Raw genomic sequence first — 223,544 nt, 5'->3', positions numbered from 1 at the left:
TTCTAAGATGTTTTGGGTTTTTTGGTAACAAAGGAAGTAGCTGTCCTCCACCCAACAAATAGGGGGTTTTGGAGGAGAGCGAAGAGGGAGTATGACTTAAAATAACCAGCAGTGACGTATATATTTTTTTTTTCTTTGCTCTCTCAGAATCTTTTGAAACATCCTTTTCCCTAGAAGGTGTCTATTCTCCTCCGTTAGGAAGGTGAATTAGTCTTTCACTGGTTTCCAGTATGCTGAGTTAACAAATAACAATTCTTCTTTGCTGGGCTGTTGACTGAAGTAAGTGGTGTGATTTTTTTTTTTTTTTTTTAAGTATAAATTAATGAAGGTCTTCTGACAGCAGCAGAACTGAAGAGAATTTGCCAATGGCTTCCATCAGCACCATGATATTTAATGTCTTGTGGCATTTGTAGGACAGAAATACCTAATACCACAAAACCTGGTGCTTGGCAACTGATATGCGGTGCTCTGCTCGGCTGGATATCAAAGTGGCTGTACCTGAGCAAACAAATTTGGGTACACTTGCAGCAGTTGTACTGTACGTCAATTCTTTTCTCCTGTTTGGGACTAGTATTAAAAATTCCTGTTGAAGTGAAGATTGCTGCTGTAGGAACTGCTATAAACATATGCAAACATAGCGACCTCAGTTATAGCTTCTGGCAAATCCTGCATGGTCATTAATTGTCTGAATTTTCCCTCTACATCAGAATAGCTCCTGAGAAGTTCAGCTCTCCTGGAGTCCCTTTCCCGCTGCACATCTTACAGTTCTTGTGGCTCTTCACTTGCCTTACTAGATCTCTCTCTCGATCTTGGACTTTGAGTACATTCTAGTTTACAGGTGCTGCGTGAAGATGTGGGTGAAATTTTGATTCCACTGAATCTGAACCAAAGTTATACACAGGGAATGGGTTATGATGCAAAGGGAATAACCTTACAGAGATTTACAATAATGACCATCACAAGCTCTGTTGTCAAACTTAAGATACCTAGGCCTCAATTTACATGAAATATTTTTTAAATACAAAGATGACTTGCTTCCAATAAAAAAGAAGAAAAAAATCAAAGCAGTAACTTCCAAACAATACATGGGAAATGCAGTTCTGTATTTAATCTTCTAAAAGTCTAATCAAAGTCTAAACTATAAATAATGAACAGTGGAAATAGTTAAAGAATGTTAAAGAATGTTAAAGAATGAGGGCAATTTCAACTTTGACCTTCTGTGGCTGCATTTTTAGGTGTGGGAAAGTGGAGCTTGTTTAACCAGCTTGCTAACAAACAGCCTGATCCATTGCTAGAGAACTAGAATGCCTTGAATTTGTCTGAGTGTTGTAAAGTCCATAGGAACAGATGTAATTTAGTGTCATATTATGCTAAAAGCTTACTGATCTCGTGTTTCTTCCTGAAACACACCTGTCTGCTTTCCTACTGGAAAATAACCTTCTCTGCTAGTAACTTGTAAGAATTGTTCTACGTCTACCCTTTTTTCCTTTTTTTAAACTTTTTTTTAAAAAAAAAAAAAAAAAAAGATACCCGGATGTAGAAAATGCAACCATATGAAAGAAGAAAAAGATAATTCATCCAAAGTATCATACCTATTGTTGGAAGTAGGTATGTATACAACTTGATAAGAGGCTCTCTTTTTTTGATAATCCACTTTCAGTTCCAACAAGGCTTTATGATAAAAATATGCAAATCTTCCTCGTTGCAAACTCTTGCAATCCTGTACCACACGGTTAACATTGTATTGTGGGCACTGATATTCTTACTGCTTTTATTCTCTACAGAAAGGAAGCCAAGTTGAATATGCTGCTAGACTGACTTAGCATGAGGACAGCTGGTCTGATTTAGTATATCAGTTGTAAGCCTGGGCAAATAAAGAAATCTCTTGGTAAAGAAGACAAACTGGAACACAGAGAACACAAACATGGTTTAGAGTAGGAGGAAAATTCTTTGTAGAGCCAAACTGAAAATTTTCTGGCAAAAATTAAACACACAGATTAAAAAAAGGCGTCTTTTGGGTCAGTCAAAATTTTGTGTCAGACATTATTAATGTAGTTTTTGAAGAGAGGAAGCTAGTGCATCCTCCTCTCTTGTTCCTTAAAATGAATTTTTTCAGACCAAAAGCCAGTGGTCTTAGACAAATCTGTTAATGCACTGAAATTAGATTTTACAATATTTAGAAAATTCACATATTTCTTTTTCTCTGAAACTGTTCATTGAATTCAGCATTTCTGTGCAAATAGTTTTGGGTCCTGCTAAATAATTGGGTTTGGCAAACATATTGACTGGAGAAACACCCAATTCTAATCAATGACACTTGCTTTTTTCCTAAGGAAGAATACAGGTTTAAAACATGTGAATGTATTTAGGTTTAAATCAAAATTATTATCTATTTTCTGAAGCCTTTAGCACCCGAGCAGTCTGAAATGCTACATTCTTACTGCCTTGTAGCATGTGTATGATCACACAAGTTACATGGCCTGCTTTCCTTTAACAGTTATGCAGAACGTGTTCTTATATTAGCTGCCATCAAATACAAAACCCATATACGTATTCCTTTTGAGTAAGTTGTTATCTGAAAGAAAGCCTAAGTTTCTCTGCCATCTTTTGCTTTTGCCTGCCTGCCTGACAGACTAACCTGTCTTGGCTTTAGTGCCTTCTTGCAGAGGTGAAGATATTTACCTGATGGCTTCTGTTCCGAGTTGTGCCTGGCAGATTTGGTAAGTGCCCCCTCTGTCTTTTACCTACATTCAGAACCATGTGTCACTGCTGATCAATAATTAACTCCTTGTTTGCCCATGAAAGTCCTTTCACCCTGTACTAAACAAAGTGTGCTTGCTGGACCATTGTGCATTGATTGGTGTGTTTGAAAAAGAGAGAGAGAGATCTGTGTTAGGGCATTACTAGCAATCAATTCAATAATTGTTTTACAACTTTTTCTTCTCTATACCAGCTCCCTCTCAGTCACTATAATACAGTTGTTAAAACTGATGGCAGCCATCAGTATATGGCTGCCTGCTAGCATTTAGGATAGCGTTTGTGATGAAGTAGAATCAAGTTTATGGTGGGTCCTGATCTACAATCTGCAGAAAGTTGCAAATCACCACTTTACAGCTCTTTTAAAGAATTATCTGTTCTTCATTGCTCAGACTCAGCCTAGGCTATTCTGGGTGAAAAACTGGCAATACCAGTTAGTTTTAAAGGTCAGTCTTAGAGCAGTACTGTGAGTATACTCTTTTAGTATGTTTTCACACATTGCATAACAAGAATCAGGACCATAATTACTGAGTGTCAGAACAGACAGTAATCTTCCCCAATTAGAAGATGCAGACCTGCTTTTAGTGTTTAAGAGTATTGCCTATGCTTCTCTTTCCATGCTTTCTTTTCATTTGGCATTTCACTATCAGTACATCTCAAAGGTACTGCTTAGTTTTGGGAATAACATTGTTCGTTGTGCTGTAGAGATTGTTTTGCCAGTATGGACTAGACCTGTGCTCCTCCATGCATGGCTTTTGCCCACAAGATCTTTTGATGTTGCTCGTGACCAAATGTAAATTACATTTGAACATGTGGGTAAGCAATAGGATAAAATGTGAAGCTTGCTGCATGTGCAGTGTTGTGAAGTAGAAGAAGCTAAGATCACGGCTATATATACAAATAGACAATAAAGTTGCATTGTCTTGGAAGACTTCAGACTGAAGAATGTATTCTGTAGTCACTTATCATGTGACTAATAGTAATAGCTTGCAGGCAACCAATGCTAACTAAAAAAATTATATGTATTACAATTTCACCATGTCAGGCAGAGGATATAATTGCAGATATTAGAAATCAATTGTCAGGTGAAAGGGAACAAGATCTTTGGATTATTAATAATGGTTTTCAGAACACTGTGAAACTTCCCAAAGCCTAGAGGAGACAATGTAATGCAGCAGCTTAAAGAAAAGAAAGAAACCTAGGCTGACCCAGCTAATTTCAGGTGGCTCAATCTTACGTTGATCGTAAGAGGTGCTGGAAGAGGAGAAAGTAAGGGAGTAGCCAATATTGGGCTTCCTGTTCTTAAAGGATTAAAGAAGGGTAATACATGTTCATCAGTATAGCTTAATGGAAAGTATATCTGGTCTAATTTGATACTCTTTAAAACTATTCAGTATTATCAGCCACCCTTGTAAAAGTAATTTCACTGGTGTAATGCATTTTTAATTCCTTTTATCATTTGATTGGTATTGCACAATTCATTGGCTAAGAAATTTGAAAAATGCAACTGCCAAATTCATCAAAATGGATAAAAGAGAAGTAACTGATGTCAGCCTTGATGTTTCTCAGCTCACAGAGCAAGAGGTTTTAAGCAGGTATTTTGGGTGTTAATTTTTAGCCTGCAATATTTTAGCTTTTACTACAGGGAAGATTTAAGTATTAGAAACCTATAATGGAAAATTCAAATTCAAACACTTAGTTCATTAAACAAAATTACAGGAAGACTTGTTTAAAGTGTTTAATTTCTTGTTTAATTTCATCTCCTCAGCCAGGCTCATAAGAATACAAGAAGGTCTTCAAATCCCTGTATGGGAAGGAGCTTTAGGAGCAGTGTTGTAAAGCCCAATGGGTGGAGGTTGGACTCAAACATGAATCAGTTTCTGTTCTGATAAAGATGCATGGTATTTTCTGTGTGCTTTTGTATGAATGTTGAAGACCTGGAGATGAGACAAGCTAACATAAAAGCGAAGATGGTTTAGGTTTAACAGAATGTGCCATTCACTTCAGCACCAGCTGCTTCCCATCACTTCTGGATCAAAGGAAGGAATTGTCCATCTGCCCAGAGATTTCTTTCACAAAATCTGAATTATAGGCATTTTCACACCAACTATCAAACTCTTAAGCACCAGCATTAGAATAGATCCTGAGCCAAAGATGAGATTGGGACCAGAGTAGAAATGAGAAAATATTATAACTTTTTAATTAAAAATTATTGAAGTGGTTTACCAAGGATTATGGTGAGTTCTTTAATGAAAACAATAATTAATTTGTAATTAAATACTATTGGACTGTCTTTGCCTAAGATTTGTCTCTTCAATATCAGGGCACACATTCTGGTCCAACTTAATTGTTGCTGGATTCTGGGTTTTGAATCCTTTTCATACATAATATATGTGTCAAAGTGGCTCATGGGAACAAGTGATTAACTCCATGCAGATGCAGTAGGAGGTAATTTAAGTTCAATTTGCTGCCTTGAAACTGTTCCATGATGTCTGTAGTCTTAACGCTGTCCAAATGATCACGATTGTTTTCAGGTTTAGGCACCAAACTCTTCTGAAGTTTGGTAGGGAGCATTCAGCTATTGGTCTTCATCAGTGTTTCTCCAACCATCTTCCCTATCTCTTCTAAGGCCATGAGTTACTATATAGTTTGGATAGAATTAACCAACCTGCCAGTTAGACCATTCTGCTGTTGAACAATATATCAAACCTAGAACTGATCAGGTTTTCTTTTGAAGTAGTCTGAGGAAATGTCCTTATTTTTGTCTGGATCTGGAGTGGAATTATTTTGATATGGGGTTTTAGGTAATTTCTTCATGAAAACATTAGCAAAACATTATTGAAAAAGTTGTAATCTTCTATCCACGAAAAATATAGGTAGACACTTTTCTTTTTCCAGTAGTCCCAGTGTATGGGAAACACACTCAACAATTTTCTTGTTTTGACAAACTGCTCAGCACCGGCAAAAGCAGGGAAACATTTTTGGTGATACAGTTGACATGGGTATTTAGTGTATCAAAAGGTGTTTTCTTAATAATTTCTCTTTAGATAAATGTCAACAGATCCTAATCAAGACTAGATTAGAAGGATTCTGACTACGGGTAAGTCTTCTGGCTGACCTGTTAGCTGCCACTGAGAAGCCAGTTCGTTATCCATTACCTGAGATACTTGAGAGTATAGTAGGAACTAAACTGAAGCTGCCAACATGTTTGGAAAGGTTACAGACTTACTATTAAGAGTATGCAGTATATGTACTAGATTTGAATTAGATTTAGCTCTTCTAGTCCCCACACCTAATCCCTCATCATTTTGCTTTCTAACTGGGAATGATTTCTTAGGAGATGTAGCATCTAATGGAAATTTCCATCAGTGCCAGCCATGTGCTGGGTTTCTGCTTTCTGGGAAGATAAAAAATAGGCCCCCCTTCTTCCTACCTGTGCAAGTCAAATATCCTGTAATTGTAAGTAATTGTTTTCTGCCTCTGATAGCCTGCTGCTTCAGTAGACAATGACCCAACCACAGTCTGTAGTGGGGCTAAAGTTGCTTCTCCTTGGTGCTTGTCTCACTGAAGATGGTGTGGAGGAGGGGAGGGAAGGTAGTTTAAACAGGTTTTTTTTATCTCTGTTGGATCCCTGTCAGCAAGGGGAGGAGGAGGTGAAGAGCAATGACCTGAGCCTAGCAAATGCTGTTACCCTCTTGCATCACAATTATTTCATTTCTGAGGGGAAGTTAGAAGCAACAACAGCAATAAAAGCAGCGGTTTCTGCCTTGTCTTCCAGAGCAGTATCAACAGGCATCTGTACCATGACACTCCACTGCATGCGTCTTTTTCTTTTGCTTCTACTTGGTTCATGGTGGCCAGACTCAGAGAAGCATGTGGTGGGAGCTATGAAGGTCAGGGAGCACTATATAGCTGCTCAGATCACTAGCTGGACCTACAAACCGGAGTCTGAGGAAAAGTCCAGGTAACAAAGTACAGGACAAGAAGGATGAAACTAGTCTTCTCTTGTGACTGAAAGTGTTTTATGTTTTCTGTCTCCTGTGGAATTTTAGAGCCCAGGAGGACTTTAGTGCCTGATCTCTTGACTTCAGAGGAACTTGTGTGACTTTAAACAGCATGATCTGAACTGGAGCCAGTGAACCATTAAAAGCTCCTTTTCATTTATTTCATTAGTGGATAGATTATTTTTATGCTTTCAGAGCACTTCAGTTAAATAGGTTCCAGGGCTTGCTTTTATCATGTTCTGTGTGGGTTGATGTTTGGGGTTTTTAAATGTAATTATTTTAGGTATATGGATTTTGAGCAATGTTAAGTTGAGCTATGGTTTGGTAAGATTTTGAAAACTTTCAGACTTTAGAATTTGATGAAGGAATAAATATGTTCCTATGTGGATACTATCACTTTCACTTAAATCAGATACAGATGAACTTTGGAACTAGCTACATTGTTTCTGAGTTGTTCAGTAGTTTTTGTGAAATGTCTGTCCTGGGTTCTGCCAAGTAAAGGTTGTAGGGTCAAGCATTGTAATACTGCATTAAGTGAAAATATGAATTATTTTTTTATAGCATTGCAGAATGGCCAGCCTACATGCATATGCCAATCGAGCGTATAAAATCTTATTTGTATTACCACTGTTATCCTTAGGATTATAAACACTGCAAGTGTAATGCTACAGATGACAAAACTTGAACATAATTTAAAATTCTGTTTAAATTAGGCTTCATTCTTATGCTGTATTCACTATAGTCACCATACACAGGTTTTATTTGTTCATGAAGTGGCATGAAATGGTACAAATTACTTGGTCTCCTACATTGAAGGGTGTATTTGGATGCTACTGCATTTTTTTATATTGGTGGATGGCTTGTTTTCTTTATTTTTGTTTAGTTTGTGATTTTTTTTTTTTAAATATATATTGCATTTCTGGATGTTATGGAAAGGACATTTCCAGTTCAGATTTAGACTTTCTAACTATTCTTTTTTCAAGACTTAATTAAAACAAAGTTTTTATGCTTTCTAAAATTCCCCTTGGAAGCTTAATATAACTGGTATAAGCATAATGTCAAACTGGCAAGACAGAATAAAACAGGATTTAAATGTAGGACTATGAAGCCAAATGCCATTTAAGTATTGACCTGGGCATGTGAATTTAGTAGTTAGAACTTCATTCTCATCTGCACTGGATGCATCAATATAAGCATCAACTGCTGTTTCATTAAACGTCACATTGTGCATAGGCTGTTTTCATGCAGTAGAGAGCCACAAGACTGCCTAAAACCTCAGCTGAAATACTCTGTGATTAGCTAGGAGTTTTTCATACACAGTGCCTATTGAGATATCTTGCATAAGTATTTAGAGCAAGTCACATCCCAAATGGGTCCGATGAACTTTGTAGAGCTTACAGAAATTTAACTCCAAAAAAACCAAACAACACAAAGATACTCACTAAGGAAGAGCTAATGGCTTGGATCCCAAAGGCATTTGGGTATGTATCTTGCTCTGGTTTCAGTAGAAGCTGAATGTCTAAATACAGTGTAAGAATCATAGGTTGCTGCTTTTGGTGCTAAATAACTGAGTAGAGGCTGGAAAGAAAATGGGTTCTTCCTGAACTATTTCCTTAATTTTCCAATCATACAGACTAGAAAAGGACACTTAACTTCTCTGAGTGTCAGTTGTCTTCATAGAGATTTATTTGTTACCGTGTACAAGTAATATTTATAAGACACTTCAGAGCAAAGTGACAATGTATTATCTGTGTGTGCAGTGTTGCTGCTGCCATTCCCAAAAGTTATGACCTGCTTGCGTAGTCTGAAATTTCTGAAGTGTTAGTAAGCTAAGTATTTTGTTCCTTCTAGCTATACAATTGGCATTGTTAAATTTCCTCTTCTACACCGTAGTGTTATGTGCATATTCTGTTGAACATTGCCACATTAGGGCAGCACTTGTCAATGAAGTTTATGGATTGGGTTCTTCTCCTTAAAGAGTGAAACAAAATTTTATCAGTGATTTTAAAGAGAGGGCAGTCAATTGAAACATGAACTGCTTCTGCCTGCCTCTTCTGTTGCGAGAGAGTGTCGCAGAGGGATTTACAAAAGATCTCTACAAAAAAAGGTCTCCCCCTTTTGGACCCCGGATGTCACTGAAGCGAGCTCACTCTGTAATTTCTGCCTAGCCTCTCTATGCTTGAGCAGACCATCAGCTCCCCACTATCAAATGTGCCTGAAAGGGCATTACAAAAAAAAAAAAAAAAAGCAAGTGGAATTACTGTTGGATCCAGTCATCATACATACTATGAGAAATCAACCAATAAATGTGAAACTAAATACTGGCTATCATCCCTCCAGCCCTCTTCTCATCATTATTTCCATTCCAGAAGTATTGTGTGCTGGTTTCCTTCTGCTTGCCTAAATATTTTCTAAGAAAACATTGTGCGGTCTACTGGGTGCCTGATTCATTTACATAAGATTACGGATACTTGCAGTGTTTCTCAGCAATTTTCTGACTTGCTGTGAGATTCTTAGTTGTTGTCAGGGAACAGTTTTGTGCTTGCCTCCAAGGTCATTGCTGCTACAGGAGCTTGCTGTTAATGCTGTTGTAGAATCCTTGTGGTGAGTCTTAAAAATTTAAGCATGGGGCTGAATAAAGAGAAATTCAGGTTTCTTTCACTGTGTTTTGTCAGATGCTTTTTAGGTTAAACGTGGTCAAGACATCTTCCTCTGTGTCTTAAATGGACAAAACAAAGATATCTTCATCGCAGAATCAAAAGGACCTATAAAAATCACCAGCAAAATCAGGGGTAAACAGTACTAGGTACTGTAATTGAATGTCTAATATGAAATGGCCTAGCTCAGGAACATCATAGATTCAATAGATTAAGAGGGAGAGGGGAAGACACTACAAAGAGTTGGACTGTGTACCTTGCCTTCAGCAAAATGTGCAAGTGATTAAATGTAATTCCAGGATTCATGTTCTGAGAAATCCATTAAATAGCAATGGCATCTCTGAGAATCTTTGTCCTTTTAATTTTTTTTGTAACTCTTTTGGTTTCAGAGTGGAGCTTTCAGATCCTGTGTTTAAGAAAATTTCTTACAGAGAATATGAAGTGGATTTTAAAAAAGAAAAGCCAGCAAATATATTTGCAGGTAAACAGGAAGGGAATGTTCTGAGTATTTTTGTTTGTTGCTTGTTATAAAGCCAGTAACAAGCTAAGAAAGCTTGTATTTTTGTGGCCATTGTTTTGCACATAAACCAAATAGACACAGTGGATGAGGCGTCTACAGTGCACTAGGCTTTCAAAGGCCATAGAGAGGTTGGATTTTCAGAGGCTGGGTCTCTACTATCTGCAAATTAATTGTATGGTACAAAGTCATTCCTTTTGTTTTCAACATCTGATGAGACTTCCCATACACATTTAGACTTGTACAGCACAGCTATAAATTCACGTGGAAGAAGCTTAAGGCCTGAGGCTAAATATGTTTCTGATAGATCAGTGGAAAGGAAAAGAAAAGCTGTGAGCTTGGGTGCGAAAGATTTTCCCTTGCCTTTGTGTCTATTACTGCTTGAAGACGCTTTAAATGGATGGAGGCAAGTTCTTGTACTTATGCTATACGTAAGTATGGTACTTGTGTTCTGATACTTATGCAGAGTACTTACATTGTCTGCACTTCATATGAATAGATAAAATAACTTCAGATGTTAGGCATTCAGATTTAGATTTCAAAGTAAATGTGTGTGAGGTTGGTAGTATGAAATTTTTACAAGTTGCCCTGAAAGGTCTAGTCTATGATCTGATTCCTTTCAGTTTTGTTTGTTCTCCAGTGTTTCCTGAAACTACTTTTTTCTTTTCAGAGAAATTTACAAAATAGTTTACAAGAAAAGAGACTACCAAGCCAAAGGTTGTCTTAGCAGATTTCTTCCATTGCTTATTTTTGCACATGGGGAGTAGGGATACAAGCCCCTCTTGAAACCTTTTGCAGGCTATGCCTCAAGAAATTTGCAATATGGAACTGATTATTTCTTGAGATAACATTTTGGAATTGAGAGATCTTTTTGTTCTGTGACTTCTGGCATTGAGAGTGCTATTCAAAGAAATGTGTTTGAATGCCTTTCTCTAAACTCTTAAACTATAAAATGTCTGCCTTCCTAAAAATGTTTAATTAAATTGTATGTGAAGGGTTCCTAGAAATTCCCAGTGAAACTCAACATGAACCCTTTGATAAAATTTTCTGTATCTGGAAATAACTTTTTTTTTCCCAAATCTACCATTTTCCTGTGCTTTTTAAGTGCTAGTTGCCAGATATACAATTTATAACATTCCTGACTATGAGCTGCAGGTTTTAAATCCCACATGACTTTTTGTGGGTAAATCTTCATTGCAGTGGTAGTACATTTGCTGCCTGTATTAATTTTGCAACTTGTACTTCGAGAGCTCACGTTCCCTAATGGAGGGAGAGAATTTATTGTTTCACTAAACATACTGTTTTGCTCACATTTTCCTCTCTCTTTAACTTGAATAACTACAGGGCTTCTGGGACCAACTCTGCGTGCTGAAGTGGGAGATACTTTAGTAGTTCACCTTAAGAATATGGCTGACAAGCCGGTCAGTATTCATCCCCAAGGCATAGTTTACAACAAAAATGCAGAAGGTAAATACTAGAAAAGCTCCATGTTTTGTTCACTTACTTGTAGACTATGGCACGAAATATTGAGAGGGGCCCAGACCAATGTTTGAGGATATGTGTAACACAAATATCTGTTGATCCTGGATCAAAACTTTACACCCATTGTTAGCTCCTTTCTTGTTCATCAGTGTAACACTAGGAATATGAGTGTCATCTGACACATACAGTCTCCTGACCAGCTGCCTGTGTTCTACAACTGTTTCACAGAATCACAGAGTGGTTGTGGTTGGAAGGTACCTCTGGAAGTCATCTGGTCCAACCTCCATGTAATTGCAAAATACTCTATTTCAAGACATGTAAACTCTTAAATACAGGTCTTAAAAAAACTTTTCCGAATCCCTTGCAATAACGTACATCAAGCCTTTATTGGTAAAGGTAGTTGACAGTGTTGATTGTGTTGTTCTGATACTCAGCATGTCATGCTCAGCTTTGTGGCATTTAGCTCCTGGAATCCTCATGAGACTAGCAAAAAGAGATATAAACCATGACCAAATTGACAGTTAAATGTCTGCACTAGCACAAAGTGAGTTTGCCCATGCTTCTTGGATTGCCATGCCCCCTGGGTGCTGAGCCAGAGCTCTGACCTACAGTTTACAAATTTATTCAAGGCTTTGTTTGTTGTGTCAATACAAAAAGAGTTTCGCAACCCCATCTCATGGAGTTGAACAAAACGTGTTACTGGAAGTGATAGGCAGTTCAGTTTGACTATCTTATTAATGTGCCTTTTGCATCTAGGATTTTGATTCTCTGGCTCCTCTTCATCATATTGCAGATTTGTTGGATATGGTAGGCATAGATATGAGCCATTACTGCCATCTGGATATGCAGTGCACAAAAGGTCTAAGGCAGCGAGGCAATGCTAGCTTGCGCAATGGCTTTATGAGAGACAATTAGAAAGTTTGGCAAAGTGGGTGATATTCCTCCACAGAGTGTAGTGACCAGAGGCTGAAGGTTCATGCCATCCTAACCCTAGTCAGACTGATGAAGAGCCCCACCTTTTGGCAGTGATGACAGTGCTAGGAAATCTTTATAATCTATAAGAAACAGGATTGTGGAATAGCTACTCTCCCCTATGCTACTCTCCACAATGTGAGTGGAATCATGAGCAGGAGGACATTCCAGATGCTTTAATTGCTCTTTGTCTTTATGCCACCCTACTGACTCTTTTCTTGGCAGGCTCCCTGTATGATGACAGAACATCATCTGCAGAAAAACGAGATGATGCTGTACTTCCAAGCCAGGTCTACACATATGTGTGGGATATAACAGAAGAAGTTGGTCCAAGAGAAGCTGACCTTCCTTGTCTTACTTACGCATATTATTCTCATGAGAACATGGCAATGGATTTTAATTCTGGTCTGATTGGAGCACTGCTTATCTGTAAGAAAGGTAATGAATGCTTTAAGACTACTGTAAGGTAATATAGTTTCATTTTGTAATAAAGTTAAGGTTTTATGATAATGAGGGAAGATATATTATTCTCCTTTTCACATCTTTACATGCAGTGTAAGTAAATGGTTTTCAACATCTTTCTTTTAGATGTTAAATTTTTTAAATGCCACCTTTCATGCAGATTGTCATGGCTTAACCCCAGCCAGCGACTAAGCACCACGCAGCCACTCACTCACTTCCCACCCCACCCAGTGGGATGGGGGAGAGAATCAGGAAGAGAAGTAAAACTCGTGCGTTGAGATAAGAAAGGTTTAATAGAACAGAAAAGAAGAAACTAATCATGATAATGATAACTAATAAAAAGACAATATTAATAATAAAAGGATTGGAATATACAAGTGATGCACAATGCAATTGCTCACCACCTGCCGATCGACGCCCAGTTAGTCCCTGAGCAACAATCCCCCCAGCCCCACTCCCCCTAGTTTATGTACTAGATGTGATGTCAAATGGTATGGAATACCCCGTTGGCCACTTTGGGTCAGCTGCCCTGGCTGTATCCCCTCCCAACTTCTTGTGCCCCTCCATCCTTCTTGTTGGCTCGGCATCAGAAGCTGAAAAATCCTTGACTTTAGACTAAACATTACTTAGCAACAACTGAAGACATCAGTGTTATCAACATTCTTCTCATACCTAACGCAAAAACAGCACTATACCAGCTACTAGGAAGAAAATTAACTCTATCCCAGCTGAAACCAGGACACAGATCCATCCTGTAATTATAGGGTGGACAGAGTGTGCTATTAATAGATACATTTGCCTGTACTGGTTGTGTTTTCCGTTGCTTAACTGCTATATATATGACCTCAAATTTCCTGTCTTAGAATAAATATTTTTTAAAGCTTCATTCAAAATGGTTCAGCCATTCCAGAGAATAAGGCAAGAAATATTTTTTTTTACCCATGCCTTTTAAAGGCTGTCTGGTCAAGAGGCTGTAGCACTCTCTCTTCTGTAACGGGTTTGAAATTGCAGAGCAGTATGTCTTTTGCTAGTCATTTGAAAATATGGCCAAATTTGAACAGATTATAAGTCTTTAAAAATTGATTTGCATGTGATCAGGGACTTGAGATTCTAGCAGTTTGAGTCATTGAATTCCATCTCCACTAATATGAACTGATGTCTTGTAGGACCTGTAAATAACTGCTAGGTACACGCGACTGATTTGAGGGAAGTTTGAAACAGCGTACCACCATGTAAGCTACTTAAACTACTTTCTGGTCCCTTAAATCCTAAATTTTTCCTAGTTACATACCCTTCTTTTAGTGAAAGCTCTGTGAGTTATTTAGCTTGATCCTCTTTTCCCTGCAGTTTGAATCAAATGTTTTGTATAGACTGCAGACTGCTTGGACTTGGACCTTGAAGCCTTCCTGAAAGTAAACGTAAAACTGGTTCAGTGTGGGTTGTACAAGGGCACTCTTCTCACTGATAGATATCCATTTAATTGCAGAACACACCTACTCATATCACCTCAAGGGAGTGGCGTTAGTATTAATTATGTTCCTCCAGAAGATTTTTGAGAATTAGTGCTTTTAGTATTATCTAGGACTTGTTATTTTTCTAATTTTCTTGGGTTTTCTTTCTCTGTGTTCATGTGTATGTGTGCATTTTATGGCATAATGGTGGAGTTAATATGGACAAGTGCTTTGGAATTGCTTGCTTGCTTTCCTTCTCAGGCTTCTCAAATTCATGCATATATTGTGGACTTGAGTTGGATATGAGGTTGAGATGGATTGGTTTGACCACTACCTTCAAGACAATTTGAGCATATGTTTCTAGCTAGAGAAAAGACAAAGCTCATTAAATACACATTAATGCCGCTACATTGATGTGAAAACTGCTTTACTTCTGCCTCAAATTAAGACCTGTTGTTTCCTTCTTCATAGGAAGCCTAAATGAGGATGGGTCACAGAAACTTTTCGACAAGGAGTATGTACTGATGTTTGGTGTGTTTGATGAAAACAAGAGTTGGCAAAGATCAGCATCACTCAAGTACACAATTAATGGCTATACTGATGGAACATTACCAGGTACTGTTCAGGCTTATGTGAAATGAAATTAACATTGATGAAGACTGAATATTGCCTTTGTTTGCTTTTTATGCAAGAGAACAGGAATGTGGAAGAATGGGATACAGCCTTTTTTAGAACATGTCTGTGAGCATCTAAATTCTAGAAGAGAAACTGTGCTGCTGGAAGGAAGTTATGCCATATTGCTGATACGAACAACAAGATTACTTCTAAGAAGAGTTCTGCTAGAAGAGCGGATTACTAACTTTAAAAAAAATAAGAAATACCTGATTTTTTTTATTCAGCTGATGGGGGGGAGACAGTGATGTGGTTAAGTGAACTGCTGGTTTTACAGCATGTAGAACACACTAGGTGAAGAACCTCCTGGAAGTGGAAAGTCAGTTACCATTAATTTATTTTTATTTTTTTTATCTCCTCCAAACAAGGACAGATCAGCTTTCTAAAAGAGGCTACTGTTTTTCATCCTTCTTACCCAGCTCACTATAAGTCAGGCTGTCACTTGCATGTAAGTTTTAAACACCTATCTTCCACTGACATACAGGACTTTGGTATCTGTTCCATTTACAAGCTTCTGAAACTTCCTCTTGTTGCAGACACTGATCGCAGGAGTCAGAGATTTTGTTAACGTTTTGAGCAAAGATTCACTTCAGACCTAGTGTGCATAGGGAACTTGCATGATTTGCCTGTATTCTGAACCCTACCTCCATTTCTCTTTCAGATTTAGAGGCTTGTGCATATGACAACATTAGCTGGCATTTGATAGGAATGAGTTCCAAGCCAGAAATTTTCTCCATTCATATCAATGGCCAGTCCATGGAGCAAAGACATCGCAGAGTTTCTACTGTTAACTTAGTGGGAGGAGCATCAACCACAGTAAACATGACAGTGAGTGAGGAAGGAAGGTGGCTGATATCTTCTCTTGTCCAAAAGCACCTGCAAGGCAAGGAAACATCTATTTTAGGCAACTGTAGAGTTGTCCTTCTCTCCTTTACATCCCAAATGGCTTCTACTGTTTTGCAATGGTACAGTCACTGTGTTTCAGATGGTTGTCATTTCACTAAGAAACCACTGGAGAACAGGGCATTCTGTTGGAATGAAAAGTGCACGATGAACTAAAAGGCATTCTTATCTGCAGCTTTACTGCTGTGTGCAGATCACAGAGCTACAGTGAACTCCAGTGTCTAAGCTTCTGTGAGCTGTTCAGATAAGCACCGTGATAAAATGAGTAAGGAACCACGTGTTCCTTGAGAAACTGAGCACTTTCAGCTAAGGGTCACTCAATCTGATGCAAATATTTGCTGTTCATCATTTGAAAGTGGGTATCTCTCTCTCAGCAGTGATCAGAATTCTGTTTTAAAGAATGAGCTAAATCCCTCTCTTACAAGACCTGGAAGACATGTTTTGAAAAAAGAAAAAGGGGGAAAAAAAATAGCTGTCTATCTGTTCAGCTGGTATTTTCAAAGAGGGCTAGTTGAGAGAGCTTCTGTATTCCATTTGATTAATATGGTCTCCTTCGAAGGCTCCCAGCCTATATATACAGTCTACAAGGATGCAGCCTTTTCAAGCCTGAAAAGATGGCAATCAGATGAACAAAAACTTGCTGACAGCCTTAGCTAAAGAAATAAAAAATGCAGTTGAAGTGGTAGAGTTCATAAAATGGAAAATCACTATGGTACTGTTTCTTCCCAATCAGCTGGAATGCACGGTTACCTCACTGTAAGAGACTGTGGGGACAAAGAGGTAAAGAAGAGTCGTCTCTCCTATAAAGAACGTCTTATGGTCAAAAGCTGGGAATATTTCATTGCTGCAGAAGAAGTTACTTGGGATTATGCCCCGACTATTCCAGACAGCCTTGATAAGTAAAATAATACTTTGTCAACATAATATGGAATGTTAATATGAAATCAGAGAATAATTCAGGTTGGAGAGGACCTCTGGGGATCCACCAGCAAAGTTGGATCCAATGGCAAAATTAGATCCAGTTGCACAGGGCCTTATCCAGTTGAGTTTTCATTTTCTCCAAGGACGGAGACTCCTCAGTTTCTCTGGGTACCTTTGCAATCTCACAGTGAAAAAGGTTTTCCTTATATTTAATCAGACTTTCTCATGTTGCACCTTGTGTCTGTTGTGTCTCATCTCTTTGCTATGCTACTCTGAGAAGAGTCTGGTTCTGTTTTCTTTATAATCTCCCATTTGACAGTTGAAGATAAAAATAAGATGTTCCCTTAGCTGTGTCTTCGCACGACTGAATAAACTGAGATTTTGCTTCTATGTCATGTGCTCTAGGTCCCTAATCACTGTGGTGGCCCTCCACTGTGTGTCAATGACTTTCTTTGCTGAGGAGCCCAAAAGTGGACACCTTCTTTTGCCTCTAACAGGGAGCCCGAAATATGAAGATGACTTAGGAAATACCCTAAGCAGCATACAAGCCTATTTTCTAAATTACTTTTCAATATGAATTCTGCTGAAATAAACAATCCTTAAGGATTGGGATGGAGGGAGGGAATATTTCTGGAGAACAGAAGTTTTTAAAAGTTCAGTACGATAACATGTTTAGGGAATGGGAGAGAGGTCTCTCTATAGCACCAGTGTAGATGTAGTAGAAGTCATAATAAGTAAGCATATTGGACTATTTTGTTCAACCTAAGGTAAATACAAGGAATTCTGTAACTTACATGAGGTCATAGTACACAATGCTGCCAGTGCACTGTGAGGTTAAATTTGCAAACTGTCCATTCCCCACTGCTAGAGTACTGGTGACTTTACAAGCTGATGTTCATAAGAACCTTTAAGTATTTAAGCAGAACAAGACAAATCCCTTACCCTGTATGGGGTTATAGTTTTATATACCTCCTTAGAATATAGCGTTCACATAACTCTTCAAGTATTCCTCCTACTTTGGTATGATTTGCTTCCCTTCTTATTTGCTCTTGGACTCCATGGAGCAAACTTTTATATCTTTCCCTGCTAGTTACATGTCATTACTTTAACCACCTCAGTGCTCTGATTTCTTCCTCCTTTGTTCAAAATTAGTTTATCCCTGTTCAGTAACCTTTTTTGAAGCACAAGTGACCAGGACAAACATGTTACTCTGTGTTACTTCCCAGTATTTATCCTAGTTTTGCTCTCAGCATTAACAATTCTAATGTTTTTAAACTTGAGAGTAACAGTACTTATTGTATGGTGCTGACTGGAATTAAGATTATATGTTCCTGTCTCTCCTAGAGTCTTTGCTACTGTAAGCAAATTGTTTATTTTTTCTATGCTCAGCTACGCCTTTGTAAAAGGAGAACAGTGATTTCTGCTATCTTACCTTGAAAATGTAGCTGCTGCTTCAGTTTGTTTCTTTCTTGCATGTATACCCTATTAAATTAAATATAACCTCTGATACTAAAACACGAAAAACGTTCCAAGCTTCTTCTTACCTAATATAGGTTAGAATTTGGGGTGAAGAGCATTAGGTTAGTTTAGGGCTTGGATTTTTTTTCAAGCAGTGAGGTTTCTACCAGTTGCATGAGTACTAATTCTGTATTCTAATAGATGTCACTATTCAAGTTTTGTTGATCGTTTGTCTTTTCCTTTATTTTTAAGACACTATAAAGCGCAGCACTTGGACAACTTCTCAAACCTCATAGGTAAAAAGTATAAAAAGGCTATTTTTAGGCAATATACTGATGCCAGCTTCACTAAACGTCTGGAAAATCCTCGTCCCAAGGAAACTGGAATCTTGGGCCCTGTTATCAGAGCTCAACTCAATGACAAAGTCAAAGTAAGTAACATAAATTCAGAGATTATTTATACTGTAGCATAATTTTCTGTTGGGCAGAGATACAAAAGAACTAGTTTGATTTGGGTTTTTTTGTCAAAAAATATAGCTAATGTTATAAATTGGCCCTATTAAAAGGTATGATCACAAGTGACAGTGTTTACCTTAAATTTTTCAGCATTCCCTCTATAGTTTCCATGATTGTGCTTTATTTTACAACATAAAGATGCTTCATTCGCACTCTTTGTAAAATATATTTATATGTTGACACTGGTCCAAAATGGAAAAAAGCTAGACTCAGCTGGACTTCTGGGGGGATTTGGATGTGAGGCCAAACTTCATGAGCCCCTCATTCCTTATGTTATCTTTTCTGGCTGTTTTAGAAAATGGTACTCAGTTTTCATAGTTAAATGTTCTTTCATGGAGTTATGAAATGAAACTACAAAGCATCTGCATTACAAGCTTGTGCTGCTGTCACATCCACTTGTCTTTCTGTTGTCACTTGATGATGCATCACAAAGTTTCATGACCTTTAATTGCCACCATGACTCTGTGACTCTGAGTTTAGCATGTTTCTTCTTTTTTTCTGGTTTCATCAAGAATAGGCAGGACATTTTGCCTTTTCCTCCCATATCCCATTTGGGTCTTTGGAATCTGGGACAAGATTTTTAAATCTGTTTAAATTTTTTTTCTCCTTTATTGAGGGATCTTAAGAACTTTAGTCAGTAACTTCGTATTCCCTGAGGTAGTGTGTGCCTGGTAGCTGGAGGAACAAGTGTTCTTTTTAGATTTTCCAGAGACCAGGTATAAGAAGCTGAACTTCACTCAATGGGCTCTACAAAGCCCAGCAACAGGGCACCAGCAGCATTTAGACTGTGGGTTTGTATTATCAGACAATATTTAAGACATCCCTTTGCCTTTCCAGCACTTCCTGGGCTGAAATCAGACAAATTCTACTGTAGTTGAAACTTTGCTATGTATTCAGACAAGGATTTCCTGAATACTAAATTAATTTTTTTTCATTTGCCTATCCATATAGATTGTATTCAAAAATAAGGCCAGTCGACCCTACAGCATTTACTTCCATGGAGTGACGCTTTCAAAGAATGCAGAAGGAGTTGATTATCCTCTGGATCCCACAAGTAAGAAATTTGTGAATTACATTTTGTGTACCACTAACTGTTGTGGAGGGTTTCATTGCTTTGAAGGAGATGCTGCGGCTGGGAATGTGCATGACTGGGACACCTCAAGTCTGTGCTCTGCCTCTGCTGACCTGTTGTGTTGCCTTACAGAGAAACCAAGGTATTATCTGCAAAGCATAGACAAATACTCTTTTTAGGTGTCTTAGTTTTCTGTTCTTGTTTGTGATTTTAGAGACACAAAAGTCCATGTTGAACTTCAGTTATCTCAGAGGTAGCTTGAAATGGCATAACTGCACTAGTTTCATTAAAAGGTGCAGCCTGATGTTATATAAAGATCTGGCTCTAAGTTCGTATCATTGCTGTTCTCCTTTATTTTTCCTTAGGCAATGGCACCCAGAGTAGAGGAATTGAACCAGGGAAGACATACACTTACGAATGGAAAATTGCTAAAATGGACCAACCCACTGCACAGGATGCACAATGTATTACAAGGCTATATCATAGTGCTGTAGATATTGAGAGAGATATAGCCTCTGGACTGATTGGCCCACTTCTGATCTGTAAAAGTGAAGCATTGACACAGAAGGGTGTGCAGGTAACATGTTTAGCAACCTTTTAGAGATAGATTTTGTTCAAACAATATTATTTGATCTACAGTGAATTTGGTTTTGCTCTGGGAGAGTGGTCCTCTTTGCCGTCTGTTGAAATTTTGCTTGGCAAAGACTTGAGCATCGCTCGGGAGAAAAAAATGTCAAAAGCTTGTGCTCAGGTCAAACCAGGAGGCTTGTCCTTTTACAGAGAGCCCAGTCATATACCATCTGCTTATCAGCAGTGCTAGTGGCTTGCTCAGTGCTCCACCACAGGCTGGTTGCAGTAGTAGGATTGTCACCTTGAAGTCTTGACCCCCTACTCCCTTTTTCTTAGCCCTTGGATCACCCTTACCACAACTCTGGTGAAGCTTATATTGCTTACGTAGTAAGAAAGAAAGATAGTAGGATTGAGTCCTTAATACATGTCTCTGTTCAAAAAATGTAACTGCTGTGTTGATTGTCTTTCAGAAAAAGGCAGATGGGGAGCAGCAGGCAATGTTTGCTGTGTTCGATGAAAATAAGAGCTGGTACATAGAGGATAACATCAAGGACTACTGCAGCAACCCTGCCAGTGTTAAAAGAGATGATCCCAAGTTCTATAACTCAAACATAATGCACAGTGAGTGGGATACGAAGCTGAATGTTGTGAAAGCTTATGCATACTTGAGCATTCAGTGATTGCTTGTTCTCAGATATAGTGCAACCAGGGAATTCTGTAGGGGCAGTGAACTTCTAACCATGCCAAGTAGCACGGTACAGAAATACGTGATATTTTAGGGCCCAGGCTGGCTCTGGACCCTGAAGCAAAGGCAAGGGTTATTTAACTTTGACGCAGCACCCCGCTGCCTTAGGGATACTATTTCCAGAGCTGAAATCTCCATCAGGGCTCTTGTGGTTTCAGCCCTGTGCCAGTCTCTTTCCAGGTGCAAATGTGAGTCCAGTTCAGTGGACTGACATCAAAGAAGAGGAGGTTTTAAAAGTCTTACTCTGAAAATATTGAGACCACTTTATTTTGCTTTCCTTTTAGCAATAAACGGCTATGTGTCTGACAGCAGTGAAATACTTGGATTTTGCCAAGATAATGTGGTTCAGTGGCACTTCTCCAGTGTTGGCACTCATGATGAGATTGTCTCTGTTCGCCTTTCTGGGCACTCTTTTCTGTATCAAGGCAAATACGAAGATGTGTTGAACCTTTTCCCAATGAGTGGAGAATCAGTCACAGTGGAAATGGACAATGTTGGTAAGTGGTAAAATTATAGTATTTGACAGCTCTTCTAAGACATTTTTTAATCTCCAGTCTATAAGGACTTACCTAAGTAGGAAACAAAGCTTTTCAGATAAACAGAGTGCTAGAAAACGTTCAGTCATTCCCCAGTGCAACTGATGTGTATGGAGTTTTGTTGGCTACACAGAATTAGCATGTAGCATAATTATATGCTATACTGAGGCTCTTTTTGAGGTTTTTTTGTTGGGTGTTTTTTTTCACTTCACAATTATTATTGTGGTTAGCAATGATCATTTTAAGGCAATTCCAAGATTGGCCTTGGAAACAATCCAGTATCAACTCCTCTGTATGATTCCCAACTCTGCCACATACTTGTCCATCCTGAGTTAGCTAATATGGGCCAAGACTGTCAAATTATGCTAGTCGTTATTGGACAAAGTGGCTACACCTCACCTTAGGCTTTTGGTCATTTAGCAGCAGTAAAGTCTGCCTGACTGAATCAGATCACTAGTCCATCGGTATACATCTTAGTGTCTAACTAGGATTAATACCATATCTTGAAAAGGTGATGCTAGAACCCATGTAGTCCACACTTACAGAATTACCTGCAAAAGGACAGAGATTATTCCTCATTGAAGGCTGTGAGTGTTTAGTGATCATCCTAAAATCCCACAAGGTTTAGGTATCCTTACGCTATTTAAAATACCATTATTTTTGTATTTTTATCTATTTAAATAACAAATTCTTCATGTCCTCAAAGCTTGTTTTCGGTGATCGCACAGCATCAAGACCTTGTAAGTTAAAAACGTATTGTACGTTAAGTGTTTTTTATTGTTCAAGACTAGGGAATCATTAAACTCCATCAGACTTTATGGAAACCTCCCCAGTAATGAAGTTGTACTTTTGCTTGATTTTTGGTATGGGATCTGTTCTTCCCGTCTAGGGCATGTTTTCTTTTGTAAATTTGCTGCTGTTAGAAATAAGGAAAGCTATGCAGGTCACTTCAAACTCTGATAAATACAGAAAAATTGTACGGGACCTTTTTAATAAAAAGGGCTGGTTTTCTCAAGCTCTGTTAATTCTGTCTATTTTGTAATTTCTGCTAGTTCCAAAAGCAAGCTGTGACAAGCAATGAACTTGATTTGATGCTGTGTAGGGAAGCAGATTGTATTTTGTTCTCTGCAGATCCTAGTTTCAAATGGAGAGCTTATCTTCTGACTAGGTTTTGGAGGAATTATTAAAACCTTTAAGTTAATCTAAGATGCCTTAGATTGGCAGCTTAATGTTTTGTGTCCAGATTGGAAATTCAAATTACTTTATTCTTTTAAAGATCATCCTTTATGCATTCAAAAGCTTTTAAAATACTATGTTTGTCAGATGTTTGTCAAAGTTGCCTCAGAACGTGTTCGTTCTGTTAAGAATGCTCCATCTGTGTGGCAATGCATACACCACGAAGGACAGGACAAAATTAAAACTTTATCTCAAAAGATCCCAATCTTAGATCCAGACGTAAACGTAGGTTCCTTTATATTGTTTCTTTCTTTCTTTCTTTTTCATATCTATTTCTTTCATGGGTTATGTTTGGACTCAGGTCCTAGGTGCAGCTTAATCTGTGGAGAAGAGCTCCAGCTCTTAGATGTATTTATTTATATGTGCTATTATTTGTTTACATTTTTTAATTATTTTTCATTGCAATGAGAGCTCATGGAAATCCCAGATGAGGATTAGCACTCTGCTGTAGCAAGTGCTGTAGAAACAAACCCAGCAACTTGCCCTGACCACTTACATGGTAGGCAATGTCCACTCTTGTAACTACTGCATATTAGAAAAACACTTTTATGTCAATTGCAGGTACTTGGCTTTTAGCATCCTGGGGTACCCCAGAGATGAGTTACGGCATGAGGCTGAGATTCAGAGATGCCAGATGTGACTATGAGGAAGATTACACATTTGATGTTGTGGATTTCAGTTACACCAAGACTGATAAAAAGGCTGTTTCCACCTCAGTTGAAGATGTGCAAGAAGAAGAAGGAGATAAGGAGGATTCGGATTATCAGGATTACCTGGCTTCTTTTTACTCCATCCGAAGCTCAAGGAATGCAACAGGCGATGAAGAAAAACAAAACCTTACAGCACTGGCCTGGGAACAATATGAAGGCACTGATGCCATGAGTTCTGAAGTGGCAGCTGGCTCAGGTCTGACAGCTATAAATAGTACTGAATCCACAAACACCTCTAAGTTCTTAGAAACTCGTATCACTCCTCTTCCCGCAGTTGAGGCTGAAACATTCCAGTCAAATCACACATCAGTCACAGCAGAAGAGGACTTATTTTTAGCTAGCATAAGTGATGGAAAGGCTGACTTCTTCTTTGAGAATAGAAGCCAAAGCAATTATGAAATAGATCATGGTAACATGTCTGCAGGTGCACACTTGCTGAGCAGTGGGGAAGGCCAAATGAATATTGCAGAAGAGCTTCCAACTGGTGGAAAGGACAGTAAATTTTTTTCAGGAAAGCATCAGGAGGAAAGCACAGGAAGAGGAAATTATAACATTAACAGTAGAAGGAAAAGGCGAAACTCACTGGCCATTAAGTTTTACTCCATCCAAAAGATGAATGCCCTTCTAAATCATGTACGAAATAAAAATGTCTCATTTTCTAGCAAGACAAGTGCACCTCATTCTGTGCATCATGCAGAGAACACAACCGATATAGACATGGTGGGAACTGGCCAGCTTCCAAATGATGATGATGAACTGGAAGAGGAGGAAACCAAGATGGAAAATGCCATGCACGCAGTTAACTTGACACTTGCTTTGGACCTCATTGTAGAAGATGGGTGTAATGCATCCAGCCTCTCTGAACCCAAGCTATCCAAAGATAAACAAGCAGGTGCTTTTTCTTCAGATCATACATTAGGCGATATAAGCCCTAATTCCAGCCCTGCGCTAGTGAAGAACTTACTAGAAGCATCATTGCCCAGGGCTGGGAAATATTCATCGAAAATGACAAATGAGGAATGGAATTTGGTGTCTGCAAAGGGGACTCTGGGATTAGAGGCAAATTTAGATAAATCTGTTAGTAGTAAGTTAAATCATCGTAGCAGAAATGGTACAGCATTCATAAATAAGAAGCCTATGAAGAAGTATCAAGGGTTCTCACATCTAATGGGAGAAAACCAGAAAGGGAGCCACACGCACCCAACTCTGAGAGGAAGGGGGAGGAACAAGAATGATACTTTGAGTACATCTGGTACCTTCATCAAGATCCGAAGGAAGAAAAAGGAATATCCAAAAATGACTCACTTGCTAAGCCCAAGGAGTAAAAAGCCCCAAAAAATCACCAGTTCTATGGCAGGGTTTGGCCGTACATTGTTTCCAGGTGAGACCAACCACACGACACTGCCATGCTGCACTAACACCACAGGGGCACCCACTGAGGCCAACCATACAGTTGATCTGAGTACAGCCAGGCATGGAGAGTCGCTAAATTACACGCTCACCCCACGGCAGCTTAAGCCATCAATCACGATTGGACTTCCCCAAGAAAATGGAGACTACGAATATGTTGTGGAAGGATCTTACGGTGAGGAAACATCAGGTGGTGAATATGAATACCATTATGTGACCTTTGATGACCCATACATGACAGACCCCAAAGTGAATATCAACGAACAACGCAACCCAGACAACATTGCTGAACATTACCTGCGTAGCAAAGGGAATGAGAGGAGATACTATATTGCAGCTAAAGAGGTCTGCTGGAACTATGCAGGATATAAAAAAAGGTTTGGCTAAATCATTTGCTTTCATTTTGCACACCATCCTGATACATATTAGCAGAATGTTGATTCACGTGCTGATAAATTTAAGAGCATCTGGAATGTGCAATGTGATTTCCAACATTTCAGTTGTATAACCCTAAGAATTTTCCATGGGAGGCTAGGAATTTTCCATGGGAGGCTGGGGCCCCCCTAGAAAGTATTCTCCAGGCTTACTCCTGCCTTATCTCGGTCTGTATACATGGTACTTGCAAAAATGGCAGAAACCACAGGCAGTTTCTTTCCGCACTTGCAAAATAAAGAAATCCTTATGCTCAGAGCTCTGTATAGATCTCCCCAGTGAGGTTCATCCTCAGCTGGTGTGAGGTGCGTAGTTCCAGTGAAATTAACAGACCCCATGGCACATACTGTCTCAGTGTGTTGAAGAGCTGAAAACCAGTGTTTCCTCCTACTAGATGACTTTGGTTAAGTTTCTATTTTTTGCAGAATTGGAAATGAGGCAAAGTTTATAGGGAATGATACTATGTTTTATCAGAATAATAGCATTTTGGTGCTTCTGTTTAAGATCTGAAGAATGGTTTGAATGCCTAAAAGTTTTTTTTTTTCTTACCAGCTCTGTGTTGCAAAATGCAGATATAGTCAAATGTAAAATGTTTTTCTGTTAGCTTTCCAGAGAAGGTACATCTGTGAGACAGTAGGGCGTAGGTGGTAGGCTCACTACACTCTGAGCTAAGCTCCAATTCAGATTATTAAGGCTAATGGTAGAAAAGGAAAACAGAGCTCAGGTAGGTTTTCAGAGACTAGTTGGAGTTTTTCAGTGATACCTGACCAAATCTTTGAAGGATCTCTTATACAACTCTAGAACTAGAATTGCTTAAACATTGCAAGTCATGATTTTCAGAATCATCTGACACGTATTTCTGTGTTTATATTCTAAAATGTTCCTGCTGTATGAGTTCTCAGATTTCATCAAAGCTATTATTTCTGATTCACTGTGTACATTTTTAATTGGGTGTTTCCTTTCAGTACAATGATGAATGACAAAACCTGTAAAGATGGCAGCACATATAAGGTGATTTTCCAAAGCTATACAGACAGTACCTTTACAACTCTTCAGGATGAAGATGAATATGAAGAACACCTTGGCATCCTGGGGCCAGTTATCCGGGCTGAAGTGGACGATGTTATCCTAGTAGGTCAATGTTTTGAATATGTGTGCAGGATAAGATTCTTGTGGCAATCTTAGTGTGATGTAGAATGGGTCTAAAAATACCACAAACTTTTAAAAGATCATGATGGGGAAACAGTTTTCAAAGCTAGAAACTGCAGTGTGGACATACAAGCAGAGTGATGTGTTTCTTTGAAACACATCCTTTTTCTCTCCTATCCACAGTAAATTCACTTCTGTTTTTCTTATGTTTCCCAGCATTAAATACTGGCTTATCAGTCTAATGTAAAATGAGATTTAATTTTAACATTAAAAATATTAAGTTTTTTAAACCCAGATTGCACTGAAAATATTACTTTTTATATGTAAAGGCAGCTTCTTAATTTTTTTTAAAAGAAAAGAAATTAGTAAATTTGTATTCAAGATGAATATATATATTTGTCCAAAAAGTGTATTTTCCTCTGAAAACTTTTCCTGTAAATGGGTGGGTTAGTTATAATACAAACAACAAGGATGGAGAGGAACTGAATCCCTGGTGATACAGTAGTATATTTGCATTAGGAAGCACGTTGCTGTAGAGTTTCCCTTCTCTCATGCTTCTTCATCCAGTCTTCCAACACACAGGGGTGGACTTAGATGCGGAGGGTAGATCTTACTGCTTTCTGCTTATTTCAGTAGGAGTAGTGTGCAACAGGAACACATTAAGCTACATTTAAAAACATGAGTAAGAGAAGAAAGGCTATTTTAGCTTGGGAGCGTCATTCTCTAAGGAGAGGTAAATATGTAATCTCCTTATCCTCATGCTTCTCTGGGACAAGTGAGAAGCCCTGCTTTCAGTGAGAGTGATACATACAGAGGTTTAGTATTACTGTTTTGTGCCCTTCTTTAGTGCAACTGTGCAGCAAAGCATAAGAGGTAGAAACTCCCTGTCTCCCTGCTTGCTGTAACTAAGCATATCTGGGTGTGAAGGGCAGCAGTAAAAGTCCTAGGAACCTAGACTCAGTGGAAGACAGGGAGTTAGACTCATGCTTTCTACTTTTTACTTATCTGCATGGAGATGTCAAAAGCTATCCTGCCTGCCAGCTTTGCTATGCACACCATAGCATGTAATTATTATACAAATCTTGACCCTGGTTTGAGGTCATGGGAATGTATTGTGTGAGACTTCAGTTTAGGCCTGAATTTGCCAAACAATCTATTTCTTCTTTTTTTTTTTTTTTTTTTTTTTGAGGTTCATTTTAAGAATTTGGCATCCAGACCATATTCCCTCCATGCTCATGGACTCTTCTATGAAAAGTCCTCTGAGGGAAGCATTTATGATGATGAATCTACTGCTTGGTTTAAGGAAGATGATGAAGTTCAGCCAAATAACAGCTATATATATGTATGGTATGCAAACAGGCGATCGGGACCTGTGCAGTCAGGAGCAGCTTGTCGGTCCTGGATCTACTACTCCGATTTAAATCTGGTAAGGAAATCAAAATAGAAGTGGTAGTGTTGCTGGGATTGATCACAAAATCACAGAAACATTTATGTTGGAAGGGGATCACTAGAGATCATCTAGTCCACTCCCCCACAACTCAAGCAGGGTCAGGTAGAGTAGGTTGTCCAAGACTATGTCCAGTCGGGTTTTGAATATCTCCAAATGATGTTTTTGTATGGCTGTAGAAATGTAAGCTTCCAAACATGTTTTGGATAGCTGTCCTTTCTTTTGGGCCCGATGTTCCCATCTGACATTTGATCTCTTATACTCAGTTAAAAGAGGATATTAGCTGTTGAAGAATTCAAATTGGAGAACACTCTGGTAGACTGAGCAAGGGAAAGTAAAGATACAAGGCAACAGCAATTCTGACCTCTGCTTTAAATTTTTAGGGCCTGATGCATTTCCACAGAATGCTATGTTTTTTTGACATCTTTTGGGAAATACACTCTTACATCTAATATGAGTTTATTACCTTCTAGGAGAAAGATATTCACTCTGGTTTGATTGGGCCAATACTGATCTGTCAAAAAGGAACCTTCAGAAAGTCAAACAATAGCAGAACATCAACCCGTGACTTTTTCTTGCTTTTTATGGTCTTTGATGAAGAAAAAAGCTGGTACTTTGACAAACGTTCTAGAAGGCCTTGTACTGAGAAGACCCAAGAAATGCAGCAGTGCAACAAATTCTATGGTACTTATTTCATTTTGCCAAGTATTCAGTTTATTGGGGTGGAGGAAAAGGTGTTGGGGGAGGTATCTCAGCTCACAGTGCCTTTGAATATGCGTAAATCCCACACGTTGATTATGCGAACGTTTTTTTTGTTCGCCATTGTACTCATAATAGTTATAGTTTTATATGTAAAGATTAGCATTGGCTGGAAATTTTTTATTAAAATGAAGAAAGGACATATTAGACTGAAACTTTCAACAGAATATTAGACTGAAACTTTCAACAGAAAACTTCTTTCTCACACTCACATACATCTAACCCCCATATTTAAAAAGAAAGAAAACCAAAAAACCTTCTTTTCAGTAAAAAGCTAATACCTTGAAAACTTTTTGCAAGAAATGTAGAAATACCATAATTATTTGACAAATTGACTAGTTCTACTGAGAAATTCAAAGCAGCTGTAGGACAGCCCTTCATATACCTCTCTGTGGATACAGAGATTTTAGTTATGTAGAGTTAAGTAACTGGCTGACTGTTCAAAGGTAACCCTTTTCTCTTTGAAATAATGGTCAGTAATGAAACTATGTTTCTGTCCTTGAAAATATGATGCTTGTGTGCTGTAAGTAATCATGTTTTAAAAAGGCATGTTGAGAAATGGAATCTGCCTTTTGAAAATGTGGTCTATAAAATCAGTTATTAATCAAAGATGTCAGTTGTGACTGTATGGCTGTGGAAATGTAAGCTGCAGAACATGTTTTGGGTAGATGTCCTTTCTTTTGGGCCTGGTGTTCCCATCAGACATTTAATCTCTTACACCTTCTTGTTCTCCTGGCTGCCACGTGTTGCAAGCAAACTGTGCTTAAATCCTCTTGTGAGGTCCCTGGATTTCCTGAATTGATGTACATAGACTATAAAGTGTGTAGCACATCGAATTGGAAAAAGTGGTGGTTTTCCCAGATGCATTACTTCATTAAATATTTTACTGATTTTAATAACTACATTCTAGCACTTTAAGAGACCTGTTTTGTGAATGGTTTTCCTTACTAACAGTATATTTTTTTCAGCCATTAATGGGATTACCTACAATTTGCAAGCCTTGAGGATGTATGAAGGTGAACTGGTCCGATGGCATTTGCTGAATATGGGTGGGCCAAAAGACGTTAACGTTGTTCATTTTCATGGACAGACCTTCATAGAACAAGGAGAGCCAAACCATCAGCTTGGTACATATACACTCCTTCCAGGTAAGTATCAGAGTAGAGTAAGTTCTAAGGAGTGATTGTTGCAGTCTGTCACCATCATACCAATGTAAAGGTGAACAGAAGTTGGCTTTGGGCACAGTAAGAAGGAGTTTGAGAGCACTAACAGTTCATTTGCCTATGATGGTCAGAAGGAAAATCATCCCTTTGCACCTCACTTAACACTGTGGGAGGGGTGAAATAAAGATAACGTTGCTGTCCTTTAAAACTGGAAATATGAGTAAAGTTACAGACAAAACTTAAGTGCTTGAACAAATGTCTTCCTCAGACGAGAAAGGGTATATATGGAAAATGACTAGCAGTACGGTCTGCAGCACTACCTTCTGTTTTGCACACTCCTTGCCACTCACCAGATATGTGAGCATGAGCAGGTTTCTCTCCTTTATTGCATCTCTCTCTTCCTATCTGCAAAGTAGGTCATAGTGCTGGGCTTGGCTTTGGAAGGTGCTCAGCATAAAGGTCAGTATTGGAAAAAGGAAGTCAGTAGGATAGTGTCAGCCACCAATTCCTCGTCAAGTGACAAACGTACAATAGCGCAGCCATCCTCTTCGTGTGTCCCCAGGCTTCAATACCACTGAAGTCTCACTGATGTTTGCTGGGAAAGACTATTGCTATCTGGCTGAATATAATGAGGGTTTATTTTTATAATGTCAAGATGAGTGTGATACAGAAGAGAAAGAACAAATGTGAGCCTAGGAGAATTCTTATGTCCAGGAAGAAAGGAAATAGGCTAAAAGCATTCATTAGGCCACAGGATATACTCCTTTGCCCATCACTGTCAGCAGTGTGTGTGTGCAATAACAGGACTTATGAAGACTGTATTGCCAGCTACAAGTGTTCAAAAAAAGAAAAACCACCACCAACACACAAAAAAGCAGGAAACCTGGAGATCAAAATAATGGGATTGGCTTGGAATAGTATGAGTTTTAGTGAACATTAGGTGGTTTAATCACTATTTAAGCTTTTTAAGGTGATGTTTTTCTCTGATATCTATGTATGTTTTTGTTTAAATGGGAACCAGAATTATCATGTCTGCACTAACTAGGAATATAAGAAAAGCAATGAAGTGCAGCAAAAAGTGCAGCAAACAGCCTAAACCATATCTGCTTCCTGCTCAATCCTTGGCCCTCCTGGGGCAGGCAGAAAGTGAGGGGAGGGTCCACACATCTGATTCTCCTACATCTACTTTTGGCTTCTTTACATCCATTCTTTACATTACTTGAACAACACCCTGGGGCAGTGGGAGTAAGAGCTATCATCAGCACCACAGAATTAACATCCCTACATTATGTAATAAACTTAATAGCATTGTTCATTAGATGGCTCAGCACTGTACTTAATGTGCAGATATCTGCTGTTACAAACAGGCATCCAAGGTTTTATACTTTGCATCAGCAGCAAAGGTTAGGTTTTGATCTGGTCACTTAATTCCAATCTTGGTGTCCAGCTGACACTTGCTAAGAAAAAAACAATTGAGATGGTGGTAGTATTGCTCTCTGTAATGTGTAGCAGGTTATTTAATTTTTCTGATAGGATGATCTTTGGTTTAACATGCAGCCTCACTAACATCAACCTTATAATGCTAATGTTTCTGATACGCTTCTCTTTGGTTTTTTCCAAGGCTCATTTAGAACAATTGAAATGAAACCACAGAGACCTGGCTGGTGGCTTTTAGACACTGAAGTGGCGGAATATCAGCAAGCAGGAATGCAGGCATCCTATTTGGTTATAGAGAAAGGTACTAACTAAGGTGTTTTGTGGCTGGGGGTGTCAAGCTGTAAAGTCATCTCCGCCCTTTCAGGATCACTAAAAATAAATTTGGGAGATTGTTCTGCAAAAACCCAAAGCAGATTCTCTGTGCTTTCAAGGAGAGGGTGGAGTGGTTACTGTAAATTTATTCTAGGAGAAAAAATGTTTAGCCTCTAGCATACTAGCTTTGAATTATTTAGCATACTACTTTTATTCTTTTAGCATACTAGCTTTGAATTTGAGGTTTCCTCACAGTGACCAGTGGATCAATCTGCTGAGAGAAATTGCAGAGATTAACTTGGCCTTCTCTGGGGAGAGAGGGGTGATGTTACAGTATTACTAAGAATTGTTCGGAATGATGTTGTCTTAGAAGATTCCACCAGAATATATATTGGAATAGCCCTGCTTTTCTTTAACAACAAACTTACTTTGCTCTCTTTAGAGTGCAGGATTCCAATGGGTCTAGCAAGTGGAGTTATACTCGATTCACAAATTGACGCTTCACACCATATAGGTGAGTTAATACTTGAAAAGGTCCAGGCATGCTCTTGAATATCCCAACGAAGTATTGCAGTTCCATATCCTTTTGGCATCTCTTGATACGTCATACAAGATCAGTTCAGCAGTGATTCAACTGGCAGGTTAAAAAGCTCTCCAGTGACACAAGCAGAGACTGTGAGCTGTACTAAGTAGCCCTCATTAGTGTATTTTAACAGTGTCACAGGTCTACTGTCAGTATCACAAGCCTGAGAGTCCTCTGTCTGTGGCCTGCTGGCTGACCTGGAACAAATCCAGCTTTATCTTTTTGTCCTTTGGGTACCCTGCTTGAAGATCAACAGCAAGTGTTCAAAAAGCTTTTGAGATTTGCATGTGGTATGAGATGTGAATGGACAAAGTGTATCTGTTATGAAAGATTTGGGAACCTAGCATCCAGAGCAATGACAGAGGCTTTAATTTATCAAGTTTATTCCTGGTATAAAAGTAGGATCATTTGACAGAGAAATTGATAGAATTTTACATGGACAGTGGCAAATCAGGGTATACGGGTTACGCACATGCAGGAGCACACATCCTTTCCCTTCAAATAACAAATAAATTACTTATTTTGGAAAACTGATTTTTATGTGGATTTAATTTTCTTTCTTCATTTCCCACCACAGTGTTATGAAGGCTTGAAAGCTGTGTTGGCATATATATTTCATATCAGTTGTTAACATGGAAACCTCCTTATGCAGAGGGAAGCTTTCTGCCATGAATGTAGAGCACATTTTGTCTGACCCCGCTGGTGGCCAAAACTTGTTTAGCAAACTCTAGACCCTAGTTCCAAATCAGTAAACAGTACATTACATAACAGGCTGTTATTTTTAAAGTCATTCTGCCAACTGTAAAACTTTGCAGGGTGACAGCCGACTTTCAGTTGCTGACCATGTCCAAATTGTCCTAGATTGTGGTTTTAGAGTCTATTGGTTGAGTTTGGAAAAGAACTGAAGCACTCAACATCAGTGGCTAGTTACAGCCTCCGTTCTTTTTCAGCACTTCTCTTTAAATTCTTGCTTTATTCATGTTTTCTGTGTAGACTATTGGGAACCTAAGTTAGCCCGATTAAACAATTCTGGAACATACAATGCTTGGAGCGCTACAATGGAAAAAGAAGAACTCCCTTGGATCCAGGTATGGTTGGTACATGTGCTTGACCATCATTGAGTCTGGGTATGGCCATACAATCCTGTGTTGTGGTTTTCCTGCAACTTGTTTTAAAAGGTCAAGCTGCTCTTGTTCTTGCTGAGAAGTCTGCTGGCAAAAAACTGAAAAGACGCAGCAAGCTTGACTGATGATACCATAAACTGTCCACCTCCCCTGGAGTAACCCAGTCTCTACTGTTATTGAGGCCCATTGACTGGACAGTTGCCCTCACAATTTACACTGTAACTGTTTTCTAGACAAATGGACTCATTCTTCCCATTACTTCTTTTTTCCTCCATCTACCTAACAGTACCTATTTCTATTTATGTATGTTTGTTGGGTAGTCATTTAAAGTGTAATACTCTCAAACATTGCTCCAGATAGAAGCATCCAAAACAAACACACACAAAACTATGTCCAAATTGACATAGCACAGTGTGGCTTCACAGGGAAATTAAGTTTATAATTATGGCTTCAAGCACTATATTATTCAGTCACTCCACTTCTTTCACCTCTTTCTTCCACCCCAGTCACTTTTGCACCAGATAGCCAATTTGCACCCAAATTTAGGGTAGATAGTTGATTTCTTAAAAACCTCATTAAAATTGGCAGTTGGGAGAAAAGACAGACTCAAATTAGTGTTGCGGTGTAAGTTCAACAGGTGGCTGTTAAATTTGGTTTGCTAACATTTGACATGCTAGCAAGTTAGTGGAGGTGAAGTAGGGGGAGAAGGTTGGGGATCTGATGTGGAACTGGAAATAACCTTGGGAAGAGAATTTGATAGGGGGCATGGTGGTGAGAAGCTGAGGCTACTGCAGTAAAGCATGGAGAGATGTGGAGGGCATATCCTGAAGAATGAGCTTCACTGCTGATAGGAACATCATGTTGACTTGATTTTACGTGCTAAGTTTTTAGATCTGATATCAGCAGAAATGGTGGCTTTTCAGCACTTCAGAATGTCGTATCCCTTTCTCAGCCTGGGTATCCAAAACTAGAGGCAGCTTATGAAAATGTGAGCCTTGAATTTCTCTATACTCCTTTTGGCTATCTGTAGAATGAAGATAGGAGAGTTCTGCCTAGCATGGAGACACAGATACTTTTGAGGTGTCTTTGTGGTGCTGTGCTGAACACTGTAAAATGGCCTCTGAAATTAAATGCACACACAAATAAATACACAAATTAAATGAGAAAGACAGCATTAATTTGGACTCTGGCATCTGCTTGTATTCCTCCTGAGAGTGTTAGTGTTGTGGGTTTTAAAGTGCAGGGCTCAAAGCTACTGCGTAGATGCAAAAGAATGAAACGGATTTCACTGTGCATTATTGGCTTATAAACACTGTTTGCTGTTCCTAGGTGGACTTTCAAAGACAAGTTCTCTTAACTGGGATACAGACGCAGGGAGCCAAGCAGTTTTTAAAGTCCTTGTACATCCAGAAGTTCTTTATCATTTACAGCAAAGACAAACGGAAGTGGAGCACCTTCAAAGGAGACAGCTCTCCAGCACAAAAGGTCTGTACGTGCCGTAGGGGTTGCGACAACCTAGGTTAGCATCATTGGATGATGCAGTGAGGTGGTAGTTTTATGTTAAGAGATAGTGGGAAAAAAATTACGGCCTTCAGAGACTTAATAATACAGCTTGAGGCCCCAAAAGGCATTTACCAATCTAATCAAATTCAGACCAGAAGACAAATTATAAAGTGAGGAACCTCCTAGACTGGGGTTTAGACTGGGCCTGTGACCTTGACTGTATAGAGTCTGGCTTTCTCACAAGCATCTGTCCGTGCTTTTATTTCCTAAGCCCATGTCAGCTTCTTGAAGCAAGCAGGAAGCTGAAGTAAAAATCAGGCCGTACCTCATTTGGGACTAGATCCTCCTTCCTCTCCCTCCCTTCTTGTTGTCAGAACAGTTGAATGTTAAACTGTCTGAATTGTCTGCAGAAGGCCTATGTAATAAGTGTGGCCGTACCCTGCAAGAGGTTCATTTTATGTCCAATCACTCCAGCCCTACCAATTACAGCTCCCTTCAGTTTACCCTGAGGTTTATATGATACAACTCCCAAATCGAAAACCCTGTTGTCTCTTACCTCTCCTTTTGCCTCTTTACTGATGTCTTCTTACAGACTTATGTAGTGCATAGAAATGGGTTGCTTATTTGAACTGAGGCCTTCAGGCACTTCCAAATATGTTAAGATGTGACCATCAAAAAAGCTGCCCTGCAGCATAGAGCACTCTATCACAGTGGATGGGGTTAATGGCATAAAAAAAAGACTACTTTTGTAACAGAGCAAGTTTTCAGTACCCAAGCTTGTGTTTGTATTAAATTAATGACATGTGTATATTTTTTCTTTTTTTTTTTTTTAATAGATTTTTGAAGGTAATTCTGATGCCTATGGGGTAAAAGAAAACATCATTGATCCCCCTATTATTGCTAGGTACATCAGAGTCTACCCAACCGAGGCCTACAACAGGCCTACTCTTCGCATGGAGCTTCTGGGCTGTGAAGTAGATGGTAAGAATGGGTCGTGTGCTGGTGCTTCCTTTATGGCAAATTTTTTACCTAATACATTAAATGAAGCTAAAATTATGGGTGTTCTCAATTCCAACATTGTTGCTTAGGCTGCAGCTACTTGGATGAACTGGAGATAACATGGTGCTTCTCTTAACAGGTTGCTCTTTGCCACTTGGAATGGAAAATGGAGAGATCAAGAATACCCAAATAACAGCCTCATCTGTTAAGACATCCTGGTTTAACACATGGGACCCTTCACTTGCTCGTCTCAATCAGAAAGGAAAGATAAATGCCTGGCGAGCCAAGGTAACAAGTGTAAAACAGGGACGACAGCAAGACAGCTACAGTTAATAAATTTGTGCTGCCTGTGTGCTCATGCGCTTCCTGCACACTGTGTCCAGTGCCAAGCATGATAGGGTTACTTCACAGCTCTTTAGCCATCCTTTGGGAAGAAGCCCGTTCAACTCTTCCAGTAGAAAACTTGTTGAACTTCTGGCAACAGCAATGAAATCATATTTTGAGAAATAAATGGTGTCCTCTGGGCCGCAGCCTGCAGCGTGTCCCTGCAGAAATGGCTCTTTTAATTTCAGGACATAAATATAACTTGAATATTTGGCTCAAGGGTTAAAGAAACCCTTCCTGGGTTGGCTTATAGGCAGTGCAGCTTAATGGATCTGGGGGTGGATGATCTTCAGCAAGGTATGTGAGCTTCTGTGTCTTCAAAATGGAGCTGCATTTCTTTACGAAGCACCTTGAGATTTACTGGAAGCTACTGTTTTGTATAAGCATTTGGTATTAGTATTATATATTACGTTTTAACAGTGGAGGAAAACCTGTGTTATGTTTCGTTATGTATTGGAAATTAATGTGGAAATTGTAAGACACCAAATACACCACCTGCAGAAAGAAGTTAATTGTATGGGTCACCAAGAACGCCTGTGACTTTTGCCTCAGCTTTGCTCTTCTGCACTTCTTTCATACAGTTTTGATGCATTTTGATGCAGTTTTAACTGTCTTTCAACAGGATTTTTCGCTTAAGCAAATACAGACATAGACATGTTTGCTAATAGACAACTCTTTTTATCAATTGTAGTTGAACAACAACCAACAGTGGCTGCAAATTGATCTCCTCACAATTAAGAAGATAACTGCTATTGCTACTCAGGGAGTCAAGTCCATATCTGCTGAAAACTTTGTGAAAACCTATGTTATCCTATACAGTGACCAAGGCTCAGAGTGGAAATCCTATACAGATGGTTCAAGCTCAGTGGCAAAGGTATCATCCTCAGCTCAGACAATTTTATCCTTGCTTGGTTTTAGATGCTGAGCACAGTCAAGGCCCAAAGGCAGAATACCCAGCCAAAGAGATATTCCCACAGGACTTTAAAATGCTAGGGAGCTGGGGTTACTACAGATAACATAATATCCATCTGATTTTGGTCACAGTAATTAACAGTAGTAGAAGGAAAGAACACCAAATCTGTAAGGAATGCAGTCAACATTGTGATAAAAGGAGCTGATGCTATTTGTAAAGGAGGACATTTAATTTGAATGGACAAGGACATTTAATTTGAATGAACAATGGATTTCCCAGGGCCTCTTTGCAGCTTTTTTATTTCTGCCTTGATTTTATAAGTGAAATTAATATTAGTGAGCAGTTTTGCTGTAACAGAGCTGGAGAGCTCCAGATATCCACAGAGTGGATACAGTACTTCATATTGTTGTCCATATCACCTTACACAACAAGGGTTATTAGCAGAGGTAAAATAAGGGAAGTTTGTTTTTTCAGTCCATCTGAATTAGAATGGCAAATTTTGTGGTGTGGATGGAAACAGTGGCTGTTTAATTCATTCAGACTCAGGTATTGCTGGCCTGAACTACCTTTGACACAGCATTTTAGGAAGAGACTGGATGTGGTCTTATGTAAAATCAGAAATGAGCCAGTCCATCTACCCTGGGTGGCTAATGCAACAGCTTGGAACCATAAAAAAAGAGAGGGGGGTAAAGTGCTGCCTTTTAATTAATTGTGTGTTTGTGTATTTGCAGGTTTTCTTGGGTAATGAAAACAGCAATGGGCACGTCAAGCATTTCTTTAACCCACCCATCCTGTCCAGGTTTATCCGTATTGTTCCAAGAACATGGTATCATGGTATTGCCCTGCGGGCAGAACTCTATGGCTGTGATTTTGGTGGGGGTCTGGCTGTGAAAAGGACTGACAAGTCTGGGAGCGCTTAACCTTTCAGCAATTGTCATGCAGAACAACAATTTTTTTAAAACCCTTAAAACAATCATACTTAGTAGTTTGGATGTGTGCTTCCTCAAAGGACCTTAATGTTTTGCCAGCAAGAATTGAGGGAGATTTCTCTGGCAGATGTTTCATTCCTACAAATACACACTTTAGAAAATAGCTTCTTTTCTCTGGGAAGAAATAGCAGTCCCTTCTGATTTGTATTATAACTTCTTCTTTCTAACCAGTACTCTGTCTTACTTTTTACTTAATGTTAAGTTCTAAATCCCTAGGGATGGAGACTCTGGCCTTTATCCTCAGCCCTGATTATCTCCATTTTGTAATGCTTCTGTAGCACAGAGGAGGAATAAAAAGCTACAGCAGGTGGATGTTCTCCATACATAGGGCTGAGAGAGAAAACCAATGCAGATATGGAGCTGTGGTGCTGCATTCCAGCAAAGCCTTGGTAAGAAGTGATTGTAGGGGTGCCCTCGCCCCCACGTCTTTCATCTACACTGCGACAAAGGTAGAATGCATCCCAGCATTGAGGCCTGTGTAACCCCTTCTTAGAGAATGTGGGTTCGCATTATTCATTTGGTTTTTACGTACTGAGCATACCTGAAATGCTGTGGATTTCACATAATTCATCTTCGGTGCCGTGGCAAGAGGAGGGGGAGTCAGCAATATTTTTCTTTCCCAGAAATGAGAAGGGAAGTGATTTAACCTGGCAAGTCATGGAACGGCAATGGTAGAACCAAAGTGAGAATCCAGAATTCCTGACACTCAGTCCCATACAAACTTTTAGACCATGGGGAGGGGGAGCTCCCTCGAACAGGAAGCCATTGAGAACTGTAGCTGTTGACTGAGAATACAAACTGGTGGTGACAGAGGAGGGTTAGATGAAACTGTGTAATAGAAACATCTGCATGTTCTTTACCATTTAGCTCTGACAGTGTTTTCACCAATGGAACTACTCTTGTGCATAGAGCATGCATGGATTTTTAATTTTTTTTTCCCCAGGATGACTACATCTAGTGAAAATATATACACAGTCCATGAACTCATTATTCCAGCAGAGTTTTAGCTAAGTTTTCAGTAGTGTTTTTGGCTTTTATTCTGTAAATTGTTTAATTGCAGAACTTCACTTATCACACTAGATACCATTCAGCAGGGTGGATTTTTCAAAGTAGTTTGTCTTTGAACCTTGTGTGGTGTTATCCAAGCTGTTTCAGTAGTTTTTCAATTCTTGTATCTTACAGACCATGCATTTCAAAATGAAGGTATAGAATAGGAGTGAAAAAAGTATAAAAACTAAACAAATATTTTCTTTTTCACTACGTCACAAACTGTTGTCATTTTTCACTGGAAAATAAAGATAATATTGTAGCATGAAAAACTACATTTTATTTTGTATATTTGCCTTGACAGTAGTAGCTCTTTGGCAATAATTAGTGAAGTTTTGCATCATGAAAGTGAAATTTTCAGCTTGATGGGAATTTTCAGTGCTAATTAGAATTAACTTGAAATGGTGAAACTGTATGAAAAGTTGTTTCATCTTAAAAGATCAGTTTCTTAGTATTTTATAATGGTGCTTAATTTATTTTTGTTTGATACAGCCATGAAATTGCAGTACAAGCCATATTCAGTAAAAAAAGAAAAAATGTAAACTTTGGAGTCAGGTTTTACCCTAGAAAACAGATAATAAATGCTTTCTAACTTCAGTGGAACCAGGATTTTGTGCAGTAAGTGCTCAACTATGTTTAAGAAGGCAATGATCTTAAAGGTTCTACATAAGTAATTAGTTCTTTACATAGAGTCATACCTATGTATGAAGTTAGACAAATGCAAAATTGATTGCATCTGCATCAATTTTACAAGTTGGAGATTCTGCTTCTATTTGCTAATGGGTAGGACTTTGGTCAGCTGTCCTGGTTATGTCCTGTCACCAACCTCTTGTCCACCCCCAGCCTACTCACTGGCAGGGCAGAGAGGGGAAAAGATGCTGTGCAAACACTGATCAGTAAGAGCTAAAACACTCGTGTATTGTCAACACTGTTTTAGTTACAAATCCAAAACACAACACTCCATGGGCTGCTACGATGAAAATTAACCCCATAACACTGGTGTTCCTGGATGTCCAGTATAGCTGCACAGGAACAGCAGCAGTGCCTGGGCCCTATGCTGGCCCAGGCACGTGGCCATTGCTGTTAACAAAATGTTCCCTGGCACAGTAGAGTACGATAACTGCCACAATAAATAGCAAAAGTCCAAAACAGCCACTAACAAGCACCAGACTCTAATAAACAGTAAGGCAAGCAAGCACAGGACCCTGCCAATGAACAGCTTAACAGCTATAAATTCTACCTAGCATGCTCCGATCAGATGTTGTTATCTCAAAGTCCTCTTGCCCCACATTGGACACAAACAAGGACTGTGGTGAGTTAACCCCAGCTGGCAGCTAAGCCCCCACTCAGGTGCTCACTTGCTCCTCCTTAGCAGGCTGGGGGAGAGAATTGGAAGGGCAAAAGCAAGAAAAACTTGTGGGTTGGTATAAACACGGTTTAATAAGTGAAGCAAAGCTGCATGTGCAAGCAAAGCAAAATAAGGAATTCATTCACTCCTTCCCAGCAGCAGACAGGTGTTCAGCCACTTCCTGGCAAGCAGGGCCTCAGCATACCTAACAGTTACTTGGGAAGACCAACACTGTAAGTCTGAACATCCCCCTTTCTTCCTCCTCCTTTCCCCCTGCTTTTCTTGCTGAGCTCATATGGTCTGGGATATCCTTTGGGTCAGCTGTCCCAGCTGTGTCCTCTCCCAGCCTCTTGTGCACCCCCAGCCCTATGCACTGGTGGGGCAGGGTGGGAGAAAGGAAAGGCCTTGGCACTGTGCAAACACTGTTCAGCAACAGCTAAAACATTGGTGTGTTATCAATGCTGTTTTAGTCACAAATCTAAAGCACAACATTATACAGGCTGCTATGAAGAAAATTTAACTATCCCAGCCAGACCAGGTACATAAAGTATTTCCAAATACAAATGGGGGGGGGGGAGCAAATTCTTGGTCCATGTTTACATCAAGGAAGATGTGAAAACATCTGTACCGGATCTGCCAAACCAAAGGTAAGTGATGTTTAGTGAGCCCACAGATGACTGCAAAACAAAGAACTTCTATCAGTTTTATGAAGCAGCCAGCTTAGATTGAATCTGCCAAGGCTACAGTCAGTCTTGCACAATCTTTTACACACTGGAATGAAATCCTGTGTACATTGAAATTGTTTGCAAAATACACAAGGAAAGCAAGAATTCCTGCAGTTTTCTCAAACTAAAAATAAAGATGCATATCACAGCATGAAGGTTAGCAAACACAAGCTCCTTTGGACTGAGGGAGAAATGTGGTGCCAGAGTTCCGACTACTCCCATCTGGCCAATAATTTCTTCACTCACAAATCTGGGTGGATGCCTTCACGCTGGCCTTTTGATCCAAAGGTCCAAAGTTAACTGCTTTCGGACTCAAACAGCGTTATAACGGAGTTGCTGCCCTCTAGTGCTCATTCCAGCTTCCAGGAGGCCTCGGGGTGCCCAAAGCTGACCATCTGCAGCTGACAATAGCATGTGGATAGCTGTGTATGAAGCCTTATGCTTTATTCACCAAGTGCCACTAAGTATTTCCTTTTGCTTTCTAGAGGTGGTGGCTGTACTCCTTCACGCAGAAGTTGTGAAACTGGTTGTGTCTGCGCTTGGATTGGAAGGGAGGTGGAAGTGCACGTAAAGACAGTTGAGCAGCTCTAAAGTAGTTACTGACACCAGCACCGCAGCAGTTGCTTCAGACCCTGACGCATTAGTCCAGTGTTCGTATTGTACAGACTGCCCTGTAAGTCTAAAGCTGATTCAGGCAGGCTTACATGAATCAGTAAGCACACCTCTTGCTTAGAGAGTAGATGTAACCTCCATTTTTGCCAGTTTTTCTGCTGGTAGTTCTGACCGTAATGCCTGTACTACAGGGGTAGCTGGACTGAAGCTGAGCCAGCTCACCTTTACGAAGGTTTCCAGGAGTCTGCAAACTGGGTGGTTCCTTCCACGCCACTGGCATAGCAAAGCATAATAGAGACATAAAGCTGCATATTACCCATGGACTAAAGTCAATGCAGATCATGTTTTTGTGTTCACTCTCTCAGAAACCTCCTGAGCTGTGCAACAACATAGATGCAAAGGTGAACCTGGGTTTTGGGACACATTGCATATTAGAGACATCAGTGAGCACGCATGGCAAAAGTATGCCCTTGTGAAGTGCCAGGAGAACTCTACAGAAAAAGCATGAAGTGGGAATCTGGTCAGGACTCCAGATAAATTACCAACCTTTTGAGCAGCCTCCAGCACCCCCTGAAATGACCATGGACACTGGTGGGTTGATCAGAATTTTAGGACTGTGCTAAGGGGCAAAAAGAGGGCTTGCAACTTCACAAGCACTGATGCTCGTGAGGTATCTTTCATGATGGGAAAAGATTCTTTGGACACACACCCGAGGGAGGAAATGTAAAGACTATGCCCATGCCCATGTATGTGCTAGGGAAGACTGTTTATAATATGTTACTATTTAGCACCATAGAAATGAGGTGCAACACTGTCCTGTGGTGACCAACTGTCATTTTGTATGAGTCAGTCATTCCACTTAATCAGCGTTAAATATTCCTCCTCTTGCTCTCGCTCCTATATTTTGTTTTGTTACGTTTATTCATGCTAGCAGTACATCATAACCAGTTTATCCACCTACAATTTCCTGTCATTACTGTGCCCCATTCTCCCTCTAGCTGTTACACCCAGTACTTGCATCATGCTTCAATTCCAATAAGCTCATCCAGGTAGGGACTCCATCTTCTTGAATGTTTGTACAGCACTCTCCAAAACAGGCCATGGGATCATTCTCAGGGTTCCTGGGCACATCTGTAACACCATTCCTAATGGCAGCAATACTATGTTAAGCCCACTGTGACCTAGATATATCTAAAAGCATCAAGTAATTCAGACCGACCTACACACTTTATAAAAGTACGGGGTATGTTTCTTCTAAGTCTACTTGATCCACTGCTTGCTTTTCTTTGTAACACTACTATTGTACTCTCTTTTAGCACTTCCCATGAAAATTTGTCCACCAGTGTCCCCATTTGTAGCAGACTTAAGTGACTTTTCCATTTTTTCCCATGTAGCTGACTGCAAAATGTTTTTAAAATGTCATGTCCATGATGCAAGTGTATAGTGCTGTACAACGTGATCCATCTTAGACCAAGAGATAACGTGATATCCTGTGGCAAGTGATTCCACAAATTCAGCCATAAATGCCTTATTTCCAACAGCTGTGTGCTTCAGCCTGTGTTGTGTCCAACGCAGAGCCTGCTGTGGTGTGCAGGGCATAAGGGAAGTTCTCTGCCAGAGGCTTTCAGTAGCAACCTGCCTCCTAACGGCTCCTATACTTCGGAGAGATGGCTGTGGTTTCTTCTAAAGCTTCTGCAGGTCATGATAGCCAGAAAGCAGCAAACCACTGATGCCAGATGATACTGGATCAAAATGTTTAGCTGTGTTTTACACAGGGCTGAGTAATCTCATGGCCCTAAAACCTTTTGGAGCTCTGTTTATTAAGTTATGATGATGGAGATAGTAATAAAATTCTGCAGTTCAAGGAATCTGTTCTGGGGCTGCGAGGAACCTGTTCTTGCCCACTCAGCTGTGTATAGCCAGATGCCTTCTGAGGGCTTTTATTTTGCTTCCTCGAGCATTGACCCCAGCTCGGAGGCAGGATAAGCAATTGCCCAGGTGGGAGGCCTGACCCCTGGTGTGAAATTTCTATGGCATCAGCCAATTTGGAGAATGAACTGTAGGTATAGAGTAGGAAGCCCTAGCAGTGGTAGCAATGTGGTAGAGATCAAGGGAGTGGAGCACAGGGAAAGGCAAAGCAGGGAGGTAGAAAGATAGCGTGGGATGGATTGAGTAGCAGAACAGCAAATAGTTTAGAGAAGTATTGGCAAAGCTTTAAGAATAGTAGTCCTGGGTGAAGCTTTCGATAATTTCTTTGAATGTAATAGTTTTATTTTCCCCTCTTGTCTAATATTTCTTCTAGCTGAGCAACAAGGTGCAGCTTTTATTAAACCCCAAAAGTGGTTCCAGCTCTTACCTGGCTAAAGGGAAGACAAGTGGCAGGGGGCAGCAGCTGAATGCGTTTGGGCCGGGAGAGAAAGAACAAGCGCAGCGCAGCAGGTACACCATCTCGTGGTCGAGATGGTTTTCAGGAAAGGCTTGTACCCGCCCCTCGGGGGAAGGGGGAGATGAGGAATTTGGGGCGGGGGGGGGGACCTCAGCAGTGACGGGAACGCTGCCACGCCGCGTGTTTTCCTTCTGCGCGCACGCAAGAGGGCTGTCAGTCTTGTTCCCCGCGGTCCGTTTTGAACGCGTACCGTAACCCAGAAAACGTGCTGCCTCCCACTTAGGCCGCTCAGGTAAGGAAGGCAGCGCTCAAACTCAAGGGTGGGCCCCATTTCCAGGTGTCCCTCACACGCCCGTGGGGCCGGCGCCGATGTCGTGCGTGTGTGTCCCCCCCCCCCCCCCCGCCGGGCCGGCAGCGCCGCCCTCGCCCGCCCTTCCCTCCGCGCACACGTGCTCCCCTCCCGCCGCAGCCGTCCCACCCTCCGCTCCCCATTGGCCGGCCTTGCCGGGAGGAGGCTGTCTCGCCCAATCAGAGGGCAGCGCGCAGCGCCGCTTTCCGCGCGCCGGCGAATGGTCTCTTAGGAGCAGCGCCGCGGGCGGAGGTGCCTTTCGGGAGGCGGCGGCGGCGGCGGGAGGTCACCCGGGACGGGACCGCGGCCGCCCCCGCCCCCTCCCCCCCCCACCGGCCCGGCCGGCCCCGGGAGCGCGTCCGGCCCGGCCCCCAGCCCTGCCCGGCATGGCGGGGCCGCGGGGGCGCCGGCCGGCGGGGCGCTCCGCCCGGGCTGGCGGCGGCGGGGGCAGGTGCTGCTGGGCGGTGCCCACGGGGCTGCTCTGCGCTTACGGGTTCTTCTGCAGCGTGCGGCCCTCGGAGCCCTTCCTCACCCGGTACCTGCTGGGGCCGTACAAAAACCTCTCCGAGACCCAGGTACCGCGGCCCCGGGCACCTCGTACCCCCGCCTGGGGGTTTGTGTTCTCCTTGCAGTACGTGGGTGCTGGGGGTTACCGCTGTCTTTTCTCCCCCACCTAGGTGTTCAACGAGATTTACCCCGTGTGGACTTACTCCTACCTGGCACTGCTGTTCCCGGTGTTCCTGGCCACAGACTACCTGCGGTACAAGCCCGTGGTCTTGCTGCAGGGCCTGAGCCTCATCATCACCTGGTTCATGCTGCTGTACGCCCAGGGACTCTGGGCCATCCAGTTCCTCGAGTTCTTCTACGGGATAGGGACCGCCACCGACATCGCCTATTACTCCTACATCTACAGCGTCGTTGATGTCAACCTGTACCAGCAGGTCACCAGCTACTGCCGGAGCGCCACCCTGGTGGGCTACACGGTGGGCTCAGTGTCCGGGCAGGTGCTTGTGTCGGTGGCAGGATGGTCCCTCTTCAGCTTGAACGTTATCTCCTTAACCAGCATATCTGTTGCCTTTGGCACAGCCTGGTTCCTGCCAATGCCACAGAAAAGCTTCTTCTTTCATCACGTCTCAAGTCAGCAGCTCAGTTGGGAAATGAAGGTCATGGACTGTAAAAATGGGTCGGCTGTCCAAGATCATCCCAATGTGCAGAGGACACCTGGCTGGGAAGATGAGACAAAAGTTCCCTTAAACGAGGAGGGTCATTCAGCAGAGAAACAGGTGAGTTGTGCCCTGGGTTTACATAAGTAGAGAACGCAATACTGATGTGGTTGTCATGCATGCATATGTGTGTATATGTATGCGTGCATATATGTACACAGCAGTAGAGGTGTAATTTCCAACAGCAAAAAGTATCCCTTTGCTTATCCAGCTTCCTTATTTATGGCACAGGAAAATTTATTCCTGGCTTCCTTTTGCTGATTGAGCATGGCAGGCTGCTCCTTAGTTTTTTCTGAAGTTGTTCTGTGTGTCTCACAAGGCTGTGATTAGAATTCTCTGGGCATCAAATTGCCATTCAACAGTAGAAAGCAAGGGACATCTCTGGGGTACTAAAAATTGTGTATGTATCCAAATTTTGTGCATGCTTCTGGATGCACCCCGTGACTTGCAGAAAAGAGGAAAATCTTCCTGTACTCACATTTTGAAAAAAACTTGCATGCTTCTGGATGCACCCCGTGACTTGCAGAAAAGAGGAAAATCTTCCTGCACTCACATTTTGAAAAAAACTTGTTGCTTCAACTGTTATGTAAGCTGTGCAGCAATAAGCTGTGTAGTAATAGGGGTTTTTATCTTATGATCCTGGAAGGAAACTGTAGTAGTCCTTTGCTGTGGTTTAACCACAGCTGGTAACTAAGCACCACACAGCTGCTCACTCATTCCCCCCCACCCAGTGGGATGGGGGAGAGAATCTGAAAAAAAAAAAAAAAGAAAAAAAAAAGTAAAACTTGTGGGTTGAGATAAGAACAGTTTAATAAAACAGAAAGGAATAAACTAATAATGATAATAACAACAACAATAAAATGACAATAATATTAATAAAAGGATTGGAATATACAAAACAAGTGATGCACAACGTAATTGCTCACCACTTGCTGACTGATGACCAGTTAGTCCCCAAGCGGTGATCCCCCCCAGGGCAACTCCTCCCAGTTTATATACTGGGCATGACATCACATGGTATGACATATTCCTTTGGCCAGTTTGGGTCAGCTGCCCTGGCTCTGTCCCCTCCCAACTTCTTGTGTCCCTCCAGCCTTCTTGCTGGCTGGGCATGAGAAGCTGAAAAATCCTTGTTTTAGTCTAAATGCTACTTAGCAACAACTGAAAACATCAGTGTGTTATCAACAGTCTTCTCCTACTGAACCCAAAACATTACACCAGCTACTAGAAAGAAAATTAACTCTATCCTAGCCGAAACCAGGACATCCTTCACAGCACTTACAGGCTGACGTTGATTAGTTATAGCTGGACAGAATACAGATAAATTGCAGGAAACACGTCTGCATAATAACAGCCTAATGCAGCCCATGAGAGCACCAAGGTAGTGCCCTGACTTGTGGCTCTTGTGGGCTACGTAACCTCTAACAATGTCACTTGTATGGAAACAAGCATGCAGGTGCCCTTGTTTGGTGGCAGGATGTGTTGGGTCCCACAAGGTGACGAGCGAGCAGCCTCCAGTTTTGAGGCCTGATGCATGTGTGTAGTTGCCTGCTGGGCAGCTCTCTGCCACGCTGCTCTGGGCAATGCACGCCTACGGAGAGCCTGTCGTGGCAGGGGGATTCAGGGTTCTGCAGGGAGGTCAGCCTTGCTCCTCGGTCAGGAGGAGGTTGTGCTCGTTCTGAGAACAAGCCAGCAGGTAAGTGCAGCTGTTGGTTTAGTCAGCTAATGGGTATTTCAGTTAGCAAGTAAGCCCCGGTTAGCTGGGTCCGGGGAGGCAGCATCCAGGGCTGCTTTCAGCTTCTTCCAGCTACAACTGCGAATTAAAGGTATTAACATTCCAGGGACCTAATCCTGCCCCATCCAGCACAATCTTGTGTGAGCAAAAGTATTTTTAACCATGTTATACTTGCATGCTGAAGGGTATTTCTTAAACAAGACAAATTCTGTGCCAATAATGACTAAGGTATTAATATAACTTATCCATCCCTTTTGTTTATCTTACTCCCATCCTGTGAGAGCAAGGGTGGTTCCAAACTAATGGTGAAAATTTAAAAAAAAAGCAAGTACGCTTGCATAACTCTCCAGAGTTCAGTTATACCAGGTGCTAAAAGCTGTGAAGCATTGCCATGTGATGGTAGTCTTTCTTACTAAGGTAACTGCAACCATATTGCACAAACGTAAATGAATGACTGTACGAATAATGGTACTGAAGAAGCACTGCCAGGTAGTGGGAGGGCGGATAAGCTTTTCTGGCTTATCAGGCACATGCTTGAGTTGAATGTGCCAAATCAGTTTTTGTAGCGTACGTGATAGTTCCCTTCCCTGTTTTTCCTGCACCTGAACTTGAGGTTCCAGTGAAACCCTCTGTGGGGGAGTTGCATTCCTAAAGTCACGTGGCCACAAGCTGACCTCTTCCCAAGTTGTTCTGTTGGGCTTTGGAGGCACGGCATCCACATGCAGAGCAAGTGTTTTGCTATTGGCAAAGCACCAACGGGACTCTGTGTGTTTAATAAAGGTGCTTAGAAATCAGTGACACTTCGAGGGGTGGAAAAAAGGGAGTTCAGGACAGAGTTAGGCCATGGTCTTTGGGGGTTTTAATAGAAACAGCTTAAAATGAGTTTTATTGCTCATGGAGAATAATCTTTCCCAGGCATACACTGCACAGTTCCCCCTGGGAAAGGGAGTACTGCCAAGAGTGTAAAATTGCTGTTGCTGCCTGGAAATTGTTCCAAAACTGGGCATGCGACAGCATAATGTGCACTAGCTTAGTCCTGTGACAGTCCTGTATGTTTCCCTGCAGGGAATCCAAGTTCATGGGGCTAGAGATGCTGGGTGGGCCCTGGGGGCTCTGCCCAGTCTCACATGAAGTAACTGCTGCTCTGACTTGCACAAGAAGGGTCTTGCCTGTCTACAAAGACTCTGTACATGTGTGCATGCAGCAAACGGAATCAGCAGCTCTGTCTACAAAGCAAAGACATGCTTGTTTCCTCTGCTGCGGTTGGCATAAAGTGGTTAGGAAAAGGACTCTAACAGCCTGTATGTAAAAAGCAATTTTCATTTGTTGTCATCCCCTGTTGCTAGAACTGATCTATTTTCAAATTTTTTTCAAACCACTTCATGGGTCTGACCTCTTTTGTGCTCTTTCTAGAAAGACTCGGAGGGGAAAGCTTCATTTTTCTCTCATGCCATTTGTCAGAGCACTTGCGTATATAGGAGCTGCTATTTGCGATAGCCATGTCTGGCGAAGTAGCTTCTGTTTCTCTTCAGATCCCGAGGCAACATCTCTCACCTTCTCAGAGCCTTGGCGAACATCAACAGGGTAGAGCATGGTGTAATGAGATTGCTTCTTTGAATATTTATAATCCCTGAATGCTAGTACTAAAGAAAATCAACTTACTTGTGGGGAAATATGCTCATCTGGTGGCTTTCATGTTCTCTGTGCTACCAAATTTGGTTGAATTTGCATCAGGACTTAAAAGTGATGCTTTTTGCCTTTATGATTTGAATGACTGCTTTCTGATCCTGTCTTGTCAAAGTGGATATCATGTCCTGTTCTCCTGTGTTTCTTCTCTCTGGTACCCTTCAGTTGTTCACGTAATACTTCTAACATCTAGCAGTTACTGCTCTCTGCTTGAGAGAGCCAGAGATTGAGGCGTGCTGGGGACTGAACCCTTCCTCTGCAGGTAAGGGGACGACCCTTGTTAGGGCAGAGACCAGCTGCTGAGACCGTGGGATGGGGAAGCTTTTTATTCATTACTCTGTGGAGGTTTGTGTTCGAGAGTGGTACTGTCACTCACCAGTGATCAGACTGCTTGAAAGGAGCAATTTGGTGGAGCAGTGTGAAGTATTTATAAACAAAGACTAACATTTCTCTCCCCTTCCTTCTCCAATCTATGCAGGAGCAGAAAGTAGACATCGTAAAGGTGCTCAAAGATCTCTGGCAGGACTTCCTACAGTGCTACTCCTCCCGGACCATGATCTGCTGGTCCGTGTGGTGGGCACTGTCCACCTGTGGCTACTTTCAGGTCATCAACTACGCTCAGGGCCTGTGGGAGATGGTGCTGCCTTCTCATAGTATGGAGATCTACAATGGTGCCGTGGAGGCAGCCTCGACGCTGCTAGGTGAGCTTCTGGCATAGCTCCTGCCTCTGCTGTGAGAAATCCCTTGTGTCCCTCAAGGTCACCAGAGCATGGTTTGGCAGTGTCTTGCGTTCCCTCAAGCATGCAGGAGAGGCAGCCCTGGCATTCGGGGTGAGTCTTCCCTGATGTGCACAGGTACGGTGCTCAGTGTTGAGTTAGTTGTTGCATGCAGCCCTAATTCTTGTAATCCAGTACGTAGGTGTTTAAAGGAGCCTCCCAAGTCAAACTTCATTCTGAAGTATTTGGCAAAAGGCTCCAGGCATGTGCCTGACTGTGTGTTCTTGGTTGTCACTATGGCAGTGGGGTTATGTTTGTTTTAACCACTCAAAATCAGACTAAGGGTCCTATGGGTTTATTGCTTTTCTTCTCTGGCAGCGTAGGGAACATATGAAGGTTTCCTGTACACATGCAGCATGCAGAGCGCCACATTTAGTCATTTCAGCACTGTTAAGCAGAAAAGCTATTAAGATGAAAGAAGTTGCTTGACTTGAAAGGGACAGGTAGGTCAGTCAACACAAATATTTGTTTATTAAGTTGTTTAATAGTGTTCCATCACCAGATCTAGGGCAATACCTTTTTAATATAGCTAACATACCCTTACAGAGGCTTTCTAGGTGTTGCTGCAGTATGTTCCTTTTCTTTGATGGAGTCATCGTTCTACCATCTGCTGTGGACATCACCTACTTGGGGGCAAAAAAACCCAAGGGACACAGAGAAGGAAGGCTTAGTACTTTCTTGGGCATGCTCAGGCCCCTCTTGGAGTTCAGTGGGAAGCTGTGGCAGTTTTATAGTTCTAAAATCTGGTCTGCTACCCATTGTTAGTTGGGTTTGAAACTGTCGGCAACTTGATTCTGAAGGCTTTGGCTATTAAATTGTCTTTGTGCTAAACCTACACTTTAATAGCATGTAGTCATACACTGTTCCTCCATGCTAGTGTGATGCTGTGGCTCTTATTTCTTGTTTGATTTGGCTTCCTCTACCATCCTGCCTTGGTCCCAGGAAGGAGAAGAATCGGTATCAAGGGAAGGAAGACCCATAGCATGGCCAAATGTCAGCAGATTAAAAAAAAAAAAAGGGGGGGGAGGGAAAAAAAAAAAAGAGTATTCTTCAAACTTATTATGAATATCTTTGATAACAAGGTCCCCCTTTTTTTTTTTTTTTTTTTTAAAGGCCTGTGAACAATCAACATATTGAAAGAAAAGGTGGTTGGCACTAAACTCATGTAAAACTGAAGATTTTAGTTTCACATTTTGATTTTTTTCCTCTAGTATCATTTTTGTAAATGGTTGAATCATTTTGGGTGACGTTTTCTGAAAGCAAATTAGCCTCTGTCCCTGAACTGCTCAAAAGACAGAACCAAAAAAATCCTTCTGGTTGACACAGATTCATTGCTTCGAGCAAGTGAAGTTTAGTGAAGTAATAACCTCAACTAAAAGCTTGAAGAGTATAACAGGACTGGAAGGGACCTGTTAAGGGTAAGCATCCAGTGACCTGACTTCCTAGGCACTAGTGTGAATGCGCTAACTTCTTCTAATTTCCAGTTTGAATTTATTAATGAGCAGTTTGTCTCTGATGTCATGCCAAGGTTGTATTTTAGCAAAAATATTTGCTCTGGGCCAAAGAAGCCAAGTTTTTCTAGTTGGTCTTTGGTAAAGTTAAGCTCTTTGTTCACTGTGTCATCTTACTAGCCCCTCTTTGCACCAAACCTGTTTTGAGTTGTGTCCTTTTTGAAGGCGGATGACTGGAGCTGCACTCAACTTTATTCAGTGAAGCCTCAGACTTGTAGAAGAACATACTGTTCGCTCTTTTCCCTTTAGTAGAAATACCTTTCCTGGTGCATCCCAGATCTGATTTGCCATTTTCATGGCTCTTAGTCATTCTGTGCTCAGTTATGAGCAATGTTTGGCAACCTTTGTGTAAGATGCTGTTGCCATCCCTGCCTGCACCTGCGCTGCCCTGCAGAAGGGTTTAAGTTGAGCGTGGTGGCTCATGTGGCTGTCAGCTTCCTGTCCTGGGCAAGATAAATAGTATTGCTTCTAGTGAGGTCAACTGACTGTTAAGCTGCATCCCTGCACCTTCTTGGGAATGTGGCAATCTTTTATCAGGTTGGTTTGTGAAACCACTGGATCAGCTGTAGATGTCCAATTGCAGGACACAGATTTTTTTTTTTTTTTTTTTTTTATATTGTCATAATTAGGTGTCAGGCTGATATAACTTTGAGACATAGAGGGAGTACAACCTCAAGAGTTGCCATGAGATCCCCAGAAAGTCATGTCTGTTTCCAAATTTAGAATTTCTGAGACAGTAGAAAGAAGGGTCTAGGACTTAGCTTCTTTTTGCATCTCAGGGTTTTGCTGTTGGGGGAGTCAGACTTTCAAAGAGCAAAATGTCAGTCAGGTAGTGTCACAGCAGGCACTGGAAAGAAGAGTTTAGTGGGGGGAAATAAATTCCTTTCCCTTGGCATAGCTACCTTCTTCACTAGTCTGAAAGATTGATGTGAGGTCTGACAGGGTTGCAGGCTTGTACACACTGATGGTACATAAGGAGTCTTCGGGTGCTTGAAGGATTTCTAAGAGAGGGCCAGCTAAGGGCTACAAAGAGCTTAGATGCTGCACTGTAGCACTTCTGTACAGTGGTCAAATGCTGAATACAGTCCTCTTTTTCAGAGATCTCCAGTAAACCTCCCTTTGTCAGTATGCTATTTGTCTAGTGTGCTGTGTACAGCAGCGTTCTTATGCTGTTGGTTGCTATTTGGCTTGTTTGCAGAACAAGGCCTACTTCAAATGGGAATTTTCTTGTAATATGTATTTGGGCTTCTTGGTAGTTACAGCTGTGATAGCGCACGAAACACACCTTGTCTGCTCATTGAGTTGCATGAAACATCACACACTTTCCGTCTTGTGATCTGTCTTCTCTCCCCATCCTCACTTCGTAAAATCCAGCAGGAGTTACAAACCTGTTCTGGTTGTAAAAGATTGTTCTTGCATAATCAACAGCGTGTGATTGTAGCTTGCCTGATTGCAAGCTGCATCCCAGGAGATGTGGATTTGGACCCCTGCTCTTTCTTGCTCTTACAGCCCAGCATGAAGATGACAGTAAATGTAGGTTTTTCTGCCTCCTGGGAGAGAGCTCTAACAGCTGTGTATCAAAGTGGGTAGTGTCTTTCTCCCTCCTACCCCCACTAAAGCGCCACGAAATAATTAGCTGAGTGCTTTTGAGAGCCAGTGTTTGCATTTCTGTGTAGCCCAGTTGACAGCACTGCTGCGGTCAGGTGCAGAGGACTGAGTGGCAGTGGCCTGAGTGCTGGGACTGTTGTGCTTCTGAAGCCAGAGAGGAGACTTCAGAGGCAGTCAGTATTGACCTTTTTTTTTTTTTTTTTTTTTTTTTCCTCTGTTCCTGTAAAAGTGAATGAGAATTTACAGCAGGGTTCCAGGTAAGGGAGAGGTCAGGAAGGAGAGCTGCTAAGGTCTGCACATTAGTGTCCTCTACTTCAATCGTGTTTGGCTGTTAGGGTCTGTACAGCTCCTAATACACAGTCTCCAAATTGCTCCAACTGCCATTACTAACAGTCATGCTTTCCTTCCCCTCACAGGAGCTGTTGCAGTGTTTGTTGTGGGTCACATAAAAACATCCTGGGCAATGTGGGGTGAAGTGGCACTTGCCCTGTTCTCCTTTCTTATCGCTGCTGCTGTATATATCATGGACACTGTTCGTAACATCTGGGTGTGCTATGCATCCTATGTTGTCTTCAGAATTATCTACATGCTGCTAATCACGATAGCAACGTGAGTATCTTTTTGATGTAAAGTGCTCTCAAGGTTGTAGCTGGTATGAAAGCTGGCATGTTTTCCTTGTAACTAGAGTCTTGCCTACCAGGAATTTTGAAATCTGTTGCAAGGGTTTGTGTTGTGATTCAGGTTGGAAACCGAGGCACAGAGATATATTTGGCTGGCAGTCTGCCCAAGCTTAAAAGTCTTATGACAGTAAAGTGACTACTTCTAATATTAGATAGAGCTGCTTGCCACGGGAATGTTTTTCATGAACACGGCTAGAGTGAAATGTTAACAGATGAGGAGATGACAATGTTTTGCCTGTGTTGAAGTGTCAACTTTCCCTAACCAGCAAGGAGGAAAACTTATTCCGTGTTATTTGTCACTTTGGGGAGGAAGACACAGCTGTTGTTGAACCACATGTGCATAATTGCTACAAGACAGCTCAAGCACAGTATGAGAGGTGATGCCGAAACTGGTAACTGCAAAAGGAGTTCTGGTTAGAAGGTTGCGGGAGGTTATGGACCACACTGCAGTTGGCTGACGCTTCGAGATTGTCAACAGCTCACTGGGATCAGAGCATGTTATATCTTCTCTCTGTGACAAGACCCTTTAGCTACATTGGACAGGAGGGCTGTTTCAGTAAGACTGAAATCCACAGAGCTCCCACAGTGGGTTTTTTTGTGTTTTGGGGGTTTTTTTAAGCTTTTTATGTGGGTCTGTGGGTCTCTCCTAGCTTCTGTGCTAGTCTGCCATGATCCTATTTAGAAAAGTACACTATCAGTGCAAGGTAATTTAGCTGTGGAAAATACTGGACCAGTCTATGTAACATTTCAGGTTGCATAGTCTTCTTGTCCAGAGAATTCCTCCTATTCTTGCATTTCCCTGCTTTTTCCCTGTCCTTATGTTTCTGGTCATCCCTTTCTTTCCAGGTTCCAGATCGCTGCAAATCTCAGTGTGGAACGGTACGCCCTGGTGTTTGGGGTCAATACTTTTATTGCCTTGGCACTTCAGACTCTGCTCACTTTGATTGTTGTGGATGCCAGTGGGCTTGGGTTGGACATCTTCACCCAGGTATGACAGACTCTCTTAGCTTTACTGATGGGAGGGAGGAAGGTAAACCAATCTGTAAAGCTTCTCAGCTACCTGTTGCTGGGTCAAGAGTTTGACAGAGAAATAATCACTGATTCCTGATATTTTGGAAGAGGAGGGAAGCTCATGTATTAACCTTCTTACAAATTTGGTAACTGCTTGGTTTAACCACTCCTTTTTTTTATTTTCTTTCCCCTTCTCTGCAGTTCATGATTTATGCATCTTACTTTGCGGCCATCTCACTGGTGTTCTTGGGCAGTGGCATATACAGTATTATAAGAGCTTACAGAAGACAAGAGCAGATGCAAAGCAGATCTCCTGAAAGCCAGTAGTGCACCAAGTGAAGACTCTTGGTGGCTACATATGAAGACATAGGTCTGTGTTTTAATCTCTGCCTTTTCTTCCCAAGGCAGTCACCTTAATGGTTATTTGATCCATATTTATACTATATTAGCAGCACATTTTAGAAGGTAAATGTATTAGCTCTTACGTAAGTAAGAACAAATACCTTCTTTCTAAAATGCGTTTTGTTCTTCTGTTGCATATATGGGATGTGCAGCAAAGAACAGTAAGTTTTCTCAAAAAAAGCCTTGGGAGGTTTTAGTCTAAGGCTGTGCATCTGGAGGCTGCCATTGAAAAGGCAGTTTCATGATTGTCTGCTCAACTGCTACTCTCTCTGTCACCGAGGTGCTGCTGCAGGGCAGAAGTGAGGGCACACTGATAGACCTCTCTGTGGAGAGCCCCAGGCCTGGCTCAGGAGGTGGCCTTAGGCCTGTGCTCTGCAGTGTGACTCTCGCTGTGGCTGCCCCGTGATGCTGGATGCTCCGTTTTGAGGACTAGTGCACTTACGTTTCTGCATATGCACGTACTTCCTTGAATGGCTTGTACAGTTTCTGCTGTTCCTGTCTGTCACCCCTGCTGCCAGAGTTTTACCATAGCGGATCATGGTGCTTCCCCAAAACCTTAACTGTGTCCTGGGGCAACTTGTGACACTGGTGAATTGGCTATCCGCAGTGCTACTTGTGCCATGAAGGCCTGTGCCCAAGGGACTGTAAAGGTGGAGGGGAAACTTAAGTAGACAAAATGCTAATCCAAAGGACCCTTGGACATCTTTGCCTTTGTCCTTCAGGACTGCAGATTCCTGTGATTACAGGAGTCACTGCCTCACAACCCTGGGGGCTGGGCTATTTCAGTGGGATGGTGGATGTTAGTATAGCACTGAGAAGAAAGGTGACTTGCAGGATTTTTAAGCTATCCTTTGTGACCTTGGAGAATCACGACTCTGGTGACTAAATAGGTACCTTCAGTTATGGTAGTTAGCAGGATGACTGCCTGAGGCTTTGAAAAATCCTGATTTCTGGTCTGTCAGTTTTTCCCCTTATTTTAAAATGCCTTTATGCTTCTGGTGGGTCTCTGTCCACTAGTTCTACCTCTTTTTTTTCACCTAAGCAGAACAATGAATGTTTGGAGTGGGCAGTTCTTTTATTTTGTCAAGTCTAAGCAATTTGGGACTTGCCTTATACCTGGTTTTTAAAAATAATTTATTTTTTTCCAAATTGCTTCAGTATTGGGAAGGAGTTGCACAGAGTTGTCCTGGGCTTGGGCACATGGATATTCAGGCACCATGACCAGCACAGGAACAGATACCTGTAGTATACTGTGGAGATGGCCTATGGACTGTACTTGTTGCTGTGCAGGTTGTGGTGAATTTAAGTGTACAGGAGAACTGGCAAGGGAGAAGATGCAATGCAGCTTGCTTCCTTCCATGCCTTCTCTCTCTGTGCTGGTTAGAGAGTCTTCCAGTCACAGCCTGAAGAAGCAGCTTTGATTCATTGCTTGCTTTTAGTGCCATGGAGACTTCACAGCATCGGGGCTGGGAAGGCGTTTCTGCCTTGGCTGGGACAGGTATGGCCTTTCTCTTCAGTTCTGAGAGCCTCAGCCTTTACCATGCAAGGTGAATGATTAATGTGTTTGGGATATGCAGCCTGGGGAGGCCTTCCAGGCTGGCTGCTCACGGGAACCCACTCCCCAAAGCTTCTCTGTGTTTGCAGCCTGCCTCCCAAAACAACCCCCTTAAGAGGGCTCAGCTGTACTGGCATTTACACATGTAAACTTAACTGCCTTATCCTGAAATGGAAACTTGAAACCCCCATGTATATATGCCTTTCTTTACTGGTTTTTTGTTTTTAAAAAAATAAAATTTGAAGCCATGAAATGCTAGCTGACGAGCTGTCCTGGGAAAGGGAGGGCAAGTGCGTATCCTGTCCTTGAGTTCCTTGGTCTGATGGCAGGTGCAGCAAGGCATGAGGAGTGGATGTACAGCACTCACGTCAAGTGACTGAAAGAAGCAGCTCAATTTTAATCACATTTATCATACAGAGAACAACCCAGTTATTTAAAAGCAAGTCAAAAATTAAAGAATATAAAGCAATAACAATGATTTTTTTACCAAAGTAATGAAACTGTGGCAACTGCAATCGAGAGGCATGCTACACTGCATACATCTTCAGGCCTGTTAATGTATGGAAGCCACACCTGGATGTTGTTCAGGTTCCTACACTGTGCTGTTGCTGTGGTGATGAGGTGACTATAGAGCCTGACTGGAGCTGTATGCAGAGTTACTGATGCCTATGAAATTCTGTAATCATGTTGACATTGTTGGTTTCTAATTGAATAGCTATTTTTGTTAAATAAAAATACTCCAAGATATCCAAGATATCCTGTGTGGCCAGTGTTTGTTTTGTGTTTTGATGTCTTGTTAATCCACAGCACTGCTGTGCAGGTTGTTTTGAGCGTCTTTGTTACAAAGAGGAAAAAAAATACAGGACAAAACGTGAAAAGAAGCAAGTCTTCAAGCAGCTGATAGTTGTTGGCTAGTTTGTGTACGTTTGCAGAACTCTGTGCAAGAGTCTTGCATTGAGGATCGTTAATTGCTGAGCAGTTCAGAAATACCACTTCTGTTCCAGTGCAGACTGGTCCAGTGAGGGTGAAGATGACTCACTGATGCAGGGTAACCCTGGTCAGGATGCATCAGTCTCACTGAGGGTGACTGTAAGGGAAAGCAGGTGTAGGTTTGCCGTGCAGAAGGACCTTTTTATTTACATTGACCTAATTACAAAATTGAGGCCTTAAGGAAGAAATGCTGTAAACTCCCCACCCTGGCACACCCACGCTTGACTGCCTTGGAAAGCTCTCCCGGTCTTGTGCTTCTATAAGAGATGGCTTGTACCTGATAGTACAGGTACTGGGGCTGGAGGGGAAGGTGGTCTCTGAATATCTGCTGCCAGTTTGATGTAGTTCGGTGTGTGTAGTAGCCCAGCCAAGCCCTCTGCACAACATCAAAAACAAGAGAAATGAGGTGGTCTGAGGAGGAGGGGGGTGCTTTCTTACATGTGTTTCCTTGAGAGCCTTATTGCTGAGGCAGGAGGGGTAGGGCTGTCAGTGTGTCAAGCTCGCTCTGAATTTCATTCGTCTGCCTACCCTGGGTGAATGCCGGAGTCGGCTGTGCAGGGATGAGCTGCTTGACAGTGGGGGGATTAAAATCTCTTCTTGCATTTGACAGGAAGGTAACCAGTAGCTCATACAGGTATAGCATTACCCTTTAAGGTGAATTCAAGTGTTTCACGTCTCTGGTGCTGGGGAAAGGTGCTGTGACAAGAACCCTGAGGCTGCTCTTGCCTGCGAGCGAAGCAGGTCCATGTGAACTGTGTCAATCCTCCTTGCTCCTCCCATTGCATCCTGCCACACGGTGTACAGCTGAGAGATCTGAAAAGGGACACCCAGCTGCTGTCAAGGAGCTGAATTCCTGCGTTGGTGATACAGCACACCGTGCGGTTTGATGGCGATGAGATAAATACTACACACGGCTGGGGCGTCTGCCTGGCATGCTGTGGCTGTTTCTTTGTTCCATTCGATGCTGGGGTTTGCTGGAGGTAAGTGTTACCACTGAATCTGTGTGTCCTGTACCAGGCTTGCTATGATGCTGCTAAGATGTGGTATAGTTCCTGGGCTTTAGGGTCACTGTTAGGGGGAGAGGCCAGGTGCTGGGCTTGTTCTGTCCAAAAAGTGAGGAATAGTAAGAGCTGCCAGAGGCTGCCATTTCAGGAGCAGCACCCACTGCTCTCCCCCTGGGCTAGCGCTGGCTGGGACAGCCCACCAAGGCATGGCAGGGTTACACTCAACAGTGCTGTGGCTGTGTGCATGTGTGAAATGGCCGGCTGCTCTGGCAGTGCTTTTGGGGAAAGGGAAGGGCTCTGCAGAAGTGATTTCGTTTTCTTCACTATCGGTGTGATCATAGCCAAGTACTGGGGAGGAAAGAGGGACTTTGCTTATGGAGGGGCAGGAGACTGGGAGCTCTGGATCCTGCTTCCAGTGACTCTTGACAGTGTCAGCTGTTTCCTACATGACATACGAGAGGTGTTAAGGTGCTTGTTTAATATTGCTCTGGAGGTGTTACACACCCTTTCTCTGTCAAACATACTCGCGCTGCATGAATCGGTGTTCCCTAAACACAGTGCCTGATGCATTAGTGACATAGAAAAGAGCAACCAACATGTCGGGACCTGTCCTTGGAGACCTGCATTGCTTAGCTGTTGCTTCCATTGTGGCTTTTCAGAACCGTGCTCTGTAGCTCCCTCACAGACAGGAACATCTGAAAACCTAAATTTAGTGACATGTGAGTTAATGAATGCAGGCATGAATTTGGATTGACCTTAAGATATCATTAAATTGTCATTATGAAGCATCAGAGCTTGATATTCCAACAATGGGGTCTAGTCCTTGTCTTACAATCACGCTGATTTGTAGTTAGTCGAATAAAGCATCTCTTGTGAATGAAAGGGGTGGCACTGGCTTGTAAGATGAAGGATAGTCTTATGATAAAAGCAGAGCAAAATGCTTTGATATTGTGCCCAGTTCTCTTTATTTTAGTCTGCTATGAACTTGTCAAAGCTACCTGTCTGTGAAATGTGGAAAATCAGAAGTTCGGCATATTGTCTTCAAGAGCGAGACAACTGCATGACCGTGGGTGAGGTCAGTGGTTGAAGTTTTTCCAGGTTCAGCAGGAACCATTGCCAGGCAGGTACCGGAGTGTTATCTCAGGTAAGTATCAGGGAGCCCTTCCAACTCACTGAAAGCAATGTCAAAACCCATTCCTCTTTCTCACTGTATGGTGTAGGATTAGCAGAAACCCCGAGGTCGTGGATTCCAACCTCCTCTTGTGGCGTGTGAGCTATGATGACAGGTATCTTCAGTGGCATGTGAGCTATGATGACAGATATCTTCAGAGACCTCCTGAAGCCCACCTTGAAGGGATTTAGCTTTTCTACCCTGTGTGACTTTGAGTGAAAGGGTAACTCTACCTGCACTACTCTGAGAGTTATCAACGCCCTGGCTAAATTTATTCATGGCTGTTTTCTGTCTGTATGTTCTTTCATTAACATTAACCCTTTAGTGCAGGTGGCGTGTTGCCCTCTGAGGTGTGTGGCCCTTCTGGTGCATTTGTAGACTGTCGTCGTTCACTTTGCTGGGCCAGTGTCTTCAAAACTGGGGGCCACGGCTGCGTGGGGGACGGTGTGATGGGTGCCATGTCAGTGCTGCCAGTGAGGATGACCCCCTCCCTCCCTCCACCCTGGGGGGGCCATGCTGCCATGGCCCAGGCCCACGTGCTGGCGGGAGGAATGAGGAGGGTCATCCCCCAAAAGATGGTGCTGGGAAGCACCACACGATGCTGCACGAGCCTTGGTCACCCCGGAGGGCTGCTGGCCTCGTGGGCCACTTCCCCTTGCCGGGAGCTGCCCTCCCCGGGCTGAGGGGACTGCGGAGCGGAGGCGTGTTGTACACCGGGAGGTTTATACCTCCATCTTGTGCTGGTGCTGCGGGTGGGAGTTGAGGCTGTGACGTGAGCTGACATTTGGAAGTGGTTTATTTGTTTTTTCTAACGAGCGAGCGTATCTGCTTCCCATTGAACTACACCTAGCGGGGTCGAGCCAGTGGCTCTCCGTGGTAACTGGTGGCAACACCAACAACCCCGTTTATTGCGAGCCTTTCAGAAGTTACCCATGTGTTCAGCCAGCGGTTCAAATACCACTACCCCTTCCCTGAGGCCGGGCAGCACAGCCCTGTCCTCTGCGAGGCCCTGACGGGCTGCAGCAATGGCAGCCCCTGCCTGGTGCCACCACAGCCAGCGTTTCGCAGAAGGGCCTCTGCCCCGTGGCGAGCCCTCTGTGCGCTCCGTCGCGGGTCTGGTGGTCACGCAGCGTGTTGTGGGGCCTGCTGATCCCAGGGGCACAGCATCCACGACCGGTGGGGCTGTTTGGTCCTCCATAGAGGAGGCTGCGACGTGCCACCTCTACCCCACAGCTCTGCTGAGGAGCCTGACCCCCCCGCCAGCTCCCCGAGCCCAGGAGGTAACTCGGGGTGCCTTTCGGTGGCTTTTTTTCTGGAAGGGAGTTCGTTTAGGGTGTTCTTCTGTTTGGGTTTGTTTTTTCTTTTCCCTTTTTTTTTTCACATTTTGAAGTTCTAGGAGCAATGTGTGATTAAGGCAGAGAGGTGTCTCTTCAGAGACGCGGCACTATATTAACGAAAGCTCAAATGTTGACACTGCTAGCTTTTGGTCTGATCAGATTGCTCATCCCCAGCCGGGGCATGCATAATACAACACAGAAACCGCCGCCGCTCAGGCTGCTCCCGAACAAGTGCATAATTTAACAGCACCAAAAGGCTTTTAGCCGGGCAGGGAAAGCCGCCAGCCCGGCTGCTGCCCCTCTCCTGGGCGCTCGTGGCTGTGGGCCCCCCCGCCGTGTTCTGCTTCCCGTTAATTTCCGAGGGTTAAATGAACCTGTGTAACGCGAAGGTAAAAGAAAACTCCTCCTCCTAACGGGCCCTCGGGCCTGAAAATGGGGGACAAAGCGGGGGGGGGGGGTGGTGTGCGGCGCGGCGCCCCGTCTCCATGGCAACGGGGCGGTGCCGCCTCGCCAGCGCGCTCGTGCCCGCTGCTGCCCGGGCGCCGGCGGGCAGGGAAAAAGTGCGGGCGGGGCCGGGAGGAGTTTGGTCCTCGGGGGCCACCGTCGGCGGTGACCGTTGCTGCAGGAAGGTGAGGGAGGGCCCCGCTGCTGCCATGGCAACGCCGCCGGGCGCACCGGCGGGCCGGGCCGGGCCTCGGCGGGCGGCGGCACCTCGTCCCCCGGGCCGGGGAAGGGAAGGGGAGGGGGGGGGCAGCGGCGGGACCCGGCGGGGCCGCGGTGAGCGGGCAGGGCGGGGCGGGGCGGGGTGTCCGAGGCAGAGCGGGGCCGGCTCCCGCCGGGAGCGGGTAGTGCCGCTGAGGCGAATGGCGAGGGCACCTGCCGGCTACGGCCGGGGCGGCCCCGTCGTCGGCAGCCGCCGGTCTGCAGACGGCCGGCCTTCGTGCGTTACGGCTCGGTGAGAGGCTGCTTCGCCTGCGGGCGGGCGTTGGTAGTCATGGCGGTGAGGCGGTGGCGAAGGTAGGGCCGGTCCCGGGCGGTGCGGAGCGGTGCGGTGGCGTTTGCCGGTCTGCAGCAGCAGCAGCTGCCCGCGTTGAAATGCGGGGCTGGACCTTCCCCGCCGTGACCGTGTTGGGTTCGGGGTCGTGAATCTGTATGTACGTGTGTTCTGGTACAAAGGGGCGAAATCACAGAAGTGTATCGCTGTATCCCTCTTTTTGTTGGAACTGAGCCTAGCCTGTGCCTGAATGTAACCGCGTAGAGGTGTTACTAAGCCTTGCAGAACAATTCGGTCGCAGCATACACACCACACCCAGCCCCCCGGTTAGAATAGAAGCAGGTGGAAATGAAGACTTGAGATTTTCTGAATAATTTCCGTCCCTATTAAAGCTGAAGCACTTCAATCTTTACTTCATAAGACCCTAAATAGAATAGGAGCTGATTCAGGATTGTCTGAAACAAGGTCATTAAACTGAAATTATCTCTTCAGACAATACTACTTTATGTTACAACAGAAGAGGCTGATTTTTATGCTTTTCCCTTTATTATACCTATCCTAAATAAATTGAACAGTTTTCAGTTCACAGACTGCCACAGGCTGTCATGAATGTGTTTTGTTAAAGGCACCATTCAGCATTGCAGCGTTTGCATCCACTCACCTTAATGATGAAGAAGTTGAAGAGAAATAGTTCTTTCGTGCTGAATACATACTAGACCAAAGTAACCTCCATTAAGAACCCAGGTACATGTCACCACCCAAACCAAGGATATTTGTGAAGGAAGGGACATTTCCAAGCAAAAATGATTGCATGTCATATGAGAAGAGGTGCAGGAAAAACATGATGGAAATAGACAGGGTGTGGAAAGCCAAGGCAACAGTCTGAAAAAATTTGAAAATTTAAACTCGGAGAAATCTAGAGTGATTCTCATGGCTAAAAAGAAGTGAGTTAGGAGAAAAAGTGTGCCAGATTTTCCTGAATAAAATGTGGATCAAACAGAAGGAAGAGCTTTTATAACGTTTGTATACAAACAAGTTCACAGCAAAGTGCTCAGCTTTATTGCAATTCTTTCCTCTTAAACAAACCTTGACTAAATTTTGAGGCTGAAAAGAGCAGCACTCTTGTCAAGCACGAAACGCAGAGTTCTAAGAAATGGAGCTGGTATTCATGTGAGTAAATAACTGAGAACTCTTGGGATGCTCATCAGAATTTAAAACAAAAGCTTGAAGGAATTTAAGCAGCATCTTCTGGGTGGAAGGGGTTTTACAAAATGCATGTCAAAATGCTTAGACAGGTTGGGAAGTCCAGGTGCAACCCTTCTTGTCTGGAAGGGCAGGATGGTCACACAGCAAGAGCTGTCTTGCTGTTCCAGGGCTATCCAGGGTCAGAGCTAACTCTTACATCCCATATTGTGTTGCCATATGCTAATAATCCTATTGGGATCTTTTAGTATGTTGTAAGTGACACAGATTTGTCCTACTAGAGAGACACTTAGAAGTGGCACCTTCCAGCCTACAGCAGAGAGTACAAAGAGAATAGGAGCTTTTGAATAATCAACACTTTCTTCTTTTATGTTGCTTTCGTAAACAGTAATAAACAAATTAGGGAAGGCATGATGAGTGGCTAAAGCTGTAAAAAGAGCAGAATCAGCTCTCTAGGCTGATGTGTCTCCACGTGTCTTTAACCCTTTTGTGTCTTTGAACGGAGACAGATGTCTTCTATCGAGTAAGCTGAGCTGAGAGGTGCAGGCAGTCAGCCTGGAGCCCCAAGCCCTGGCATTTAAGCAGTCCTTCAGGAGCTGTTGGCACCTGTGTGTTATGCACTCCAAAGATTGTTTAAAAGACTCAATCCCTATAGTGGCTTATCTTCAGTTTTGTCATGAATATGACTATATCCAGCCTGATTAACTGGCTAATGAGTATTCCCCATTGTTGTCCTCAGAAATTCAAACCGGAACTGAATCCTTTTCCCAGCAGTCTCAATTAGTGTCTGTGTAACTTTCTTTACCCCTAACACTAGTGGAGGTGATACAGTTTGAAAGCTAGCTGCTTCTAAATGTTCAGTCACTCTAGCAGAAGGTTTCTGTCAAGAGTCCAATCAATGAATGTCTTTTCATTTTAATATGTTATTATGAGAACCTTTTTGGTAATATGATCTACTGTAAGCTGTGGCATGGATCTTCTAGGGCTTGTGCATCCTGCATTTTTGCAATGTAAGTTTAAACAAGTTAATTTCTGTAGAGGAAAATGGGCCAGGCAGGTATAAAACAACAATGTAAAACACCTGGGAGCAATGAAAGCTCGTAGTACTTCTAACAAACGTAAAATAGCAGTCTCTTTGTCCAAGCACGAGACCAACAGTTAAGAAATCATGAGTTCTAGTTTTAGCTCTCTCGGTGACTTAATACAAGATGTTGAGTAAGTCACCTTGGTTTGCTTTGACTCAAATCTTCCCCTAGTAGTCAGAGCTGGAAAGGCTAAAACCGCTCATGTTTATAAACCATTGGTGATCCTTGGTGCTGTGGTGCTATCTACCATGGTTGTATTGATACTGCTTACAAGATTGGTGAGGGTACCGTAAGAGGTATCAATGTTCTATATTTGTGTGTCACTGGAGTTTTAAAACCATTTTTTTCCTTCTCCTTTTTGTAGTATTACTGTAACACATCACCAAAATGAGTGACAAGGAAGACCAAGAAGATCCAGCAGATATGGGTGATTTAACAGAAAGTGGAGAATATGAAGATGATTTTGAAAAAGACCTCGAATGGCTAATTAATGAAGAAGAAAAAGAAAACCTTGGTGAAAGAGAGGTATTCGTTAAATTAAATGCTAGTTGTCTTATTTAGAAGACAAAATTGAGTAATATTTGGAATCATAAGCACAAAATTCAATATGGTTTGAAACATGTAGGCACATTCACTGACTTTTGACAAGGAAGTTTATTTGGAATTGTAGTGAAAAACCAATTCAGTGAACTGGTTAGTTTGGTTATAATTGCCTTAAAACAGAAAATTCAGTGTTCATGAAAAAGAATATGTTTGTTTCAGAAGTACTTCTGGGTTCCTTTAAGTGTTTGTGCAACACATGTTCTGTTTTTATGCTGTCACTGATCACTTTACTGTGCAAGCCATGGCTAAAGTTTGTGCATGGAGAAATTGCAAGAGAGTTTTAGTGCCAAAAAAGCTATTAGTTATGACATGCGCTATTTGACAGCCTGTTTTAGAATTAGGGTAGTTAGTACTGCTTTTCTCGCTCGCTATTTCTTTTCTCTTTCTCTGATACTGTTGTTTGTTGGGAGAACAGACTAGTTTATCTTAATTTTTTTTAGAATCCTGAAAAAAATGAAGAGGGTATTGAAGCACAAATTGTTAAAGTTGCGGACAACTTTGAGGAAGACAGTGAGGAAATGGAAGAAAATCCAGATCAGCTTTCAGAGGCAGATGTAGATGCAAAAGTGAGACCCTCCAATGAAGAAAGTTTGGAATCCAGGTCTGATATGAAACAGGGGGACCGTGTATCTGATACTGATAGTGAAAGCTCTATCCAAGAATCCAGGCTGGAAAACCAGCAGGAACTGGATGAAGAAGAGGATGAAGAAATAAAGCGTTACATCTTGGAAAAGATTGAAGAAGCCAACAAAATGCTGGAGAATCAGGCTCCTGTGGATCAGAACAGAGAGCGGAAATTAAAATTTAAGGATAAGTTGGTGGATCTTGAAGTTCCTCCTCTAGAAGATGCTGAAGTTTGTAAAACTGACCTTGCAAGAGGAGATGATGTTTCAAATAGGCTCTCTCGGTTGCATATTTCTAATGAAATGGGACAGGAAAGCACATCACTTTCACCACGTGCTGGCAAGGATGAGGAAAAGAAGGATGGTAAAATCCTAGTGGAAAAAGATGGGAAGTTTGAACTCTTAAGTTTACGTGATATTGAAAGTCAGGGCTTTTTGCCCCCAATAAGTGTTTCTTTTACTGATATTGAAACTCAACAAATGTCTCCAAAATCTTCACACTACGGTCCTTTTGGCACTGTCTCTCCAATGAAGGAAGTACCTCCAGTAAGACTAGGAGCACATTCTTTTTCTCCTGGTGGAGAAGAGTGTGTGTATTTCCCTAAGCCTCCATCTAACCCTAAGCGTCGTCCAAATTCTGCTATCAATGCTGCAAGAGGTCTGGGAAAACGGAAGACTCCGCAGAGGGCGCAGTCTGCAAACGTGCCTGTGAGAAGCTCCACTTACTGCCTTTCTCCCAGACAAAAAGAATTGCGGAAGCAGTTAGAGCAAAGGAAGGAAAAACTGAGGAAAGAGGTAAAGATATAGAAGCAACAAGTAGATCACAGTGACCATCCTGTTCCTCTGCTTCACAGAGACCACATGTTCAGGGCATTTACTCCATTTTTCCATGATAAAATAGGCAACAATAACAATAATAATAACAATTCTCTGGAGTTTGTCCAGAATCTCTCAAAACTCCTCTCCTTAAAAGAAAAAACCAAAACTCACAGAGTGGCCTAGGATCATGGCTTGCTCACAGTAGAAATTAAGTATTTATTTAATATATCCTTCGTAAATAGGCCGCCTTCTGCTATATTGTGCTTACTGCTTTTGCTTATTGACTCTCTTTCTACCTAGGTTCCATTACAGGCCCACTGTTTACTGGAACATAGCACATGGTATCCCCTCTCCACAGATTACACTGCAATGCAGGAAGTTAATGTTAACCACAGTAATGCAGGGGCACATTTGGGTGCTCATGAAGTATGTAATAGGCAATTACCAAAGGGAACAGTGTTCAGCTGTAAGATTTACACAGGAGAATGACTGTGAGAACTGTGAACAAAGAGGGATGTGTTTAACATATATGGAAGATACAGCTGACTTCAAAAGTGGCGTGCCTTGTTGCTTGCATAAGATGCATGCTGGTGAAGTCACATTGACTGATAATATAACTGGATACTTTTTTCCTGTAAAGGTTTTGTGTGGGTGAGTGTTGTAGTAAGTTTTCTCAATGAGTTTGTTGCCAAGTAGTTTTTTCTCCCCTTTCTCTGTTAATCGATACTACCTTTCCTTCTTACTTGGTTTTACCTGGGCACTACACAGAGGACAAAAAGAAGAAAATAGTCCCAGTACTGAGGTTATTCTTCTTGTATCTATAAAAAGCAGTAATCTAAAAGAAGAAAACCAAAAAACCTCTATTGTAGAAAATCAAATCAGTATCTATCTTATGTATTACTGGGGAAAAAAACCTTTTTAATTCTTTCTCAGCTCCTTATTAAGAAAAAATTAATACTTAATAGAAAATCAGCCTCTGACAGCTGTAAGAGGAACTTCAGAAATCTTTACCAAACGTTTTAAGAACTTAGATGTTTTTCTTTGCTTTGCATTATGATGATACAATTACAAAAAGGTAACTTACTATGTGTCTTGCTCTGTTAAAAAAAGATCAAGAAGCATCTACTATTTTTCTGTGCCATGATGTTCTAAGTAAGCTGGCTAAGTAGCTTCAAAGGTTATTTTCTATCCGTGGCAATAGGTCTAGCCTGCTTTATTTGAAAAGTTTGCTGAGGCTTAGCTCAGTAACGAGGGGTATGAAATGTGAAGAGTTACTGATGTGTTTTCTTTGTACATGCAAGACTAGATCTCTTGACACCATACTCTGCACATTTAAAGTAAAAGGTAGGGTGGTGGAAGTAAGGAAGGTTATTTTCCTAACACTGTGTGCTAAATCTCTTCCTCTGTTGGCTGACTTACAAAAAGGTAAGACTGTATTACCTTATTTCTTCATTCTGTGATGGATTTCACAGGCATGAAACATTTCTTGACATTACTGGAATCCATCTGCTTCATTTTGGTGGGGTTTCTTCCATTTCAGTGAATGACAAATTGTAAATTTGGAGGATAGCCTGAAAGTTGTGTGTAGGTGGGAGGAACATCATCTCTTCACAAGGAGACTAGATTTCTCCGAGTGTTGAAATGAGTGGGGATTGTAGCTTTTGTGTCAATGAGTGTCAAAACCTGGTAAAATGTCCTAATCAGCTTTCTGAAGTGTTTGAAAACCTTTCTCCTCTTTGTAGATACTTGTCATTAGCTAAAATGCGATTAATAATTTAAAAAAAACCTTTCTCAATTTTGTAAAAATCAGTTCATTTTGTAAACTTGAAAAAAGTGTTAAGCTATTAATAGTCCTTAAGTAAATACCACCTCATGTCCAGAAAAAATCCTTAATTATATGGTAGTGCCTGAAGTCCATAGGTAGTTAATTGTCATTTGGGGTTTAGTGGTCCCTCAAGCCTGAGAGCTGCATTCATTTTTAAAATGCATGCTTAAACTGATTTTAAGCCAGTCAGAGCTATTGGGCAGATGTAATTTTAAAAATGTTCACCTGTTGCTATTGAATTGTCTGTGAGTTGAGATGTATCATGGAAATGGAGTTAATCGCAAAAAGGGTTAGCCTGAAGTATCTGAACGTAACCTGAACCGCAGAAGTGCATAAACTTGTTTCTTCCTAAAAGTAGTATCAACTATGATGCAGTCTTTGAGTATTCCTGTTTCATCTGTATTTTTGTGTCTCCCTCATATAATTCATTATATTTTATTTATTGTCTATGAAGGGCCTTTGCAGATTAAGATGATTCTCTTAAAAACTAAGTTTATTCACTCTTCATTCCACTTAAGGAAGAAGAAAGGAAAAGGGAACAAGAAGAACAGAAGAGAAGAGAGAATGAGATGGTTTTTAAAGCTTGGTTACAGAAGAAGAAAGAACAAGTGCAAGAAGAAAAGCGAATTCGCCGTGCAAAGGAGCTAGAAGACTTGAACAGCAAAGTAAGATCTCCCTGATGTAGGACTGGGATCTGTGGTGCTCTCGTTAGATAGGAAAACCCCATTCTAAGCCTTTGTTCTCAGCTAAGCATACGAAAATTTACAGGGATAGGAAATGTTTTTGTTACATTGTTTTCAGTGAAGAGCTAGATTGACTTGCATGTTTAGGATTGTTCTGCTTGCATCGTAGAAGCTACATAGATGAACTTAATAGCTATAAAATCACAGGAGATACAGCCATGCTCCTTTTTATCCGGAGAATGACTTGATTGAACCTACAGTGAACAAACAGCCAGAAAACCCTTTGAAGTGTATTCCTTACCATCAGAACTTCTTGGCAAGCAATTAATGCATGTGACCTGACCAAAACCTGAAGATTCAGATGTTCTAAAGTTCCTCTGCCTTGCAGTGATGGTCTTGAAAAGCTAAATTCAGTATTTTTTAAGACATACTGCTTTGAATGCTTGCTCACGTGTATATTCCATGCCAGATTAGCATATGCTCTAGCTTGCTTATAAAGTATGTTTCGTGGATGGGAGACGCCAGCAGAGTTAAAAAAATTATTATAACGTGATTAATATAAATGTAATTTAATGATAAGCTTTGTGTATGTGTCTTTTTTTTTTTTTAAATAGGAGAGGAGCAGGAATCCAGAAGAAGCCTTCAAGTTATGGCTTAAAAAAAAGCACCAAGAACACATGAAAGAAAAACAGATAGAAATTTTGAGACATCAAGCTGAGGGAATTGCCTTTTTTCCAAGAACAGAGGAATGCAACAGAGCCTTTAAAGAGTGAGTAGGGTCATTCCTAGGGAATCATATTTGAAAATTTTGTAGTCTATCATCTTAAGACTGTAGTTATTTTACGGTACATCTTTAGTCCTTGTTGTTTGGGGTTTTTGCATGAATATTGCCCTCATAAACTTACACCCTACCAAAAATACATCAATTCCTTGATGTTGTTTGTTCACTGTTGTGAAATTACTTGTCAGAACCTGAGCTGAAATAGTGAGTTACTTCTGCTGAAAAAGGGAGATCCTTCTCCCCTGCCCCTTTTTGCCTGCTCTGGAGCAGGCTTGGGTTGATTCAGTTCATTAAACAAGCAGAAAATTAATCCAATAAAATTACTTTTTCCCCCTCAAGTCTGTGAGTTGAATCAGCTCAACAAAAGGGGGGAGGTAAAGCTGGGTGCAGGAGAATTGGGATGGAAAAGTAGTGCTTCCCATGTTTAGGAGTGGCAGGCTTTTAGACTGGCTCAGCCATGCCACCTAACTATATCCTATAGGACAAGGTGACTCTAATGGGGGCAAGTCTCCTCTGAGTGGATGACGTAAAACTTTCACTTGCAACTGTCAGTACTTCTAGTCCTCTTTCTCTCTCCACAGATGGCTAAAAAGAAAGAGAGAAGAAAAACGAGCAGAAGAACTAGCTGCTAAAGAGAGAGCAAGGCAGCTTAGGTTAGAAGCCAGAAGAGCAAAACAGATGCAGAATATCCACTGTATTACTTCAGAGCCAAAATCCTTTCGCTTCACAGACCATTACAGTTGAAAGTTTGATGTAACCAGAGTTCTTAGTGGCAACCCTCTTTCTTAACTTTTATGGCTTGAGCTTTTGATCTTTCTTGTGGTGTTTTTAAAGCTTTCAAGCAAGTTTAACAGTTAATTACCTTCACTGACAATGATTTTACTATCTATTTATTTGTAATTTTGTTGAAAAGCCTGCTTTTATGTATAACTCAGGGATCTTCTTGGTTTGACCAAATCTAAACGAGTGTGAGATCTATATATAAGGGTGGCAAATACACATTCCTGTCTTTAAAAGGCACTTTATACTCAACACCACCATGAATTCCTGGATGCAGGCTGTTATGTAAAATGTTGATGTCTTGCTGGGTTAATATTGTTGTTTGCTGCTGCTTGTGATGAAGACTGTACAAGGTGTTACGTTGTTGGAAAATGCTGTTTCTTGTACTGTTTCCTATTGATCAGCTGTTAATTCTGGCTAGACCAGAGGACTATTTTATTTTGGTTTGGGAAAGTGGTCATTGAAGGCTAACATGTAAGTGAATGTGCATCAGTTTTTGAAGCTTGATTTCTGTGAGTCATATTTAGTAGTTTTCTATTCCATGAAGTTAAAAGGTTGCGTGAAATTATGACCTTTACCATTATCAGGGACGCTAGATTCCTTGTATACATATCCATGTTTGCTAAATTAATTATAATAAACTACTTCACCTTGCCCAGCTGAATTGTGAATTCTTGTCAGAGAACATGCTGAGGTCAATCATGGAATCATAAAGTTAGTGGAAGATGAGGAGCATTCTGTCCAGCTATGTGTCAACAGACTTCACAATGTGGCACTGTTCTTACATTTTTGCCACATTCAAAGTGTTTTCTGGAAGTACTGTTACAGACAGAAGTGGAGTAGATGCAAAGCCAATTTGCCATTAGTATTTTTCTCTTACCCTTTTGAAGACAGTTACAGGCATATTAAGAGGGTACTGGTGTTTGACCAGAGGGTGCTGTGTTGCAGCTTTTGCCAGCATAGATAAAGGGCATGGACATAAAATGAGAATTTCACATGCTAATGAGAAACATGAGTAACAGGTACCTTCCTCTACCTTCCCCTGACACCAAGGGCAAGAAGTGCTTCTTGTGTCTAGCAAGCAAACGGGGAAAATTTGCAAAGGTTCATGCCCTCTCTCTAACTGTACTAAGCTACAAAATAAGTGCTGCTTGGTTCACTACCTCAGACCAGTAGAGTGAAGGGTTTTACAGTTCCAATGTCATACAGTTCCTTTTATGCTGCAGAGAAAACAAGGTCAGAAATACAGCAATATTAAATCCAAAACTGCAACTTGAAAGGAAGCAAAGAAAGTTTATTGTAGCTTTCTTCATGCAAACCAAAGCAGGGCCAGCAACAGCAAGAACTTGTAACTCACATACTCTGATCATGGTATAAGATCCAAAGAAAAACTGGGTAACAGCAACCATTTCAGAAATACTTTCCCCAAACTAGACACTTACATATGATAAATTTCAGAGCGAAACTAAGAAATTAAAATGTACATTTGCATCCTCCTACCTTTCCTCTTTACATTTGCAACTTAAATAGGCTTCTTTGGATTTAGCAGATTATCTGCTAAAAGTTCTCTTCGAACCTACATCAAGATTATAAAACCATACAAGTAAAAAAATATATTTTTTTTTTACCAGTATCTGTGCAAACTTAGTGCTTATCTTCAGCTTCCCATAACACCCAGGAAGACCTTGGGCAAGGACTGAGTTCTAATGCTAGGTCAGGTTTGAACACTATGTACTAACGGAGGTATATCAGTCTGTCTTTGCTGAGGATCAGCTATGCAGCAGCTTCACTCTAGAAGCTGAAATAGATGGAAAAGCCATTATTTTAGCTTTATGGAAAGACAAGAATAATCTCACCCCACACGGTTTTCCAGAATCCATTTAAACCCAGTTACTATTTATATATTATAGCTAGAGTTCATTCAAGCTCTTTCCCCTTCTTGCCAGGAAAGCTGCAACACTGCCTATGCTCTTACTTTTAGAACTTACAGCTATGAGGAATCATTGCACATGTTCCTTTTATTACTAAATTTAAAAGGCTGAACATAGAGTTGGGGACAGTTCATCACCTTGGCTAAGATTAAAAAAAAAAAAAAAATAAAAAAAATTAAAAAGCATGGAGCTGACCATTTTCCATTGCCTTTTTTTTTTTTAATAAATATAACCTATCAGCAATTCATTTACTTTGGTATAGTTACACTTTTGTCTCCTTCTAACGAGAAGTTCATTGAAATTTGCTAATGAGACTGTAAGCCTTAAACAGTCAAGAGCATCTCTATGCTCTACAAATTGGACCAGCATAACATTTTTGGTCTTGCCTTTGAGGAAGAAAATAAGTAGCTTTCCAGACTGAAAAGTAGTAGAAGTATCCCAGAATCTAAGGAAATCCTGTCAGTCCCTAACTTCAAGAAGTAGAGAAGCAGAAGCTGCATAATTTCCAATGTTAAACCCACCCATTATGGAAAGAAATAGGAAAAAGGGAAGTCTGCTGAACATCAACTAGTGTAATTCTTCAGAACGAGCGCATGTGCAGTTGCCCTGGCTGTGGTTTTAAAGGGCTATCAGCTCTCCTTGACAGTGATTGCAACAATTGAAAGTTACATCTTCGTATCTTGTATATGGGTGAAAACGTCCAATATTCTTCTTTGTGGAAAGGAAAGAGGATGGAGAAGTCTCAGAAAAAGAAACGTCTGTTGATGTTTCTGTACATGCAGCTGGATCCAGTACACGTAACACCTAAAGGATGGAAAAATTGAGACTGAAAATATATCTATTAAGTTTCATGGGTTTTATCCTTCTCTAACAGCTAGGAAGGAATTCTGCTCAAAAGCAATTTTTCAGGTTTTTTCCAAGTTGAAAACTAAACATCCATCTATCCAGACCCTCAATACAAAGACATTAAGTACTGTTCATAAATTAGTAACGTCCATCAGAAATCCAAGGTATGATGTTATTGAGAATAAAAAAACCTCTAATCTTTTTAGCAGAGTTGAGCAAAACCAGGCAAGAACACCACAGATCACCAGGCACTGTAAGCCTCCTGCTGCTCAACTATTACTCAATTGCTTCCAGACTAAACTGTTGGCCTAGTTTGCTATTTAAACATCAAGCTTCCTGCACCGGAACCTTATCTTTAAAGACAATCATATAGCTTCTCTCTGTGTTTCCACCAACTTTCAACAGAACTAATTTTTAGGGCAACAGAAACTACTGCTGAAGTGTTAGAACTTATTCCTACCTGAATTTCTTCTCCCACTCAGTTTTTAAACTCAACAAAGTATTTTCAATTGGCTTCCTCCTGACACACTAACTCTAAACAATTTTCGACCCAGTCATTTGTGGTGCTAGGGACAGAGAAGGAAACAGTAGGTATCATCATATTATTTATGTTGTTCTGCTTATTCTTCCAAGTTGGTTTGGTTTTTGGAGGTTTTGGGGTTGGGTTTTTTGAGTGTGGGGTTTTTTGTTTGGGGTTGGTGTGTTGTGGTTTTGTGGGTTTTTTGGGGTTTTTTTTTTTTTTTGATGAGGGAAACAGACAGCTCTATTCAGCATGTTTCCCATGTATATAGTTTTTAAAAAAGGCAAGCTATTAAGCAGTTAACACAAAGCAAGGTGTTTTTTTCTGGAAAGAAGACTCCATGCTGACAGATTGAGATGTATGAAGAGTTCTTACCATTTCAGCCATTTTCTCAGCAGGGGTATTGCAAAACTCCACAGCTGTTGAAGTCTTTTTCGGACTGTTAGTGCCAACATTTCCAAGAAGATGTGAGCTTACAGCTTTGGCTAGCTTACAATTTACAGCTGCTAGCTCTGTTGTAGTGTAAGGTTGGGCACTAGGATAGTACGTCTGTTGTCTCCCCCATTGAAGAGAAACCATCAGCTCCTCCAGCAGCCTGTGCAGAAAGGAAAAAAGCACTATTAGTGGTATTGTACTCCATACTATCTGCACACAGCACACTTCAGAGGAACCATCCCTTCCCAAGACTTACTGCACAAGCTAAATGTTAACCAAAAAAATGAAAAAAAAAAAAAAAAAAAAAAAGAAAAGGTGTTTAAAAAAAGGAGGCAAACAGGCTGTTCTCCAAGGCAAAGCCTCACCAACATAGTACTTTAATACTGGTAAATCTTATTTGACATCTGGCAGGATAAGCACTAAAAAGTCAGTGCAGGTAGAAGAATCTGTATGTTTTGCAAGGAGACAGAGGAGACTTGAAGTCAAGACAGTAAGTGATTAAACAGAGAAAGCCTGAGGATATGAGGGATGTCAGTTCTACAGTGTATTACCCTGAAGACCTCACACCTCCAAGGAATGAAGAAAGAATTAATGCTACTTTGGCTTTCCACTCTGAGACTGAAAAGTGACCATACTATCCATCAGCATAATTGATTTTTATTTAATATCACTGTAACAGGGGAGTCACTTGATTCTTCTCTGGCCTAGAATAAACTGACACAAATGAAGTTTGCACAGAGGTAGTCTGGATTAGAAAAAAATCATACTTCTGTGTTTCAATCATCTCTTGACGGAACTGATCGCGTTCATTCAGCAAGTCCTGGATTGCACTTTGTGCATCCCTGGTTTGACGCTGAAGAACTGCTCTGGTATTGGTTAGCTCATCAGCCATAACCCTGCAAAAGAAATCTCCGATCAGTAGTGTAAGTGGGCAGTCTGAAAGTCACCTTCATTCTGCTACAGACAGTAATTTGTCAGGATTAAGCTGCTGTTCTCGCTCCCCTCCCCCATATAGAGCCTATATTAATCTAATTACAAAGGACGGGTATTAAGCATAATTTCTGTTCAACTACAGTCAACACAAGTGCAAGATTATATTTTGACTCACTGAGTTTAAACAATCTTACGTCACTTAATACAAATCTAGTAACAGACGTTTCAAAATACCTTGGGTAAGTGAACATGGTGGACAAGGATCCTGAGAGATAAAAAGCTAAATACATTTTGTTTCACTAACAAGGTTCTCACAAGTATGCTGTAATCACATCATCTTTTCATATTCATCTCTAAAGATGACAGCTATGGCTATAGACTGCATTCATTTACCTCTTTACCTTTCCTGGGGCAGTAACGAGACATTACATGCACCAGATATGAGCACTTAAGAGCTACAAACGAGACAACTGTTGCCACATTTTGCTATGCCATGAGGCTTGGCACTGACCCCTCAAGCAGGTATTTCATATCCCTCCGATACTGCAAATGCGAAAACCAGAAGGACACTTAAACAACAACCAGTTAGAAATCTGAGATCACAATGAACCAGAACGTTACAATATCGAAGGGTGTTACTCCAAACACATCACCAGGGACTCACATCCCTGATCTCAGAACTATTAATGCTGAAGAAACAAGTTAAGTTAGGATAGTAACTCTTGCCTAGCTAGGACTAACACAAGTACTTAACATTCACTCAATATGCTGAAACTTCTTAAGACCAACAAATTAAAGGGAGGAGACTGTACTCTATTACCATTTTCTTCAAGCAGTAAGGTCTTTTGTAATATGCATTAAGCATCATAATTAAAATTTAGTCAGTTATATCTGAGTACAGTAGAAGATTAAAAACCCTGTAACACTATTTACAGATCCGGTAAGACAACTACACTTAGGAAGTTAAAAGTCTAATCCATTGTCAAATGAGATTTTGACATTCAGAGCAGCTTTTATGGTTACAGAAGTTAACAGCAGGGTTCTTAGCAGTAACACAACCAGTGTTTAATGAAGAGGTCCCCCTGCTCTTTCTTCCATGCTGAGCTGCTCTTCCCAATAGATCCCTGAATAAGCAGAGTTCTTAACCAAATCAACTTCTTCACGAACTGGTGATTGTTATCATACTGGGGGGGGTGGGGATGAAAATCAAGACAGCTGTCCTGGAAGACATTTTTAAACCCTAAACTGCACACAGTCTATCAGAATTAAGAATTTCCCTTGCTGTGTTGACAAGAACGGTAGTTAAGATTTTAGGAGGTTTAGGACCCACTGTATTACCTTTGAAAAGCAGTACTCAGATTTACAAGGAGCTTACTTTCTTTGTACCTCTTCTGTATACTCAGATTTCATAGTAGGTGTCAGTATAGCTGTTGTGGCCGTCCTCTGCGTATATAAGCACGTTGCCAGGCATTGCAATGGGTGTACATAATAAAAGACTGAAGCAGAACGCTGTTGTAACAGTTTTGTAAGAGGCCATACCTGCTTGCTAGGAATTTGCTTCGCCACACATCACATTGTATAGACATGCGCTCCAATTGTTCAGACAACTGAGACATATTCCGGCCCAGGACTTCATTTTCTAGGATTAGCTGATTTTTCTCACGAGCCATCCGTTCAAAGTGATACTGCAGATCATCCCCAACAGAAGCAACAAGTAATTTCTTCAGCTCCCGATTCACCTAGAATTAGACCAGACTGTCTTGTAGTTATCAATATAGAATGAAACACCTCCTACTTCCAGAATGCAGGGCAAGTTATTGCAAATTGCTAACAATAAATTTTCTTTCTCTTTCCAGAATGGGACACATCCAATGCAGAGTATATTAAGCCTCATAATCTACTCCAGTGAGCATAAACATTTTGACTAATGCACATTTAACACATTCTTGTTTAAATTCTAACAGAGGCCTAAAAGGAGGAACAAAAGCCTGCTATAGGAAACAAAGAAAGTTTCAGTAGTATTCAAGTCCTGAATCAGTAAGATAACAGAGGATTAGACAAGACATCCACAGATTATATTATGTAGAAAATTATAGTCACCCCTTCTATGACATAACATTTTTCACTTAGCAGTTGAGTTGAGAAGCAAAATCTTTCCTCATGAAAGATCCATTTCCCTGCAGCCCTCTAATGTGTTTCTCCCAGATTCAAGCCTTTGATTCTTTCATCTGTTGTCAGAGAAGCAGCACTGGATTACTTGGATGTACTCCTACTCTGTATCTTAGCTGATAAGTTCAAAAGGGAAACTATTTGTTTCAAGGCTAGGGTGTCATAGCTTATACAAACCAAAGCAGCTCAGCTGTGTGAGAGAAAATACCTTTCATTGCCTACCTCTGTCTGTATACGCAGCTGATTAGAGAGACCTTCTTTGTCCTGTAACAACCGCTTTTCTGAATTCTTCAGCTTTTCGATTGCATTTTTCAGCTCTATCTGTTCTTTCTTGGGATCTGTGGCTCCATCTGACTGATGGAACGTGTCTCCTTTATGTCCCACTGACTTAGCTACCTTACCATTTTTAGCTGGAACAACATGGGTGATAGCTGCTTTGGGGATTAATATACGAATAGCTTCAATCTCCACTGCTTTATCAGCATGTACTTTCCCTAGCTGCAGAACTCCAGGACTCAGGGAAGAGACTGTCTTTTTATGTGGGCTGTGGTGGATGTGATGGTTTGCAGTGTTGGCTCCAGAGATTCCTTCCACAGATTCAGCTGTCTGCTCTGTTTCCATGCCATCTCCAGGTCCTCGGATGGGTGATGAGGCATCGTCAACTAAAATTTAGAATTAGCAGAGGGAAACTTTACTACCTTTCACTTTGCTATAGTCTCATTGTAACTCTTCACTTAATTTCTGTACTTGAAAGTTACAGATTTCAATTGCACACTGCATGTGTAAAATAGTCCTTTGCAGCAGCAAATATCAAGCACAAGTTAGAAAAGTCCTTACTCAAGTGTGTATTGCTCATTAATACTAATAGTACAAGACACAAACATTGATCTGTATTGTATTAATCTTCATTTCCTGCTGCCATACAAGATTAAATGCAGACACAAAAGAGAGCTAGTACGGAGAAAATTCTTGACAATATTACTCATAGGCTGAAAGCAAAACCAGGTTTTGGGAGCTGACAGAATCAGAGTGGTCTCATTTTAAAAGCAAGAAGTAAATGAAAAGCAGTTATTAGCTACATTGCTACTAACACCTTAAGAAGTTTAGCAGGCTTTTAAGTACTATCTACCATGTGTTTTAGTTGTCCAAGTGAAGGTTTAAAAGCCAACAAGCCAGTTCTGATTCATTTCGAATCAATAGACCCCAGTATTCCCAGTAATGCTGCATTCTGCTCTGAATTCCCCAATATGCATGACAATGTTTACTAAAATTCATTTTATTTAAGTTCACTAAGTTTTCAGCTGAATGAAATATTATTGTAGTAAAGTTTCCTCACAATGGGTGAAAGCAAGAAAGTTTCTTAGAACATAGCTACACATACTGCTTTTTTCCTCATACCGCAGGCAGTAATGTGAGCCTGCGTCCTCTATCAAAATAATGAATTTCAAAAATGGTGTAGTAACACCATTATATTGCCCTACTTTCAAGCTGGCTGAATCAGTACCAACAGGTTCCAAATACTAGAGGAGGACTGACAGACAAGCATACAGACAGATGACAGTACCAGTGACAAACTTGTTTTTCAATACAAAGCTGGATTAGAAAACTACATTCAATTAGCTGTTCCATCCAGGCAGCTCTGGTTTTCATTGCAATAATGAAGTCACGTAACTACTTCCTAATAGCTACATAAAAGGAATAAGTTTAAATGAATGGAGCCTGGCATACAGTGTACCTCTGGTCTTTAGAATTCAAGTTAAGGTACTTTTAATCCAGTCTGCTTAGATATCATGTGAACCACCTACCTTTTTCTATAGATGTCATTTTCTCTTTCGCAGTCAGCTCTTCCTAACTACTTAAGTCTGAAGAGGAAAAGAGGAGGGGAAAAAAACCAAATCTTTAGCAAGGTAACAGTGATAGTTAATCTTGGATTACCCTGTTTTCTAGTAAAACCTCTAAACTCCAATTCATTAGCACACTGAAAAAAAAAAAAAAATCACATCAAAACAAAGGAAACAAACCCAAAATTATAAAAATGACACCAGGACCCAAAGAGTTAAAAGGAGAAGGCCTATGAGACTTCTGGCACTTGTTTCTTTTTTTACTAAGAGCTGGACTTCAACTCCTATCTCTAGCTCCTCATCCAGTTCCAGTTTCCATTCCTCAAATTTCTCTTTCCAGTCTCCCTCCTTTTTTCAGTGAGCCCTCATCTGACCCTTTAAAACTCTGTAACACTCCCAGAGTACAACTGCATGACTGTGCAGAGATAACCTAAGCATCACAGAACCACAAGAAAGGGAAATCGCACATCACGCTTAAAGCAGACCAAGAGGTGAGGAGGAAACGATGGCAATTTTTTACGACTTTTTTTAACAGAGCCAATTCCCAGCCAAAGCAGGAGTCAGTGCCCCGAGCGGCTGCACGTGCTTAGTTTAAGCCAACTGTAAAGCTTTACCCCCAGTTCGGCCCAAACTGCCATCTCGGCCATTTTCTCCCTTACCCACGAACTCTGTTGACCGTTGCCTCCTCTACCCACAGGTCCACCCACTCCCAACTTCCCAGGCCACTTGCCTCCCTTTTCTAGGATCTGTCACTAACTACATTAGTTTGAGATTGCTATATCCTGTTGGGGGTTTTTTTCGCTTTACTTCTCCCTGTTATTCAAGGGAGATCTCCCAAAGCCCTTGCTTTCTTTCATTATACCACTAACTGAAAAGCTTAACTACAACTTTTTTGACTTTCACTGCTACAGCTCTCTGCCCTGAAAAGATAGTGGTAGCAGTGAACACACTACTGCCAGCTTTCCAGATTCATGATTTGTTTTGTGAGAGGTAGGTTTATCTTTTGTCATGACTAGAAGACAAAAGAAATGACTTTCCCTCCCTGAGTTTTCTCAAACTACAGATACAGGAACATCCCGCTATCTGTTGCTTCTACAGCTGGAGTTATGTTTTTCCTCTTTTAAGACCATGATGTGCTAATCACCACTAATGTTCATTCATTTTTGGTTGAGGATCTCTACTCATTGGCAGAGAACAAGGAGGACGAAGATGTAGCTGCCCAGATAGAGGCAAGAAAGCTCAATAAAAAACCGATTATGAGCATTTGGTCTTATCTGCTTCACCTGAGACCACCTGCTGATGATCCTGTTCCTTCACTGTTCGTGTTATAATACTGTTCTCTCCTGTTACTTTCAAAGTCTCACCGTAAGCCTCTGCACCCCCCCCTCCCTTTTATTACATCCCTACAGGCAAAACTCCTTCACCGGTTGAATCGTTAACCACTACGCCCCTCGGCTAACGTCGCGCCCTGTAGAACCCCCCACGCGACAAACCACGCAAGGAAATCCTCTGTTAACACGGCTGAGCCGCGACCCACGAGGGCCTCGGAAAACCACGGCCCACCCAGCCCCCGCCGCCCCCTCTCACCTCAGCCCCGCGGCCTGCCGGTAAGCCAGAGCCGGACGTTACCCACCGCTCCGGAAAAGGGGTTTCTCACCCCACGACAGTACCGGCCGACACGGGCCGAGTCCTGCGCCGGGGGCCCAGCCCCTGCCGCTCCCGAGCTCCAGCCCCGCTGCCGCCCCGACCCCCTCCCCGGTCCCCACAGACGCCGCCACCGCCCCCAACTTCCGCTTCCTGCGACGGGCGGAGCGCGCCGGGCTGTTGACGTGTCCCCTTCACCCAATCGCTGGGCCGCGCACGGGGGCGGGGCTTCGGTTGCTAGGGCGTGGCTTCGCGCGGCGTCACGTCGCGCTCGCGGCAGCAGGGTGAGGCGGGACGCCCGTCGCCGTCGCCATCGCCATGGTGAGCGCCGCCGGGGCGGGAAGGGAGGAGTGGGGGAGTGGGTGTCGGGACGAGCGGGGCCGGGGGCCAGCGGCGGCAGCTCCGCGCCGTCATGCCGGTCCCCTTCCGCAGGGCGAAGCTCAGTCCCGCGGCAGGTGGTGCCGAGGTGCCGGAATAACGGCCGCGGGGCCCGCCCAGGGCTCCCCTCAGGGCTCCCCTCAGGGCTCCCCGGCGCGCAGGCGGCGTGAGCGGGGCGGGGAGGTGCCGCCGCTGTCCCCCGCTCGCCGGGCCGGCCGACCCGGCGGGCGCCGGTGAGGTTTGTCCTGGCTGGAAGTTTGCCCTGGCCCTGCCTCGCTCTTTTCTGAGGGATCTTGCGAGGCGCGGTGAGTGGGTAATTTTAAAGTGCTTTTAGGCCTCGTCGATGCCCAACTGGAAAGCCGTTTGCGCGTCCGAGCCGCCCTGAATTAGGAACAAGCTAGTTCGGAAACTCATGAGGGACCCAGTGGGAAGGCAGCTGGTGAATTTTAAGGCAATATGTTTCAGGTGCAACAGTCTATTCTTGAACCAGATCTGTTTAGTAATGCAAGGAAGATGACAGGATGTCATCACTAATGAAAACTAACACAACTGACATGAGTCCCCTTTGCCGAAGATGGTATGCAAAAACCAGTGTTTCAAAGCTGATTAAAACCCAACAACTTCGAATTTTATACTCAAATACATATGCAAGATACATGTAAGAGCCTGGTGGATGCACCTGGTAGCGTGCGCAGCTTTAAATACCTGCTGCAAGCAGCTCAGATTTGCCCCAGCTCCTCTGGCCTGTGTAGTGGCTTTGTTTGCACCTTGCTTTTGGAACACAAACTCAAGATCAGCATTTGCCACTTAAGTAGGAATGCCGCGGTTCGTTTTCAAATACAGGGGTTCCAGGTCTTTTGTTTAATCCAGGCAAAATTGTAATTTTCAATTCCCATGTTGAATTTACTCAGTCGGCAGAAGTTCTGCTTTGTGACTTCACACAGATGTCACTTAGGTAAAATGTTCACTTAGTTGTAGTTGACTGTCACTATGAGTGTAATGTGTTTCTAACCTCCCTTTATTTCCGAGGTGACACCAAGTTAACTGATTCATTAAAGCGGTGTCAAATCTTACAGCAACCTCTGACAAAATGTTTCACGGTGAATTTGTTTAATTTGTTTTGAAAAGCCTTCAGTGATAGGAACTGCATGATCTGTTGACGTAATTCCATTACATGATGACTTTTATAGTTCACTGAGTTTTTTTCCTAATATATTCCATGCTGCAAATTATGCCAGTGATTACTTGTTCTGTCCTTGGTGGGTATAAAGATATTCCATTTTTGTCTTTTACATGGAGAACAACTTGAATATTATAACTTCGCCCTTTCCTCTTTACACATTATCCTCTGCTAAATAAATTTTGTTCTTTATTATTTTCCTACTGGTCTTGTGTTTTTAAACTTTAGATTTTTTTTCCACTGTCTGCAGTTTTCTCTAAATGTGGTCTTTAATCTGTACATTGTTTGCTGTGTGTTTCACTGCTGCTGAACAGAGCGAAATACTTGTTTCTCATGTCTTAGATCTTCATAGTGCCAAGTTTGCCATCCTTTTTTTCCTAGCTGTACCTCATTGCACTCCCACTCTCTAAATGCAACCCACTGTAACTTTTTTCCCCGTGTTTTTGTTGTCTGGCTGGTTTTTCCCCTTGTATTTCAATTTGTTTTCTTGATCATCATTGTAGTACTTTGTGTCTGTCTATAGAATTTTCAGATCATCGTTTTGAGTTCTGCTTCTGTTTACTAAACTGCTTGCAATCTTTCCCACCTTAGTTATCAGCCCAGATTCTGAAAGTGCAGTTTCTCTGTTTCATTGTCAGTGTAATAATGAAAATATGAAATAAAGCTAGGTGAATGGCAGATCATTGTGGAACCTCATTTGACTCCCAGTTTGCAAGAGAAGTATTCCTAATTACTTCTTCATATAGTAGTCATAACTGCTCTTCAGTTTAGGCCATAAGTCCCTACTCAGCTTGTCAGACTCTCAGGTGACTTAGATTAAAAGCCCAATCAAAGCTAAGTTGGTCACATCTGTGGCTTCTCTGATGCTCACTGTGTCAGAAAAAGATTTGTTCTTGACAAATTCACATTATCTGCTTTTTATTATCATATTGTCTTCTTAGATGCTCAACAACTGAATGCATAATAATTTGTTCCATTATCTTCCCAAAGACTGCAGTTAGGTTGACTGTCTCTGTTGCACTTCTGCAGTGCCCTGGGACCTCTCTCTCTTTTGGTTTTCTCTGGCCTTTCAAGTGTTACAGAGACCTGCTTGTTTCTTTTATGCTTGCAAAGCCACCAGTTTTCCCACTCAGGTACCCTTCCTCCTGCCAGTTTCCTAAAATACAGTAAGAATAATTTGGTAGCTGGAAGATGATGGGAAAAGATGTTTTTGGGGAACGTGTGCTGCCGAATTAGGTATGGACACAGCATCCTGGGAAAGAGATAAGTTATGTGGCTGTTGGACACCACAACTGTACACGCCTGATCCATCTCAAACATTTTCAAAACATCTTTTCTCAGGAATAATGAATCAAAAAATAAAAGACTCCTTATTGATCTATAAGCTGGATTTTAGCCTCGGGAACCTAATTATATTCTGAAAGTAATGAATTTTCTGCTGGAAAGCTTGGCAAACCTTTAGTATTGTGTTGCTTCCAGTCAGTTGTATAGATTGACCACAGAAAGAAAAATGTAATAACTTCTAGTGGAATCAGTTTGGAGTGTATTTGTGTTAGACTCTATACTTCAGTCATATGAAAGCAGCACACTGGAAGTAGTTGTGTGTATTGTAAAACTGGGCACATAACTATAGTGGAAGCTAAGGTAAGGGGAGAAATGTTCCAACATATCCTGCAGTTATTTGTCTTTCTGTGACAGCACTTTGGCTTAAAGGTCTGCTAATCATCAGAAAACAGTTTTATTGTCATTAGATGACAGTATTTCAAATCAGCTCGAATGCATTCTGGCATCTTGATTGTACCGGTGTGACACATGGCTGCCGTGGACAGTGAGCAGCAAATTCCCAAAGGGAAACTTGCTTATCTCCATCTGAGATGTGCTGTCTCTCTTGGCAGTTGGAATGCATTATTCTTTAATGGTGCCTTTCATGTAATTACATGCAGAGACATATTAGACCATCATCTTAACAACATTAGTTTCTTTTTACTGAGTTTGGTGCACTCTGACACTTGAAAGTGTTCCAGATACAGGAGTACAGCATTTGCCAGAGAACAGTGGCCTCTGTAAGAAAGCAGCATGTCACACAGATACAGAGAGCCTTGTTGCACTTGGAGAAGCTGTACATAGGTGCAGTTAGATGATTTCCTTTCCCTCCACTCTTTAAAACAATTATTCTTACTCCTGCACATCTGACAACTCCAGCCTACATTACAAAGACTCTTTGAAGAACAGGATAGACAAATACTGTTTCCATCTTGCCCATAGAGAAATTAAGGCACATAAAAGCCAGGTGTCTTGTCTAATATGATGCCATCTGGATTTGATTTTGTGGATGTAGAAGCACATGGTTAGTGGAATTTGAGTGTCCAACTACCTTAGTTCTTTTTGCAAAGTTTGGGGAAAATATATATGAAGTAGACTCTCCTCGGGTAGATTGCCAGAGCTTGCAGTCTTGTAATTTTGACCACAATCTTGAATGTATCTGGAAATGAGCAGTTTAGCTCACTTCAACAGAAAATTTTACAACTTGTATGTTATATGTTTATCGTTGTTATTATTATCATCAGTTCATTGGTAAAACCCCCAGTTTAGAGAATATCAACATAGAAATCCTCAGTTTATACAGGGAAGAAAAATGAGTAATTTTTTAAAATGCTTTGATTCATCAATGGAAAAGAGTTATTTCATGTTTTGGAAACTGGATCTTAGAAAATAGGAAGCAAATCAGCCATTTCTAGAACTTGACAACAGTGAGTTCTGGGTTCCTCTTGGTCCAGCATATCAAGGTGTGATCAGGTTTTTAGCTGAAGACTTTATAAAGGCAATACAGCTCATGGGGCAGCTGTGGAATATACATTGGTTTACAGGAGTTTAATTTGGGAACCAGTAATCTTAACCATACTGGAGTAGCTGGTAAAATGGGATAACTTTGGTGAAGAGCTGTCATTCAGAGCTGATCATATAAACAGACAAAACTCTTTCCTGCTAACAGACTTCCTTGAACAAGTGCACATTTATAAAATAACTTTTCTTTTCATAATTTTCAACTTATGTACTTTTTGTTGCAAAATAGTTGCCATTTAAAACAACAAAAAAAGGTGTTTTTAACTCTTCCAGGAAAAAGATGCAAAATCTCCCCCAAAGACACTTCCCTAATTCTTGAGAAGATTTGCTTCTTTGGTCTTAAAACAAGACTCAGTTTCAGTAGAGCGCCAGCTGATGATTATGGGGTTTGTTTTTTTTTTTCCAGCTGTAAAGTGGCCTGACCCTTTGAGTTGTAAGCTTGCATGACAGAATCAACCACAAAGACAAGTTTCCTTACTTAATGGCTAACTGTCATTTGCAGCATTTCATCATAGGGAAAAATAAAACATTGTATGCAGAGTGAAGAAAAAAATAAGCAGAATGCTATCAGGTAGCCTTTAAATGCTTATTGCATGGTGAGTCTTCCTATGACCATCAAAAATATGACATGGTTTCTTCCTGAACTAGTGTTTCCAAATACTGCTAATTTACTTCTTGAGCAGATAGGCTATGTACATTTCAGAAGATGTAGCTGATAAAGTAACAGAATCTTTGGCCCTCTGTCAGCCAAATTAAAACTGCTAAGAAATATAACTTTCCTTTGTTCCAGGAGCTCGTTTTGGGTTTGATGCTGCCATCTTTATGACATTATGTGCTATATAAAATACCACCCTACAAATATAAAGTTGACAGGTTCAGAATCCATGGGATAAATTGCCTCCTACTCTAGCCAAGTCTTGGCTTTGGCTTGCAGAAATTGCCATCTCTCTAAAAGTAATTTTAGATGCATTGATGGCTGTTCTGATGGAGTGGCTTAAATAGTTGACAGTTATGATAGTCAAAGTTATCTAGCATTACCTAATGATAAATTCAATATTAATCTCCCTTTATCACCCAGAGTTGTCTCTCCGGATCCTTCAGGTTGTAGGTGCAGTTCTTAATGACTTTGACATATCTGTTCTAATTGTATGTTGTGGGGTTTTTTTATATTGTCAAAACCTGAAGGAATTCAGGAATTACTCAGTGAACCATTGCCAAGAATAAAGAAAAGTTACAAATTTTCCTTTCATTTGGCAATAAAAAATAATAGGATTTGACGACAGAGCCAGTGGTTATTTAGAGAATTGTTCCAGGCAGATTTGATGTGGATAAAATTTATACTTAAGAATGTTGCATCAGAGCTCTTAATTATTTGAAAGCACATCTAGACCTTTGTTAATATATGAGCCCAACAGATCTGTGTAGGTTCTGGAGAAGCTTGGAAGGATGGACATTACCTTTGGGCAAGGAGATGCCAAGCTATAATAAGAATCATAGAATCATCATTTAGGTTGGAAGGGACCTCCAACCTGCTCAAAACAGGTTTAACCAGACCATGCTGCTTGGGGCTGCATCCAGGCGAATCCTGAACATCTCCAAAGATGGAGAATACACACCTCCTCTGGGCAGCCTGTGCCAGTGTTTGACCAGCCCCTTGGTAAATTTTTTTTCCCTAATATGTAACTGGAAAGTCCCATGTTTCAATTTGTGTTCTTTGCATTTTTTGCCATCACTATGCTCCTTCGAGAAGAGTCTATCTCTGTCTTTTTGGTGTCTTTCAGTTAGGTAGTTGCAGACAGCAGTAAGGTCACCCTCAGCCTTCTTTTCTCCAAGCTGAGTAGGCTCAGTTCTCCCAGCCTCATCTTCTGTGCCGTGTTCTCCAGCCCCTGACTGTCTTGGTGGCCAGTGGCTAAACACTTAAACTTGAACCTTTTTCTGTTTGATAGTGTGTGTTTCATTTAAGCCAAGGGAATAGTGTGCCTCTGAAAAGTGTTTTTGGCTGCTCAGCTGAGCATTTTAGTGTCAGTTTCTAAAATATTATGGTGCTCTAGTATATCCAGGTGGGATACTCTGTTAATCATTAACTGGCTGGTGAGAAACAGTCGTAGAAGGGAACACCTATTGGCATGAGTCTGAAGAGGGCTTTTTCCATGAACATTGACCTTTAACTATAATTGTGGCTACCAGGAATAATCACCAAAAGAACTATTTCCTGGAAGTCAGCACTGTGCTTGGTCTAATCTTACCAAACTATTTTGTGTTCACTTGTGTCTTTAGACGATGGAAACCAGAGGCACTGGTGCCTAAGCAACATGCCAAGGTTAGTCAGTAGTGTTTTGAGGGTGGAACCCAGTAGTTCTCTCCCAGCCAACAAAATGGAAAGAAAAAACAGCATAAGGTTTGATAAAGGGAGTAAATTTTGTGTAGCTAGGCTTTGGAACACAGCGCCGCAGCTTAATACTAGGAATGAGAGCTTAGCAAGTATTTGCACGTGTAACGAGAATATCCCCCGATCAGATGAGCACATAAAAAAGGTGGAAATTCTTTTTCTCTCTCACTAATGCCTAATAGAGAAGTATGTTTCCAGTATGAGGTAAACTCTCTGAAGTGGCCCTTGCAAGTTGTCCTGGAGTGGACAGCTGTGATGCTCATTTAAAACATGTGGCATTGGCATTTTTGGAGGCTGGGTGCTGAAGAAGGCCACGTGCCCATGTGTCAGGAGTTTTCCTATGTGAAAGGACTTTATCACCCAGTCTGTGGTGATCTGTGCTTTATAATTTAGTCATTTCTACCCCCTCTTACAAGGTTACTAATTTTGAGGCGTAGTGCACTAGGAAGAGATAGCAAACAGAGACGGCTTCTTACTGATCCTCTCAGAAGTTCATTCTCGAGGTTTAAATAAGGTGCTCAACCTGTCTTTGAGCACCAGAGGGTGCTCCTGCATTTGCAAAGAAGTGGATCTCTCTGGCGATGTATTCCAGAGAGCCTGTTGCATGTTCTTTGTTTGCATGGGATTTTTCAATAATTTTAACTACCTTAATTATTAAAAAAAAAAAAAAATCACACTTTTTCTGCAGAATATTCTGACACACTTGGAAGGAGAGCCACATATAAGAGAGGCCTACACATGGGAAGGGGGGAGATGTGGGCATGCATGCCTGGGGTTGTGTACCTGTTCTTCCACATGAACACATGCACATTTAAGTATGATCCCTCACTAAACTTAGTATGCCTCCTATTTTTATCCTTTCTATGTATTCTTTCTATTACTGTAGTGTCTAGGAGCAGGACTGTATTATGCTATATATTTTCTAGTTACATAAGAGCAATGCTGTCCTCGCCCTCTCTGATGTTCTCTGGTGTGGTACACTTTTTGATAACTGAACCATGGCCTTTAAGTCTGAACATTCCCAAATCACTGCGGAGGAGGAGGGGAAATGTGGTCTGGATCCAGTCCTTGCAGCTACTGACATTCTGGACTAGCAGTGGTTCCTGGTGGCAACTACAGAGGCAATGGGCTGGGCAGCATTAGCAGCCCTTTCTAACTTCTTCCACAGATATCTGGTTCCTATGCTGCAATGAAGGGTCTGCAGAAGCAGGAAATGAGGATGAACTAACTGAGCTGCCTCTGCCATGTTTTTGGCAAAACCAAGGGGGATTTACAATGCCTAAATATTATGGATATTTTAGCTGTTAAATCTTGCTATCCTTCCGTAAAAGGAATGATGATGATTGTTGCCATTTTACAAATGGATAACATGGGAAATATAGCCTCCTTTTAAAAAAAAAGTGCTGAACATCAAATGCAGTAATGCAGGAGGCAGCTGTGAAGGTGGAACTAAGCAACTTGACCAAAACTGTGTGTGGGATTGGAATGTCTTAGTCACTGTCTGCATCCAGCAGAGACCTTTGCATCTGTGGGGAATAACAGTCTGCTCAAAACTGTGATGACAAAAGTCCTATGCTCTGGGAGAGAAATAAATCTTTGAATTGTAGAACAAATCTTCATAAGATGAACCTGTAAAAGACCATTAAGATCGGCGGAGTTTAAGAACATGATTGTACTTACCTACTTTGCTTCGTCTACCCCACAGAAGTTTTTAATTTTTGACAACTTTACTAATGGGAAGTTGCTGAACAGCTTTTATCATGAGAACTTCTGTTCACATGTAACTTGTCATTAGTCTGACTTCAGAATAAAGGTTATATGACTACGACATCTGTGCTAGCTGAAATCTGGATTTAGTCCAACTACCTTACAATTAATATTTGACACAATCTGAGAAAAAACAGTATTTTAATGTCAACATTTGGTTAAACAGTAGTGCAGACAAAATGCTTGCTTTAAGTGACCACAGTAGTGAATAAGAAACTTGTCAGCAGAGTTGTTTGTCTACTTCATAGGATCATAAATTGTTACTTGACTGTTACAAGCTCTGACTGTTCAAGGCAGATGCAGCATGTGTGGTCTTTAGAGCATTCACACAGAATCCTGGGTGCTAACGCTCACAGTATCGGCTGGCTGAAGGACCCTCTCTCCCTTAGGTGTGATTCCAAGGCAACCAACTGGTTCTCGTTAAAAATGCTTTTCAAAAGATTATTATGAGCCGAGATAATCTCAAGATGCTGTAGGCATTACACTACTTTGAAGTGCTGTTGACAGCTTTGGTTCAGGATTTGTAGGTGTTTCCTTTCAAACCTCTACTTCCAGCTGCTCGTAGCTTTCTGAAATTTTAACCATTCTGCTTGAAATTTTCCAGACAGATTCTACTGGAGGTTGAAAATTTAATGGCAGACTTGAATAAGAATGCATGGGGAAAAAAAATGAAAACATTTCAGAATCCTAATTAAAAAAATTAATAAATTCAGTGTTCCTCTGAAGAGCTTTAGCTCTGAAAAGATTGGAAATTGAAAGCTGAAAATTTGCCAGAGGAATGGTCTCTGTAAAAGAAGACTACCTTTGAGTATTGCTATCAACTTTAATGTTGGGCCAAGTTAAAAATGTTTTTCTTGTAAGTACAATATAGGTTGGATCTTGTAATGGGAAGTGCACAGGTACGTATACATGCACAAGCTCATTGTGTGTGTATCCCTGTTCCCCTTTCTGGGATCACATGCAGACACTAACCTTATAGTTCAGACACCAGCATTCAGCAGCTGACCATGGCCCCGTTAGTTCTGCCACTACTGACTGATTAGGTGCAAATAAACTTTATGCTCAAATGTAATTATATGAGATGACTTATGTTACAAATGTTGTTCTGAGTCAGGGAACAGCTCTGCTTTCGCTAAAATCACTGTCAGACTCTTCTTGAGTTAGTGGAGGCAGATAGGCATATGCAGAGCACTACTGACTACTCTTAGAGGAATTACGTGTGATCATGTAGTTAAGAGTACAATAATATAACTTAGATCTGCAGCTTTATAAACATGCATTAAATGGGGACATATTCCCCTAAAGACAAGGTTTAGCTGGTCTTCTAAAGGTATACCTGTCTTCACAGAGCAGTGAATAGCAGTATGGCATCCTTCATGTGTTTTAGAGAAATTGTGTTCCACAATTACAAAAATAACATGAATCCTGTAACAAAGTACTTAACTATAACATGTAATTGCAGAGAATTGGAGTTAATGGTTGAGGATTTGAATTCTTGATTCTCTTATATGAGAGACCGGGAAAAAAAAGAATAGGTTACACTAATCATGCCTACGCGCTTCATAGGAAGCTTACAGAATTTACATAATCTAGTAGTAAAAGATTTCTTGCTTAGTAAATTGACAGAACGGCAAGATAATTTTGCTGGTGTGAGGTGGGATTGCAGATTCCTAAATCTGAGAAGAAAATCTGGGGCCTTCAGCCTTTTAGAGCTGTGTTCATCACAACCCCTGTGCATATGGGGATGATTTACTGAACTGAGATCCCAGTCGAAGAGGAAGACTCACTTGGTTAGTGCTGCAGAGGCAGAAGTATCCCCATGTTACTTGGCAACAGATGGTCCAGGCAGCAATAGCCATATGAACATATATAGTCCAAGAGGCATCTGAGAAGCCTAGGTACCAGTAATATCGGGAGTCAGATAACCATGGATCTAAAGGATGTAGCACCTATTTGCAGGAAGGTAAATGTAAATGCAGTCGAGTATTTTGACTCACTTAATAGATTTCCAAAGATGATTAAGAATTTTAATAATTTAACCAATACTTAATTAGTTTAAAATAGTTGTCTAGAATTTGTATGAAATTTTCAATAGGCAGGATTGCTTTCTACAAGGGAAGGATGAAAAGAGACACAGTTACAAAATTCACCAGTGAGCTTCTGAATATGAGGTTTAGATTGAGAATCGTCTGTAGTCAAGACTTTGTCATGGAAATTGCAGTTGCCCCATGTTTCTTCATTTGAAAGGTAATCTTTTGATTTTACTTTTTGACTAAAGACAAGCCTGTTGAGAAAGTGGTGGGATGTCCAGCAGCAGCGAGGGGGCTGCAAAATTGGAGTTCCAAAAATTATACCAGCTCATGTGTCAGAAACATGAATAGAAGAGGAGGAGGAAAATGAGCTTTAAGAGACAGACCTAATTGAGTGCTCTGTCTTCACAGTGTTGTGGATTTAAGTTTTGCCTGGAAAATATCCTGTATTACAGGAACTGTGAAGGTAGAAGATGGGTTGAATAACACAATAAGTGTGCGCTTCTGAGGATTCATTTCAGGATTTAAGATGCATTACAATGCTGAAAATGAGAGCACTTTCTGCCACTCAGAATGTTATTTGTTAAATACCACCAGTATGTGTGAAGTCTCTTGTTTCTGTCTTGCAAAATTGTCACTAACATTTAATAGCTTAGCTACTCCTGTGCTTCTTTTCCTTTCCCTTTTCTTTCACAAATGGAGATTCTTCTTTTAAAGAATAATTGATGATGGAAAATTACTTGTAGTGTGCAAATATAATTTTTCATACAGCTTCTTTCGGCCTGTTTGCCTCAGAAAACCAAAGTTTGTGTGATCACAGTCTGTTGGTGTGTATCTGACCACTAAGTTTTCCCCCTGGGAAGTTTGAAATTTATTGGCAGATTTCAGTCAGATTTGGCAGAGGGATAATGATGTTCCTCCAGGTTTTACAAGAATGGGGAGGAAGAAGAAACCCTTTAAGACATCTTTAAAGAAAGAGTTCAGTGTGAGTTCAACCCTAGTTAGACATCAGAGAATCCAGGTGGGTATGAGCCTTTATTAAATGCCTGAGCTGAAGAGAGGCTGTGGTCGAAACAGTCAGGGATGAGAAACATGAGTATAGAGAACGAGGCCTCATTGTTTCTTGTGCTTGCAGAAGCACTTGTCATTCAGTAATGACAAGTAGTCCCAAATAAAGGCAGAGAATAGTGGTTTGGAAGTTTATTTGCTTAAGATTGTTGCCTATTGTAAACATACTGTCCTTTTTGTTCTGTCAGGCTGAAGGGCATACAGTGTGTGGAAACTACAAATATAGACATGTTTGATGAAAAAGCAAGTGCTTTGCACTGTGATGAAGTGACACCATCCATTTTGCTGACCGTTCCTTTGCTCTCTGAGACGCATCTCACTGTAGCAGTCCAGGCATAAATTGTGCAAGAGGAAGTTAAGCTGTCTGTTTTGTATAAGCTAGAATTGCTTTACAGGTTTTATAATACAAGCATTGCTTCTATTTACTGGTGCCCAGAGTGGCCAGCCCTCCCAGAATAAGGATTTTGTTACAGCTGGAGAAAAGGACACACAAAAAGTTAAGTTGACTTGTCTGAGATTGCACAGAAGTCCATGAAGAACTTGACATGTCCCATTTGATGTCTTGACTTTTTATGTAACATTTTTGTAGAGATTCCAATTGTTTTAAATGTTTTTTAAGCTTTTCCTTTTTCAGCTTTATAGATTTATCTGCAGGGGACTGTCACATTTAAGATGTCCTTACATAAAAGAAAAGCACTCCTAACCCACTGGTTGAGACCATCTTTAAAGCTAATTGAAGTTACGTTTTTTGTCTGGTGTTCTGAATTCGCGAGCACTCGGTGCTACTTGGAAAGCTGGGCATACTGCCGGGCCTGCAGGGCCCTAGACAGATGCACCTAAAAGCATTCAGGTGAAAATAAAGCAAAGCTAGACGGATGTTAGAATGGGAGAACAGGAAAGCTAGTAAGTGAACCATTTAAAGCAATCAAAGTATTTCTGGGGCTCTTAAGAAAGCCGGTGGTACTGTGACAACGCTTGTATCTGTGGCCTGCTAGGGGGAGTATAAGACTGTGAGTAGCTGCCTTTGAGGAAGGTGGAGATAGATTTGGCTGAAATTCATGACTCTTGCTCCTCAGACTAGGAGTTCATCAGTGACTTTCTCTTCATTTGTGCTGAAGTCCTCTTCAGGACTAGGAAGTAGAGTTAAATCTGAAGTGGTGATTGGTCTGGAAGATGAGTGATTGGTGATTTATGAGCTTTGAGGAACTGTTTCAAATAATTCATAACAGGACGTAGATACCTGCTGTTAGAGGTTGATCATACATCTACAACAATAACTTCTGGACCTGCTTCTGAGAATAACGTTCTTGATGAAGGCAGCTGGTCATGTTCTCCACTTCAGCCCACTGTCTGAAGAGCATGAGGCCAATGTCTGTCTAAGGAATGCACCAACACATACAGCAATAGTTATTTTTTTGTAGAACCTACAAGGAGAAAGATACCTATTGACCGGCCATTTCAACAAATTATATTTTTTGCCAAAGAGAGTGGTTGGCAAACTTGCATACATTTGTGATTTTTTTTCTCTTTTTTTTCTAAGAGCATAAGATAAGTACATGTTAATGCATAAGCAAACTACCTGATGTTGGAGTCAGTCAGCCTCATGATACCTTCACCTGGAAAGTTTTAAAATAATTTGTGTCCTTGTCCTTTGATACCATCTCATTTTTTATAAAAATATTCTTGTTCTTCCAAAGTATTTTTGAGTGCCACCAACCTGGTTTGGGGGGGGGGGGCAGGTTGTGAAAGAAATGTTTCTCTTAAAATTATTGCCAGATTTTTAGGAAGTTTCAGGGCAATCTTTCCAGAAATTTTGTTTGTGTGTGTGTATTAGGAGAAATACCCATTCAATGGGAGAATAGTTCCTATCTGCTGGTCCATCCTGTTCCCAGTACTTTTCATAGAAGCAGCTTGATTCTTAAGATCAGTGCTTGCCTGCAGGTTTTCCCTGTAGGTTTTCCCTGTGACAGCACAGAGTTTTACAAAATATAGAATACAGATATCAAGATGGATCCTTTTGCCTCTGGTTCAGCCTTTACTGAGGTTTGCGCAGTCTTTTTGTTCCTTCACTGGGAGTTGATTCAGGTCCTTTGATTCTTTTTCTCTCTGGTCTGATTTCAGAGTCACTGAGTCACGGAGAAAATTGAAGGAGCAGCAGACATGAAGCTGCCCACTTAAAATGTAGCAATACTCTTTGTGACTCCACAACTTGTAAATACACAGGCAACAGCCTGTGCGCATGTTGAAGTTCCTGATAGCGTGTATAAGCCTCATAGAGACCAGATTGCTAATAGCATGTAAAGACGCACTTTCTAGATACCTCGGGGCTTTTCTAATTTTAAAAAATATTTTGATACCACTTCATGTGAAGTTTTGAATAGTAAGCTGAAAGGGTTATGATACGTTGCAGGCTGATAACTAGTTTAAGCAAGGTAGTTGTTTCCAGTCAATTACAGATTGCAGAGATTACAGCTCAAAAGCATGGAGTGACAAACTGGCAGAAAAATACTAACTTCAAGCTTACAAATGGGACAGAATTATCTGTATAATGGAAAAAAGAAAGTCATACGAAAGGCAGGATCTTAGTAAAACTATGTTGCCCATATAATAGTGGGCGGAATCATCTAAATTGCCCTTCCATTAGACTGTGATAAGTCTGAGAATGCATATGAGCAGCAGAAAAAAAAATCCATAGCTCCTGATTCCCTGTGTACTCCATTGTAGGAGAAACTCTAGGATGAAATTTCAAGTTTACTATAGTAAAATAAGTGTGGCAGTCAAGAGGCATCTTGAAGCTGGGAAAACCAAATCCAGATTATGTTCTGCATGGTTCAGACCAGGGGGATAAAATTGTTTCTCCACCTTCCCATGCAAGTTCCTTAGTCCCTGAGCTGCTGTTCTACCACTGTTATTTCTCATTAAAACCTTTGGAAGTTCTGCTTTTGTTTTACTGCAGAACAGAGACCCTTTGGAAATCTCAGAGGTTTACAGGACAAGAGATCATTTCCTGTCCAGCTTGCTAAGCATTCTGCTTTCTGGTTATGAGCTTCCTTGGCAGCTATGTTGCAAACAAACTGCTTCCCTCCGCAGCAGAGGTTTTTGTGAGCACAGTTCTTTAGTAAATGCTTGGATTTAGGTTCTAGAACTTAGTCCCATGCTAGCTAAGAATGACTGCTTCCCCCATCACTTTCAGAACTAAGTACAAAATTTAATTTTTTTAATTCAGCTGTACTTCCATAAATGTTTCTTGTGCACAGAGCCATCCTACAGCATATTCACACATACTAAGATAAACAAAAAAGCGTAAGCTAGCAAAACCTACACATACATCCAAATGTTTTTCCGTGCAGCTTGTAAAAGGAGGAAGAAAGAAAAAGATTATTCTTTCCATATTCACAGTAGGTGAACTCTTGACATCACTGATTTCAGTGGCCCTAGATTTTACCATGGAAAGGGACTGTAAAAATTGAGCTAAAGACAGCTACTCTGAAAGTATCAGTATGTAAATATAAAGTGCCAGTCACTGCTGGGTTTTTTAATGCTGGTAATTCTTCCACTGATATGAAAAGTTATGAAAAATTATTTCTCCCCCATTAGGTATTGCTTGGTTAATTGTGTAGTCATGAGAGCAGAGAGTGTGTTTTTAATGAGGGTACAGTACAGAAATGAATGGAAACTAATGTTTCAAAGCAAGAATTTTCTGAGTTATAATGTATTTATAGATTCATTTGATTTGTTATTACTTGAGCTGTTCACAGTGATGTGATTTCACTAGTGACTAACGTGTTTCAGCCATATCCTGGGGGAATAAAGTGCTGGGGCTTTCTGGTCAAGGGCTGTGAAATCTTCCCATTTCAGGACTCAATGCTGGACCAGAGCAGTGTGGTGCATTGAACACAATACCACCTGACAGGTCATCACTGGTCTCTAATCACTCTGCTCTGGAAAATTATTTTCTCTCTGAGTTTCCTCTGTTAGAAGGATGAACAGAAGCCAAGGATGAAACTTAGCATGTCTCCCATAGTACTTTCTCATCTTTGAGACTCCTTCCCACATTGCAGTCTAGGGCACACTAGTGAAAAGGTATGTAAGAAAGTTGTTTGCTGTGCCAGTTCTGTTGATTGAGCAGTAAATTGATTGAGAGTAAATGTTCAGGAAAGATAATTTCAGGGCTTGAAGACTTCAAATTTTATTGCAATCCTTACAATACATGATGGGAAGTGGACAGGTTTTTGTGGGTGGTTTTTGCCTTCAGAATCCTACTCCTGCATTAAGTAAGTAAATAAAAGCCTCATTTCTCATTTTAAAACACGTATATTGAGCTTAATGGGTACTCACTTTTAAAAACTTATTATTTTAAATTGGTTGGTGTTTTTGATGACTTGGAGTGGCAGTTTTACAGTGATGCCTGGCAATGGCTCATCAGAATATGTTCACATTACTCCGTGTCATGATTGTATTCAGGATTGTCTTCTATCTGTTTTGAGACTATTTGCATGAATCTGCAATAGTAATGTTGCAGTCCTGCTGTGGTTTACATTATACTCATTTGGCAGGATCTTCAGTTTGCTTTTAATATTGTATTTCTTCACTTTGCAGTGTGTGCCTCTGAAACAATCTACCTGTTTACAAACATAATCAATTTCCAGTTATTTGTACAGTGTTTCCCATAAGCTCTTAAGTTTTCTTCTGATATTGTTCTCTGCATTTAGAAATATCGTGATCATATTATGTCTGTGAAGCAGAGGAAATTCTAGTTATGGCCCAGAAGCTTTACAGACTTTGATTTGGTCTCTTAGAAAACTGTTAGCTCTCCATATTTTCCAGATACAAAACAATAATTGATTCAAATTTTCCTGCTTACTGGCAACATTACTTGGCATTTGGGGGTTAGCTCTGCACTGTTTTTCAAGTCTAAGTAGCATTTATTACCTTGCCTTTGCTTACAGTGCTAAAAGAAGATGATACAGAGTGGTCATTTCTGCCATTCAGCTGAATAAGAAGCAGTGGCCAGCAGAGCTTGCTGAATAACAAATATGAATAGCTCAGACATTGAGTAAGATCTTATAAAATGCATTTCAAGCGGATCTTAAAACCAAGGTTGTGTTAAAAGAAAAAAAGCAGACCAATTCCTCACCAGACAAGACACACAATGTAGTTTCTCACTGTAAACGTGAAGGTGCTGATGACTGATACTGGTGACTAAGTGAAAAATCTAATGGTGTTTTCTTTGCTTGTTCGTGTAAATACATTACTTCCCCAAGACAAGTAAGCATTTGGAAGTTTTGGGATTTTTGCTTAAATGAAAATTAGTAGCTTCTCTGCCAACTGCTACCTAGAAAATATATTTGAAAGTGATGCTGTAGTATGAAATACATAGCACGAAGTAATGCAATTATATATGTTTTCATGTTATGAGGAGGCATTGATTAAGGATGGTACATCTTTTTTTATTTCATACATCACTAGTCAACTTCTAGAGGTAGTACTCTAGAAACAGGACTGTTTTTCTTTTTAGACAACCACTTTGGTAGAGAACTGCTTCTCTGTAACATCCATCCTTGACAAGGTGATGGTCAAATTAATCAATCAAATGTTTTGTCTTGTCTTCCAGCAGTATTAGTGTGTTTAAGATGAAGGCTGAAATCAGTAATTTATTATTGTCTGTGAATGCTTATTATTGCTTACTGCCAATGACGTGCCTATATAGGAAAATTAAGGTGTGAATTTTGACATAAGAAAGAGTTTATTCTGGCTTACATGTCTCCAGAATGATGGCAGTAGCAATGAAGACACAAGCATATTCTAGAAACCCAGCTAAGTCCCTAGGGAGTTTTTGTGCTGGATGCTGCTCCTAAAACATGAGTTAAAGCATTGTCAAAGGCTGCAGTGTGTAGTGTAGAGATAACACAGAACTTAAAGTAGCTCATGTAAATAAGGCTTTCAGTGCTGTACAGACTTCTACAGTAAGAAATTAAAGCTTTGCGTCCTTCACAGAGCACTGTGCTGCCCCCACTGCGTAAGTCTTTCTGTGATACAATCGTATCTTCGTTTTGCAGTGTAGGGGTACCATAAGGGCTGACAGGAGGGTGGGGCACTTGCCATGATGCTGTTAACTGAACAGGTACAAGTATTCATCACATTGTAAAATTCTGAAATTGTTCTTCATTATCTCATTCTTTCCTGCTGCTGCTTGTGTTAGGACTTCAACCTGCAAAAGCACTTAGTCCTAAGTAAGTTTTAAGCTGAAGATGCTTAAAGAAAAAAATTCATTGACAACAAAAGCAAGATCACTGTTGTTGTTTTGGTTTTTCTTTTTTTTTTTTTCTTTTTTTTTTGTTTGGTTTGGTTTAATGGTTTTTTTAGATGTGTGTATGTCTATAGGCTTGCACTCACTAGGAAAATGATTATGATTCTTTTCCTGCTGGTGTTCCAGAATAGTCATGAAACCCCATGGGAACTCTCTGTCCTGTTGCTTATTGAGCAGTCTTTGAAACAACTGAAATGCTGCTGTTTTCTAAAATCTGAAGGACTAAAAAGGCCTACATGGCTTCAACTTGAACTCCCAGTGGTACCTAAATGTTTAAGCTGTATAAGAAGAGTAGAGATACATGTAAAGGAGTGGAAGCCTGTGACAAGACCATGCTTACCCTCAGCAGTAGCAATCAGATTTAGAGGAGGTGTGGGAAATAAAAGTTTAGAGCTCTGTCTAACAGCTATCAAATAACTGATATTGCAGCATCAGTAGCTAACAAACATATACCACTAAGAGGTGTTAGAGGTGCATGTCCACATGCATTGCATCAGCTTTGTGCTTACTTTTCTGTAGAGTGTTATCCTCTGAAGGATGAGGAGTGGAGAGAAGCTACACATGTAGCTACAGTTTTAGAATTATTGCAGTCTAGGTTTCTTGTCACACTCCTTAGGGGCAGAAAATGAGTTGTAAATGAGATTGGGCTATTTATGCTATACGTAAATTTCAGGAAGTTAAGTAGTGAATCAAACTAATGTCCTTAACTTGAATATGTTTATCTCATCATCAACAGGAGTTCAGATATGACTGCTCAGGAAGAGGAAAGTGTTTTCTTGTAGGATGTGTAGAAAATGTGTTAAGATTGTATAATTTAGTTGTGAGCAAACACATTTTTAACAAATGAAAATAAATCAAATATTTTCACAAAGTTGAGAAGTCTAACAACAACTTCTACAACAGTCCACGTTTCATGACTGATGAAACCAGAATAAGTTTTAAGATTGCCTGGAAAACTGCCACGCTGTTTCCATCATACTTAAAAGATGATAGCTAACAAGTGAAAAGATGTCACCAGCTCTGGTAAGCAGAAGATGATATGCAGAGTGTACAAGTGCATTTACTAATGATGTTTTTACTTTTCTGATAACAAATGCAAGGAATTTTTTTATTTGTGTGTTTTTACACATAAACCATGTATGCTTTCTGTAATAGTCCTTTTCCCCTCTTTTCTTTTTCAAGAGTCAAGATGACAGATTTGCTTTTACTGCTGAGTGGTATGACCCAAATGCTTCACTCTTTCGGCGTTATGAACTTCTGTATTATCCAAAAGATGGATCAGTTGAAATGGTAAGAATAAAAGAAAAAATCTGTTGTCATAAGTGTAATATCCAATTAAACAGTTTGTAGAATGGCAAGCCACTGCCTATGCCTGTTAATTTTCCAGGTAAGGAAAATGTAATTTAAGACATATCTTGCTCTGTTTCTAAAACTAAAAGAAAAGCAAAAATACAAGTTCACAGTGAAGCATGTGGAAGAGCTTCCACATTTATGTTTTGTTTGGGTTTGTTTTTTTTTTCTTAAAGCTTGCTTTGGTGTGGAGAGATGCATTTTCACAAATTTGTTTTCATTCAATGTCTTCTTGGGTTTCAGAAGTGAAACTCAGCAACACTGACCTACTGCTTGAGAAACATAAATTGAAGCTGATTCCAAACAGGGGAATAAGCTTCAGCAGGAATTCCAGAAGTCTCTGAAGAGTAAAATGTAAAGGAGTCTTATCAAAGTAGAGGAAATGGTAAATTGCTCTTAATTGGCTTTTAATGAAAGGAAGGATGTTTCAAACAGTAGAATCTAAATTTTTCCATCAGTGGTGCTTGCACAGATCTTTCTGACTTGTGGTTCATACAACTAATCCCCATTGTTTATTGATAGCAGGTTAAAACAAGCATTTTGCAGTAGGAGGCATATGTATAAAAATGTAATATGTACTGTAAAGGTAATCCTAATAAACGAACCAATACTTTATGCTTCCTTTTAGGAATAAGTGAATGTTTTGGACTAGTCTTTTCTGATTTTTAATGAGACCTAAGTGTCTGAGAATAGCCTAGATTTCGATATTCACGCTTAGTGGTTTCATTATCAAATTTTAGTTTTCCTGCTATAAATATCAAATGCAGAAATAAGAAAGCTAGTGGAATCTGCCTTTTCTTACCCAAACTACTGCTCACTGAAACCATGGTACCCACCTGTGTGAGGAGATGCACTTTGCACTTTTTACTGATAGTCTCTTTAAACAAACTCTGTCATGATGTTGTCCGTTTTAAGTTAGTTCTTTGTATGATGTCTGTGTGTGCACAGTTGTCAAAATGTGACGATTTTTATTTTTTATTTCCCAGAGACAGTTTAGCTAATCAGTCAGGAGCTGTAATAATCTTCCTACACAACCATGTGTAGGCTGGCAAAATCGTTGTTCATTTCACCTAGACGTCTCAAAACCAAGAGCTTTTAAGGTGTTCTTGAGTTTCTTAATGCATTCAGCATCAAATACCTATGGTTTGGTAGACTTTTGCATTTTGCTAGTGTGCTCTTAGGTTAAGATAGTATGGTGCGTACACAGTCATGAGTGTATATGGACTGTGTGTGATCAGGACACGAGTTAAGAAAAGCAAAAATGCATGTAACACCTCTAGAAAGAATATCTCAAAATCACTATTGGGGCTGAGTTTGTGGACAGAGATTAAATATAGAATTCTCTTCTGGATTTTTTTTTTTAATTTCTGTAGAATTTGTTGCTTCTTTCTTTATTACTGCCTAATTCTTCTGCATCTTTTGGTATCTTCCCAAGGAGATGACAGCTTGGTCTTACCTCTAATGTATTTGAGGAGAAGGGAGGTAATGGATATGAGCCAGCTTCTCCCTGCTTGTGAGAAAGATGTTTCATTCCCTTTCCCACCTCCCTGACAATAGTTCTCCTTTATCACACACCTCAGCTGAGGGTGGAGCAGAGCTGTTGAAGGCTTGTGTTATGTGAAGTCCTCAGCTCTCCTTTTCTTTCTCAGTCCTTCATGTCTTTGTTCCTGTGAAGAAAAATGACAGCGGGAATAATGAGACAAGTTTCCAGCCTGCTTTGCAGCTGGAAGAAGACAACATAGGTTTTTGTCCAAGGACAGCAAGCAGCTCTTATGATCAGACTGGATCTCTTGACAAAGAGATGCCCATTCTCTGAATTTTCCATAGTTAATAACTCTCATGGGGAATTCTTAAAGCCTGAACAACTTTTCTTTCTACAGGAGATTTCCTAAAAAGAGAGAATAAATCTTTAAATAGGACAGATTCTTAGCAGAGAACTATTTTGTTTTGGGTAATTTACTTCTACTTGTACATGGGCAGGAGGGGAACAGTCCAAACAGTCTTACATTTCTTCTGCTGTGGCTTATCATTCACTTTATAAAAAGGTCTTTTAAACAGATCCAAAATTCCATTCTAAACAAGAATTCTTTAACACAGGTAGATGCCTACCCCCCACCTTTATCTTCTGCTTGAGAAGAGAGAAACAGCTTGGGGTGCCTTTCTAGCAACTGCTAGTGAAATAACCAAGGAAATGTTCAGATTTTTCATCAAGATATTGAAGAATTTGAATATGGTCAAGACAGTTAATACGCTTCCTGGCAAAGTCCAGGAAAAAAACAAATAGCTGAATTCAAGTGATTTTTTTTTTTTTTTCAGCATGTCGTCATTTCATTCCCTACCGCACTTGAATAGAGGACACTTAGTAGGAGCACATATGAGGGGCTAAAGACATTTCAGCGTGGAAGGATTCTTCCTTATAATATTGCCTCAGCAGAAGGAAGTATCAAAATAGTTTATATTCTCTGATCTGCAAAGTTTTGGCTATTCTGGAAAAACTTACAATTCTTCTAGGCTTCTAACAGAAGAGAATTTCAGAACATGGAGGAGTATGTAATTTTGCTCTTAATTCCCCCCCCCCCCCCCCAAATTTGTGGGAATGATGTTCTTTCTTTTAATGCTATTCTAGTCTATATACCATTGCAATGAGGACAGTACATGTAATTCAAGACAGAGAAGGGGAAGTTTGGCCTGAGGAGGACAAAACTCTTCCTTTCATAGGATTCCATTTCCCCAGGAAACTGAAGGCATCTATAATATCTACATGCAGTGAAGAAATGGTTCAGCAGGTTGCCTTTTGTGCTTTGCCAGCCCACCCAGAAAACTACACATTAACATCTTGCTTCTTGCTTGGAATGATGATATATAGCTGAATTTTCTTGACAGGCTTTTGAGCTTGCAGCTCTAGGCAGTGAGAACGTCTCAACCTAGTGTTGCAATCATCCATCCGTCCCTAATTCTGAGTCTTATGCAGTCAAATAAAGCGTAGTATCACTGGAACGATGCCCTGAAGAGGAGACCTGCCACAGTGTGTATCTTGATCATTCCTGGTGCGAGCCATTGGTCTGTGAAACAGCATAGATCTGCTGGGGGGAACTCTCAGTGAGACTGGGCAGAGGTATCCACTAGGCACCTGAACCATTTCTCACAGCTTGAATTAGCACAAGCAAATGATAAAATAAAAAATGCGAAGATAGCTGTCAGCCTGAGACTATTTAAATGAAATAAATTTATAATTGTGGTTTAGTCGTCTAAGCTCTCCTGGTACACTTGTAAGTTCAAAAGGTTAGGAATTAAATCAATTTAGTGATCAGATTCAATCCCACAGTACTATGGAAATTTCTGAAGGTGGAGTAAAAATTATATTGAGTTTGCCCACGGCTTAAATCTCTTGCTATGGTAGATTTTAATCTTCTTTTCTCTGCAGTATGATGTGAAGAACCGTCGCACCTTTCTGAAGCGCACCAAGTATGAGAGCTTACACCTTGAGGATTTATTTGTGGGCAACAAAATTACTGTTTTTTCCCGTCATCTATCCTTAGTGGACTATGGGGATCAATATACAGCCCGCAAGCTGGGGAGCCGCAAAGAGAGGTAAGAAATCACATTTTTTGAAATCTTCCTCTGTGGTTGGGGTTTCAAAGTAATTGTTCTTTGCTGGAAATGAGGCAATTTTTCTGCTCTTATGGGGAGAGGAAGAGATAGCTGCAAACTTGCATGCAGTTTGAAGTGATCTGGCTTACTGATAGCTGGAGAGAAGCGAAGTGGCCCTGCTTGTGGCCAAACCCATTGCTACCCGATAAATCTTCAAGGCCAGCTTCTCCATGGTGTCAGCTGCTGCCTCCTCTAGGTCTCTTGGGAGAGAAGAGGGGGAGGAGGAAAACAGGGGGTCCTGTTCAGCTTTGTTACTCCCCCAGGGCAGGCAGCAGTAGGATTCTTGTGATATATGGATTCTCTTGGGGCAGAATTGATATGGTAACCCTGATGTGTGCTGGGCTCAAAAGGCCTGGATCTTGCAAAACTAGTACCTGTCTCTCTGCGATCTGTGCAGAAGCCTAGTGCCTTACCAATCAGATCTACGCTGTGTTAGTAGTAGTAACTGAAAACAGTAGGAACAGGAGTGAGAGAGGCCCATTCCCATTCTCCATTGTTTTTCTCACTTTGGAGGATTTTTTCTGTGAATTTTTTCAGCACCTCCTGAACTCTGTGTGCATGAGGACAGGAAGTATAAAGTAAGAATGTCAATAAAACCTATAGGCTTGTTTGTTAAGACAAATTTCTTTTATAATGGATAAGACTCATAATCTCTTTTTGGTTGAAAGACTTGCTTTGCAAAAGACTTTAAGAGCCCATCCAAGAACAAAAATATTAGGAGAGACTTAAAATGACAGATTACTTTACAAGGAATTTAAATCTGGTTTGACTGCAGTGCAGGTAATCTCTGAATTTGCAAATTAATAAATTTTGATAATTTGCTCCAGCTTTTTTTGAAGAGAACACAGAATATTTTCTTAGGCATGATGTTCCAGTAAGCCCTATTCATCTACTTTAATGCTCCCTCCCACTAACTGGGCTTATTTTGAACTCTTTTTGGAGAGTTGTACATAACCAGACATACAGGAAGAGTTGCAAGTTTTAACACACATCTTTGTCTTAACCTCACAAAAATATTGCCATGGAAATGACTGCCATGATATCCTTCCAGAAGGAGTTCTCCAGGTACTTTTTCTCCAAGCTGGGATTGGGAATGGTGGAAGAGTAGCAAAGGAGGTGGAGAACACCAGAGGACAGCTTCTGTATATGTGGCTACTCTCTCTGTTCCTCAGTGGAACCTTGGGTAGATTACATCTGTCCTGTTTATGGTTTTTATATCAGTGTAACTTTTTATAGTTGTGTATTTCCTGCTCTGCCTAAACTAGCATAAGCCCTGGTGCTGATGCAGTTATATCAAGAAAAGGCAGCTTGTGATAAAATGACATTTTCTTCTTCTTATAAGGATAGTTGCCATCTATACAGCAACACTATAGTTGTGTCAATGAAGTGGTCCTGGGAGGGGGTGAATTTTTGTACTGCTCTACAAAAGGAAGGAAGGGAATTTATGACATGTCAGCTGTTTGGAAAACATTTTAGGAATGTTGGCTGAAAGATAACATAGCTAGGCAAGTGGTGGTACATATTCAGAATAGCCCAAAGGAACATAGTGAAAGGTGTCTTAAATAGGCAAGGGATCCTCAAAATCCAGTTTCTTCACAGAAGCTTTCACTAGGTAAACAGGGTCATATTAAAACAGTCCTTGGGCAAAACAGTTGCATATGAGGTATTTGTCTTTTTGGCCTGTTCCTAGCAGGTTTTACAGCAGCTATTAGTTAGATAGATATAGTAAGATTTCTGCAATATGCGATAACTCCTAAAATAATCTGTAGTTGGAATTCTATTAATATTGAGGATGTTGTATGAGGCAGAATGTTTCCCCATCTTTTTCTTGCCTTTGTGCTCTGCGGGACTATCAGCTGTTCAGTTTGACTTTGGAAATATGTTCTTTGGTCACTGAATATGTATGCAGACAGGCTCAGCAAAGGCCATTGAGGGTCACTGAGGAATGTATATAAAAAAAACCTTGTATGTTTTGATTTAGGGACATATGTTTTTGTCAGTAAAGCAAGTGAACGTGACCCCAGGTACATGAGGTACAAAACAGATGTGTAAAAAGAGGCTGGATTTGCACATGCCCTTCCTAGTATTAGGCTAAAATTAAGACAGTTCTATGGAGTTTCAATTTCTACACTTACTTTGCTTAAGTCTTGGGTCAATTTTTAAATACAGCCATATTTGAGTGTTCTTCCCTGCTCCCCTCCCAGTGTATCATAAGGAAATCATCACAAACAGTGACTAAAATGGGTAAGTAAGCATGTGCTTACTTAGGGTGTACCACGTAAGGAATCACTGGCATGGACAGGAATTTCTGTTTCTGTTGTCTTTCACTTGTGATCCTGGGTGGTTGTAACCTGAGGTAAAATCTATCTGACTAGTGTGTCCTGTCTAAGTAGACTATACTTAGAGTCAGTTAATATCATTGGTTTTGAAAATGGTGTTAGAAAGCTTGTGTCTCAACCAGAAGTATCTGAATTCTTTTTTGATTGGGATATGTTATTCTTACGCTTCTAGTCATTGACATAATCAGTGTTTCTTCCTCTACAAGACATAAGCTATTGTACATGCAAGAGTCCTATTATTAGAAATAAGTAGATCTCAAAAGCATAGCCACAGCATGCTTTGTGCACTGTTCCTTTGATCAGTTCTCATCTTCTGTTGTTTCAGTACTTATTGCGGTACTGTCGTACAGTCCCCCTGAAAATGTAAGCAAATGAGCTTAATTTTCATTCTTTCTCCTTTGTTCCTAGACATAAAGCTGTTTCAAAATGTACTTTGCAGACTGCATCATGTCAAACCACAAGAAACTTATTCCTAATTAAAACTAAAAATAGGGCATGGATCAAAATCCAATCTCAGAAACAGTCTTCAGCTTCCTGAATTATACTTTTCTTATCCTGCATACCTCTGAGAAGCTCACACTGAAATGTTAAAGTGTTAGAGAAGAGATGTTATAAGTGTTGCTCATTGCAGTTTGTATAATGTCTTCTGGGTAAATTGCTTCATAATGCAATATTTCATTACATATTAATAGGAATTACAGTTTTACTAGAACGCTTGAAATTAGGAAAGTAAGGGACATTTCTAGCATTAGCAGTCTGACTCAAATAGCCTGTGAAATAACATAGATTCAAAAAAGTATTCCTCAAGGAAATGCAAATGGCACTGGAGATCTCATTCCAGTGGTTTGATCCTTACTTTTCATGGTAGGTGACAGAGTTGAGAACCTCTTATGCCAGGATGCAGGTCATGCATTCTGTGACCAGGTGGGTACATGTCATCAGTCAAGCACACAGCTCCTCCCCCTCATGTGGTGCACCCTGTCATATGATAAATAATATCACAAAATGAGGTGGAGCTGTGAAATCCTTGGGGAAGAGGGGAGCAGGCTACAGGCTGTAGGCTGCATGGAGTATGCTGGCAAACTGTGTTGAATGTTGGCCAGAGGTCAGCCTTTCCTGATCTGAAGATAGGGCTAAGCCAACTTTAGTTTGCACTGCAATGGACTGAAGCATGGGCTTGGCTGACTACTCTCATGCAGTTTCTGGCTACACCCTTAGACCATCAGTCTTTTTGTGTCATATTTCCCAACGGATCTGGGCCTAAGCTGGTCTGTGTATGTGAGCTTCCTGATGCTTGAGGAAATCTCTGTTTGTTTCTGAGATCTGAAGGTCATCTATGTCTCTCTCTTAGTTTCAAGTGAAATGTAAAGAGGAAGATTTGAACATATGTCACATTTCCTGTCCTAACACCTCCCTTCCTTTAGATTTGCTGTGAAATAGATAGTCTCTCTGTTCCCGAAAGACAGTCTGTCTGTCAATGTGGGGTCACTTAAGGTTCAAAGTAAATGTAGTGGAAGTTCATCCATCTCCTGTAACCTTAGCATATTTGCCCTGGCTAGAATATATTGCTGCTAACCCAAAGGCTGCTTTCCATGCTATGCTGGTATATAAAATGAGAAATTTCCAATTATTTACCTTTCATTTAGGGAAGTACTGCAGTAAAAAATTCTATCTTGGGTAGCCTTCATTATTGTAAAAGATGGAAAGACCTCTTTAGGATTGTCAGAGACATGGAGTTTCTGAGATACAGGGTTGAATAAATCTGTTGATTTGTAAGCTGAGCACATTTGAGGCTGACTCACCACAAGATGAATGCAAATAGAAAATGCCATTTTGCAGACCTTCTTTTTGTGCTTGTTATTTTTGATTAATAACATGTTTAGTGCTATGGTGTAGTTGGTGCTATGTAAAGTGCACTAATAAAACAGTCCTGGCGTTGGGGATGTACAGTATAAAAAGATAATTATCAAGAAGACAGGATGTACGTGGAAACAAAGATGTGGGGGAGAGTGTAGAGATTTTTTGATTGGTCTCCCTTACAATATAGCTGTCAGTCAGTATAAGAGATGTAATACCTCCTCTGCCAACCTTTTATTGTGTCTGTTAACAGTGTCAGCTATTTGGCATGCAAATTGTATACCATGAAATGTTTGTACTGTACCAAACACAATAGGACCTTCTCACTAAGGCCTCCAAATATTTTAAAAGTAATAATAAAACAATCACTTCACTTTGAGTTTTATGGAAGAAGCACATGTTCAAGTAATATTTTTAAATAGGGATTTTTAACAGCTTAGTTTTTGTGTATATAATGATTAACATTAGGAAAAAAGGGAGCTGAGCAAGCATAGGGAGACATGAACCAATCAATTGTGTTCTAACCTAGAGCCATGAGTGAGGAGCTATAGAGATACACACTAGCTAAGGAAGAAGTGGTCAAATTGTTTGCTCTGAGAGTGAAGGGAGAAGCCAGTAAATACTGACCGCTGGTGGAACACTGTGGGCTGACTTGGGTTAGAAAGCAGAGGAAATTATAATGTGCAACGCTAGTTCTTATCAGAATAATGTCTTGCGCAGGCATTCAAGAACAGCGTGGAAATTGATGAGACACTGGGACTAGGATATTTGACTGTGGCAGAATTTCTCTCTTTGATGTGATGTTTTTTTGTGTGAATATAAACGCAACATGCACACCAAATCCTTTAAGGAAAGTAGTGTTGGCTGTATCTCTCTACCTTTTTTTTTTTTTCCCTCCCCAGAACGCTGGCTTTGATTAAACCTGATGCAATGCCCAAGATTGGAGAATTAATTGATATCATTATTAATGCAGGATTTACAGTAACTAAGGCCAAAATGATGGTGCTTTCAAGGTAAGGAATTTTTAAGGTTAGCTTTATTGTATGTAAATATTATTTTTGCAGTTAAGAACGTTCTCTGAAGCTATCCTGTGTTGTTCCACACATCAAATCCATTCCAGTGAGTAATAGAGGGAAAACTCATCAGTTTCATAATCATGTAAGTTTCTGAAAGCATGTAGAGAATTAAGCGAAGTATTAAAAAGTTCTGTGCAAATGAGTATGGGTGATTAAATATGTAATGTCTCTGTATGAATCCAAGGTGACTACCGTAGCTTTAGCAATTCAGCAGTGTTTACTGCTGACATGTCTGTATGTCCTTGCCTCATGGCTTCCTGATACAAACCATATTGCTGACTATAACAGCGTTGTCTTTGAAGTAGTTGGTTTGTTCACTCTTGCTAAATCCATTATCTTAATTTGTGCTCTCAGAGCCCAAACTTGTTTGCTTTTTAATGACTGGAAGTCCCAGGCAAAGCAAGTGGTCTTCTGATGCTGTTGCAGAGTTGGACACATTTTACTCATGTATCTTCCTAATCCCCCCCAACTGTCACTGTTCTCCACTTATCTCATTGAGCCACAAGATTTTAAAAACAGGCATGCTGCAGAGGAAAGAAAACATAATTTACCCTAGAAGACTTCCCCAAAGTTACTGCACTATTTCTCTGATGCTGCTTTGCCAAACCTGTTCATATACAATGTGTCTTTGAAAAGAAAAGCTAACTGTCTTAAGTAATACAATTTTCATGTGTTCTTATGGTTTCTGTGTGAGGTCAGGAGCCATTTTCCCCACCTCAAAACCTTCTTGGCTTTCTGAAATATGGACAAAACAACTATGTGACTTCCTCCTCTTGTCTCTGCATTCACCTGTTGCAATGTTAGATGATACTGGTCCCAGATCCTCCCTCAAACAACTCCAGTTCGTGAGTTCAATCAGGTTTCTAATGCTGATTTACAATTCACAATGTCTTTCAAGCCAGCTTTTTTTGGCTTGCTCTCCTGCAGTCTGAGAGATTTGATCCTGTAATGTTGTGTTCAGTGGTTCTCTATTTCAGTGTCTGTCTGAGAACTTGAAGAACTGTTGAGCCAAGTCACGTGCTTTAGAGTTGACTCACACTGAAGGGAAGAAACTTTGAGACTTGAACTTTTATTGCCTATTGCAATATGAAGATTTCTGCTTGTCTTGTATAATTGAAAATAATTATTAATAAGCACAAGATTGGGCTGTGATACTGGATATATTTAAAACAATGTCTTGAGTATTTGTGGTTGCTCTGCATGCTATATACACTGTTTCTTGGGACCGTGCCATTTTAAAAAGATAGAACTATGGCTTTGCCAAAGTCTTCTACCCTTAGACGTCTGCAGGCATGCTTGTTCAAACCAGCATCATCATCTACTGCTTTCTTTAAAGGGATTATTACTGACATTTGTCTGGCAATCACTGTTAAGTAGATTCATGCCTTCTGTAAAAATTGTAGCCAAGATATCAAAGCAGGTGCCTGCCCTCACTTTCATAGGTCAGCTCTCTAGTCTCTTCATTTACTCATATGTCAGTTCAGTCTATTATTCCCAGATGAACACTGTTTTCCGTTCTTTAATGAGAGAGATGAAATGAAAAAGGAACTAAGTTACACAGCACAACTGCAGTTTTATATTTATTGCAAAAGGAATTCTTAACGGAGTAGTAGAGCTCAATTTGTTTCAGAAATATATCCCTCAAATATTTCTTCATGTTCAGAAATGATAACACTTAATCTGTTTGCATACCTTTTTCATATTTGCTTTCCAAAATTATTTGGTGAATCAGTTTCAGAAGAGGGTTTTCTGGTGAAATAGTGAATTGTAAGCAAAAACTTTAGGCTATTTGCAGAGTGTAGGCTTGAAGCTTGAGATTGCAAGAGTTCCAGTGACTAGCATAGTTTTTAAATCATGTTTCTGCCTTAAGAAATGGAAAGAAAGCATATTAGCGACATGGTCAATGAACATCTTTTGAATTTTGAATGGCTTATATTTACACTGAACTGAAAGCAACAAACCAGGAATTATTCAGTTCCAATGAGCAAGTGGTCATTTTGATAAAAAAACTGGAGAAAGCTCTGACTGTTCAAATATTTGTGAAGGTTAGGAAAATTAAATTCTTCTTATGTTTTTCCTGAGGTTATTTCTTTCCTTTGCGAATACTGGGCTTAAGTCTGGACTGCAAATGGGAGAGAGATGTGAAAAGTTCCATTGCAGATGACAGAACCATGCCTTTGTTCATACTTGGAATCTGTTATTTGAAAAACATGCAGGTAGTTTCTTTCCGTAAAGAGAGCTGCTCAAGTGAGCAAAATCATGGACACCAGGAAAAAATCGGAAGACTGTTTCTGCAGGTAAAAATAATTTTCCAATTTTTTAGTCTCCCTGCAGCTCTGCTTCAGTTTTGAACTTTGTACCAGGCTAGGGGTGAGCAATATTCCTTCCTTTCACCTGTCAATCCTGCTGAAGAACTTGTCCTTCTCTACAAATTCCAGCTTCAGAAGGCAGTACACACCACAATTTGGAGCAAGCCAAGACCAAGCCTGCACTTCTGAAAGGGAATTTTGAAGCTGCAAAATAACTTGAACACCTCCATGGATTTTTCTAGCTGTTGCCATGCAGAAAAAGCAGTGCAGAAAGCAAGAGTTAAATATGAGAAGCAGCTGGAGAAAAAGCAGGGAAGAGAGTAGTTTGGTTAGCTGCAAGGGGGTGGTGGGGTGAAAAGCCACAGGGTGGAATGCCCACTGCTGGATGGATGGTGGGTCTGCACCATGGTCCCTGAAACTTGTGTGGTTGGGTAGCTGAGCCCAGCGCTGCTAGCGGTGTGGCTGTGGCAATGCAGAGCTTGGAGAGGACCACCGCCCTGTCTGAAAAGAGTACCTTTTTGCTTCCAGTACCTGACTAAAGGCTAAGTAACAGCTGTGGCACAGACATACTGTGTATGCCTGGTGGCCTTTATTTGCCTGGCAATGTAAGGAGCCCCCTTCATTACAGAAACTCCATTACTTTGGGAGAAAGCAGTGTGTAGTAACTGCTGTGTTCCCCAAGGGGAAGTGCAAGACCAAATTGAGTTTTCAAGTGGGAAAGTGTGGGAGAAAGCAAATTTAATCTGGAGGGCATTGTGCTGCCTATGTGACTTGTAACATTTGAGGATACTGAATAGAAACCAGGTTACGCAATATTCTGTTGTGCACCAGTGTAACCAAACACTAGCCTTGATAAGGAAATAAGTTCCAGTGAAGCAGGTAGATTGTTTATGCTTTAAAACCTAACTTCATTAACCAACATACACACTCAAACTGAGATGAAGGATGAAAACAACATAACAGCAAATGGCTTGGCAAGAAGGTGACTGTGCTACATTTATTTCTTAACCTGAGAATGTGGGGACCATCAGTGACCCTGAAAGTCCACGCTACAGGCTTCAGTCATTACTTCCTTCCCACAGCAGGAGCATAAGGAGGAGTCAGCTACAAGCTATACCTGTAGCCACACAAAATATGAAAGAAAGTTAAATGTAGTTTCTGTTATTGGACGTGAACACCCCACAATCTGTCCAGCTTGGGAAAACATTACCTGTAGAAACATGTTGATGAATAAGTTTGTGGTTTTCAGAGGGTTTTATATGTGTGTGTGTGTATGTATCTATATCTATACTTCTATATCTATGTCTTTTTACTCTTCCAGAAAAGAAGCAGCTGATTTCTACGTAGACCATCAGTCAAAACCTTTTTATAAGTAGGTATATCAATTTCAGCTTGATATGTATTAAGCTTATTTATTGAATGCACAGGATTCATTTGCTGTATTTGGTACTGCAGAGCCATGGGAAAATCAGAACTTGTCTTAGTTGAGTGGAGCCCTTTGCAAAGTATTGCACCCTGTTCATCTTCCTCCAGGGATAGATCCTTATTTCAGCTATTCAGGGTTTTCCCTTTGCAAAGTATGCACCCTGTTCATCTTCCTCCAGGGACAGATCCTTATTTCAGCTATTCAGGGTTTTAACTGACACCCTTTACAGTCTGATGATATCAGGGGAATGTCTTTGGTCTCAGAAGTGAAAACGCTCCTAGCAAGGCGAAACTTCAAGCCGAGGGAAGGAGCATCTTCAGGACCAGGGTGGAGCTTGCAGGTAATGAGAACTAGGGGGGAACACTTAGCTGTGAGAATTTATTTGGTAGCAAGTACCCCAAATCATAAGTAACTGAAAGGATAGTGCATGGTGCAGTTGTTTACTGTACTGCTACCCTTGGACAAAACATCAAACTTCCATGATGCTTCACCTAACATGAAAAACCTTAGTCTTTCCATAACTGACCAGATTGATGCTTATGATCCCAAGATTGTAAGTCTAGTGAATAGTAGTGAAAAATAGCAATTCTCCTTGTTTGGAAAAGAATGTTTTTCGTATTAAAGAATTTAATTTAAAAAAATTATCTAATATTCAGGATTAGTCTGCACAGTAAGCAGTGTTGTAGAAATTGCTTTTTTCTTGGGTGTATGTAAGCCATTTAACTGTATCCTAGACAAGCAGTCTCTGACCAACAGAACCTGAGTTCCAATAGCTTTTCCCTATGTAGTTTCTTTATGTTTATGTAACTTTTCATAGTTTCAATATCGTTCCTTTAGCAAAGAACTAGTAGGATTTCTTTTCTCTCCTTGCCCGCTGGTCATTGCATAAATGATCATTAGGAGGAGGATGGTTGGAGAAGCATACACATCCATAATTATAATTGTGTAAAGCTCGTTTTTTAAGAAAGTAGTACAAAAAGCATTGAGTCAACTTTTTCCTTTGTTGGTTCTGTCCAGACTACACAGTGAAAAGGCAGGCTTGTTGGTATGCATGTTTTGTAAAGAAAGAGAATTATAGTTACAGTGTTTTGTTTAGTTTTTAAATAGAACGTTTGGGTTTCCAGTTTTGGGTGGTTGTTTTCTGTGTAAGTGAGGTGGTCAGGACAGGAGGCAGGCTGCTCCTGACAACCTCATCTCCTTACTCAGATTCATCCCATTAAAATCAGTTGACTTCTGCTTATGCCGGGATATGGTATCTCACTGTGTGGTTAAGTCCCCTCTCCCCCGCAAACTTTCTAATCTTGCTTCTCCCTTCTTTCCCACTTTGGATTTTGGCTGGGCAAAATCCACAGGAGAGATCCACGGGGCACTGGAGCAATCCGTCCTGACAGCAGTGCTGAAGTTGTGTCAGTGGGGAACACAGACAGGTCATGTGTGAGAATCCTGAAATCCTGCTGTGCAGAAGACATGCTTAGGAATCGTTCCTGTCAAACAAATGGTTAGCAGGGTCTCTTTCACTCTTGCCAGTACTGATCTTTTAAAAATTCTTTTGAAATCTAACATACTACACAGTAGCTTGACTAAGTTTGTATTATCTGGTTCTTTTTCTACAACAGTAATAAGAAGGGAATGTCTGCACATGACCTAGTCCAGCCTCCTCCTCAAAGCAGAGCCAACTTCAAAGTTAGATCAGGTTGCTCAAGGCCTTGCCGAGTTGAGTTCTGAGCATCTCCACTGGATCATATGGGTTTTTTGGTTTTAATTTGTAGTGTGGATCACCATGTGCTGTTTCCATTTTGCAGTGAGCTTCTCCAGTTTATAACGAGTGGTCCCATTGTTGCTATGGAAATCTTAGGAGATGATGCAGTTTGTAAATGGAAAACGTTACTGGGGCCAGCAAACTCTGCAGTGGCTCAGACTGATGCACCAGACAGCATTAGAGTGAACTTTGGACACGATGGCCTAAGAAATGCAGCTCATGGCCCAGATTCGGTTGCTTCAGCTGCTCAAGTAAGTTTTTGACTGTTTGTTGACTGAGGTTTATTTTTACTTTATCTGGTAACAGCTGGGTCAGGAATTCCTCATTTTTTTCCCCACTTGAGTTCAGAACTAGTTTAGATTTTCTTCATGGATCCTTTTCAGCATGGAAAAATACACTGTCTGAAAACAGAAATCTTGTTTATCTCCGTCACAAAGGGGAACCTTGGGCACTTTGATCAGGAGAGCATGCCTGGTCATTTTTAATGTCTTCTGTACATTACAAACATTGAGTTAATTGCATAGTCTGCGTAATCTACCTTTAGCCTACCAATGTTTGTCATAAAAAGAAAGGGATTAAACAATTAAATCCTTTTGTGCCCTCCTGTGCTTTGCTTATCTGTTCTCCTCCACAGTCCTCACTAATCTTCTGCCTGCAGCCTACTTTCCTCTGCTGTTATTGTTCAGAATGAATAATTATGAAAACAGGCCACTTTGTAGTGCTTTGTGGTTTGAGAGGTAATACAGTGGGCTTGGCTTTGAGGAGTTCGGTTCTCTTTTGTTTGGTTTGCAGTGTGTCTTTCCTTAGTGCTAAGAAAAAGCCAAGGGACTGGGTGATAGATACTACCAGCATTTCTACAGAATTGAGTTGACTATTTGTGTGTGTTGTTGTGGGGTAGGTATGCTGATAAATGATGGCAAGAATAAAGTTTACCTCGTGATTGATTGGTATTGCACTGTGGTGCCTTAGCTCTAGAGCGGTGGGGAAAAGATACCAGTTTTTGCTTCCTTGATCCTAGTCTTTCCTCTATTTAAATTGGAATAGCTGCAGTAGCACAGCTGGAGAGAGACCTGCCCCAGAATACCTAATAAGCTACCAAGTACTGTATACTAGAAAATATACATAGAGATTATATCCTGGCAGTGAGGGCAGAGTTAGCCAGTCACCACTTCTAGCCGGCTGTTAGGCTGTGTGGCATAGTAAGCTAATTGCAAAGCGTGGGCAGTTTTCTGCTGGTCAAGCAATCATTTCGCTTATCTGCACAGTGCCTGGGCTGCTGGATCCTCTCCATGTGCCTCTGGTTTTGACAAGAAATCATATGCTGGACCTGAAGTACTTTTTCTGCTGGCAGGCTTGATGAAAACAGTACAGAGTCAGAAAGAGTTTGGATGAAATTGATCTTTTCTGACTATAATTCTCCTTCATCAGAAAAGTCTTTGTAGTTCTGGTAAAATAGCTGGATGTCTTCATATATAAGGGTGAAAGTTTCTCCTTGTTCCTGTGTACTGCCATGACAACTGTGCCTGCTTTTGAACCGAGAGTGTAGGAAGGAGTATCTATTCACATAAAATTTTGATTAGAAGCATAAGTATGTGCTTTGGCTTAAGTTGTTCTTTTTGCATTTCATTATTTTTGAAATGGTGTTTGAAGGCCCCATTCATCTTGCAGCATTTTTATGACTGTGGGATTATTTTGCTGAACTTTTGCAGGTGTGTGCATCTTTGTGGTGTTACTGATACCACTTTTCAATAAATCAACCAAAATTGTGAATTGAATACCCCTGTGCCTGTTTTAATTTAGTAGGCCCAGTGTTATATGGTTGTATAGCAGTTGCTGTGGAAACCAGTTGGCTGTGTCTTACAGAAGCTTTGCTGAAAAGAAAGAAATATAAGCTAAAGAGACCTAAACTAACTCTTCCGAAGGAAAGCTGAAGTCTCAACCATGTTTAATGAACGTATTGTAAACTGAACAGTTAGAGTGAAAGACTGCATTGTTCTTTTGGGGGCTAAATGGCAAGTGAAAGTATGCCTCTGGCATACTCTAAGCTGGTGTCTCTCTGCAGGCCAAATTTTGGAATTTCTTTAGATCAGGAATAAAGAGAAAGGAAAAGAATTTTCTTTTTAAGGCTCCACTTGGTTATAGTTTGGCATTTCATTATCCTAGTCCTTCAGCGTTATTTAGTTACTTTCCTGTTATGACTCTTAATGGATAAAACAAAGTGTTAAATATCATAAATATTTTGCTGCCTTTTCCTTGCTGCTTCTTTTAGAGTAAACATTAGTTAATAGAGTGAGACAAGGTCTTTGAAGCATACAGCATCTTATCAGTAGAAGGATGTAGGAAATGAACCCTTTTGTCTCAGATGGGCCCACTTAAAATGTGGATTATTTGCTAGGAGAAAAAGAAAAACCATTTTCCCTTCTATTGAAAGATCCATTCGTTTGAGTTGTATAGTTGTTCAAGTAAGCATTACAGAAATCGTCAGAATGCCATGAGCTAAAGACTGGGAGATAGCTAAGTCTATTCCATCTGAATTGAGCTAGTAAATTAAATGAGGCAATTCCAGGAAATGTCCTTTAGCACTGCTACTGTTACACAGGAAGAAATCAGATCGTTTCAGTAGTAGTATTTCCAGGATAATATTATTTCCCTTAAATAGAAATTTATCAATTCTCTTACTGAATTTGACCAATAGGTCTGAAATGGAATCTGTGTTTTGAGCATTTGATTAGTGTTAATTGGCAGATTGTGTAACATATGCGAATAAATGGTATGGAGAAGGTGTGAAGCTGGCAGTGAACAGGGAAAAAATATCACTGAGGAAAGAAACCTGGCTGTCAAGCTCACCCCAGTATGGTCTAAGACCTAAGCTATGTGATACCTGAATAGTGATGGTGGGAAGAAAGGAAGTGATCGGAGGCAAAGAGGTTCTTTTGATTCATCCCAGAAATCAGAGCAATTGAGTTTATCAGCTTCAATTCAGTAAGATAAAAAAAAAAAAAAATAGGGTCATTAAGGCATAAGGTGTGAGTCAACGATTTTAGACAAAGTTTAGTTGTTTAAGACAAAAGGAAAAAAATCTAAACAAATGGGATGGAGATCAGTTTTGTATACAGAAAGAAAACATGCTGAGAAATGGATGGTTGTTGCATTTTTGCTCATATAGTGGAAAAGATGATATGAAAAGAGGGAAGATAAAATACGTGTATATACGAGTGGATTTGGGAAAGATACTGACAGAAGAGAGAGAGAATTCAGAAAACTGGGAACACCTCTACTAAATGTTTGTGGCAGCAACATTTTGAATGTTCTGAATTGAAATGGATTGCATTGCAGAAGTGAAAAGAAAGACGTTGCAAGAAATATTCAAATCATGTTTTTATGATTGTAGCAATGGTGCCAGAGAGGGAAAGATATATTCAAGAGAATATTATAGGGAAAAAGTATTTGTAGCACAAAAATCTGTAATTAAGGTTTCTCTTCTGTGACTATGGATACTTCAGATGTTGTTACTTACGATAAAAGTTGAGGTATGCAGCTAGATCAATCTAAAATGTATTCAATTACAATTGTTTTCAGGAGCTGGAGTTGTTCTTTCCCTCCAGTGGAGGTCGTGGACCAGTCAGCAGCGCAAAATTCACAAACTGTACTTGTTGCATTATTAAGCCTCATGCAGTTAATGAAGGTAAGCAATGCCAATAGCGGAGGTGAAAGCAATGTGTGCTTCATGATCATTCCTGTGCCCTTTTTTGGGAGAATGAGACTGCAAGAGCACAGGGTATATTTTATAGTACATGCAAAAGTGCGCAGATACGTTGTCTTTCATACACTTTTAGTAATTCTGCAGTTCAGTTCCATGAAGAGTGGGTCGTGTGCTTTCCATGTGGATACTTGTTAATTTCAGAATAAGAAGGGAAGGTGAAAAAAAGAAGGATAAAAATATACATGAGATTTCATGAATCTTACTGTGACAGCTTGCTGTGTCCTTGCTCCCATGTGCCTACCACACTCATCTGCTGGAGGTTAGCATCCTCACGGCAGAGTGAAAGCAGGACACCTGGCCGTATTGCAGGGCCTTCCACTCACACAGTAACACATTACATTAAAGCTACTCACAAAGGGAGATTTGTGTGGATATGAACCTTGTTCTGCTGAATGCAGTGGGGATGGAAAGTAGAAAAGGCTTGTTTATGAAAGTGAGCCAAAGACCTAAGGCATTTGTTGGACTCCATGGTGCTTTCTGTGCTGGAGAATGCCCTGTGAGCTCACCATATGAGTATTGGAAATGTTTAATGCCCAACTGTTACCATGCCAAAATAATCTCACTTTTGTGTCCTCTACTTAGATACAGGAGCATGTGTAGGAGCAGTGAGTGCAGTAAAATATTTTGGCTCTGGAACTGCAACAGTATTTTTGAGTGCAGAATAAATACTGCCGTGTGAAAGCATTGAGATTTTTCTTAGTAAGATGCAGAGCATGCTGCAACATTTTAATCACTTCTCTGTGGATAGCTGAAATGGAAACAGCAGAAGTGGCCATAGCAGTTTCCAGGCCTTTCACACCTCAAGTGGGATGTCTGGAGAGCTTGCTGAAAAAAAAAAAAAAAAAAAAGGCCTTCACAAGAAAGAGTCTCTCACTCACTGCTGATAATATGCCTGTTATCTCTTTGAGGCCTTGCATGGTATCTGCTACTGATAAGTCTGCCATGCAGCAAAGACAGAGTGATGTTCCGTTTACAGAAATATGGGCAGCAGCTGGGACTATGATCTTATGTAGCTAAATGTTTGCAGAGGACAAACTTTTCCGTGGCAGGATTGTTAGGGTCCTTAATTTGATTGTGAAAATAGCAAAGTGGATGGCTTGGGCTGTGCTTTCTTACTTAATATACAATTTCTATTACATATGGGCACTCAGACTGTCTCTTAGTGAGCTCAGGTTGTTCCTTCCTACTTTTAATCTTCATTTCTGTAGATTTCATAGTGCCCCGTCTGTTACTTTCTTTCTTTTTTCTTGAACTTCTCAGAATTTTTCTGAATCACCAAAGGACAAATTCTGGCCCTGTTTGCACTCCAGCCTGGGAGTGTGAGTGTCTGGAGGAGGTGGGGGTGGTGAGAGAGAGTGAGAGGTATGGGTACAGATAAACAGAAAATATAAGTGCACACCCAGCTTTGCAATGTGAGCGCTAGAAAGACTGGACTGAAGTTGAGCTTAATATCCAATATATAGTCCTTTCTCTCACACCACAGAGGGCTGGAAAGGCAGACCACAGCTGCCAAACGGTAACTAAAATTTGAAAGACAAAGTGTACCTTGTGTGAGCGTTCTCCATCCGTACAGCTTTGATTACTACCCTCAAGAGAATGAAGAAATCAAAACTGAATTTTCTTTTCTAAGTCAGCAAAGCATTTTATCAATTTTCAATTAATGTCAAGAATATTGGAATTCAGGGACTGGCTATGCTCTTACCTTACTAAGCTCTGTTGTTCCTACCTGTTTTCTCCAACGTTACTTTGAATGTTTCAAAAGCCACAGGTGCTGCATCTCTTAAAGATATTATGAGACTGAGGAGATCCTGTAAACGTTCCAGAAGTCTGGCTTCTGATGGGGAGTTGGGCTTAGGGAAGAGTCACTGTGGCTGGGTGGTGGCCTCACTCTGGCTGAGAGCACTGGTGTGGCTTCATCTTGGATTCCGGTCTGCAGTTTGAGGCAAGATGGATCCTTCTTCACAAGGGCTGCAGGAACTCTCCAACATCAGCCCAATGGGCCGGGAATGTTGCAGGGGAACGGATTTGGCTTTCCTTGCCTGTCCTCTTCTGTCTTCCTTAGCCTTTCTCATATTCTCCTTCAGCCTATTTTTGTGAGTAACAACAAAAATATCACTGAGTGGCATCCCTTTTGGTACACTTGGTCTTCTTACAGTGCACTTTGGATCATCACACCTAGGAAGAACCATGCATGACAGAGTAGAGAGCTGTGCGCTAGCTTTGCAACAGTTTTTGGAAGTCTTAATTCTGAAATTACTCTCTTATGATTAAACTGACTGTTTTAAAGTTGAAGGAGCATAGCCTTTGCCTCCTATAGATTTTAAAGCTTTTAAAGTTTTGAGCATGCTGTGTGGCAGTGGCAGGCTGTGTCTATGGGAGTGCCACCATTCCTCCTTCCCTGTGCAGACTGTTTTGGAGTTGGGGAATAACATGCTGAAAGGGTTTGGGGGGACCAAACAATCTGCTCAGGAGAACTCCCAGGTGCCTGTCTGAAACAGGCAGACAAGAAGGCAGAAGCCCATCTTCAGGGATTAGAGGTGGAGCAGGTTGGCCCCATGGATTGTGCATCTGTAAGCAGGAAGTTTGAGAAAGGAAGGGCTGACATATTTGTGCTCAGTGATCCATGACAGAGTGGGGAGGCCCTGCTCATCTCATCTCCCTTTTAACAGCTGTTAGCAACTGTGTTCAGTGATACCCTAGACATTCTGGTTATATCAGCAACATCTCCTGTATCTCAGTTGAAGTAGGTGCTATAGCAGCTTGTGAGCTGCCCTCTTGGCAAAATTGCGTGTAGGAGACTGCCTGATCTTAAAAATAAGCAACTTGCTTACCCCCAGCAATGGTGCTTCTAGGTGTGGCTGTCCACCCTGCCGTTTCTGGTGGGCAGAACGTAAGTGGAGACACAGCAGCTGGAGATGAAAGGAAATGCTGTGTGGCCATCAGTGTGAAAAGGTGGCTTGGCAGAGGCAGAGGCATGGAGAGGAATTTATGTGGGTCAAAGCAGCAGAGCCTCTTATGCATTGCAGATTTGATTTGTGCTCCACAAATTTTTGGTATCGAGTATCTAAAAATAAACCTTTTTGCCATTTCCTATGTGCTGCTGAGGCTTTGAACTTGATTATCTAATTACGATGAATATAATCTGCTCATTACACATTTACAATTATGTGAAGTTTCACTTACATACTTGAGTTTATACAGAGATTTAGTCTTTATTTCTGCAGAAACTTGTGATGGAATTCATGATTTGAATTTTGCTTTCTGGTCCTTTTTCCCAGTGTTCCTTTTTCCTCCAGAGTCTGTTGCATAACTGATTCTTAGAAGGAAAAAATCGTCTATTTTTCCATCCTGGAGGGTGGTTTGCTTTAACCACAGCTGTAAGCTAGGAGGCTTTTCAGCAAGCATACCTTGCTGTCAAAAGGCTGGACCTAATCTGTAGTTTACACTGGTTAATTCTCGGACAGAGTCCTTTCTTAGAAACTGACTTTGATTACCGTAGAGGGTTTATAGGGTTCCTATCCAGTGACAAAGCAGTGGAAAATCACCATTGGTTTTATCTCTGGCCTTGCTGACCCTCTCCTGACAGGCATACAGAAACATCTGTTGCTAGGCAGCTGCAGCAGCACAGCCTGACCACCTGCAGCAGGACCTGGCGCAGCACTCACGCATGTAAGTCCTGTAAGCATGAGTACCAAAAGTGTCTGCCAAGCTGCAGAGGAAACCTGGGGCCTGATAAAGGGTGTCCGGGGAGTTACGCAAAGTTTAACTTCAGCTGTCAAGGGTGCTGGTAATGCTGGAGGGGTGGTATCGCCAGCCCTCTAGGACCTTGTATCATACGCACCTCTTAAAGAAGTAAGGCAATAGCTATTTTGTCAGTCTGGTGTCAGCATAACATCTTCTGTGGAGGATCAGAGATGGGAAAACAGCTGGGAAGGCCATTGAAGGCAATGTAGCCCAGCGCTCCGGACTAGACAGCTTTAGCTCATTCTCTAGCGGCTCCTCCCGGCAGAGATGAAGCACTTCCCTGGCTGGCCGGAAAGTTGGCAGTGGTGAGGTGGTTGTATTTTAACTCTGAAGAGGGTTTGCAAGAGCAGCCCAATTCCTCTTTATTGGGAGCTGAAAGAATGCAAAAGCAAGCTGATGCTACTCCGTGCAGACTTGTTCTGACCAGGGGTGTGTTGGGGAGACATGATGTGGTTTGACTCCTCTAGAATCTGCCATGCATTTCAGTGTCTTTTAGCCTCCTTGTCTTCTCCTGAGACCAGTTTTCAGTCGAGGAGGATGGTAACTAGTAAGCACAGTTCCTCAGTGTGTTTACTAGGACTATAGGGCTTAATTGTTTAATAATTGGAGAGTTTTAGTGTGGATCTGTGTTCTGTAACCCACTTGCTGCTTGTGCTTGGAGCTTCTGATAATTCACATACATGGTCACAGTTGCAATCATTTAGACATTCTCTTTTTGTAATTCCCCTTATGTTTTTACATCTGAAGGTATTAGCAGTAGTGCTCAGAAGCCAAAAATGCACCAAAAGTGCACCAAAGTGGATGAACTTCAGTTTAATGCCCCGAGGACAGTTATGACTCGACTGTTTTGTTGGCAGAAATAACACCTTGTAGATCACTGGGTGGGATTAACTTTAATGTATTTATGTGTAACAGTTTAGTCATGTTTGCTGTAGGAATTAGAATTTGGTATTTTGTGACTGGTTTAAAGTTTCTTTGATATGGCTTTTCCTTAATTCCTTTGAAAAACGAGCAGGGAAAAAATGATGAAAGTAGTGGTGATCAGGCTACAAAGGCTGAGGTCAGAAGTTTGTTATATTTCACATTTTGTACTTAGGTTACAGGACAGAGCGTGAGAGGTGAAATCCTTCCCTCCTTTTCTGCACTCCCAAGCTGAGACATGGGTTCTCCTAAAGTCAGAGTTTTGTCAAAAACAAATTTGGGGCTAGAACTGTGCCACAAACTTGAAAAGCAAAACTGCTAGTGAGGAATTCATTGAACCTGATGCAAACTGAAAGGCCTGCCTAGAGGTGAGGAAGCCACTATGGTCTTGAGGGCTCCTAGATGTGAGACTAGCTACCCGGACAGGTTTGTTCTCCTAGTATGTCTTAAGCTTGAGATTTTGTTCTAACATTGCTAGTAAGTTAAACCCATGTCCCTCTTTTGTAATAATAATGGTAAAAAAAGTTACAGTGCTGTCTTCCACATTATTCTTCAACTAAAATTTAAGTCTCATAGAAAACAAAAGGAGTGGGAGTAGGTTCTTCCCATGTGGAAAAGATATTATGTGGAAATAAGGTTTTAGACCTGTTCTGAGTGGATGATAAATCTTAGAGAGCGCTGCTATCTTAATACCTACTGGACTGCTTTAGAAATTCATAAACCTTTATATTGATCAACAAAATGCTGCATGACAGGTAACCCTAAGAATCATATTTCCTTATTTATGTGAAGACTTGGAAAAATTTTAATTGAGAGAGTAGTTCTTTGCTCCAGAGACAAACCTAACTTGGACAAAAAGAATACCAAGGACAATAGTTCAGTCTCAAGCAGGTACAGAACCAGGGTTTACTTACATAGGATCTCAAAGGAAGTTACTTTACCAGAGAGAGTGGGTAGAGAAGGACTAAAATCCAGCATTTTAGTAGCTTATATGCCTGACTGCAAACAACTGAAGAGCTGTTCCTGACACACAATATACTTGTTGGTCTTTGAAAGAGAGAAGGCATTGCTGTGAAAATGTCCAGTTGACCTCTGTAGTGTGCTAAGTGAAGTTACATGTATGTGGTTAGGCAAGGAAATAAGCTGGAAAAGAAAAAGAGGATGGGATAGAAGAAGTGCAGATTTGTCATCATTCTCAGGACTAAGTATCTATATAATTGTTTTTTATTACGATGATTTGTATTCATTAGATAAGATTTTTTAAAATTGTAAACAAACTCTGGAAATTGGTTTTTTTTTTCACCCTGGGTTTTTAGATGTAAGTTTGAGTAACATTATTTTGATTTTCAGGAAACTTTAAAATAGAACAAGGTTTTCAGAAAGCTGTTTTCTGATACTTGAGAAAAAATGAGGAAAGCAATTTTCTCATGAGTAATCTGAAAGTATATCTTCTGTCTGTGATAAGTATTCATAATAGAAAGGTGAAGTGCAGATGCTGTGGACTTCACCTCATCATAGGCAGAATTTTTCTTTGTATCTTGTCTACAAAGTTGAGTACCAAGGGGCATCAGTGATAGCCTTGATACACTTAACAATTAGAAGTCTAGAAGGAACTATTTGAAGATAGAATCTGGAAATGTAAAAAAAAGTAGGATGAACACAAATCTTTGCATGTACTTCAAAGTAGTACAGTAGATCATTTGAGATGTGACCTCTGGATATTCCCACATGCAGTATTGCAATATGGCAATCTTAGTGCTGCAATCATGTGAAAACTACCTAGTAAAGCACTACGCTTTCACATGCAGGCCTTTTTTGCAGACAGATTTGCCCAGGCAGAAGATGTATTTATGCAAAATTAAATGTACTTTGTTTCTTATGTTTTCCTTGAATATATTATATATAGGGTTTTGAAGTGTTTGGTGGTGTCTGGTGGTCCTGGGGGTTTTTTTTGTTTGTTTGTTTTTGTTCTCTTTAGAGAAGCTAGGAAAAAGTGATTAAAATAAAAGCTTTACTTTACCACTTTATCACCATTTTTTTAAGAAAAAAATGTAGCTTCCATGAGAACAGTAGTCCATCCACTTCTGTCTGTGTTTTAAATTATTTGCTGTAGTTGTAATGATGGATATTCCTTGCTTGGGATGTTTGTTTTTGAAACTAAGCCTATGTTGGGTTTTGATTAGTTCCTGCATAAAGTTTTAGCAGCTTGGCATTGGCTTCCCAACTTTGACTTTGGATTTCAGTGGCTAGTGGGGAAGTGACATTTATTTTTTCGAATTATGAAAAATGTATTTTACATTTGAATTGATTAAGAGGGGGAGGTGAACTGAATCTAGAAATCCTTTCTGACAGTTTGAGACTGGAAGGAAGAGGAGGAGGTATACTTCACAGAAAAAAACAGATCAAATGGCACAGCCAATCCTTACTGAAGCTTGTAAGTATCCTCCTACTACTGGAAGGAGAGTGTTTCCCAGTAGTGTTTGGTAGACTTACATTAGTGGTGCTCCTGTTGCTGAAAATCATCTCTGTGCAGGGACGATGGTGTTTATATATATATATATATATATATATATATATATATATATATAAAAAGATACATTGGGAATGAGTGTCTTGTTACTGCATTTTAGGATTTTCATTCTTAAAGGGTTAAAGAAAAGTTAATTCTAAGAGTGATCCAGGGAATTTCAGGCTAATGAAACTTCTTTCATACCAAGGAAACTGATGAATCAAGAGTCTATAATTTCATTTAAACCATTTAGAAAGTGAAGATATGATGGACATTTACCAGCATGTCTTTTTTGAAGGAAAATATGCTATACTGATCTCTGAATTCTCCAAGTATGCTTTCCATAAAGGAGGGTAAAACAGAGCCAGACAGTCTAATTCACTTGAATATCAGTGTCTTCTATCTTGCTGTTAGGAAACCAAAATTTTCCTTTAGCGAAGCAATTCATACGTTTAGATCTGTGCAGCATAGGCATCTGCATAGCTTTAAAAATTTTGCTGAACATTGGACCGGACAGGAGCACATCAAATTAAAAGGGCTTTACAAGTGAAATCGTCACCCATCCTTGGGCCAGTTCTTGTCAATATTGTCATCGATGACTTGGATGGGGAAGGACAGAGCATGCTTGCAGTGTTTGCACATGGTACCAAGCGCCTACAACGGTTTTGGAGGATGTGATTAGAATTCAGAACATTCCTGATGAACTGTAGAAATGAAGCAATCTGAAGAAGATGAAACTGAACGTAAACAACTGCATAGCACTACCATGGAGGAGGGAAAACAAATGCACGAATATAAAATAGAGAAGAACTGGCAGGGTATCAGTGAAAAGTCTGTAGATAAATAGTTGGAATAGTGATATATCATAAGCATATGCTATCTATGCATATGTAGCATGTGATATATGTGCATATCTATCATAAGCACAATCAGTGTTCACAATGTTAGACACACTTTGTTTAGGTTTTTTTTCAGTAACTAGTTCTGCTCAGTGCTGGTGAGAATCCAGCTTGTGTACCATGCCCAGTTTCTGGGCACTCTGTTTCAAAAATAACATAATCAACTGAGAGCAAAAAGAATAAGAGATTTAGCCAGTGAAAACTTGATGAAAACTTGAAAGGTTTCATTTATGTAACCTGAGATGGAGAAGACAGGGTTATACAGCTTCTATATGTAAATTTGGAAAATGCATGCATATTTACTAATTTAGATGAAAGAAGATTTAATCTAATCATTAAGGAAAACTTCAAAGTATATCACTGGCCTGATATGTGTGGATGTAATGGAACCTTTGTTACCAGAAGTTTTTGCGAACATTTTAGAAAAATTAAAAAAATGCAGCCATGCATAGTCTTAACTTCACTGTACCTTGGAGCAAAATATAAATAACTTGAAGTCTCTTCTCTTACTGCCCTTTTCAAATCAGAGCATAAGGAGAAAGGCAAGGTATTGTGTCTGAAAAGAGCCAAGACACAGAATGTAGGAATATGTGATAGTCTTTTGCCAAGTGGAAAATAAATGATACGAGCTTACAGTGTATTTAGTATTGATCTAGGACAGTGAGTGGGCAAACCTTCCACAGGAAGTGGAATATAAAATTAGTAAAGGCTGGAACAGATTATAGGGGACCTCCTGAGGGTTTCAACCTCCAGAGTTAAGTTAATTGACAGTGCAATAGTAGGTTAAAATTATTGTTTATAGTTATGGGCTAATGCACACTACAAGGCATAATTTTAACCATTTCCTTTCTGTAACTGTAACCGTTCATGAGAAGTCCCATGCACAGTGTTTAGTCGGGATAACAGAAAAAAGAAATAAATATTAGTAAGCATACAAATGGTTTGAATTACAATACTGAATGCCATCGTAAAATCCAGTGGTACAGCCTCAACTAAAATACCGTGTTTGGTTTTGTTCACACTCAAGAAATAAGCAAAAGTAAATGAAAATCATTATAGCCATAGAAACATTCTCCGGACAGAGTGACCATATTCTTTTCAAGTGAATAAAAATCAGAGTGGATGTGCTAAAGGAGTACAAGATAATTAAAAACTCAAAAGAAAGAAGTAAAAAGAAAAACAAACTGGGTATTTCTTTTTAAGCTTTCTCTTAGCACAAGAACAATGAGAGACAGAAACCTAAGCCTTTCTGGTTTTTTGTAAACATACAGCCATCAGTTTGAGTTCAGCATAACTGTTGCAGAAGTATTGATCTTTCCTTCTTAATCTTTCTTTCTTCCTCAAATTCCCTTCTCAAATGGCACACACTGCACAGCTAAATTGCTGGATACTTTCTGTAGCCTGGCTGTGATCTTTGACTTGAATTTCTGTATGGGTTTTTATATCTGAATTTTAAGTGTGACTATTCCAGTCTGTTCCCATGCAAGAACTCCCAGAATAGTTTCTTTTTCCTACAGGTTTTCGTCATTTCATGTCTTAATGCCCTGTCTGGCATTCACAAGTGTGGTCTTGCCTTGTTCATAGCGGTTCAGAAAATTGCAGCTGGGATTAAACCTTTGAACCTTCTACCCCCTTTGAATCTTTCTATTGGTTCCCATTCTCAGTTGCATCAAACACTCAGCCATTTCGGTTTCAAGGACCGCTAAGATTTACTGTCTGTATGCATAATTTTTCTTGTGCTAGCAAAATGCCAACTTCTTTTCTCCAGTAAAGCAGTGGTGATATCTTTTGTCTTTACCCTTTTGGTATTTTCAAATGAATATTGTTTGTAAAGATTTTCACCAGTGCTGCAGTGTTGTTGGGGTTCTCCATAAATATCTGTAAAGCTGCCCTTCAAACTTCTTAAGGTTCTTCTTTAATATAATGCCTAGGGAGAAATGAGAAATGATGGAATATCTTGGATTCTATCACTATGAACAATATTCTCTCATCATTTCCTCACATGTTCCTCTTTATTTTCTGTCTGCATCCACTTGTCTTCCCCCCCTGCCCCCTTCATGGTTAGGCTGGGTAGCTTTTGAGCTCCCCTTCTCCTCTCTGTTGGCCTGCAGTGTGTGTTGCTCAGGAGACCCCCTGTCCTTCTGTGACTCACTTCTTTGTGCTCCAGAGTACAAATACAAAAATGACTGTATATCCTGTTTCATACAGGACATAGTGAGGCTGGGAGATCAATAGCTGCAGATTATCACTGTGGCCAAACTTTTGAGGAGTCTAGAAATGATGTATTTATGTTGTGTAGTAAGAATGCCTAGAGTTGCATTATTTCTAAGTAGGAAAAAACCCCTCTCTTCTCTAGGAGAAGAGTTCGATAAACCTTGTTCTTCAGGGGATAGGTTGATCAACTGATGGGAAGAAGTGCACTTTTTGAGAAGGACATCTGTCAGCTTCCTACTGCACAGTGTTTTGTAATGTTGTCTGAAACAAAGATTAGTGAGAACTTCAACTGGAATACGTTGCAGGAGGGCCCAGCTCTGAGTCCCACTTTTTCCTCTTTTGAAATTTACAAAGGACTTGGCTGGGAGTCAAGCCTGATTGTGATTCTCTGGAGTTTTGGGACAGGACCTTGACACTTGCCAATAAGGAATCAGATAATTTCATTATACTGTGAAGCAAAATTGCATTTTAAAATGTCAACAATAGACATGAAATGAAATTGCTACTTATAGTCAGTGCTACTTTAAGCATCTGGTACCGGTTACTTCTAGAAATATGTTATTGGATTAAGTGGATCATTGATCTGATCAGTCACAGCAGTTTGTGTATTCCTGTCAAAAAACTGTTGCTGTTGCAGAGGAATTATTTTTAATTATTGGAAGGGTATTAAAAAAATGACATATAGAGGTTGAGATGAGGAAGCTAGTTCTTGACTTGCTTTGAAGGCAGTCTGCTGTCTTGCCTAATAAGCTTTTAATGGTGGAATGGTTAAACTGGGAAACAGGCCAAGAACAAAGTGAAGAGAATGTAACATCCCTAGTTGTAGGGCTGGTGGTTCATAGTGCACTAGGACTGGCAGGTCCCAGTAACACAGCTGTTACATCCCATTAATTAAAGTGCTGTTAGGTTAAAAGTGACTTTCATGGACTGTTTTATTTTATTCCAATCCATAATTCTGCAAACAGTTGTAATATTTTGCAGTCTGATGTCTTCTCTGCTACTTTCTCCTTCTTAATGAAGGACAAATTTCAAATACTGTATGTTGTAAAGCAACAAATTGTAGAAGATCAATGTAACTAAGGAGGTCTTAGTGCCTTATCATTTTAGTTGATTAAAATATGTTGGAAGATTATCTGTCCTGTATTAGGTTCATAGTAATGTAATGCTGCCTAAGAGACATAAAGTGTGTGCATGCTTTCTCTTTCTCTCTTTCACTTTCATATTTGTTAGGATTAGTATTAAATTCCTCTAGTTGTATTTAGTAATGCTTGTGACTCTTTTGTGCTTTGTGACTGAAAATTAATCATAACTGGTGCCTAATCTGCAGCTTTGATTTGGGTTCTTACTGTAATCACATTTTAAACATGCACTGGCCCTGTTTGAAGGGTCCTTCAAAAGTTGTTTTTTCACTACAGATCTGGATTTTAAAGTTGAAAACAAGTTGTTGAAAGCTGCTGAAATGGCACTCTGTCTAATTAGTTCTTTTCCTCAGCCTTATCTGCCCACAAAGGAGAGGACACGTCCCAGTTCAGTCATGCAACTGGCTGAAAGCCTGAAACAGATCCCAAGCCAAGCCTTGAGCTTCCATTCTTCTGTTGCTTGGGGATTGCATCTATGCTTTTTGTCTCTATTTTGGTTCAGGTAGAATTTGAAAGGAATGTGTCCCTAGGAGAAGTGATACGTGTATTGCCTAAACTGGGATAAGGGAGGCCAAGTCACTGGATTTGTAGATCTGTGCTGCCACTGGCAACTCGCTTATCCTCCTGTGCCTCAATTCCCACATCTGGGAAGTGGAGCTAACATCTCGATTTGCAAACATAAATGACATCTCATGTGTCTTCCTCAAGGCACTTTGAAATTTTTTGGGAAGGCATCTCTCTGTGTACAATGGTGACAATAATTCCTTTGGTTAAGCCTTTTGGGGGTTGCAGTTGTGGGCAATCTGTCTGGAGCAACAAGTTGCTCTGTTGCTCTCATGAGCAAGAGTGAACTCAGGAATACAAAGTGCAGGAAAATCTTGATAGGTTTATTACAGTTAATTATTAAAGGAATCTTGTATTAAAGACCTTTATGCAAAATATCTCCCTACTTTGTTTTCTATAATTAAAGAAGCCTGTCTTGTCTCTACAGAGAATGAAAATCTTAATGACTTCAGTAGAGAAACAGCCCAGAAAGCTGAATATTTGAGTCCCCCTTTGTTTCTCTAAAACATGGATTTTGCTTACAGCTCATAAAACTGCTGAGGACAAAAGTTCTGTAAATAGCAGATCTCCATACTACCCCAGAACCTGATACCTGATGTATTTTAATTAGATGCTTTCCAGCTGTGAAGCCCTATGTGAGTGGCCCATTCTTAACTGATAAAGTGTAAAATGGAGATCTTTGGGGCAAAGCAGCTTTCTTGTACCTTTATCATAGCCTTGTCCCTGCAAGTGGTGGTTGCAATTTGTCTGCCAGTGACCTTTCTTTGTCTTTGTTGGTTTCTGGTGAAGCAGTGGCTGTTGACTGGAGTATTGGCTCTGAAGATTGAGAATGAGGAAATGTTTATGCTCTGTCACAGATTATTTATTCTTTCATTTCTTTTCTGAATGATCCCCAGCCAGTCACTTAATCTCTTTATAAACTGGCCATTCATGTCTGAAGTCAAGACTGTAGGCTCGCTGCCTTGCTGGAACCTATGTGGAAGCATCTGAACTGCTCAGCCTTTTCAGCAGTGTGGACAAAAAGAAACTAGAGGTCTGGTTTCTCTCTCTGACGTGGTCTTGCATTTCCTGGGCAAACCTGTCCAAGTCTCTTCATTTTGCTGCTGCAATTATTTTTTTTTCACCTTGAAAAAAAGGAGGAAATTTTTTTTCCCTGGTTTTATAGCAGTGTTACAAGGAAACTTTTATCGGTGCTAGTGAGCCATAGTGTAACAGTATAGTGGGACAGGAACTGCACCTGCCTCTGCTTGTTTCTATGTTCTGTAAACCCAAAGAGCTGCAAGGACTAAGTATGTACCAAAATCTATGCGGGGAAGGTTTTTCTACATAAACCTTAATGTGAAAATATGGTGGGGGATACTTCAGGGATGGGTTTTTTCATTTTCATTTGTAAATACAATTTTTTAAAGCCCTCCAACTATCAGTGTCATTTACTCAGAGCTTCCACTGACCTTTAATGTGGTAGGAAGCTCACCAATACTATGCCACAGATATTAGCAGACTGTGTACAATTAGATCTTGAGCATGCTAGAACCTAGATACTAGCTTTGTTTTATTCTCATATACTAAATTTATGCAGTGCTAAAAAATCCTGCAATTTAAAGACTAGTTAATGAAAGGATTTAATGACCAGGAGTCAAATCCTGCTGTTGTCATTCATTACAGGGTATTCTTCTATGGTTAATTCTGTTCTGAATAAATGTCCACAAATTTGTAGTTTCTCACAAATTGTACTAGAGGACAAACATTTGCATTCTATAAAAATAGTGATTCTATGAAATTCATTCATACAGAGTACTGTACTTGGCTGACATAATCTTCAAAATGGCCTGACCTTGTAAGCACAGGCAAATCTAAAATACATATTCAGTGGAAAAATCAGTGGTTCTTGTTCTCTGAAGTTTAGTGTTTTGTTTTACAATGTTATTCAGTCTTTGAGGATGCATTCTGGAGAGATTAAAGCAAGCAGTTCGATCAGCAATAACATATTTGGGAGTTATAACCTTAGAAGCAGTAGGTTATTTTGCACTAATGTGTTTTTCCCATAGAAGACATGCACTTCTGTGCTGCTTTATTAGTAATATTTATTATCATCCTGCATTGTTTCTAGCTTAAAGTAGGACCCCCACTCTGGTGAACACTGTATAAAAAAACAGAAAATAGGCAGCATGTGCCCTGAATGGATTGCTCTTTAAGCATCAGTATTGCCAATGGAACTTCATTAAAAATATAAATCTTGATCTTGCAGCAAATGGGTGTTTTGCAGTTGATCTGAGAAAAGCAAAGGCTTCAGTAATTACCTTTTTTTGGTAAAGATTCTTTTCAACATCTGAATGGAATTTAGTTGTTAGAAACCATCAACACATCACCTTAGATAGAACATACAGTATGTGAACTCAGCTCTGCTCTCTGCTTTGTCTCACAAGCACAACACCATTTTTTTGGTTTGAAAATAAGTGGTATATTGGCATAGATACCTTCCAGTTGTAAATTCTGCTTTTAAAATTGAATACTGTCTTTTTTGTGTTTCTTCAGGGTTAGCTGGAAAGATTATAAAAGCCATCATCAATGAAGGATTTCAGATCTCAGCTTTGCAGATGGTAGGTTTCCTTTTGTGTATGTTTTTCTGATAAATGAAGTTGGAGAAGTGCTGTATGCACTTCACAGCAATGCACAGGTGTCTTCCTGCAATATAAAACCCTTGTGCAGACTGTGTAGCAATGTTTTGGGATCAGCATTGTCCTTGTGATATTTGTGTTTTATTGTTTGATTGATCAGCTGATCTGTTTCTCATTGCTGGGTGACCTTGAGCCAAGATACTTTACCTCTCTGTCTCTCAGTTTCCCTATAGTTAGAAGGGGGATAATGATAGTCTGTCTCTTCTGGAGCAATTTGAGATATCTTTACAAAATATACTAGCTAAGATTAGAGAAATTATTGTTCCTTAATTTTTTAAAATATATATTTAGTATGAATTTAGCAGAAGGTTTTTAAAGATACTTAAAGGATTTTGACACCCTGATCACCCTCAGCAGTTAAAGGAAGTTGGCACAGAGATTGTTCCCAAGAGTAGTCCTGTAAGTCCTGCCCTTTGATTTTTGTGAAAGTGTTGAGATCTGAAATCCCCCTATGACTCAAATCCCCACCACAAATGAAGAATAGCCCCTTTCCTTTACTATGCAACAAACAGATCCTCTTGCCTGTCTTAGTGGTATCAGCCAACACTACGTTGTCTACTTATATTTAAGGTGGAAGAAGATAACTGTGTGCTATGTTGCCTGTTGTGTCATTTTCTAAGTTGTTGACAAACTTCATATTGCAGCTGTAAAGCCATTCCTTTTACCTAGTAAAACCTAAAAGAGTAGTCTGAATGTTTGCTAGTTAAGAAGGGTTGTCTGTCTATTTTTTGTTGTTGTTGTTGCTTAAGGCAGACTGGCTAACATTTTTGTTTTCTTAGTTCAACATGGAGCGTGCAAATGTGGAAGAATTTTATGAGATTTACAAAGGTGTTGTCGCTGAATATATGGTAAGCATAAGTTTGGGAAGAATCTGTTTAAAAATAAAATACAATTAAATGAGGAAACGGTCACATCTTTCCTTTTTTTGGATTGTGACAGGATTTCTTTTAAGAACTGGTCTTGACCAGTTCTAGCTTCTTCTCAAATAAACTAACTCATCTTGAAAATTGTGCTGTCTGTGTTGTAAGAAAGGAGAGTCTGTGAAAATTGTTCAGCCAAGGAATTTGTAAAATACAACAGAGTGAAACCCACCCTACCTCAGATAAGTTATTTTATTGTGGTAGAGCTATGAGAATGTGTCACATCTGTATCTTTGTTTGATTTGATATTGCAATAGTGGCTTGGACCAGAATATATATTTATTAATGTATTTACAATGGGGCTGCTGTATTTGAATGCTTTCCTAATGACATTTTGAGCTATTCATAAGTTTATTGACCTGACTTCTGTGGATCTTCAGAAAATTTAAAAAGTTTAAGATATGCTGTAATCCCAGTGGACTTCTAAGACTGTATATCTTATTATGCCTTGTTGTACCATCACATAAAACTTCCTGACTGTAGATAGAAGAACGGGAATACAAGAAGACGAGCTTGCATTTCTGTATCACCTTCCATCAGAGGATTTTGGTTCATTTTACAAATAGCAATGAGTTTAGTTTCACTGCCATGCTATGTACTATGCAAATTATCCTTAATTTTTAAATGGTTAAATTATTAAAAGAGTTCTACACAGTTACTAATATTACTCTGATAATGACATTTTAATTTTCTTTTTCCCCCTTTATGGTTGTTTAGTCTAACTTACTTCAACAGGGTTTGTAGATTTGCCTTTAAATAGGTTAGGAGTACTGTTAGTTCACTCTCAGATTGGGGAATACTCTTAAAGTCTCCTCTGATAACACTATTTTTGACAAGGACCAAAGGAAGATTGGACAGGCAGACATGTAGGTACGTGGCAGAATTCAAATATGGTGATATCTGACCAGTATTTCAGGACCTGAAGAATCCCATGGTACTGCAGAAGTCTCTGCTTTGAACCAAATTGGAAATTCTCTACCATCTTCTGTGGCTCTTTTGTACAATCTCTGAACCCCTAATAAGTTGCAAATTTTAGTTACATAATTTAATTGGAGAGTTACTCAGAAGGGAAGGTGACATTTAAACAGGGTAAGTCAATAAAGAAGATATGTTTTAGATGGGATTTGAAGAAAAGTGAGAATCTAGGGCTCTGTCCTGCAAGCCATATGTGCTGGATGCACTCAGCTGAAATGAAATGAAATTAATATCTCCATGCACTCAGGATATCTGTGAAACAGGAAAACGTGGGAAAGCTAATCATGATGGTAAAGGGATCCAGAGAAGGCACATATGGGAACAGCAATAGATAGTGTCAGTGCAGGCCAAATAAGAAGAAGTATGTTGCAAAATAGGATATTGAAGAAAGAATATGACCTCTTATATCTGTGACTCAGAACCGTCTGTTTTGATCTGAATTTTATTTACCATTCCAAAATAACTCAGTACAGAAGATACTTGGCATCCAGAAATCCTTTTCAAAAACTGTACACCCATTTCTTCTGGTTACCCCTTGTCAGTCAGATAAAGGCTTGACATTGCCTATAAAGCACTTCTCTGTGAAAAGAGAAAGCTGAACAATTGCACAAAATTTTAGCTTTGTTGGTGTCTCCTGCGTGGGATTTTGCATACTACTGATCAGGTTTTGTACTGTTTTGCTTTGTATTTCCTACTGTAGCCAGAATAGAAAATGGGGAAAAAAGGAGGGAGATTATTTTGGGTCAGCTCAGAATCTACTTTGTTAATCAAAAATGCTTGAGCTTGATCCAGCTCCAGGAATGGTTTTGGTTGACCACAAACCATGTTATTTGATGAATAAACTATTTCCTAAAGAAAATTTGATTTAGCTGTAACTGGGAGTCTTACCAGAGAAACAGTGTCTGCTATTTAAATTCAACTCTGGACTTGATGAGGCTGTGTAAGGTAGACCAAGCTTGTCTCACATAGTACCACCTGCCTCTGTGCTGTAGCTGATGGCAGCTGGTCTTCAGTCCTCAGCTTTGTGTTGTAATGAAGGAGTCAGGAGAAACTTTGCTCACGTTTGCTGTTGCTGGTGGGATGTCAGTGCTGATACAGAAACAATAGAAAAAGGAGGAACAAGAAAAACCACAGTTTGCAGGGAGGAATTCAGTTGATTCAACTGAAGTTAAAAGCCTGTTTTTTCTCCACTTTCCTCTTAGCTGTTATTTAGATGACAGAATTCAATGAAATTGTACAGAGTAGTGACTTTGTGGCAATTTACTGTTTCTTAACAGCATGAAATATATTGGCCTTTGACCTGTTCTTAACAGAGGATCTGTTGGTGATAAGACAGTTTTTGGAATGAAAATATTTATTCATTTTGTAGAATATGAAACTAGTCTGCACTCTTTTCATGTCCTCTCAGGAATACTTCTACCTACATTTCCTAGGATCAGGTTGATGATGGAGGCGCTTGGCTAAAATTCCGTCCCATTGATTTCAGAGTGGGGAGATTAAGCACATGCTCTCAACATGGAATCTGTTATGAAGATAGTAACTCTTTGGAATAATGCTGCTTGACTTGGAGTCTTTGTGTATTTAGTTTCCATCACAATTCATAAAAGGCAGAGAAGGACTTAATCCTTCTTTTTCTACTGCTTTTTTGCCCACTCTGTATGCTCTTGTTCTTTGCCATGGCTCATCCTTGACCTGCCCATGGCTGGTGGGTGTGATTGCAGTACCTTGCTTGTCCTTCCCTATCCTCATTTCTTGTGAATGTTTTTTCCTTTCCTCTTTCCTCATTGGTTTTGGTTCTTTTCATTGTCCTGATTTGTTTAAAACTGGTCTACCCAGATTTCTAGACAAGTATGCAATTATAAGGCCATGATTTAAAAAAGGAAGTCAGACTAGAACATCAAAATAGATTCTTTCTGCTTGTGAAACCTAAAAGGAAGTCAGACTAGAACATCAAAATAGATTCTTTCTGCTTGTGAAACCTATACCTCTAATTAACGAACTCCAAATTGGCACTAATGCCCAGAGTTAATTTAAGCTTATGAAAACTAAGACCCATCTTCATCACCCACTCAGAACTCACAGTGTCTCTTTACTCTCCAGGAGGCTCCAGGGAAACAGATGATTTTGGTGTAACTGAGATTCTGGTTAACAGTATACCATAAGAATGTTGCCAGATCAAGGACCCTTACCCTAACAGGTTGTGTCACAGGCACAGGTTCTGTTGGCTTGTGTATTTCAGCTTCTGTAGTAATACATGAAGAAAAGGCAGTGAGAACCAAAAGCCCAAGGGACATTTTAATGACTTAAAGCCATCAAACAGGTGTATATTTGGAAACAAATATAGGCTATGTACTGTGCTCCCTGTAGGGAACACTGCAAACTGCATTGCTGCCTGCAGAACTGGCTGAACATAGTGTGATTTTTCAGGCTTACACCCAGCAAAGTGTGTTCCATTGATTCAGTCTAGTTTGACAAGTTATGGGATATTGCTGTGAAATCCAGGTCTAGATTGATAAGGATGTACCCACAAAAGAATTTAAAGTATTGTGGAATCTGTTGCATGCTATTTAGCATCCTGTTAAAGCTGAATATCCAATTTACCTCAATCTCCACCTTCTAAACCAAGTAGCAAAATGGAAAACATGTCTTTTGTTGTGAATACTAATGATATCTTTGTTTCATGTCTTTGCTTTCCTAAATGCACCAATATTTCTTAATTGTTCCTGTCCTGTAAGTTTGGGTCTGGTTTTGGGGAGGAATACAACCCTTGCTAATGCCCAAAGAAGCTCAGATTTGCCTCTGTCTTTTTTCTCTTCCAGGACATGGTTACAGAGTTGTGTTCAGGCCCTTGCATAGCAATGGAGATTATACAACCTGAGCCTCCAAAAGTGTTCAGAGACTTCTGTGGCCCTTCTGACCCTGTAAGTACTTGCTTGAGTGATAAGGAATGCTTAAAAAGTTGATGTGCTGTCTATGTGAATTAAAAGATCAAAGTGTGGTATGGCTGCCACATACTTGCTGCATTCATTGGAAACATGTAAGCATTACCTTATTATGGAGGTCAGATGCTAGTCTTAGTGGACCAATTTGCAAATCCTCTAGCAACTCTTCTGATCTTACCTAAACCAGGTGATAAAATACTGTGATGATATTTATGTGAAAGGAAAGCTATCTAGGCAAAAATCTCTGTTAAAGATTCATAAATATTCTAACACAAGGCTTCAGAGCCCTGGAACAAATAGTTATTGCTTGTGCATGCCAATGTAAATTAAATGTTAGTCCACTGCAGTCTGTGGCATTCTCCTAGGATGAAACTGTAGAAGGAGAATTGGTTCCTTTGTTTTTCAGAAGGAAGCGAACAAAAAAGGGTGTAAAAGTTCTCGTACCTGTTTGCTATGCCAATGCTTTTAGCTTTTATTTTTCATTTCTTGAGGTAACTAATTGGATATGCATGACACTGTGTGCAATTTGGAGACAAGCATAAGTGCTGTCTCAAAAAGCTTGCAGTTTTTTGTTGAACAATGAAGGCTACTATACCACACAGGAGCCATGAGGTGAAATATCAGATGGAGGCAATGAGGTCAGGGTTCGTATGGTTTTTTTGGTTATGATCTGATGTTTTAGTTGCAGACCGAGTGGGTTTACCAGTTTCCATGGAAAAAAATCACACAGATTAATATTTGAAGGGGAGAACACATTGTTCAGGATATATTTTTCTTCAGATCCAGAGCTTCCATTACAGAAAGTACAAGTTAAAGGCATTATCCAAATCTTTTTTTCACCTTCCATTTGGTAACGTTCAAATGTTTCTCTGCTGGGTTAGCACCTTGTAAGCAGAGCATAACCTGCTTATCTGACTTAGTTTTAACTGCAGGATGATATATCAGTGGTAATGTACACAATGTGGTGGTTTCAGTTTTTTTTTAAATTCCGTGTTAAAGGTTTCTGATCTTGAAAACTTTCAAAGATGCAGTTGTTTTATTTGGGCCTATTATATCCTTTTCATGTTTCTGCTTGTTTAATGCCTGATACTTTAAAATCAAAATATGCTTGCAAACATCACAGCTGCTTTAGGTTATTAAAGACAAGTGTACCTACACAAGGGGAATTTCTCTGTTTTCCCTTACTACATCACATGAACAGCTCTGTCATAGCCATACAACATGTGTGTGACCAAAGGAATTGTTGATGAGCTGAGGAACTGAGGGTTGTATAAACTGATGGCTTCTCTGGGTAGCACAAGAAAACAGCAAAGGAGGGAACTAAAATTCCAGATCTCTTGCTAGTGACCTACCTATGCTGTTTGTGTTTCCCTTTTAATGGTTAATTGTGTGACTTGTGAAGTGAAAATGAGTACCTGCCTGCTTCTAGTGGAAGCAGGCAACTGTAAGTTTTGGACACTGACTTCACAGCAGTTACACTAATGGTATGTTTGGAAGATAGGCAGCATTATATATTTCTGTCTACTGTTTCCTATAAGGATTGCAAATTAATTGGTTCTTCAGGCACATAAAGCATATGTACAGTAACTATAGCTACTTTCGAGAGTGATCTTTGCCTGAAATTTATCTGTCTCTTCATATAGCATTTGTAGATTGTCCTTGAGGAAGAAGGGAGTAAGGTATCTCAGTGGTCTTTTGTCATTCCCAGCCAGAATCACCAGAGAAGCTCACAACTGAACTTTGTGGTTACAATATTTGCCTCAAATAGGAGTAGTGGAAACCATAACAGCAGTTTCATTATCTAGCAAGGTTATACACAGACCATGAAGATACCGTGGACTCGTTATTCTAGGGATTAAAGTAAATCTAAGTGTCATGCAAATAGTGCATTATCAGTGAGAGATGTGACTCTCTCTAACTCTTTTGTTTGTTTGTTCATATATGCTAGATCCTGATGTGTGTACAGGCTGTTTATAAACGCAAGTGAAGAGCAAGTTTACTATAAAATGCACTTTACTGGGTCACTTTGGCTCCTGTTAAATAGTACCCTATTTGGCAAGTAGTGCCATTGAAATCACTGTGATTACTCTCAAAGCAAGGTGCTGTTTGAAGTGAGTGAAGGTGTTGGAATTTGACTTATATAATGAATCTCTCCCAATCACATGTGCTGTTAATTATATCTTACGTACATAGCAAATGTAATAATTACTTTGTGGCAAGTCAGATATCTAAACTGGGTATGAATGTTAACAGCCTTTTCAGTCTGTTCTTGGTTTTGCAGGGAGACAGTTGGGGTACACATCAATAAAAGGCACCCAAAAAGAGGTGATATAAATTTTCTCAAATCAAAGCGAGATGTCATTTGGAAATAGGTCTGATTTTGTCCAAGTCCCTGATGTTTAGGGCTGAAGAAAGAATTACAGTTTTTCCATTTTGAAGATTATGCTTTAATAAGCTAGCAATTTATACCAAGCGTACAATGCTAAAAATGAAATGAACTTTGTGCTATATTCTCTAACTGGGTAGTATTTTGTTAGCACTGCAGGTCAGTAAAGCTCTCTGCCAAAAGTACCCTTCGTTATAAACCAGCTTATAAATACTTTGTTTAAACCTCTCGTGTGGTAGTAGGGAAGACTACTAACCAAAAACCTGCTTTGAGCCTCTCTGTAGTAGTGTACGAACAGCGTATCAAATCTGGAAAGCAGGCAGTGGGATAAAGATACTTGTCTGCAAGGAGCTGTGCTGGACATGCTCACTCTCAAAATTACTGTGACCTGATTGAAGGGCTCAGTGTCACAGGTTGCAGGCTTGTGGAACATTTGTTCCTGGTGGCTAGTATATGCACTAGGAAAAATGCTTTTCTGCAGATCTTGCTGCTGCTTACATTTTTGTTGTACACTGGCACTTTTCTAATGAGTGGCCGGCTGGGTCGTTGCACTCTTGGTGAACTGTCAGCATTTTTAATTACACTCAGCTTAAGCTCCTGGAGTGCAGCTGGAATTTTTTGTATCATTGGTGGCCTCATCTGAGGCCTTTCTGTAATCTTTCAGATCAGCTGTGATGCTTGTTTTTCTTGTCTTCCAATTGCAGCCTCTAGTTTAGCTGTTCCTCAAAGCCAGGTCCCAGACTACTTGTGTGACTTGCTCTTGGTGTTGCTCTGCGCCTCATTCTCTCTGTGCTGGAACGTGTCTGTGGCCAACGTGTAGGCTTTAAAAATGGAAGGCACTCTCCACATCTACTATAATAAACATGTATTTGTGCTTTACTTATTGTTGCAACACCCCTGTAAAAGGCCAGCAGCCATTCTGATACCCATCTTGAAAATACTGTTTCTTCACAACATTAATAAGGGCTGTGTAAAAAAGATCTCCAGGTTCCACACAAGACTGTAGCTTTTCAAGGAGGGGAAGCACCCACAGCCTCTGCTGTGCACCCAAAGCTAGGAGGTTTGAGATATTGAGATTCTATGAGCAGCTGAGCATTTCTGTTTGGGTATTTAAATTTCAAATAGGAATGGGATTTCTGAAATGACTTTGAATTCCACTGATTTTCCATAGGGTGTTTGAATCATTTAAACCCTTTTTCAAAATATAGTATAAAATCTTGTAATGCAGGTTGTTAAATTACATTTTTCATGCTGGGTGCTATTTCAGTCTGTTTCTACCGGTGCAGTTCTGACATTGAGAGAAAAAAAATTACACCTATGGCAAAGAGGTGACTGCTCTAGAAAGCTAGGAAGAGGAGTTAAAAAGTTAATTAAATCAGATTACTAAAGAACACAAACTTGAACTTTTGATACACACTATCACTTCGAAATAAGAGTTGCTAACTGCAACCAAAGTTCAACAGAAAAGAAGCTATGTTTCTTCATTGTAAAGAAATGAAAGTGCTTGGAGAGGGGTAGGTGTAAATAGAGCACAGTGTGCACTACCAAGAAAGCTGTTCTGTTTAAGTGCGGTAAGAAAAAAATCCGCAAACTATTCTGCATTGATTTGACATTGTTTCATGTGAATCAGAAAGCAAAGGCTGTAACGGAAAACCTTGGAAGAGGGGGATGGTGGCCAGGGAATCCTGTCACTGCTTGAGCTTGCTGGCATCGATGTTTCATTTGATTGGTGTTTGTGTATTTTTGGCCTCTGGAGCACTTGGAGGCCTTTTGTTATTACCTTGTTCAGACCTAAGTCTGAAGCTACAGCTGCAGTTTTCACATCTTCATGCAGCCTCTATGTTGAAATAGGTAGTAACATGAGGTGATTACGTAGTATTCATACAACACTTGTAAAATGCTATAGAAATTAGATATATTGCTTTTATTTTTTTATTTTTACCTGTCTTTTGAACTTACTTTATGCACAAATGAAAAGGTTGGTTATAACATGTAATTCCAGGAATCTACATCAGCTATGTGTTCCTGGCTGACTGCATAACTTTTAGTAGTCTTAATAGCTTTTAGTTAGGATTGGCAGTACACTAAAAGTGACTCAATTCACACTTCTGCTGTGAGATATTATTAAAGTGATGGGACATGCTGCAATATTTCTGCATCCAGTGGGCTGGAAAGGGATTTTCGTTACTTGCTTTAGATCTTAACCTTCATTCTTTTTACATTGAGGATTTGCAATTTTAAGGGTAACAGTGTATTAACAGTCTTTTGTACTTTTGCATCAACGCCAAAGAGCTAAAAGGAAGATTACAAGGTTTAAAAAAAAGCGGTGAACTGAAAGAGCTGGAGTCTGCTTTAGCTCCGTTCCTGACCTCACTGTGTGACCTTGGACAAAAAGTTCAATATGTTTCTGCCTCAGTTATCACGTCAGTTACATAGGGATAACGATATAAGCCAAAGAGCACTGTTGCTGTAAGATTTTTGTTTGTATAGACCTTCTGTGACTCTCTAGCACTGAAAAGTATCTACATGTGTGGCTGAAAATGTTCATGTTCATTCCTAGAACTACATTAGCAGCACCACATTTTCATATTGCATCAATAAAAAATAGTTCAGTGGAAGACATAAAGAAATATGAAGACAATTTTTGAGCTCCCAAGTATTCATTTTCTGGCAGTACCTTCATAGCTGTTTCAATGTGGATTCTCCCTATAGCCTAGTGAGCCTTAGTCAGAGTGTTGACAGTGAAGTACATAATGTGTTTCCAGAGAAATAAGATTTATTAATCTAATTCTTTGATGAAGAAGATTTTCATATAATTGATTATGGGCTCAGATAGCCTGAGTCATGTAATAATAATAAAAAATTCCATTCAGAGCCAAACTATTATCAGCTAGAGTAGCAAACAGATCGATCAATACCAGTTACGATATCCTGCTGTCTAAGCCTGCAATGGGAAAGACATGATTGAATTGCTTAGATGTTATTTAGGGTCAGCCATCTGACTCTGTCCTTTCAGTTTTTAATTTCCACATCAGCCTCTGCAGGTCTAATGAAAATGTGTTCTAGACAGTGCTAAGGCCTCTTAGTTGGGGGACATGGTAATTTTTGACTGTCTGTGGAGGGAGATTCTTCCCTCTAAGGCAGCCCCCTTTTGGTGAGCTGACACTGCTTATTCCTAAAGCCTAAAGTCTTGGTGGGTTCAGGAATTCTCCTGCCTTGTTCTGTGTCATCCCTCTGTGCATGGGCAGGGGGCTTATTAAGACTGGATCTAGCAGAAAGGAAGTGTTAAGACAGCTGTGCTCTAGTGACCCACAGCTGTAATGTGACTGTAACCCTGAGTTGCCACCACCACTTTAGACTGTTTGAAATTTACCTCCAAAAGTGTTATAGCTTGTTGTCAGAGACAAGCCTGTGTCTGTGTGGATGCCAAACATCACACCTGTGGCAATGAGTTGGTTTCCCTGGTTTAAAACGGATGGAGTCTGCACTGGCTGCACCAGAAACAAGACTGATACATAAATGTCATATTTGTTCTTCCTGTCAAAGCTGTGTGTAGCCCTGGGAGCATCTGAGAGTCAAGAATCCAATAATTGTTTTTTACAGGCATGAATTCAGTATTCATAGTAAGTTCTCCTGATGTGTTTCTCTTGCTTCTGAATGGGTATTGCAGAGGTCTGCAGACCCTGACACCCTCCTCCTCCCACCCTATTTGCTTTAATTGTGTGTCTGTATGTGCTTTGTAGTGGCACGTATGCATGATCTGGTTATAATTTTGAGGTGACCTGCTTAGAGCTCTGTTTCTTGCGTACTGTCTTCTCCAAGCCACCCTTTGCAGGCACTGGGAAGTCCTTTGATAGGAAGAGGGACTTCAGCCTCGCTGAACTATGTCTTTGTGGGGAGATTAGAACAAAAATCAGAGCACTAGTAGTGGTGGAGGACCCTTTTGCTTGCAAGTGGCTTGCTTTAAATATCACTTGTTATTGCCTGAAGGCTGCTGTCATATGATGGCTGTTCAGTGTCATGTGGAACTGGAGTTTGTAGGCTCACTTTGATTCTTGACGGGTAGGTGCATATGTGCTGAAAATTGCTGTTATTAGTGGTGGCTGGCAGTCTCCATCGGGAGACTAAATACCAACAGAGCCCTCAAGACTGAACTCTTCTTTAAATCCAGTGTGATTGAGGCATGTTGGCAAGGTTACAGTTTGAAAAAAACTTTTATCTGCCACTCCTTGTCTGAGGCTCCAGAGCTACCAGACTTCAATGTGTCAGCAGTGCCTAAGTAAATCCTGGGTGGGAGGTCATTGAACTTAGATTCAGTGGTCACAAATTACAGTCGTTTGATAAAGTAGATAATAAAAGATATTGCATTGTCTGATATCAAGCCCACTACCACCACAGAGACGTGATGCTGGAAGAGTCTGCTGCTTTCATCCTCTGGAGAGAACATGCTGGGGACTTCTGGGAGAGGACTGAAAGTGGAGTACATTTGCATCTTGTTTCTGGCTGCTGCAATGCTTTTTTTTTTTTTCCTCAGTTGGCTACCAAAGCCCCTGTAGCCTATCTAGGGGGTTTTTTGTAGTTTCTTCTGCTACCTGTCACTATGATATTTTAGTATCCCCGCACAACAGGGCACCTTCTTGACTGCAATGTCTGGACATTTTCAGGAAGTTATCAACGTTTTGCCAAAAATCCTGTATGCCCTCCTGGAAAGTAGCATCAACTTCAGAAGCCTCAGGGTTCCCATCTGTGTTCTCGTCTTTCCCTTATGTCGGGCTGTCTCTGGCTTTGAACTGGTTCTTCCTGGGCTCCTCGTGCCTGGTTCCAGGCTGGAATAGCTTACCCTATTTTAGCAAGAGGAGACTGAAGAAAAGCAGAGATGTGCCACAAGGCATTAACAGCACTGGTTACTGGTCTTCCTTGACTTGCTGTGCTGCCACAGAGACCTCCTGCCTATGCCCCGGAATGGGTAACGTGTCAGGGTATCCTGGAGCTAGGTTTTTAGGCCTTTCCCTGCAAAGCATCGTAGGGCTAGCCGTTTTGGTAAGGGTTTAAGTCACACTTAGAATATTTACTTTTTAAGAAAACTCAATTTCTTGGTCAAGGACTTTGTACCGTTCAGCTCTGCAGACACATGAAGACATTTAGCCTAATCTGAAATCACGAAGACTTAATTGTATCTATAGGTAGGTGTGAAAGAAGCCTGAAAGACTGGCTTAGGGATGCTAAAGGCTCCCTTTGCACTCAAACTGAGTGCGTCCCAAAGTAGTAGGTAGGTGTTATTAAAATTTAAGCATCTATGATGAATACAAGATTCTTATAAATGCTGTGAGTTACATAAATTTGTCTATTCAGCATTGAGGAGGTGGGGTTTTCCGGATTGTGTGGGGTTTTGGTTATAAGTGTCTGTCTGCCTATCTTGTTTTGCAGAATGAATGCTTCCATATCCTGTTTGTATTACATCTTCCTGTTTAGGTTCTCTCCAAGCTTTGAATATATGCCAAGTTTTAGAGACTGATGTTACAGACTTAGCATCTCATATAGATGGATCATATTTTATTTAAAAAGTGACCGCACAAAGTTTTAAAAGTGCTTACTTGCCTAGTTTCTTTTAGTATTTGCTTGGTTTGTTTTTTAAATAATGCTAGCTAATACCATATCTTTATTGTATCTCTGCTTATGTATCTTAGATGGATTAAGGAGAAAAGTTTTGTTTCTCACTACTGTAGAAAATGAGGTAGGCTTCTAACATATCAGGTGACCATGTGATACCAGCCTGGTATAGACAAATACACAATGTAATTTTACACCCATAGGCTGATCAGAAGTAATCCACAGGGTTCTCTCTAGGGCTTGTTTCTCCCAGCTACACTGGATTACAGTGCAATTTACCTCGCCTATGGGAGGGTTTTAATGCTTTTTAAAAATCAAAGTATTCTTCCCCCTTGTGAAAATGCAGTCTTTGTCAGTAAGACACAGAGCTGGTCATCAGAATTCCTAGGTTGTAGTCTCCTCCTGCAGTTGCAGGAGGTCTACCTTCCTTGGTGATTCCTTATCTTTCTGCACACCCCCCCCCCCCTTTGGACTGTTCTATTATGGTTCTGCTGTAGCTGCTGAGGTTTCTGAGAATAGATTCATTAATATATTTGGTCCATAAAAGGCACAAAGTAAGAGCCTTTTCGAGAACAAGGTGGTTCTGGGTTAATTTCAGTCTGTGCGGTTGTTTTCTTTGCTTACCTTGTGTTCTGTTTGGTTACAGCAGACAGCAAATCACTCTTTTACATTGGACAGTGATGTTTTTGAGTATGTAAAAGTTAATCCCTGAAAAGAAGCATTAAAGCAAAAAACAAATTCTCTGTAACCTCAGCCCTTCCTTGGAAAAAGGGAGCAGTGTTACCAGAAGATACGGGAAGTGCTGAGGTCACTCTGTCTGGATAAGAAAATGATACTGTTACTGCGCTAAACAACTCTTTTCTCCTTCTCCAGTTTCTTAGCATCCTGGTCACAGTGACCTTGTGTGTTTGCAGAACCTTTGATTTGAATAGATTAAGAGCATTTGCTTACATGCCTGACTCAGATTTTTGTTGACTGTAGATAGCCTTGTCCTTCACTTGAATTCTTCCTGACTTATCATTGGAACATAGTAGTTTTGTAGTGCTGTTATGTATACTTCAAGTTATGAATTAATATAAGTGATATCTCCAGTAAAAAAAAAATTAACAAAATAATAAACCAAGGTAGAACTTGTTAGAACAGGCTGCAAGGGCCTTTTCTAGAGCACTATAGAAGGCAGTTAGCAAGAGTCAGCTCACAAAGGTGCTTGTTGAAAATGTGCAATAAAGTTATAAACGTGTAGAAAAAGGGCAGTAGGGCACTCACTTTTCCATACAACCATGATGATATTGTGATCTTGAGTATCCTGGAGTTGACTGTAGCTGTCCCAAAAGGTTTCATGTCTTTCAGTCAGCAGCTTGAGTAGCCAATTCTTGGATGTGTGTGACTTTTTTTTTTCTTGTCCCTGAGGACTGCTATGTTAATAAATTGGTGGAAGAGCTAATAATAACCAAACAGAAAAGGAGCTGCAGATCATAGTGTATCTTATGTACTCTTGATAAACTGATACACAAAAGAGATTGATCTGAGGGGAACTGATCACTGCTGGAAGGAGATCGACTGGTTTCTCAAGTGGGTTTCCCGTAAGAGGGATCAGTTGGCTTTCTAGGTGACATCCTTGTACTGTACATTGCAACAGGATGTGTATGGACTGACATTCCCTAGGTGCTTTGCATGCTGTTGTAGTAATGCAAGAAGTACATGCAGTGGCCAGAGCATATCTGCAGTCATTTTCTGCTTGAGCTACATTATTGAAGGCTTCAAAGTGCCTGAAAACAAATACCGTGGCCTAAGCCTTGCCTTCTGTAACAAAAAGGAGGAGGTAGTCTGGGTTTGCATTTCTGATGATGATGGGTGGTATTATTGTTCTTGTTATTATTTTAAATCCTCCTCTCTGCAATTGCTGATAGCCACGAGAACAGCTGCAGTAATAGTTTTCATTCTGTACCACTGGTCTCGTTGACTGTGGACACTATTAACTAAACAAAGGCATTTTAAAAACTGGATATAAAATGATGAATTCAAGTACTGAAAACCTGCTGAATAATTTGGGGTGCTGCTTGCTGGTCTGTTTGGTTTAGGCTGACATTCTCTGTTCTACTGCAGGGCCACCTGAGCAGAATATTTAGCAGCTGCTTTTGCTTACAATATGATAGACTGCATCTGATGTGCACATGGGACTTCCCTTGGATACTCCTACTAAGAAGTTTTCCCTTTCTATGTGTCCCTTGACTTCTCAGATCAAGGGACTAGAACAAGGGTGGGGCAGAAGATGGGTGAGCAGCAGTTCTTCATGTTCCCATGGCAGCTTTGAAGTTCCCCTATGTGACTTGGCATGGCCTGAGTTTTTGCAGGCTGTGGCTTGTCATCAGAGTGCTACACAGGAATTAAAATAGCATTGAATCAGGGAGAGAGAATAGTTGAGGAACTGGTCTGGGATTCAAAGATCTGAGCTAAGAGCTAGACATTGAACTTGTGATCCTTGTGAAATGTGTATTTCTTTGTGCCCCTGGAAAATTATTGTCTCCCTGTCTTGGTTTCCCACTCCAAAAAAATGGGATCCATTCTGCTCCCGTTTTCTGTTCTTTGTATCTCTTCTTATAAGTTTTCCAGGCCAGGAGCTGTGTCTCAGTATGTATAGAACACTGACAAGTACAGCTAGTCCTGAATACAGCAGGGGCTTTTAAAAAACAGTTGTAACACAAATAATGATTGATTCCTTCCATCAGAACAAGGCTGTTCACAAGTGTGTGGAAAGAGATGGCACCACTGCCACCTCCAAGGAAAAGCTTGCAGTTGGATTGGAGAGGCTTGAGGGCACAGAGTGGAAGGGAAAGCTCTCTCCCATGCTAAGTCCCAAATGAGAAGAATCTCTGAGGTTTGCAGCAGACTTGTGAGCTTTGTCTTCCAGTTTGTCTGCGCCTTCTGTTGAAGTGGATGGTCCGAAGTTGGTTCGGCTAGGGAAGTCTCAGTAGAATTTTAAAGCAGTTTTTTCTGCTTTGCAAAGTGTAAAGCTCAGATATCTGGACTGCTTTTGCAAATGTAAAATTCCGTCTCAAAAATTTCAGAGGAAAAGATAATTTATAATTTTTCTTGTTCTTACAGGGGAAAACTCAGCCAAGATGTCTGCAGACTAAAAATAATGTCTTGCAACTTCATAGTGACTTTCACTGGAGGCTCTCCAGATATTTTGCTAACATGAATTAATGAAATCCCAAAATATCCCTTGCAGCCTAGTATTTTTTTTATCCTTGTTTTACAGGTGAATTAATAAATGGATGAAATTCTGAATGCCTCGAAGGCACTCAGTAGTGGCACAGCAGGACCAATATTTCACCTTTAAAGCTTAAAGTAAAGCAACTAATAATCAAATTTACAGTTATACTGTGTTTTCTGATGTCTTGTGGAGTTAGTTGCTTTTCAGTTCTTAAATGCTTCCTTTTTCCAACTTGTCAAGAAATGTAAATATCCCTTATTGCACTCAGATAATACAAGAAGAGAGCTAGATATTTTATCTTTATTCCTATTTTGTGACCAACTTACATTTGGTATGTCAGTTATCCTCAAGACTTCACCATCCAATCTAGTTTGCACTTAACTCAGAAGCGTGGCTGCTTGCTCTTATCTAAATTCAGCCCATTGGCAAGGGCAGATAGGCACACAAATATAACAGTAAATAAGTTTCTGAGCAGGGCAGTTACCATTGGAATGCTTAAGCATCAACCAGAAGCACCAAGACTGGTAAAAATGCTATCTCAGGCTGGCAAATGTGCCACGTTTGCTGCCCACAGCAGAGAGTCTGTGGAGAGTTGGTGCAGCACCTTTGGGCTGCCAGAGAGAAGGAGTGGTAGGGAACGTGTAGGAGTGAAGCAGAGAGAATGAAAGTGCCTCAGGGGATGGAGGGTGAGAAGGAGACAGTGTAACAACTTCTACAGACTTGTGAGCTTCCAAAAAAACTGCCATCGCTGGAGCATGGAAGATAATTTTAGGTCCGTTAACAAAACTTCCAAAAGATACAGGGCTTCAGACTCGTAGTTCAGAGGTAGACTGACTTTAAAATAAACAGAAAAGCAGACGGATTTTTTTATTTTAATTTTTTTTTTTTTTACTCAGACCAGAGTAGGCTTTTGTAACAAAATAAACTATGGTTTTATTATTTGCTGCTACTGTTGCAAAACTATTTGATTTTGGAAGAAGGTGAGCCTCAGGCGCACTTTTTAGCCTTGCAACTGAAAATTTGGCTGCTGTTGCCTGGATCAGATCATTTAATTTGCTGAACAAACCTTTGCAACCACACTGTTTCAAGTACATAACTGTATGCGTAAAGACTTGGCTCAGTTAAAGATACGAGAAACTTGTCAGGACAGCCAGCAAGTCATTGGAGGCATAAATATTTTACCATCAGTAAGGAGAAGACAACCTGACTGTCTAGGTCAAATGCACAGTGCTCAGGAGATAGAAGATTAGGCTAAATATTATAAAGACTTTCAACGCAACCTTTCCAGATTCTTGAGAACCTGTGTATCAGTTTGTTTTGTGATAAAGATCAAAAGATGAGGGGTGTTTAGTGGAGGGGGTTAGTTTGGAGGGGATTCTTTTGGTTTGATTCTTTTTTTGTGATGTATGGAAAGTAGAAAATGCTATCTGATAACACTGTCTTCCTTGGAAGCGTGCATAAGGCCGTTGATACTGACTCCATATGTGTACATGACTTTGCTGCAGCTCGTGTGGAACACAAAGAAAGAGAAAATGTGTCACTTTGTCAACCAGAGACTTCTGTTCTGGATTGGTTTGTGAAATGTGAGCTGAAGGAAACCTATTGTATTCTCTTTAACATTGACCTGGTTTTGTATTTAGAAACTTTCTGAAGTACCCTTCAACAGGCAGGCCCCAGGTTTCAGGGCAAAATGTGCTCTTCCCCAGTTAAAGACTTTACAGTAGTAGCAGCACCATCTTATGTAGATTTTTCTCTTTGTAATATAGACAGAAGTCTTAGCACTGCACTTAGGGATGATTAAACGGACCTTGGACTGATGCAGGACTAGAAAATTGTGTTCGGCAGCAGCTGATGTTGAGTGTAAGGTGGCTCATTCCATGAAACTGGGGAACATAAATCAGGCTAGAGCTGAGGTAACTAGGGGGGCACACACATCATCAAAACTGGTTGGCTAGAGTTTGGAAAGAGTATGGGCTGCAAAGAAAACACGCGAAGCAAGCTGAAGCAAGCTAGCTGTTGTGGTATCATGCACAAGATCATCTGAGACCACAGGTTTCATTTTGGCAGTTAAGCCTTTGTCTATGGATGGGAACTTCTGTGAAGTTAAAGAAGATATTAGACTGATCAACTGAGGTTGTTCCCATAGTAACAATAATCTTAAGGTGCTTCTTAGCTTGAATAAGCATTACAGGAGATTTTTGTCTAGTATTGTATTCTGCATGACAGAGGCTGTGCTGCTTTTATCATTTTACCTCTTGCTGATGGCTTGTGTAGGAATGAATATTTTGTGCAGCTCCCTGCTGCAACCAGCAGTGTGTGATGTGACTGGTGCTAAAATCCCCTGAAAATAAAAGCCAGCTGAAGAGCTGTGATGATGGGAAGAGTGAGGCACTTATCCTACCTACCTTACATAGCTGTTGTACTGCAAGAGAGTCTTTTTTTTTTTTTTTCCTGAAAGGGCTTATCACCCTCCACTTACTACAGAGGAAGCTCAGGTGCCTAGCTTGGACGGGGCAGTCAGCTTTCTGATGGCTAAAGTTCAGTCAGACAAATTCCATGGTCAGTGGTGGAATTTACATTATTTTGTTTGTTCACAGTTAATGTGTGTTCTGTTCTCTTGACAAGGGCGCAGCTGGTCCTTAAAAGGAGAAAGGCAATTGCTTGTTTGCCTGAGGCTGGCTACTGCCTTCTGGATTAGTTGGCACCCTCAAGGGGAAAAAGGGACCATCTCTTTCATGACAGCAGCGGAGCATGGAGAACTGCAGAAGAAAAAAGCCTCATGAGTGCAGGGTGGGGAAAACAGAGATGGGGAGACCAAGTCAACATAAAGCCTTAAGAAAGAGTGATGAATGAGGAATGCCAAGAAGAGCAAGGAGCAGACACGCAGTCAGGGCTTGGATAGAGAAGGAAAACAAGGTGTTTTACTGGGGACTTAGAGGGGACTGTGTAGAGTTTTATTGCAGCCCAAGAAGTCCTCTGAATGCTGCTGGCCTGAAAGCAAACCTAAAAGAATGAACCTGCCCTGGGAGCACACTGTGGGTAGGAGAGAGTTTGATCACAAACTCTCTTATTTTTATTCTGCTTCACTCAAGAGGACAGTAACAAATTTTCAAGGTTCCCTTGTTCTAGTTCATGCCCAAGTAGAATGACGTTTTAGTCTGTAAAAGTTCCTTTGTCTGTTCTTGGTCCATTCAGAATTTGTGCTGTTTCCCACTGAGGAGGGAGGGAATGGTTGCTGCACAGAGTCAGTGGTCACCTCTTTGGCTTTTCCTTGAATGCCATTTAAACAACAAAGCATGCAGAAATGTTTAAGGGCAGTGGCCTTTCAGCCTTTCTAGATACCCAATTAAGTATTCAGGGCAGATGCTTTTAAAAACCTGGTGAGATTTTCTTGAAATCTGCAGTTTTGGATGGAATACATGTTACTGTTCTATATAACTTCCCATCCAGCCCGTGAAAAAACAGCCATTTGAAGGAAAAGCAGTTAATGAGCTTTGCTCTTGAGTATGTTTATTTTTCAGTCTGATTTTGACATATTACTGGCATTGGTGACGTTTTTGTTTCCCTTAACTTGTACAGAAATAGAAAGATTTTAGAATGTGCCAAGTACTTTATACAGGCAGTATTACACTGGGCACAGTTATGTGAGAGAGAGAAACATGAAATATGTGCATCTGTATCTTGTGTAGGACAAGGATCTTCAAAGGGCTAGCTGTAGATCAAAGCCCAGCCTGTGAGGTGTGATCAAATAGCCTGCTGAATAAGACCAAAGAGGATGAAGCCTTTTGGTACAGCAGTCATGGTTTGTTTTGCTGCAGACAGTGTATTCTTTATGTGAGGTGTGAGTTCATGGCATCCCCATTTACACATGCACATGAAGTTCCAGCGCACACTTGTTACTCTCCTCTCATGCATATGGTAGAGCTGTAGCTGCTCTTAACTCCTCCACCATCCCACTCTCAACTCCTTTCAAAAAGTTTTTGACAACCAGTGCACGAAACACATACACCAGAAACTACACTCAGCAGAAAGCTTCGGAAAGATGTTTAAAAGGGGATGGAGGGGTGTGGGGGAACCAACCCAAACCCCATTTTTATATTTGTATCTCCCTGTTGTTGCAGATGAGGCCTTATAAATAAAATGCTTGGCAAGCTTCCTGTCGTGGAGCAGAAGAGTATACATTAATATGTGCTGTGAGGAATAAGTTCTGTAAGGAACTCTATTCCTCCTTCCCTGAAACGTTCCCAAGATTTCCTTGTACACAAGGACACCTATATATGATCCATAGAGCTCTTTGTATCTCCGTCATTTACAGAGGCCTTGTTCCCTGAGGGTTCCTCAATGGTGTAGTAAGAAAGCAACAGAATAGTAAAACTTCGGAATTGACAATTATTGACCTTTTTTGGCTATGTAAATATAATCAGAGACTGCCTTAGCTCTTGTCCTGTTTGTTAACTGATGGCAAGAAAGGTTTATTTAGATTCTTATTAATCAGGTGCTTATAATGTAAAGTGCTGGAGTACCTACCTTTGTGTACGGCTGATCAGTTTCAGGAGGGGAGGAGAATGCATAGCAACCTGCATTGAAAAATTGAAGGAAGAACAGGAGATTGTGTACTGCAGCAGTAGGAGCTTTTGCCAATGTTAGTGAGAGTGAGTCCGAGAGAAGAAACATGAGGTCTTCTGTTACAAATTTGTGAAGTAGAAATCAGAGCTTAGGACAAATGATAAGTCAGGAGGCCAGAGTTGCTTTTAAAGAAAGAAAGAAAGCAAAAACAAAAACAAAAAAACAGAAAAGTGGGTTTGGTGAGGAAGATGGGTCAGGGGAAAACTTGGGAAAGTTTCATAAGAAGCAGCATTTTTGGACCTGTTGGAGGATGGAACAGTTTGAGCAAAAGAGTTTCATGGATAGGAAATAAACAGCATATGAAATATCAAGCTTTAGCTTTTTTGATCTGAGCTGTTTCTTGCTAAAGTGTTTCCAAAGGTTTCATAGCCATGATAATTTTTTCTAGTATGCCCAAACTTTCCTTAAAATAATTGAAACCCTAGTGCTATTGCTGGCTTCCTGACAGCTAGTTGTTACTGGGATCAACAGTTGTTTCAAGGAAGGCTTGATTCAAGTGTCACATAGCTATAGTTAACTGGCATGTGACTTTTGTTTCTCCAGCAGACTTTCTTATCGCAAGCCTTTAAAGAGGACCATGTAGAGGAGGGGTTTTTTCTCCTTGGGGAGGTTTGTTTTTTTTTTTAAAGTGAAATTCTTGAACTTTCCTCTGAAGCAAAATTTGTTTGACGTTGAGTGTATCTTATTCAAATATCCTTGACATCCATATCCAAAGATCCTTATGACCTGTGATGTACACACAGTAACAATGGGGAACTGAAACTTCTCCTCATAGCATGTTTTGGGTTAGACACACTCCAAGCATTAAAGCAGTTTAATTATCATCCAGGTGGGTAATAGATCACCATAGGTAACAGATCTAGGTTACTAGGTAACAGATCACCATAATTGTTAATTGTTATTACAGAAAAATATCTGGGACTTGCTGGGCTAAGAGAAAATCTTCTCTTTAAGGTCCAGTTGTCTTAGTTTAGAAATGAGACATGACAAGTGGGTGAAGCTGGAAAGTGGCTAAAGGGTGTTTTCAGATAATGCTCTTGTGAGGTCTTTGGGGACTAGCTTAAACCATTCACTGCCATCCCAGAAGAGAGTGTGCATCATGCGAGTGGTTCTCAACTGTACCTGTGCAAAGTTTTCCAGGTCAACCAAGAGCCACTACTGAAGTCACTTTGAACCCATTTGACACTGAAAGTTAAGAAATGCTTGGACAATCCAGTCTGGTGACTCGGCTGCAGGGGCAGTAACCTCCAGCTGTGACACCGAAACAAACACCTGGGAGTGGCACAGTGAAACTGTGCTGGCCACTTCCAAAGTGATTACACCCTAATGTGCCCAGTGCCTTTTCAGAAAGGGGCCGATGTAGGCTCTGTTGGCAAGGAAGAATGCCTTTTTTTGTTCAGTAGTTGTAGTGTGAGCTTGTCATCGGCCTGTCCCCTCACAGGCAGCAGTGCTCAGGACACACTCATAGATGAATGTCCAAAGGGTTTTAGGGAGGGAAAACTGGGTTAATGCCATCACCACTGAATTTTAAAAGGAGGCACACTGTGCATGAGGTAGGCTTGGAGAAGAGCTTCAGGGTGTTGGGAAGAGAGGCCAACAAGGTGTAGCACAGTTGGCATAGGAAAGGGATTAAAAGACAACACTGCAAGGTGATAGCGCAGAGAAGTACAGCAGGACTGCATTATGCCTTGAAAGAAAGAGCATGGTGGAGGGGAGAGCCAATGAAGGCAGTCCTCTGCAGTATAAGATGAGAGATATACCACAGAAAAGAGGTAGGGGAGGAACATTATCTCAGGACCAGAGTGTATCTGCTGTAGTAAGAGAAACACTCTGAGAGGCCAAGGAGGTGTTTGGCATTGCAGATGGAGAAGAGTATTGAAATGTCAACTTCAAAGTACAGAGGAAGATGGAGAGAGAGTCTGGACTGATCCTCAGAGGGGATTAGATGTTGGCACTGGTCACGGTGCCAGAGAAGCACCACAGAGCAGAAGCCCAAGAGGCTGTTCAGTAGCTGGGCTTCACAAATGCCGGGTTCTGAGGCAAGTAGTTCAGTGTTAGGGGAGGCAGTCTGCAAGGTGGTGCGCTTGTGTCTGGTGACTAAGGACAGCACATTCTGTGCTTGAGAGCTGCAAAGGTGTTAACATGAGCTAATTGTATTAATACAAGTGCCAAGAAGGTGTATCTGTAATATGAAGGGTCCTGCGTTTCACTCAAGGTGGCTTGACTGGCCCAATTTCAAGCAGTTAGTTTTCACAGTCTTGGTCATGTTTTTTCAACAGCTGTGTATGTGTGTAGTGCAAGCTGGAATTTTCCTCTTCATTTTCTTTTATAGCATACCACACATACTAATAGCACAATAATGTTTTACTTTATAAGATTCTATTGTGTCCATGATATAAAGGAACAGTGTGACAGTGTGGTTCACAAAGGTCTTTTGGTTTTCTTGTGTTTAATAGGAGATAGCTCGTCATCTCCGACCTGGAACTCTGCGTGCTGTCTTTGGGAAGAACAAGATTCAGAATGCTGTCCACTGCACAGACCTACCTGAAGACGGACTTTTGGAGGTAAGACAAACGTGCTTTTATATCATAGGAAGTTTTAAAGTGAAAAGCTATATCTGACACTGTTTTAAGCTGTTTGAAGTGTTTTATATGTGGAGTAGCTGTTGTGGAGACCAGTGATCAACTAGAAACAAAAGCAAAGAGTTTATTAAGGGCATTTAATTTGGTTAATTGTGATACTGTAAAAAATTCATCCATGCGGTTTTCGAGTGAATATAGTACAATGAAGAATTTAATGCAATGAAAGTCAAGAGTCTTCTATTTGGCTGAATGTGTCTTTGGGACTGGATATCAGCACCTAACAGTCCTTCTGCAGGGACACCTTCTTAGCCTTTTCTTGGATGACCATCATGACTCCTGATCTGGATTGTCTCTACAGTGAGCTTGCGTGGGGCTTGGAATATTACAGGCACTAGGGATTCGAATTCTCCAGATAGGGTCCAGGTTTATTTGTAGACAGTCATAATTATGCACATCAGTTGGTATTTCCTGTGTTTTATATTAACTTACTAATTATTAATTGATTTTGGCTTTGCATGCTTTCATTAAAGTCCAATAAAATGGGAAAATGTTAAATTAAGGGAGTTTGTAAAGACAGAAGTACTCACTATGACAACCAGAACAAGCTCAGTCAATTCTATGCCTCAAAACTAAGGTCTGTACAAGGGGGTTGAAGCGGTGTATAAGCATATCTTGGATGGATCTCTGCATCAATGCAGATGTTTTTCCAGCGCATGCATACCTTCTGTTTTACTGTCTACGTGTATTTGTGAGTGTTTTGCTGTCAGACTATAGCAGAATGATGGAGCAGCAAGAGTTGTCCTAGCTTGGATAATTTTGCACTGCCAAAATGGTGTTTTCATTGAGCAGAGGAAGAGCGAACTGCGTCACTATGTCCCTTCATGAAATAAAATCAGATCTGTGAGTTAAAGGGCTGTTTGCCAGGAAATTGCATCTAGTTTAAGGAATAGACTGGTAAAATTCAACACTGAGAATGGCAGCCAGTATCAACAAAGTTCCAGCTTTTTAAACTGTTTCCAAGCTGTCATTAAAAGTTGACAGCTTCTAGTTTCTGCCCAAAGGGACTGGATTTAAACAAGCAAACAGGTATTTGTCACCAAATGCCTAAAATCCCTCAGTCATGGCTTTTCAGTGGCAGCAGAAAAAAAGGCATAGCCTGCAAGGGAAAAATGAAAGTCGCACCAACACTCACAGAGCATTTTAGTACTTCAGCAGAATTCTCTCTCTCTCTTTCTTGTCCACAGTCTGTCTCCTTTATGCTGGTGCAAAGCAGGTATAACCCCATTTTGCTAGTTGCTTAAACTGAGTTTACAGCTACTGTAAGTGAGGTGGGTGGGACAAAGCAGTTGAATTGCTTCTCCAAAACAAAAATTGAGACTGGAGTTCTTTCTCAAGGTCTCCACTACATGTGTTTGTCCTTTAAATCCCGCAGCTGAATTGGAAGCTAATTTCTTGATCTAGTATTACTCTGACTACATACTTAGCAGTTTCCATTGCAGACTGGTCATTTTAACAGTCATTTATTGATTGTATTTTTTTTGGAGAGGGGTCTAAAATCTTTTTTTACCGTAGGCATAATTGTACACAGAATGTGGCTCTTCATCTGTAGTTTCTTCTATTAACAGTCCAGGTTAAGCCAGCACTTGTAAAGGACATCAGTCAATGTTCTTTAATGAGTAAATAAAGCAGTTTCATTCTGATTGTTTGGCAAATAAGCATTATAATGTAAACAATAGAAACCTTTTTACTGCTAACACTTTAATTCTTGGAGTATCTTTAGATCTGTGTTCTGTAAGAAATGTAGTTGCCTGAAAACTTAGGTAAGCAAAATAAAAATAACCTCTGAATTTGCTTAAGTGCAAGGGCTTGACACAACTGATGAAAAAGAAATGATACAGTATACACAGAGGTCATCCTTGGGAACGACTTTTTCCTCGGTGAGCTTTTCTGTGAGAGGAGCTTAAATCCAGTCACAGAAGTCTCATTTGCTGGCAAGCAGAAACCAGACCTTCCCCCCCCCTCAGTCCCAATAACTGTAACAGCGCTGTACATGCTGGGCTAGAGCAGAGTGACTGTGTGGCATGCAAGACAACCATAGAAGGAAACTGAGCCATACTAACATTTTTAAGAAGTGTGTTGTTCAGTAAATGGTAGTAAATATTTTCATTTTTTAATGGGTAACTGAATATTTTAATAAACTGAGTTTAACAGAGCAATTATTCTCAGCCTCAGAGGAGGTGAATTTAGAGATAGGTAACGCACTTGTCATTGAGGAGAATGACCTTGGCTATGTTGGCACAGTGGAACTCACTTCTTTCGATATGGAGTTAGCATGTATTCGTTACATCCATGTTTTTGGTAGGAGATGTTGCTGTTGCTGAGATGTTAATGCTGCTGTTGCTATAAAAGCTTTACAGTATCATTGCAGAACAACTGATTAGTAGAGCAGGAGTCTGGAGTAAAGTTTGGAGAGAAATCTGACCTACTAGATTTATACTACAAAGGTTAAGGGTCCTTTTTAAAACCTCAGAGAAAATTAATTCATCCCTAGCAGTCTCTTTCCTTTCTTCAGGTGGCATTGTTTTTTGAACAGTGTTAATACCCTGCTGCAGTTACTACCCAGTATAGCTCCAAAAACCAGCCTATATGCAAATTCTTGCACTCCTGTTTTGCTGATGAAAGGTGAGTTTGGCAATCTGAATTCAGGCACAAGAGTTAGGAACTCTAGAGTTTCATTTCTAACTCTGGTGCTGATTTTATCTGAGCTTGGCTAAGCCACTTTTCAAATTTTGGCATGAAAGTGTTTGGCTCTGAAATTCTGTATGAAGATGTTCTGATTTATATTTTTCTTTTCCAAATAAAATACTAAATGCAACAAATTTTAGAAAGCAAACTGCAAAATCATTATTACAAATAATGAAACAAAATTTCTAACACTTTTTTTCCCCCAATTCCTACTATATATATATTTTGATGGGGTTTTTTGAGGGGTGGGTTCATTGGTTGGTTTTGGTGTTTTGTGGGTTTCTTTTTGGTTTGGTTTGGGTTTTGTTTGGTTGGTTTTGGTTTTGGGTTGTTGTTGTTGGTTTAGTTGGGTTTTGGTTTTTTGGTTTTTTTTTCCAGAATAGGAAGTAGCTTATTTACTCTTCTGGAACCCCGTAAGCTTTCTTGGAGAGAGGGTGCTGTGATGTAAGCTTTCTGAAACTCTTGGTGAACCAGCGAGGTGGGCCTCAGGGAACTGTTACAGCCCAAAAGCAGGCAGAGCGGGTCTGATACACCATGAATAAAGATGTTTATTGCCTTTGATTCAGAGCTTCTGTACAACCTTGACCATGTTTGATGGCTGAATCATCCTTTTCCAGAGGTTCCCATTTCCCTCCTTACAGGTCTGAGGGCTGCAGAGTGGAAGTCCCAGTATCTCTGAGCTTGAATTGAGCCCAGTGGGTTTGTACAAAGAAAGCCTTAGCTGTCTGTTTGGCTGGCGTGTGGAGTACTTATGCTGTTAATGCTAAAGCAGCTTATTAGAGGTCCCTGCCACAGTCCTGACTCTGTTGTGGTCGCATGTTCTGTGTGCACATCTGCAGGGTCAGCAGTGCCCAAAGGACCTTGGAGGCAAGATGGTCAAAGGGACTGCTGCTGTTGCCACCTTGTGAATGGGAAGCTGAATAGGCTGGTCTGTGTGTTAATCGGTTTTGTGACTTTTGAACTTCCAGAACCAAACGGAGATGGAAAGGGGAGATACCTGGTTGACCTACTATCCTATCATGGGCCTTAAATGCACGGTATTTATGAAAGCACAATAAAGGCATGTTCCTGTGTAGAAGGGAACACACTGGTGCTTTCCTGAGGACTCAGTTAGGTAACCTTAGTGCCAGATACTGCTTATTTTAAGGTTTCTCCACCCTTCTCTGCAGTTTTCGTCACCCACAGTTTAAGATCTAACTGAAATTTGAAAAGTGTTTGCAATGGCAGCTGCTGTCTGATTGTCTGCAAATGGAGACTTCTTACAGGAGATGAGATAGGTAATTGAGGGCTAGATCAAATGCTTGCTGAAGTTAATAGCCAAACTCTAGGTGACATTGGTGGTTCACACTTAGTTGACCGTCACTAGGAAGGGCAAGGTAGTGACCTTTCTCCCAAAAATCATGACCAAGGAGTACTCGGAGGAAAGGAGAGAGAACAACACTGTCTCAGGAACAGCAAGGACTAATTAACTAAATAAGGGTCAGCTTGTGCACCTAGTTTTAGAACACTATATTTAATTAATGTAGTACAGCAGTTTTTCAATGTTTTTTTGCTAGACATCTTTTCCATGGACCTGGGAAAAGGAAAGTTCACTTTTAATCTTAAAAAACCCTCAAACAAAGAAACAAACAAACCCCAAAAGCAAATACCAGCACTTGCTCCCACCAGTTTGACCCTTAACTCCTGTCTTTGTTCTACAAACTACTTCATGTTTTAGGCAGTGACTAAAACATACCAGAATTAATGAATAACTCACTTTGGCTCAAGAGAGGAGGGGAGATGCAGTTGAGCCTAAAATGCAGCTGGTCACAATGGAAAAATCAGTGTATTTTCAGTTGTAAAGCTGTACCTGCTTCTTTTATTCCTAGTTTAGTGATACAGGAGGAGGGTGAATATTGCCCTGAAGCTTCTTGGATGAGCTCTTTGACTTACTGGGTCAGACATTTATTTATTTACTTCATAGACTTGTGTGTCCTTTTATCAGTAAACACAAATAGCTCAGAACAGTCTGTTTCCTCAGCCTTGCCATCAGTTTCCCATTTTAATGGGGAGAGGAAAGGAAGGAGGAAGTAGGGAAGGCAGTCTGATAGTGATGGAGTATTTATGAGATTATGTGGTTTCATGAGTGAAGGCTAAACCAGGAGTTTCTTAATTTTTCTGACCCTCTGATGTTACATAGGACACTCATTCAGAGCAGGGGTTTGCATTTGTTTCCCACATCCAAGGCAGGTACCGCTCTACCTCTCATCAGGTTTTTTTTATTTATTTATTTTATATAAAGCAGATACTATTTGGAGCAAGCAAACAATTACAGTACTCACCTGCATTCATGTTCCCTCTGAGTCAGGTAGAGCAAGGACTGGAACATGCGTGTTTTATATGTCAAGTAAGTGCTCTATTTAACAGACTAGAGACGGTTTTGCATTTGTGTCTTTCATGTACACATGGTGAAAGACGATTCTGTTTCTCAGCTCACTGTCTTTGACCTGAGGAACATTTCTGATAAATATCTTGTTGAAATAGAAGCTTGCAAACCGTTGGATCTGATGAATCATCATTCTCTAGGCAAAACAAGTTTCCTTGAAATTAGTCATTCCTGGACTAGTTTTAATTGAAGCACTTGATACAAAGTATTGTGGCTTCCAGACTTCATGGTTTATGTGCCTCCTTAAAGAAGTGAAGGCAAATTAAAAATCAGTCAGTGAAGGCCTTATTCACATCACTGGAAGTACAGTGAGTAAAACTTTCCACAGGAGGTGGTGCTGTACACACATCTCAGTTCATTGGGTCTCAAGTGGCTGAGTACCTTTCAGATTATGCAGGAATCCACATAATCTGCAACCATAAAAAAAACTGGTAGCCTAGACCTGCAGTTACAACAAAACCAGTATTTCTGGGTTTTGGCACGCTCTGCCTGTAAATTGTTGCTCATACTGTGCGGGTCAAGGTGTTTTTCTTTGTGAGCAGTTCCATAAGGGCATTTGTACTGCAGCAAAATACTCCAGGGATGATAGACTGCACACATCTGGGGTAACCTGAAAGGTCTCTCCACTGAGGTGCAGCCTGCTGTGTCTGAGCCATCCACACTAGCTTTATGTTCCTATGCCAGGGTGTGGGCAATCAGTCAGTCTCATGGGATTTGTTTGCATAATTAAAAAATGCTTAATAGTCATATGTATATATGTGTGTGTGTACTTATACATAGAGGGAGAGGATGCTGCTCTTAGTAAGATATGCATGAAGAAGGATTTGCTGTGAGATGGGTAAAAATTGAGTTCTGGGTGAAATAACCTTCTCTCTGTTCCCAAGGAAGATGCTGTTATTAGGTGACTAATTCTTCTAGTGGACAATAATGTCACAGCTGTTGCCGGAGTGTGCTTACAAGTGCCTTTGCGTGTTTGGTAGGCTATGTGAGAAACTGCAGAGGGGGGTGGGCTGTTGGGCCAGTTTTCGTGTGCCAACTGCCTCCTCAGTCTTGCCTCCCCATGGGTGCTCTTTCCACTGACTTCCCAGGGTGCTGCGTGCATGCCTCCGCATGGCTGCTGGGTGCTGTCAGGCTCTGCCTTGGGCATTGGGACCATGGAGGGAAATGTGTCAGTTTTCAGTGTCGCAGGCAGCTTTCCAGCCAGGCAGTAGCAAGGACCTCCTCGAGTATCATTTGCTGGCCTTCTCCCTTGCCTCAGAGCTATTTGTGGCATCCACAGACATGAAAATAACCTATTGAAGGGAGATGATTTTGCTGTTATCAAAGAAGAGTGGGATTTGTTTGTCTTCTGAGAGCTGTCATGATGGTTGTTTTTTTCCCTATCACTACTTTGAATTTCAGCTGTGCAGTGGTGTTCGGGAGTGAGGCTGGGGACTGGCAGACAGTGCAACGTACTGCTGGAAGCTGTTCTTTGCCTTGCTCAGCCTCGCACCAGTGAGACCGGCTTACTGTTTCTAAGGCATTTAAGCAAACGAGTAATATCATCTAGCTGTACAGATCAGCGATGGTGGTCTGACGGACAGAGACTCGCACAAGTTCTGGCACTGGAAGTTCAGCTGGTTGGATCCAGCCTTGGGGAGGTGGGAGGTGATGTCGTAAGATAAGCAGTGACAGGATGGGCCAGTTCAGCAGATGTATTTTGTCCGGACAAGTGCTGTGGGCAATGAAAACCGGCATCGTTTTCCTCAGACTTGGTATTAACTAAATGCTCTGACAAGTGTTAAGAGCCGTGCTGCTCCTGGGCTTTTGGTGCAGCGTGTCTTCCACTTGCTAGAAGCCAGCTGTCCTTGGTCTGGCATTCCAAATAGTGCCAGGAGAAGCACGCCTTATGACTCCTTTCCCTTTGCCTTTATTCAGGGAGGCTAGGGGGAGGGTGGTGTTTTAGCAAGCTGTTCAGAGTGGACGGGGGGCACTCACCTTGCAGCGAGGGGACACGGCGAATGCTTCCCATAACCATTTCCATAAGATCAGAGTCCTGTTACAGAAGCACTCTGCTGGCTGCCAGCTTGCGTTTTTCTGTTTGCTGCTTCCTTGCCTGCCCGCTGCCATTGACTCGACACATGGGCGTGCTGCAACGTGCTTGCTATCATCCACCCTAGAAATGCCTTTGTACCAGTAGTGAGCTGATCTGTGGGTTGAGGTTATAGTGCAACAGTTTAGGATGGAGGGCATCAGAGGGATGCAGCTCTGTTAAACTAATCTTTTTGGTGCATCAAGGTATAGTCCAAGCAATTTAATAAAGCATGTCAATGAGTAACTCTCAGAAGCGTCAATGTGCTTAGTGTGGAATTTGTGTATGTCACACTCGGAACAAAGGTCTCCTGCATTGCTTGTTACCGATTAACTTGTCTGGTATTATGCAAGCTGCCTCTACCAGCTGAGAACTAACTCTCCCCATTCACAGGGCAACGCAGCTTGTAAAACATTACACAGCAGAAGTGCATAGCATGGCAATGAACCTTTCACTGAGGGCATTTCAGCTGTACAGCATTTCCCTCAGGAGTCTTTAAAATATTAATAAAGAAGCCATTGTTTCACTCAGTCATACGGCAATTTTGCAATGAAGTCTTTTATTAGAGGCCCATACTGAGCTGCATAATCCAGGGTAAGATGCTTTTAATCATCTCCAGTGAAAAGAAATAAAGAGTTGGAGGGTTTGGGTGAGGTTGGTTTTTGGCGGGGTTTTTTGCAAGTTTTCATCAAAGCAGTAGCTATTTTTGTCTGTCAGTTGGAAACTTCAGTCTCTCCTGATACAAAATGATTTCTAGAGAGATCTGTCAGATAATGGTTATTATGATCCAAGTGCTTCTCCATTTTAACTTTCTGAGACTTTTTATCGAACAGCTGTGGGAACAGGTTGGAAAGAATCTGGAGTGTAGGAAAACTTCATCTTATTTGGTGGTGTTTTTGCATATCAGAGGATGTTAGCCAGCACTGGAATTCTGTCTCACAATGTTTCCTGATGCTGTATATATACTTGTACTGAGAATTAAGTAATCTTTTTGCCTAGGCCTATCTGAAGAGAAATTAAAATTAAAAATAGCAATAATAGAGGGATGGATTTTGAACATATGTTGGTGATTCCTTTTAAAAAAAAAATTATGGTATTATTAGGTCACTTGCAGCCTAATTTTGAACATAGGTTGTATAATTATTATACTTGTGGGCCAGACAAGCAAACTAAACTAGAAACTTGTTTAAACAGAGTTGTGAAATAGTTCAGCTCTTGTGCTTCCACTTCTGGGTAAGATCCGAGGTCCAATTGCCCCTTGTTCTGCCAAGTCTGAGGTTTATAAGTGCCAGAGAGAAGAAGTTAACAAGTGTGAACCAAGCAGCTCCCAAAGCTCTTTAAGTTTCACCTGATCCTGAAGGTAACCTGCGTGATAAACAGGGCTTGGCTTTTGGCACGTGTTCACGTTGCGCTGAGCAAGGTAATTTTGTGGAGGGGAGGTCAAGGCAGAGGGAAGGCATGACACTTCCTGATAACTCATCTGAGGCCCAGTTTGTGTCTTTGAGGCTGCTGCCTTCTTTCTTTCCCTCGACATGTTCTCACTTTGAACCAGGTCCTCTTTCCATTACCCCAATTCCTCCAGCAGAATCATAGCAACAGTTTAGCTGCAACTCAGCTGCACGTTGAGCAGACTACAGCAAAGAAGAGAAAAAAGCCCAGGGGAATAGCTTATACAGCAAAAGTAGTAAGGGGACACTGTAGTTGCAGAGTCACGTAGAAGCTCAGAATCTCCTTTCGTTTCTTGAGCAAGGGGTCCTGCAGCTTTTTGGGGGGTAAGGGAAGCACTGTTGTCCTGTAGCACACGCTGCTGTGGGATGCAAATATATTTTTGCTGGGATTCCTATTATTGACCTCAGCCAGTTGCACCTCCCACCTCTCTCTCAGAGGTCAAATAGGCAAAAGATTAGCTATATCGATACTTTCTGTGTAGGGTTTACCCCTTCCCTCATCAGGGCAACCTTATTGACTGACTACTGTGAACTAGCAGTAATTAAGAGGAGAATTTAAGTCAGCTATCTGCATACACGTGTTGAAATACATGTGGAACATGGGAGGCAAAACCCAAAGCCAAACATTTTAATATGGATAGAAGACTGTGAACAAGATTTCCTATCTCTCCTGGATGCTAACACCATGGGATATCTTGAGTTTAGAGTTTATCAAGTTCTAGAAAACACTTTTTCTTTCATAAGTACTAATAACTAATTATTCAAAGTGTAGTGTCATACCAGTATTGGTTTTGTGTTGTGATAATACCGAGAGCTTAGACACTGGCTGTGATGATCTTGTGCTAGCAGCTGTGCAAACACAGAAAAAGATGGCAGTGGTCACCTGAAAGGGTGTTGGCTGTAGTCTAGGTCTCCTCGAAGTCACCGAGCATCTTTTGGTTTCATTAAGAGCTGGATTCTCCCTCTTCCTCTTTGACCCTGAGTACATTGGCATTTAGGCAGGAATGATAAATCTACAAGTACGCTGAGATATACTGAGATACGCAGGCAAGTCTCTGAGCAAGAGGCAATTCTCTTCAGTGGCCAGAGTTGCTAAGTGGGCAAGTTGGCTTCTGCGTTGGTGTCAGTGATAGTTACTGCTGTTCTGCTGGGGAGAGACAGTGTGCCGAGACTATCCAGCCACAAACCAGGAACTGTGGGCTGTCTCTGGTAGCTGCCTTAGTCCAGCTATTCCATAGGAACTTGGTCACTCAGGTGTCAGGATTCTAGTCCTGTCATGACGGTACATGGTTTAGCACACAGCAGGAGCGTTGAAATGACAGAGGGCTGCTGAGACTTGAAATGAACTCTTGGCCTTTTCATACTGACCCGTTCCACAGGGGAATGGAGCTTTCTAGATTCAGTGACATTGCTCAGAAGGTACTTTGAGCGCTGCGCTGGGGGAATTTATGCCATTAGTTTGGTGGGATGTTTCCTATCAGACCAGGGAGCCACAGTCTACACAGGGGCTTGTGATGGTGCATGCAAGGCCACTACTTGTGGACCAGGTGGTGCTTTTGGTTGGTTGTTTTTTTCCAGGATATTTTGTTACCGTCTTACCTGTCATAATTTTCACCCTGCTGCCAGGTGTAGCCTGTTGGGTCCCCTGGCCAAATAGTACCCTGCAGATCTTGGTTACTCAGGAAGAGCTTTAAATGCTGGCTGCCTTCTACTTCATTTATTTGCTTGTTGCTTCCATCCTTGCTTGCAATCCATGATGTGGGTGGAAACACGTTCTTGTTCTCTCTTTGCGACCACTTCCTGCTCTATTGGCCATCATCTGGTAGCTCGTGAGGACCCTGACTTTCGGTGCTCTCTGAGTAGGCTGGAGAGCCTTAGCTCGGTATTGGCAAGGAGCCCCCATAATGCCTAAATGCCTGTGGCTTGTATGAACGCATCCAAAGCAGGCTTTCCTTAGATATTTCAGGTGCTAGTAGCAGGGGCCCTTTTCAGTGTTTTTATCCAGTGTTCAGGACATGTTTGCAGCTTGCATCAACATCTGTGGTGGTGTGCCTAGCGTCTTGTCTGTACCTAAGCTGACTGGTTCAAGGGCATCATACAAGAGCTCCACAGGAGCTCCCGATTTTGAGGCAGGCAAGTGTCCCTCAAGATAAGCGTGAAGTGCAGAGGCAGTGAGCCTGGTGACTCAGTGAGCTGCTTGGGATCCTTGGGAAAGCAGTACTCGCTGTCATGTTGTAGTTTTTCACATGTGATGGGAGCCAGGACCTTTTGCTTTATTTCATTCCAGTGGCTCTACTAGGCCAGCAATCTCTTCTGATGGTGACCAAAGATGTTGCTAAAGGAGGAGCAGAGCTCCTGGTGGGAGAGTCCTGGGCGAATATGTTCAGCCCGAGCTACTGAGCAGTTGGCTTATGCCGTGGAGTGGGGAGATTCAGTGAACCTGTACCTTCTTATTAAATCTAGAAGTATCTATACTTCAGAAATCAGTGGTCTGAGTCAGCACAGTAGTTATGTATGACGTAAAAACAACACTTTGTTATTTTAAGTAAGGTTTTGGGTTCACTGACTTTTCTTGTAGTGTTACAGAGTAAATAGCATAAAACTTGCTTTCTTGGTGTTTTGATTGTGCTGTAAGGAATTATTGTCTTGCCCTCTCATTTACATCCTGTTTGGAATTCAGATTTCTCTAATCTTTTATTTTATGGTAAAATTTCCAAATAGCTTCCCTTGCCCTTCTCTTTCACTGTATTTTTGTAGTTGAGCACAACCATATGCAGTGTTTGAGGTGACTGTGTTAACAGCATGTAGCATAAAAGCAGAATGCACTCTCTTATCCTGTAGTGTTTCTTTAATAAAACCTTCCATTGAAAAGTTGGGGTTTTTTGGTGCATAAGGGGTTTTGTCCCAGTTATACTTAAATTAACTTGGACAGTTGAAGTGCAAGTGTACGAATTGTTCTGCCTTGGGCAGCCTGACCGGCTTTATTTCTTACAGTGCGTGACGCTTGAGAGACAGGCAGGAGTGACTAACTTTCCTTTTTTTTTTTTTTTTTTTTGAACAAACTGCCTGGGACTAAACCCTTTTCAGGTTCACGTGGGAGAATAATTCTTTATTTTCAGAACAAATAATAGAGTGAGTAAGTAGACCCTCTTCTTTGACAACCATTTTTATTTCTGGACAGCTTGTGGCTGCAAGGATGGTATGAATCCATGGGTTTTCCATGTGTTAATCTAATGATTTAGTCATGTGAGTCAGCTGAGTGAACTGTAGCTGAGATGCATTTTAGGTGTTAGCAAGTGGGCTTGCTAACAGAGTTGGCAGGTTCGTGCTGATGTACAAACCAAGGTTAATGGGAAAAGAGGGATTTTTGGTTCCTCCTAGTGACCTCAGACTGAGAAAACCTGTAAAAAATTGTAAGACCTAAGTGTTTAGGGAGAGTGTACTGATGCTGAAACTTTAGGTCAGCAAAGACTCTCTGGATCATGTGCCTAGATACCTATGCTGAACCAAGGAGACACAGTTTTGTGGTGGTTTTGGGGAGAGGGTACTGGTGAGTGTCTGTCCAGCTGCATGAAAGGCACTGAGATGACTGACAGGCTCTAAATGAATACAGGGATGAAAAAGCCTTCCATCTCCCGCCTGCCAATTTTGGTTCAGCAGAGATGAGGAAGGACTGAAATTGCCGTCATCTTTCTGGTGATGGATGAGAAGTGAATCTGTGATCTCAGCGTATTTCCTACTAGTATGTCTCTCCGTCAGCCCCCTTGCTTCTGCCGCGAATGATACTAACAGGGTCTCTTATCGGAAACTGCCAGCCCAAGGGAACAAGGGGAATAGACCGTGAACGTTTCTCAGCGTATTTCCTGCTAGTATGTCTCCCCGTCAGCCCCCTTGCTTCTGCCACGAATGATACTAACAGCGTCTCTTATCGAAAACTGCCAGCCCAAGAGAACAAGGGGAATAGACCGTGAACGTTGAGGTACCCTTTCAGTGCTGGAGTTTTCTTTGAGGCAAGCTGTAATGCTGCTTGTATGATACGCTGGTCCTGTTCACGATGTACCTTGGTCTGTCCTGTAGACAAAAGCTCTGACTCCAAAGCTGCTCAGGTGGCACCTCTCATCAGCACTGGTTTTTGCTTTGTTTTCTGAGCAGGAGGTGTCTGTAATTCTTACACTTGAAATCTTTAGGACACTTTGTGCCTGTGCTGGGTCCTGCGTTATTACCAAGATCTTTTGGTCTGCCTTGGAAGACTGGCTGCCTCACTCAATTTTCTTCCCTTGGTTTTGTTTTGGTTTGTTTTTAATTTTGCCCAGCTTCTCCATGCTCTTAGGGCACACATTGTTCAGATGATAATCATTTGTGCTCAGCCAGGGCATTAGACTGGATTTTGTTACTGCCTGCTGTATTAAGTAAGTCCTGAAACTTTGCGGTAAGGTGTGGAAGCACCCAGAAGGGAGCGGCCAACTTCATTAATGCAAGTTTTGCAGAGAGCATGTGTGACTGAAGCAAAACTTCATGGAACTGAAGCAGCTCTCAGCTCCTCCTCGGTGAAGCAGTTTATAGGGTCAGAGCCAGAAGGTCACAGCTATTCACCCGTTATTACTTCCTGAGCATTATTGTTATTTGTCCCTGAACAGGAGCTAGAGGAGGCATAGCCACATACTATAAAGCAGGTAGATGGTTCCTGGGATCTGTAAGGAGAGTACTGATGTTAAATTTAATCCTGTTTCATCCCTGGGAAGAAGCGAGCACACCTGAATGTTGACATCATTTGAAGGGTGTTTGGGTGGCATCTGTGAAATGCATTTGGTTGGTTTCAGATCAGTTCCTGGTGTGGTTTGTCCTCTGCCACCTTTGGGTCCTGTAAAGAGACCAGAGGTGTGCTTGGCTCAGAGAAGCTGACCTTGCCCTAGGTCAAATGTGAGGCTTGTTGAGGTGTTCTGTACAGGCACAGCTCCCTTTTCTGTGGTTTACACTATACTCGGACCCTGGGAGAGAGAGTAACTCTATTTCCTAAAATACAGACTGCTTTGGAATACCCATCTGGACACTCAGTGCAAGTACCTCCCAAGTCCCGGATCCCCTTGGAAAAGGACCTGGTGCTTTTAGAGTGGGGTTCTTCAAGCTCTCTCCAGCTGGGGCCTCATAAGGTGGGGGCACCCCAAGTGTCTGTCTTGGTAGTGCTGAAATCCTTGGTCTTGGTTCTTCTGCAAAACCCTGTATGGGATGTCTTGTGAGTGGGGTAACAGGTGGCCCTTCTTTCTGGTGCTTCTTGTCCAGCACTGCCATGGTCCCGAGGGTGAGGTTCTTGGAGAGAAGGATCCTTTCTGTGTACCCACAGATATGCTAGCTCTTAACTGGTTTTACTGGGAGCTGGGTGGCAGCTGACCCACATCAAGATAATTATATATAACGAGAACATACCAGCACCTGGTTCTGAACATTATACAATATATGTAGTGTGCTGCTTCTGATGTCTGAGCCTCACCGGTACAGTCTGCGTGGATCTTCAACAATCCAATAAAAGCTAATTGAGGAGGAAGAGGTTTGCCGTAGTTTTTAAGTAAGCTGAAGTTGTTCACCCTGGCCTGGGAAAACTGGTTGCACAAAATCAGGGGCTTTTAAGGGCTAAGATAGCACAATGCCTTTTGTTGCTTATAGCAAGCGAGCAGGAGTCGGGCGAGGACAGCCTTCGCCTGTATCAGTGTGTGCTGCAGGGGCGGATCACTGCCTCACCCCGGGGGAGGCCACATCCCTCCGGCCCAGGTAGCGCAGGGAGCCGTGGGAGTTGATGCCGCTCTGTTAAACCTGCCCCATCGTGGCAGTTCTGCGGTGGCAGCAAGTTCTGTCGGTGCCCCTGGCCGAGGCTGGACCCAGAGTTACTACCTGCAAAGGAGCAGACTCTGCTGTGCTGGGCCTTTTTCTTTGCTCTTGACACAGCTCACCGCACATGCTGAGGGTCGTGCCTGGGCCCGTGCCAGCCAGCCACCCTTGGCCAGACTGGGAACAGAAACCCAGAAGTGCCAGTGCTCAGAGCTGTAAAACTGGTGTGTGTTAGTGCAAGTGTTTGTGCAGACACAGCCTTAAAGGTTCTTGTCCTTAAATGTGCGTGTCTCTTGCTCGCTCTGCTTTATATTTTATTAGTATTTTTGTGTGTCTCTGACCTTGAAATGTAGGTGTCCTATATCAACAAGAAGGGGAATAAAAATTCACTTTTAATGGCTACAATTACAGTTAACTGTGTTGAGCCAATCTGGCAGAAAGAACAGGTTCAAACTGGCAGTTTATAGGGAAAGGGCCTATTAGGCAGTAGGGAAGGCCATGCCTTCCTGAGGAGAATAGCTTTTACATAGGCAATACAGCATAGGTTAAAAAAAAAAAAAACAAAAACAAAAAAAACAAAACCACAATCTTGAAAGCAATGCAAATTTTAAATTAGGTTGATGAGATGTCACATCTTCCCCCCCCGCCTTAGCTTTTGACCAGCCACTTACTTTGCATAGCAAGGCTGTGTCAGCAGCGGTTTGTGAAAGGCTTTTTTAGTATCGAGCCTGCTGTGTATCAAAAGTACCGGCACCATTGGGCGAGCTGGCTGGCCAGGCAAAAGCCTGCACCTGCTTGTGGTGGGAGGGGGGGGTTGGGTTGGTGGATAGGGTTTTTTTTGGGGGGGGGGGGGGGGGGGGGGGGGGATGTTGGTTTGGTTGTTAGGTGTGGTTTTGTTTGTTTGTTTTTCCCTAACCATCTTGCAGCCTTTTAATGCTGTGTCTCTACTAGGGCTGACAAATTACAGCAGCATTTCCCCTGGGGTGGGGACATGCCTGGCTGTGTGTGTTGTGGGGGTTGTCTGGGGGTGGAGGCGGCCCTTTGGTAGCAGAGTTGCCGTGAGGCCTGTGAATAGTTGGGCCTTTTCAGTGGGTGGCTGCAGGGTGTGTGGCTAGGGTAGCTACTGCCATTACTGCCTAGTTAATTAGTGATCAGGGCAGGCCATCCTGCTTTCACTGATTTGGTACTAGAAAGTGATTGGGGGAGGGGTAAAGGTTTGTTTTTGCTTTATTTCATATGCTATTACTAAGCGTACCTTATATGACCCCCCCCCCCCTTTTGACACTTGCTCACTGAAGGCACCGTACATTTTCTACAACGTTTGTCCCATCCCCTGGCATCAGCCGTCAACTTTATTATGAGTTCATGCTTGGAGTTTGCGCTTATATAGTAACTTTAAAGGAAGTAGGTTATCTAACCATGAGTTGGGTCTTTTATTTATAAAGCAGTTCAGAGTTGGGTTTTTCTCTGTTGCTGTTGGTGTGGTTGGTTGTTTTTTTTTTTTTTAAACTGCCACAGGCTGTGCACCTAAGACGTGAATTGTAGGGGCAGTTGATCCTAACAAACCTTGAGCCATGCACACTACCCTCCCCCCCCCCCCAAAACAGCAGCACTAGTACACCCACCAACTGTTGGGAGCCAAAATGGCTCAGCTTTCCTGCAGCTCTTGTGCAAGTGGAGCTTGCTTTGGGGAGTATTTTAGTGCTTTAATGACAGCGTCTTTGTTAAATCCTTGCTGCGCTATAAACATACAGCAGCAGTGAAACGGTTGCAGGTGAGATTTCCTCCAGCTCCTGGGGAATAGCATGAAACAGCCAAAAGCATACGCTAACTGCCATAGCCTACCGTAACTGCGCTTTTCCTTCTAGCAGATGGCAAAAAGTTCAGCAGCTTGCTTTTCCAGTATCGTGCATTCCGATGAGAAAGGCTTCATCAAGCAGCTTGCTCTAGGATAGTCATGTTTTGTTACTTTACACAGAGAAATTCTCCCTGGTAATCTGCATCATACAGCATAAAGTGATCTTGGCTCCTGCAGGAAGCCAGCTGCCACATTTGTCACATCAGAGCAGCCCTGTCAGGCAGAGCCTGTTCACTGTTGGCCCAGCAGCAACACAGAACAAGTTGCTGCCCCAAAACTCTTTCTTCTGCTTGCGACTTCAGTGTGCGCTCTCTCCCCGGACCTGCAGCACATACTGCTGGTGGGTGCTTTAACCCACCCTACGGATAAAACCAATTTTTACCTGTAGTTATTACTAGAATGTGTGGCCTGTGCCTCCAGACCTGGAGAACCTGCAGTAATGGTGAATACACTGAAGACTTTTTGGGTTCCTGACTGGTGTGATCAGGGGCACATGTGCCACAGCAGCCTCTAATGCAGCTCACCATTCAGGGAAAAATTTCAGGTAACTAACACCAAACCAGGCTGTTCCAGAGCTGATGTGCAACACCTTTGCTCACAGGTGGGAGCAGCACTTGAAGGCAACCCCAAGGCATGTTTCAACTCTCTCCAGCTTGAGACATTCTGAGAATGATAAAGATGTATTTTCTGTTTGAAATAGGTGCAGTACTTCTTCAAGATTCTGGACAACTAACAGCCTCCATTCTCACCCACCGCAAAAGACATGCACACAGAAGGGTGTGTTCATTCATTTATTTGTCCAATGTTTCAACCTGACTGAAATACAAGATCAACAAGAGCACTGTACTCCTGGCTATTATTACATGTTAGAACATAGAGTTTTGCACTTTTAGACAACATTTAACACCATTCTATGGGGTACTGCATTGCTTTTATAAAGTTTAAAATAAAGATTTATTTTCAAACATGTGACTTTGGTTTATTTCATACATTACACTTTCTTGCAGAAAAAAATAAAATTGTACAACTGCATAAATATAAAATTCTTCCACCATGAAAATGGTTAAAACATTCAATAAAGACATTAGCACCACAGTGTGCGATGCCTCCAGCAGGAAAAAAAAGAGAAAGAAAAGAAAATATACAAAGCAAGGAGTTATGCCTATCACTGAGGAGAGTGATAGTCTGACCCAGTCTCACACACAACATACTGGAGGATGAGGGAAAAGGTGGAGAGAGAGACAGCATTCGCTACAGAGCACAGTACACAATCATCTATTCTCTTTAACTTCACTTAAGTTAGTTTCCCCTGCCACCCCTCCAAATAAAAAACCCTAACACCACAGAAAAGTCAGAAGCCTTATGGAGTGCTGTTAAATATAATCTCACAGGTGGGCCTTTCTTTGAAAAGGAACAAAATAATGAGAAGTATCATGCCAGTTCTAGTCCCATTGAGTATTTACACCTTGGACAGCAAAAGTCTTTGCTCACAAGAAGTAGAAAACAGATACAATACATGGCTTGAAAAATGACCAGAGTATGCACCTATAGTACTGTACACTAAATAAAATACACAAGGCAGCAATACTTAGGGGCCAGAAACACTGCTTACTACAAGTCAGTTATGGAATCATAATTTACAGTAAAAATGGGCATGTCCCAAGGCTCAATTTTGTTTTCTTTTGTCATTTACAGTAGAATAAATATTTGTCACTATTGCTACACTTTGTTTACATTCTAACCTAGTAAATGCAGAAAGCTAGTGTAAAGCATATAGATTACGTGTAGGTCCCATACGTATGACAGTTTGTTCAAGACTAGTAGGTTTTCTTTTTTGTTCTTTTTTTTTTTTTTTAACCTTTTTAAATGGCTAGGAGGAGGAGCAGGAGGGGGGCGGGAAGAGAGTTGTGCTTACAATCAGCTGCTTTTTATGTCAAATTTAATATCAAAGCGTCCCTGGAAGCGGTCTTTGTCGCTGTACTGGATGTTCTGCCCATAGGCCCTGCATTCCACGCGCACCTCCATGTCGTAGGTCAGGTTGGTGAACTGCACGGCCACCAGCGGCTGCAGGTACCGCGGCTGCAGGAGCTTGCCATAGTAGGGGTAGTACTGAAGGGCAAAGCCAGGGTGGCCACCCATCCCATAGTACTCCACTGTGCCTATTTTGTCTGCATCCTCCTCTCTCTAGAGGTGGGAAAAGGAAGAACAATGACAATCACCCCAACTCTATACCTTTTGCAGCCCTTGCCCCTAGCAGCATCTGTTGTTTTTCACCAAGACCACGACCTCTCTTCGGTCATCACTGATCCTCACCTTGACAGCACGAGGACGTCCTGACACCAGAGAGGACACTGAAGCCCTGTCTAACCAGTAGCTACTCAGTAAGCACCTCCCAGCATGCATCAGCCAGGAAAAGGACTTACCTTTATTTAAAGCCTCAACCACTTTACAGATTCGGAAACCACCACAGCTTCCTCTCTTACCAATATGCTCTCTTTGGCTAAAAAAAGTTTACCGCTTCTCAGCTGCTTTACAGTGTCAAGTAAAACACCTCTGCCCTGGAGTCCCTTTTTCAGCCAACCGTGCCAAGAGCTCCAGTACAGCACTTGGAAGCAAAATGGCTACTTTTGAGGACACCTTTTCCTTATCTGGCCCTGCTTTTACCCCTCCCTGTGAGGGCAGCGCTAACTGTCATCCATCATCAGTGAGGTTTTGAGACACCCCAAGTAAGAACCACCCCTGTTGTCTGTGGAAAGGCAGAGAGGGGTAACTACACTTGGACAAAGACTGAAGTCTTCCCCTGCAGCTTCCCGACTCTGCTCTATTGCATTTCGACTTACCTTGGCACTGCAGTGGACAGGGATGAGATACGGGTTGTATTTTGCCATAACCTCTGGAGGGAGGCTCTCATTTACCGGAGCCTAGAAGAAAACCAAAACAAGGGGACATTACACACCAGACACTTCTCTGCAGACTGCAGCACCTTTGCAGCAGCAAAGGTCACTGGTACCAAACACGTGTCCTTAACCGGAATCCCTTCAGCTCAGTTTCAGAGGCAACAGCTGCTGGTGGTGGTTCTTGGGAGGGACGAGCAGCGTAACACAACTAGAAGCAGGGGAACTTAACCCAAGTGGAGCTGTTGTCTGTTCTTACAGCTTTACTGCTGTGGATAGATACCAAGGCAAGCAGACCAGGCTATTTTTAATTTCATGGTGTCGCTGGGGAAAGTGTTTCATGGCACAGTGCTAGCTAGCAGGGCTTGTTTGTGCAAAGCCCGGGCAGCGGCAGGAAGAGACACACTGCAGGAGGATTCAGCACCTGCCTGCCAGGTGCATGCGGTTAGGACTGGAAATGCAGAAGAAAGAACAAGGAGTGGCAGTCATACCCTGACATTGCTGAACTTTGACACCACCTACAGGGAAGGACAAAGGCTCCGAGTATGTCAGGGAAAGGTGGGGAGTACCAACTCTGATGTTGGTCTCTTGACAAGTGCCGTAGCTTTGCTTCGCAACCTTGCAAGTCTCAGACCTGCTTTACACACGCCTTGCCCGACACCAGAGCTATAGGGTCTCTCTGCTGGAGCGTGGAACGAGGAAAACAAATATTGCCTTGGATACACACCTCATTTCTAAACGAAACACATAAAGTCATTCCCTGACTAGGCCCTGCTGCCTAATGCAGTCTGGAGCTCTTCAGAGCTCTGTGGCAAAGAAAAGAGAAACACACCAAACCCTTCTCTTCGCATCATCAAACGTGCACATCTTATGTCATCCCACAGCCACCACATACCAAGCACAGCACATTGCTGCTAAAATGCAGCCACTGTTTCCACCCTGGATCAGATGAGCCAAAATTCAACTCATTTCTTTTGCACAGGACAGGCTCCCTTCGAAGAAAAACATCTCTCACAACTCGTTAGCCAGACGGCACTGTTCCCCATCCTCGACTGCACTGATAGATGCTGGTGAAGGCGGCTTAGCACACCATTTGCACTGTTTTCCAACCCGAAGATGGAGGGGCAGGTTTTGCACACCACCTCTCTACCACACTCTACCACTGAATTCTTACAGAATTTTTTAGCATTTAAATGTTTTGGGGAAAAAACTAAAGGTGAAAACTGTTCCTGTCCAGATTAACATCTTTCAGCATTACTGCAAACATGCCTTCAGGTGCAACACAGGGCAAGCGGGCAACAGAGGCATCCTACAGCATCTGGGAAACTGCATTAAATAACCTAAAGATCTCTTCACCTTCCTTGCAGCAAGAGCTGTGCCTGACTCTCAGATGTAGTTTACGCTTTATAGCCTATGTTTCAGTCTGATAGTTAATATTAGCACTACTTCATTTAATTAAGTGGTTTTAGCAAGGCAGGCAACTCTACACTGCCTGAGGAAAGAATGTAGTAGATCAGGGCATAACACAATGTACTGATCTCACTACAGATAGAGTCGGTCTGGGACAGTCGCATGGAAGCACACGGGAACTGAAAATGGGTATAACATTTGAAGAAAATGCCCCTTTAGAGCAATTCAGTTAGCAGGCTCAGAAGTTACCAGGCACATAACCAGGAGTTTGCACTGTGAGGTTCATTGCTACTTGTTATACCAACTTGCCTTGCGCAGTTTTCATTGCTTTTTAATGAAAAGTATTTTTAAAGCCAGTTACTCAAATCATCTCACAATTTCTGCTCTGCAGAAGGGGTTTAATACTGATCTCTCTCCAGAGACGGCAAAGCAGGCACAGCAAAACTGCAACCAATTCCTCCTCCTTGTCAGTAGCTTCTGCTAGAAAGGGAAGAGATACTTGCCTTAGGTTTGAAGCCGATAATTCTGTTGAGCTTGACGAGGATGCATGGTTTGCCATCCCTGTACCCAAAGGTAGGATCATTTATTCCAGAACAGTTTTCCAGCCATTCACGTTTGAATTTGCAGACCTTCTTCTGGCCCTGGGCATCATTATATGGTCCTCTCTCTTTGTAATCAGTAGGTGTTTCTGTCACAGTGGGGGAATGAAAAGACAACCATATGAAACATGATCTGCTTGTCAGGAACAGCAACACTTACGCTTCACTGTGTAGTGTGGTTTCCCCCCTCGCCCAAACAGGTAAGTGACATCACCTTCTTGAGGCTGACACCACAGACCTGCACTCAGCCACCCCCATGTGGGCTGGTCCCAGCCCAGCAAGTTTGCAGGGGTTCTGTTTTTTTAACTGATGATTCTTCCAGGTGACAAGAGAACAAACACATTTGTAATCCACTGGCCCAGAGATTTTTTTGGGGCAGCTTTAACAAGCGGGTTCCCCTCAGATTTTATATGCACATATTATGAGGTGATAGTCTCATTCGCATTATTACATATAATCTATTAACAGTTAACATCTCCCAGATGTTTTGCTGCATTGCACCAAGAGGACCAACACTGGCTTTAGCAAAGTTGTCAGTAAAACCACGGGGCTTTCAGAGAGGATAAGGTCAGCACCACATGCTTCTGAGAGTCAGCTGCAACTTTCTCCAAGTGAAATCTGGGAGTTGCCAACCATATAACCTCTACAATAAGCTTCTAGGTAGACCCTTGGCCAAGTCTGGTCTGTCCAAACCAATTTAACGAGCAGCCGTATGACCGAAAGCAGAGCCTGCCAGTTTACCAACATGCCGTTGGTTATGGTAAAAGGAGTGGCCAAAGACAGAGACCACCACTGCTCACCCTCAGCTTCTGAGGGACCTGACACATTGGTCAAAGCCCTCAGCTGCAGGAAACAATCGAGACTTACCCCCACAGTCCTGAAATACTATGTTTTCAGTTTGTTGATCAGCACTGTAGTCCTTTAAGAACTTCTCAAGGTTCTTCACATACGGCTCAAAACTTTTGGGATCAGAGGCAGTAAAGGAAATTTCTGTCTTTTGTACCTGGGGGATTTGAGTCAGTCCTAGGAAAAGCAAAATCAGGAAGAAAACATTAAGTACACCTGAGAGCTGCACAGCCTCCAGGCAATGCAACGCACAGCAAGAACATAACTCATTCTAATAATCTCTATTTTTCAGACTTCAGGACTTGCACAAAACAGCTTAAGCTCAGTAGAGGGGATGCTCTGACAGGCTCTTATATCCTCTTTCCAACAACAGTCTGGAATATTCATCACGACGTTTGCATCGCTAAGCGGATAAAAATTGCAGAATCCAGGAAGGAGGCTACAAGTCAAGGTTTTCAAAAAAAAAAAAAAAAACCACCACAGTCAACCACAGGTCCCCTGCCCACTCCCGCCTTCTCCTCAAGGACAGAAGGGAAGCTGTCTGCATGTGAAACCAACCGCACAAAATAAAGTCCCACAGAAGCCTACTCTTATGTATGTACCCCTAATAGGTTGACTTGAAAGTCTGCCAAACACGTTATGCATTTAGGATGCATCAGAGCCATCCACTCATGAACCTTTGCAATGAAAGACAAGAGGTTCCCCAAGTCAGGTACGGTCACTCTCTGGTGGTTGTAATCCACATTGCCTTCGTGCAGTCTCCCTTGTAGTTTGCAGGGCAGGAGACATTTTCTCACTTAGTAAATTAATCAGCCTGATCGTTTTCCTTGGTCTTTTCACTCCGTAAGGAGGTATTTTTGATTGCAGAAATAGCCTGCTGAGCTCTCTAATCAGAAGCTCATCACCAAGTAGGTGAGTAGGAAATACCACCACATGGGAGAGATGTTTCAAAGACTGTCCTAGATTCTGGGCTGCGTGACTAGCTCTGCTTTTGACTTTAGGAGGATGAATAGAAAAAGAATACATGGAGAAGAGAAGGGACTAGATACAAGTAATGCCCACAGATGGTAGGTGCCAACCCCTTTGCTTTTCATTCTGGGACTTGGAAATAGCTGCTCCTCCGTGATGTTTAGGTCACATTTTAATTGAACGCATTGATGCAGGGCTAACACTTTAAACTTGGGTAATGGGAACTGGAGTTCATGCTGCTTTTGTGGCGGCCACTGTAATTATTGAGGTCTTGACTTCTGTTCAGTTTGTCATCCTCATTTTAGCAAGAACAAGAAAAAGGAGCAGGGGAGCAGCATTTGCTTTGACAGCTTTCAGAACAGGCCTGTTGCCAACAAGTTCCCCTGGTGCAAAACTCAGGCAGCTTAGCTGGCTGGCCCCAACCCACAAGAGCTTGTGACTCCAGCAGTTTTTCCACAGCCACTTGAGTGCTTCTGCTTAGTCCCTCCTCAAGCCAGCTCACCACTCCACCCCCCCCCCGCCCCACCGCTACCCACCGAGTTGGAATTTGTAACCTAGGACAAAGATTAGCTTTGTTCCCCTAAATGCAGCTCCTAGTCGCCAAAGATAGCGAGACATCCAGTGAGTAGCTTGGGGGTTTCAAGTTTTATTCCAGGAAGCAGCTTTAACCGTTCAAAACTCCCTCTGGTACAAACTGACCAGGTTGAGTGTTACAAGTTTAGAAGCAACTTACTACTCCACTAGCAGAATTACATCCTATCCTTCAAAGTCAGTGGCTTTCAACCCCTTTTTGACCAATGACTTTCTTTCTTGCTTCACAAACCGTTATAAATAAATATATATAAAATAAATAAGCTGGGTTCAATTTTAGTAAGGGACTTCCATCCTGCCAACCCCTCCTCATGTTACCACTCAGCCGGGAAGCAACAGGCTCAGAGTCACTCAAAGTGGCTATCTGGAATTGCAGCAAAGGCAGGCCAGGCCTTGGTTCCTCTCCTGGGTCTGCCTTTTCCAGAGTTCAAGTTACAGGTGTGTTATTCAAGCGTATAAATATAAAATTCAGGAAAGACTGGCCAGGCATTAAGCTTCAGTCAGGCAGTTAAGCTATCAGCTTTGCTCAGGACCTCTAAAACATAGGAACTCCCCACCTCTGTTTTTTGTCTTGTCCAAGGTACTGCATAAAGGCACCCATGCAGGCATGGCAGGTGTAAAGGGAAGGTCAGCAATATACACCCTGTGGTGTGACAGTCACCTAGCAGAATGTCCCTGTTCTCTGGTTCGGAGAGCCTGGCCACTGACACATACAGTCCAAAGCCAACCCTCTGCCCATGAGACAAGTGGTTGGGAGAACAGACTCCCATCCCAAAGCATCCCTGTCTTGCAAATCTTTGCAGAATGGCACTGAAGCTCAAGCTGTACCTCTGTGCACCCGTTCCAGCAGCCAGAGCAAGAGAACAACCATTCCTGCCAGGTAGACCCAGCCTGGGGCCATAGCTGAGCTGCTTTCAGCCTAACTGGGGGCATTTACAGGTACTTGGATGAACCAGACTGGACCAGGCTTTAGTACAGCAGGTGCTTGCTTTGTTTATGACAAGAGCAAAGCAGAGATCAAGGAAGTAAATATTTGTGAAGATGAAAGACTTGTTATGAAAAATAGCTTTATCCCGATTAAAAACATATTACTGGCTTCCACCACAACCTCCATTCTCACATGCCTGCAAATGACCAGACACAAAGCCCTAAGCACAGATCTTGTGCTTTCCTTGTTTTCCATCTGTACATCCCATAGCCAAAATAAAGGTTCAGTGCTGTTACCAGAGCAGCACTATCACCGAATCCTTCTTAAGCAATCTTGTTTAAAAAAAAAAAAGTGTGTTGATTTGGTATGACAAGAGGAGGTAACCTCTGCAGAACACTTCTGTAACCTTTCTGAAACCTTCTCTCATCCCCATTAGGGAACTGAAGCAAGTAGGGACAAGAAAAAAAACCACAAAGTTGAGCCATTCCAGTGCTATCTACCACGGGCTAGACACCTAAGGAAGTACGTGGCTCCAATAAGTTACAGGCATGAATAAGCCTCTTAGGGGCTCCATGCACACAAGGAAGCCATCAAAAGCAAGTCCTATGGGGGAAAAGGAACAAAGCCTCAAGTGCTTTCATAGCCAGGAATCTAGACAACCCTCTCCCCATCTTCAGACTATAATCTGTTTGCCACAGTTCTGCATCTCACGCTATTACCACAGAGATGCACCATGGTGTCACGTGTGGTGATGATGTTCTTCACACCTGGAAGAATTAAGTAACTTACTGCTAAAATACTGACGAACTACTTTAGAAAATTTCTGCAATTGGCTCTTAAGAGTGCATTGCTAGGAGATACAATTCCTATCTTCACTTGACTGACACCATCCACATAAATGATGAGTGATGCCTTGACTTGGTAACAGACACCACCTTCTGTTGGCTTTCTAGCTCTGTGAATGTACAGAGATACCAAAAGCCAAAAAAAAAAAAGCATGTAAACTCATTGATTTCTCCTTTTTTTTTTTTAAGCTACAGTTCCACTTCCAAAACACCGTTGCAGATTAAAGTCACATTTATTCAAGTTCATTTAAAACCAGATTTTCCACATAGACTTTATCATTCTACGCTGCAAGAGCAAGAGTTCAGGAAAAAGTGTCCTGAGGGTGAAGATGGAGAAGCTAGAAGTGGGAAGTCAGGCTTGTTATTAGGAATGGTTGTGTAAGTCCATAGTAACCACTCTTGCTTCATCATGCAATGCTCACTTCCAAGTACCATGTAATCTTGGTTCAGAATGAGTCTGAACACTCCGGGGATGACACAGATGACAAACTGACAAACTGAGTTATCACTACACCATTCCTATTTACCACCACCCCCAGCTCACTAAATGAGGATAGGCTTTAAAAGCCTCCATACCAAGCAATGTCCTTCCAAGCTTCCAGTCACCTTCTACCTCATCCCCAAAGTACAAAAAGCAGGTGTAAGTTTTCTAAAAATGCAGCAAAATCTGCTTAGCAGGTAACATCCCTGGAGCTTGAGATTCAGAGATTTTTTCCAAACAGAGGTGCTGAGACAACAAAAGACAGAAGCAGAAAAGTGTGACTTCACAGGAGGCAGCACACACTCCTTGGGGCCTTCCTGCTACCTCCCCACTGCTATCCAAGCTAAATAAGCCAAGTGGGGAATTCACACCAGACCAGCCTTTTCCATGACACATCATGGACAGGCAGCACTTGGAGCAGGGACACCTGAAATCCCCTGGCTTGAGCAGGGATTCTTCCTGCCAGCTGCCACTTAAAAAGAGCCACAGGCAGCAGTGAGCTCTCACCCCTACACCAGCCCTAGTGATGGGATGCTGTGTTTCACAGGATGCACACCACAAGATGGCAGGATACACAGCCCAATTTATATTGGGGTGGGGAAGAGGAGGAGGAGAATGGAGTATTATTTTTTAAACACAGTACACTGTGTTTAAGAGGCAATATCCTCACCCTTCCCTATTAGCAGGATAAGTCCTCTGTGCTTCAAGCATAGTCTGAGCTGGCAGCACACACGGAACTGGGAGCCGAGGCTGTCACAATACAATGGCAAGGCTGGACAAGAAGGTGAGCTGCACTGTCCCTTCCCCCACCCCAAGACAAAAGAGGAGGGGGAAAAAAAAAAGTATCATGGAAAGGTACAAAACTCAGCTTGCCCTGAAGCCCTGTATAACATTCCTGTTGTGTTCGATGCAGAAACCAATTAGCATATTAATGACACTTGGCTACAAAAATAGCACTTTATGGCTTCCAATGTTATACCCATGTCAATAACTCAATAAAACATCCTGTAGGTTCTGTTGCTGTTATGAAATCTGTTGTATTTCAGAACAAGAATGGTACCATAGCAGCCCCTACAGCGTTTTCTCCTGCAAATCCTGAAGGGAAGTGTAGTTTCCTCTTTCCCAGCCATTTTGGGCTGACAACAGTGACTTGCCCAAGAAGGACAGAGCACTGTAACAAGAATAAAACCAGGTTTTCTAGCTTCCTAGAAAAATCCAAGGCCCTATCAAGCTGCCAATATACTTACTTGGCTTGCAAATCTTCCCACAAGAACCAGGAATTAGAATTGCACACCACCCTACTTTCTGTAGTTCATAGTCTGCAGGGGTCCCAGATCACAAAAAAATTCGAGTTTGATGCTCACCAAGTGCAGGAGTGAACATGCCCACGCATGTGTTCGTTGTCAGAAAAGCAGTTGTACTTGCAGCACAGGGGAGAGCCCTACACAGCAGGGGAATACAGGGACTGCTGACCTGCCGAACACAGCGGTGCAGCAACTCACTACAGTGTCAGTCTCTCTGAAAGCCTACATTAAAAGGTTATTTTTGACTCATTGTGGTATAATGGCTGCTGTGCTAGAGTATGAGGAACTGACTCAGCATTAAGAGCCAACCTCCACCACGCCTTACCCCCAGCTTGTCCTCATCTGTAGAAAGAGTTGTCACGTGATGCCCTGAAAAAGACCCTGTGCTATTAATTGGTAATTGTTTCCTTGAAGTTGTATGCATGTCCCATTACAGCTTGGTTCAAAACCTTGTTTATTGGGCTCCCTACTGTCATATATTCAAGGAGCGGGATCCCGTGATTTCAGTACATGTCCTGAAAGCCCATTACAAAGATCCCCGACGACCTTTTCATTCTTCCTCCATTTTGATTTCTGTAGTACATGCTACAAGAGGGTCTCAAAATTCAGTTCCTTCATTTGGTTAAAAAAAAGGATAAGCCCCAGAAAAACTGGTGCAGCATGCAATTAAGAGATGAATAAAAAGCCTCTGCAGGCTGAAATCTTAGACAGAAATTTTACCACAGAGTTGCTTTGAAATTGGAATCGCAAACTGCTATTACACAGAAAGCGAACAGTTTACCTAGAATGAGTAATTATGTGACATCAGGCTAAACAGCAGGTCTATCTGGATGTGACCCAAGATCCATGGGCTTCTTCGCTAATTATTTCATGTCTGGTGAGACCACTGGGCTTCAGCCGGGGAAAAACACATTATTAAAGTAACAACTACTCCACCGTTAGCCATGTTGGCTTTTCAGATGCAGCTAATGGCTCTGGGCAGTATCAGTGACAGTTTAGTCTTTCCTGCAAATGTCAGAGCCCATTGCAGAGACAGAAACAGCCACTTTCAGTGCTTAAGGCAGCATTTACCCCAGCCATGCTGGTACATTAAGAAGTGCCACACGCTAACACAGCAGTTCCAGTCTCTGTTCTCTCTTTAAAAAGTGCTGGTGCAAAAGCAGTTATCTGAAAAAGATGATTCTTTGCCGAGATGAAACACCATTTGGTGATGGTAACGTTCCCCATGTTGTTAGAGCAGGGAATAATCACAGCATAGCACTGCAGACAGCGGGGCTCTAAGACACTGTGCGACACTAGAGCCAATTTCTGTAGCTACAAGCCATCAGCCTCACAATTGTCACTTAAATACCACTGTTATTAAAAGCTTCTGAACTGTTTTACAGAGCAACTGGAGACAGATCGTTACCATCCCCAGTGCCAACCAGCCTCAAGGTCATTTGTAATGTGGGAAAGCAGCAGTTGCGCAGCTCCCCCCCACGCTCCGAGCTGCCGCTGGCTGCGGCGGGAATCAGATAGCACAGCAGAGCCAGGACAGGCAGAGCAGGGAAACCTGCGGCAAGGGCTAGTTACTCCATTTGCCCCTACCCAAGGCAGGCTGGCCACAGACACTGCTCAACTGATCGTTTTAATTTTGAGCAGAGACTTATTTTATAGGTCATGCATCAGCAACTACAAGACCTGCTTTTAACCTCCCACAACACATTCAATTGAAATACCCATTAGTAAATGCAACCATCTCCTCTACATCACACAGTGTAGTTCAGTGTTGGCTAATACAATTCAGTAAGCACACCCAGAGTTGGTACCGTCCCCTTTCTCCTTGTGCACTGCAGTTTTACCAATAAAGCTAACACTTTACCTTTGTCCCTTCACTTACCCATGGGAACACAGTGGCTAGGAAAAAAACCTGAATCCAGCTTCTTCATACAACTCATTCCCAAGTGAAGCCTCTTAGCCTCACTCCATCACTTTGTTTTAGGGGAAGGGAAGAGCAAACCAGGTTTGAGCTCCTCTCAGGAGGCATATTTCATGTGATGCAACCTTTAATTCTAGCAGGATTGTCTTCAAGCCTCAGTACTGTTAACACAGAAGGCTGAGAACATACCCACCCCCTACAAATATGTGTTGCAGCAACGACATGCTTATTTCATCCTCCTTCTCGAGGTGAGTAACCAACCCGCCTCCCCAGAACAGCTTGCACCAAGTCAAACATGGGCCTCCTATTTAGTTACCTGGAGGTGCCACTCGATCCTGGTATTTGGGCTCAAATTCACTGACAGTGAGCAACATCACTTGGATGGTCCCAATGAATATACCTGCCAGGCAACCGTAGAAGATGACATAGAAGAGGAGGATCTTAACTGCAAGAGAAAACAGACAAAAATCAAATCAAGCCCTCAAGGCAGTCACATTTCAGGACAAAATTTCCAACCTTTGCCACCTGCAAGGAAGAGCCCAGCACGCTGAATTCAGATGGCAAGCCCTGTTGCAGAGGCATATATTTAACAGCAAGATTATGCCCTCATGCAGACAGAAAATGTAACTCACTCCAGTTGTTTGGAGGACTGGAAGCTTGAGCCCCTGAAAGCCTAGAAATCCATGAATCGGGATTTGTGATTGTAAAACATAAAGACTAAACAATGTTCTTCCATATTTTAAAAGATCCCTTGGCTGACCCAGTACCACCATTGCACACTATCACAGGTGACAGACGTTCAGTGAAGCAAGTGCCCAACAGCAAGAAGTCATACCACGGGTGTGCTCTGAAGGACACCCATTCCGCAAAGCTCTGGGCCTCAAAGCTATTTCCAGGAGAGTCTACAGTAAATGTTTCATTCCGGTTTACAAGCAATTGCAAAGTCAGACCTCCCCTAGTAATTTGGGCTATCACCTCCATTAAAGACAACGGGAGCAGAATTCAGGCCCAAATTAGCTCCAACGCTCAATCTCAAATGTAGGAAAGCACTCAGACATGTCACAATACCGCACGTTTACCAGCCTTGTATGTCTACAAAGGCACTCCAGCACTGCTCATACCAATTAAAAAGTGAATTACATAATGAAAGATTGAATATAGTTTTGGTCTAAAGGGACATGCCGAGAATAATTTTAGGGGGGAGTGGCTAAGAGCCTGGAGATGCAGCATGGCTCAGACTCTGGGTATCGGTTACCAGTTTACAAGGATTATCTCAACCGATTAACTGCACAGTAACATGCTGTACTAGGCATCACCAGGCCGCCTACAGGAAGGATAAGCCAGCCCATGCCAAGCAACTCTATGCTAATCAGGCTGCAGGAACAAGCAGGCCAGCACAGAGGCCAAAGAGTACTTGAAAGAGAGCCTGCTTGATCTCGGACTGTCCTCATCTAATTGCAAACAAAAAAGAGGTGGTTTATTTGAAGGACTTGAAGTGACGAGCTACAAGGGAAGCCAAGGAAGCAGTAGGCAGAAGCATTCCTCCTTGCTCCCCAGCTCCATCGTAAAAAAAAAAACTTCATCACTGGAGAAGCCTCCCAATGAAAGCAGGTGGATCTGGTTGCTTTCTTTTCAAGTCTATGAAAGACGGGCGAGCAGGAGGGACAGCCAGCGACACTGTCAGAAAGGCACTCCATCCTCTCGTCTTCCTCACGTGCACCAGAGGCAGGGGAGGCAGCCAGGGCTGGAGGGCAGAGCTCGGTGCGGTAACGCGGTGCTCCAGGAGTTAAAAGCACTCTTTGGTATCCAGGCAGCGTAAAGCAAATGGCTGTGACGTCAGGGACGTGTGGAAATTTTTTCCAGAGCGTGGTCATAGGAGGTGCTGTTGTAACAAACCAAACACTAATGCTGTTGTCTGCAGCGTAACGCCTTTGAGTTTTGTAACATCAGAAGGCAAACGCTGGGAGGTAGCTTATTTAATCAGGTTCCCAGCCAGGATGCTCTTAACGCCAAAGACACCTTAAAGGTCAAAACCACTCCAAGGTCTCAGAAAATGCACAGCGGGCCTAGCAACCGAGCACAACAGGGTTGAACGAGAAAGCTTCCCGCAACAGGTAGGTTTATAACAGAGGAATCGGATCATCAGCCTGCAGATCGACTCCGCAAACGGAAATCAGTCCTAGGCGGATCGGTACGGGCGCTCTGGGAGAAGGACCTGGTTCAGCCTCCGCGTTTGAAGCACTGCGCAGTTGCCTGGTGCCTCGGGAGCAGAAAATACCTATCCATGCGCACCCACAACCCAATTCTGCTCACGTAAAGATACAGCAGAAGCCTGCTCTAGTCCGCCCGCCTGCCAGAGCTAAAGCTGGCAGCTCCGGATGTGGCACCTCCGGCTGATCCATTACAACAGGAGCCGAATTCAACATCGCAAGGGTGGCACACCAGCTGTGGTTGGCAGCAACTGGAAGACTGTCTATTTGCGTAAAGAAAACGTTAAAAGCCTCTTAGTCTAAGTGCTATTTGTACAGCACCTAATAAATACATCATGAGCATTTAATCACGAACGCACATATAGCCATTTCCTTCTTGCAGAGGCATTAAAAGCAAATTGTTCTCTCTCGACGAGGTAAAATTAGCTCGGTTTTCTTTATCCGGAGAAGAGGGAAGAAAAGAAAAGCCACCCCAAAGTCTAAGGCTGATAGATGACGGCTGGGAGGGCAGACTCCCCCGACGGCGATGCTCCCGGGCCGGGCCAGCCACCGGGGAAGGAGACCCAAGGACGAGGCGCCCTCGCCAAGGTCGGCCCGCCCCAGGCTCCATCCCGGGGCCGGGGGCCGACCTTCCCTCACCCCCGGCCCCACCTGAAGTCAAACCTAGGCGGGCAGCGCCCCACGCCGCCCCCCGCGGAGCCCCACAGGACCTCCCCCCCGCCCTCGCTCCGCGGGGGGACACGTCGCGCCGCTCCCGTCCCCGGCCCCCTCCCCGGGGGCCGCAGCCCCGCCGCAGCCGGCGGAGGCGGGGCGCCGCGGGCCGTGCTGCAGTGCCCGCCGCATCGCCGCCGCCCCCCGACCCGGCCTCGCCGCCCCCGGCCCGGCACTCACACCAGCTGCCTCCGGTGCGGCCCAGCAGCTCCTTCTTCTCCGAGTTCCAGATGAATTTCTTCCAGTTGCCGTCGCCGTCCTTGGCCTTCCCGCGGGCCATGGCGAGCGGGCGGGCGGGCGAGCGGCGGGGAGAGGTCTAGCCCTCGGCGGGCGGCGCGGGCAGGCCCCGGCCGGGCTCCGTGCCCCGCGGCACCGGGGTGGTCTGGGTGCGCCCGCCCGCGCTGCAGAGCAGCCGGCGGCGCTGGCCCGCCGGGGTAGCGGGAGGGGGAAAAGCGACCGGGGGCGGGGGGAGGGGGGGGAATCCGGGAGCAGCGGCGAGGGGAGCGGAGCGGAGCCCACGGGGCACAGAGCAGCCGGGCTCCCCGCCTGCCGCGCCCCTTCATATACACCGCCGGCTCCGCCCCGCCGCTGCCTCCGCCAATAGACGCCGGCAGAGGGCCCGGGGGCGGGGCCTGCCGCGGGGAGGGGGCGTGGCCCAGCGGCGGGCGGGGCCCGAGGTGGGGGGCGCACCGGCCGCTCGAGCGGCTGGGCGGGGGGGGGCTGCGGCACCGGCGGCAGCGCGGGTCGGTCCGTGTCCGTGTCCGTGTCCGTGTCCGTGTCCGTGTCCCCCGCGGCGCACCTGAGCTCTTGCCCCGCCGCCGGGCCGGGGCGGGTTGCGGCGGTCACGTGCGCGCCCGCGGGCGCGCGCCCGCGGGGTGCAGGTGGGTGGGCGCGCGTCCTTGCCCGCCGCGTGGCTGCATGCGCGTCTGCGCGCGCATGTGTGCGCCTGCACGCTGGTGCAGGTGCGTAGGCACGCGCCTGCACACCTGTACGCGCGCGCGCGCGTGCATGCTCGTGCCGGGGCGGCGGGGCCCCGCCTGGACGTGTAGGACCCCCCCCCGCCCCCCGCTCCCTGCGGGTCCCGGTTCCCGCAGAGGCCGGGCCGGGCAGCCGGCAGCGCCGCAGCAGCGGCCGATCGGCCGGGCGCTGAGCATCGCCTTCCTCCTCCTTCTCCTCCTCCTGCCGCTGCCCCGCACCGGCCCGCCCGCCCGCGCCTCTCCTCCCGGCCCCGCCACGCTCCGGCTGGCTCACGTGTAACCCGGCTGCGGAATATCGAATGCACACCGCGCTCCGCCGCCTTTGTGCTGGAAGCACCTGACGGGAGAGGCAGGCGGACAGACGGACGGACAGACAGACAGACAGACAGACAGAGGCTGCCCGGGGGCGCGACGGGGAGCGGGACCTGCCTGCCCGCTCGCCTTCCCCGGCGGACTGCAGCGGGGACGGGGCGGTTGGGGAGCAACAGGCCGCGGCCGCCCTTGCAGGGTGACCTTCCGGGCGGTGCACAAGCTCCTCTGCCGCCCCCAGCCCCGGGGCCGCGCCGGCACCCGGCTGCCGGCAGCGCAGCCCTGGCGGCGGACGACACCCGGCGCCGGCCGGCCCGACCCGCAGGGCAGGCGCCGTCCCCAAGCGAAGCCGCCGGAGCCGCCTCGCCCGCCCGCCTCCACCGGGCAACAGGTCTGCGGCTCCCCGGGGTCCGCAACGCCGGCGGGCTGTGGCACTGCTGCGGCACGGTGCTTCTCCCGAGTCCGGCACCGTTCTCCCGGGGACGCGGGGGGCGAGCGGGGTTACCTTCTGTCCTGCCAGGGAGGAGCTGGGGGAGGCCAGCACGCCAGGGGCCTCGGCATCTCAACCTGGGAACTCGTCCTGCTGCCCCGGTCTCATCAATCCTACAGTTGCACCTTGCAGGAAAACAGAAAAAAAACCGAAAAGGGCATTTAATGCACCATCGCTAATCTGCTCTGTGATCACAAGTAACTAACGTGCCTTGACCCCATGGCACCATTACAGCACAGTTAAAGTTACATTTGTAAATCCAAGCATACTTGGATTTACCTCTGAATTTCCTATTTGGTTGCAATATTGTATTCCACATATTTTCTTGCCCTTAAGATACTGATATGTTCTCTCAACTTTCATTCCATCCTCCTTTTTTTTGTTTTTGGTCTGGGAATCAGGATGAATGCATATAAGATGGGCCTTTCCTTGGTACCACCTAGGTTACCTGCAAGAATGACCTAGCCTGAAATTGAGGACCACCCACCCACCCAACCTCAGCATGCTCTTCTCAGATCTCAAGAAGGAGGAGTGTGGCCACCATCATCTCCTACCTTCCCTAAGCCATTAAGCTAGCCGTCAGGGGACAAGTCGTAATGTGGCACCCTTCTCCGAGTGATCCATGGCTACAACCCAGAACCAGCCCCTGACACAGCCGACTGAGAGAACCTGCTTTTTTAGGCCATCAGCCTTAGCCTACTGGAGCCACGCTGGGTCCACACAGGTCAGACGCCCTCAAGGTCACGTCACCACTCATGGCAGCAGCTGAGCATGGCCTCCTTAGCTTTAGGCATACGGCCAGATTTCTCCAAGCAGTGCAGGCTTGTAGGTTAGAAAGAGGACACGGATCGTGCAGGAGGTATAGCGAGGTTGTGTGCCTAGAAGGCTGTGTGTGTTTAATTGGGAGTGTCCAGTTTGCCTAACGCTCCATGATACGTTACGCATGATCAATGGGAGCCAGGTGTGCCACACAGATTTTCATCCTAGGTTAAGAGAATCAGCTCTCGGCGGCATTTATGTGATGGGAGAGAGCTGATCACCTAGAGGGAAGAGGATAAATGGCATCTCTCTTTTCTCTTTGGTGTCTGGTCAGAGATGGTCTTTTAAAAAGACCTGCTGATGGTGGGTGATAACAAAAGCAAACACAGACAGCAGTATCCGATACCGAAGCGAACATCATCTACGCTGCAGGGAGGACAGTATCAGTTACAAGTTAAGGCGGCTGTGATTACAATCAAGCCAATAAATAGACAAGCACCGCTGGAGGAAAAACCACCCATTTTTAACTCCCAGACCGCAGTGCAGTTGCTGCTGTAGCCAGCTAGGCAGTTTCTCTTGGCTGCCGGTTGGTCAGGCCTGCACTGGCCACTGGGGAACTGAACCAACTCTCCTTCTAATGTCCTGGGGGCAATTTACGGCCCAGGTATGCTACCCTACAAAGGGCAGCTGTTTGGGAATTATGTGTGGGTGCGCGGTGGTGTCACCCAAGCATGAAGCCTACTCATCAGACAGCCTACCCTTGGGTGCTGTGTCTGGCATTATCTGTGGGCCAGGACTCAGCTCATCTAGTCTGCAGAGGAAAACACCACACAAGTTAGTTCAGGGCACATGCAACAGCAGCAGGCAGCGCAGCTCTCCTCTCCTCACCCCCTGCCCGAGCAATGAGGTGATCCAAAATAAAACAGGCAGGTTTGTGGTGATACTCAAATCAGGGAAGATTTGAATGGGAGTACAGTCTCCCACAGCATTATTTCCTAAGACCACAGAGAATGAGTTTGGAGAAAGCAGCTAGAGAATATCTAAATAATTGTATCACCATTTACATGGTAAATGGCCACCCAGAAACACGATCTTCCTCTGAGCGCATTCTCACTGTCACTACAAGCTCTAGTGGTGCTGGTGGAAGCTGAGCTGCAGGGGCTTCTGGCTTCATCAGTGTTTGTTTAAGGATCACTGGGAAACTCTCTCCTCTTCCTGCAAGCGTCTGTATTTCTGTATAAATACACAGAGAAACCCTGCTGGGTTGGCAGTGGCCAGCGATACCAAATCCCTGTGATGGGCTACAGTGTGCAGGATCTGGAACGGGCAAAAGGCCCTTCATGAGGGTTGCACACCATTCCTGCAAACTCTTACGCACCCGAAGCCTCAGTCCCATGCATGCTCAGGACACGCACTTTACTTGGTGTCAGTGAATTATCCTCTCAGAATCGGCAGAACTACTAGGCAACGGGGTGCCAAATTTTATTCAAATTTACTGTTTGTTTGGCTGCTCAGATATCAATCAGGCCGTCTCTAAGGCCACCACTATATGATCTGATTTTTTAAGGTGATAGGGGCCTGAGGCAACATTTGAAACAGCCAAGAACAAAATGTGCAAAGCAATGCATGTCCAGGAGATTAGCTGCAGGAGGAAGGACAGGGCTGGGGAAAGCTGCCTTGCAGGACTGGGAGAAAGCACCTAGGGCAAGGAGAGGTGTCTCACTACAGGGCAGGAGGGTGGACAATTACTTCTGATGTAGAGGCGAAAGAGAAGGGCCCGGCACAGAGCAAAGCAAAGTGAGGATTTGTCCAGCTTGGTGACTACTCTGCCCATTAGTGCCATTTGTGGGGGAAAATGAGACTGCGCGGCTGATGATCACATGCAGGAAGTTTGGGTAACGTGATCTAGAAACATCTCTGAAGGTGGCTGTGGATGATGCTGCGATATGCAGCAGAGGAAGGAGAGAGGCATGCTGGGGGAGAGGGACTCTCACAGACTGCGGGACCAAGTGCTAATTATAAGATGACAGAAGTGTGCAAAATGGCCTCAAGTAGTTACTATTCGTGGGCTGCCACTGCAAACAAATGGGGCTGGGCCTCCTCAGGCTGGCATGCCCGGGAGCTGGAAAAGGGCAGCTGCTCAAGAGCTTGGCACCAAGCCTGCATCACACACAACAGGTGAGAGAAGGCGAGGAACAAAATGGGCGATGAGAGCTGCCGCAGCCCTGCAGGCTGCGAGCGAGAGGCTGGGTGGCACACGAGCATTTTACACCCTTCTGGGAGCTGCAAGGGGCCTTGAAGGGGAGAGCAGCGACCCTCAAGAACTGCCCTCAGTTTCCCCGCGAGGCGACTGCTGGCATGTGGTCCCCACGCCAGCTTCCCGGTTCTGAGGGCACTGCCTTAGGACTGTCCTCTGATTTTCTGCCTGGGAGGTTCAGAAGAAACAGAGCCTGCTCAGGGGCTGCTGCACGTTACACTAGCCCAAGCAGGGTCTGTAGTCTCCCAGGACACAGTACGACAAAAAGAGCTTTCAAGTCTTCCTCCTTCCCCTCCTCGTCCCCACCCCCAGATGTGGGGTCACTAGGGATTAGGCTTATAGACATATGTGGTTGGTCCTCTGAGCACAATGACTGCATTTGAACAGATTAATTGCATATAGCTATGCAAGCTGAGATAACTAAGTTCAAAAAATTGGGAACCGGTAGGCACCGAGAAAGTAAATTTATATAGAAATAACCTCCCCCCAAATCTAGCCATGGGGCCAGTATTCTTTTCTTTAATATCAGTTTGATAGTTGTGTGATACAACTTGTGGAGGTGCCTGCACAGCTCACCCTTGGCAAAACGATGTGGAAAACAACAGCTGTTAAGATAGATAAGTGAGTATAAACAGCATGTGCAGATGGAAAACCCAAAAGTGTCTGAGAGGGCATTTGCCCAAAACTGATCTTGCTGAAAAGAGAAACAACCATCAGTCCTCAATTGGTCATGCTAAAGAGGATGGCAGCCATCAGCTGACTTAAACAGTAACCAGGGAGCAACAAAGACAATTTTGAAAGAAAGAATGTGTTGGTCTGAAATGCTGTATAAAAGAACCATAAAAATTTGTAATGGAGCAGGGAGAGACCTCGGACTGGGAACACAGCAGCAGTCAAAACCCAGTCTGGCACATCACAACCTCTGCCAAGACCAGACACAGCAGCTTCCCCATCCATGAGACACCATCAGCAGCCAACACCCAGCGCGTGGCCTGACCCTGTGGGGGGGTAAAGCATTTAGGGACCCACACTTTGGGTGTGTGTGGGTGACCTGCTGGGGTGCCTTCCCACCAGCGGGTGTATTAGCTGATTGTAGGGAGTAGCGTGGGCACCCCTAGAGCTGGAGCGGCCACAGCTCCAGTGGGAGCGAGGCGTAAGCGGGGGGACCAGCACTCCCAGAAGTGACCCCCCTGCCAGTAAGAGAGGGGTGGGTGCCTGCATGTGTGGGATGAGAACTTCTGCAGATTAGTTACAGAAGTGTGTTTAGGAACGTGCAGGAATTTATTAAGTGTTTTCTAAGTATCTAACATTGTGGTTGAACTGCTGTATTGCTGACATAGATCCTGAATGTATAGTTCACTAATTGTCAGTTAATTACATGTCCTTAATAAAATGATAAACCATTTAAATCCTGATTTGGTTTAACCTATGTGAGCTGAGCCATTTTTCCCTGCAACAATGACCAACTGATGTAAGTTTTTGGACCAATCCTGGCAGGAGAAGGCCTATATGCTCAGTGATTGAGAAAAGATTCACTTTGTGTTAAACTGGAGACTAGATGCAAGGCAAGGGATGGTTTCTGGGGTGGACTGGCTGGCAGCTGGAGACAGAAAAGGGGGATGCGATAGAGACAACGTGCTGTGTACCTGGTGTTTGATAACTGGGATAAATAGTTCTGGTGGATGGTACAGAGTTCCTCCGGCTGAGCACAGCCACCAGGAGTGAAACCTGCCAGCTATCAACACTGTTCTGATGGAGGCAAAGGCAACTTGTGAAGGCAGCAGAAGTCAAACCATATTGCCAGAATTTCTCTTTTTGGCTGATGCAGGAAAAATGACTCTCATCTCCTCACTGAAAATAATACAAAAATACTTTCCTGCACGAAATCCACCCTATTTTCCTTGGCACATCTGGAAGTGACCACCACACAGGGAAGGAGCATTACCCAGGAACTAGCTATAAAGCTGGCAAGAGCAGCACATGTTTTGTGAAAACAGGCACCTGGAGCCCTTACTGGAGCAGCAGCCAACTTCCTGGTACGCAGCCTCCGAGCTCAGGCAGCTACGTGAGCTCCCAATGCAGCCAGCAGCTGCAAGTCTAGGGGACTGATTTGGCTTCACCCCTGCTGGTCCAAACAAAATGGTCCCCATTCGGCTTCTACTGGATATAGCAGCACTACGCACCATTAAAACAGGCTGTCATTAGTTTTCTGTCTTGGCAGCAAGATCTCAAGGTTTCACTCTCCACTCACTCCTAACCATGGTTTGTAAGGGGTTTCTGATGGCAGGTTGTATTTGGGCACCAGCCTGCTCAGCTGCCCCAGTTAGAGCTCTGCTGTCTCCGGGGCCAGCCAGTCTGGGACATCCAGCGAGAAACCAAGTCAAAGAACGAGAACTAAATAAACTCCAAAACTATTTTGAGGCCTGCTCTAATAGAGTTTAAAAAGAAAAACAAAATCAGAGTGGAAAAACATTTCTATCTTTAGCCATCAGGAGCAAGACTTATCTAAGCAGCACCACACAGGAGCTGGCAATGGGAATGGCAAGTTAGGGTTCAACTTGTTCCCAAACATCTTCTTTTAATTGTTCGGTCAGGGCCACAGTGGGATGCTACATGATTTACAGTGCCTGCCAGAAGCCTTTCTCCTTCTCCTCATGGGAGGTCCTCTCCCTAAAACAACTCATAGATGCCTGTGATAATTTTTAAAGATTACTCCAGCATTGTCCACACTAAAAGTTCTTACCAACTGAAGGTAGATGACTCTGCAAACCGGGAAGCCTGCTGTCCACTGTGGGCTTCTTGGTGGTCTTTGCTTAGGTTCGGGTTGTCTGGTTTCACTGCAACATCCTGCGATGACCAACACTGCATCCTCACCTGCAACACAGTGACACAACACACGTAAAAAACACATTTTGACTGGAGAATCTCTCTCCAGTCCTCAACATCCAGTTATTGTGACAAAAGACATTATGCAGCCGTGATGGAAGCTGTCTGTCTTCGTTCCCCTGACATAAATTCAGTGCTGTGGTAACCACGCTGGAGTCTGAAATTCCCTTTTCTCTTTTAAGCAGTCCTGCATGGACCACAGCACGTCACACAGCCTGAGAGGCATTCACATACAGGCCAAAGGAGGCAGACACACATCTAACAGGAGTTTAAAATGCACTGAAGTCTTTCTCATTATAATCAGTAGGAGTTAAGGACCTGACCTGTGTGGATGATTTGAAAAGTTGGATTGGCCTCAGTTTGTATTTTTAGATGCTTGTGTACCTTGGAAAATCTGCTTTGACTTTCCACAGTTCAGCCTTTCTGCTCAGATAGCCAGGATACATTTGACATGGACATTTGTACCAGACCCGCATCAAAGCGGATCCGTTCTGCAAAGGCATGACGAGAGCTGGGCACTTGTGTCACTGGTGTCCACAGATCCATCAGGCGTTTCTCAGAAACTATCAATTCTGGCTGAATAAGACACCACAAGTTACGGGCAGAGGGAAGTGAACACCATAAGCAAACCACTCGCTCACATCTGGTCTAACAATGGAACAGGTAGAGGAAGACAGTGCATGGAGTGATGCTGCTGTTATTTACATAAGGTGATACCTTTGGTTTTCTGTTACTTAAACCCTATTTATCAGCTGAATAGCATAAACCTTTGGAGGATATAATCACGACAAGACCCCCAAGTCAGCTACAGTTTTGAATTGCACTTTTTTTCTCATGGGAAACACCCCAAAATACCAACATGCAAATCTGTTTCTTCTGCATGTTAAAAGTATTCCCCAGGCAACCAGGATCAGGAACTGAACAGAAATTCCCTTTTCTCCACACCCATATTTCCTTTTGAAAAAGCAGTCACTACTGGTAATCAAAGATTAGCTACTATCACCTGATATTCAAAGCACTTCACAAATGAACACTCAATACCAAAACAGCCTTAGCTAACCAGTTTTATTACAAGCTAGTTTTGTCGAATATAAGACCATAAGACTGGCTATACCTGGAACACACCAAATGTCCATTTAATCCACTATGTTTTCTCCAGCTATGTCCAGTAGCAAATAAGTAGAAAAAGAGCCTAAGAACAGGGCAAGTACAGAGTGACCGATGTGACCTCCCAGGTGCCAGCAGCCTGCCGCCTTGGGATTTCCCAAGCCAGCGAGTACACTGACAGCTAAGTAAACTGGGCATAGTCCCAAACCTAATCCATGTCTCGCTTTGGAGAAGGAGTTTGTATCCGGCATGTTGCACCTCACCCTCCAGCTCAGTGGTGTGACTGCAGCCTCTGCAAGTTCACCCGAGTGAGCTTTAGAGGCCAGCAACTGTGCAGAGGTGAGGGCAGGTCTCATAGCCATACACGTGAACAGCTATAGTCTGCACTGTGCTTTGCGCCGATAGGTTTCCTCACGGTTCAGCAAGATGGTTTAAAGCTGTCTCTGGTCCTGCAGTGTAAGCCGCCACCAGCCTCAGGGGGCCTACAGATCAGCCTTCCCATGGGGTGTGCAGTAAAAAGTGGGCCATAGACTTCAGTGGACACACAGCAGTGTATCTGATGAGTGAGGTACCTAGCTACATGTTCATCTTACTGTCATGGTGGTATTTGAGCAGTCACCCACACGTCAACACCACCAAACAACATTCTAGCCTGTAACATAAGAGTATACAAAGAGCTCTGAATCTTTGACTCTGAGCTCCTTACTTGGATGCAGCCTTCTAGCACATGGGAATCGCCTCTCATTTTTCAGCCAAGACGACTGACTGAGGTGGCCTGCATGTCACCTGGGGTGACCCACTAACTCACCGTCCTTCCTTGCTGCACTGTGAGAAGAGGCCTGCCACATGGAAAGACACGCTCTGCTAGGCACATACTTAATTTATAAGTGCTACTTAATTGAATAATGGATTGGTTAGCAAAGCCCCTGGTCTATATTGCATTCAAAATGCCACCTGGAAAAAGGCTGGTGTGGTTAGTAAGATGGGTGCTCTCTTAAACCTGACACCTTTGTAGGAGAATCTGTTGCAGCATTACTGATGAGACAGAATTTAACAATGAAGATGTGTATTTTACTCTCTGGGAGAATATTTCTGAGATGGCAAATCTTTGGGCATTTGGATGGTGATCAGTGTGCTTCATTCCCATGACAAGCAGTGGGGTGAATATCCTGTTATAAATGGAAAGCAAATAGTTTACTCGAAGAGCTTTAAATGTTATCAGTCTCTTAGAAAATGCATGTCAGTAGGTCTCATGTGACTCTGAAAGCAGCGTGGCTGTTTAATGTAACTTTTGCCTCCAACTAGGCCCACTGGGTGCCTATGACTGAGAGCAGCTATCTTTATATTGACAGCCTTGTTCCAGGTCAGGGAGGCTCTGACCTGCCTCTGAACTGAAAGTCTGAAGCACTGGACAGATACTGCCATTTCAGTTCTTCCACATTGATCTCAGAGATCAGGTTTCCAGGAATCTGCTGCAGTTGAGTTCCCATAATGAAATGGCACAGGAAAGTCACCCACATCAGATGCTCACAACATGCCTGCAAATCCCTCTCTCGCCTTCAAAGCACATTAAAAAGTAAATGCGTATACATGGTTATGGCCCCATTTCTAGCAGGTAGGTATGTGTGCTACATGGGAAGCTGGTGGCAGAAGAAAGAGCAGAACCAGCGTTTTGCCACCTCAGGTACGGCTTCATGCAGGTGATGGCACCATCCTTGCCAGCAGGCAGGCATCTGGGAGAAGGGTGCAGTGGGGACCCTCACACAGAGCCACACGCAGCTGCCCAAAGCCTGCGTCTGCTGCACTCACGAGACAGAACTATGCACGTCTTGTCTCATGCGTCCCACAGAGCAAACTGCTTTCTAGGTATTAATGAACTGAGTCTGGCAGCATCGGTTTTCTACAGTAGAAAGGTCCCCATTTCATCAGTGGGAGAAACTATGGGTTTGCCTACATGGAGGTGCTCTGGAAACCTAATTTAAATGAACTTTGCAAGCTAAGGAAACTTTAAAAAACTTAATAAAATCACATTAAAGCCCCACGTGGGCATTTTAATTTAAAGGTATGTTTATTCTCCGCAGTATACTTCACCTCCAAAGCAAAATGAAGGACATTTAATTTAGCCCACCTTAATTCTTCCTAAAGGTGTCCACTTTAAAGCAGTTGATTCACCTATTTGAAATTCATGCTTTTAGTTCACTTAGATGACTTTTTCCTCAGTTTTCCTTTGTAAAAAAGCCTCAAGAGAGAGAAGAGGGGACTTGGTTAGGGTCATCCAAAAGAAGTGCCAGGAGCAGAAGTGGAGGAGCCCAGACATACACAAGTATTCAGGGAAGCAGCTTTTCTCTCCACTACCTTTCTAACACTGCTGGAAATGTTTTCTGTTGATCTAGCCCTACTGCACTCTTTTTCTACCCCTACCACATCAGGCTTGGCAACTGACCCAAACAGCAGAGGCAAGACAGGAAGAATGAGCTCGCAGGTGTCTTGTCTGGCTGCAAGCAACATTGTGTAGAAAATTCATGAAAATGCCACAGTCCTTTGAGACTGCAAAGTCTGGGGATCATTTATTCTGCCCTTCCAGCGTAACACAGACAGTATAATTTCATTCCATTACTTCCTCAGTCAGCCTGATAGCTTATCTTTGACTGAAGCATAAAGTCAGGTATTTGCTGCAGTCAAATCGTTCCAGGCATTTTGTTGGATGTGTGTTTTCCATTGAAACCAAATTTCCTTCTAGTAAACTACTTTTTTATAATCTTTTCCCCTCTGACAGGCATGCCTTTCTGTGCAAATCCATAGTCATTGCTTTCTTGGGGATGCAGCTTCAGTCTATAGCAGCTTAAAAAAAAAAAAGAGGGGACAACCCCATTCCTTTCCAGGGGTCTGAAATTATTACACCAGCATGAATGCAAATTTCTCCTAACCTCAAGTACTCTCTCTTACTGTCACTGCTATACCTAGGTTCTTGAGGACATACAGTGGCTCCATTTGTCTACCTCACCATGTCAGCAAAGCAGCTGGAACAGGAACACCGAAGCCTGTGAGCTTTACAGGGTGGTCCCAGCCTCAGGCACTCTACAGGAGCCCAAAGCAGAACCTGGTGGTCAGCTTCAAGGCAGTTACATTAGCCATGAATTTAGCCTTTTCTCTTCCCCTACCCAAATGGCAGCATGAGGTTGGGCAGTGCAGAGGGTTTCAAATACACATTGGAATAAAGCATAAAAATGAGCAAGACAGAAAAATGGAGAATAGCCTCTACAGGGTAGGTAATTCACTCACAAATATTTTAGTCTTACCAGACTAGATTTGCTGCGCTGCACTGTCTCAGCATTCTGGGATCATCAGTAACATTCAGAACATATATATAAGAAGTGTTCCAGTGCTGGATCTTAACACAATACTAAGGACAAGAAGCACTATTTCTTACCTTTTCCTGAGGCAGAAACTGAGAGATGGGAGAAGTGACTTGACCTTGGTCACACTAGACATCTGTTTACTAGAGAACTGGGGGCAACAACCAGAAGTCAAATGATAGTTATAGTATGTTTGGTACCCTGATTCATAGACCCATCTGGCCAAAGCTCACAGGGTCCACAGCAGAGCTGGCCACAGTCATTAGGTAGAGATCTGTGGACATGATCTTCTCTTGCAACATTCATAGATACCCACCCATCCCACCTTCTCTGTTGCCAGGATCCCTTGGGCCTGGACCTTTCCTCAGGCTGCCAGTCCTCTATCTGGAAAACTACAGTGCTCTGACAAGCCCTGTAGAAACGAATGTTGGAGTCATCATTAACCTGTCAGGGATTTATGCCCAGACCTTTATTACAGTACCCTTACATGAAGCTGAATAAAACATAGCATATTCAACTGAGTCTATGACAAATGCATTACATTTGCCTAATTTTCTCATTTGCCACAGGAGAGAGTTGGAATTATTCTTTCTGAGAAAATGAGTTTTAGCTTTTCTCATTAGCTTTTCACAATCTTTAGTGCACAAACTGGGAGGAAAGGGCTTTCAGAAATTTTGGCTGAAAGTGAAATGACTAAAGGTTAAAACAGAGAGCAGGAGGGAAGGCACAACCATTTCCAGCCTCCTTCTACTAGTCTTGACTGCATGAGGAGTTTAAAAAAAGGCAAAAAGGACAGAGCCAGACAAATCCTTACCCAGGTAGTGGAATGGGCTGTTCAGGTCAGATGCTGTGACTCACACAGGCTGATCTAGCGTAAATAACCAACTTTAAAATGAAGGGCTTATCTGTACTGAACTGTCACTTTTAGGCTTGGTTAAGTCAATTTAGATCACTCTGGTGAGTTAACTTTATGGTGACACTAGACCTGTGAAATCTCACATGGTCTAAGGCAGATATAGAGACGTATTACATAACATGGGGCATCCTGCGTACGTGCTTGCATTTGCCATCTGACCTAAAGGAACATCCACTCTCCTCCAAACCACTGCATCTTCCACTGCAGCATGCCCTATATGTTGGAATTGAAATAAGCTGAGGTGAACGCACTCCTGAGCACACGCTGCAGTATCCTAAATTAGAGGCAGGTCAGAAGCCTCTCGCATTCTCCTCAAGCCTAGACTTTGCAGTAGATGCATACCACTCCTAGAAGTTGCACCAAGGTCATCAGACTACTACCTAGATTGAGTAGGTGCCAGCACCATACAGCTTGAGTCACAGCCAAGCTGGACTGTGTACCTTATCATCTATGCATTGTCTGATCTACTCAAGATGGGGCTTGCCAGTACAGCAGTGGAAGCCACAACTAAGAGCACCAAAGGAACGCATCCCTCAAAAGGAAATTAGTTATCCAGACAAAAATTTTTTTTTGCTGACATAACTGTGTCAACATCAGGGCTTTCACAAGCTGTTTTTTTCACACTTCTATCCAGCTCAGCTTCAGGAGCAAAACGGTGAAATGTAGGCCAAGTGCTCTGAGCCAGCCAATCCTTTTTGTTTATATGAGACCAATCAAATATATACGATTGATCATATGTAGCAAATGTTGCAGCATGCAATAGCCCATGGCTAAAGGAAGCTGAACATGCTTCATTTTGTGCTGTTTTCAGGGAAGCGGGAGACGTGTTTGCTTGTGCACAACCCAGAGCGTGGGCAGGGCTTTGGGAACTTGAAGTGAAGGTCACCCGTACACACCTCCACACAGCATCGCCTGCCTTGCCCTAGTCTGCAGCTACAGGACACCGGCCCAGAGGACGTTGGTCATGACCGAGGCACACACACGAGGTGCACAAAGAGTGGGAGAGCGGTGGGGAAAGGAGAGGGAATGTTGCAGGCTGTCAGCAAGGCAGCCCTTCTGCACAGAGGCACACGCAGCATGCAGGTCCCCAGACTGCTGTTTGTCACATCACGTATGAAGGAGAAAATGAGACTTAAGGAAGATGATGCCACTTGTAGTGTATATCCTATGGCAGATGAGCTGTAATTCTTTGTCTGTACAATGTTAGAAAGTGGGGGTGGTGTTTTTAAAGATATTTTCTATACTGGAGCTAAGAATGGCAGGTTTCACAATGAAGCTGTTCTTCAATTCAACGTGAATCAGTGTGTCTGCAGACCTGACTGAGACAGGGAAGTAATAAAACAAAGACACTAAAACTTATCAGTAATTCTTACCATTTCTTAATGATGTTTCTAATCTATGCCTTTGACCCTTTGGTAATTCTACTTTGTTCTCTGCTGCTGTAACATTTAGAAAGTAACTGAAAAATTCTATGCCAGTTGTTAGCTCATCATGTTTGCTTTACGACAGCCCAAGACAAAGGCCAATATATCATAAAATAAAAGTCCAACTCCATATTTAGACTCCTGAGTAAATGGCTTGAATTTCAAATGAGCAGAACTCATAACCTCTCTCACTGCTTTTAATAGAAACTCAAGGGTTCCTGAAAAATCAAGTCTTTTATCAGACTGCCAGATATGGTCTTGGGGACATAGCTTTTTACGCAAATCATAGGCACAGGCCTTCGGTGAACATTGTGTCATTAGTACAGTCACTGGGCAGGGAGACTCCTTAGTATAGGAAGGGAGCTCATGAGGATATTTGTGCTTTTTTCTTTCATATGACTTGAGGGACAGCTTTGCATCCCATCAGGCTGATTTAGCCCCAAAGGCTGGATCACTGAAGAATTCTGTTGGCTGTGTACCAGTCAGGACAGCAAAGGAGTGAGCTGCCTTGCTGGCATCACTCCTGCAGCAAAGCCCCGTTTTCCGCGTGTGGGTTACAGGTTGGTACGGAGCACAGCCTTGACAACATGCCATCTCCACAGCAGAATCACCTCCCTGGTATAACTCACTAGTGCTGGACAAGCATTTGTAACAAAGCTGTGGCTGAAAGACGTGACCTGCTCACTGAGTGAGCGTGGTCACACTCATATAAATCAGTGCTTTACATTGGCAAAGCTTTCACTTCCAAGAAGAGAGAAGAATTAAATCAACAGCAGGCCTATTCAGGGTATTGTAATGGAATTTAAAATGGGGCATTATATTGGTATGGACCTGGTTAAGTGAAAAACAACCTCCCCTTGACACATACATATAGCCACAACAGTTGCGCAGGCATGCAACTATAGATCAGACACTAGCCTGAAAAGTTTCTTGGTGAGTGAAGAAAGACTTCCATGCAGTTTGGTCACATGGCAGGATTATGCAGAAGAAATGGCATAAAATGAAGTTACGAGGTGGCAGATTCAAAGCTAACAAAAGGAAACGCTTCATCAAATGCATAGTTAAATTCTGGAGCTTGCTGCCAACAGTGTTGTGGATGCCAAAAATAGATTTCAAAAAATGATTTGACAAAGTTGTGGACAGATCTATTAAGCATTATTAAACAGCAAGATTTTAGGAAGCTTTCAGGAACCCACAGCCTGGCAAGTACACCGGAGAATTACCACTACACGCCTGCCTTTCTCATACAGTTTTCTCTAAACATCTGCTACCAACCACCAATGAAGAGAGGATACTAGACTAGACAGACATTTAGAATGATCCAATATGACCATTTTTCATTTAAAACTTTCTGTGTTGGTGCTAATTTACCTTAATGATGAAGATTGTTAACTGCAGCAGTTCACCAACTGCTTCATAAACAGCTGAGCCATCCCTGCAGCCCAGGCAATCTCTTCAAGAGACAAACTCTAAATCGATGGGGAGATAGTCATGCCCTGTTCTCCCTGGGTTAATTTATCCAGCTGTTGCCTACAAGAAGGTAGAACTTCTCAGGCACTTAGTTCACCTGGTGCAGACATAGCCTAAGGGGTTCAGCCAGCTCAGACACAAAGGATTGTGGCAGGCAAAGATATTGATTCCAGGCCTCCCAAGTGCTTTGCCGGCACCCAAACACCTGGTCTGTTGGGCTTCTCAACTCGGGAGACAAGTGCAGGACAGGGAGGAGGTGGTAAAATAGACAAGAAATAATAATTATGCAATTGGCTAAAAGGATATTGCAAACTTCTATAGGTTGGCACATCATCCCCCACTAAAGTTTACAGAGCACACCTCACTTCGATAGCCTTCTTCATTGGTGTCAGGAGTCCTCTCTGCACAGAAAACTGAACATGCCTGGGAATCCTGCTGCAATAGTGGTCATTACTGCCAGTATACATATGGTCAAACTCTGTTTTAGCAAGGAATTTGTCCTCTGAGCTATAACATGGATTGGACTTGCGTACACAGGTGAGGCAAAAACATGCAGTAACATGGTTAGCAGAGAATTGCGCTGTAACGTGACCCCTTGGCATAGAGATCTGCCTGCGTAAATGCCACTCCAGGTATGACAGATGGAGGGAAAGGAGTTTCTAATGCTGCTGCATTATGCTCCTGCTCCCAAATGTAGCAGATTCCAGACCGCTGTGATTCCTCAGTGTTTCGCCTGAACCCCTGTACCCTCTTACTATGTGCTACCAGCCATAGTCCGGTACCCATGGGCAGGAAACCCCTGAGGTAACTCCCCAGGGCACGCCAACTGGAAACCCCAGCTTAATTCCTGGTTCTGTCCGAGGATTTCTCATAATTGCTTAGGAAACTAAAGAGGTGGCATCTCTGTGCCTCTGCTTCTCGTCTGTAAAGCAGGGCTTGCAGCGGTTTTTAACTCCTTAGGAATGTGAGAGCGCAGAGACGTGAGGGAAGCTGTGAGGTGCTTAGATTTGGTGGTACCAGAGACCACCACAGCGTGTGAGACAGGCGAGCCCCAGGGTCGGTGCCTGATGGACAGAACCAGGATGAATTTTTCCCCTGGCATGCAGGGCAGGTGGCCACAACTGAAGCTCACCCTGCCTATGGAAGACCTCCTGCGTGAGTTGAGGTAAATCCAGACTTTGACTCTTCTGCCCTGCTCAAGCTTTGCCTTAGGATGGCAGCAGAACATATGGCTGACCTGTGTAGCCTTGGGTCAACTAGTCAGGACCTCAACTAGGAGGGGACTCTGCACCAGCATCACAAGCACCTTGTCCTGGCACAGCTGCAGAGCCCAACACCAAAACAGCCCCACACCATTGCTGGGAAGAATCCCAGTTTCTTAAGACTTCCCTGAATAACCATAAAACTGCATGTTCCAGAACAGCTTGTTCTACCTCAAGCCATGTGGTTATTTCATCTAGTGGTGGGCTTCGGGGGAGCTACTTTATCACCAGCTGCAGCAGGGCTGAACTGTTTCCTGCCATTGATTAAGGAAATAAAAGTCACCAAGCACAGATTTTCCTGAAGTCCTTGTGTGAAGCTCTTCCCCTCTGCATGCTCTCCACTCATTGTATTGCTTTGCCAAGCCTTATTAAGGCTTCTCCATTGTTCTTCGTGTGCTGTCAATCAATCATGGTTGCCTGTACACACTGGCAAGCTTCGCAAAGACGAATATGCAATTGAGATCCTTAATTAACGCCACGTAACATTCAGATATATTCACTGGGGAAGGGACATGTGAAAGAAATCAAGCAAGAAACCTAGCAGAATGGGGGGAGGGGGGTGGACCCCTTCCAAGGATTTTATCTGCAGAAAGATCTAATTAAGCTAGAGTAATATGCAAGCTTGCTTAAGAAGAAAATGAACATCAAGAGAAGCTGAAGCTAACAACCAGCTGTCTCCTCTTTGAGAGTTAAACGCATTAGCTCCAGAAGCAGAAAAGAAAGAGAAAAATAGGCTTAGGATTTGTGTATCTTAAAACAAGTGAAAGCTACACCCACTGGTGTAACACTGCAAATCTTCCACTTCATTTGCATCACAGGGGCAGGTCTATTCACGAAAGGGAAATGTCCCTCTATTTGCCAGCTAAAAACATAGGCTTTGCTGCCTATTGTTGACAAACCTAGTCCTACCCTTCCACTTTCTCTCCAGCCCAGCCCAGCCCAGCCCAGGCTTCCTCCCCCAGCTTTGCTGCCTGGGGTATGTCTGCGGAGCAGTGCTGAAGGCAGGGTGACCAACAGGTAGGCTGGATTTGGGATTGAGGGAAGATGATGCCGTATTGTTCATAGAGACCTCATGGGGGTTGGGGGGGGAACATGGAGAAATGTGTTAAACCATCATTTCAAAAGAGAAAGAATAGGCTTTAGATAGTGATTTCAAATGTGTCTAAGAGAGTTAGATAGCTAGGTGACCTTCTTAGCAAGCTGGATACCCAGTTCCTCTAGGGTGTGTCTACACTAAAAGGAGTTTTCCAGCATATATATATATTGCTAGAGCCATGACAAAAATATTTCAGTAATGGAGATGCCATTCATACCACTGAAGGAGTTATTTTCTCAGCTACCTAAATAGACTAAGCTGTATAATTTTTTTTTTCCAAGCATAATTGAAATTATGTTAGGGTCAGCACTGATAGGAGTTTGATGTGTATTCTGCCATATACTCCCAACTAGTATACACCAGCCAGCCAGCAAAAATTTTCAATGCAGAATAATCCATATGCACGTTATCAATGTCACCATTACACTTTAGCACGGGAAAAACAAAGCCAGGGGAAAGTATTCACTCCAGTGTGAGAAGTCACACAGCTCTGCTGAAGAGCCAACAGCAGTAACTCCGGTTTTCCCACCCTTTATTTGACTTTTCCATTCTTTGAGTCTGCCCTCAGCCCTCAGGACCTTGGTGATGCCAATGGTTCCTTTATGGCTGGGAAGTTTCTACCTCTGCCTAAGCATTACCAGAAAATAAATCTGTATGCATGAACTAAAACCATCAAGAAATCACCATCCAATCTGCAAACTCTGCAGGACAATGGAGAAGCTGAGCAGTCTTCAGAGCACAAAACAACACAAAGTGCCTGGACTCCCCAGCAGTGACTTGTCAGTGATGCATAAATTTATTCCTAAGGAGATACAGGGTTGTTGGAATTCAGATGAAGACCCAGATCAAAAAGCTTTCCCTCACTGCTGTAGTTGTCTATTAAACAGACATGTAAAATATTACACTATTATACACGGATTTGCTCAAATGTTTGTTCTCCCCTCTTCCTTAGCTGAAGGTGCAAGGAAAAGTGTGCATTTCTATAGTCCAGGAATCAAAAGTGGTTTTGCCTAAATGTAGAGCAAATCGAAGGATCTAGTTTTTCAGCAGACCAACTGTTTTTCAAAAGGGAGTGACCAAGGGAGCATATATTGCTGTGATAGGACTGAGAAGACCGAAACAGGTGAAAGGGTATCGTTCCTTGCTCTTGGAGACTCCACTTGAACCCTCTCAGGTCTGGCTGAGATTTAACCACTCCTTTGACAACTGTCCAGCCCATTCACATGGGCAATGCACCGAGGACTCAACAGCAAAGCAGGGAGTAAGAATTCCTAAATGCCCATGTTGAGAGGGTCAAGAGACCTTCTCTAACTGAAGACATGATCTATCAATCACAGTTTCCTCTAGTGGAGGGCAGTGAGAGTGGGCTGGTCAATATCCATCAGAACACAGACGAAAATGAGATTAAAAATGTAGAGATGTGGAGGTCTTATCTTAATTATTTTGAGAACAGGAGAGAGCAGCCACTAAAGCCAAGCAGTTTTTGAATACAAGGATGAGCACTCCAAGTGCTGGAAGATTTTTAAATAGAAAATTAATAAAGGACAAGCAGGATAATGATGTATTATTGTAAAATTTATATGCACATAGATAAGGCCTATGTTATACTTTAAAAAAGGGCAAATAGTGTATGAAGAAAATGAGCAGCTACAAAGCATGATCTGGATTCATAACTGATGCACCAATACAATTACCTCCCCTTCCCCCAGTTTTATTTGAGAGAAATGATTTAAAATTTATTAAAGTTTTAATTGCAGTTTCTCAGGCATTTCTAATGGGTCATATTTCAGCTGCAGCATAGTGTCTCTAGCCTTCTATTTAAGTAATACTTTGTTTTGGAGAAGAGAACAAACATGGCCTGGAACAGACTGCAACCTCCTCCAGTCAAATTCACAAACATAATTCTAGGCTTTTATCTCCTGCTGCAGTCTGCTGCTGAAAAAAAAATATTATTATATATGTGATTATTAAGGTAGTCATAAAATACAACATATTGTTTGACTTTGTTACAATAAACCCCCCATCTCTGATTGGCAAAAACCATCTTTGTCTACATCACATCTTTGTCAGCTCTCTGACTGGCAAAACACATCTTTGTCATCAGTGGCATACCAGGATACTTTATCCTGGGTTTTACCCATATACTCAGGAATGTTTGACATGACTATAAATAATTCAGTGCTGACACAGTTTTTCATAAAGATTTAGTTTCAGTTATAATGCAAGATAAAGCCAAGTGCCTGGTAGGAAGGAGACAGTATGAGAACCATGCTCTAACCATTTTCTTTACCTGAGTGACTGAACAGTGAAGATGGCACTTCTGAGACCATGTCTCTGTGGGAAAATGCACCCAGCTGAAAAGCTGGAACAGGCAGAGCTGGTGGAAAATCCCCTGCACAGCACACAGCCCCCAGTGGGAGAGCCAGCAGCAAACAGTTAACACATTCCTGGCCCAAACAGATTTCCCTTCCACAAGTCCTGGCTTGTGGAGGGCAGGATGATCTGAGACAACACGCTTACAGGACACATCTCTCACTGGAATGCACTGCAGAAAACAGAGGTTAAAAAAATACAATCTGTGGTAAGAGGGGTGGGAAGTTTGCCTGCTCCCGGGATACAAGCAGCATGTGAAAAAGCCCAAAGAAGAAGGGCCCAAGGGGAAGTTTCTTACTCTTGTCCACAGCATCAGGGCCTTGAGACAAAAGGAATTCAAAAAAGAAAAGGAACTAATCCAGTCTGGCTTCATCATTCCAGCCTGATAATGGTGAAGACCAAGTCTCAGCTCAAGACTTAGGATTTTGGTATTTCTGCTTGTTCCAAGGAAGCTTCCTTGACTTATGACCTTCAGAGAAGGAATCTCCTGCTAAGACCTTGACTGGTAGAAGACAGAGGCTAGCTGTCCTTGCCTGATGTCCTTTTCATCATTTCATGCCAGTCCTCAGAGCAGGAGGAGCAGAAAAAAAGCTGTTAAGGCTAGGACCACACATCTCTGGCCTCCTGCGTGACATTTAGGCAAAATCCCTGTTAGCCACACAGAAATGCCTCAGTGGCAAAGTGTGTTGCTGCATTTACAACAGCATCAACTTTTCTTCTGGAGTTCAAGGAGAAAATGCTGCAGAACAGGACTTCCCCCTTGGCTTTTTCCACTACCCTTAAGGGCAAATTGGGACAGCAAAAGAGAGTGACCATGAGAGTCATTTTTCTGCAGGGACGCTGCTCCCCTGCAAACCAGCCTGTAGCACCCGATTGTGCCCAGGGTGGTGCCGTGCACTGACCCTGTGCACACATGGCTGGAGGCTGACGTAAAGCACCTCTGTCCTTCCACTTGGCCTTGCGGAGGCACCTAACGCACGATAGCTCTGCTGCTGCTTGGCCGGTCACCCTGGCTGACCCGTGGCTAGACCCAGCACCGGTACATACTCTTTCCTGCTCGCTCTGATACCCCGCTGGCTTTCCACTGCCCATGTGCCAGCACGGGGCCCTTCATTAGTGGAAACCTGCTCCCTTGCCTACGTGGCCCAGCCTTGCTCCGCAAAGAGCCCAAGGAGGTGCGGGGTGCTGGTACCCTGCTGCTGCCGTGCCCCGAGGAGGTGCCGGAGGAGCAGCCCCGGGGCTGGAGCAGTGCTGTCTGGCACCCGCTCTGGTCTGGTATGCTGACCAAACCAGTTACACCAGAACTGCTGTCCTCCCAGCCCCCACGCCAAGGTGGCCAGGACACGGGGAGGCCTCCAGGCAGACAGGAGTGGGGATAGGACCTGTGGAGCTGCTACGGCTCCTTCTTGGGTGCTAGCCAAGAAGGAAAGCCATGTGGCACCTTGACCCACGTGGTTTGGGGCCAGCCATTACAGCCACTTGCTAACACCACAGGTTAAAGTTGTAGCATAAGCAGGGCTATGCTATAAGTACTGGTACACAGCATAATTAAGCAAGGGCCATCTAAAGAAACAAATGTGAAGCTCTCCATAGGGCCTATGCCTCCCACCTTCCATTTTCCAAGACGAATACTGTTTTGTCTCCCTGCTCGTAAGAGCCTTTTAACATCTTTCAGCCTTGGAGACCTTTCCAGTAAAATTTCCCATGTCTCCCAGCTGGTTTCCTTAGAGCTTCTCTAGCATGGACAAAAGCTCTGTCCCTTCCTTTTCTTCACAAGACCCATCCTGTAGGCTGGGATCACACATCCATCTCATTTTTCTTGTCCATTTCTTTTGCTACCTCCTTGCCCCATCATCTCCTCTCATTTCCCTCTTCTACTGCTGTACTTTTTTCCCAATTCCAGGGAAGGCAAAGCAGACACTTCTGCTGTGGACTCTGTGGGGCTGTGACAAATGTGCTTCTGGCTGGCAACAAGGTCGAGAGAGAGAGGAGACATGAAACCTGACTTACCAGGCTGATGACCAGGCATTTTTTCCAAGGCAAGCTTTTCTGAGGACTGACAGAGTAGGTGGGTGGAAAGCAAATGGCTTCCAGAGAGAAACAACCAGTGTTTCACCAAAGGTGACAAGGAGCATGCACGACTGGGCTGGGCCAGGCCAGGCGTGTGGCTCCAAGCCCTCTCATACATCCCAGCATTCCTCCACTCCACTGTGAGCCACACATCGGCTCTTCAGGCTGGAAGACATCTGGTTTCTTATAAGGAGTGGACTTTTCCTATCAGTTGTTGTGTTTGTCACTGCTTTTCCTCCTTATCCTCATGAAAGAAAATATATTATCCTCCACTTGTGCTTACATGTGATTAGAGCTTGTCTTTCATGAGAGACTGTTGCTTGGGTCAGCGCTGCTGGGTAGATGTAGAGCAGATGTCTGACAGGAAGGGAAAATTTCCAAAACACAGTAATTTCACACCACCAGGTCAAAGCCTTTTTCTTAAAGCAAAGGCCCCTAACCTCTTCTAGGTGGTGATCCACTTACGTTTTCTACAAACATAAAAGCAACGTAAGCATTACTGAATGAAGTGACTTTATGCCAGGCACACATTCCCACTCATAACTGGCATATTAAAGTCACAACCATGCTCGTCTCTCCCCCCCCCTCCTCTATTTTGACTGTGTTCAGAAAAAGAAAATCATTCTCTGGGTATGAATGACACAAAATGCCAATACCCTTTGCTCATCCTCGCAACACATGTGGCAACACTGCTTTGACAATGTGTCTGCCTGGGCCTGCAGCTCACCTGGTATCGGCTGTTGTGCAAGCACCTCCTGGAAACCCCACAGTGTTTTTCCTGTGAAGCTGGCAGGGGCTGAAATTGGGTCAGGTTCTGAACAGGGATCACGGCTTCAGCAGGCAGGATGTGAGCAGCTGCTCCAGCCAGCGCAGCTCCGATGCTTCAATGCTTGCCCTTTCCTTCCCACGCACCACTGATCTGTACTGCGGCAGTGTCCCCAGCTCTCTGGGCAAAGGCCCCAGGCGGCCAGGCGAGGAGTGCACACCTCGGTAGGGAGGTCTCAGTTTCAGTGAGCTTATGCTCGATGCGATTCGGGTTACAGCAGGACGGGAGGTAAAGCCCCGCTCGGCTACCTGGGAGCTTCGTCCAGTGGTTGCAGCCTGCATTGCTGGCGTGCCTGGGACAGCCCTGGCTGCTCGTGAGACAGACTGTGCGAACATTGCAGACAAAACGTGCTTCAAGCCGTAACTTGTTGCAACACTTTCAGGGTTATAACCTAAATTCGTGGATGTGCGTTGTGAAAACCGGGCAACGGGAGGGGCGAGAAATCAAACCCCATGTGAGTACCTGGGTGGCTCCTGTGTGCTGTAATAGCCTCTTCACCTCCCTGTGCTACTCCCATTGACCTTGACTTCAGCAAGAAGGCTGCCAGCTTAAATCAAGCGCAGACTAGCAGTGCTTAGCTGTCAAATTCCAGCCGGTGACCGCTGGCAGGCTGAGCAAAATGAGTTTTAGGCCTCAGTGGTTCACATCTCACTTATAATGGGCCTGAATTAGCTGTTTGGCTATGGGGCCGAGATCTGAATAAGCAACTGAAAGTGCTCTAACCCGAGAGAAAGAGCAAGGATTTAGGAGGCTCTGGCATAACTTATTGCCTTGCCACAAACCTGTCACGTAACTAGCTTTTAGCCCCCTCACCTTGCTTCCCTGAAATTGGGGTAAGCACTGTTTCAGCAGCGTACTGGGGGTTGGTACTCTGAGGCCTCTATGCAGTTTGGCCATTATAGGTGACAGGCACCCCAGAAGTGTCCACGAGAAAAAACTGGCTAGCACTAACGCCTACCCCTTTCCTGCAGGACTTCACCTGCACTCTCACGGGCGCAAGGTCCCAGTCCGCCTAGAGCAAATGCAGGACAGGGATGTTTGCTCCAGCCCTGCCTGTTTTCCATACCCTGTGGATGAGACAAAGCTTCAGGCTCCAGAGCTGTGAACAAGTTACTCTCACCAATGCTAAATTTGCTTTAAAAGCAGCATCATCAGTTTTTTTTCTCACCTCCTCCCTCCCCACAAGTGCATGAAGTGCCTTTCAGGTAACAGGCCATACCCAAGGATTCCTCAAGATGTTAACACAGGAAATCTTAGGTTAGAGAGGGCTGCTGTTGTTAGGACAACATGTATCATAAATGCTTCCATTGCTGCATACTCCCTGTCTGGTCCCAACCACTCTCCTTATGCTTCACGGCCTCTCTCCCACTTGACAGGCTGCAAATGAGGTCAAATGCTCTGGAAATGGTTTGCGGCACTTCTTTCTGTATATAATAAAAAGCCCCAAATGAAAGTATTTCTCAAGTCAGCACTGTGTGAGCAAAGAAAGATGCCTAAGCTGCAGTGTTGAATTAAAGGTGGTGTTGATCAAACTGCTGCAGTTGACTGACTTTGCACAGACAAACCAGGCCAGTGAAGTCTGTGAGCCAGTCATCTCTGCAAGGACCGAGATGCCCTCCTCTCACACATCTGAAGGGCAGATTTGGTTAATGATAATTCATGACTTACATTTGCACAGTGCGTCCATTCCATAGCAGCTTTCTAGCTGCAAATAGCAAGGCTACGCGTGTGGCCCTGTACTACTGTCTGGCAAAGGAGAAGGCTGTATATAACCTATCAGATACGCAACTAGAGGGCACAGAAGAATTGAGGGAAGGGGAAGTAAGTCATAACATCTGGGACTTGGCAAGGGTGCAAGGTTAACACACTGCAAAGAAAAATTAAATCCACATGATTAGAACCATTACACCACGCATCCAGACCTCATGATTACATATCTCACTGAAGACATGGCTGGTAGCACAGATTTTTCTAGCACTGTGGGGGCCTTTCCTGCTTCAGATATAAGATTGCCACCTACTGACCAATCGTCCCTACTTTGGGCAGTACCCTAGATCCTGACCCTCCCTCCTAAGGCTCTCCATTCTCCTCCCGTTATCAGCAAGACTCCACTTCATTTAGCTTGTGCTATCTGATCAGATTGCAACCAAAAGTCATATAACTGTACAGACCATTAAGCACCAGTTCACTTGGGCAGAAGCAAATGGCTCCATTATACTGAAGTCCCATTACTCACACAGCTCACCTTAACCACTGGAATGTCATCAGAGCAAGGCAGTGAAGGCAATAAAAACACAGTCTGCCCAAGACACGGTTCTTGCTGGGGAGATCTGGGTGTGGAAAGTATTTCCAGATACTTCCAGATCTGTGCTGCTTAATGTACAATGGGAACACATTGCAAGCAGCTAGATTTATATGTCTGGGGCTAGAATATTTGGACACGTGTTGTTGTTTTGTGGTATCCTGCCCCTACCTGCCAAATGCAGAGAGTAGGCTTTTAAATGACTTCTCATCCAAATGCATGTGGAAAAGTAACCCTGCTGGAAACTTCTCTCTATAGCACAGTTCTGTTTGTGCTGGAAAACCCAGCTATCACCACCCAATAAACCAGAAGAGTGATCTTGGAGGATTCTTCTCAGCAAATGTCCAAAAATAGCAGATACTGCAAGAGGGTAGAAGGTCACGTAACACCCATGCTACAACACTTTTCTGAGTTCGTTACCTATGACAAGCCAGCCACTCCTTTTTTGCTGCTTGCTAGGCAGTTTCTAATTCACATAGTCTTTCTTTAGCTGCTATTTAGCTGAGTATCTCACGCATTTTTTGAGGCCCAGTTTTCCTTCACAGACCTGGGGTAGCCACATTGGGCTAAAATCTGTGCATTTCCGAGTTTTCTCTCTCGTTTCAGTCACAGCCTCTGCCTCTGACTCAGACTGGTTTTTCTGATAGGATCCCAGAGAGGGAGGAAACAAGAATAAATAGCATCACGCCCTCCTCACGTGGGTTGTGGTGCAGAGCTGAAACAGAAGATGAGGAAGAGCCCAGGCCAGCGAGGGAGGGGGTTCAGCTGAAACTAACCCACATTTTGAGGATTCCTCCACTCTAATGGGGCACCAAAGCCGGGGTATTACCAGCCTCTCCTTCCCTCAGACTGGGACCCAAACTGGCTATTACTAGTTCCTAACTATCAGAAGCATGAGCTGTCTGTCTTAACCTCCTAGAGCTGGCGACAAAGCTTCCCTAAGAAGCAATTAATGCTGTCGGGCAAGATGAGGGCAGGTTAGCATGGTAAAGGTCACGGACACAGGGCACCCAGCCCTGACTGAGGGTGATGCTATGTTTGCTTCTCTCCGGAGAGCGGCATTAAAGAGAAGTCAAACACAGGCCACTTTGAAAGAGTAACACTTTGAAAAAGTGGTAGAAAGGTAAATAGCTTTACTAGTAAGGAGGGATAGAGAGCTTAAGGATTTTGACAATAAACAACTGATCCTCTGACCTCATTCAAAACCTGGTCTGGTGAGAATGGATGGTGACTCAGCCTCTGAAGACTGATTAGTACTCTGCATGCCAGGACATGCTGGCCTCAATTTGGTTCTTTGGAGATACCTGCATGATGAAGAGCTCCTTATATCTGGCACATATTGAGAGTTTTAGGAGGCCACTAGGCTGAAACTGAGTCAGCCACTTACTATTACAGCCAGTACCTTTCAGCCTGAAAGGCCTGATGGTATCCCAACCATGGATTCCTTGGTATCCCAGCAGAGGCAAGCTGGGATGAGAAGCCACAGAGAGTTTTGTGAAGCTCCCCTTAGAAAGGCCCCATGTGCATGTGAATGTCCTCAAAACATTATCAAATGCTTCTCTTAGGTGCCTACAACTTAGTTCCTTTGCTCCTCAGGGTGCTGCAGCTTTTAATAAAATACTGTCGTGGTTTAACCCCAGCCAGCAACTAAACACCACGCAGCCGCTCACTCACTCCCCCCCACCCAGTGGGATGGGGGAGAAAATCGGGAAAAGAAGCAAAACCCATGGGTTGAGATAAGAACGGTTTAATAGAACAGAAAAGAAGAAACTAATAATGATAATGATAACACTAATAAAATGACAACAGCAATAATGAAAGGATTGGAATGTACAAATGATGCGCAGTGCAATTGCTCACCACCCACCGACCGACACCCAGCTAGTCCCCCGAGTGGCGATTCCCCGCCCCCACTTCCCAGTTCCTATACTGGATGGGACGTCACACGGTATGGAATACCCCGTTGGCCACTTTGGGTCAGCTGCCCTGGCTGTGTCCTGTGCCAACTTCTTGTGCCCCTCCAGCTTTTCTCACTGGCTGGGCATGAGAAGCTGAAAAATCCTTGACATTAGTCTAAACACTACTGAGCAACAACTGAAAACATCAGTGTTATCAACATTCTTCGCATACTGAACTCAAAACATAGCACTGTACCAGCTACTAGGAAGACAGTTAACTCTATCCCAGCTGAAACCAGGACAAATACTTTCCTGCCTCACTAGTTGCACAGTTTCAAACCTCATTCTTTGTCTCCACCAAACAAGGTACAGCTACAGGGGCAATGTTGTAACTAGCAAACCTCAGTATTGCATTTGCAGCTTATTTTCTCAACCCACCACAAAGCCACACCAGTAAAAGCCTCCTGTTGCTGCTTTTGCCTCTATCGCTGCATTTACATTAAAGCTTGTGCTGATTGCAGTTGACTGGTGGGAGGAGAGGGAGAGAATAGGTATTCTCCACATTCTTAATAGCGCTATAATTTCCTAGTATGAGGTAAGGCTAGGTCATGTCATTGATCTCTCTAACACAGGACATCCCAGAGCAGACAGGAGGTAGATAGAGGCAGGCTGCCCATTCTGGACGAGGGACAGAGCCTCGCAGAAGAAAGTAGAGCAAAAGCTCACACAGGACTGAATCCACACCAGGAGATCACTTTCCTCTTTTCAGCAGAGCTACTATGGTGGAGATGAGCTCTAGTATGAAGCAGGAACAGCTGTTTTTAACAGTGTGTGTTCATTAATATCTCTTTGATTGAAAGGACAAAATAAACTGTTGGAAGGAAATAAAGTCCCAGCTACTTTCTCTAAGAATTCAAAGACCTCCTGGTCAACATCTCAAGTCCACCAAAAAAGACCTCCAAGAAACAGACTCAGTGTTTGTGACAGTTCTAAAGATAGAAAATAATTTTCAAAAACCTAAACATTTTCAGACTTTCCCTATATGCCCTAATGTGACGAAACAAGAGGAAATTTCTCCTTGTTTCCAGATGACAATTCTCTGTCTCAAAAGGGGAATGAAACAAGGAGAGGAAAATGAAATACAGTACATTGGGAAACAATGAATGTAATATTTACCTGTCTTGTTACATCTTTTTTCTTTTGATACTCTTTGCCATTTAGTCCTCTTTCTGCTGGTTAGCCTTCTGCCTGAATTCATGCATAGGAGAACTTGACTCTTGATTTGGAAGCCACAACCGTAGTACATTCTAGTTTTGCCAAGGCCCACCCTGGGGAAAAAGAAAACGAACAGTGTGTCATTTTACACCTTCACCTCATTCTTCTTGGGCTTTTGCTATCTCAGCCTGTTGCACCTCACATTTTTAATAATGCTGCTCCGCAGCCCAGTGCAGCCATGGGCCAGGCACATGCTCTCGAAGGGATTTTCCCTCTGCTGTTAACGTGGGCGTCTGGGTGCCTCTTGGTTTACATAACTCTGAGAAACATCTGGGGTTTAAAATTCCTAATACCTCAATTTGTTATGGAAATAAAACACACGCCTGTTGGATAAGGATGCTGTTTGCAGCTTACAGCACTTGTTGAGTCAGAGGGAGGAGGAAGAGAGGAGAGGCTGGGTTAACGTGTGCAGTCCTCCGTCCCAATTCTTTTGATAATGGTTCCAGGCAGCTGATTGCACCCTTCCTGAAGTACACAGAAAATGCCAGGAGACTGCTTTCTGCCAGCCCAGCTGAGGCTCTCTGCACGGCTGTGTGCAGAGGAGGGCACGTTTCAGAGACGTATTTTTAGTGCCAGGGAACTGACAGACCTGGAGAAGGAAGGCACCTCTCCAGAAGCTGAGCTGGACAAGCTCGGGCCATCCGTCCACCCAGTCCCTCTGCCAAAGTGCTCCCGACCTGGAAGGAAGCCGCTTCTTGCAGAGGAGAGGAAGCTGCTCACCCACCTTCCCAGGCTCCCCCTTCCTTGACACCTCCACACTGCTGCAAAGCGCCCTGCCGGTTTTGGGGCCACAGATACCTGCCTGGCAGGAACCCAACCCAGCCCAGCTAAGCAGGAGGTGTCCCCATGCCCCCGCAGTTGCAGGCAGCCACCCTCGCTTCCCCTGGCCAGCCCGTGCAAGGCTCGCACCAGCAGCCCAGCTCTGGGTCACTGACTAGCATCCACCCCTCCCAGGAGACAGGTTTTTTTAATACGGTTTCTATTGTTCAGGAGACGAAGGATATAGTTGAGGCTTGTGGCATTTTTCCTCTGGGATCTAATTAGGGAGGGGGAAAATTGAATCTGTATATTTATTAACTCTTCCAAATCCAACATAAGACATAAGAAAGACCCCAGCAGAGCAGGGCAAAGGCTTATCTAGCCATTGCCCCTGGCTTTGACAGTGGCTGCTACCACGTGTCCAGGGAGATTGTAAGACATAGGAAAATACACACTGATAATTGTTGAAGACACCCAGTCAGCCTCCAGCACTACCCTGTGCCAGTGGCAGTGTGCCAGTAACTGGATGATAAATGTTACAATAAATCTGCATACTTTTATACAAGAAAGTTTTGCAATATTTTCGTTAAAGCTGCAGTTCCCGGTATCGAGGGGTTGCATATGTGCTTTGATCAAAGGGAAATGGGATTTGAGCTGTCATGACTGCACAGAAAAGCCTGAAAACAGAACTCTGTACACCAACGGCACCCATATCCAGAGGGCATAAAAAAGGATTTATTTAATAACCCTTTGATTTCTAAATTTTGAAGGCATCTTCCTTGATGACTAAACACCTGAGATCAGTAGCAGTGCACACAAATATTTTTTCTTTGCACAGAGAGAAGCATTTTTCTTGATATTCAAGGCACCTTGGCACCTCTTTTCAGAGACGGCAAGCACACGGCACTCCCACGATCTCCACAAAGCCCTCTGCCTACCTCAGCAAGAGTCTGAAAACACTGACATTCAAAAGCATGTCCAGTAAAAAAAAAAATAAAAAACAGCTTCAAGGCCACCTACAGATGTGCGTAAACCAGCTAAAAGAAATATTGCTGACATGTTGTGCAGTAGATTTCTTTTTCATGGCCACCAGTACACCTTAGCTAGCCAACTCACTATTTACTAAACAAGGTTAGATATTAAATGCAAAATCTGTACAGAGAAGACTGCAATAAAACAGATTTCTCAGGCACCTTGAACCATCTTATCTGCACCCTGTCCCAACTCCAGTAAAGGCTGCTAACATTATAAATCTTTTATTTAATACAAATGAACGTTTAGAAAGAACCAGCTGGCTACATAAAAGTTTCCTTTGTGTCCCTCTTGCAAATCACACTGACATGTAGTGTTTGATCTCGTTCGACTAGCTGGTTTAGGGTACCTTGTCCTGTGAGAATACAAAAGGAGCTTCTGATCTCAGGACATAGGCTATGCTTTTAAGATCACAGACTAAGAAACCGTGAGGCATAGACTGAGATATTTTACAGGACATTAGTACTACTAATTACTTTTCTTCTCCTATTGCCTTAGACTTACCTGAGGTATTTTTTTTTTAAAGAGAGGGAGTAAATCGCAACAATACATTTAGGAGTGCTCTACAGTAACTTTTCATAGAGAACACATGCTAACGTACCAGTGACATTCATTGACATTCAGTTGAGAGTAGCTATGTAAATTCTTTCCCATTTTGCCAAATGATGCAGTTACTCCCCTGCCCGCTCTTAGATATCAGGATATACCAGTTTTTAGACACATGAATATAATCACACATTTTTCTCAGGGTGGGCTTTTGTTTATTTTAAAATGCATCTAGTTGGACAACCATTGGTTGATATGTCTTAGTTCTTTCAGTAGATTTCTAGCTGGGTGCCTTTCTCTGTGACTGGGCTATTGGAAACCAGGTCATCCCTGGAACTCAGAAATACTAGGGAACATGAGCGGGACAAAGAATTTTCAAATCTTAATATTGTTACATTCAGGATTCATTAATGCCTGAGGTTTATACTGGCCTGTATTTAAATCTTAACTGTGAGGTCTTCCAAAACACGGCCAAAGTGAATGAGATCTTTGCCTCCCAATCAAAAAGATGTGACATAAAATTTGAATGTTACTTAGCTTAATTAATCTGAATACCAAGCTTTTCCCTTTCTAATTACATTGTCCAACTCTGGTTTTGCAAACTGCTGTTTAGGTAAACCAATTTATGTGCATATGTATGCGGTGTCAAGAACTATAAAAAGAATTAAAATTCTTTCATTAAATTCTAGAAATGAGCTTTCACTATTTTATTCTAGGAAATCTTGTAAAACAACAATCTTGTACTGAAGAAAAGGAAAGAACATGTCTTCAAATAAATGCAGCTTTAATAAGAAATTATTTTTGAGCATAAATACTCAAAAAATCTACAAGTATTGTTTGTGCAAATGTGATACACAGGCAAATGAAAGAACACCTATTTGTCATTATCTCACACAACCTTAATTTAAGCAACAGTATCCTCAGTGAATAATATAGAAGGAGATTGGAAAGGAAGAGGTTAAACTTTTAATTGGTTGTTTACTGTTTCAGTTCCAGGCAGCATTTATGTATCTGCTCAACACTGGGATGGCTTAGAAATAATAGGGGGTGTACTGACTGTAAATAAGCTGCATCTTACAAGCCTATGAACAAGCCACGATCTGATGTAATAAATCACAAGTCAGACGCTCTTGTGGTTTGTGACATCATGGGCACTCAAAGTGCTATTTATAAGGTCTACCATGCACTGTCCAAGAGTATTGCCAATTCAGAAATGCCTACAAATTAAAATGTTTAGGATTCTTTTCTTACGGTATTTCTTGGATAGGGTGACCTATTTGCAGCAAATTTAAGCCAATACAAAGACAGGATTGCTTGGGGCCACAGGTCAGGTGGGGCCAGGCACTTGCATTCGAGGGAACCTAGCAGAGTTGAGTACACAGGAGTTGTGCTGCTGAGCTGACTATCACTGTTGCTCTTTCAAAGGTAGTTTTTCTTCCAGCTTCACTAAGGTGACCTGAAACACCAACAAAGAAGTATCTGAAGAGTGCAATGAGGAAAACATTGAGGGTGACTGAGAATAAGATGACGAGAAAGTGACCGAAAATGATCTGAAAGAATGCAAGGCTGGAAGAGTCACTCCTGCTACTGCCCTGCTATCAGGCGGTGTGGTTTGTAAACGTTACCACCCATGCCACTGCTTGTGGTGGCTTTTCAGGTGGAAGACAGTAATGGTCAAATCCTTCATCTGATACAGTACAGACTTACATGGTTTCGCCTAAATCTGCTTTGTCATAGCACCTTACGCTGCTCTAACACAACTGCAAAAGCAGGTGAAGCACCACCCTGTTTCAGGAAAATGTTGAGCCTTTGCTCCTACATGTTAGAGACTGCTTTATGAGTAGCAAAGCATCGGCTGCTTCTACTGACAGGCTTATTCAGAACAGGATCAACTTACACCCAGGATCAGTCACTTCCACACAGGTTGGGGCAGCAGGGGAGCAGCACAGGTGGCTGCCGGCACAAGGGGAATTCTGAGGTGGCCGAGGAACGTCTCCAGGAAAATTGCCCTGTGTGTGCAAGGCTTTAGAGAGCCAGACACCACAAACATTTCTAATCTGACCAAAGAGAGACACTGCAAAATCCTCAGGCATAATCACTGATTGATAAAACAGACAACAGGAAAAGAGATTTAAGCAAGAAAGGGACAGTAGTAGTAAGCCTCTGAGGCTTATAACTATGTAATTCAATCAGAAAAAGGTAACAGCTGTTCAGTTAAAAGCAATGTCCCCGTATAATTACTGCAATTATGCCAAAATATATTTGTTCACACGAGATTGACTGCAACTTTCCTCAGTGCTCAGCACATTTATACTGCTAAGCAAGCACACAAGCTAAACACGTCACCAGCTGCTCCTCCCCATCTGCTGTGCCAGTCCCCCCTCCAAGGTCTTGGCTCCCCTGGAGGGGCTCTCACAATGGGCAACTCATTGCTGTGGCGAGGAAATCGTTAAAAAGTCCCATTTTTAAAGGCTTTAGGGAAAGTAGGGGGCCTTCCTGGTACTATGTTGCATGAAGGTTTACTGTAGTGTTTATTAGCAGTATTGCTATAACCAGGGTGATCTCCTGTTATCAGCAAGGTAATCTTTGGATACCCACCGATACAGCTGGGTGGAAATGGACATCCCCAGGCACAAACATTTTCTGTGTATCTGACTGGACTGGAAGACCAGCCTATGCATATTTTGTTTGCGCCTGATTTTTACGAGAATGGAGCTTGGCAGCAGACACTATTGTTGTTAAGCTCTTCAGAAGAGGAAGCCCACTTCTCTGGTACAAAGGCATTGGTATTGCCAGCTGAAATTACAGGCAAAAGGACTAACAGCAGGTGCCAAGGAGCTAAAAAACAGAATAGTTAAGTAAATCCTGTATGAAATATGCATGATACAATTTCCTTCTGCTGTCAGGATCAAGTGACTAATTGTAATTACTTGAATTGTTAAGGTAAAACCCATCTCCTAAAGGAACTTGCAAAGGATTTCCTAAAATAGCCCTCTGAAATTTCCAGGTCTCTTTTATGTTCTACCAAACAAAACTATAAAGCAGCCAAATAGTCACGAACTGAAAGCGTCTCCTCCCTTTCCCTGCTTCAGAAAGGTGGAGATGGTGCTCTCTTGACGTGACTGACGGCTGCAGTTTTACCCTTGAAATGACCCCTGTATTTCACTGGAAATAACGCTGGTATACAGCAGGAAGGAACAGGAGTGACTTGTGGCTGCTGCGATAAAGAATCTCTTAATGAGCATTGCTGCTTTGGGGAAGCATTATCAAGGAGGTCTGCCCTGCTCTTGGGCTTGAACTTAGTCTGTCCTAGTTTCTCGCAAATGTTCCCAGCCATGATTGAAGTCTTGCAGCTAAAAATTCCTGGTACCCAGCGGTGCTTAGTTCGGATTTGGCATTTCCTAAACACATTCATCCCCGGTAGAACAGACTCTGCTATCTCAAGGGCTTGAAAGGGAAAGCAAATGCCTGGGACCTGCAAGGCTGGCAGGTCAGGAACCTGGTTAACAGGCTCCAATCGAGCACTGATGACTGGAGATAG

At 42.4% G+C, this 223,544-nt stretch overlaps 6 protein-coding genes across 16 annotated transcripts; 4 read left to right on the top strand and 2 right to left on the bottom strand.

The window, feature by feature from the left end:
• The first annotated feature begins 2,458 nt into the window (after positions 1–2,458).
• Positions 2,459–39,563, top strand: F5 (coagulation factor V). 4 transcript variants are annotated; one of them, XM_052794288.1, is made up of 27 exons: positions 2,459–2,720; positions 5,805–5,857; positions 6,536–6,721; positions 9,808–9,899; positions 11,280–11,402; positions 12,615–12,827; positions 14,774–14,917; positions 15,636–15,857; positions 16,611–16,776; positions 18,509–18,686; positions 19,723–19,825; positions 20,209–20,420; positions 20,884–21,034; positions 21,443–21,655; positions 23,492–25,427; positions 26,448–26,613; positions 27,821–28,057; positions 28,552–28,762; positions 29,806–29,985; positions 31,622–31,738; positions 32,192–32,263; positions 33,326–33,420; positions 34,786–34,941; positions 35,796–35,940; positions 36,098–36,246; positions 37,034–37,216; positions 37,987–39,563. In XM_052794288.1, exons 3-27 carry the CDS (start codon positions 6,561–6,563, stop codon positions 38,173–38,175), a joined length of 5,814 nt encoding a protein of 1,937 aa, XP_052650248.1. In that variant the 5' UTR covers positions 2,459–2,720; positions 5,805–5,857; positions 6,536–6,560; the 3' UTR covers positions 38,176–39,563. The 4 variants fall into 4 exon arrangements, with proteins under 4 accessions (XP_052650248.1, XP_052650251.1, XP_052650249.1 ...); XM_052794289.1 differs by lacking the exon at positions 2,459–2,720 and having other exon boundaries at positions 5,688–5,857; XM_052794291.1 differs by lacking the exons at positions 5,805–5,857; positions 6,536–6,721 and having other exon boundaries at positions 2,463–2,720.
• A 5,452-nt stretch (positions 39,564–45,015) lies between these two features.
• Positions 45,016–57,645, top strand: SLC19A2 (solute carrier family 19 member 2). The gene is made up of 6 exons (XM_052794751.1): positions 45,016–45,286; positions 45,389–45,994; positions 49,834–50,056; positions 53,667–53,859; positions 54,777–54,918; positions 55,143–57,645. Exons 1-6 carry the CDS (start codon positions 45,098–45,100, stop codon positions 55,266–55,268), a joined length of 1,479 nt encoding a protein of 492 aa, XP_052650711.1. The 5' UTR covers positions 45,016–45,097; the 3' UTR covers positions 55,269–57,645.
• An 824-nt stretch (positions 57,646–58,469) lies between these two features.
• CCDC181 (coiled-coil domain containing 181) lies at positions 58,470–71,454 on the top strand. Of its 6 annotated transcripts, none has more exons than XM_052794512.1 (6): positions 58,470–58,868; positions 65,047–65,207; positions 65,726–66,703; positions 69,071–69,217; positions 69,850–70,004; positions 70,598–71,454. In XM_052794512.1, the coding sequence occupies exons 2-6, from the start codon at positions 65,070–65,072 to the stop codon at positions 70,758–70,760; spliced, it is 1,581 nt and encodes a 526-aa protein (XP_052650472.1). In that variant the 5' UTR covers positions 58,470–58,868; positions 65,047–65,069; the 3' UTR covers positions 70,761–71,454. The 6 variants fall into 6 exon arrangements, with proteins under 6 accessions (XP_052650472.1, XP_052650474.1, XP_052650476.1 ...); XM_052794514.1 differs by lacking the exon at positions 58,470–58,868 and adding an exon at positions 61,922–62,029; XM_052794516.1 differs by lacking the exon at positions 58,470–58,868 and adding an exon at positions 62,105–62,177.
• Positions 71,455–72,069: 615 nt separating this feature from the next.
• BLZF1 (basic leucine zipper nuclear factor 1) lies at positions 72,070–81,223 on the bottom strand. The gene is made up of 7 exons (XM_052794519.1): positions 81,059–81,223; positions 79,436–79,492; positions 77,853–78,292; positions 77,001–77,200; positions 75,296–75,424; positions 74,469–74,688; positions 72,070–73,531 (listed from the first exon to the last, which is right to left on the bottom strand). Exons 2-7 carry the CDS (start codon positions 79,452–79,454, stop codon positions 73,346–73,348), a joined length of 1,194 nt encoding a protein of 397 aa, XP_052650479.1. The 5' UTR covers positions 79,455–79,492; positions 81,059–81,223; the 3' UTR covers positions 72,070–73,345.
• Positions 81,224–81,329: 106 nt separating this feature from the next.
• NME7 (NME/NM23 family member 7) lies at positions 81,330–173,876 on the top strand. 3 transcript variants are annotated; one of them, XM_052794139.1, is made up of 12 exons: positions 81,330–81,436; positions 100,264–100,371; positions 103,856–104,022; positions 109,181–109,291; positions 112,985–113,035; positions 114,892–115,099; positions 118,428–118,533; positions 133,137–133,201; positions 134,059–134,127; positions 137,994–138,095; positions 156,412–156,519; positions 173,608–173,876. In XM_052794139.1, exons 1-12 carry the CDS (start codon positions 81,434–81,436, stop codon positions 173,638–173,640), a joined length of 1,131 nt encoding a protein of 376 aa, XP_052650099.1. In that variant the 5' UTR covers positions 81,330–81,433; the 3' UTR covers positions 173,641–173,876. The 3 variants fall into 3 exon arrangements, with proteins under 3 accessions (XP_052650099.1, XP_052650100.1, XP_052650101.1); XM_052794140.1 differs by lacking the exon at positions 81,330–81,436 and adding an exon at positions 81,658–81,798; XM_052794141.1 differs by lacking the exon at positions 81,330–81,436 and adding an exon at positions 81,854–82,151.
• ATP1B1 (ATPase Na+/K+ transporting subunit beta 1) lies at positions 173,685–189,064 on the bottom strand. The gene is made up of 6 exons (XM_052794142.1): positions 188,794–189,064; positions 186,009–186,137; positions 178,678–178,833; positions 177,715–177,899; positions 175,748–175,828; positions 173,685–175,091 (listed from the first exon to the last, which is right to left on the bottom strand). Exons 1-6 carry the CDS (start codon positions 188,891–188,893, stop codon positions 174,825–174,827), a joined length of 918 nt encoding a protein of 305 aa, XP_052650102.1. The 5' UTR covers positions 188,894–189,064; the 3' UTR covers positions 173,685–174,824.
• Positions 189,065–223,544: the final 34,480 nt, after the last annotated feature.

The sequence above is a fragment of the Harpia harpyja genome, chromosome 8 (genome assembly GCF_026419915.1).
Source record: "Harpia harpyja isolate bHarHar1 chromosome 8, bHarHar1 primary haplotype, whole genome shotgun sequence".
In the NCBI taxonomy this organism is placed as follows: domain Eukaryota; kingdom Metazoa; phylum Chordata; class Aves; order Accipitriformes; family Accipitridae; genus Harpia; species Harpia harpyja.
The sequence above is the reverse complement of the archived record's forward strand: the minus strand, read 5'-3'. Positions and strand labels throughout refer to the sequence as shown.

Bases quoted from the DNA above. Each gene is read 5' to 3' on its own strand.
- SLC19A2 (XM_052794751.1), top strand. From the start codon at position 45,098: ATGGCGGGGCCGCGGGGGCGCCGGCCGGCGGGGCGCTCCGCCCGGGCT. The intron at 53,860-54,776 runs GTGAGTATCTTT...CTTTCTTTCCAG, and splicing joins CTGCTAATCACGATAGCAAC to GTTCCAGATCGCTGCAAATC. The intron at 54,919-55,142 runs GTATGACAGACT...CCTTCTCTGCAG, and splicing joins GGTTGGACATCTTCACCCAG to TTCATGATTTATGCATCTTA.
- CCDC181 (XM_052794512.1), top strand. From the start codon at position 65,070: ATGAGTGACAAGGAAGACCAAGAAGATCCAGCAGATATGGGTGATTTA. The intron at 69,218-69,849 runs GTAAGATCTCCC...TTTTTTAAATAG, and splicing joins TAGAAGACTTGAACAGCAAA to GAGAGGAGCAGGAATCCAGA. The intron at 70,005-70,597 runs GTGAGTAGGGTC...CTCTCTCCACAG, and splicing joins TGCAACAGAGCCTTTAAAGA to ATGGCTAAAAAGAAAGAGAG.
- BLZF1 (XM_052794519.1), bottom strand. The intron at 77,201-77,852 runs GTAGGCAATGAA...GTCTAATTCTAG, and splicing joins AGCTGCGTATACAGACAGAG to GTGAATCGGGAGCTGAAGAA. The intron at 75,425-77,000 runs GTATGGCCTCTT...TTTCTTTTGCAG, and splicing joins AGCAAATTCCTAGCAAGCAG to GGTTATGGCTGATGAGCTAA.
- ATP1B1 (XM_052794142.1), bottom strand. From the start codon at position 188,893: ATGGCCCGCGGGAAGGCCAAGGACGGCGACGGCAACTGGAAGAAATTC. The intron at 178,834-186,008 runs GTAACTAAATAG...TGCTTTTCCTAG, and splicing joins GGATCGAGTGGCACCTCCAG to GACTGACTCAAATCCCCCAG. The intron at 175,829-177,714 runs GCAAGTATCTCT...GTTTTCTTCTAG, and splicing joins TTATCGGCTTCAAACCTAAG to GCTCCGGTAAATGAGAGCCT.
- NME7 (XM_052794139.1), top strand. The intron at 113,036-114,891 runs GTAGGTATATCA...TCCATTTTGCAG, and splicing joins CAGTCAAAACCTTTTTATAA to TGAGCTTCTCCAGTTTATAA. The intron at 134,128-137,993 runs GTAAGCATAAGT...TTTCTCTTCCAG, and splicing joins GTGTTGTCGCTGAATATATG to GACATGGTTACAGAGTTGTG.
- F5 (XM_052794287.1), top strand. From the start codon at position 6,264: ATGACCCAACCACAGTCTGTAGTGGGGCTAAAGTTGCTTCTCCTTGGT. The intron at 36,247-37,033 runs GTAACAAGTGTA...TATCAATTGTAG, and splicing joins TAAATGCCTGGCGAGCCAAG to TTGAACAACAACCAACAGTG. The intron at 37,217-37,986 runs GTATCATCCTCA...GTGTATTTGCAG, and splicing joins GTTCAAGCTCAGTGGCAAAG to GTTTTCTTGGGTAATGAAAA.